The sequence below is a fragment of the Pan paniscus genome, chromosome 2 (genome assembly GCF_029289425.2).
Source record: "Pan paniscus chromosome 2, NHGRI_mPanPan1-v2.0_pri, whole genome shotgun sequence".
Classification (NCBI taxonomy): Eukaryota; Metazoa; Chordata; class Mammalia; order Primates; family Hominidae; genus Pan; species Pan paniscus.
In genome coordinates, this window is record NC_085926.1 from 99,266,161 (window position 1) to 99,554,518 (window position 288,358).

The 288,358-nt window shown below is 38.8% G+C and overlaps 7 protein-coding genes and 2 non-coding genes across 22 annotated transcripts; 6 read left to right on the top strand and 3 right to left on the bottom strand.

Annotated features, from left to right (window-relative positions):
* Positions 1-3,560: 3,560 nt before the first annotated feature.
* SENP7 (SUMO specific peptidase 7) lies at positions 3,561-205,156 on the bottom strand. Of its 12 annotated transcripts, none has more exons than XM_003821921.6 (24): positions 204,146-205,156; positions 190,110-190,159; positions 182,918-183,013; positions 136,722-136,819; positions 97,030-97,227; positions 78,299-78,493; positions 51,453-51,571; positions 47,272-47,453; positions 45,871-46,210; positions 44,289-44,446; positions 41,104-41,250; positions 31,004-31,037; positions 27,258-27,437; positions 23,075-23,343; positions 21,023-21,156; positions 19,471-19,587; positions 16,891-17,013; positions 12,142-12,234; positions 11,363-11,487; positions 9,684-9,736; positions 8,005-8,048; positions 7,837-7,905; positions 7,025-7,175; positions 3,561-5,438 (listed from the first exon to the last, which is right to left on the bottom strand). In XM_003821921.6, the coding sequence occupies exons 1-24, from the start codon at positions 204,183-204,185 to the stop codon at positions 5,301-5,303; spliced, it is 3,153 nt and encodes a 1,050-aa protein (XP_003821969.2). In that variant the 5' UTR covers positions 204,186-205,156; the 3' UTR covers positions 3,561-5,300. The 12 variants fall into 12 exon arrangements, with proteins under 12 accessions (XP_003821969.2, XP_008973660.2, XP_003821972.2 ...); XM_008975412.5 differs by having other exon boundaries at positions 182,915-183,013; XM_003821924.6 differs by lacking the exon at positions 97,030-97,227.
* On the top strand, positions 92,853-94,074 carry LOC103786676 (protein FAM136A). Its single transcript, XM_008975433.3, has one exon. The coding sequence runs from the start codon at positions 93,703-93,705 to the stop codon at positions 94,072-94,074; it is 372 nt and encodes a 123-aa protein (XP_008973681.1). The 5' UTR covers positions 92,853-93,702.
* LOC100986908 (transcription factor BTF3-like) lies at positions 134,198-136,658 on the bottom strand. The gene has a single exon (XM_034957034.3). It carries the CDS (start codon positions 135,490-135,492, stop codon positions 135,004-135,006), a length of 489 nt encoding a protein of 162 aa, XP_034812925.1. The 5' UTR covers positions 135,493-136,658; the 3' UTR covers positions 134,198-135,003.
* LOC117979866 (small nucleolar RNA U13) lies at positions 193,087-193,189 on the top strand. The gene has a single exon (XR_004670914.1). It is a non-coding gene; the product is annotated as a small nucleolar RNA U13 (small nucleolar RNA).
* On the top strand, positions 204,328-215,925 carry LOC100987245 (putative protein ARB2BP). 2 transcript variants are annotated; one of them, XM_003821926.3, is made up of 3 exons: positions 204,328-205,302; positions 209,960-210,131; positions 212,866-215,925. In XM_003821926.3, exon 3 carries the CDS (start codon positions 212,875-212,877, stop codon positions 213,961-213,963), a length of 1,089 nt encoding a protein of 362 aa, XP_003821974.1. In that variant the 5' UTR covers positions 204,328-205,302; positions 209,960-210,131; positions 212,866-212,874; the 3' UTR covers positions 213,964-215,925. The 2 variants fall into 2 exon arrangements, with proteins under 2 accessions (XP_003821974.1, XP_054966191.1); XM_055110216.1 differs by having other exon boundaries at positions 204,366-204,601.
* Positions 215,926-252,913: 36,988 nt separating this feature from the next.
* TRMT10C (tRNA methyltransferase 10C, mitochondrial RNase P subunit) lies at positions 252,914-257,316 on the top strand. Its single transcript, XM_008975422.5, has 2 exons — positions 252,914-253,075; positions 255,841-257,316. The coding sequence occupies exon 2, from the start codon at positions 255,853-255,855 to the stop codon at positions 257,062-257,064; it is 1,212 nt and encodes a 403-aa protein (XP_008973670.4). The 5' UTR covers positions 252,914-253,075; positions 255,841-255,852; the 3' UTR covers positions 257,065-257,316.
* Positions 257,317-265,189: 7,873 nt separating this feature from the next.
* On the top strand, positions 265,190-285,449 carry PCNP (PEST proteolytic signal containing nuclear protein). Of its 2 annotated transcripts, XM_003821930.5 has the most exons (5): positions 265,190-265,381; positions 270,883-271,097; positions 276,519-276,593; positions 281,245-281,300; positions 283,637-285,449. In XM_003821930.5, the coding sequence occupies exons 1-5, from the start codon at positions 265,255-265,257 to the stop codon at positions 283,761-283,763; spliced, it is 600 nt and encodes a 199-aa protein (XP_003821978.1). In that variant the 5' UTR covers positions 265,190-265,254; the 3' UTR covers positions 283,764-285,449. The 2 variants fall into 2 exon arrangements, with proteins under 2 accessions (XP_003821978.1, XP_008973671.1); XM_008975423.6 differs by lacking the exon at positions 281,245-281,300 and having other exon boundaries at positions 265,195-265,381.
* LOC103786674 (small ribosomal subunit protein uS13-like) lies at positions 267,551-270,573 on the bottom strand. Its single transcript, XM_034957035.3, has one exon. It carries the CDS (start codon positions 268,045-268,047, stop codon positions 267,589-267,591), a length of 459 nt encoding a protein of 152 aa, XP_034812926.1. The 5' UTR covers positions 268,048-270,573; the 3' UTR covers positions 267,551-267,588.
* A 930-nt stretch (positions 285,450-286,379) lies between the features above and the next one.
* LOC112439419 (U6 spliceosomal RNA) lies at positions 286,380-286,482 on the top strand. The gene has a single exon (XR_003027702.2). It is a non-coding gene; the product is annotated as a U6 spliceosomal RNA (small nuclear RNA).
* The last annotated feature ends 1,876 nt before the right edge of the window (positions 286,483-288,358 follow it).

Genomic DNA, 288,358 nt, shown 5'->3' on the forward strand with positions numbered 1-288,358 from the left:
ACTAACACTCTCCTTGCCTTTAACAAGCAGTCCACTAAGAATAATGTGTTTCATATATAATTCACTGATTTTTCCAACTTTTCTGAATCTGTTAGTTGAACCTGATAGATTCACGTTTTCTGGGTTTTCCTAGGGACTAAGATGTATAAGCATAAAATATCCAGACTGACTATATCTACCTATTTCAATAATACAGAGCTACATACAAATTTAGTTTTTGTAATGAAACTATTCTCTTGCAAATTTCCTTCCTTGATAGAAAAATCACTTACTTTGTCTCCTTCCTTGCGTATAAAATGGAATAGAAATAGTAAACTCATGGTAGAGCTAACGTGAGGATTAAATTAACTAATTAACTAATTCAATCTTCACTTTGCTTAGAATAGTGCCCGGAACATATTAAGCACTTAATATAAATGATAGCTGTGCAATAACTTTGTTGCTTAATTTGCCATTAAATGTGAGGCCCAGTGTGTTTATCTACATGAGGAACCCTTAACCAAGAAAACATTTTCTCTGCAGATGAAATTCTCTATATTAGAACAGTTTTTTAAATCAAGTAAACCTAGTAGAAAGCAATTCATCAGAATCCCTGTGGAAGCTGGGATTTACTATCAAATAGCAATGAAATTATATTTTATTTCATGTTATCTCTGGCAAAATTCTCTGAAAAAAAGTGTATTGTAAAGATCTAAACCACATTTCTCTTGAGAATCCTTGACTAATTGTGTTAGCTAAATCACCCTCAATGTTATTTTATGCTTTAGGAAAAGCTCAAGTATATTTTTTCAATACAGCCTCAAATAAACCACATTTTCAGCCTTTATAAAAGCTAATAAACCTAAATGACCATTAAATACATTTGCATAGTTGTATTTGCAAAATACTGGTAAGCTTATAAGAAACTTACTTGCCAAATTTATTGTATGAGTAGGAGAAAAAAGCCAAAAATTTTATTAGCTGAGTCAAAGTTTAATCTTAAGAAAAGCTTCATATTGACAATTCAGAACAAGGGACAACTCTTAGGTAACAAATATTAGTTGGCAATTATTCTTTTTGACAGCCTTGACCAAAAAGCTAAAAAAAAACTTCTGAGAATCATAGTAATCTAGAAAGATTCCTGTATTTAGATTGAGAAACCCTGGACTCAAATCTTGGTTTTATCACTTAATATTTGATTTTGGTAAATAACCTAAGCTCTTTGAGCCGGTTTACTCACCAAAGAAATTACATGTGATAATCTCTACCTGTATCACAGGGTCGTTGTTAAGAATTAAGAGACATGAAAGTTCTCTGTAAACTACTGTATTTGCATTACCAGTAAACTTTGTAAATAGGAATTGTTTTGTATTACAAGTGTTCACAGAGTCCAAAGATGTTTCAAGCTTTGAAATTCTATTTTGCTCAAGCTCCAAAATAAATTTTCCATTAACTTATATTTCAAACAGAGAATTCACATAAAAACTTCTTAAACATTTATTATAATATGTTCCATAAAATATAGTTGGTATAATTTCAGAAACCTGTACTTTAAAAAAAGAAATATAAGAAATTAGATGGGTTCATTTGTTTCTAAATATGGTCATCATTTTACAAATTCAATTTAACTTGACATTTATTTGTAACTTTTAACTGTAACTTTGTATCTATGATACAAAGCAGGTGATGCCCGCTATTAAGTTTGTATCATAGGAATCCAAAAGCAAGAGTAACTCCAACTAGAAAAAGCAAGAGGGTGGGGGGGAAGCAGGAGGCGGGTATTTCAGCTGTGCCTTGAATGGCCTACTTGGCATTTCAGTATTTTAGTGGGCAGAAGTAAGGATTGTTAGTGGGAAGAACTAAGAGTTAGGAGAGAAATCTCTGGTCGTGATCAATAAAGTGGAAAAGTATACTGTTTATAAAGAAAATAGGAAGATATTTGCTGGAGCACGCAAGATAGGAGCATACAGCAAATACGTTGGGAATGAAGGCTGAAAAGTTGAGATTGATTATGGAATAACTTCAAAGTTTTAGCAAGAATTTTGGATTTTTACCTACAGATGAAACATTGTCTCTCTAACGTTTAATTACTCAAAAAAGTATATTCTTTGAGTTTTTATTTAAGGAGATTCTTTTTAGGTAATATTTCACAATCTCATAGGATGGTCCTTGAATCTTTGTATGCTTCAAGAAATGTCCCAGAATCATAAGCATATGAGAAACTAAACATAAAACTCTGTGCTTTAGAGACAACAAATACAGATTCCTTCATCTAAACTTAATTACAAATAAGTCAAGGATCATTTATTGACTCAACAAAATTTTCTGAGTGTTTACTATATGCTAGTAAGATACTTAATATCAGAAATGGAAAAATGCTTCCAGTCTTTGAGGAGCTTACAGTCTAAGGAGAAAAACGTGTATACAAATAATATAAAACAGTAATTAGAGAAGTATATACAAATTGCTATAGGGGAGCAGGAGGGGGAATGAACTATTGTTTGAGTAGGTGTAGGGGTGGTAACATTTACGTTCAACTTTGAAAAAAAAAAGTTCACAAGAAGTCGTGAAAAGGTATGGAGGTACAATATCACAACCCCCACTCCACACAAGCATCTATAGTCTTGGGTTCAAAGTGATATTCACACTCATGGGACAACAGTCCAAAATGTGGCTCCAGGCTTACTTTGTACAAAAATATGCCACAGCAAACAGTGTTATAATAATAATTTCAAGTGAAGTACATCTTCATCTGGAATCTTTATAAGAGCCCTGATTTTTCCAGCCCCCAAGAAGGATGCACTAAGTTGTAACAGAAGAGACCACCTGGGTGGGAGTAGGCCACAGAAGCAGACAGAAGCCTCATACACACAGAACTATGCCTCTTAACAACGCATGGGCAGTTTCCAAATTTCCACAAGGACAAGCTTAGTTACAAGAGACCGCAGAGGAAGTACCTAAATGCATGAACGAATAATTTTATACAACTGCAAAAGTAGAGGACAATGGAAAGATAAGAATAGGATATAGGCTGGAACAAGATTAAGGATGGGCTCTATAGGCCAAGTCTAAACCTATTTTTCCTCTTGGCATAAAAAAGTTGATTTCAAAAGGTATTAAACTTTTTTAAACTCCTAATTAGGTGATTGGATATGATTTAAATAACTTCTTTTTTTAACATCCCAAGAGCTGTGAAATTAAAATAATATTATCTTCTCTAGGAAGGCTTGCTTTGTTCACTAACAACCCTCTCTCTACCTCTCTACCTCCTAACATACACACACACACACACACACACACACACACACACACACACACACACACCCCCCTCTAGGCTGAGCTCCCTCCTGCATTTCCAAAGAAACTCTATGGTTGTTCTTACCAGAAAATATTTAAAATGTTCACATGTCCATAAATGACTCAGGAACAAATATCATTCATTTTTTGTGCCTAGCAAAATGCCTGCTAGTAGTAGATGCTAAAATAATTTCCCTGAACTGAAATGACACTCAAATAAACTATATGCTTTTAAAATATGAAGAATAATTAATATAAGCATCAATTTCATGATATACACAGAGCAGCATACAACTGGAAATTTATTTCTAACAGTAGCTCATGTTTCTTAAGGAAAAAAATTACACCTCAATTTAATGAATTGGAAATATGTTTAATATAAAACACTGATATCCTCAAAACATTACTTGCACATTAATTTAGGAAAATGAATTTTAAACAATCTTCAAAACATGATAAAGGACAGTGATATCTTTGAAAAACATACAAACAAAAACGTTAAGAAATCACAAGATGTCTTATAGACTTGCTTTCCCAAAATTAGATGTACAAAACAATAGTCACCTTTAAAAGTACCCCCCAACACACACAAATTGGGAATGAAATATGTAATTATAGCCATCTTTATATGAAATATCCAAACAACAAATATATTTAATAATATAAAGATAGTGCCAAAATCAACAAAAGCTAAGAATACTGAGGCATAAATGACCTCAATTCGTATGATTTTGAAATAAAATGTTCAGACTTTCTAGCTTTATCTTAATTTGCCTTTGCTTCACTGCTTTATGTAGTTATAATGTAAATCTAAGAGATGCTTAAAACAGATTAAAATAATATTGTTAAAAAACATTTTTCTTATCTGAGAAAATACAATATAATCATATCTCCCGCAAAATACTCCTGATAACATTAGAAAGTTCTGAAGTGTTTAATCATATATAATGCCACCATTATCACATGAATTCAGAACTGTTACCTGAATATTTAATAAAAAATTAAGTTCCATGAGGATCATAGGTCTCTAAAAGCTACAATTTAAAAATATAAAAGCAATGAGAGCAATCTGGCTTTGCAGATGAATACTGGGTAAACTGAGCTATAAAATTATATATTTAATTCTAACCATTAATAAATAGGACTGAGGGTTTTCTTTGTTAAAGTTATGAGGACACCAATTTTATCTTCTATATTAGAGAAACTATACATAAATTCCGTGATAATGTGAGTGAATATTTATATAGCAGTACCTCAAGTTGAGCTACATGTATAATTTTTAAAAAACTATTTTGCACAGGTAAAATTTTCTGTTTCAAATTTTACCCCGAACAAATGAACTAAATTATAAGATACTCACATATGACATCAAAAGAAATGAAAAAAAAATAAAGCAGAGTAATCGTATTTAGCAATTGAGAATAATAAGCTGCACTTTAAAAGAGCGAATTTTTATCATCTTCCTAACATTATGAATGTCTTTTTGTTACATACAGAAGGGATGCCGTAAATGGCATTTTCTGAAGCCTTGATACTAAATTATTTTTTTTAAAAATACACAGTATTCATACTGCATGCTTGAGCTGCAAAGAATAGAATTACAATATGACGTGACCTGTCAGCAAATTTGACAAGCACTGGGGCTGGCACCAGGGAGGCTTTAACTCCCCTCAGCACCCAGTCACGTGGAAGTACAGATCATGTAAGTTTTATTATCTACAAAACATTCCCATATTACATATGCTGTTGCATAATCCAATCATATTTACTCAGAAAAATATGAAATATTTATAAAATTTTAATTTATATCTAGTAAGTTTATCTATATCACCCCCATTCCCATTCCATCTATGAGATCCCAACAATTCTAATAATGTGTCCTATGTATTTTAAATAATGTTCCAATGACTTATTATAAAACTACTGCAAGTTATTTTCTTCTCTGTGAGCTGGCTAACACAAATGCTGGTAAGAGGCTTTCCAGTAATCTTAGAGAACATCTGTGTCATGTTTGTACAGATTAACTAGCTACTGCTGCCCTTCTGTTGCTGTAAATGAAGTTTCAAGATGAGCTCTCGAATATCTTCCCGTTTGGTCTTTATTACATGACGAGGAAACCACTTCTCCAAATGAATTGGAAGTTCAAAGTTAACAATAGGATCCTAATGAGAGGAAAAAAAGAGTGTAATCACTTTAGCAGCATAATTTCAAATTTGTTTTAATTTCATTTTTATAAGAAATGACAAATTGCTAACTTTTTTAAAATAACAATTATATTAAGATATAATTCACATAATACAATTCACCAATAGCATACAATTAAGCATTTTTAGTATATTCACAAAATCAAATCCATCTGGAAAGGGTATGAGAGGGCCAGAACCTGACACCCTATGATGAAGTTCTAGTGTGGAATAAAAAAGGGAGAAAAAACCCAACGTAATAGATACTTAATGATTTCCAAAATGTGTACTGTATTTTACTATATATTATCCTTCCTCTCTCATATTGAAGACATCAAAAAGTTGTAGCTGCATACTATAACTCTCATGCTTTCAAAGTACCGTTAAGCATTCTCCAAGCCGACTTCTGGTCAAAAACATTCTGCTACTAGACCCATCTTTGTAAATAATAGTGGCAATGACTGAAGTAATGAGATGACAGTTCAAAAAGCAAAGAGTGATTCCTTGCTATTTAAAATTTCATCTTTAATACTGCTACAGTTCCTACAAAGTCTCTGTGAGCTAGAAAATAACACCTATGTTTGTCATTGTACTTCTCCAGCTATAGTTTTCTGAGCTTCCTGAATAAACAGATCTTTTCATTTTAGAAAATTTTATCTAAAATACTGTCTCTGCCCTATTCTCTTTCTCTCCAGTCTTGCTGGGACTCCAGTAACATGTAAATTATACCTTTCAAACAGTAAATTATACTGTTTTATATTTGTCTCTTAAGCTCTGTTCTCTTCTTTACATTCTTTTTTCTCTCTGGGCTATAGCTGGAGTTCACTAATCCTATCTTCTACTGTATCTAGTCCTCTATTAAACTCGTCCAATAAGTTCCTAATTTCAGATATGTCATTATACATCTTCAGCTCTAGAACATCTATTTGATTTTTTTTTTGTATACTCCATGTCTTCATCCATTTTGTTTCATCTTTGGCTTTATCTTCTCTAACCTATTAATCAAATCACTTTAAAGTTCTTATCTGCTAATTACAGTATCTGGATCACCTGTGGTTCTATTTCTTTCTCTTTAAAAAAAATCTTGATTACCTGTAACATGTGCCTGCCTCTTTGCTTGCCCAGTGATATAGTTTTGCTGTGCCCCGACCCAAATCTCATCTTGAATTGTAGTTCCTATAATCCCCACTGTGGTGGGAGGGACCTGGTAGGAGGTAACTGAATCATGGGGGCGGTTTTCCCCCATGCTATTCTCCTGATAGTTAACTTCTCATGAGATCTGATGGTTTTATAAGGGGCTACCCCCTTCGCTCAGCTCTCATTCTTCTCCTTGCTGCTATCATGTAAAAAAGGACATGTTTGCTTCCCCTTCCACCATGATCATAAGTTTCCTGAGACCTCCCCAGCCATGCTGAACTGTGAGTCAATTAAACCTCTTTCCTTTATAAATTACCCAGTCTTGGGTATGTCTTTATTAGCAGCATGAGAACGGACTATTACACCCAGTAACTTGTGACTGTATGGTGGTAACTGTGAATTAAAAACTTATTTATAGCTTCACATACCTTGAAGAAGCTTTCCACATACTGCAATAAATATACTCCACAATCACTGCTATTGTCCTGTTTAGGAACTTTAGGGCATAGATCCACCATGTTTGTTTTGCTGAATTGACGATGAGTTTTTAGTTTAACTTCCCACTCTACCTCTAAATACCTGAAATAATCAACAAATAAGAGTGACTAAAGTAGAAATCTCTTTATCAGTATGCAACATTTTCAGAAAGGTGGAAAAACATTTGTTGCCAGATGTGCTGTCTCAAGCCAAATTTCCACACTGAATTTTAGCAGTGCAGCCTACATTTTATAAGGCTCACAAGTACTACTTTAAAGAAAATATGTAATGTGATTTTCAAACTAAAAGCTAGACTTCTTTCAACAACTCAACTTTCATAACTCAACAAAGTAAACTAAGAAATCATTTTAAAAGTTTCATCATTAGTTTTTTCCAAGTACTACAGTAAATTACAAAATTACACATACATACATATACATAATTATACAAATGTGAAAGAGCTCTTATTTTTTTCTAAAGTGGTACTTTTGATAATCAATGCAATGCTCCTTTGTAAAACTATACTTTCTGTTCAATTATGAATACAAATTCTGAATTTACCTTTAATATAATCCTTTAGAAATATGAATACTTGAATATTAACAGAATAGAAGATATTTATTATTGATTAAATTTATAGGCTTGTTGAAATAGATAATAAAATATAATTCCTGATATAGTCTTTTCAATAATTCTGAAGGTAACTTCAAAATTACTGAGGTTTTAGATAACAGACTGGAATGGTAAAATTGTCATTACTTACTCTCGTAAATTCTGAACTGTGTTTTGTACAGAAGCAGCTTTCAAGGAGTCTAGTATAAGAATACATGGCCTATGAAAAGCAAAGGACAAAATCAAGATTTACATACTTGTATACAAAGTATATCTAAATACCTCAAAAAACTGTATTATTATTACAGCATGTACCTACCTTTTACACATTTTCTTTGGTACTGACATATTCGACTCGGTACTCTGAAATAACATAAATTTTTATGACTGCAATTAAAGCTATTTTGAATAATTTACTATTCAGTTACTCCTTTAAAGTGTTTCAAACTTTGAAGTTAAAATTTCAAGTAATAGTTATCTTCATCATCAAAAGTGAGCTAACTTCATTTTCCACAAATTTATTATACTGCTAAAACAGTAGGCTATATACTTTTACATGCGGTCTCAAGCAGTTAAGGAGTTTTAACTTTTCCTAAAAAGCAATCTGGAACTTTAATTACTTCCATTCCAAGTTATTATCTTAAGCAAAGATAAACAAGTTAATTTAACGTGTCTTTACATACATTCTCCAATTTATGATGTCAGTAGAGACACATTTCTTCCCTTTGAAGCCTAAGATGCAGAACCTTAATCTATATTAAGGGAAAAGGGATAGGGAATTTTGTTTTGTTGATGTTGTTTGTTTTCTTCATAAGTTTGAGAAACTACAGATCAAACTTAAGCACATTTATTTAATGCAGACCTTCTCAGTGCCTTTATTATTCTAACATAAATACTGGCTCTCTAAGACAGAAAGAGTATACAAAGTTTGCCCAACTTAATTGACCTTGGAATCCTGCTTATCATGAACTGAGTCTTAGAATGAATATTCTAAGAAACTCAATTTGAGAAATCTGGCCCTACAGGCAAGAAGGAATGCTCCTATTTTGCCGCTGTGACAGCAGGAAAGGAAGCCTTCCTCCGTAAGAAGTGACAGTTCGTATCAGTGACAGTAAAGACATAGGCCTGTGCCAGGGAGTCTGCTATTTGTACATATAAAAAAAAATCATTAAGTGGCAATCTTAATCAATTTAGAACACTGAATGTAGGCTATGCAGATCTGTTTGGAGCTCCAAATAAGGAAGAGTTAATGATAACTATTTTAGCCTAAGGAGTTACATGGATTCACTTTCAGTCTACCTTGAATGATTTTTACCAATAATTTTCTGGCCGGGCTCGGTGGCTCACGCCTCTAATCTCAGCACTTTGGGAGGCCCAGGCAGGCAGATCACCTGAGGTGAGGAGTTCAAGACAAGTCTAGCCAACATGGCAAAACCCCATCTCTACTTAAAAAAAAAAAAAAAATACAAAAATTAGCCAGGCATGTTGGTGGGCACCTGTAATCCCAGCTACTTGAGAGGCTGAGGCAGGAGAATCGCTTGAATCCAGGAAGGGGAGGTTGCACTGAGCTGAGATTGCACCATTGCACTCCAGCCTGGGTGTCAGCAAGACCCCATCACAAAGAAAAAAAAAAAAGGAAGAAAGAAAGAAAATAAAGTAGAATATATAATGTGCTTAAGATGATTAATTACCTAAGTTCAAAAAGTTACTGACATAAATAAAAGTAAATCTGATCCTTAGAAATTAGAAAAGTAGTTAAGCAAGATGAACATCAGATAAACTACTAAATAACCTAAAAGTTAAAGCAAGCTAAACAGATATAAGAATAATAACTAATCTGGTTCTCTTCCCCAGCCCCACAAAAACTGTCAAAGAATCACAAAGCAGCACAATCTAATGATGGGCCAGCATAGCCCACCTAGCTATGCTCTATTTTATAGATAACATTATTATATTCATGAGTTTTCCTTCCTTCCCATCTGTAAAGAACACACTTACTTGGGAATCCTCTGCACTCAAAGATAGTGTCGAAGTAGTACGTAGATCATTATCTAGTTAGAAATAATTAAGCAATTATGAGTGTTTATTGCATGTTTTTATAGAGGTAACTTAGAAAAGCTTAAAATTATAATTTTTATGCAGTTACTGGATGCACAGTAAAAATACTTGAGATTTAATTTTTTTCATGATTAATGTTATGAATAAAATTCAATCAACAGATAAAACTGACAATGGTTGGCTGTTATCAAATAACAGGTAAACCCCAGAGCCATGATCTGAAATACCAGTTAGCTAGGCAAATTCTCTATAAAAAGATAATCTTCAAAAATAGCTCATTAATCAAAATGTCTGCTATTTAATACAGAAGGTAGTTAATCTGCCTAATAATGGTGCTTCTAACTATGACCATACAGTTTTGTGTAAGTACACATTTGAGGCTTAAGAGGTTTCAAGATAATTAAACATAATCAGTTGCTTCATCAGTTTTTCTTTTTCCCCACATGGGTTTTGGCCAGTATTAATGCTAACAGCTATTTTTCAATCAGCTTACTGCTTAGACTACAGCTATAAAACACTTAATTTTGTTACTTTTTTCTCAAAGAAAGTAGGCTTATTTACTTTAGATTTTGGCTTGTAAGAAAACTCATGGAAGAATTATAAGAGATCCTATATTACCTAGCCAAATTAATGGAGTCTACAAGAAATTAGATTAAGTAAAAATGGGGGATTTCAAGCATTGTCTGGAAATCAATGGCATGAATTCCTAGTCATGTTAGCAAACCTAGTATATTTTTTAAAATGTTATAATACTATTAATTAGCTAGATTTTGTCATTCTACAATGTATATGTATTTCAAAATATCATGTTGTAGCCAGGTGTGGTGGCTCATGCCTGTAATCCCAATACTTTAGGAGCCTGCGGTGTGAGGACTGCTTGAGGCCAGGAGTTCCAGACCCACCTGGGCAACATAGTGAGATCCTATCTTTACAAAAAAAAATTCAAAAATAAGCCAGGTAAGGTGGTGCACCCCTGTAGTCCTGACTAATCAGGAGGGTAAGGCAGGAGGATTACTTGAGCCCAGGAGTTCGAGGTTGCAGTGAGTTATAATTGAGCCACTGCACTACACCAAGACAACGTCTCTTAAAAAAAAAAAAAAAAAAGTATGTTGTACATAGTAAATACATGCAATTTTATCTGTCAATTTTTTTAAGTTAAAAGAAGCAAAAAATGTCAATGGAAATAATAATAATAATACATGGAATAAACATAAAATTTAGGGTAGTGGTTACTTCTGGATTAAAGAAAGAGAAATGGGAGTGGTCACAGAAGAGATTATTATTATATCAGAAAAGTTTTAATTTCTTAATCCAGGTGAAACAGGTATTGATGTTGGTCATATTAGTTATACTTTTTTGTATGTTTGAAATATTTCATAAGATCAATAAGTAATAATTTTTAAGTGCCATAATAAAACTTGATATAACAGTACAACTTCAGAATTATATTTTGTCTATACATGAGTCTATCATTAAAAATTTCAGATTTTTTATTCATCCTGCTAAAGTAGGTTTAATGATAGTAAATAACTATACTACCGTTAACTTCATTTTCTTCCCTGTAACCATTAAATTATTGTCATCATTTTTAAAAACACCATCTACGTTATGGATGTCACCTATTGTTTTGTTGTCATTTTGGGACTGCTGAGCCTGGGACTGCTGGGATACAGTTTGTGGAAAATCTTCATACACAGCTTCTTCTAACCATGGAAAACAAATGACTGCGAGATACCAGTGAGACCTGTTGAAAAAGAACTACAATCTTAATACCATGCAAAGTCTAAACAACATATAATATATTCTAGAGATACATCTGAGAAAGTGAGAATAAATTTCATATTAATTTTGAAGACGTCCACTGTAACATCTCATTATAATATAGAGCATACATATCAACACTAAATATCCAGAGTTACCAAGGCATAAGTAACACTATTTAGGGTAACAGCTGAGTAGTTCAAATTTATTTACTTTCATACAATCGGTGTTTCCTATTAAGGATCTGCCTTAATAAATAGACTCATAGCATTATTTTTTTTGTATTGGTGCTTGAAGAGTTTGTTTTCTTAAGTATTTGAAGATTCACTCAAAAATATTTTTATTTAGAAAATGTTTTCTTAAATCCAAACAAAAAAAAACATTCAATGTCTCAGTCATTATAGTCTTGTGGTCATTTGTCACTTTATTTTTTTTCACTACTTTTACAACATAACCATTGTCAAACCAAAATCCAAGATAAGGAATTCATTGCCTTAGCTACTTTTATAAAAAAAAAATTAAAATAATACCTGAGATGTATGTGGCCATAATTTTTACTGATTATGAATCTAAAAACACTACAAAATTTTTTTCTGAATTCTTTCCAATATGTTCTTAAATAATCTGAAATACTTACGACTCATTTACAGGTACAAAGATGTAATCTTTATTAAAAATGTTTATGTGACGAGTCCATGTTCTTACTCTTTTATGTCTTCTCTGTGCCATTCTGAGAGTATGAAAGACAGATTTGATATATAAAAACTTTTTCATTTAAGATAGGGACTTCAAGAGCCATTTTTATATACTGAAATATGTTAAATTTAGTTTAACCATCTTCTTTAAGATATATCATATTTAACACATTATAAATATATCTCCTTATAGTAACCCCTGGTTATTCTTAAATTTAATAACTATAAACAATAATGAAATGGACAGAATAAAGGCAGCAATTTATTAAATGCTTTTTAGATTCCAAAACTGGCTGTGCAACTTAGTATAAACACAGTTAAATCTACTCATTTTGCTTAGCTCCATCTGGGCATGATATAAAATACTGTCATTAAACCTTAACAGAATTCTCCAACTTTTATATCTGTCATTAGGGAGGTTTTAAAACTCAATGGGCTGAGTGTGGTGGCTCATGCCTGTGATTCCAGCTACTTAGGATGCTAAGGTAGGAGGATCACTTGAGATCAGGAGTTCAACACTAGCCTGGGCAACATAGCGAGACTCCTGTCACTAAAAATATAAAGAAAATTAGCCAGGGTGGTGACACACACCAATAGTCAGTCCCAGCTACTTGGGGGATTGCTTAATCTCAGGAGTTTGAGGCTGTGATCACACCACTGCACTCTGGCCTCAGTAACAAGGGAAGACCCTATCTCTAAAAAATAAATTAATCAGTTAATTTAATTTAATTAAAAATCTTAATGGAGGAGGAAAAATGAGGCTTTTATTCTCAGATTCTTTAAAATAAAATTCATCTCCCTTCCTTTCATACACAAGGAAACTACAGGATGATGTTAAATGTACCTACCACTCATCCATCTTTCCTTTTATTTCTTCAACAAATATTTATTAGGTTCCTAAAAACAAATAATGAAAGTCACCTACACTGCCCTAGAAGTACTCATAATCTAATACGGGCAGAAAAAACTATAACAAATAACTAAAATGTGTCATAAGAGGTACAAAGGAATTATGGTAATGCAGCAGTCCCCAACCTTTTTGGCACCAGGGACTGGTTTTGTGGAAGACAATTTTTCCAGGGACAAGGTTAGGGGGGATGGTTTCAAGATGAAACTGTTCCACCTCAGACCGTCAGGCATTAGTTAAATTCTCATAAGGAGCACGCAACCTAGATCCCTTGCACGCACTGTTCACAACAGGGTTCATGCTCCTGTGAGTATCTAATGCTGCCACTGATCTGATAGGAGGCAGAGCTTAGGCAGTAATGCTCGCTCACTGCTGCTCACCTCCTGCTGAGTGGCCTGGCTCCTAACAGGCCACAGACTGGTACCAGTCTGAAGCCCAGGGGTTGGGGACCCCCTTATTAAACCATCTGAGACAGCCACCTTGAACAGGGTTGGCTTGCATATACACAAATACTAGTTTCTTTTCTTTACCTAATCAGGGGAGTTAAAAGAGAAGGATATAAAACCAAGTTTGACTGTCAAAAGAAAGGTTTTAGGAAGGAAGAAAATGACATTTAACAGGGGGATAAAGGTGGTATGTGACTTCTGGCTCAGTCCCTTGGATGGAACTCTTATTGCAGGAAAAAAAAAAGGCAAACCATTACATTCTTATATAATTTTTATCAAGTCATATAGGAAACTGAAATCATTGCCCCATCTTGTTCATCTGAATAATATCTAGCCAAAACCCTATGGGTAAACATTAGGAGTAACATAGGATCCAGAATGAGCTAAAAGATTTGACAGCAATTAGACACTATGTGGAAGATTAACCACATAAAAAAATCAAAGTCACATGTTTATTGAATTTTCTCATTTCAAAAGGACCCAACCATTATAATCAGTATAAACAATTACTTTCAACTAGTGCATAGTCTGTTAATTTGTTTTCTATTTGAAAATCTTAAGGATAGACATCTGGTTTTATATTGGTATTTGGTCGATTTCCTGATTATGCTAACCTTATTTGATTGAGAATATATTAGACATAGAATGAGGCAAGGAGGATAGGAGAGAATATGAGGGCCAAACATAATCTCCTATTCTCAGTTCCTAACTGTGTAGAAAATCTTCAACTAAATGTCTAACAGTTCTCTCAGTAATCAATAATAGGCACTGTTATCATCTCATATTTTGAGTTCCTAGTATGTTCCAAGCACCGAGCAAGGCACTGGGGATAGAGTGGAAAATAAGACAGATAAAGTCCCTAACTTCATGTAGCTTCAAATGAGAAACAGAAAATGAAGATGTAAACAAACGAATAAAATGATTAGAGATCACGCTGTAAAACAAATTTTTTAAATGCCAGGATAAGTTGTTTCAGGCAGAAAATAGGAAAGAGGTCAGCATATTTGAAAATGGAAATGAGGTAGGTTGAACTTAAGTATGGTAAATGAGAGGAAACAATATTATGAGATGAGTTTAAGGAGATGGAAAGAAACCAGATCTTTCAGGATCTCATAAAGCATGATAAGGAATCTGTAGCTTCTCAACACTAGTAGTTAGAGCCTTTTGGTGTGGATTTATTGGCCATTAAAATTCATATCTCTTGCTGTTCTGATGACTTTTAAAAACTGATTTGTAGGGATTCTTTGTGTAAACACTAATGCTTGATCTGATATATCAAATTGTGTGAATGCTTAACAGACCAAGCATTAGTATTCACACATTCATGTGCATGTGTACGTGTGTGTGTGTGTGTGTGTAGTATCTTATGCATCTTACCCTAGAGGATGCCACTCACGTAACTTTATTTTTATTATGTATATAATAATCAGGTACACAATATCTGTTTTTTGAAAAGCTTACTAATACAGCAGAATCTATCTACTTTCATTTCCTTAGTTTGAAGGTGAGTATACAAAATTCACAATCTCTACTTTGAATAATCTTGAAATAAAACATGAGATTAAGTGCATGGTACCAATCATTAAATTCTGTATACATAAAACAGAACAGGAGGGCATCAGAAATGTTACCTAATTTATTTAATAAATCTCCCCCTTCCATATATCCCTCTCCTAGCCCTGATTATCAGAAATATTTTCAAATTGCAGTTTTCTCCTTAACTGATCCTCGCAGGTCTTGTCCATCAGGACAAATTCCAAACCTGTAAAGACACTCAAAATGGAGTTAATCATACATCCCAGTTTGTCTACAAAAGCCCTGGTATACGCACTCGTTGTCTAGTGTACCCACTAAGACAGCCTCCTATTATTCTCACAAGCATCCCAATTTAGACCATTAATTATATAATCACAACACTATGAACAACAGAAAGAGTTGAACTTTGAAACTGGAAAGCTATATCCAACTTTGAAAAACTCATATAACTTCCTTAAGCTTCAATTAATAAAGACAATGACAATAATACTGTAGAATCAAATAACTTTATGTTCACCGTCTTAGTTCCTAGCAGGCACTCAATAAATATTAATTAGTCTCCCTATTCCTACCCTCTTTCTCCAACAATATATCAAATTCAAGCAGTTTATCCATTAATCCTCTTCTAACTCTTGTTTATTATTCCTGTTATTTTAACGAGATGAAACAAACTCTCATAGCCATTTTTTAAAGCAATCTAGTACAATAAAAACTTTGGACTAGAAGTTAAAAGGTAAAGATTTAAGTACCAACTAGTTCTGCCACTTACTAGCTGTTCATCTTAAGTAAAATTTATTAATCTTCATTAGACTGCTTCCTCATATGAAAAATTGGGATACAGTTTATATGCCCTATCAAAAGGTACTGTCATGATAGGAAAAACTGAAATAATGTCAACAAATGGAGTTGTAAATTGTAAAGCAGTAGAGAAATGTTTACACTAACTTTTAAAATAACAATAACTCAGCTTTATCATGAGTCTACTCAGATAGATTATCATACAAATTGTTAAGTATGGGGAAAGGGGAGAAATGCCTCATGTTGCAACAACTATCCAAGTTTCTACTGTCTAAGAAATACCTCCTTTTTGCCTATGCCTAGCCACTGCTCCACAGTTTTAGTATTAACCAAAAAAATACTTGGGCAAAAATCAGCTAAATTGTGCAAACAAATACGGTATTTTGTATAATGTAGCATAGGTTTAATTAAATAGTCTGTCATTGGGGATCCAACCAGGAAAACAAAAACAGCCCTATATAACAGATAGAATTTAATGCAGGAAATTGGCTATAGCATTGACGAAAAAAGAAAAACAAAAAAACACAAAGCCAAAAACGGGGACAGTGAGACAGCAAAGATTAGCAGAGGAGGAAACTGCTATACCTGTAGGGTAGAGGGCAAAGAGAGGAAGCAGTACCTCCAGATGAAAGCTGGAGTTATAGCAGGTCTGTCCTGTGAGAGGTGGACTCACAGAGGAAATACAGCCACTGTCAGAATCATTTCCCAATGCAAAGAGAGTAGGGGAGAAATAACCTAGCTTCTTTCTTCCTTGCCCTCCAACTTCCAGGATTTCCCCCAGGGACATGCAATTGGAAATGCAGACTGCAAGTGTCAGCCTCCCTGTCATGGGCAGCAAAACAGTGGAAGGATGAGAAATGGCTCTCATGGCAAACAGACCCAGGACCTGCACAAATGGTAGTACTGCCTACTTGAGGAAATACTATAAAGAAGCCACTTTACTAGGAGCATCAAAAATAATACATTTTCTCTTAAAACTTAAGTACATTAGAGGATTAACTTACGAAAGATTTGGATTATCTTCTGTTAAATTATTTTCCTTTCTTGTCAAGCATTTATAGAAAAAGCTACTAAAAATGTGACTTCGTTCAACAAGTTCATCTGATGCCTTCTCCAATATAAGATACCTGTAAAGTAGTAACCCCACAAAAGTAAATTATTTTTAGATTTTACTTGGTCTTCCCCCAATTGTCTTATGTCTTCTGGAAATCTTTATTTTTTATCTATTTTGATTCAAAGCAATCTTGCAGTTTCCTCTGATTTCAGCTTTCAGTTTGGTTAGTTACCTAGCCTTCCATCATGTAAAGCAGAAATTACCCACTTATTCATTCATTTACTTAACAAATATTTATCAAATTCCTAACATGTGGCCAGGCACGGTGGCTCACGCCTGTAATCCAAGCACTTTGGGAGGCCGAGGCGGGCAGATCACGAGGTCAAGAGATCGAGACCATTCTGACCAACATGGTGAAACCCCGTCTCTACTAAAAATACAAAAATTAGCTGGGTGTGGTGGTGTGCACCTGTGGTCCCAGCTACTCAGAGGGCTGAGGCAGGAGAATCACTTGAACCCGGGAGGCAGAGGTTGCAGTGAGCTGAGATCACATCACTGCACTGTAGCCTGGGTGACACAGCGAGACTCTGTCTCAAAAAAAAAAAAAAAAAATTTAAAAACTTTAAAAAATTCCTAACATGTGCCAAACACCATGTTTACACTAGAGACACAAAACAAGAGGGGAAAAATAAAGTACCTGCCCCTGTAGAGCCTATAATCCAGAGGAGTGAGGGTAGAAAATATTAATCAAATAATCATATACTCAAATATAAAAGTGAAATTGTGACACTGCTAAATAAATCTAGAAAAATGTTAATAACTGTGTGATATGATTCATCTCTAAATTCTTAGTCCATTTCTGTACTAAAACAATCCTTCCATATAAGCTTATAATTCAATCACTTAGTAATTAACCCCTTCATGATTAGAAAACTCTGCTATTCTTTATAGTTTATGCAGGCTTGAAAATGTGTGATTGTTTTTTAAAAATGGAGTAGCTAGAGTTTGCAGATCAGAATACTGGAAAGGAAAGAGCTATACAGAGAACTCCAGACAGCTGCAAAGTCCTCTTCAAGTATTCAGGAGAGTATTAAACACTGAATGTATGTGAGGAAAGTACCCAGGGATAGGGAAAGAACTACCCAAAAAGATCAGAGAGAATGATACCAAGTGCTCACAGAGACCAAGAATGGTGCCTGTTCCTATCAGCCAAATTGGAAACTTCGTAATTCCTGAGACATTGGGTGGAGTACTCAAAAAGGTCTTTCCTCAGTAGTAAGATTGTTATTGGCCTCATCTAACAAATCTTAAAGGCATCAAACATTTTCCAAATAATTTTACTGTGTCCCAAAACAAAATTCAAGCATATTTATAAATACAAAAATATCCAGCACCCAATCAAAAAATTACCAGACATGCAAAAGCGCAAAGAAATGACTCATAATGAAGAGAAAAATCAGTCAATTGAACCCAGGACTGACAGAGTTGTTAGAATTAGCAGAAAAGAATATTAAAACAATTATAACTGTATTCCATATGTTCAAAAAGAAACATGGAAGATATAAAAAAGACCCACATTTAATTCCTAGAGATTAAATCTACAGTGTCTGTAAATATAATGTGAGATTTTGACCTGAGTTACTGGGATAAAGATTACTAGTATTATTAGTAAAACAATAGAGCTTAGGTAAGATTATAATAAATTTGGTTTGGGAGAGATGTGTAAAATAATTAGGAGATATCTCCATCAACTGTTGGGAATCTAGGTCTAGAGATACAGTACAAAATGACGGCTAGAAGCAAATTTCCTTTGCATAAAGTTTTAAATGTTTTCATACCAATTCCTGCAGCTCTGGCTATACAAAAAGTTGGGGGAGAAATTAAGTGATATGGATTCTTAAAATGATAGTTAACTCTTAGGGAGGCCAAGGAGGGCAGATCACCTGAGGTCAGGAGTTCAAGACCAGCCTGGCCAACATGAAACCCCATCTCTACTAAAAGTACAAAAATTAGCCGGGCATGGTGGCGGGCGCCTGTAATCCCAGCTACTCAGGAGGCTGAGGCAGGAAAATAGCTTGAACCCGGGAGGCGGACGTTGCAGTGAGCCGAGATTGTGCCACTGGACTCCAGCCTGGGTGACAAGAGTGAGACTCCATCTCAAACAAAAAAAAAAGATACAACAGATATCTAAATAGAGCTGCTGTTTTTTAGTTCCCAAAATGATTTGTAATTTGTAAGTAACTTCTTTCACCACCATAATACAATAAAGAAATTTATATCAAAAACTAACAAAAGCTAAAAAAGCAAAAAAGCAGCAACTCTTCTTAACTATATAGCATCCACAGTAAGTAAAGCAATGAAACTGAATAAGTCAGTTCTAGAAAACCTTGGTAAGCAAAAATTTTCCAAATCTGAAATCTTGGCAGGCTACTTTTAACAGAATTTAAAATAATTCAGAGATAAAGGCATTTATTTTAAGTTTCTCAGTAAAATCTGTAAAACATGTAGGATCATTTATCATTGTACTTACTTAAGGTAAAAATCAATGATTACATCATTAAGAAACTCTCCTTCTTCTAAACACTCCAGATCTTCATTAGTTACTCCTAATCCCCCCTTAGTAGGTGGTGGAGGATATACAATCAACCTTAAAAGTAAAAATAAAGTTAACATATACTGATATTGAAAATCCTATTATCTAAGAGATTTCTTATATGAAACAATAACTGGGCAGTGGTATTCTGTAACTCAAATCTGTACGGTAAAAAACATTTGACCAGGCATAAATAATGATATTTTCCTTCCTTTATCCTCACAAGCTACTAATGGTACTCCGATTGAGTATTATCTTTTCTTTTCCAATACTTCCCATGTGGGCTAGTCTTAATAGGCTACTATCTGAATTAGTCTCTAATCAATAGGTTTTATCTCACAATCAGTTATACCATTGAAAGATGTTGCTCTTCTTCATAATTTTTAACTTTCAATAAACTGATGTAATAAAATATAGCTTTTCCTTTCTCCGCTTTCTAAGTTTGAATCCTCAAGACTAGTTCCCTTCCTTTCAGAAAAGCTAGCAGTCAAAAATTGTGCTCTGCTCCTGGTGGCTAATCTATACCAGCAGCTGGACAAAAAAGAAATAACATGGGAGCTTAGGAGGCAAGTCTCCCCATAAAAAAGTGCCTGCCATGTAAAACTTAAGAGACCACAAAGGAGACATATAATTTAATCACAACCAGAAAGTAGTAGAGAAGAGATGACAACTAATTAGTCATCCTTCTGCTGGCATTCTCTCTTAAAGCTTAGAAATAAGACCAGTTGTGAATTCCGGGCTATAATCTTGGAATAGGTAGAGCAGTACTCAATGAAAAATGTAGTCAGTAATGAAGGTATAATATGTACTTCTTGCACCAGAAAGGTTCAGTATGGTAAGAGTCATCCACATTGATTTAATCTTAGTATCATGGCACCTAAATCAAAAAAGAAAACTGTAAATTTAAAGTGCTAACATGATAGTTTCTACCTTATTGGCTATTTTCCTATCCTAGTCTTTCAAGTGTCTTTTTTCAAAACAAAGAAATAGAATCACATGGAGGTACAGAAATCACCATTAAATGCACAGACTCCATATTCTTCCTTAGCACATGAGAAGACATGGATGAAATATGAACAAAGAAGCAATTTCTGAAAGAGAACTTGTAACAAACTCCAAAGTACCTTAAATTGAAGCATATTTCAGTAAGCAATTTCATTTTCCCTATCATATGTTCAGATAAGGAATGTAGAATTTTTAAAATCATACATTGCTACTCAAATATTTTTAATAAACACTTTAATCTTACCAAATATGACACTTTGTCTGCCATTTATGTCTTACTGACATAAAAGTAAAATGGCACCTATTGTTTTCTTAATAAATTTTTTAACTTCCTCATAATTTCTTTAAAAAAACCTATTTCCATTACTATCAGCATGAAAGTAAAACTTAAAACATTTCAAAAGTTAAACTACTGAAAAGCAGCAACATGAATAAAAACTACTAATATGCCCATCTACTACAAACATGCTATGACAGTACATACTTCTGAACAAGTCCAGTGTGCCTGACTTCTCGCCATTCTTCATCTGGATTAGATGTAATAGAAAGGGAGTAGCAACCGCTACTTTGCTTCTGCAGGAAGGTGTAAGTAGGCTTGGCCGCATCTGTGTTTGAGGGCTGATGGAAAGTGGCAAGAAAAAGGGTCTCAAACATCATAACTTTCAAAAGAACAAAGTCAAAACATAGACGTGTGAGAGAAAATGTGACTTTAAAAATCCCTATGAATTATATCTATACTTTTAGATTTTCCATAGATATAACCAAACCAAAATAATACTGGTGATGAAAAGATATCGTATAAACAATGGTCAAAGATTAACTTGAAGTACTATTTGCAGATATGGACTACAGAATTAAAGAAGAATATAACAATTTTGCAGTTCAAAATAATCAAAAAATGTAATAAATAGGAGGAAATAAAATTTAAAATTAAGAGGCTACATTTATAATAATGTAATTCCACTAAATGGAAAATATGTAAATTTATATATACAATATAATTAGGATGCAAAATATTGACAACATTATACATAAAGAAAGATAGAGATGAAGTCTTATACTTTATCTAACACTAATGTGGCTTTCTATAGGCCTTTTGAATAAAAGATTAGCCTCTGGCCAAACCCGTGTATGTGCATGCATGTGCACAGGTGTATATATGAGTATGCCATAGCGTCTTAATAAATTCTTTTCTTTCTAGAACTATTTGGCAGAGATATACAAGCTACATGTATATTACCAACCTCCTATAAAAATAAACATAGCATTTTAAAACTTACTATTGTTTTCAAGATAATTTTAGACTTACAAAAGAGTTGAAAGAAATCAACCTTGCCCAAATTCCCCTAATCTTATCATACACAACCATAATACAATGACCAAAACTAAAAAATTAACATTGGCCTAATAGTATTAACTAAGCTACAGACTTCATTTTGATTTCACTTTTCCATTAATATCCTTTTTCTGTTACAGGATCCTACAATTCCTTAGTCTTTCCTTGTTTTTCATGACCTTAGTACCTTCTTTTTTTTTTTAGACAGTCTCACTCTGTAGCCAGGCTGGAGTGCAGTGGCACAATCTCGATCACTGCAATCTCCACCTCCCGGGTTCAAGCAATTCTCCTGCCTCAGCCGCCCGAGTAGCTGGGATTACAGGAATGTGCCACCACACCCAGCTAATTTTTTGTATTTTTAGTAGAGACAGGGTTTCACCATGTTGGCCAAGATGGTCTCAATGTCTTGACCTCTCGTGATCCACCTGCCTCGGCCTCCCAAAGTGCTGGGATTACAGGTGTAAGCCACTGCGTCCGGCCGACCTTGATACTTCTAAAGAGTACTGGTCAATTATTTTGTAACAGGACTTGTCTCATTTTTCTCATAATTATATTGAGATTACATATCACTGGAAAGAGCACCACAGAAGTGATGTGGTACTTCTCAGTGCATGATACGAAGGGGTGTGTTATGTCAATATGTCTTATTACTGGTGATGTTCATTTTGATAACTTGGTTAAAGTGATGTCTACAAGGTTTCTCCACTGCAAAGTTACCACTTTTCTTTTTGTAAATAATACATATTTTATGCTAGAGACTTTGAGATTATGCATATATTTTGTTTCTACTTAAATTTTTACTCATTAAATTTAGCATCTGTTGGTGGACTTTGCAATACTCATAAACATAGTGTTCTACTTGTGGTTTTGTATTTCTCTTATTCCTTTTCATTTATTAATTGGATTTTTTTCTAAGATATAATTGTCCCTTATCCACCATGTATTATTTATTCATTCATTTACTCAGTTATCTATTTATATAAATATAGACTAATATTTATTTTTTATTTGGTTATAATCCCATGCTGTCATTATTGATTTTGTTTAACAAATTGTTCCAGCATTGGCAACGGGAGTTCTTTTGGGTTGGTTCCTGTGCCCTTTTCACAAAATGTAGCATTTGAAAGCAGCCTAATATCAATGAATAAATGTTTTCTGAACCTCCCCCTTCTCTGCCAATTATATTAATGATATGCTAACCTGAGATACTGATTTCAGCTTCATTTCTTCAGCAACAGCAACACCAGCAGGGAAAGAACAAGTTGAAACACAGTAATAATGAATAAAAGAACTTTCTTTTGAAGAGAGGTTCTGAAACAAAGGAAATGCCTGAACCCAAGACAACGGGTAACAAAGCTCTAATTCTCCACTGATTATACTTATTTCCGTCATAATATCTTTCAGCTTCAATTCTTCTCTTTGTGAAACAGGATTGTGTAGTTCAAGGAAAATGAATTCACTAGATTTTGCTACAAAAGGAAAAAATAATTTGTATCAATAGTATTATTTTTCAAGAGGATTATAATAAAAGTAATTTAATTATTAATAATAAATAAGGTTGGAATATAACCCCAAGTATTTTGTATTTTAGGTAATAACCAAGGCAAATTAATATCCCAAAAGTAGGCCATTAGTAATCCAGAACCAAAACTCACAATTGGTGGACTCCTGTTCTACTGCACTAAAATGTCACAATAGTACTGATTGCTATATCTGCAGTGCCTGACATTTAGTAATAAACATTTGTTAATGAATGTATGAATGAATAATTAATAATTATTTTTCTCTAGCCTCCTTTATGAATCAACTCTATCAACTAGAAACATATTCCAATTAAACACCTCCTACATTTTCTCCTCAGTCATTTCAATGGTGATCTGAAAACATTCTCTTCCCAGATAATGCTTATAAACGGCTGTTTCTATTTTCCCCACCTTCTCTGCTATTTAATCATGAATTTTCCTAGTAGAAGTAATTAGGACAGGAAAATAACAAATTTGAAAGTTACAAAATTTAGTTCACTACTTAACATCTTTACTGTGCAGGAGAGTAGGAAAAAGGTAGAGGGATCAAACAGGTAAGAAAGAAGCTTACTAAATTTGATTGATGTAGTTCTAAACCCAACTCCTTCAGGAGCTGGAGACTAAACAAAGTTGAAAAATATCTCAAGATGTATATTATGTAGATAAGTGTTATAGGTGCATATGGGAAAGTATTCAACCGAATCTTAAAGGAATAATATATAAGTAAACTGAATTTCACTTTTTAGAAACTAAAGACTGAAGGCAAAGACTTCTATATTTTATTTAACTTTGCTGCAAATTCTGTCAGAGTTCGTCATGACCAAGGGCAAGAAACTCTTAAGAAAGGTAGTTGGCCAGGCATGGTGGCTCACACTTATAACACTAAAACTTTGGGAGGCCAAGGCAGGAGGATAGCTTGAAGCCAGGTGCTTGAGACCAGCCTGAGGAACATATCGAGAGCCCATCTCTAGAAAAAAAAAAAGCAAAAAAAAAAAAAAAAAAAAAGGAGAAGAAAGAATTTGGGCTTATTCTGGGTTCTCTATTCTGTTTCATTGGTCTATTTGCCTATTTTTATACCAGTACCATACTATTTTGGTGACTATGGCCTTATAGTTTGAAATCAGGTAATATGATGACTCCAGATTTGTTCTTTTTGCTTAGCCTTGCTTTGGCTATGTGAGCTCTTTTTTGGTTCCATGTGAATTTTTGGATTGTTTTTTCTAGTTCTGTGAAGTATGATGGTGGTATTTTGATGGGAATTGCATTGAATTTGTAGATTGCTTTTGGCAGTATGGTCATTTTCACAATATTGATTCTACCCATCCATGAGCATGGGATGTGTTTCCATTTGTTTGTGTTGTCTATGATTTCTTTCAGCAGTGTTTTGTAGTTTTCCTTGTAGAGGTTAGCTATATTCCTCCTTGGCTAGCTATATTCCTCCTTGGCTAGCTATATTCCTAAGTATTTTATTTTTATTTTTTGCAGCTGTTGTAAAAGGGGTTGAGTTCTTGATTTGATTCTCAATTTGGTCGCTGTTGGTGTATAGCAGAGCTACTGATTTGTGTACATTAATTTTGTATCCTGAAACAGTGACAGTTTGACTTCCCCTTTACAGATTTGGATTGTCCAACAAAGCAAACACAAACAAAGTGGGGAAAGGACACCTTATTCAACAAATGGTGCTGGGTAAATGGCAAGCCACATGTAGGAGAATGAAACTGGAGCCTCATCTCTCACCTTATACAAAAATCAACTCAAAATGGATCAAAGACTTAAATCTATGACATGGAACTATAAAAATTCTAGAAGATAACATTGGAAAACCCCTTCTAGACATTGGCTTAGGCAAAGATTTCATGACCAAGAACCCAAAAGCGAATGCAACCAAAACAACAATAAATAGGTGGGACTTAATTAAACTAAAGAGCTTTTGCATGGCAAAAAGAACAGTCAGCAGAGTAAATAGACAACCCACAGAGTGGGGAAAAAAATGTTCACAATCTATGCATCCAACAAAGGACTAATATTCAGAATCTACAAGGAACTCAAACATTAATTAGCAAGAAAAAAACAAACCCATCAAAAAGTGGGCTAAGGACATAAATAGACAATTATCAAAAGAAGATACACAAATGACCAATAAACATGAAAAAATGCTCAACATCACTAATAATCAGAAGAATGCAAACCACAATGCGATACCACCTTACTCCCACAAGAATGGTCATTATCAAAGAATGAAAACATAATAGAAGTTGGTGTGGATACAGTGAAAAGGGAACACTTCTACACTGCTGGTGGGAATGTAAACTAGTACACCCACTATGGAAGAGTGTGGAGATTCCTTAAAGAACTAAAAGTAGAACTACCATTTGATCCAGCAATCCCACTACTGGGTATCTACCCAGAGGAAAGGAAGTCAACATACAAAAAAGATGCTTGCACACACGTTTATAGCAGCACAATTCACAATTCCAAAAATGTGGAACCAGCCCAAATGCCCATCAATCAATGAGTGGATAAAGAAACTGTGGTACATATATATGATGGAATACTACTCAGCCATAAAAAGGAATGAATTAATGGCATTCACAGCAACCTGGATAGGATTGGAGACTATTATTCTAAGTGAAGTAACTCAGGAATGGAAAACCAATCAGCCCATGTTCTCAGTCATAAGTGGGAGCTAAGCTATGAGGATGAAAAGGCATAAAAATGATACAATAGACTTTGGGGGCTCAGGGGGAAAGGGTAGGAAGGGGGTGAGGGATAAAAGACTACAAATTGGGTTCAGTGTATACTGCTCAGGTTATGGGTGCACTAATATCTCACAAATTACCACTAAAGAACTTATGTAATCAAATACCACCGGTTTCCCAAAAACCCATGGAAATAAAAAAAAAATTTTAATAAAAGATTTTAATCTGTTTAAAAAAAGGAGGAGGAGGGAGGAGGAAAGGAGGAGGAGGAAGGAGGGAGGAAGGAGGAAGAAAGAGGAGGAAGGAGGAGGAAGAAAATGGAAGAAGGAAGAAAAGAGGAAGAAAGAAGAAAGAAGGACAGAAATTGCCAGGTATGATGCTGCACCCCTGTAGTCCCGGCTACTTGGGAGGCTGAGGTGGGAGGATCACATGAGCCCAGGAGTTTGAGGTTGTGGGAAGCTATGAACATGCCACTGTACTGTAGCCCAGGCAACAGAGTAAGATTCTGTCTCAAACAAAAAGAAAGAAAGGAAGGAAAGTAGTCAAACATGGCAAATGACTAAAAGATAAGGCATTCTTTTTTTAAGAACTTAAAATTTTCAAGGTAAACATTTAAGATTTTTTAAGCTATTCTTTTTATTTTAGATGAGAATTTCAATTGGTTGAATACAACTATAAGGAGAAATTATGTGAATTAAATAATCTATCCTAAAATTAAGAAACAAAATTAGGGCCAGGTGCAGTGGCTCACGCCTGTAATCCCAGTACTTTGGGAGGCCGAGGCGGGCGGATCACAAGGTCAGGAGATCGAGACCATCCTGGCTAACACGATGAAACCCCGTCTCTACTAAAAATACAAAAAATTAGCCAGGCACGGTGGCGGGCACCTGTAGTCCCAGCTACTCAGGAGGCTGAGGCAGGAGAATGGCGTGAACCCAGGAGGCAGAGCTTGCGGTGAGCAGAGGTAGTGCCACCGCACTCCAGCCTGGGTGACAGAGCGAGACTCCGTCTCAAAAAAAAAAAAAAAAAGAAACAAAATTATTTTCACTAAATAAAATTAATTTCAATTCACTGAAATAACATTCTATTAAATTATTTTAGAAAAAACTATTTATGACAATTTCAAGTTATCCTGAAATTTAGAAATCATTTTATACTCACATTGCTGGCTTAATACAGAGTGTTCTAATTGGGTCTGAATCTCTTGAAGATAATCTGAAGAGACCCAGAAGAAAAGAATAGCATGACTCCTTTTACTGTGATTATCATCCTTACTTTTCCATAACCCAAACCGCTTTAAATGTGTGGTATCCACTAGCAATGAAATCTCATTCAGGGACACTGAAACAAATAAAAGATAACAATTTAAAAAATTAATCCATTTAAGAATACACCACTTAAACATTATATGACACTTGTTAATACACTACTTTTTTTTAAAAAAGAGAATTATATAGAAGTTTTTTCAAAAATATATTTACAGTGCACTTTGCTAACCTTAGCTAAAATGCCCCAAGCAGTATTATTAGAGTAAAAATAAATCACATTACAATTAGGAAGGGCTAAATAATTATTAAATGACAATTAAATAGAGATTTAATCTCTCACATTATATGATTTCAGTTATAACCAGAGAGGGAAAATTTGAGATTAAATATTCATAGCATAAAAACTCTGTCTGGAGAGAATTCTCTCCAGGAATTCTGATAATCGTTAGCAAAAAGGAAAAAAATGTCTATCAGTGCAGAAAACTAAGCACAGTATAACTCAGAAAATGATATATTTCCACCTTTTCTATATTGGTCAATACTATATAAACCAAGATCACAAGTGCTATCATAGGCCAATTCCTGCCCATCTTTCTACTCCTAAGGCATTTGCATTCCGCTATACAGATGAGCCACTATCAAAAGAGTCTCAAGAAAATTAGGAGGTTCTGAATGGTCTAAGGAGACATTTCTTTTAAAATTCCTCCAGGTTTTATTTCTCAAAACTTCTAGATGATCATTCTAAATTATTGGTCTTTCTCCCTCTTAGGGAGCTAAAGGAATCTCCTCTGAGGGCTTTTACTCTTTAATTCAAAGAAACATTAAAAAAAAAAAACTGATTTAAAGAAGTCCTGAAGGTCACTTAGTTCAACTGCAAGACAGCAAGCAACTGAACTGGAATACAAATATCAGTCAAGCGTAAACCCAAGATGGGCACCTATTTGAAACACACCTCTTAGTATTCCTCCCAGCATTATTTCCTAGAACTTTGTTACTCAAAGTGTAGTCTAAGCTGAGCTTGTGACATCAGTATCAGCAACATCTGGAAGACTGTTAGAAATGCAGAGTATCAGGCCCCACCTTACATATACTGAACTAGCAGATCTCAGTTTAACAGCCCACTCCAACCCTGTGATTCACATGAACATTAAAATATGAAAATCTTTCCATGATGAGTATTTACCAGTCATCTTAATGTTCCCAAGCCAGTCATTCTATTCTTCATACTGTAACTCTTCCATTCTGAAAACTGTCAGTAAAAACTGGCAGCAAAGCTTAAATCAAAACCAGAATGAGAGCCCTCAGAATGCTACTCAGCATTTCTTTCTCATGAAGCTCACAGCCCCACAGGTACATTTGATCCTATTTCTGTGAAATCTACACAACTATTACTAATCTAATTGTTCTTGGTGTTTAGAATGAAAGCTAAATTTTCTTTAGGAAGACAACTTTAAAAGATTATCTTTTTCCTGTGTCTATGTGTTCTCATTGTTCAATTCCCACCTATGAGTGAGAACATGTGGTGTTTGGTTTTTTGTCCTTGCAATAGTTTGCTAAGAATGATGGTTTCCGGGGAGGGATAGCATTAGGAGATATACCTAATGCTAAATGACGAGTTAATGGGTGCAGCATACCAACATGGCACATGTATACATATGTAACAGACCTGCACGTTGTGCACATGTACCCTAAAACTTAAAGTATAATAATAATAATTTAAAAAAAGATTATCTTTTTAAAAAAAGGGAATTTAACACCATCATGAGAAAAATTTATACCTCATTACCAAGTCTGCCCCCAATATATGGTTTATTCTGTTACAGGTGTGTAGCAGATACTAAAAGTGGGAGTTGCCTACCCACTTATCCATTTCTTCTTCTTCCTCAGTAACAGAACCCTAATTTTACTGAGGGAAGCAAGATACACAGTTTTGAAAACTCTATTTCCTAGCTTCCTTTACAAATGGGTGTGTGGGCTTGACTAGCTAGCTAATAAAATGTAAGCAGAAAAGGTTATGTCGCATGGACATCCAAGAAGGCTCCTTAAAAGGGCAAGAGATTGGTAGCATGTGCTCTGTTTACGGTTTCCCCTTCCTACTGCTTTCTGTCTAAGATATCAATATGATGATGGAGTCTGAGCTACAATAATGGCCATGAGATAAACTTGAGGATGCAAGTCATACGTCAGGAATGACAGAATAGAAAAATGCAACTCATGTGTCAGGGTCATGTGCCCCCGATGACCAAGGAAACATCACATCAGGTCAGATTACTTCTGGATTTCTTCTATGTGAAAGAAAAATAAAATATTTTCTTTATGCCATTGTTACTAACAGCCAAACATAATTAATACCTAATATAAATATGGATAAATCAATTTTTCCCGAGCTGCACAGAAAAAGAGGAAACATTTAGACCCTCAGGTTCCCACCTACAAAAACCTTTATACGCATGCTTTGTTTTAAAAAGATTTATGGGAACTTGGACAGGATTTGAGGAAGAAGACTAATATTTTCTTCTTTCATTATAAAATTATAAACCTATTATCACTGAAGAGAGTATTTTTCCACAATCTGTAATAAAATTTCTTTTAAAACTTATATGCAATAGACAAGTTATAAAAAAGAAAGCAATATTATAAATATTAACTGTGAAAATCTAAAATATCGTTTTTGATGTTCGTATCGCAAGAATTTGAGAGGCAGCTCTGTTACCCAGGTCTTTAACTATAAACTGTAGTGCTATCTTTTCTGAAATTATCATCCCCTTTTAAAATCACATGACTTTTTTTGTTTCTTCTACAGAACAAATATTATTCCTTAATAATTTATTAATATTTCCTCTTTAGCACTATCAATATACTTATTCTGTGCCCTTTATATTCTTAATACTTAATTAAGATACAGTAAGCAATCAAATTATTAGAACATTATCATAACATAGTTTTGGATTCTGTACATAAAGTATCTGTGGAATCCAACTAAATCCAACTAATCCAACTAAAGCTACTTTGATAGCATCTCCAATCTTGGAACAGAAGCCTTTTCTTCTCTAATTCCTATCTATGCCATTTGTGTGTTTTTCTTCCTTGTTCTTTTTATAATTCATTATATAAATAGATTATCCTCTATTGTTTATTGGTTTTCTTAGTGTCATAATTTATTCTGAAGGGTTTTCAGTTGGGAAGAGAATGAGAAAATGGTGTGAGTCTCTATAAGTTACAGGTACATTTTCCAGTCTACTTTCCCTTAGTCAGATATGCAATTGTATAAAATTCTCTTACCCTCTATGCAAAAACATTTTACATGTTTGTGTGCAATATTAAACATTTTCCTTATGCTTCTTTTCTTATAGTTACTATTGTTATCCATTTTTATATATACCAAAATATTGTTGCTATCTATCAGAACTGTGTTTCTGTTAATGCTAAGAAATCACCATGAATCCTTTAACACTGTTTGATTTATAGTCATTAAAACAATAGCATACGATTTTCAGAACAAGTCCATTATAAAACATTTTTACTCCATTTGGAATTGCTAAAAAATATTAAGGTGAAACATTATTAAACTTAGTTTTACTTAAATTTATACTAAAAACTATAGTAAAAAGACAAGTTCATAAGAGAACGATAACTTACCTTGAAATGGGATCTTAATATATTTTTTTGTGATCTGAAGAAAAAATTAAAAAGCAAACAATGAGTTACCACTCAAAATGTGTTACTATTCAAATTTTTTTTTTCAAATCACAAGTACATATTCAAAGTCTACATTATAAGTGCTCAAGCCTTTTTATCAATAAACCAATAAAATATTTCACTACAAAGACTTAGTTTTATGGAAATTTTAAGAACCCCATGTAAGTAATTTAATTCTCAATATGCTCATTTACAAAAACCAGTAAGACTAATAAATATATTTTTCAAAAATGTTTTCTGAAAATGTAAAGACTAAGACAAAGCCCAGAAGAAACTGCCAAGTGACCTCTAAGTAGCAGTGACTCTGGTAAATATAAATAGTCCATAAAACAGGGTTTGATTTTTGGCTTTGCTGACTCAGCAGCTGACGATGATTCCCTTGGTGATGAACTCACACTAACCAAACTCACAAGAAACTGCTAAACAAACCAAAATGCCAACATACTATTTTATAATGAGAAATTAAAATTGTCAGAAGGCTTGTGTCCAACCTGATGTGAATATCCTGTTTCTGTACAAAAACTACCAATTATAATTTTAAAATTTGCTTTTACCACATAAAAGCAGAACTAAAAAATTCAGTTGTTTAATGTGAAATGGCTACAAAAGTCATAGATTCAACTTCATTCACAGTAGTGATGCACCTGTCAAAATGGTAATATAAATTAAGTCCCTAAGCCAGAACACCCTCTTCCCTGGATGACTTTTAGGTGGGCACCACCGTCTTCATTCCTAGCATTCATCTTTCTTTGTTTCATGTTATAAATTCCCTTCCAACTGAGGTTCTTGCTCTTTCTGCTCCTTCTGTCCCAGGACACTTATTTTCTCTAGGTACCTTTTGTATATATCTGACTTCCTTAAGAGCTGCTTTTATAATAGGGTTGTGGAGCACCTAGCTAAATCTTACATGTACTATCTAAAGCAGACTTCTGCTTTGAAGTTTGTTTTTCCATGAATATCAAATGAATTTGTACCTATTTATTTATTACTTGGTTAAGTTTTGTTGTTGTTGTTCAATACATTTTGTTGATCAAATCGGGTATGGTCTGTGAGCACAAAACGAAATCAAAATGTTCTTGGTATGTGAGCTCCATATAAGTATCAAACAATGTTCAGTGAAACCACAGGTTTATTTTGACTCCACTTATTTTCCAATTTAAAAATTATTTCATCTTGTACTTTCACAAATATAAAACCCTACATTCCATAGAGTAAGTCAGCCATGAAAACCAAATGTGAGGCAATAGATCATAATTAGCTAAAAGCTGAGCTTGGAGTTAAAATCCTGCCTCTACTGTCTCTACCACTTACACAAGTAGTAAGTAGGTAAACTGAGGTAACTTACTGAACTTTTTCCAGCTTTAGTAAGACCCTTAATCAAGGAAGTTGTTACCATTAGACACTAGCATCTGATCAAGAATGTTACATAATTTAATCAAATATCTAATTATTGTTACTGTCACATAACTGCCACCATATTTAATGTATACTGTCCCTTTCCAAACTCTTTCTGGCATGTTTCACAGGGTCTTTAATCCTATAAAATATATCTTGGCAAACGTAAATCATTAGTACTAAAAAATAAACAGAAGCGGTGTTTGCCTTTCAGAATTTGCACAGCCATAACTTCCAAATTATAAAGTATAAGTAGTACATCTGCATGTCCCCACCCACTACGCACTACACTATTCTCTCACTTTCCCCCATCAAATGCTCGGGAGCTATCAAACGTTTCTACTTGGCAAGGATCTGATATTCATTTATCCCTCTGAATAATGACTAAGCCAATAGGTTACCTCTCCAGAGTTAAAACCCTACTCCCAGCAGACTTAACCCCTAGATTTAAAAATAAGAAAAATTTTGTGGCAGTAAGGTAAACCTAGTTCTCTGAAATCATACCAACTTTGTTTAAACTTAAGAATAAAGCTAATAATAAGAGCTATTTTATAATTTCTTACAATAGCTAATAGTTATCTGAATATAGTATTACTTAATTTCTCGTACTATCAACAAAGACTTTTAAGAAAGACAATGTTTACATTTATTGAAGCATTTGCTACACTAAAAAAATAACCAGTGTCTAACTATAGGAACATGGCTCTAATTTATGTAATAATTTCCAGCTATAAGTATTTTTCTAATTCAGCTAAATTGTAACTACTGTGAGAGTCAGAACACTATCTCCAGTGTCTACAATAACGCTTAACGCATAGTCACTGAATGTATGGAGAATAAATTAATTTAATTCTCTAATATCTTACCCACCAAAAAAGAAAAAAAAGTTCTTTAATTTCTGTTACAGTGCATCCTGAACTGTCTGAAAAAGAATATACATAAAAACCTGAAAAACCTGAAATTTTTACCCTTTTCCCTTTTTTAGGTTATTGATTATACTTAAATTTTTTTTAATTGCTTATATTCTCTCCATCATAACTGTCCTAATTTTTGTAGAATTCTTCTCAGCCTTTGTTCACATGCATATATTTACTTTGATTTGCTAAATCACTTTCCTATAATTAAACATTTAAGTTTTTAATCTAATTATAAGAAATGTTCCAGCAAACATAAATAAAATTTGTTACCTTTTATTTTAGGTTCAGGGGTACATGTACAGGTCTGTTATACATGTAAACCTGTGTCACAGGGGTTTGTTGTACAGATTGTTTTGAAACCCAGGTATTAAGCCTAGTACTCAATAGTTATTTTTTCTGCTCTTCTCCCTCCTCCCACCTTCAAGTAGGCTCCAGAGTCTGTTACTCCCTTCTTTGTGTCCATGAGTTTTCATCATTTAGCTCCCACTTATAACTGAGAATATGCGGTATTTGGTTGTCTGTTCCTATGTTAGTTTGCTAAGGATAATAGCCTCCAGCTCTATCCACATTCCCGCAAAAGACATGATCTTACTCTTTTTCTAGCTGCATAGTACTCCCACTACGTGTTCTTTATCCAATCTGTCATTGTTGGGCACTTAGGTTGATTCCATGTATTTCCTATTATGAATAGTGCTGCAATTCACATGCATATGTCTTTATGGTAGAATGACTTATATTTGTCTGGGTATAATACCAGTAATGGGATTGCTGGGTTGAATGGTAATTCTGTTTTTAGCTCTTTGAGGAATCGCCACATTACTTTCCACAATGATTGAACTAATTTGCACCCCCCAACAAGTGTGTCCCTTTTTTCTGCAACCTCGTCAGCGTGTTGTTGACCTTTTAACAATAGCCATTCTGACTGGTATGAGATGGTATCTCACTGTGGTTTTGATTTGGATTTCTCTAATGATCAGTGATATTGAGCTTTTTTACCATATGCTTCTTGGCCACATGTATGTCTTTGGAAAACTGTCTGCTCATGTCCCTTGTCCACTTTTTCATAGGGCTGATTTTTTCCTGTAAATTTAAGTTCCTTATAGATGCTAGATATTAGACCTTTGTCAGATGCCTACTTTGCAAATATTTCCTCCCATTCTGTAGGTTGTCTGTTTACTCTGCTGATAGTTTCTTTTGCTGTGCAGAAGTTCTTTAGTTTAACTAGATCCATTTGTCAATTTTTGTTTTTGTTGTGATTTTGACATCCTCGTCATGAAATCTTTGCCTGTGCCTATATTCAGAATGATATTGCCTAGGTTGTCTTCCAGGGTTTTTACAGTTTTGGGTTTTACATTTAAGTCTCTAATCCATCTTGAGTTGATTTTTGTATATGGTATAAGGAAGGGGTCCAGCTTCAGTCTTCTGCATATGGCTAGCCAGTTATCTTAGCACCGTTTATTGAATAGTGAGTGCTTTCCCCATTGCTTGTTTTTGTCTGCTTTGTCAAAGATCAGATGGTCATAGGTGTGCAGCTTTATTTCCAGGCTCTATATTCTGTTCCATTGACCTATGTGTCTGTTTTTGTACCAGTACCACACTGTTTTGGTTACTATAGCCCTATAGCACAGTTTGAAGTTGGGTAACGTGATGCCTCCAGCTTTGTTCCTTTTGCTTAGGACTGCCTTGGCAATCAGGCCTCTTTTTTTTGGCTCCATATGAATTTTAAAATACTTTTTCATATTTCTGTGAATATCATTGATAATTTGATAGGAATAGCACTGAATCTATAAACTGCTTTGTGCAAGATGGCCATTTTAATTCTATTGATTCTTCCTATCCATGAACATGGAATGTTTTTCCATTTGTTTGTGTCATACTGATTTCTTGGAGCAGTGTTTTGCAGTTTTCATTGTAGAGATCTTTCACGTCCCTGGTTAGCTGTATTCATAGTTATTTTATTCATTTTGTGGCAACTGTGAGTGGGATTGCATTCCTGATTTGGCTCTTGGCTTTGTTGCTGTTGGTGTATATGAGTGCTAGTGATTTTTTTTAATGTACTGCATTTTATTACATAAAAGTACAATTAGTAAAATAATATACTAATTTATTTGAATATACTTTTAACTATAATTAATCATTCCTTCCTCTCACTATAATGTTGAAAAGTATTACTCTGAACACCTACCTTATACGTTACTTAATGTAAGTTAACTACAAAGAGCCTCTCCACTTACATTTTCATCATGCATCTTACATTTTAATCTCCTTATTCGTTTATAGAAAAGGTCATAAATAATGCCCAACTAATAAAAAAGAATCTCTAATATCTCTGATGCAGCAACAATTGATCATATGCTTTCACATGTGAATACAATAGGAATAAAATAACAGCATAAAGTAATTTGAAAGCTGTATTACATCATTATTCACTTTTCAAAAAAATTTTTTCAAGGAAACAAGTACATTTTCAATGTAATTACAATACTTCAAAAAATCTACTCCCTTTAAAGTTATATACAAATAATTTATCTAACAACTTTAGTTGTAGATTAGTTTTTATACTCAACACTCTGATTTCGTGTAATGTCTGAAGTGTCAATACCTTATTCTACTGTAAATTCTTTGATATTTACATAGAATCAATTTTGAATTAAATATTTTTTCATATTTACTGCATCGGCAAAAATATATTTTCATATAAACTCTGGTGTTTTCTAAGCAGTAATTTTTGAAAAAAAAAGTGTTTCCAAATTCATTACATTTGCAGGACTCTTCTCCAATATAAATTCCCTGATGCTGAAAAAAGCTTGAGCAATTGCTTGAGGGTTTTCCTCTAGTACAAAATGTGTGCAATAAGATCTGTGATACAAGTAAAGGTACTACAACCCCCTTTATATTTGTAACGGTTGTCTTCAGAATAAATACTCTTCTTCACTTTAAAGGCTTATATTTTCTGAAAGAATTTTTGACAGTAATTGCACTTTTAATGCTTTTATTAACTATGAACATTCTTTTTTTTTTGAGACAGAGTTTCGCTCTGTCACCCAGGCTGGAGTGCAATGGCGCGATCTCGGCTCACTGCAACCTCCGCCTCCTGGGTTCAAGCAATTCTCCTGCCTCAGCCTCCCAAGTAGGTGGGACAACAGGCATGCCCCACCATGCCCAGTCAATTTTTGCATTCTCAGTAGAGACAAGGTTTCACCATGTTGGTCAGGCTGGTCTCGAACTCCTGACCTCAGGTGATCCACCTACCTCAGCCTCCCAAAGTGCTGAGATTACAGGCGTGAGCCACCGCGAGGAGTGGCATTGCCTGGACACTGCACAGTGGAATTTATACAAGGATGTGATGTTAGAGAACTACAGAAACCTGTTCTTCCTTGGTATTGTTGTCTCTAAGCCAGACCTGATGACCTGTCTGGAGCAAGGGAAAAAACCTTTGACTACGAAGAGACATAAGATGATTGCCAAACCCCCAGTTATATGTTCTCATTTTGCCCAAGATCTTTGGCCAGAGCAGAGCATAAAAGATTCTTTCCAAAAAGTGATACTGAGAAGATATGAAAAATGTGGACATGATAATTTACAGTTTAAAAAAAGCTGTAAAAGTGTGGATGAGTGTAAGGTGCACAAAAGCGGTTATAATGGACTTAACCAATGTTTGACAACTACCCAGAGAAAAATATTTCAATGTGATAAATATGTGAAAGTCTCTCATAAATTTTCAAAGTCAAACAGACATAAGACATACTGGAAAAAAAACTTTTAAATGTAAAGAATGAGGCAAAGCTTTTAACCAGTCCTCAACCCTTACTACACATAAGAAAGTTCATACTGGAGAGAAACGCTACAGATGTGAAGAATCTGGCAAAGCCTTTAAGCTGCCTCTAACCTTACTACACATAAGATAATTCACACTGGAGAGAAACCCTACAGATGTAGAGAACGTGGCAAAGCTTTTAACCACCCCTCACCCCTTTTTTCACATAAGAAAATTCTTATTGGAGAGAAACCATACAAGTGTGTTAAATGTGGCAAAGCCTTCATTTCATACTCAACCCTTACTAAACATGAGATAATTCATAGAAACTCTACAAATGTGAAGAATGTGGCAAAATTTTAACTGTTCCTCAAACCCTACTAAACATAAGATAATTCATACTGGAGATATACCCTACAAATGTGATCAATGTGGCAAAACCTTCACCTGGTTTAGTCAAGCCTCACTAAACATAAGAGAACTCATACTAGAGAGAAACCTTACAAATGTGAAGAATGTGGCAAAGCTTTTAACTGGTCCTCAGCCCTTAATAAACATAAAATAATTCATATTGCACAGGAACCCTACAGAGTCAATAATGTGGCAAATCTTTTAAATGTTCCTCAACCCTTAATAAGCATAAGATAATTTATACTGGAGAGAAACCCTATAAATGTGATGAATGTGAGAAAACCTTTAACCAGCCCTCAACTCTTAGTAAATATGAGAATTTATATGGAACATAAACCCTACATAAACCCTACAAATATAAAGAATGTGACAAAGCTTTTTAAGGAAGTTCTCAACCCTTATTACACATAATTCATACTGGACAGAAACTCTACAAGTGTAAAGAACACGGCAAAGCCTACAACAAGTTCTCAATTCTTTTTTTTTTTCTTTTTTTGAGACAGAGTTTTGCTCTTATCACCCAGGTTGGAGGGCAATGGCATGATTTCACCTCACTGCAACCTCTGCCTCCTGGGTTCAAGCCATTCTCCTGCCTCGGCCTCCCAAGTAGCTGGGATTGCAGGTGCCCACCACTATGCCTGGCTAATTTTTGTGTTTTTAGTAGAGAGGGGGTTTCACCTTGTTGGCCGTACTAGTCTCAAACTCCTGACCTCAGATGATCCACTTGCCTCAGTCTCCTAAAGTGCTGGGATTACAGGCATGAGCCACCACGCCTAGCCATAAGTTCTCAATTCTTAAGAGACAAACGATAATTCATGCTGAAAAGGAACTCTACAAACCTGAAAGATGTGACAGTGCTTGTACCAACACCTCCAACTTTGCAATACATTAAAAAAAAAAAAGTTATACTAGTGTGAAACCCTAGAAATGTATAAAATGTGACAAAGCCTTTATATGGTTGCCACACTTGATTGTAGGTAAGATAATTCATACTGGCAAAACTCCTACAAGTGTAAAGAATGTGGCAAAACTTTTAATCTGTGCTTACACCTTATTTCACAGGAAAGCTATTACCCTTGAGAAAAATTGTCCACATATAAAGAATATGGAAAAGCCATTAATGCTAGTGATTTTTGTACACTGATTTTGTGTTCTAAAACTTTGCTGAAGTTGTTTATCAGCTGAAAGAGCTTTTGGGCTGAGATCGTATATCTAGAAAATTTATATATAATATATATAAATATATATATAGAATCCAGACACAGAATCATGTCATCTGCAAACAGGGATAGTTTGACTTCCTCTCCTCCAATTTGAATGTACTTTCTTTCTTTCTCTTGCCTGATGGCCCTGGCCAGGACTTCTGACAATTAATTTTTAGGACCACTTTACAATGCTTACTGAATATTTGCAGTTCCCTACTGTTTATAATAGTAAAATATTGGGACAATTTGAAATGACCAACAATTAAAAATTTTTAAAGACAACCCAAATATCCCAAAATAAGTAGAGGAATTAAATTAATGAAATTATGGTAAGTTACAAAATAGTACATATTATGTAATATCCCTTTGTTTTAATGTATCTATCTATGTATGAAGAATATGCAATGATATATACTATACAGTGAGTGGCAGTTGTCTCTAAATAGGCAAGATTATATGTGTTTGTAATATTGTTCCTTTACTAATTTGTTTGTGGTTTTTTGCTTGATCTTGGTTTTTGAGCATAACATGCCCATCTGTGTAATAATATAATTAATATATTAATTAATAGAAATTCCATTGTTTAATATTTATATTGGATTTTCCTTCCCCCTGGCTAATCATCACTCTCATATATTTAGGTTATCCAACTTTTTGCCATCAAAAAGAACTCAACAGAAATAACTGGGTAAACCTGAATTTAAAATAATAAAGTAAAATAGGGGAGAAAATCCTGAAAAATGAATAAAATTCCTTAAAGAAAAAGAATTGTAAAATCACCCCAGACATGCCAAAATCAGTTAAAACCAGTGGCCAAAAAAATATTAATTTTAATTCATTCTTGAGCTTTCGAAGCAATGGTGACTATATCACAAACTACTATTATTTGCAGTTCCCAGAATTTGGGATTAGGTCTTTGTCTGCATGGGTACCAAGTAAACAACAGGTACTTCATGTCTTATTCATGTGCTGTCTTCTCTGTGAAGCCTTTCTTGATTCCTCCAGACATTGATAGATATCCATTGCCATATGCACCCTTCTTGTACATACTTCTGTTTTATATTTTACCATAATGTAAAGTAAATATTTATGTGTCTGTCTCTTCCATTAGATTAAAAGCTCCCTGAAAGCAGAAACCATATCTTAGCATTTTTATATTCTCTGCCTTATCCCTAACACAGTGAAATATTAATGAAACTGCTATAAAAAATGCCTGAGTTACTAAATCTGACACAGTCACTTCAACAAACATTTAAGTGCCTACTTAGAGTGGAAACATTTATGGAAGCTATAAAAGGAACTAAAACTGTGGCTCTTCACCATAAGCAGCTTAAAAGGTTAATGGAGAAGTTTATATAAGAATATAAGTAATTATAAAACACACAGAATAAATCTTAGAAGTAAAATGAAGTGTTATAAGTGTATAGCAAAGGGAGAAGTTAATTCTGTCTGAAAAGGAGGGATTAGGGAAAGTTTCCTGGAAGAGTCAGTATATCAGAGAAGCTTTAAAAGATGATTAGGATTTTAAAAGGTCAAAATGGTAAGAAAGTATAGAGAACTGGCTGGGCACAGTGGCTCACACCTGTAATCTGAGCACTTTGGGAGGCTGAGGCAGGTGGATCACTTGAGGCCAAGAGTTCAAGACTGGCTTGGCGAACATGGTGAAGCTCCATCTCTACCAAAAAATACAAAAATTAGCCAGGTGTGGTGCCACGCACCTGTAGTCCCAGCTACTCGGGAGGCTGAGGCACAAGAATCACTTGAATACAGAAGGTAGAAGTTGCAGTGAGCCAAGATCAGTGGAGTGCGCCACTGCACTCCAGCCTGGGTAAAAGAGTGAGACTCTGTCCCACCCAAAAAAAAAAAAATAAATAGAGAACCCAGTAGAATCCAGTCTCACTTTCATATACAGTAGGTGAGGAGGAGTATTTTCTTTTTTAATTAGAAAAACAGAGTAGGATTAGTTCCTGGATATCCTTAATTTAGAAATTTGGAGAAGTCAGTTTACAACCGTTTAAACTGGCAAAACAAGACTTCTTCTTTATGCTCCAAACTATACCTTGAAAAAAATTTTACTTTACCATCAAATAACTTTTAGAACCCAAAGATTATCAATACATGTGATTTTTTTTCACACATGATTTTCATTAGAGTAGTCAGATTAGGTAGGATTTTAGGAGGGGAGAATGAAAGACACATTTCAAATTAGGTATAATGACTTTCAACATATCCAAAGTGTCCCATTTAAAATAAACCTTAATTCTATTCTTATTTGTACTAAGAAAAAAAAGGAAAAAAATTAAAATGCCTTGTCCAAGATCCAAACTAAAAGAAAATTAAAGAAAATATACTTACTGTAACACAACCTTTAGAAGCTCCTTTTATTTTACCAATATAAACAGAAGTAAATATAAAATCCAGTTGTAGATCCATCTCATTACTAGGCATAATACTGGAAATGTTTTCCATGACAGGATTATATGGGCATAATTCAGATGACATCTAACAAGGAATAAATCATAAAATGCATATAATTCTTAAGTATTGTATAAATGCTGAAAATGACTTTCACCATCAAATTCTTCTTTAAATTACTATTAGTGAATTTTTGAAGAACTTTATACTGTACTTACTGTGAAGAAATAGCTATCTAGATTTTTTTTCTGAAAAAATATATGACTTACCTTTGAGAAAATTACACTAAATAGCTGAATCCAAAATTAATTCCACAGCCTAAGCTCCAGAAATATATACTCCTCTGTATCGAAGCCATGGTTTCACATTCAATAGTCTCTAATAGGTTTTATTCATTTTTAACTTGACAGAAGAAAGTTTTAAACATATATTGTACTTTTGTTTAAAATAGGTTTTTAAATATATTATCTCTTTTAATCCCCACAACCACCCTATAGGCAGGTTTTTCAGTTTCCCATTTCATAAATAAAGTTAACAGATGTTTAGATTGGTTAAGCGACCTGCCTAAAATCATGCGATTAGTAAGAAGCAAAACAAAGATTCAAACACAGGTTTCTCTCTCCAGGTCCAGTGTCACTTCAACCACATAAAATTGTTTCCATTAACCAAAATAATGTTCTTGCTACTGCACTTTAAAATTTTTTTATTTTAGATTCAGGGGGTATATGTGCAGATTTGTTACAAGGATAATATTGCGTGATGCTGAGGGTTGGGCTTCTATTGAACCTGTCACCCAGATAATACCCAACAGGAAGTTTTATGGCCCTGGCTCTCCTCATCCCTCCCCCTACTTTTGGAGTCTCCAATGTCTATTGTTCCCATCTTTATGCCTGTGTGCTACTGCACTTTTAATACGCCATGAAGGAATGTAAGTACCTAAGAACCATCTGTTATATCAAATTTATATGCTTTATTGTATACTCTATGTTTGAAGACAACCAACCAGAAGTGGCTTATACTTGCCTAAAACCTCAAAAATCATATCACTTCCACTCAAGTGACTATATAACTTTGCTTTTAAATTATAATAGAAAACCAGGCAATATCAGCAGCAACTCTCTCCCACTGTTTCTTCTGAAATTTACACTACTTTCAGATGACTTTTCAACTTTTTCAAATGTACCTAACCTCTGCACATTATCCGTAACATCACACATCACCAAACAGATTACTACTAAAGCAGTTATTATGCATATGTACTCACTCCCCTCTTACCTCTAGCAAATGTGACTAATCCTTATCTAAAACATATATCGTACTCATTATTTTAAACCCAGCTCATAACGCCATTTACCTGCTTAATTGAATTGCTTTGTCATTCTCATGTTTTATTGCTTAGTATACTATTAATATCTTCTTATTCCCTAAGTAAAAAAGGGAATCAATCAATCAAATCAAATCAGGTAGCTCCAACATCAGTCAGACAAATAACTGTGGGCTTTTTTAGTGATAAAATGAGAAGTTGGTATAGAAATAATTTCTCATTGGGTTTCACATTTTGTAAAAACTAGCTGGCTCCTAAAAATGACCAATCCATATTTCTCATAATTCATTTAAAACTGGAACAAGAGAGAGCATAGAGATGTGGCATTCTGCCTTATATGTCTGTGTAGATCTCCACAGTATTGGCTGCTTGGTTGTGATTATGAATGTAGTAAATTCCACAAGGTATGTTATTTTCTTATAATATGATCATTTCATACTACATTGTCAATTTATACCCTGCCAAGACCTAATTCTTCTACAAGTTTAAATTCATTATCAATAATGACACTTTTAATTATATATGCAACTAAACCATCAAGTAGGATATTGACCCCATCTGGCAAAAATGGTTACATTTTTGCAAAAATTCAGAACAAAGCTGCTGAGGTGATTTCTACGTGGAATACCAAATACAAAAGAAAATACCCATGAAACAATAATCAGACCAAACTGTTTTCATAGATCGGGCCAACTCTTCATCATACTCTGCAAAATAACAGCCTCTGACATTATTCAAAAACAAAACAAGATAAGTTTACCATAATTCTGCACTGGTGGTCAATGATCTTTTCTTACAAATAGAATAATCACAGACTAATAATAAGAAAGAGTACCAGCTGGGAGCGGTAGCTCATGCATGTGATCCTAGCACTTTGGGAGGTGGAGGTAGGAGGATTGCTTGAGCCCAGTAGTTAGAGACCAGCCTGGACAACAAAGAGAGACCCTCATCTCTAAAAATAGTATATATTTTAAAAACATTAGCCAGGCATGCTGGCATGAGCCTATGGTCCCAGCTACCTGAGAGGCTGAATGAGAGGGATGCTTGAGCCCAAGAGGCTGAGGCTGCAGTGAGCCATGATCATGTCACTGCACTCCAGCCTGGGTGACAGGGCAAGACCCTGTCTCAAGAAAGAAAGAAAGAAAGAAAAGAAAAGAAAGAAAGAAAGAAAGAAAGAAAGAAAGAAAGAAAGAAAGAAAGAAAGAAAGAAAGAAAGAAAGAAATAATACTGATAATAAATGATTTGAACCTTATTTTAGACTTCCTCTCTTCAAAGGACTGAATTAATCGACTGATATTAAACTAACACACTTCCATTTATGATTTTCTGTAAGAATGAAGAGGCAGAGGACTTACCAAACTTGATAGGTTTCTGACCTATATCTCCAAAGCCATGTTCTTTCCTCTATATCATACTGCCTTCATAGTATGTGAGGAAAAGGAGTAATTCCAAGTAGCCATAATACTCCAAGACCAGACATATAAATACTAGAAAATGTGTTTAATTCTACAAAATGTTAGTCAAATGTCCAATGAAAGCCATAAAAAAAGAAAAATATTCAAGTAATAGACTATTCAGACTGAAAAATATAAATCACCAGAAGAAAATGGCATAATCTTTTCATTTCAAAATAAAGACAACTACATATTTCACTCAAACTACTATAAAAGTTGTCTGAAAATTCAAACTAAGAAAATTTGTAATTTTCATTACAATATTCAGCTTGATAAAACAAATAACAGTCATTAACCAATAGTGTACATTTCATTGTTAATCTATGAGAAGACAGAAATAAATTACCTGTACAGATTCACATGTAATCAATGGTAGTTCTAACAATGCTGATTCAGAAGTACTCTCATTTTCCTTAGTTGTCTCACGGTCTTGCTTAGATTGTAACTTAAGAATTTCTGAACTTTTATGTTCAACAGGTCCTTCTTCATCACTGGAAACAACAACTAAAATGGAAAAGAAAATATTTATTTATTTATTTATTTATTTATTTATTTATTTTTTGAGACACAGTCTCCCCATCTCGGCTCACTGCAACCTCCACCTCCCGGGCTCAGGCAATTCTCCTGCCTCAGCCTCCCAAGTAGCTGGAATTACAGGCATGCGCCACCATGCCCAGCTAATTTTTGTATTTTTAGTAGAGACAGGGTTTTACCATGTTCGCCAGGCTGGTCTCAAACTCCTGACCTCAGGTGATCCTCCCGCCTTGGCCTCCCAAAGTGCTGGGATTATAGGTGTGGGTCACTGCACCCAGACGAAAAATGTATTTTAAATGTGTAACAATCACATATCAAAAAAAGAACTTTTGGCCGGGAGCAGTGGCTCACTCCTGTAATCCCAGCACTTTGGGAGGCTGAGGTGGGTAGATTCCCTGAGGTCAGGAGTTCAAGATCAGCCAGGCCAACATGGTGAAACCCTGTCTCTAGCAAAAATACAAAAATTACCCAGGCATGGTGGTACATGCCTATAATCCCACCTACTTGGGAGGCTGATTAAGGAGATTACTTGAGCCCAGGAAGGGGAGGTTGCAGTGAGCCAAGATCGCACCACTGCACTCTAGCCTGGCCAACAGAGAGAGACTCTGTCTCAAAAAAAAAAAAAAGAACTTTCTAATTAATGCAATTTATTTTTAATAATCCTGTTAAACTTAATCATCTAAATTTATTCAATTTAGAAACAGGCCTATCAGTTATTATCTGATTTATAGTAGTTACAGACAATGACTCTATATCAGCGCAATTATTCAGCAGTTACCTGTACCCTTACCTTCTAAAGAATAAAGATGTTTAAAAATGGATAAAGCCATGAGGAGGCCTTAGTAACAAATTCTAGTTCTAACAGTGTATTGTGCCATCACTCTAAATTGTACTTTTAAGTCCTGTTACATGAATTGCTTCAAGGAATGGGAAATTAATAACTAGGGGAAGATGTGGGAGAGTATTCACTGGAGATCCTTTAAAACCTTTGGAATTTCTTTGTACCATGTGATAGCATCAACTACTCAGAAGCTGATTAAATCAAAATTAATGATAATAATCAGATAGCACTTAAACTCTGCATACTTCATCAACCAAATGACAGTAATGATGGTCTTTAATCTATTTTAAAACTATTGAGATGACAGTGTACTTACTAATGTAAGAAAAAAATTACTTCTGTTTTCAAGTCCTCCATTAGTTTACCTAAATCTATATTTTAAAACTCATGAAGGAGACCCCAAACCCCAAGCCCTTTTTTCCTAAAGTTAATATATTCCACAATGATGTCATAAACAGCTTATGGCCTTAGCCAAATTTGTTCAAGAAGAATAAAAAAATAACTAAGTAAAGCAGAGGAAATTAAGTAACTTTATAATCCTCCTGTCACTTACTTGGTTCAGCTGAGATCAGTGATTGGTTCCCTTCATTATGTCCTCTTAGAATAGGCTTTTCTGTGGTATTCAACTCATTCTCATCCTTCTCAACCAGGGAAGAAATCCCCACAATATCAATGGAATTAGAGTTCTCAACAGTTTCAGTGGTTGAACCGGCAGAGGCACTTTTGGTGGCATTACTCAAAGTCAACTCCTGACTGTTAAGTGAGGATAGTTTAGTAAAATCACTTTTTGTAGGTTTAGTTGTAATTTCTTCAGGCAGTTCTGGATCCTGATGATAGTTTTCACTTGACTTTTCAAACTCAGTGGATATTGTTGAGTCATCTTCTTGTTTTTTCTAAACATAAACACATAGAAAAAAATAGCATTTTTCAAATTTGGCTTGCTTAAACCATTTTTATATTCCTAAAAAAAGTAAAAATATTATATCACTTCTATAACTACATGGATAGAAAACTAAACAATTATACTACATTATACTTGCCAATGTCTCCCAAATTTAAAGATACAAGGTTTGGTCTGTCCAATCTGATGCCTGATAATTTTTTAAAGGGTGAAATTGGGAGATTTCCATCATTACAAATGCTTTGTCAGACGGTCTCCCATGATCTAAGTCAACTTTAGAATGAGAAGATCTATTTACATATTTTTATTTTGCAAAAGTAATAATGCCAATGTGACTACTTTGGTAAAACTACTTTGGTAAAAAAATTCAAAAATTAACAATATAACAACATTAAAAATTATGAAAATCAACCACTGCCTTCAATATCTCATTTACTGTATAAATCTGAATGATGTTTATAATTACAACCCAAAAACATTACAAGGTCCTGAAATGATTTATGGATCAAAAAAATTGAAAAGCTGTCTTACTGTTTTATTGCTACTTATATACTAAGTCTTTGAAAATAGAAAATGTATGTATTTAATATGATAATTCTTTACTTAGAATAAATTCCCTAAACTCTAGATAAACAGAAGCTTAAAGAATTTGGTAAGTAAATTGCTACTGATAAAATAAATCTAATAATAATTTTACAGAGCAAGCAAAAAAAAAAATGACTAGACAGTATGAATAGTATTTGGCTGAAATAAAGAAAAAGAAAAGTCTGAAGGATGTACAACTACCTACTAAGGAAAGAGCGATACAAGAAAATAAGCAATTTTAACTTTTTTAATCATTCATAGTATTTGAAATGTGTTCCAATAACTCTGTATCACCAAGAAAAGTTACATTTAAAATTGTTTTTTAATAATAAAGCTAACAGTGAACCAAAAACTAAAGAAATCTGATAATAAAAGCTGAAAGCTAGAGGAACATTATTTGGCCACAGTCAACTCATTTTTATCATAGCATGAAATTATTTCCTATAATATCTAAATACCTCTACTTACTGTCTGTTCTGTTGACTTATCCAAAGAAGTACAATATTGAGAATCAGGTAAATTATTTCTAAGCCTTCTCTTTGTCTTCCTGGAAATCAGAGTGAGTTCCACTTTTGAATCAGAATATTTAACATCCTTGTTTCTGCTTTCCTGTTCGAGATGATCACAACCTCTACTTCCACTGTTAAGGTCTTAAAAAACAAATGAAGCATAAATATGGACAAAAAAGTATAGAGAGAATCTCTTTTAGAAAAGCTCGAAGTAACATCATCAGAATTGCTATACTACTTCCAAAGCTCATTAAAACAGAAATGTACTGTTAAATTCTCATAGTGACACTGGATGAAGGTAAAGGCATGCCCTATTTTAACTGGTATATACCAAGTAAATGTTCATTATACAATAGTTGTGAGGTGAGAAAAATACATAAAGAAGAAATATCCTTTTTGATAGTAGCCAAAGCAAAGCCACCAAACTGTTTTTCCATTTGCTATAAATGCATTTGGCCATACTATCAAAAAAAAAAAGGGGGATTAAGAAAATGTGGCCCATATACACCATGGAATACTATACAGCCATAAAAAAGGATGAGTTCATGTCCTTTGTAGGGACATGGATGAAGCTGGAAACCATCATTCTCAGCAAACTATCGCAAGGACAAAAAACTAAACACCGCATGTTCTCACTCATAGGTGGGAATTGAACAATGAGAACACTTGGACACAGGAAGGGGAACATCACACACCGGGGCCTGTCGTAGGGTGGGGGGTGGGGGGAGGGGGGAGGGATAGCATTAGGAGATATACCTAATGTGAAGGATGAGTTAATGGGTGCAGCACACCAACATGGCACATGTATACATATGTAACTAACCTGCACGTTGTGCACATGTACCCTAGGACTTAAAGTATAATAATAATAATAATAAAAAGGGGGGGTCTTATTAAAATCCAGAAAATTCATGTCTTAAAGTTTGATAATTCAATGTGACTTTATAAACTAAGTCCTTTAAAATGTAATTTACATAAATACATATTTTTAGTGGAAAGGGACTATAATTTGAAAGAGTGCTGATCACTGCTCTTTAAAAGGAGCCAAAATACCTTTGCTCTGTAGCTGGCTATAATATGTGATCATTCACAAGGTTACCAATTTACTTGCCAGTTTATTTCTTCTTTTCAATAATCAAGACCCTGTCATTTTAAGTCTCCAATAAATCCATCATTCTAGAGAAGTACTTCCTTTTTTAAGTCAACAAGACATCATTTTGAAACTCATGCCAATCATTACTAAAAATATTTAATATTTCTGTTATCAAATATATGTACTGTACAAAAATACCTTCCAAAAGTTTCCACCTAATTGACTAAAAGTTATCCTGAATTATTTTGCTTTCTGAATCTATGTCATACAAGTACCAACTCAAAGTTTATACACAGCAAGTCACAAAGCAGTTGCCTTTAATTCACAATTTTCAATTCATCTGACTGGCCTGACTTTTCCATTCACGGAACGTTCTTCAACACCATACATCTTCTCTTCAAACTATTCTTGCTTTTACTGTAGCTTCAACAATTCCTAATAACTAATATTCATGATAATTTGTCTTTGACATTACTTAAAGGAAGGCACTGGAACAGGATTGAGGGTAAAAATTCCAAGATAGTCAATCGCCTTTCAATTTCCAGAGAAAACACCTTACTCCCTAAGGGAAATAAAACTCCCCCCAAATCATCAACACAATATTTAGGATAGCACATTAAATTTTATACATAATATTGTAAACTATAAAAGTGGTCTAATACAATTTCTACACACAATGTATCAAACTATAATTTCTAAACATAAATATTATACTACAGTAAAATGATTCATGAAAGGAAAGGGGCTTGAGAAAAACTTGATTATACAGGAGTTTTCTTTTAAACAATTTATTATTTGCACATCAGTCAAGCCTGTCTCATGGAAAAAGGAATAACTTTATTATATAGAATGAAATATTGTAAAAATAGAATTCCACCTGCATAATATATAATTTAACCTGCAAATATTACTAGCATATAAAACTAAAGAGGTGATAAAATCCTGTAAACAACAGAATACTAAGTATTTCCAAGGTATTATGTTGGCGAAAGCAAATTCCACAAGGCAAACTTAATGTGCTATGGAAAAAAATGGTACACCTAAGATTTCATTCAGAATTTCCATTAATTTACAGGTTTTTAAAAAATAACTGGTATCAGATGTAGGAGAGTAAACACTGCTTTAATAAAGATTCAATAGCTAATTGTATTAGAAACACTTTCCCTACCAGTAGTGGTACCTTCAGGGATACTGAAAAACTAAAAAATGTTTCTTTTGTCATGTACTCTTCCCTGATGCATGTCTAAAATGCCACTGTGATCTTGAGGTAACACTCCTGGGTACAAATCAGAAAGTATTTTACTCAAGTCAATGTGAGGACTGTTAGTCCTCACATTCTACTGCTTTCCTGCGTAGAGTAGGAATCTTTGTCTTGATAGTACCTGAACTGAGCCCACTTGTACAAATACTTACATTTTTACTTGGTAATCAATACAGTCATCCCTCAGTATCCTCAGGGGATTGGTCCCAGGGACCCAGGATACCAAAATCCATGGATCCATAAGCCCCTAAAGGTATAGTATTTGCATATAACCTATATACATTCTCCTGTATAGTTTAAATAATCTCTAGATTACTTATAATACCCAATACAACATAAATGTTATGTAGTTGTTATATGTATTTTTTATGATTGTATTATTTTTATTGAAGTTTTTTTCAAATATTTTCCATCTTTGCTAGGTTGAATCTACAGATGCAGAACACAAAGATACAGAGAGATGATTGTAATTACTTCTAAGAAAAGTACAGTTTATAAGAAAATAAATGTTTTTCATTATACACTGACAGTGACTAATTGGAAGCTTGTCTGTACAAAGTCACAGCACATTCTCCAAAGACTGCCTTTATAAGAGTTTCAGCTGGTTTCTTGTACAAATAAAAGTTATTACTCTAGTTTCATTTTAAATTTTTTTCTATTAAAAAGGCTACTAAAAAGAATCTTTAAATAGCTGTGCTCCAAATGAAGTGTAATGAATTTTTGCACAGCATCATCAAAAGATTTTTTTGTATTGTGAATAACTTATGAAATCACTCAAAAATAAAACAGTGGCCAAGCGCGGTGGCTCATGCCTATAATCCCAGCATTTTGGGAAGCCGAGGCAGGCAGATCACTGGAGCCCAAGAGTTTGAGACCAGCCTGGGCAACATGGCAAGACCTTGTCTCTGCAAAATACAAAAAATTAGCCAGGCGTGGTGGTGCATGACTATAGTCTCAACTACTCAGGAGGCTGATGTGGGAGGATCACTTGAGCCCAGGAGGTAGAGGCTGAAGTGGGCTGTGATCATGTGTGATCATGCCACTGTACTCCAGCCTGGGTGACAGAGTGAGGCCCTGTCTTAAAAAGAAAAAGAAAAAGAGAAAAGCAAGAAAGAAAGCAAGCAACAAAGAGACTTCAACAACATTTGAAGCTATCAATAATCCAACAGACCCCTAAAGCTGTTAGTTTCACAAATAAATAATGTAGTAAAATTGTTTTTCTTCAAGTATCAGTAAAATATTTTTAATTCTTGAAAGAGAGGCAAAAAAGAAAAAGAAGTTGAATCATAAATCCTATATGCAAGGAGGCCTACAAAAAATTTTCACAAGTCTAGGAAGTATTTACCTTCAAATTTGCTAATAGTGGCTTGTTTGGCATCCTCCTGAAGTTGAGAGAAATTCTAATGAATAGAGAATGTATTTCATGGCAGGCAAATAGACAGTGATTAGCTAATAATAAAAACCCAGTTAGCAGTAACATTAATATCCATGGAAACAACACTTAGAAACAGCTAAATTAACATAACTTCATAGCTATATCCAAGTCTCCCCAAAGAAGAAAAAAATATATTAAAATTTAACTTTTGGGATTAGTAAATAAATCTAGAAATGAGTACTACGCTACATAAAGAGTAGGTTTAGCAATTTTATTTGTGTTGCCAAATAATCTCCCTTTACTTTCACATATCCTTTCAAAGTAAAATAAAATAATTTATTTATAACAAAAATTATTATTAATACAATAAGAAAAAATTCAAATTCCAACAGTTTTCTAAGGTTCACAAACCTTCAGGCTGAGTATCAGATATTAAAAGAGAAATGCCATCATCCTTTCTTCGTTTTTCTTTATTGTGCGCAGCCTGCTTTGCAGAATTGTCATCTACTGTCTTACTTCGTTGTGAGCCCCTGCAAAAGAGAACTGTATTATACTCAATTCTAATAAAGCCCAAATGAATTTAGAAGCCAACTAGCATGTATTTAAAAATCCAACACATTACAAACACAGTCCCACATGGCAGACTATAATATCTGGGTAGTAAAAAAAATATTGAACTCAGATTTAAGAAATAAGTTATCCTCCCTTTTCTACCTTTAAATTCCCCATGTGTGTTTAGGGGGAAAAAAATTAGATATCAAATTGGAGGATTGTGTACATGCAAAATGAGCAAAAGAGTAATACTATACAAGTATTAAATAAGTTAGGTTTAAAAAGTAAAATTCCAAGGACACAAGTACCTCAATAATTAAACCTATGTATAGTCAAACAATTATAAGCCAAAGCTGAATGTTAATATATTTCAAGCGTGGTTCATATACCAAAAGTATGGTAACAAATTTTCAGTAGTATGTGGTAATAAATTTTACCTACAGAGAAAATAATTTAAAGTCTAAGGTACTGGTAAAATAACAAATTTTGGAATGATAGTCACAATGCTACTACTAATAAAAATTTAGAAATATAAAACATACTATAATGTATAAGTGCATACATATGAAACAAAATATAAAAACTTAGACTGGAAGGATTCAAGCCTATTTGGGTAGTAGATAACTCTAAAGAGGGAGAGTATTAGAATCAGGGAATATAAAATAAATAAGTTTTCAACTTTCTATAATACTTCTTTAAAAACAAATTTAAATCTGAAAAAAATAGGAATTATATTGGTTAAATCTGAGTGATATGTACTGGCATATTATTCTCTATACTTATGTACATATTTGAAGTATTTCATAATTTTAAAAAATATAAATTATTTACAACTAAGGCAACTAGTATAAGTCAAAAACAAGGACTATAAAGACCAATTACACGTAATGCTTCCTTGTTTTGAGAGAATTATTTGGAAGGCTAAAAATGACTTATAAATTAAAAAAAGCTACAGTATCCAAACATCACCAGTGTAGCATCATAGTTAAAGAAAGGGTTATTGCTGCTATTACACTGCTCATTTTCATATTTACTTTGGTAAAATTTTCTTTATTTTCAGATTGGAAATTAAAAGGCCAAAATAATCAAAATCGTAAGGGTGAGCCAATTTCACTTGCAAAGAGGTTCTGACTGAGTCAAATCATTCCACTCCTCAACCCTCAAGAATCATTCTTGAAGAATAAGGGCATCTAAGCAAATTTATACCATAGAATTTTGTTTACTGAAAATGAAAACCAAAAGAGAAGTCAAAAAAAATTTGTCCTCCCTGAAAGAATTATCACTACAGGCACTATAAACAAAAATAAAATGTGACCTAAAAGACGATCTAAAAAGATGCTTAGGTACTTATGTTTCCCCTGATATAAGAAGCAAACAGTGTAACAGTCCTTGTTTTTCTAGCACAATGAACACTGAAAAACAAAATAAGATTTCACATGTAAATCACATTAAAAGTTATATGGTTGTAGAAAAAAGACTTTATAATAGAGGATTTTCTTGACTAAATGCTAAGCATTAAGTAGTTGGCATGAAACCAAAAATAAAAACGAGTAAGTATTTTCAAAAGGTAATGTCATATGATTCAAATGCACATACAGTGAAGCCAAACACATCTGTAATATAATCTCAATCCAAATAACAGTTTTTTGCAGAATATGACAATCTGGTTCTAAACTGTACATGGTGGAAAGTCACGTGTTTAAAGATAAGGACAGCAATGTTCAAACACTGTTAGCTTCCATCCTCTTATAAGAAAAGGAAATGAATGGACTGGAAACACCCAAGTTCCTGAACAAGAAATATAAATATTCACATTATTCAAGTTAACAAGTAAATGTAATAAAAGCTCAAAATAAATATTTTCCAATGCAACAAAATTCTAAGAATTTTTTTAAATAGCCAAGCAAATATACTTTAAAATTATAAAAATGTAAATAGTGTGGTACTAGAATAAAGAGAGACATATCGACCATAGAAATAGGAAACAGAACCCAGGAACAAACTTTCAAATATATGCTCAAAAGATTTTTGACAAGGATGCTGAAACCATTCAATAGGGAAGGGACAGTCTTTTCAATAAAGGGTGCTGTGAACATAGGATAGTCATACGCAAAAGGAAGAAGTTGGACAGTTATCTAACACCATCTACAAAAATTAACTCAAAGTGGATCAAACACCTAAATATAAGGCAGAAAACTATAAAACTCTTAGAAGAATGCATAGGGGAAATCTTTATGACATTAGATTTGGCAGTGATTTCTTTGATATAACAACAAAAACACAGTCAACAACAAAGATAAATTGGAGTTCGTTAAAATTAAAAACTTATGGCTGGGCATGGTAGTTGACGCCTGTAATCCCAGCTACTTGAGAGGCTGAGGAGTGAGGATTGCTTGAGGCCAGGAGTTCAAGAACAGCCTGGGGAACATAATGAAACCCCACCCACACACACACACACACAAAATTTAATAATTAGCTGGGCATGATGGTATGCCCCTGTAGTCTTAGCTACTCAGGAAGCTGAGGGGAGAATCACTTGATCCCAGGAGTTCAAGGAGGCAGCTACAATTGTGCCACTGTACTCCAGCCTGGGCAATAGAATGAGGCTCTGTCTCAAAAAAAATAAAATAAAAATAAAAAATTTTTGTTTATCAAAGGACACTAGTGAAAAGACAACCCACAGAATGGGAGAAAATATCTGCAGACCACATATATATTAAAGGATTAATACTGATAATAATAAAGACCTCCTACAGCTCAACAACAAAAAATAAATAACAATTAAAAAATGGGCAAAGTATTTGAAGAGATGTTTCTCCAAAGACATACAAATGGCCAATTAGCATGAAAAGATGTTCAACGTCACTAATTACTAAGGAAATGCAAGCCCAAACAACAACATACCATTTCACACAGATTAGGACAGAGTAATTTAAAAAAAAATTTTTTTTCATTAAAAAAAAATTAAACATTGGCAAAAATGTAGAAAAATTGGAACCTCTGTACATTGTTGGTGGGAATGTTCAACAGTGCAGTCACTGTGGAATGGTTTGGTGGTTCCTCAAAAAGCTAAATAGAGAACTGCGATATAAGAAGCTAAACACAGGCCGAGCACAGTGGCTCACGCCTGTAATCCCAGCACTTTGGGAGGCTGAGGCGGGCGGATCACCTGAGGTCGAGAGTTCGAGACCAGCCTTTCCAACACGGAGAAACTCCGTCTCTACTACTAATACAAAAATTAGCCAGACGTGGTGGCGCACGCCTGTAATCCCAGCTACTCAGAGGCTGAGGCATGAGAATCGCTTGAACCCGGGAGGCAGAGATTGCGGTGAGCCAAGATCATGCCATTGCACTCCAGCCTGGCCAACAAGAGCGAAATTCCATCTCAAAAAAAAAAAAAAAGAAGAAGAAGCTAAACACATAATCACAAAGTTACCAAGCAATCCCACTCCTAGGTATATACCCAAAGGAATTGAAAGCAGGGACATGAACAGATTCTTGTACTCCACTGTTCACTGTAGCACACTATTCACAATAGCCAAAAAGTGAAAACAACCTTAGGGTCCATCAAGAAATGAAAAGAAAAACAAAATGTGGTATATTCATACAATAAAACATTATTGGGCCATAAAAAGGAATGAACTTGTGATAAATGCTACATGAATGAACTTTGAACACATTATGCTAAGTAAACTCAGCCAAACACAAAAGGACAAATATTGTGTGATTCCACTTAAAGAGGTAACTAAAATAGACAAATTCACAGAGACAGAAAGTAGATTAGAGGCTACTAGGGGATTAGGAGAGGGGAGAATGGGGAATTATTATTTAATGGTAACACAGTTTCTGCTTGAGATGAAAAAGTTGTGATAATGGTTGCACAGCAATATGGATGAACTTTGAGGACATTATGCTAAGAAAAAATAAGCCACTAACTAAAAGACAAATACTGATATTCCATTCATATGATGACATATTTAGAATAGTCAAATTCATACAGGCAGAAAGTAGAATGGTGATTGCCAGGGACTGGAAGAAGGGAAAAATGGGGAGTTAGAGTTTAATAGATACAGAGTTTCAGTTTGGGAAGAAGGAAAAAGTCCTGGAAAAGAATGGTGGTGATGGCTGCACAAATATGTGACTGTACTTAATGGCAGTGAAGTGTACACTTAAAAATGGTTAAAATGGCAATTTTTAGGTTACTGATATTCTATTACAATCTTTAAAATACAAAAAGGTATTAAAATGTACAATAAATGAAGGGAATAGGAGAACTAGTTCTACTAATTTCATAATAAAACATAATACAGAGTAACATCAACAAGTAAAGTATAGTACTACAGACTAGTATATAAGAAATGGCTGGCAAACAGCAAAAAAACCAAACACCGCATGTTCTCACTCATAGGTGGGAATTGAACAATGAGAACACATGGACACAGGAAGGGGAACATCACACTCTGGGGACTGTTGTGGGGTGGGGGGAGCGGGGAGGGATAGCATTAGGAGATACACCTAATGTTAAATGACGAGTTAATGGGTGCAGCACACCAACATGGCACATGTATACATATGTAACAAACCTGCACGTTGTGCACATGTACCCTAAAACTTAAAGTATAATTTAAAAAATGCAAAAAGAAAAAAAACAGAAGAATTTGAAACAAAGCTGGGAAACAAAGCTTTCAAATTCAGTTGTAGTGGACTAACTGGGTAACAACAGAGAAAAAAAAGAATTCAGAACTATATCCAATACTCTAAGGTAAAATGAACTATCATATGCTAATGATTAAAAGTTGTAAGTTTTTTTTAAACAACCATCAGAAGAAAAACACTATATTTATTAGCCTTGTGGAAGAAGAATTTCTTGAGAATGGAAGTAAAGAAATTATAGAGAAAAATATGATCGGATTCAACCACATACATGGTAAACTTTTAATAAATGATAAACTAAGAGCATCAAAATAAAAAAGAGAAATTAAACCCAAAACTGCATCAAACGAAGTGCAATACACAGGAGTTCCCAGTCCAACATGAAAGGAGCTTGGAAGTTATCTATTCTAACGGGTAAAACTGAAAAATCAACAACTCTTCCTGGACGTGACAGAAAAGTGAAGTCACAGGATGAATGGCTGCCCCCAAAATGGGAGAAAGACAGCCAGGTGAATACAGAGAATCGCAACTTACTAAAGCAAAAACCCACAAGCAGAAACAGTCCCAGTAACTACTATTGGAGTATGAAGACCTAAACTGCAATTGACAAATTGCTGAGGGTTCAGTGTACATAAGTCTAAGAGTTAAAAATCCCAGAGGACTTAGTCATAAAGGGGGTCGCACACTTTTGTGAGTTTTATCTCCAGGAGTTCAACCAGGTTCTCACAGTGAATATCAGAAAAATCCCCTCATGGTTCAGCAGAGGAAGGTAAACATTTTCAAATATATCAGAGCATTCTGTTCTTAACAAGGCCTGCCCTCAAGAAAAACTATTTCACCAGAGCCTAAACTATGAGTTATTTTTTAGAGCCTAATCAAGCAGGGGAAATAAAAAATACCCAACTCTAGCTCCGTCTAGCATTCTGTGTGAGGAAAAGCAAGGAAAATACAATATTCCAAGACCATCTAGCTTTCCATGTGGGAGAAGGGAAATATCTAACTTCATTATATTCCAGGTATGCTGTTGCACCAAAGCGTTCAGAAGAGAATGAGAAGCACTTGTAAAGTTAACAGGCCAAGGACAAAGGCTCCCTAACCCATTTATGCCTGAGGTTGCAATTTTTTGAATTTTTGCAATCACAGCTTGGTGATAACCTTTAGCAGTAGGATATAAATAACTTCCACATGCGTAGCGTTCCAGTAATAGAACACTAAGCACAAACGGGTTAAAAGACTGAAACCTAACAGGGCTACAGAATGCTTTTCTTCCTCTCACATCTTACCACCACATTCCTAAAGGTCTATTTACAGTAGTTGCTTTTATCTAGTACATCATGTCCAACTATCCAAAAAAAACAAAAAACAAAAAGAAAATTAAAAGCCACACTAAAAGAAAAAAAACCACAGCTTGACAACAAGTATCAGAACCAGAACCAGACATGTCAGAGATGTTGAATTATCAGATTAGGAATTTAAAACAAATATGATCAACAGATAAAGTATACAGCACATAAGCATTTATGGGCAATGTTAGCAGAGAGAAAGTGTAATGAAGAATGAAAAAGAAATACTAAAGATCAAAACACTGTAACAGAAATGAACAATGCCTTGGATGGGCTCACTAGTAGACAGGATATGGAAAAGGAAAGAATCTCTGAACTTGAGTATATAGAAATAGAAAATTCCAACACAGGAAAGCAAAGAGAAAAAAAGACTAAAAAAAACTGTAACAGAATATTGAAGAAATGTGGGACAACTACAATAGGTGTAGCATAGGCATACTGGGAATATCATAAGAAGAAGAAAGAGGTAAAGAAACAGAGGAAAAATGCAAAGCAATAATGCATGAGAATTTCCCCAAATTAATGTCAGACACCAAATCACAGACTGGCAAGTTCAGAGAACACCAAAGAGAATAAATGCCCAAAAAATAACACCTAGGCATATCATATTAAACTGCAAAAAAATCAAAGATTTAAAAACAGTTAATAAAATCCAGAAAAAAATAAGCCCTTAACTATAGAAAAACAAAGACAAGAAGTGTATCTCATTTCTCAGAAACCATGCAAGTAAGAACACTGTGGAGTGAAATCTTTTAAGTGTTCAGAGAAAAAAAACCTACCAATAAATAAATAAAGTACAAAGTTGCAGGATTAATACTCTCTGATTTCAAAACTTTCTGTAAAGCTATGGTAATCAAAACAGTGTGGTACTAGTATAAAAACAGACACATAAACCAACAGAACAGAATAGAGATCCCAGAAATAAACCCTCAAATACATGGTCAAATGATTTTCAACAAGGGTACCAAGACCATTCAATGAGGAAAGGGCAGCCTTTTCAACAAATGATGCTGGAAAAACTGAATAGCCACATGCAAAACGATGAATCTGTACCCTTACCTAACACCATATACAATAATTAACACAAAATGGATCAGAGACCTAAGCATAAGGCATAAAGCTGTTTTGAAAATTCTTGGAAGAAAACATAGGGGAAAATCTTCACATTAGATTTGTTAACATTTCTGGATATGACAACAAAAGTACAGTCAACTAAAGAAACAGATTAAGTAGACTTCATCAGAGTAAAAAGGCAACCCACAGAATGAGACGAAATATTTGCAAATCCCTTATCTATTAAGGGATCAGTATCCAGAATATATAAAGAAATCCTACAACTTACAAAAAAAATCCAATTCAAAAGCAGGCAAAGTACTTGAATAAACATTTCTCTAAAGAAGACATATAAATGGCCAACAACACGAAAAGATGTTCAATATCACTACTCATTAGGAAAATGAAAATCAAAATCACAATGAGATACCACCTCACATGCATTAGGATGGTTATTATCAAAAAAACGAAAACAAGTATTGGCGAGATATGGAGTAACTGGAACCCTTGTGCACTGCTGGTGGCAATGTAACATGGTGCAGCCACTATGAATAATAGTATGATGTTTCCTCAAAAAGCTAAAAATAGATTGCCATATGATCCAGCACTTCCACTTCTGGATATATACCCAAAAGAACTTAAAGGAGAGATACAAACACACACTGAACACCCATGTTCATAATGGCATTATACACAATAGCCAAAATGTAGAAGCAACACCACCATCTATCAACAGATGAATAGAACAAAATTTAGTTGATACATAAAATGGAATATAGTCAGCCTTAAAAAGGAAGAACATTCTGACACATGCTGCAACACAGATGAACTTTTAAGACACTATGCTAAGTGAGATAAGTCAGTTAGCAAAGCACAAATACTGTGATTCCACTTATTTAAGGTACTTAGGGTCATGAAATCATAGAAACAGAAAGTAGAATGGTGGCTGTCAGGGTTTAGGGGGAGAGAGGAATGAGGAGTTCCTGTTTCACAGATACAGAGTTTCAGTTTGGTAAAAATGAAAAAAATTCTGAAAATGAATGGTGGTAATGGTTGTACAATAATGTGAATGTACTTAAAATAGATTAAAGTCTCTATTATTCAAAATGAGAACACAGATACTAATTAACTTTGGACTTTGATAGGTCTATCAAGTATATTATAATTTATAGAAAACTACTTAAAAATAGAAAGAGTCTAAATCTTCTAAAACGTAAAGCAAACCACCCCCCCGACACACACACACACAAAACAAAACATAACTAATTTTTAAAATACAAGAATGGGTGGGGCACAGTGGTGCACACCTATAGTGTGCTACTTCGAAGGCTGACTTGAGGCCAGGAGTTCAAGGCTGTAGTGCACTATAATCATGCCTGTAAATAGCCACTGCACTCCAGCCTGGGCAACATAGCAAGACCTATCTCTAAAAAAAAAAAAAAAAAATACAAGAAAGGAAAAAAAGTCAAGCAGACCAAATAAAAAGCATAAAGAAAAATAGTAGTATAAAATATAAACAGACTATGCCTTATAGTTAAAAATAAATGTAGACTGAATGTAAAAAGAGAAATATCCAGATACATACTATTTACTGGCAACACATATAAAATGAAAATGTCCAAAGGAGCATTGTTTATGACAGAAAAAAAACTGGATACAATCCAAACTCCATCAATAAAAAGTAGGTAGATCTATTTTTAATATTAATACAATAAATACGTAAGTAAAACTGGATGATCTCTAGCTCTATGCATCAACATGAATGAATCTCACAAAAATGTTAGGCAAAAAAAATGCGTGCCATGTAACACATATTGTTCAGTAACCTGAATCATTTTTCTAAAGTTCACAATTATATAAAACTTAAAATTCAGAAAAGTGGTTAATTCTAAGGCGAATGCATGGGAATGGGACAGAATGGGCAAAGTGGGGAACACAGAAGGCTTCGGTGATACTGATAATAGTCTATTTTTTAATAGAAGGTGAACATTTGGGTGTTTATTTTAACATGTTTTTTAACTTAAATGCATCTGATATATATTAGACCTGTGTTATAGTTCTACCTCTGCCACTTAATCTCTTTGAACCTCAAAAAGTTTCCACATTTATAAAACAGAAATATTAATTGCTCTCCTATCTATCTCATAGGCCTACAGTAAAGATTAATATCAAAATAGGATAATGTGAAATGAATAAAAATAACACCATTTTTCATGATTATAATCATTTAATCCAGAAAAATATTTAGATGAAAGCATATCAAAATATTATCAATGCTTACTATTGAGGAATGGATTATGGGTAATATCAATTTCATACTTTTCTATATATCTTTTAATATAAATATGCATTATTGTTCAAATTAGGAAAAAGTTTAAATGTTTACATAAATTACATATAGATAATAATGAAATATTATTTTGAAAAGAGTGATAACCATATAATGCAAATGTTCAAGAGTTAACCATGCAAATGAGTATCATTATTAGTAATTTTATTCAAAACTGACTAATGTTTCTAGCATAAAGGAGTTGAACTTAGGATATATGTACTATTTGTATCAGTGTTTTTCAAATTGCTAGTCAGAAGAAAATGTATGACATAAAACACAGAAGAGAAATTTTAAGTTAACAGGGGAAAATGATCTCAAAATAGAGTATCTTCTTTATTGTTTATGTGGATTATTGTCATTACCAAATTACCAAAGGAAAGCTTAAAAAGAAAATCAACTGACATGAATATAGGAAACTATGACAGAGCTGGAATACATTAATAAAAATGAAACCTCCTCCACTTCCATTTAAAAGCTTTGGGCTCCCTCTGTTGGAAGTCTATATTAGAGTCTTGCAATTTAAAATAGCAATTTGATCCCTTTCACTCAAGGCTAATTACCAATCCCTGCTGAGTGGCTAGCTACAATAAAACCTTTATTACTTTTGTAAAACATAATTTTATGAAATATTTTTCTTCTTTTTTTTATTTTTAGGTACAGGTTCTCACTCTGTCACCCATGCTGGAGTGCAGTGGCTTGATCATCGCTCATTGTAACCTCTAACTCCTGGGCTCAAGCGACCTTCCAGCTTCAGCTTTCTTAGTAGATAGGACTACAGGCACACAGTACTGCACCTGACTAATTCTTTTTTTAAAAGTTTTTTTGTAGAGACAGGGTCTTGCTATGCTTCCCAGGCTGATCTTGAACTCCTGACCTCAAGCCATCCTCCTATCTTGGCCTCCCAAAGCACTGAGATTACAGGTATGAGTCACCACACCCAAGCCTATTTTCTAATACAATTCGGTATATATTATTTGGAAATTAAATTAGACTTCTTTACATTAGCAGTTATAAAATATTTCTAAAAATCCCAATGGGAAGTAAAATTTAAAAATACTAAAACATTCTGCTCAGTCTGACCTAAAAGGGAGTTCTTAATAAATATTTATAATGGAAGGGCAAAAAAAGAATCAGAACTTCAATTAGGAAAGTAATCTACAGACTTGTTCAGGAACTGATAGCTCATCTAAAGCAGTACAAATGAGAACAGTAGCTGGCTGACTTATCTCCATATTTGGGGTTAAAGAGGTCTTGCCAGGGATAAGCCAAAACACAGGAGTTAAACACTAACATATTTTGCAAAATAAACTAAAAGTCTTCTATATCGAAGATACTATAAAGAAAGTGTAGTATAGCAAACTTGTAAAACAATTTACAATACATATTACAAAGAGTCAATACCTTTAATGAGAGTTTTTAAAATGAATAAGAGATGAGCACCCTAATAAGGACAAATACTAACAGAAACTCATATAAGAAATTTTTTAAAACATATTCACTAAAAATGATTAAGTTTGGATAATTGTCCCTGACCAAATCTCATGGTGAATTATATCCCCATGCTGGAGGTGAGGCCTGGTGAGAGGTGTTTAGGTCATGGGAGCAGATCCTTCACGGCTTGGTGCCGTCTTCATGATAAGTGAGTGAGTTCTTGCTATATCTGGTTAAGAGTGTGTAGCAGCCTCCCCACTCTTTCTCTTGCTCCTGCTTTCACCATGTGATGTGCCTGCTCCCCCTTTGCTTTCCACTGATGGCAGCAGCAGCAGCCCATCTGGAGCAGCTGCTGCAAAGAGGCCAGCTGCAGTCGGGGAGGCACAGCCGGGACTGCAAATTCCACAGAGCTGGTGGGAGCTGGGAACAGGCAGAAGCCCCACCCCGCTTCCAAGTTGGAGGGGCGGGAGTCCTGCCTTCCCCAGCACTGCTGCAGCCACATAGCCACAGCTGCAAACCTGGGCATTCCTGTACTCTAAGGAGCCCAGGAAGGCCCCCATGCCCCCACACACTCAGAAGTGTCTGCTCCCACTGCCCAGCCTCTCCACTCTCAGTGCCCACTCCAATTCTAGAGCAAAGTTGAGGCCAAGGCGAGGCGCTGTCACAACCTGGCCAGGTGTACACATGCTCGGGTACACGCCAGCCCCCTGCCACCTCAGCCCCCTCTGGACTTTGGGGGCCAATGAGCACAGGAGGGAAGGGGATGCTGAGGGCAGCTCAGTGTGGGCCTGCAGGCACCCCTCAGCATGAACTGCCTGGGCACTAGGGATAGGAGGTTGATGGCAGTGGGAGGCAGACCAGCTCCTGGGCAGAAAGGGGAGTGTCCCCAGTGAAGCCCCTCCTTCAGGCCTGGGACAGCCTGAAGTCTGGGGCCCAGGCTCCCAGTTCCGTGGACCAGAGTGACAACTTATGGTGCTTTCTCCAGGCTGAGCCATGGCTGCCTATGGACCAATAAGCATGCACTTCCTACCCTCCAAAGCCCATAAAAACCCCTGGACTCAGCCAGACTTGGGCAGATATCAGGACTACCTGCCTGCAGAGAGAAGCTACCCACTGTGGGTCCCCTCTCAGCTGAGAGCTGTATACTCGACAGGACCTGCCTGCAAATAGGAGCTATCCACTTCGGGTCTCCTGAGAGCTGTACTGTCACTCAATAAAACACCACTTTACCTTACTCACCCTCCAGTTGTCCACGTACCTAATTCTTCCTGAACACAGGACAAGAATTCAGGACCTGCCAAGTGGCAGGACTGGAAGAGCTATAATACAAACAGGGCTAAAAAGGGTGCTACACACTCTTGCCACGTTGCGGGCGACTAGAAGAAGAGAAGACAGAAGGAAAGAAGAGCTGTGGCCCTTAAGGGAGCCCACCTAAGAGTTCCCCTAGCCAGGGCTGTGACACCCTCTTTGGGGCTCTGCAGTTCCTGGTGTCTCCAAGCTTCTGGGCACCACCTCAATCCCCAGTGCCAGCAGTGGAAGCCACTTGCAGTACGACCGGTCCAACTGCAGTCTTGTGGGAAGCCAGCACCCGTGCCAGCACCTGGAGCTGCCCGTCCCGCCACAGCCAACATGCCTGGCTGTGCACAGTGGCCAGACCCAGCACTCACTCGCTCACACACCCCTCGCCACTCTGCACCTGGCTCCCCGTTGGCAGGTATGGAATCCGGGCCAGTAGTGGGAGCCAAGCACAGCCTGCCAGGCCAAGTGGGCAGAACAAGCCCAGCAGACCCAAGTAAAACTCAGGCAAAGAGGTCACCAGCTGGCGAAGCAACACCGCAAGGATCCTGTGACATCACCACGATTGTAAGCTTCCTGAGGTCTCCCCAGAAGCAGATGCTGCTATGCTTCCTGTACAGTCTGTAGAACTGTGAGCCTATTAAACCTCATTTCTTACATACTACCCAGTATTGGGTATTTCACTTATAGCAGTGCAAGAATGGCCTAATACAAAAAATAAAAGACGAATGAAATGAAGACAATTTAATGAAAACAATTATATATTTTTGCCTACGGCTTATCAAAAAAAGTTTAATCGTAACACCTAATCTTGTTAGAGTATAACAGATTCAAACTGAAAGGATTTACTAGAATAAATATATGGAGATGTGTGTGTATGCATGTGTGTGTGTATATATACAGTATATATATATGTGCCACTTACTGAAGCATTGACATACAGACAAAAAAAATACCTTGAATGTCTTCTCATGAGGAATTACACATAAGTAAATGAAGTGAACACTCCCCACAACCTCAAAGCCCACCCTCAGACCCCACCCAAGGACAAGGATGACCACTACAGCAGATTTTGGCAAAAGGCAGGGGCTAAATCTGCCACATTTAGGAGATTAAACAGTGCTCAGTCCAGCTTCAAAGCCTACACCAAGGCCCCACATAGGCAAGAGTCTAACGTCAACTATGCATTTTTACTTAGCAAAGCAGGTGGTCCTATCCATCTGATGGGCAACTCCACCTAAACTTAGGGCCTCTCCTGCAACCCCGTCCAACTGCTGAACTCAAATAGCAGTATCACACAGCCAGAGAATACATCTTGTGACCCTCTCCATCTAAGACAATTGCACTACCATCCAGAGCTCAAATGCATTGCAGAGCTCCTCCAGTGCTCTCAGTCGATAGCAAAGCCCAGTCAGCTGACCTACCCAAACTCAGAGCAAAGGCAGCAGCCAGTCATCTAGAGAACCCAACAGCAAACTCTGTCTACCAAGGATCATTACCAGCTGACACATCTAGAATTATAAGCCAGACTAAATGGAGAAGGTCCATCTCTGCCAAAACTGTAAAAACTAAAAAAGGTAGCTCTCCTCAAATGAGCAGACAACAAGACAAGGACACAAGGATCAGAAAAATCAGGATATCAAGACACCTCCAAAATAAAATGAGCAAAGCCGCTAACAACAGGACCTTGAAGAAAGATCTGTGAAAGGACAGATAGGAAATACAGAATAATCCTCTTAAAGAACATCAGTGAACTACAAGAATACATGGATAAAAAAAAAATTAATGAGGGGGCTTCAAGAGGCTGACTAGAGGTATCTGGCACTTGCCTCCTCCACAATTAAGAACCAAAACAGCTGTTAGATAACCACCTATCAAATAGAGCTCCTAAAAAATAACACTGTAATTCAGCAGAGAACTGACAGGGAATCTCTCAGGCACAGAAAAAGGGAAATGAAGCAATTGTCCTAGCTAAGATGCACTCAGAGCCAGGATAGACTCCTTGCTGTAAAGAAAAGGTAAGCAAGAAATCCCCGGAAGTCCATGTTCCACTGAAGACTCTTGTAATCCTAGGTAAAGGAGAGCCCCTTGGCCCTGGCAGGACCTGAGACTAATATGGGGGCTGCCTGGAGTCCACATAACTGCACTGTTCAATAGGGAGAGATCATGCTGGATCCCACACATCCCCTGAGACTCAAGCAGCTGCAACGCAGCACCATTTTGAGAGCCTAGTGACCAACAGAGGACATCATGCCCTGAGGCCCAACAGCCCCTCTATTTCCACATCCCTGAAGGCCTGCTAACATTCTCCAAATCCACCTAGAAGGCTGCAGCATTACAAGGTTGGCTGGAACCAGTAGTGTGGCCAGATCCCCAGCACTCTAGCCCAGACAGTATCCTGCGTGCCAGAAAACAAGTAGTGCAATGCTCCAGGAAGGTTGCCCCCAGGACAAAAGGAGTCAAAGCATGTTCTCCCAAAGCCTGAGAGGTGCCTGCCTAGGCACTAACAGCAACCCAGCTCCCTCCAGGGGCAGAGCTGCTACAACATCTGCACACATCTTCAGAGGGTCTGGGGACCAGCCTTCCCAGCTGACATCCCAGGCTCCCAGAATAAGTGTCTCCTACCTGCTGCAGGCACTAGCACATGCCATACAGGGGCCTAAAAATAGGCAAGCCCTGCCAACGCCACCAATGTTGGCACCCAAGTACATCAGCTGGGAGCCTGGGAATCAATGGACCCTAACAACTGCTGCTGCTGGCACCCATGTGCACCATACAGGGGACTGAGTACATGCCTTCCCTGGCCACTGCCACCATCACCAGGGCCTGAGTGCATGGTTCAGGGACCTGGGAAGCAACCAGCCCTACCCAATGCAGCCGGTGCCCACATGCACAATCAGAGAGCATAAGACTAGGTCAGCCCTGCTCACTGCCACCATTAGCACATGAATGTGCTGTCCAGGGATTAAAAAAATCAACCCACCACACCAACTACCACCAGTACCAGCACATACCATTGAGAGGCCTGACAACAGGCCTACCCCACCCACCAACATCACAGGCAGCATGAGCCATTCTGGGGCCTGAAAACAGGCCCACCCCACCCACCAATACCACTGCTGGCACCCAAGTGCACTGTCAACACGTCTAAGGATTAACCCAACCCACCCATTATGGCCAGAGCCTTGCACACACCACTGGGGAGCCTGACTAGAGACCTGCCCCCTCACAACTTCTGCTGGCGGCACCCACACACATCATTCAGGGACCTGGGGCCTTCCCTGCCCACCACTGCTGGTGTCCACAGAGCCATCATGACCACCATTGCCAGCACCACAGTGCGCCATCCAGAGGCCTGGGAAATGACACACCCAGGTTGCCACAGCCACTGCCTGTGCACTCCATCAGGGAGCATGAGGACAGGTACTTCCTGCCAGCCACCGCTTAAGTCATTACCCCCATGATTCTTCCGGGAGCCTGAAAATCAACCTGCCCCATCTGTAACCATCTGCACACACCATCAGTGGGGCTAGAGGACAAGTCCATCTTACCCACTGCCATCACTGCCAATGAGCACATGTATTGTCAGGGGGACTAGGGATCAACTAGGGAGCACACCACCAATGGCTCCTGCACATGGCTTCTGGCGGACTGAGTACAAGCCTACCTGACATGCACTGTCTGGGAGCCTAGGCATAGGCCCACCCAGCCTGCTGGCAGTTCCTGCAGATGCCTCCTGGAAGTTCGGGGACCGGCTAGCCCAGCCACCACAGACACCCACTTGTGCAGTGCTTAAAGAATAAGGATTGACCAGTCACAGCTACTACCATCACCAATGCCACTCACACATCACAAAAGTCTATGAACCACCACTGCCACCATGACACCTGAGCAAGACCACCTGAAGGCCCAAGAACTGGCCCACCAGGACCTGCCACCACCAGCACAACTGTTAGAAGCCTGGGGGTCCAAGGACCAGCACATCCAGCCTGCCACCACCACCACAGGTATCTAAGGGCCAGCTTGCTTGGAGTCTCCATCTCAGCAGAGCCTCACCACAGCCTCCACTAACAACAAAAACCTAAGCCACTGAGGAACACAGACACCACTGACGTTGATTATAGCCAAAAAAATTATACACAGACTGCACCATAATGCCCATCCAGACAGAATCAAAGCCATAGCATCTTACTCAAGCAACACTATATATACACATCTACAGGAAAAAGTTTCCCTACAAAAGCTAATACATAAAATTGGAAGAAATAACTGTTCAACCAGATGTGCAGATATCAATGTAAGAACATAAGAAACATGAAAAAGGAAACATGACATGTACAAAGGAATATAATAATTCTCCAATAACATATTTCAGTGAAAAGGAAATCCATAAAATATCTGAAAAAGAATTCAAAATAATGATTTTTTTAAACTGAGAGAGATAGAACACAAATATATAATATGAAGAAATTAGGAAAACAATTCAGGATCTGAAGGGGAAATTCAGGAAATAAATAGATATCAAGAAAAAAAAAAGAACTAAACAGAAATCCTGGAACTTAAGAATCCAATTAATGAAACAAAAAATACAATCAAAAGCTTCAACAATAGACTAGACCAAGAAGAATTTCTGAACTTGAAGACAGATCTTCTGAAAAAACAGACACATAAAAAAAGAAAAAAAGAATTAAAAAATGAAGAAAGCCTACATGACATATAAGACACCATAAAATGACCAAATATTCCATTCAATGTCCCAGAAGGCAAAGAGAAAAAACAAAGGGATAGAAAACATACTTCAAGAAATAATAGCTGAAAACTTCCCCAGTTGAGCAAAAGATTTATTTTTATTATTTTATTTTTAATTTTTACTTTTTTAGAGGTGGGGTCTCCCTCAGCCACCCAAGCTAGAGTAGAGTGGTGCAATCCTAGCTCATTGCAGCCTTGAACTCCTGGGCTCAAGCAATCCTCCCACCTCAGCCTTCAAATCTAGCAACAGATTTAGACATACAGACACAGGAAATACAGAGATCCTCAAATAGATACAATACAAAGGTCTTCTCCGCAGCACATCATGGTCAAACTACCAAGTCAGAGACAACAAGAAAATTCTAAGAACAGCAAAAGAAACATGTCTAGACACTTATAAGAGAATCTCCATCAAACAAACAGCAGATTTCTCCACAGAAAACATGCAGGCCAGAAGAGAATGAGATGATATATTCAAAGTACTAAAAGAAAAAGAAACTGCCAGCCAAGGATACCATATCTAGCAAAGTTATCCTTCATAAATGAGTAAGAGTTTTTCCCAGAGAAGCAAAAGCTGAGGGAACTCTTCACCACTAGACAGGCCCTACTTACATTAAATGCTTAAGAAAATCCTACACCCAGAAGCAAAATGGCACTATCTAAAATAAAGAACATACCTAAAAGTACAAAACTAACTGTTGAACAGATATACAAATGAAAATGACAAAGGAGTTGAACACTGTCACTACAGAAAACCACCAAACTGAAGTGACAAATGATAAAAGTGGAAGAAAGAAAAAAAGGATATACAAAACACCCAGAAAACAATTTACAAAATGCAGGAGTTAAGTCCTCATCTATTAATAATAGCCTGAATGTAAAGGAATTAAATTGCCAACTTGAAATATATGAGCCAGGCACAGTGGCTCATGCTTGTAATCCCAGCACTTTGGGAGGCTGAGGCGGGTGGATCACCTGAGGTCAGGAGTTAGAGACCAGCCTGACCAATATGGTGAAACCCCATCTCTACTAAAAATACAAAAATTAGCCAGGCATGATGGTGGGCATCTGTAGTCCCAGCTACTTGGGAGTCTGAGACAGGAGAACTGCTTGAACCTGGGAGGCGGAGGTTGCAGTGAGTCGAGATTGTGCCACTGCACTCTAGCTTGGGCAACAGAGTGAGACTCTGTCTCAAAAAAAAAAAAACAAAAAAAAACCAAAAAAAAAACCAGAAAGACATGAACTGGCTGAATCCATTTTTTTAAAATGACCCAACTGTATGCTCCCTACTCACGTCACCTATAAAGACATACATTGACCGAAAAAAAAAAAAAACATTCCACACAAATGGAAACCAAAAGCATGCAAGAGCAGCTATACATACATCAAACTTTAAGACTGCTTTCGGTTTCCATTTGCAAATTTTAAGTCATGCTTTTGGTTTCCATTTGTAGACTTTTAAGTCAAAAACTGTAAAAAAAGACAAAGAACTACATTATATAATGATAAAGAGATAAGCTAAGAGGATATAATTCCAAATATACATGCACTTAATATTAGAGAACACAGAAATATAAAGCAAATATTATTAGATCTAAAAGAAGAGACAGACTCCAATACAAAAATAATGGGGGATTTCAACACCCTACTCTCAGCAGTGGACAGATCATCAAGACAGAAATTGAACAACAAAGTATCAGACTTAATCTACACTATTGATCAAATGGGCCTAACAGACATTTACAAAACATTTCACCCATGGCTGCAGAATATACATTCTTCTCATCAGCATATGGAACATTCTCCAGGATAGACCATATGTTAAGACACAAAACAAATCTCAATAACTTTTTAAAAATCAAAATCATATCAACTATCTTCTGAGACTGCAATGAAATAAAACTAGAAATCAGTAACAAAGGAACTTTAGAAACTGCACATGGAACTTAAACAACATGCTCCTGAAGAACCACTGGATCAAGGGAAAAAAATAAAAAAGAAATTTAAAAAGTATTAAAACAAATGAAAACAGAAATACAGCATACCATAACATATGGGATCCAGCAAAAGCTAAGAGGGAAATTTATAGCAGTAAACACCTAAATCAAAAAGTAGAAAGATTTCAAATAAACAACCAAATGATGCATCTCAAAAAACTAGAAAAGCAATAACAAACTAAACCCAAAATTAGTAGAAACAAAAAGATAATAAAGTCATAGAAGAACTAAATGAAATATAGTAAGAAAAATTAAAAGGATCAACATAATGAAAAATTGTTTTTTAAAGACAAAAATCACTGGCTACACCAACCAAGATTAAAAAAAAAAACAAGAAAGAACACCGAAATAAATACAATCAGAAACAAAAAAAGGAGGCATTAAAACTGATACCACAGAAATACAAAGAATAATCAGAGGATATTATGAACAAGTATATGCCAGCAAACTGGAAAATCTCAAGGAAACTGAAAAATTCCTAGAGACATACAACCTACAAGATTGAATCAGGAAGAAAGAGAAAACCTGAACATACCAGTAACAAGCAACAAGATCAAAGCAGTAATAAAAGGTCTATCAACAAAGAAAAGCCCAGGACTGGATGGTTTTATTGCTGAATTCTATCAATCTTATAGAGAGGAACTAACACCAATTCTTCTCAAACCACTCCAAACAACTTAAGAGGAGGAAATTTTAGTCTAACTCATTCTACAAGGCCAGCACTACCCTGATAATAAAACTATACAAGGACATGAGAAAAAAAGTTCAGGCCAATATGAGCAACACAGATGCAAAAATCCTCAACAGAATACTAGCAAACAGAATCCAGCCACACATCAAAAAAGATAATGCACCATGATCCAGTGAGATTTATCTCAGGGATGCAAGACACACACAAATCAATAATTGTGATACCTCATATTAGAACGAAGGGCAAAAACCATGTGATCACCTCAACAGATGCAAAAAAAGCATTTGATAATATTCAATATCCCCCCATGATAAAAACCCTCAAAATAACAGGCACAGAAGTAACACACTGCAACATGATTAAGGCCCTATATGACAAATCCACAGCCAAATTATACTGATTGAATAAAATCTGGAAGCCTTTCCTCAAAGAACTGGAACAAGACAAGGATGCCCACCTTCACGACTCTTATTCAGCACAGTCCTAGAAGTCCTATCCAGAGCAATTAGGTAAGAGAAAGAAATAAAGGGCATCCAAATTAGAAAAGAGGTAGTCAAAGTATCCCTCTTTCCAGATGACATGACCATACATATAGAAAAACCTAAATACTCCATGCAAAAACTCCATCCAAAAACTAATAAATTCATTTAAATTGCAGGACACTGAATCAACATAGAAAAATCAGTAGCATATACCAGCAACGAACTAGCTGGAAAAAAAATAAAGTAATTCCACTTAGAATAGCTACAGAATAAAATAACTACGAATAAATTTAACCATAGAGTTGAAAGATCTCTAAATTGGAAACTACAAAACACCAATGAAAGAAATTAAAGAGGACATAAACAAATGGAAAGATATCCCAAGCTCATGGATTAGAGCTAATAGTGTTAAAATGACCATACTTCCCAAAGCAATCTACAAATAAAATGCAATCCCAATCAAAATGCCAATGATATTCTTCCTAGAAACAGAAAAACCAATCCAAAAATTCACATGGAACCACAAAAGACACCAAATAACCAAAGCAATACTGAGCAAAAAGAACAATGCTGGAGGCATCACACTATCTGACTTCAAAATATATTACAAAGCTGTAGTAACCAAAACAGCATGACATTGGTATAAAAACAGCTGGGTGTGGTGGTACACATCTGTAGTCCCAGGAGGCTGAGGAGGGAAGATTGCTTGAAGTCAGGAGTTCAAGGGTACAGTGAACTATGATCATGGACTGCACTACAGTCTGGATGACAAAGCAAGACCCCGTCTCTTTAAAAAACAAATACATAGACCAATGGAACAGAATAGAAAACCCAGAAATAAATCCCCATATTTAGAGCCAATTGACTTTCAACAAAGGCACCAAGAACATATACTGCAAAAGGATACCCTCTTCAATAAATGTTGCTGGAAAAACTAAATACCCATATGCAGAAGAATGAAACTATACCCCTATTTCTCACCATATACAAAAATCTACTCAAAATGGGTTAAAAATTTAACCATAAGACCTGAAAATGTAAAATTTCCAAAACAGGGGAATAACTATATGACATTGGTCTGAGCAATGATTTTTTAGATTTCACCCAAAAAGCACAGGTAACAAAAGCAAAAAACAGACAAAAGGGATTACATCAAAATTAAAAGCTTTTGTACAACCAATGAAATCATTTTCAGAGTGGAGAGACAACCTATAGATTGGGAGATAGTCACAAATCATACATCTCACTAGGGATACGTACATATCTAAAATATGTAAGGAAACTCAAACAACTCTATAAAAAGAAAACAAATAATCCAATTTAAAAAATGGGTAACAGAATGAATAGACATTTATCAAAAGAAAATATACAAATGTCCAATAGACATATGAAAAAATGCTCAACTTCACTAATTGGGGAAATATAAATGTCTTAGTCTGTTTCGTGTTGCTGTAACTGAATACCTGAGACCAGGTAATACAATATAATGAATAGAAATTTATTTAGCTCACAGCTAATCAAGCTGAAAAGTTTGAGACTGGGTGGCTACATCTGGCAGCTTCTAGTGAGGGCTTCCTGCTCTTCATAGCATGGTAGAAAAGTGTAAGAGGAAGCAGAAGTGTGCAAAAAGACTAAATAGGACAAACAGGTTTATAACAACTCATTCTCACGGGTACATATGGTATTTGGTACATGCACAGAATGTGTAATGATCAAGTCAAATTATCTGGGGTATCCATCACCTCAAGTATTTATCATTTCCATGTGTTGGGAACATTTCAATTCCTCTCTTCTAGCTATTTCAAAATATACAATGCACTACAGTCACCCTACTCTGCTACTGGATATTAAAACATATTATTTCTATCTAACTATATAGTAGCCATTAACCAAATTCTCTCCATTGCCCCCCACCACACATACACTTCCCAGCCTCTAGTGTTTATAATTCTACTCTCTGCCTCTATGAGATCAACTTATTTAAGCTCTCACATGTGAGAGAGAACATCCAACATTTATCTTTCTGTGCCTGTCTTATTTCATATAATGACCTCTAGTTCTATCCATGTTGCTGCACATGACAGGATTTCATTCTTTTTTATGGCTGAATGGTATTCCATTGTGTATACAGACACCGTATTTTCATTATCCACTGATGGGACACTTAAGTTGATTCTGTATCTTTGCTATGGTGAATAGTACTGCAAAAAAACATGGTAGGTGCATGTATCTCTTTGGTATATTGACTTCCTTTCCTTTAGATAAATACCAGTAGCAGGACTACTGGATTGTACAGTGGTTCTATTTTTATGTTTCTTTTTAAATTTTTTTTTTTTTTTTGAGACGGAGTCTGGCTCTGTCACCCAGGCTGGAGTGCAGTGGCACAATCTCGGCTCCCTGTAAGCTCCACCTCCCAGGTTCACGCCATTCTCCTGCCTCAGCCTCCCGAGTAGCTGGGACTTCTTTTTAAAATTTGTTTGTTTTTTTTCTTTTTTGTTTCTTTTTTTTAATCTATTTTAGTTTTCTGATAAATCTCCATACTGCTTTCCATAATAGTTACACCAATTTACATTCCCACCAACAGTGTATGAGAGTTCCCTCTTCTCCACATCCTTGCCAACATCTGCTATTCTTTGTCTTTCTAACCGCCATTCTAGCTGAGGTAAGATGATATCTCATTGTAGTTTTGATTTGCTTTTCCCTTACACTTAGCAATGCTGAGCACTGTTCACATACCTGTTTGTCATTTGTATGTCTTTTTTTGAGAAATGTCTTTTTATGTCACTTGCACACTTTTTAGTGGGATTATTTGTTTATTTTTACTGTTGAGTTGTTTGGATTCCTCATATATTCTGGGTATCAGTCCCTTCTTGGATGAATAGTTTACAAACATTTTCTCCCATTCTGGAAGTTGTCTCTTTACTCTGTTGATGGGTTGGCTCCTTAGCTGTGCAGAAGCCATTCAGCTTAATATAGTCTCATTTATGTATTTTTTGTTGTTGCCTGTGTGAGGTCTAAGTCAAAAAATCTTTGCCTAGACCAATGTCCAGAAGCATGTCCCCTATGTTTTCTTCCAGTAGTTTTATAGTTTCAGGTCTTATGCTTAAAGTATTTAATTTATCTTGGGTTGATTTTTTATATGTGGTGAGAGATAGGGGTCTAGTTTCACTCTTCTGCATATTTTCCCAGGATCACTATTGAAGAGGGTGTCCTTTCCCCAGTGTATGTTCTTGGCACCTTTTGCTGAAAATCAGCTGGCTGTAAATATATGGATTTATTTATAGGTTCTCTGTTCTGTTCCATTGGCCTATGGGTCTGTTTTTATACCATGCTGTTTTGGTTACTATAGCCTTGTAATATATTTTGAAGTCAGGTAGTGTAATGCCTCCAGTTTTATTCTTTTCACTCAGGACTGCTTTGGCTATTTGGGCTCTTTTTTAATTCCATATGATCTTAGGGTTAAGATTAACAAATTCATCTTAAGGGAAGAAAGAACTAAAGCTTGGTTTAAGGAGTTCAGTATTTGCTAAATTAAATGGGGAGGCTAACAAAGCCATAACAATTGCTTTGGCAGCAATGGTGATGACGATAAGTGGACTCAGGAACACATGTTGGCACCCTCATTGTAGAAGATTTCAGTAACATCAACTATAGTAATATCCTTTAATAATACTTCTGATATCAGCACCAATAAGAGAGACACAAAAATAATGACTAACTTTTAATAATCACCTGCTAACTTCCTGGCATTATACTTGGGACTTTACATGGATCATCTCCTTAAATCTGCACACTAACCCAATAAGGTGTGTATTATTATCCCTGCTTTAAAGACAGGGTAAGAAACCTGTCCAAGGTAAGTCAGTGTATTAGCAGTATAGCTAATATCTTAATCCAGATGTCTGGCTCCAAAGTTCATGCTTATTCCAAATACACGAATCAAATAAAATTGTCACTAAGAGAATGAATTTTCAAGGTCCATATCAAAATCACCTGGAAATTCCACATCTATTTAGAAAGGATTTAAAGGAGAGCTAGTGTTCCCACTGAATAGTTTTGGGGAATGACCAGAAATATTATACCTATTAATATTATTAAACCTTAGCCCCAGAATGGCATAAAGGCAGAAGCGTACAGATTACAATTTGATTGTTTCATACAATCTTCAAAAGTGTGATTTTTCTTAACAACATAAATGTGCACTGACATCATCTGAGTTCCATGGGCAATGGCACATCATAAGTTTTTTCTTTTAATCTTTTTCTTTTTTTTTTTTTTGCTCATCATTTGACTTAAAGCTCAATCATCACAACTTTTTCTCCAACAGAAAGTACCTTCAATAATATTTTCATTTATTTTATGGGCACAAAGAATTCTCAGAAGTGAGATTTAAAAGAAAAGAAAAAGAACATTTTTGTGACGTACATAGGGCATTCAAAATTACTTCTCTGTTTACAACTCAGAAAACTGAATTTTACATTAAATGACATACGCATTAATCCAAGAGCAAAAAATTTAGTATACATTGAGCTAAGTCCTAGGTATAAATGCAAATAAGACACAATACCTCTTCTCCTCAAGGAGCTCATGGTATAGCAGAGGAGGTGGAAATAAACAGCTATACTGCAACGTGGATAGGTACTTTTGTTGTTGTTGTTGTTGTTGTTTGTGTGTTTTTTGAGATGAAATTTCGCTCTTGTTGCCCAGGCTGGAGTGCAATGGTGCGGTCTCAGCTTACTGCAACCTCCACCTCCTGGGTTCAAGCAATTCTCCTGCCTCAGCCTCCCGAGTGGTTGGGATTATAGGCCCCTGCCACCATGCCCAGCTAATTTTGTATTTTCAGTAGAGACAAGGTTTCGCCATGTTGGTCAGGCTGGCCTCGAACTCCTGACCTCAGATGATCCACCCGCCTCGGCCTCCCAAAGTGCTGGGATTACAGGCGTGAGCCACCATACCCGGCTGTTGTTTTTGAGACACAGTCTTGCCCTGTCACCCAGACTAGGATGCAGTGGCTATCATAGCTCACTGCAATCTTGAACTCCTGGGCTCAAGCGATCCTCCCACCTCAGCCTCCCAAGTAGCTGAGACTACAAGCATGCACCATCACATCTGGCTCATTTTTTTCATTTTTAGCAGAAACAAGATCTCACTATGCCTCCTAGGCTGGTCTTGAACTCCTCGCCTCAAGTGATCCTCGTGCCTCAGCCTCCCAAAGGGCTAGGATTATAGGCATGAGCCACTTGATAGATACATAGGCATGAGCCACTTGATAGATACATTACTAATTTCCCCAATTACACATTAAATTTAGTAACTGAATAATGCCACTGAAATTCTCATTTTGGGGGGAAGACTTAGCAAGAGACCTAATAAAGTATAAAGTTAAAATTGTCATTACTGATTCACTAAGTAGAACCTAGGTGAAAATATTTTCCAAAAGAAGAAAAATTCAAGAATTCATAGAAAATAAAGAGTTTTAAATAATAAAATTTGTTGTAGATATTTAAAAAGGCAACTATAAGTACTATTTAATGTAATTAGGCTTACAATAGAAATACAAACCAGAAGTTAGCTTTGGATAGTTTGGGGGGGAAAAATTAAGATAATCAACTTTTCATTTATATAAAAAGTATCCTACAGGCTGAACACAGAAAATAAAAAGAGAAGCTTCAGAAGCTTGTAGCAAATGGAAGTTTATAAATCTAACAGAATGTACTAACTGACCATCCCTAGCTTTGTGCCACAGATTTTTTCTTATTTCCAGTCCACACACAATCCTCTCCTAGAGCTTAAAACAAAGGCAACTTCAGATCTGCATTTCCCTTATTGGCACAACAAGCTACATTTGTCAATGGAATTCAGCTTTTCCATTTGTTAATGGAAAATCTCAAACCATTTTTTTAAGGAATGTGTTCAGCCATTCATTCAAAAACTATTTACTGAGCACTAAGTACTAGTTAAAATTCTAGAGTCTGAATATAAAAATAACGGACAAGGCCGGGGGCAGTGGCTCACACCTGTAATGCCAGCACTTTGGGAGGCCGAAGCAGGCAGATCACGAGGTCAGGAGATCGAGACCAACCTGGCTAACACGGTGAAACCCTGTCTCTACTAAAAAATACAAAAAATTAGCTGGGCGTGGTGGCACGTGCCTGTAGTCCCAGCTACTTGGGAGGCTGAGGTAGGAGAATCGCTTGAACCTGGGAGGCAGAGGTTGCAGTGAGCCGAGATCATGCCACTGCACTCCAGCCTGGGCGACAGAACGAGACTCCGCCTCAAAAAAATTAAAGTAAAACAAAATAACAGACAAGACTGAATGGGTAGATGGATAGATGGACAAATAGAACAGAAAAAGAGAGGGGAATAGACTAATGTCAGAGGAATGGATTTCAATTACACCAGACAAACTGGGATACTGAAATAGGTTACCAGATTTTCATTAAGTGTCTGTATCCATTTTTCCAAAATACAAGTATGATGGCCAGTGCTTCTGAAACACATTATTAGCCATGGACTGTTGGTTCCAATAGCCATTCCAGCCACCGGGGGAGAAAAACAATACCAGCTATCAGAGCACATTTACCTCACATTTAGCAATAATGTATCTGTGAAAAAGAACAGGGAAGGATACATAAAAATAAATATAATTATTTTGAGTAAAGTTATCACTAAACATACCTTTCAGATAAATAACAGCTCTTGTGAGGGTTTAGATTTTGATAAGATTCTAGGCTGCCATCAGATGATGAAGAAAGTTGCTCTGATTGCAAGTTGTCTGTATCACTCAAACTTCCCTCAGTTACAGGTGGGGTCCTTATGTATTTTCTTCCTAACTCCGTTCCCAGGACATTCGTCAATATAACTCTGGGTATCCTGTCACATAGAATAACAAACACTGTACTGTACTGAAGTTTTCAGTTAAAAAAAAATGTATTCCAGGAAGCTGAATTTTCAATCATTGCCATCTTAGCACAAGAAAGCTGTTCGAATTATACCACCCTAGAAATTAACCCATAAATACTTAAAAATTTAGAAAAACACAATCTTTTGGTTTATAGAAGCACTTGTTTCTTATCACTTATAACATAGATTAGCCTGCCACTACAATGTCTTTAATTATACTAATGGATGCCATTGAGAGGCTTAAAATTTTAACAAATTCTTCTCTAAAAATGCTTTCTTTCCTTTTCCAGAAATTATTAAAAACACAGCTTACTACAAATCAATTCAAGAAATCTTTGTTCTTCTCATTTAACAGAAATGTCTTTGATAAGTAATTTATATACTTGCAATTGGGAAATGACAAATAATAAATCCAACAAGACATCATTCAGATTGCATCTCTGGTAATGAAAGATTCCATAACTGAAACAGCACATATAATGGTGATAACATATATGCTAATATGTAATAGCATCAGGAAAAGAGTCAATACATTTAAATGTTTAGAAAATTAAAGTTTTTGTTTAGTTGGTTTTTCTTTTTTGAGACTGGAGTGCAGTGACACAATCACAGCTCACTGCAGCCTCGACCTCCTGGCCCAAGTAATCCTCCTACCTCAGCCTCTTAAGTAGCTGGGACTATAGGCACAAGCCACCACACCCAGGTAACTTTTTTATTTTCTGTAGTGACTATGTCTCATTATGTTGTCCAGGCTGGTTTCAAACTCCTGGGCTCAAGCAATCCTCCCACTTCAGCCTCCCAAAATTCTGAGATTACACGTGTGAGCCACTGCATCTAGCCTGGACTGTATTTTTAAGTCTCCAGACCTTAAATTGGTGAGTTTTATATCAAATGCACTATATAAGCCTGATATCTTCTTAAACAGAAGATGTACATTTGATATATAAAGAAGTACATTTGGTATAAAATTAGTGCAATCTTTACTCTGCTGGCCAGTCATTATTATGAACATTACTTTGCCACACTACAATAATGCCTTCAATATTGATATTCAGCCCAGAATTCACTGGCCCAAGCCAAATTATTGTGATTTTTTTAAGTTCTTGTTATGTAATTTTAAAGTTTTCCTAACTCCTCTTTATTAGACGCCCAGTTGACTGTTATCAATATGCCACTAGCAATACTTTACTTATACTTTGTTTGTAAGAAACAATATATAGAAAGAGCCAGAGTACGAGCATACCTCATTTTATCGTGCTTCACTTTACTGCACTTCACAGATACTGTGTTTTTCACAAATGCAAGGTTTGTGGCAACCTTGAGTAGAACACATCTATCAGCATGATTTTTCCAACAGCATGTGCTCACTTTGTGTCTCTGTGTCACATTTCGGTAATTCTCAAAATATTTCAATCTTTTCATTATTATTATATCTATTATGATGATCTGTAATCAGTGATATTTGATGGCACAATTGTAATTTAAGCACCACAAACCACGCACGCATAAGACATTGAACTTAATTAACAAATGCTGTGTGTGTTCTGACTGCTTCACCTACCAACCATTCCCCTATCTCTCTCTCTCTCCTCAGGCCTCCTCCCTATCCCCTGAGACACAGCAATATTGAAATTATGCCAATTAACAGCACTACTATGGCCTCTAAATATTCACGTGAAAGGAAGAGTCTCAAGTTTCTCACTTTAAATCAAAAGCTAGAAATGGCTGGGTGTGGTGGCTCACACCTGCAATCCCAGCACTTTGGGAGGTCAAGGTGGGACAATCACTTGAGGCCAGGAAACTGAGGCCAGCCTGGGCAACACGGCAAGACTCCATCTCTACAAAACATAATTAACGAGCCATCCAGCCACGGCAGAACATGCCTGTAGTCTGAGCTACTTGGGAAGCTGAGAGAGGAGCATCACTTAACCCCAGGAGTTCAAGGCTGCAGAGAGCTAGGATTGCGCCACCTCTGTTTGCCTGGGAAAGAGAGCAAGTCCTTGTCTCAAAAAAAAAAAAAAAGAACTAAAAATTACTAAACCTAGTGTGGAAAGCATGTTGAAAGCTGAGACAGGCTGAAAGCAAGACTGCTTGCTGCAGAGTCAAGTTGTGAATGCGAAAGAATAGTTCTTGAACAAATTTAAAAGTGCTACTCCTGGCCAGGTGCAGTGGCTCACACCTATAATCCTAGCACTTAGGGAGGCTGAGGCAGGAGGATCACATGAGGTCAGGAATTCAAGACCAGCCTTGCCCACATGGTGAAACCCCGTCTCTACTAAAAATACAGAAATTAGCCAGGTGTGGTGGCAGGCACCTGCAATCCCAGCTACTCGGGAGGCTGAGGCAGAAGAATGACTTGAACCCAGGAGGCTGAAGTTGCAGTGAGCCAAGATACTGCCACTGCATTCCAGCCTGGGCGACAGAGCGACACTCTATCTCAAAAAAAAAAAAAAAAAGGAAAAAAAAGTGCTACTCCTATGAACACACAAATAATAAGAAAGCAAAACAGTCTTACTGATGATATGGAGAAAGTTACAGTAGTCTGAATACAATATCAAATCAGCCACAGCATTCCCTTAAGCCAAAGCCTAACTCAGAGCAAGATACTCTCTTCAATTCTATGAAGACTGAGAGAGGTTAGGAAGCTGCAGAAGAAAAGTTGGTTTACAAGCTTTAAGAAAAGAAGTTGTCTCAGCCTGAGCAACATAGTGAGACCCTGTCTCTACAAAAAATAGAAAATATTAGCTGAGTATGGTGGCATGCACCTGTAGCCTCAGCTACTCGGGAGACTGAAGTGAGAGGATCACTTTAGCCTGGGAGATCAAGGCTGTAGTGAGCCATGATGGCGCTAGCTGGGAGGTCAAAGCTGAAATGAGTCATGCTGGGCAACAGAATGAGACCCTGCCTCAAAAAAAAAAAAAAAAAAACTATCTCCATAACATGAAATGCAAGGTGAAGCAGCAAGTACTGATGGAGAAGCTGCAGCAAGTTATCCAGAAGATCTAGCTAAGATAACTGATGAAGGTGGCTACACTAAACAACAGATTTTCAATGTAGATGAAAGATCCTTCTATTGGAATAAAATGACATCTAGGAATTCCATACCTAGAAAGGAAAAGTCAATGCATAAGTTCGAAAGACAGGCTGACTCTCTTGTTAGGGGCTAATGAAGCTGGTGTCTTATCTGTGAAGCCAGTGCTCAATTACCATGCAAAAGATCCAATGGCCCTTAAGAATTATGCTAAATTGGGCCAAGCATGGTGGCTCATGCCTGTAATCCCAGCACTTTGGGCGGCAGAGGCCGGCAGATAACTTGAGGTCAGGAGTTCGAGACCAGCCTGGCCAACATGGTGAAACCCCACCTCTACTTAAAAAAACAATTTGCCAGGCATGGTGGTGCACACCTGTAGTCCCAGCTACTTCAGAGGCTGAGGCAGGAGAATCGCTTGAACCTGGGAGGCGGAGGTTGCAATGAGATCATGCCACTGCATTACAGCCTGGGCGACAGAGCAAGACTCCGTCTCAAAAAAAAAAAAAAAAAAAAAAAAATGCTAAATCTACTTTGCCTGTACTCTAAAAATGGAACTACAATGTCTGCATGACTGGATGACAGCACATCTGTTTACAGCGTGGATCACTGAATCACTTAACACCATCTTTGAGAACTGCCACTCAGAAAAAAAATAAATAAAATTCCTTTCAAAATATTACAGCTCGTTGACAATGCACCTAGTCACCCAAGAGCTCTGATGGGGAGGTACAAGAGAATTCGTGTTGTTTTCATGCCTGCTAATAAAACATCCATTCTGTAGCCCATGGATCAAGAAGTAATTTCAAGTTTCAAGTCTTACAATTTAAGAAATACATTTCATATAGCTACCACAAACAGTGATTTCCTCTGATGGGTCTGGGAAAAGTAAACTGAAAATCTTCCGGAAAGGATTCATCATTCTAGATGCCTCTGCATAAAACAACAAAGGTAACAAAGTACAGTGAAGTTCACATTTTCACTTAAACAAAAGTATACGCATATACTTGGAGACAGGGCCGGTTCAGTTCCAGACCCCCGCCAGAAAGTGAGTATCACAATAAAACACGTCACACAAATTTTGTGGCTTCCTAGTGAATATATAATTATGTTTACACTATACTGTAGTCTATTAAGTGTGCAACGGCACTATGACTAAAAAAATGCACATCCCCTAATTAAAAATTTTACTATTTTTCCCTACATAAAGACACTATGTTCATTTCATTATGTTCCAGACAGCATAAAATTTTAGATCCTTGGAGAACTTTAAAATAAATTAGTCCTCTCTTTATTGTAAACATGAAGAACCCAACGCTCAGAAAAGTTAAATAAGCTGCCCAAGTATAAGTAGCTTTCCTAGTGGAAGAACCTGGGCCTATTATCTTTGGGGGTTTTTTGTCTGTCCTATTACATTATACTACATCCTCAATACTAATTTGCCAAAGGATTCCAGATAACTGAGATTGCCAATAGATACTTCAGGAAACTCTTGAAAATATCCATTTATACCATAATCAGAATAAAAAGTGCTACAACAACTATCTAGAAAACCCGATAGTCTTAGCACAAAAGCTCCTTCAGCTGATAAAACAACTTGAACAAGGTTTCAGGGTAAAAAAAAATCAATGTACAAAAATCACTAGCATTCCTATATACCAACAACAGCCAAGTGGAGAACCAAATCACAAAGGCAATCTCATTCATAACAGCCACAAAAAGAATAATATACCTCTGAATACAGCTAACCAGGGAGGTGAAAGATCTCTATAAGGAGAACTATAAAACATTACTTTAAAAAATCAGAGAAGACACAAACAAATGGAAAAACATCCCAGGCTCATGGATAGAAAGTATCAATATTAAAATGGCCATATATCCCAAAGCAATTTACAGATTCAATGCTATTCCTATCATACTACCAACGACATTCTTCATAGAATTAGAAAAAACTACTTTAAAATTCATATGGAACCAAAAAGAACCCCATATAACCAAGGCAATCCTAAGCAAAAAGAAGAAAACTGGAAGAATCACCTTACCTCCCTTCAAACCATGTTATAGGGCTATAGTAACCAAAACACCATGGTACTGGTACAAAAATAAACACACAGACTAATGGAAAAGAATAAAGAGCCCAGAAGTAAGACTACACACCTACAATTCTGTGATCTTTGACAAACCTGACAAAAACAAGCAATGGACAAAGGGCTCCATATTTAATAAATGATGCTGGGAAAAGAACTAGCCATATGCAAAAAATTGAAATTGAACCCGATTTTTACACCATATATAAAAATTAGCTCCAGATGGATTAAAGACTTAAATGCAAAACCTAAAAGTATAAAAAACCTAGAAGAAAATTTAGGCAATACCATGCAGGACGTAGGCAGGCACGAGCAAAGATTTCATGACAAAAATGCCAAAAGCAATTGCAACAAAAGCAAAAATTGACAAATGGGATCTAATTAAACTAAGGAGCTTCTGCACAGCAAAAGAAACTATCATTAGAGTGAGCAGACGCCCTATAGAATGGGAGAAAGTTTTTGCAATCTATCCATCTAACAAATGTCTAATTTCCAGAGTTTACAAGGAACTTAAACAAATTAACATGAAAAAAAGCAAACAATCCCATTACAAAGCGGGCAAAGGACATGAACAGACACGTTTCCAAAGAAGATACACATGCAGACAATAATCATATTTTAAAAGCACAACATCACTGATCATTAGAGAAATAAAAATCAAAACCACAATGAGACGCACTGTGAGAAAACAATGTGAAGAGACACAGGGAGAAGACAGCCATCTACAAGCCAAAGAGAGAGGCCTGGCACAGGCGTTCTCTCACAGCCCTCAAAACACCTTGATTGGATTTCTTGCCTCCAGAATTGGGAACAAAAGGGGATAATGGTGGATGGGAGGCAGACTAGATTGCAGCTCTGACTCGACAGACAGAGCAGCATGTGGAAGCTCACATCGTGAATTTTTGCTCCAGAACAACTGCAGGAATAAATCAGGAAGCCTGAGAGGACCTACACACCTCCTGAAGGAAGCAGAGTGCACCAGCATGACCCAGGACACCCCAAATACTATGCTGGTATCCATGGCTGAGAGACCCATAGATGGTTCAGGTCACAAGACTCTGTGCAGACAACCGCCAGTACCAGCCCAGAGCCTAGTAGAATAGCTGGGTGGCTAGATCCAAAAGAAAGATAACAATCACTACAGCTCCGCTCTCAGGAAGCCACATCCATAGGAAAAGGGGGAGAGTACTATATCAAGGGAACACCCCATGGGACAAAGGAATCTGAACAACAGCCTTCAGCCCTAGACCTTCCCTCTGACAGAGCCTACTCAAATGACAAGGAACCAGAAAACCAACTCTGGTAATATGACAAAATAAGGTTAACACCTCTGAAAAATCATACTAGCTCACCTGCAATGGACTCAAACCAAGAAGAAATCCCTGATTTACCTGAAAAAGAATTCAGGAGGTTAGTTATTAAGCTAATCAGGGAGGCACCAAAGAAAGGTGAAGCCCAGTGTAAGGAAGTCCAAAAAATGATACAAGAGGTGAAGGGAGAAATATTCAAGGAAATAGATAGCATAAATAAAAAACAATCAAAACTTCAGGAAACTTTGGACACACTTATAGAAATGCAAAATGCTCTGGAAAGTCTCAGCAATAGAATTGAACAAGTGGACGAAAGAAATTCAGAGCTTGAAAACAAGGTCTTCAAATTAACCCAATCCAACAAAGACAAAGAAAAAAGAATAAGAAAATATGAACAAAGCCTGCAAGAAGTCTGGGATTATGTTAAATGACCAAATCTAAGAATAATACGTGTTCCTCTTTTACACTGTTGGTGGGACTGTAAACTAGTTCAACCACTGTGGAAGAGAGTGTGGTGATTCCTCAAGGATCTAGAACTAGAAATACTATTTGACCCAGCAATCCCATTACTAGGTATATACCCAAAGAATTATAAATCATGCTACTATAAAGACATATGCACACATATGTTTACTGCTGCACTATTCACAATAGCAAAGACTTGGAACCAAGCCAAATGTCCATCAAAGATAGACTGGATTAAAAAAATGTGGCACATATACACCATGGAATACTATGCAGCCATAAAAAAGGATGAGTTCATGTCCTTTGTAGGCACATGGATGAAGCTGGAAACCATCATTCTCAGCAAACTATTGCAAGGACAAAAAACCAAACACTGCATGTTCTCACTCATAGGTGGGAATTGAACAATGAGAACACCTGGACACAGGAAGGGGAACATCACACACCAGGGCCTGTTGTGGAGTAGGGGGAGGGGGGAAGGATAGCATTAGGAGATATACCTAATGTTAAATGATGAGTTAATGGGTGCAGCACACCAACATGGCACATGTATACATATGTAACAAACCTGCACGTGTGCACATGTACCCTAGAACTTAAAGTATAAAAAAAAAAAAGAATAATAGGTGTTCCTGAGGAAAAAGAGAAATCTAAAAGTTTGGAAGATATATTTTGGGGAATAATTGAGGAAAGCTTCCCTGGCCTTGCTAGAGACCTAGACATCCAAATACAAGAAACTCAAAGAACACCTGGAAAATTCATCACAAAAAGATCATCACCTCGTCACATTGTCATCAGGTTATCTAAAGTTAATATGAAGGAAAGAATCTTAAGAGCTGTGAGGCAAAAGCACCAGGTAACCTGTAAAGAAAAACTATCAGATTAACAGCAGATTTCTCAGCAAAAACCCTACAAGCTAGAAGGGACTGGAGCCCTACCTTCACCCTCCTCAAACAAAACAATTCTCAGCCAAGAATTTTGTATCCAGCGAAACTAAGCTTCATATACAAAGGAAAGATACCGTCTTTTTCAGACAAACAAATGGGAAGAGAATTCGCCATTACCAAGCACTAAAAGAACTGCTAAAAGGAGCTCTAAACCTTAAAACAAATCCTAGAAACACATCAAAACAGAACCTCTTTAAAACATAAATCTCACAGGACCAGCTATTCTTATATCAGACAAAACAAACTTTAAAGAAACAGCAGTTAGAAAAGACAAAGAGGGGCATTATATAAGGACAAAAGGATTAGTCCAACAGGAAAATATAAACATATATGCACCTAACACTGGAGCTCCCAAATTTATAAAACAACTACTAATAGACCTACGAAATGAGATAGACAGCAACACAGTAATAGTGGGGGACTTCAATATTCCACTCACAGCACTAGACAGGCCATCAAGACAGAAAGTCAACAAAGAAACAGTGGATTTAAACTATACACTGGAACAAATGGACTTAATGGATATATACAGAACATTCCATCCAACAACCGCAGAATATACGTTCTATTCAACAGCACATGGACCTTTCTCCAAGACAGACCATATGATAGGCCACAAAACAAGCCTCAATAAATTTGAGAAAACTGAAATTACACCAAGCACTCTCTCAGACCACAGTGGAATAAAACTGGAAATCAACTTCAAAAAGAACCTTCAAAACCATGCAAACACATGGAAATTAAATAACCTGCTCCTAGTGATCACTGGGTCAAAAATGAAATCAAGATGGAAATTAAAAAACTTTTCCAACTGAACAACAATAGTGACACAACCTATCAAAACCTCTGGGACACAGCAAAGGCGATGCTAAGAGGAAAGTTCATAGCCTTAAATGCCTACATCAGAAAGTCTGAAAGAGCACAAACAGACAATCTAAGGTCACACCTCAAAAAAATAGAGAAACAAGAACAAATCAAACCCAAACCCAGCAGAACAAAAGAAATAAGCAAGATCAGAGCAGAACTAAATGAAATTAAAACCAAAAAAAAAAAAAAATACAAAAGATAAATGAAACAAAAAGCTGGTTTTTTGAAAAGAGAAATAAAATTGATAGACCATTAGCAATATTAACCAAGAAAAGAAGAGAGAAAATCCAAATAAGCTCAATAAGAAACAAAACGGGAGATATTACAAGTGACAACACAGAAATACAAAAGATCATTCAAGGCTACTATAAACACCTTTATACTCATAAACTAGAAAACCTAGAAGAGAAGAATAAATTCCTGGAAAGATAGAACCCTCCTAGCTTAAATCGGGAAGAATTAGGTACCCTGAACAGACCAATAACAAGCAGTGAGATTGAAATGGTAATTTAAACATTACCAACAACAAAAAAAAGCCCAGGACCAGACGGATTCACAGCAGAATTCTACCGGACATTCAAAGAAAAACTGGTACCAATCCTATTGACACTACTCCACAAGATAGAGAAAGAGGGAACCTTCCCTAAACCATTCCATGAAGACAGCATCACCTTAATACCAAAACCAAGAAAGGACATTAAAAAAAGAAAACTACAGACCAATACCCCTGATGAACACAGATGCAAAAGTCCTTAACAAAATATGAGCTATCTGAATCCAACAACATGTCAAAAAGATAATCCACCATGATCACGTAGGTTTCATATTAGGAATGCAAGGATGGTTTAACATACGTAAGTCAATAAATGTGACACACCACATAAACAGAATTAAAAACAAAAATCCCATGATCACCTCAATCGATGCAGAAAAATATTCAACAAAATCCAGTATCTCTTTATGATTAAAACTCTCAGCAAAATCGGCATACAAGGGACATACCTCAATATAATAAAAGCCATCTATGACAAACCCACAGCCAACATAATACTGAATGGGGAAAAGTTGAAAGCATTCCCTCTGAGAACTGGAACAAGACAAGGATGCCCACTTTCACCACTCCTCTTCAACATAGTACTGGAAGTCCTGGCCAACGCAATCACACAAGAGAAAAAATAAAGGGCATCCAAATCGATAAAGAGGATGTCAAGCTGTCCCTATTTGCTGATGCTATGATCATTTACCTTGAAAACCCTAAGGACTCCTCCAGAAAACTCCTAGAACTGATAAAAGAATTCAGTAAAGTTTCTGGATACAAGATTAATGTACATAAATCAGCAGCTCTTCTATACACCAACAGCGACCAAGCAGAGAATCAAATCAAAAACTCAACCCCTTTTACAATAGCTGCCAAAAAATAAAAATAAAATACTTAGGAATATATCTAACCAAAGAGTCAAAAGACCTCTACAAGGAAAACTACAAAACACTGCTGAAAGAAATCACAGACAACACAAACAACTGGAAACACATCCCATACTCATGGATGGGTAGAATCAATATTGTGAAAATGACCATATTGCTAAAAGCAATCTACAAATTCAATGCAATTCCTATCAAAATACCGCCATCATTCTTCACAGAATTAGAAAAAACAATTATAAAATTCAAATGAAATCAAAAAAGTGCCTGCATACCCAAAGCAAGACTAAGCAAAGAGAACAAATCTACAGGCATCACATTACCTGATCTCATACCATAAGACCATAGTCACCAGAACAGCATGGTACTGTATAAAAATAAACACCTAGACCAAGGGAAGAGAATAGAGAACACAGAAATAAACCCAAATACTTACAGCCAAGTGGAACTTTGACAAAGCAAACAAAAACATAAAGTGAGGAAAGAACACTCTTTTCAACAAATGGTGCTGGGATAATTGGCTAGCCACATGTAGGAGAATCAAACTGGAGCCTCATCTCTCACCTTATACAAAAATCAACTCAAGATGGATTAAGGACTTAAATCTAAGACCTGAATCTATAAAAATTTTAGAAGATGACGTTGGAAAAACCCTTCTAGACATTGGCTTAGGCAAGGATTTTATGACCAAGAACCCAAAACAAATGCAATAAAAACAAAGATAAATTGCTGGGAGTTAACTGAACTAAAGAGCTTTTGCATACCAAAAGGAACAGTCAGCAGAGTAAACAGATAACCCACAGAGTGGGAAAAAATCTTCACAATGTATACATCTGACAAAGGACTAATATCCAGAATCTATAATGAATGCAAACAAATCAACAAGAAAAAAAACAAACAATCTCATCAAGAAGTGGGCTAAGGATATGAATAGACAATTCTCAAAGAAGATATACAAATGGCCAAAAAACATATGAAAAAGTGCTCAACATCACAAATGATCAGGGAAATGCAAATCAAAACCACAATATGGTACCACCTTATTCCTGCTAGAATGGCCATAATCAAAAAATAGTAGATGTTGGCATGGATGTGATGAAAAGGGAACTTTTCTACACTGCTGGTGGGAATGTAAACTAGGACAACCACTGTGGAAAACAGTGTGGAGATTCCTTAAAGAACTAAAAGTAGAACTACCACTTGATCCAGCAATCCCACTCCTGGATATCTACCCAGAGGAAAGGAAGTATAGGAAAAAGCTACTTGCACACATGTGTTTATAGGAGCACAATTCACAACCGCAAAAACGTGGAACTAACCCAAATGCCCATCCATCAACAAGTGGATAAAGAAACCATGGTATAGGCCGGGCACAGTGGCTGATGCCTGTAATCCCAGCACTTTGGGACACCAAGATGGGTGGATCACCTGAGGTCAGGAGTTCGAGACCAGCTTAGCCAACATGGCAAAACTCCATCTACTAAAAATACAAAGATTAGCCGGGCATGGTGGTACACACCTGCGATCCCAGCTACTCGGGAGGCTGAGGCACAAGAATCACTTGAACCTGGAAGGCAGAGGTTGCAGTGAGCAGAGACTGCGCCACTGCACTCTAGCCTGGATGACAGTGAGATTCTGTCTCAAAAATAAAATAAAATAAAATAAAATAAAATAAAATAAAATAAAAGAATTAGATATGGTATCTGTAGCAAAGTCCAATTCCTACCTTACTGATGACAAAAATTAAAGTTCAGAAGGGTGAAAATGCAAAGAGAAGCAGTATGGCACAGGAATTAACAGCAAGGACTTTGAAGTTAGACCAACATAGGTTTGGATTCTTATTTTACCACCTTATAACTATAAATCCTTGGGCAAGTTAATTACCATAATTTCTACCTCTACACATTGATCTTCTCATCTCTAAAATGGGAAGAATAATATCTCCCTTACAAAGTTGTTAAGATTCAATGAGATAATAGATGGAAAGCAGTTAGCATAATTCCTGGCACATAGTAAATACACAATAAATGGAATATCACTTAATTTTCATATTTCTGTAATAAGTTTCATATTATTGTAGTCTTGCTCAAAGCTATAAACTACCCTTTCAAATAATACTTATAATTTACTATGCTCTGCAATCTTGATAAAAAATCTTACTAGATGTTTGCAATTTTCAATATACAATTAAAGTATATAATTAAACAGTTAGCAATGACTACAGTACACATAGCTCTTCATAGCACACAGCCACAGCCCAAACACCTTTCATCAACTATTGAAAACTTATCCAGTTTGGGTACCCTGAGGAAACAAGGAACTTTGTGTGATAGCCTTAAAGAACACAAATCTATAAACTGAGAGCTAAATTAACAATACCTAGCTGTCTTTTGCAGTACAGGTTTATAAATTAGCACAGTCAAGGATATTCCAGGGCTAGCCAGCATTTCAGAAGTTCTGAATTTCTGCAAGGAATTGAAGTATATAAAGGTGTATACTTCATCTTTCATACTATCTGAATCTGGAAGGAAGAACTAAAGTTGTCATTTCACACATTTACCCAATTTTTTCCTAAGTATGTAAACAGTATCAGTACGTAAGGTATAATTTATTTCATTTTATTTACTAATATTATGAAATCCCACTTCGAAATATCATAAATATACTAAACCAAAGCAGAAACAAATTTTGAAATGCAGTGAGAGGTAGCAGAAAGTATACTGGCCTGAGAATTAGTACCATTTTCTGACTGTGTCTCTGCATGATTATTCTCTCTGACTCTTAGTTTTCTCAATTGCAAACTACAGGTTCCTTCCTTGTTTAAATAGCAAGGAAACTGTCATATTCAAATAACTTAATAATGCAGGGAAAACTCTGAAGAACTAGAAAGAGCTATTAACATACAACTTCATATATAGAGCAAATTTTTAGAGAAATGAAGTCTTTGCTGAAAGATAACATAATTATATCCATTAATAAATCTATAATGAGCCAAAAATTACAATACTAATTTAGTTTTCATTTTGCTGCAATGAATTCCTTTCTAAAATTGTGCTATGTGGCATTTTAAGAGGATTCTCATAACTCTATGCTTGTCCCAGATGATATAATTTAAAATACACCTTCTAAATCAGCATCTTAAAGGTATGTATAAAAAATTTAATCTTTGAGTAACTTTATTAAAGAGATTCACAGATTAGTTTCTAAATTTGTTATTTTATTAAGCTAAATTTTAAGTGAATAATTATCACTCAACTACATTACTGGCTTTAAAAATCTTAAAATGACAGGAACACTGCAATATCCAAATAGTTTTACCATCACATATCTGGAATACGTAATTCTTTTTAACTTTAAACACATATAAATTTAAGACAAAGATAAATAAATATATTTACAGAAATTCCAAGTACCAGCAGCTAACTCTTCTTAATGGAATATGGGTACACTATCTCCATATTTCTCTAACAATCTCTGGTACAAACTGATGAAAGCAGAAGAAAGATAGTTTATTTTCTCAAAAGCCTTGTGTAAGTGTCCCACTAGGTTCTTTCTTTCCTATTGACAAAGACTTATAGATGTCTGGAATTTTCTCCCAGGAAAATAGATATGAACCATACATGGAGATAAAACTAACACTAAAATGCAGTTTACATATTTTTAAAAAATAAATGTGCATTCCACATACTGCTAGTTTGATATTTCTAAAACTCTTTTGATACTTCTAAAACCCTTTTCTCCATTACTTACAAGATTGATTTGAACTGTCTTTTCTATTTTTCTTCTCAATCTTATCCTGAAATCAAAAAGCCAAACTGCCCTCACATAAAAGGCAAGATACTTAGTTCACTACTTTAGATTGCAGAAAGCAAATAAAATGTCCAACAAAATACCATTTCTGGAACTGAATGAGTAATTTCAGTTTACTCAATGATTAAACTTTAGGATAAAATTAAAATGCAAAAATAAATGTTTCTCCCTCTTTCTAAAATTTTAAGTCCTGAGTAGAAATGAAAATAAAACAAAAAGCCTCATATCAAAGTTAAGCAAAGACTGAAAAAAGCCTAAGTCTCCTATTATATATAGCAAGTATCAGGTAGAAAACATCTATCCAAAGCCATACACAAGAGTTCTCCAGTTTCCTTATTTGATGCTTGCAATATCTCTTTTCCTGGTTGTCACCAAAATTACTGAGTATATAATTGGTTCTTACAGGGAAAATATATGTTAGACAAAGAGTCTAGAGATGTAACTCTGGTGAGAAGCAATCTCTTTCTTTTATCCAGCAAACATTAATTGAGCATTTAATAAGTGTCCAGTACTATATTAGGAATAAAGAAAAAATAAGAAATAAAATATAGTTCCTATCCTCAGGAAGTTTGCTGCAGGGAGGAAGAGAACTAAAAATCACAACATAGTGTGATAAGCGTTATGATATACTAACAAGCTGTTTAGCAAGAAAAAGAAAGGGATCATATATAGATTTGGAGGGTGGAATCAAGGAAGACTTCCTTAAAAAAAAAAGGGAGGAGGGGGATAGTTTCCAAGACAAGAAAACAAACAGGATGTATACAACAGTATATACATTCAGTAAGCTGAAAATAGTTCCCTAAACCTGAAGTACATTGTGAATATGGAGGAACAGACAGACACAAAGCTAGAGATAAGCAAAGGCAAGATCATTAAGGGCCTTGTGTGCCAAACTAAGAAGTTTGAACTCTATCCAGAAGATTATGTGGAGCCATTGAAAGATGTTAAACTAGTAAGTGGCAAGTAAGATCTGCCTTTTAGAATAAATATTTTGACAACAACATAAAGAATAAAACAAGAAGAAAAAGATTACGTAAAGGAAACCTAATCAAGTTACTACCATAGTAATAAAGGCACGAAGTTATTAGGGCTTGAACTGATGCACTGGCAATAAAGATGGAGAACAGATCCTTTAAAAGACAGATTTAGGGGTTAAAAATAACTATATATGGCCGCACAGCATGGGGCAGTGTGGGGTCACCATAACAGCTACAGCAACTGCAGGTGACGAGTGGTAGAATCCATGGTGAAGAGTCTGGAGAGAGAGAACATCCGGAAGATGCAGGGTCTCATGTTCCGGTGCAGCACCAGCTGCTGTGAGGACAGCCAGGCCTCCCTGCAGCAGGTGCACCAGTGCATCAAGCACTGCCATGTGCCTCTGGCTCAAGCCCAGGCTTTGGCCACCAGTGAGTTGGAGAAGTTCCAGGACCACCTGGCCCGGTGTACCACGCAATGCAACAACAAAGCCAAAGATTCAATAGCTGCTGGGAGTAAGGAGCTTCAGGTGAAGCAGCAGCTGGACGGTTGTGTGACCAAGTGTGTGGATGACCACATGCACCTCATCCCAACTATGACCAAGAAGATGAAGGAAGCTCTCTTAGCCATTGAGAAGTAAAAGTCTTTGCCAGTGGCCATCGGGGCTGAAGGCAAGAATATATTTTTTATAAGGCATTTGGGAACTTTAGTATTTTAAGCAAAGTTTATGAATGAAGAAATTAAGGATGGCCACAAGTGTAATGCATATGTCACTTGCCTCTAGACACTGGTTCTTTCATGTTTCAGTCCTAAAAAATGAAATGGAAAAAAGTGGTGTTAAATTGGGTCAGAGATATTACAGGAGAGTTTTAGATCTTATATTTCCTGTGGCCAGTGCTTGTCCTGGCAGTAAGGATCTCCCCTGTAACAGGCCAGAGCCCTCCAACACACCAGACTCTTCTTACTACACAGGTACCAATAGGCTGGCAGGTTAGAGTTGGTGGAGTTTGAAGAAAGATATTTTCTCTTTATTGCCAACATCCTGTTTACCAGAAGTGTCACCACACCATTTTCCATAAGCTGTGAAACAAAATCCATGAGGTCACTAACTTAGAAGGGAAAAAAAAGTTTTCTGGGTCTTTGTTTTCTTGGTTTTGTGTAATTTATACAAGGGCATACACGTTGATTTTAAGATGTGGAATTGGGAGGGAGACTAGTTTGGATAAGAACTTTGAAAGGTTCCTTGATCCCCATTTCTGGTCATCAAGATGTGGATGTACATTTCTTAAAATTATTACATGCTGCATCTTTCAGCCTGGAGACCATGCAAAAACATGAGAGGCGACGACACACTAATTACGGGAAGCATAATTACTGCCTGATGGACCCTGAACCTGTGTGTAGCAAAATGACAGGACAATCTTGCAGTAACACTTTCCCCTTGGAAGAGAAAGGGGTTTTGATTGTGATATATACTAGTATCTAGGAATGAACAGTAAAAGAGGAGCAGTTGGCTACTTGATTATAAAAGTTATGAAGTACTGGATTTGGAAAAACCTGGTTTTTATAGAACAGATAGAATGAAAGCCTAAACCTAGCATTACATACTTAGCCCCCTGAATTAACAGAGCACAACTAAGACAAACCCCTGGCAGCAGGAAATTCAAGGAAGAAAAAGTAAGCAACTTGGGCTAGGATGAGCCGACTTCTTTAAAGCAAAGGAGAGGCAGCCCCCATTACCAAATACCATTTTTGCCTGGGGCTTTTGCAACACAGTGTTCCTGCCCCAGCATGGCACCTTATTGTTTTGATAGCAACCTCATTGTATTTTCACCAACTTATTACTTGAAGTGATAACATAGCCTGTCCATTTACTGTTTCCAGGCTATGATGTATTTTCCTAGTGGTTTGGTTTTAAAAATAAATAAGGTTTAATTTTCTACCGCCCCCCAAAAAAATATATATATGTATATATGTTAAATGACTGGATATAAGGATAAGGAAAAAAGAGGAGTCAAAGACAATTCCCAAGTTCTAATTTGTAAGTAGTGTCAATCACTCAGATAGAGGGGAATACAAAAACAGGCACAAGTTTGAGAAAAGATGAGGTTCTCACTTTACAACAAGTTGAGTTTAGGACACCTGGAGCTGAGGAAAGAGGTCTGGACTCACTGGTAGTTCACCCACTAACTGAACAAAAGACAACAACAATTTAAAAACACAGCAAAAAACAAATTAGAATCTTACTGGGACTCTTTACTTCATATTATATTTGAATTTCATGAGCACATAATCTATATGCTAAAAATTCCTAGTGGTAAAACTATTATTCTGAGAGAATGGACTACCACATTGTTCTGATTGGAAAAAGGATAGATGTAGGATGAGGCGATTGATGAGTTTGTTGTCATTTGAAGAGAGTTTAAAGCTTCCTTTCAAAAGAGTCAAAGATATTAGAAAGCCATTCCTTTAAGTAGCCCTTTTATTAACATCTGTCAGCGCAGTAAGAGATTAACCTGTACTGGGGAGGAAATCTGCTAGAATATAGAATGAGAGCAAGCTGCTTCATAAATTACTGATGCTAAGCTGTCTGACTCTTAAGATTTACAGTGTTTTAGAAAATTAAATTTATATCAGGTATGAGCTAGTAAGAAATTTCTTCATTAAACTTGGCTTTTTATGATTTTGTCTTTTTAAAAGAAGTATTCTCTTTAAAAACTAATGTGTAATATCTTCAGATGTTTTGACAAGAATTCTACTTTTATTTTAAAAATAACTGTGTTGAAAGTTAGCAGTTTTTATCTGGGTCTTGGTTTAAAGTACTTATATACTGTCATTCAGATTACAGACCATATAACCAAAGTACTGTCTCGCTAATTGTAGGTTATTCTAACTGAAAATAAAGTACCTTCCCCCCAAAACATTCATTTAATGGCTGAAATTGTAAATGGTAATGTATAAAAGATATTATGTTATAGATTCCTAGAGCTAATTCCTAGTTTTCAGCCCCAAACTCCCATATAATTCTTTCAAAAAACACAAAACAAAAATTGGTCTTGTTACTCTACAAAATTAAACTGAACATTTACTATTAAAAACCTAGAGGCAATATTTTAACATCATCTCCTGTTTTAAAAATTCATTTAAAATACAAGCTCAAAAAAGTCAAAAGTGGTTAGGATCTAGATTAGATAACATTTTGAAAGAATGTTAAAGATGAAGAAAATATTAATGCACATATATACACCACATTTATATGCATATAATACATATACACACACGTATATATATCTTCATTTTAATCATAAAATAATCCCTAAAAAGATGTGTACATGTATCAAATTTAAATAAGTTAAATGTACTAATGATACTCGTTTTTAAATATAATTCCATGTCAATCTGCTTAATGAAGTACAGAAACATCAGCTAACTTTGTAAATTAAGATAGGCAGCTTTAAGATTTGCTTTAGAGTGTGGTATGCCTATATATGCAAATCTTCTTTCAGGTCATTTCAACAATTTTATCATTAGGAGTACGGGATTCATATTATTTCAAATGTGGTAAGTTGAACAAAATCAATACTGAACAACATACCTTTCAGATAAATTAAGGCTTTGGTGAAGAGGTTCTAATTTTTGACATGTCTCTAGGCTGTCAACAGATGTCGAAGGCAATGAGTCTGATTGCACCTTGTTGGCATCACATAAATTAGCATCGTTTCTAGGTAGGGTCTTTCTGAATTTTCGTCCTAAATCCGTCCATAGGACATTCGTCAACATAACTTTGAGTTGCCTGTTATACACATAAATAATTAGTATATATGGTACTACACATTGTAGAATACATGAATTCATCACAAACTAATATCTCCAGAAATTGTAAACTTCAGTTCCTCAAGCAACTATAGTAAATACCCTGAGAAAAAAGAAAAAAATGCCTAACTATTATCAAAGATACCTTAAAAGTAAAATCTATTTCACTTAAGTTGGGATTTTCTTCAGAATTCTGTCAAGTATACTACAACTATCATTACACATGTACAGCTGCTAGACTCCTGGCAATGCATTCATGTTTATTAACAATGTTAGTTGAAGGACAGTGTTCATTTGCAGATCTCATCACAGATGTAACCACTGTTTGCGCTAAAAATGTGTTTTTGTTTTAGCATTTGTTGTTCAGAAAACATTATTAAAACTAAGGGTCCACTACTGCATCACTTACATTCTTAAGGCTATAGAGTCTTAAGATACAGATTTAATTTTACCTTATTTCTAAAATAGGTCAACTTAAAAAATTTACCTTACTGTACCTATACCAATTTCAAAAAAAAAAAAAGACTGACAAATGCAAGCAGTTCCAGCAACACTTTTGCCCATCATGTTTTACCCATCTTCTCATTCAATACATCTTTATGCTGAATACTTGAATAACTATGTTTAGTTCTGGAATTCCAAAAACTATGGAATATAGTTTCTGCAGTGGTGTGAACAGGCTACCAAGTGCATTTAAAACAATGTCAAGTGAGGAATGGCTGAAAGTACTGGGAAATGTTTAATCAGAAGAGTGTCTATTTTACTACCTATGAAACAGTTTTAGGCACTTTTTGTTTGTTTGCTTAACAAACACAAGAATATTAAGAAACAGCAATATGTTCACATATTTTCAAGATATAGGCACTTTTTGTTTGCTTAACAAACACAAGAATATTAAGAAACAGCAATATGTTCACATATTTTCAAGATAAAACGGGAACTCTAAAAAAAAAATCACTTGTTTGCAGCAGCCATTTGAGTGTATATCCCCAAACCATCTAGTGGGAAGAGGGTACAAGTTCCCAGGGTACTTCCATAGAACACACTGAAAACTCCAAACATGTTGCACACAAAAAAAAGTTAAGCTATTAGTTTTAAAATTATTAAAAAATAAATGACATCTCTATGGATCAATAATAATTCATTCTACAAGCACTTACTGAACATCTTCCAGCAAAACAACGATGCTAGTATAACCTGGAGTTTCAGCTACAAACAAAATAGTTGAGTTTTTGCCTTCATGGGGTGTACATTACAGAGAATAAACCAATTCATTATTTAATTAGAATTCTAATATGTGCTATGAAGAAGAAATACAGATGTTGCATTTCTTCTGAGCCAAGTTTCTGAGAATATGACCTTGAAGCTGAAGTCTCAAAGAAGGACAGGCACTATCCAAAGGAAACAAGTAAAAAATGGAGAAAGGTCCAAAAAACAGGACAAAATGCAAATGTTTTGAGTAAAGCTTCTTCAAAGAAATTAAAGGACTTACCTGACTCATGTACTTAGAATAAAGAGGTAATGTGTATAAGAATGGGCAGTTAGGCAGGAATTAGCAAACCATATTAAGGATGTGAGACTTTATGTCAACAACAATGGAAATCCACTAGTCTTAATTAGGAAACACTGAGATCAGAGCTACACTTTTAAAAGATCATTTTGATGTTTATGAAGAATAAAATGGAAGTGCTAGGAATAATGAGGAATAAAAATTAATTTACGGAGATGATGACTTTATCAGAGGTAGTTTAGAAGAATGGTGGGAGCAGAAACCAGAATACAGTGGGATCAGTAAAGGGAAAGGAGCAAAGGGATATAGCAAATGAAAGTAGTTGAGAAATATGGTTGTGAAAGTGGAAAATAAGACAAGACCTGAAAATAGACATGAGAAGCAGGAAAGGGTTTTTAGTCAGTTATTGGTTGACTAGTTAAAGATAGGAAAGATTTGTGTAAGTTTAAATGCTTATGGGAAGCACGTAAGGGTTAAAGACACAGAAGGCAGGATAATTAACACAGTAAGTTTCCTAAGAAATTGCACTAAGTGCTAATATTTATTGAACATGTACTATATACCAGGCACTGTGCTAAGCATTTTACAATGATTTATTTCATTTAATCCTCACAACCACTCCATGAGGGGCTTACAAATTATTCTTCTCATGCAGTTGAGGAGACCAAGATAGGCTGGTCTCCTCAACTGCCTAAGTAAAGTAATATCTAAGTAAAATGAGTGAGTAGTGAAAATGGGATCCAGAACCATACACTCTCAAATTTCTTGCCAGCACTCTTAACTGCTTCACACTACACTGGTTTATGACAGGAGAAGAGGCATTCCAACCAAGACCTTCTCTTAAAAGTGATAGGAGGCCAGGCGCTGTGGCTCACGCCTGTAATCCCAGCACTTTGGGAGGCCAAGGCGGGTGGATCACGAGGTAAGGAGATCGAGACCATCCTGGCTAACATGGTGAAACCCCGTCTCTATTAAAAAATACAAAAAATTAGCCGGGCATGGTGGCGGGCGCCTGTAGTTCCAGCTACTCAGGAGGCTGAGGCAGGAGAATGGTGTGAACCCAGGAGGCGGAGCTTGCAGTAAGCCGAGATTGCGCCACTGCACTCCAGCCTGGGCGACAGAGCGAGACTCCGTCTCGAAAAAAAAAAAAAAGTGATAGGAAAGATAAAGGAACACAGGTTTGAAAAAAGTTTTCAAATAATCCTTGTAGAGAGGGGGAACACAAGCTTACTAAAGAAACACAGGTTGTCTTACAGTTAAGAAATCCCTGTGAGATTAACACATTTATAATGTCACAAATATCCTTTTTTCCTGCAAACAGATAATTGAGTTCACAGATGATTATTAATTGCAAAGAGGAAAAGGTGTCTTTACAATGAACAGATCTGGCAGGCACCATCTTATGCAAGTGATCAAACATAGGAGTAGTAAGAGTGAAACAACCAGAAATTATGTTACCCCCTGATATGTGCAGTAAGAAGTACATGACATCAGGTATGAAATATTCCTGCTAAAAATGTAACCTGGACCTAATCATATGGGCAAGACCAATAAAATAATAAAAATATAGACTGTGAGGCATTCTACAGAACAACTGGTCTGGACTCCTCAAAACTCAATGTGATGGTTAAAAGGGAAAGGGCAGAGCAGGTGGGAACTCTTCTAGATTAAGAGACTAATGGGGTATAATAACCAAATACAATGCATGAACCTGAACTTGATTCTATTAGGTAGGTACAAAAGTAACTGCGGTTTTGGCCAAATAGATTTAAAAATAAATAAATAAAAGACATTTTGGGAATACTCGGGAAATTCTGATTGTGGACTTTATAGCAGATGATGATATGAAATTACTGTTAATTTTCTTGATAGTATAATTGCTATGTAAGAGAATGTTATTGTTCTTAGGAAAAGCAAGCTGAAGTATCTGAAGATAAAATGCCATGATGCCTGCAACTTACTCTCAAATGGTTCCCCAAAAAATGTATGTATATGTGCATGTATATATGTATATATGTAATGCCCATCTATATACATGCATAAAGAGACACCGAGAGACGGCAAATGTGCCAAAATGTTTAAAGACTACCAGTCTATTATTTATACATTTTACAACTGTACAATTTAAAATTCTAAATGACCAAATAAAAATGCAAACAAAACTTTAAGGAAATTTATTTTAAGGATAAAATGTAATTAAGTCTAATGGAAAAACTATATGACTTAGGTATTTGCTAAATTATTGAGGAAATTATTATCTCAATGGTAATTTTAATAATTTCAAATATGAGACTATTCAATGTTGGAAAAAGCCATTTTTCTATTCACTCAGACCAAATAAGAATTTATATCGGAAAATAACAAATCATTGGTAATTTTACTGATTATTCTAATAGTGAGGCTCTAAATGAGACACACAATTTGGCTTCTCCGGGAAAATACTTATTTCACATTTGACTTTATTATAATTTGTCTGACTAAAAATATCTGGCAACAGAAGTCAGTAATCTTTTTCCCCCCAAACTAGTAAGGTGAAAAAATTCTAAACATCTACAACATTTAAGTGTCATAAGATTTCTCTGTATACCAGAAGAGAAACTTAAGAGTAAAGAACAACATTGAAACCAGGCAAAATAAAACCTAAATTTAGTATTTAGGGATATATACTTAGGTAACAATACTATCCAACAAAACTAAGAAAGTAATTACTTTGAAAGTTAGGTGAGTGGTTATCGTTAAAGCAGGGGTCCCCAGCCCCCAGACTGCCTTGTACCAGTCTGTGGCCTGTTAGGAACTGGGCCACACAGTAGGAGGTGAACAGTGGGTGAGCGAGCATTACCGCCTGAGCTCTGCCTCCTGTCAGATCAGCAGCAGCATTAGATTCGCATAGGAGCACGAACCCTATTGTGAACTTCACATGCGAGGGATCTAACTTGTGCACTCCTTATGAGAATCTAATGCCTGATGATCTGAGATGGAACAGTTTCATGCCTAAACCACTCCCCACAACACCAACCCACCCCACTCTCAACCCCATCCGTGGAAAAATTGTCTTCCATGAAACCAGTCCCTGGTGCCAAAAAGGTTGGGGACTGCTGCTTTAAAGGGTTATCATTTGCAGGGGTTGAGAACTTCTGGGGCAGTTTTCTGTTTTGTACCTCAGTGGTGGTTAAAATCTACCTTATTAAAAATAGATTAAATTTAATGAATAATTCATTGAACTGTTTACCTTTTAGTCATTTTTTGTTAGTTACATTATATTTCACAGTAAAAATGAAAAGTAAAAGGCAGCTAAACAGAGAACTCCACCTAACCCAACAATCTATATACTTAGGTAGGCTGGTTCCTGTTACTTGCCTAGGCTTTTTAGAACCATCCAACTGTCTATTTATAAAATGTTCCTTTGAAAGCTCCAAACCATTATACTAATACTCACTTAATTTTTTATGTGGGGAAATGATCATTGATCCATATACTCAGATTCTTTAAAAAACTGCATTCCTAAAAAATAAGAAATATACTGTATCTTTTCTATTTTACATATGAGAAATTTTATAATTGTAGGAAGACCCAGCATAATCACAGCAGGAAAAAAATAACATTTTTGCCTATGAATAAAAAAAAATACACTGGTTTTCCAGAAAACCTCAATTTTTAAAAAATTTTTCAACAAAAGTAGTTTATCAGTGAATACATAAACATGACTTAATTATATAGCTTGGCCAAATAAATTCAGAAATCAGAAAAAAGAATTCTCCCTCAGACTTGGAGTCCTACATTTTGATTCCGGAAAATAAACTAACAATTGGGATGAAGGCATTGTTTTCATGTCTTTTGTCATAATTTTATTTAGAGTATTTCTTGTCCTTCAAAAAAAAATGGACAAAACATTTGGACACTTCACCAAAAAAATGCACAAATGGCCAACATGCATACAAAAAGACATTCAATATCATTAATCTTATTTTTCTGGTCTTTAAAAAAGTTTTAAAAAAGAGGAAGGAACAAAAGAAATTCAACAGATATCCTAGAGAAGATTTCTTAAAGTTCAATAAAGCACATGAAAAAATGTTCAACATCATCAGTCATCAAGGAAATGCAATTAAAACCACAAAGAGATACTGCTACACCTCCATTAGAAAGGGTGATAATAAAGAAGATGACCATGTAAGTGTTGGCAGGGGTGTGGAGAAAATGAAACCCTTCTACATGGCTAGTGGTGGGAATGTAATACGGCACAATCACTTATGGCAGCTTGGCAGTTTCTTACAAAGTTAAAAATGCACCTACCATATGACCCAGCAATCCAACTCCTAGGTATTTACCCAAAAGAAACGAAAACAGGCTCCCAACACAGTGGCTGACGAGACACAGCCAGGTGGAATAGCTACCACCAAGGGACCAAGACAATGGGTGCACTCCTAATAGATCTTCAGAGGGAAGGCACAGAGACTGGATGGAGGGAAGACACAGAAGCTAGGCTGAAGAGGGAGGAAGGTGGGAACCTTGCACAGGCTTACCATGTACCAGGACTCATTCACAGCCCCCACTGACTCTGGGGGGCAACGGGTGAGTTGAACTGGCAAGGGGTAATCCACTCTCCCGAAGGGTCTCTGGAATCCCAGCAGGAGGAGACCCCTCAACCACCACAGACACTTCAGTTGGCAGGGAGAGCTGCTTAGAGAAGTGGTAGGGGCAGCACACCAGCTGATGTGGAGCCCAGAAGGTTTGGTGCGGGAGAGTCTGCAGCAGAGCATGGCAGTGAGGGCCATCCCTCTAGGCTTGACTTGCTCCCATAAGAGACTAGCCCTAGGGGAACTGTTGGACCTGAACTCTGCAGGGTTGTCTTGCCTATCAAACAAGGCCAGTCTGACCTGACCATCCTTGGTCTGTGGCCACTCCCAGGGCCGCAGCCTGGTGGTGTCTACTTGCAGGGCAGCATTGGGTGCCCTGGGGTCCTGTATCACTGGAGGACCTGCCTAACAGGCAGAGAGCTCCAGTGGGGTGGCCCCCAAAACCATGCACAAGTCTGCCACTCCCTCCACACACCGCAGCTTCCCCTTGGCCCATGGCAATCCACCCCCCACCCCCGCACGTTGCTTTGCTGATGTATATGTGTGCAGGAGGGTTTTGCTTTCTTTGCCCCAGCAGCATGTGACTGTGCATGCACCCTGCCCTGCCACTGTGTGAGTGCAGTCCACCCCACTCCCACAACTGACCACCACTGCAGTGCAAACCATGGTGAGCACAAAGCCAGCCAGCCTTGCCCCTGGAAGTACCTCACCCTTGCACCAACACTGCCAGGAAGTGAAGCCAGACACAAAGAACAGCACACCTTCCCCCCACACTGAGCAACCACCCCTGCCTACAGCACACAGAGAAAGCACAAAGACCTGTACCCACCAGTACCACCACACCCGTGCCAACACCACCAACAGCACAACCACACACACAGTCACCAGCAGGGACTCCTGCTCCCCCTCAGCCACATTGCCGCTGCCACTGTGGTGAACACTCATATGAAGGCAGGCACCCTGGCACCCATTAGCACCTTGCCACAGCCAACAGACATGCACCAGGCCACACTGTGTGATACAGTTTGGCTGTGTTCCCACCCAAATCTCATCTTCCCACATGTTGTGGGAGGGACCTAGTGGGAGTTCACTGAATCATAGTGTCAGTTTCCCCATACTGTTCTCATGGAAGTGAATACGTCTCATGAGATCTAATGGTTTTATAAAGGGAAACCCCTTTCACTTGGTTTTCATTCCCTCTTGTCCACCGCCATGTAAGATGTTCCTTTCACCTTCTGCCATAATTGTGAGTCCCCCCACAGTCACATGGAACTGTGAGTCTATTAAACCTCTTTTTCTTTATAAATTACCCAGTCAGGGGTATGCCTTTATCAACAGCCTAAGAACACACTAATACACTACCACTGCTGCTGGCACATGCAAATGAGGATACATCCAGCTGCCACTGCACTACTGCACTACGAAATGCTTTGGCTGACACTACCCATTGGAGAGTAGTGACCAGCAGTCCAGGAGCACCTCAGCCCCCCAACACTGTGGATTCCTAACCTTGAGGTAACAGAGAACAAAGTTGGGGTCTGATACAAGTCCCACAGAGTTAGAGCACGCAGTCCAGGAGAAGTTGGGAGCTGAGCACTGGTACCCTAAAATCTTCCAGAAACAAAGCCAGTTGGCTGACTCCACCTTTTACCACAATCAAACCCTCAAAGTCATCAAATAAGATAAAAGAAAAAGAATCTACCCAAAGGTTAGCAACTTCAAAGACTGAAGGAACTTAAGCCCACAAAGATGAGAAAGAACCAGCAAAAGAACACTGACAACTCAAAAAGCCCGAGTGCCTTCTTTCTTCCAAAGAACCGAACCATCTCTCCAGCAAGGGTTCTGAACTAGGCTGAGATGGCTGAAATGACAGAAATAGAATTCAGAATATGAGTAGGAATGAAAATCATTGAGATGCAAGAGTATGTTGAAAACCAATCCAAGGAAGCTAAGAATCATAATAAAAAAATGCAGGAGCTAACAGACAAAATAGCCAGTACACAAAGAAACCAACTAACATGATATAGCTGAAAAATATACAAGAATTTCATAATGCAATCACAAGTATTAATAGCAGAATAGACTAAGTGGAGCAAAGAATCTCAGTGCCTGAAGACTGACTTTCTGAAATAAGACAGTCAGACAAAAATAGAGAAAAAAGAATGAAAAGAAACAAACAAAACCTCTGAGAAATAAGGGATTATGTAAAGAAACTAAACCTACAACTCACTAGTGTACCTGAAAGAGATGGAGAGATGGTAACCAACATGGAAAACATATTTCTGAATATCATCCATGAGAACTTCCCCAACCTAGTCAGAGAGGCCAACATTCCCCAACCTATCATTCATGAATTCTGTCACCCATGAGAACTTCCCCAGCCTAGCTAGAGAGGCCTAGCAGAGAACCCGAGTAAGATATTTCACAAGATCATCCCAAAGACACATAATCATCAGATTCTCCAAGGTCAAAATCAAAGAAAAAATGTTACAGGCAGCTAAAAAGGTCAGGTCACCTACAAAGGGAAGCCCATCAGACTAACAGCAGACATCTCAGCAGAAACCATAAAAGCCAGAACAGATTGGGGACAGTATTCAATGTTCCTAAAGAAAATAAATTCTAACCCAAAATGTGATATGCAGCCAAACTAAGCTTCATAAGTGAAGGAGAAATAAGATTCTTTTTTTTTTTTTTTACATAGAGTCTCGCTCTGCTGCCCAGGATGGAGTTCAGTGGCACCATCTTGGCTCACTGCAACCTCTGCCTCCCAGGCTCAAGTGCTTGTCCTGCCTCAGCCTCCCGAGTAGCTGGGATTACAGGCACCCACCACCATGCCCAGCTAATTTTTTTTATTTTCAGTAGGGACAGGGGTTTCATCACGTTGGCCAGCCTGATCTTGAACGCCAGACCTCAAGTGATCCTCCCACCTCAGCCTCCCAAAGTGCTGGGATTACAGGCGTGAGCCATGGCACCCAGCCTAAGAAGATTCTTTTCAGACAAGCAAATGCTGAGGAAATTGATTACCACACGACCTGCCTTGGAAGAGCTCCTGAAAGAAGCATTAAATATGGAAAGGAAACAATGTTACCAGCCACTACAGAAACACACTGAAGTACACAGACCAGTGACATCATAAAGCAACTACAGAAACAAGTCTGCATAATAACTAGCTAACATCCCCAACTCATTCCATGAGGCCAGCATCATCCTGATACAAAAACTTGGCAGAGACAAAATGAAAAATTGAAGGCCAATATCCTTTATGAACATCAATGCAAAAGTCCTCAACAAAATACAGGCAAATCAAATCCACCAGCATATCAAAAAGCTTATTCACCACGATCAAGCAGGCTTTATACCTGGGATGAAACGGGGGTTCAACATATGCAAATCAGAAATTTGAGGCCAGGTTCAGTGGCTCACACCTGTAGTCCTAGCACTTGGGGAGACCGAGGCAAGAGGATTGCCTGAGCTCACGAGTTTGAGACCAGCCTGGGCAACATGGCAAAACCCTGTCTTTACTGAAAATACAAAAAACTACCCGGGAGTGGTGGTGCACACCTTTAGTCTCAGCTACTCGGGAAGCTAAAGCACGAGAATCGCTTAAACCCAGGAGGTGGCGGTTGCAGTGAGCCCAGATAGCACCACTGAACTCCAGGTTGGGTGACAGAACAAGACACTGTCTCCAAAAAAAAAAAAAAATTTTTTGATTCATCACATAAACAGAGCTAAAGTCAAAAACCACATGATTACCTCAATACATGCAAAATTAAATTTCTGTGGGACCTGGCAAAATACACCTCTGCTTTCATTCAGGTACAATGCATCAGCACAGAATTTCCTTTTTCTTTTTCTTTTTTTTCTTTTGAAGAAAAGAATATCAAATAAATTTTTTATATATTATTATTATACTTTAAGTTCTGGGGTACATGTGCACAACATGCAGGTTTGTTACATAGGTATACATATGCCATGGTGCTTTGCTGCACTCATCCACTCATCATTTACATTAGGTATTTCTCCTAATGCTAACCCTCCCCCAGCCCCCCACTCCCCAACGGGCCCTGGTGTGTGATGTTCCCTGCCCTGTGTCCATGTGTTCTCATTGTTCAACTCCCACTTATGAATGAGAACATGCAGTGCTTTGTTTTCTCTTCTTGTGTTTCTTTTGTGAGAATGATGGTTTCCAGTTTCATCCATGTCCTGGCAAAGGACATGAAATCATCCTTTTTTATGGCTGCATAGTATTCCATGGTGTATATGTGCCACGTTTTCTTTATCCAGTCTATCATTGATGGGCATTCAGGTTGGTTCCAAGACTTTGCTATTATGAATAGTGCTGCAATAAACATACATATGCATGTGTCTTTACAGTAGAATGATCTATAATCCTTTGGGTATATACCCAGTAATGGGATTGCTGGGTCAAATGGTATTTCTAGTTTTACATCCTTGAGGAGTCACCACACAGTCTTCCACAATGGTTGAACTAATTTACACTCCCACCAACAATGTAAAAGTGTTCCTATTTCTCCATATCCTCTCCAGCATCTGCTGTTTCCTGACTTTTAATGATCACCATTCTAACTGGCGTGAGATGGTATCTCATTATGGTTTTAATTTGCATTTCTCTAATGACCAGTGATGATGAGAATTTTTTTCAGAAGTTTGTTGGCTGCGTAAATGTCTTCTTTTGAGAAGTGTCTGTTCATACCCTTCACCCACTTTTTGATGGGGTTCTCTTTTTCTTCTTGTAAATTTGTTTAAATTCTTCGTAGATTCTGGATATTAGCCCTTTGTCAGATGGATAGATAGCAAAAATTTTCTCCCATTCCATAGGTTGCCTGTTCACTCAGCTGATAGTTTCTTTTGCTGTGCAGAAGCTCTTTAATTAGATCCCATTTGTCAATTTTGGCTTTTGTTGCCATTGCTTTTGGTGTTTTAGTCATGAAATCTTTGCCCATGCCTATGTCCTGAATGATATTGCCTAGGTTTTCTTCTAGGGTTTTTATGGTTTTGGGTCTTACAGATAAGTCTTTAATCCATCTTGAGTTAATTTTTGTATAAGGTCTAAGGAAGGAGTCATTTCAGTTTCCTGCATATGGCTAGCCAGTTTACCCAACACCATTTATTAAATAGGGAATCCTTTCCCCATTGCTTGTTTTTGTCAGGTTTGTCAAAGATCTGATGGTTGTAGATGTGTGGTGTGATTTCTGAGGCCTCTGTTCTGTTCCATTGGTCTATATAACTGTGTCGGTACCAGTACCATGCTGTTTTGGTTACTGTAGCCTTGTAGTATAGTTTGAAGTCAGGTAGCATGATGCCTCCAGCTTTGCTCTTTTGGCTTAGGATTGTCTTGGCTATGCGGGCTCTTTTTTGGTTCCATACGAAATTTAAAGTAGTTTTTTTCCAATTCTGTGAAGAAAGTCATTGGTAGCTTGATAGGGATAGCATTGAATCTACAAATTACTTTGGGCATTATGGCCACTTTCACAATACTGATTCTTCCTATCCATGAGCATGGAATGTTTTTCCATTCGTTTGTGTCCTCTTTTATTTCCTGGAGTAGTGGTTTGTAGTTCTCCGTGAAGAGGTCCTTCACATCCCCTGTCAGTTGGATTCCTAGGTATTTTATTCTCTTTGTAGCAATTGTGAATGGGAATTCATTCATGATTTGGCTGTTTGTCTGTTATTGGTGTATAGGAATGCTTGTGATTTTTGCACATTGATTTTGTATCCCGAGACTTTGCTGAAGTTGCTTCTCAGCTTAAGGAGATTTTGGGCTGAGACGGATGGGGTTTCCTAAATATACAATCATGTCCTCCGTAAACAGAGACAATTTGACTTCCTCCCTTCCTATCTGAATACCCTTTATTTCTTTCTCTTGCCTGACTGCCCTGGCCAGAACTTCCAATACTACGTTGAATAGGAGTAGTAAGAGAGGGCATCCTTGTCTTGCGCCAGTTGTCAAATGGAATGCTTCCAGTTTTTGCCCATTCAGTATGATACTGGCTGTGGGTTTGTCATAAATAGCTCTTATTATTTTGAGATACGTTCCATCGATACCTAGTTTACTGAGAGTTTTTAGCATGAAGGGCTGAATTTTGTCAAAGGCCTTTTCTGCATCTATTGAGATAATCATGTGGTTTTTGTCGTTGGTTCTGTTTATGTGATGGATTACATTTATTGATTTGTGTATGTTGAACCAGCCTTGCATCCCAGTGATGAAGCAGACTTGATCATGGTGGATAAGTTTTTTGATGTGCTGCTGGATTCGGTTTGCCCATATTTTATTGAGGATTTTCATATCGATGTTCATCAGAGATATTGGCCTAAAATTTTCTTTTTTTGTCGTGTCTCTGCCAGGTTTTGGTATCAGGATGATGCTGGCCTCATAAAATGAGTTAGGGAGATTTTCCTCTTTTTCTATTGATTGGAATAGTTTCAGAAGGAATGGTACCAGCTCCTCTTTGTATTTCTGATAGAATTCAGCTGTGAATCCATCTGGTCCTAGACTTTTTTTGGTTGGCAGGCTATTAGTTATTGCCTCAATTTCAGAGCCTGTTATTGGTCTATTCAGAGATTCAATTTGTTCCTGGTTTAATCTTAGGAGGGTATATTTGTCCAGGAATTTATCCATTTCTTCTAGATTTTCTAGTTTATTTGCATAGAGGTGTTTATAGTATTCTCTGATGGTAGTTTGTATTTCTGTGGGACCGGTGGTGATATCCCCTTTATCATTTTTTATTGCATTTATTTATTCTTTGCTCTTTTCTTCTTTATTAGTCTGGCTATTGGTTTATCTATTTTGTTGATCTTTTCAAAAAAACCAGCTCCTGGATTCACTGATTTTTTGAAGGGTTTTTTGTGTCTCTATCTCCTTCAGTTCTGCTCTGATCTATTTCTCGCCTTCTTCTAGCTTTTGAATTTGTTTGCTCTTCCTTCTGTAGTTCTTTTAATTTTGATGTTAGGGTGTCGATTTTAGATCTTTCCTGCTTTCTCTTGACATTTAGTGCTATAAATTTCCCTCTACTCACTGCTTTAAATGTGTCCCAGAGATTCTGGTATGTTGTGCCTTTGTTCTCATTGGTTTTAAAGAACATCTTTATTTCTGCCTTCATTTCGTTATTTACCCAGCAGTCATTCAGGAGCAGGCTGCTCAGTTTCCATGTAGTTGTGCAGTTTGAGTGGGTTTCTTAATCCTGAGTTCTAATTTGATTGAACTGTGGTCTGAGAGACAGTTTGTTGTGATTTCTGTTCTTTTACATTTGCTCAGGAGTGTTTTACTTCCAATTATGTGGTCAATTTTGGAATAGGTGCAATGTGGTGCTGAGAAGAATGTACATTCTGTTGATTTGGGGTGAAGAGTTCTTTAGATGTCTATTAGGTCTGCTTGGTCCAGAGCTGAGTTCAAGTCCTGGATATCCTTGTTAACCTTCTGTCTCGTTGATCTGTCTAACATTAACAGTAGGGTGTTAAAGTCTCCCACTATTATTGTTTGGGAGTCTAAGTCTCTTTGTAGGTCTCTAAGAACTTGCTTTATGAATCTGGGTGCTCCTGTAGTGGGTGCATATATATTTAGGATAGTTAGCTCTTCTTGTTGCATTGATCCCTTTACCATTATGTAATGCCTTTCTTTGGTTTTTCTGATCTTGGTTGGTTTAAAGTCTGTTTTATCAGAGACTATGATTGCAACCCCTGCTTTTTTTTTTTTTTTTTTTTTGCTTTCCATTTGCCTGGTAGATCTTCCTACATCACTTGAGGTCAAGAGATCAAGACCATCCTGGCCAACATGGTGAAACCCTGTCTCGACTAAAAATACAAAAATTAGCTGGGTGTGGTGGCGTGGGTCTGTAGTTCTAGCTACTCGGGAGGCCAAGGAAGGAGAATCGCTTGAACCCAGGAGGCAGAGGTTGCAGTGCACCAAGATTGCGCCATTGCACTCCAGCCTGGCGGACAGAGCCAGACTCCATCTCAAAAAAAAAAAAAAAAAAAAAAATCATCCATCCCTGAAGTCTGCCTTAGACTCTACCTTTCCAGCACATGCATTTGTTACTTGACAACTGGCCAAATACTAAAGAAAGCAGTTTTTGAAAGAAAAGGAGTTATCTTATTCTTTGAAATTAAAAGGGGATTTTGTCTTGCACCTTTGGTACCAGCATGGCCACAGCGGAGTAGAGCACCAAAGAGGCTCTTGGGGTCCCTAATTCCAGGACGTGACCCTATGATGGCACTTTTGGACCTGACCTGGAGCAGAGGGGAGCTCACTGCCCTAAAGGTTGAGTCCCAGGCCAGGCAGCATTCACAACAAGCCAACTTAAGAGATTTCGGGCCTTAAGGGAAATTGTAGGTAGTCTGGCCGTACTCCTTGTGGCCTGGGATAGCAATGGCTATGGGGTGAGGCTCTTCTGCTTTTGGGAAAGGGAGGGAAGAGTGGGGAGGACTGCATCTTGTCATTTGAGTGCCAGCTCAGCCATAATACAATAGAACACCAGGTAGACTTCTAAGGTTTTTGACTCCAGTCCCTGACTCCCGGACAGCACTTCTGGACTCACCAAGGGCTTGGGAGATCTTGCCATCCTGAAGGGAAGGACATGGGCCTGGCTGGCTTTGCCACTTGCTGATCATAGAGCCCTGGACCCTTAAGCAAACATAGGCAGTAGCCAGGGAGTAGTGACAGCAGGTCTTGGGAGAGACCCAGGCTGTGCTGGCTTCAGGTCTGACCCAGCACAGTCACAATGCTGGTGGCCACAGGGTTGCTTAAGTCACTCCACCCCCATCTTTAGGTGGCTTGGAATAGAGACTGTATGTTTGGTAGAAAGTAAGGGAAAAGAACAAGAATCTCTGCCTGGTAATCCAGAGAATTCTCCCAGTTCTTGTACAAGACTATCAAGACAGTATCTCTATGAGTCTGTAAGAATCACAGCATTACTGAGTTGGGGTGCACCCTAAACCTTAGAGCATAACACCCAGCTCCTTTCAAATTTCTGAAAAGCCTTCCCAAAAAGGATGGCTACAAATAAGCACAGATAGAGAAGACTACAATAAAAACCTAACTCTTCAATGCCCAGACAATGAAGAACATCATTGATGTTGATTAGCATCAACATCACCAAGGAAAATAATCACTGGAAGCTACAAAACTCACTGGTAATAAGTACATAGAAAAACAAAGAATATCATAACACTGTAACTGTGGTGTGTAAACTACTCTTATCCTACATAGAAAGACTACAGGATAAACCAACCAAAAATAATAACTACAATAACTTTTCAAGACAGTCAATACAATAAAGATATAAATAGAAGGAACAAAAAAGTTAAAAAGCAGGGAGACAAAGTTAAGGCATAGAGTTTTTATTAATTTTTATTTTGCTTGTTGTTTATGCAAATAGTGTTGTTATCGGGTTAACATAAAGGGTAATAAGATAGTATTTTCAAGCCTCGTGGTAACCTCAAACCAAAAAACATACAATGGATACACAAAAAATAAAAAGCATTAAATCAAATCATATTATCAGAGAAAATCACCTTCACTAGAGGAAGACAGGAAGGAAAAAAAAAGGAAAAAAAAAAACAAGAAAGAGAAGACTACAAAACAATCAGAAAACAATTAACAAAATGGCAGGAAATAAGTTCTTACTTATCAATAATAACATTGAATATAAATGGACTAAATTCTCCAACTTAAAAACATAGACTGGCTGAATGGATGAAAAACCCATTGATCTGTTGCCTACAAGAAACACACTTCACCTATAAAGACACACATAAACTAAAAATAAAGGGATAGAAAAATGTACTCCATGCCAATGAAAACCAAAAAAGAACAGGAGTCACTATACTTCTATGAGACAAAACAGATCTCAAGACTAAAATGATAAGAAGAGACAAATGGGTCACTATATAATGATAAAGAGGTCAATTCAGCAAGAGGATATAACAATTTAAAATATATAGTCACCCAACCCTGGAGCACCCAGATATACCAAGGAAATAATATTAGAGCTAAAGTGAGAGATAGACCCCAATAAAATAATAGCTGGAGACTTCAGCACCCCACTTTCAGCACTGGACAGATCTTCCAGACAGAAAATCAACAAACAAACAAACAAACATCAGACTTAATCCACACTATAGACCAAATGGATCTAATACATATTTACAGGCCATTTCATCCAACAGCTGCAGAATACACATTCTTTTCCTCAGCACATAGACCATTCTTAAGGACAGACCATATGTTAGGTCAATAAACGAGTCTTGAAACTTTCCAAAAAACTGAAATAATATGAAGCATCTTCTCTGACCACAAAGGAAAATTAGAAATCAATAACAAGAGGAATTTTAGATACTATACAAATATATGGAAATAAAACAATATGTTCCTGAATGGCCAATGGGCCAATGAAGACATTAAGAAAGAAAACTGAAAAATTTCTTGAAACAAATGATATTGGAAACACAATACAGCAAAACCTATAGGATACAGAAAAAGTAATATTCAGAGGAAAGTTTATAGCTTTAAATGTATACATCAAAAAAAAGAAAAAACTTCAAATAAACTATCTAATGATGCATCTTGAAAAACTAAAATAGCAAGAGCAAACCAAACCCAAAATTAGAAGAGAAGAAATAAAGAGAGAAAAAAACAAATGAAATTGAAATTTTAAAAATACAAAAGATTAATGAAACAAAAAGTTGGTTTTTTCAAAAGTTAAAACAAAATTGACCAACCTTTAGCCAAACTAAGGAAAAACAAAAAGAGAAAATACAAACAAAATCAGAAATTAAAAAGGAGGCATTACAACTGATACTACAGAAATTCAGAGGATCATTAGTGGCTACAATGAGCAATTATATGCCAATAAATTGGAAAATCTAGAAGAAATGGACAAATTTCTGAATACATACAATCGAACAAGATTGAACCACGAAGAAATCCAAAATCTGAACAGACCAATAGCAAGCAATGAGATCAAAGCTGTAATTAAAAGTCTCCCAGTAAAGGAAAGCCCGGGACCCAATGGGTTCACTGCTACATTCTACCAAACATTTAAATAAGAACAAATGCCAATCCTACTCAAACTATTCCGAAAAAGAGAAGAGGAGGGAATACTTCCAAACTCATTCTACAAGTCCAGTATTACCCTAACACCAAAACCAAACAAAGAAACATCAAAAAAAGAAAACTATAGGCCAGCATCTCTGATGAACACTGATGCAAAAATCCTCAATAAAATACTAGCAAACCAAATTCAACAATACATTAGACAGCTCATTCATCATAACCATGTGGGATTTATCCCTATGGTGCAAAGATGGTTCAACTTACAAAAATCAATCAACATCATTCATCATATCAACAGAATGAAGGATAAAAATCATATGGTCATTTCTGTTGATGCTGAAAAACCATTTGATAAAATTCAACAGTTCTTCATAATAAAAAAAAACTGAGAATAAAAGGAACATGCCTCACATAATAAAAGCCATATATGACAGACCCACTAGCTATCATAGTTAGTATGCTAGCTAGTATCATACTAAATAGGGAAACACTGAAAGCCTTTCCCTTAAGATCTAGAACACAACAAGGATGTCTACTGTCACCACTGTTATTTAACATAGTACTGGAAGTCCTAGCTAGCACAATCAGATAACAGAAAGATATAAAGGGCATCCAAATTGCAAAGGAAGAAGTCAAATTACTCGTTTGCTGATGACATGATCCAATGTTTGGAAAAACCTACAGACTCCATGAAAAAACTATTAGAACTGATAAACAAATTCAGTAAAGTTGCAGGATACAAAATCAACATACAAAAATCAGCAGCATTTCTATATGCCAACAGCGAAAAACACGAAAAAAAATTAAAAAGTAATCTCATTTACAATAATAGCCACACATAAAATTACCTAGGAATTAACCAAAGAAGGGAAAGATCTCTACAATAAAAACTATAAAACAATTATTAAGAAATATGATGAGAACACTAAAAAATGGAAAATTACTCCATGTTCATAGATTGAAAGAATCAATATTGTTAAAATCTCCATACCACCCAAAGCAATCTACAGATTCAATGCAATCCCCATCAAAACACCAGTGACATTCTTCACAGAAATAGAAAAACTAATCCTAAAATTTATATGGAACCACAAAAGACCCAGAATAGGCAAAGCTATCTTGAGCAAAAAGAACAAAACTGGAAGAATCACATTACCTGACTTCATATTATACTACAGAGCTATACTAACCAAAACAGCATGGAAATGGCATAAAAACAAACACATAGATCAATGGAACAAAATAGAGAACCCAGAAACAAACCCATACACCTACAGTGAACTCATTTTTGACACAGGTGCCAAGAACATACACTGAAGGAAAGACACCTCTTCATTAAGTGATCCTGGGAAAACTGAATATTGATAGGCAAAACAATAAACTAGACCCCTATCTCTCATCATATACATAAATCAAATCAAAATGGATTAAAGACTGAAATCTAAAACCCCAAACTATGAAACTACTACAAGAAAACACTGGGGAAAATCTCCAGGACATTGGTCTGGGCTAATATTTCTTCAGCAATACCCTACAAGCACAGACAACCAAAGCAAAAATGGACAAATAAGATCACATCAAGTTAAAAAGCTTCTGTACATGAAAGGATACAATCAACAAAGTGAAGAGACAACCCACAGAATGTGAGAAAATATTTGCAAACTACCCATCTGACAAGGGATCAATAACCAGAATATATAAAGAGTCCAAACAACCCTACAGGAAAAAATCTAATAATGTGATCCAAAAAATAGGCAAAAGATTTGAATAGATATTTTTCCAAAAAAAAAGACATACAAATGGCAAACAGGCATATGAAAAGGTGTTCAACATCATTGATCATCAGAGAAATGCAAATCAAAACTACAATGAGATATCATCTCACCCCAGTTAAAATGGCTTATAGCCAAAAAACAGGCAATAACAAATGCTGGCGAGGATGTGGAGAAAAGGGAACACTTACACACTTTAGGTGGGAATGTAAATTAATATAACCACTATGGAAAACAGGTTGGAGGTTCCTTAAAAAACTGAAAATTGAACTACCATATGATCCAGCCATTCCACTGCTGGTATACACCAGAAAAAGGAAATCAGTAGATTTGGAAGTGATCTAAGTGCCCATTAATAGATGAATGGATAAATAAAATGTAGTACATATATACAATGGAGTATATTCAGCCATAAAAGAAAATGAGATTCAATCATGTACAACAACATAGATGGGATTAGAGATCATTACGTTAAGTGACACAAGCCAGGCACAGAAAGACAAACATCACATGTTCTCACTTATTTGTGGGATCTAAAAATCAAAACAATTGAATTCATGGACCCAGAGAGTAGAAGGATGGTTACCAAAGGCTGGAAGAGAACTAGTAGGCTGAGGGGGGCAGGTGGGGACAGTTAATGGCTATAATAAAAATAGAATGAATAAAACCTACTATTGATAGTACAATAGAGTAATATAGTCAATATTACTTAATCATATATTTTTAAATACCTTAACGAATGTAACTGGATTGTTCATAACTCAAAGGATAAATGCTTGAGGGGATGGATACCCCATTCTCCATGACGTGCTTATTTCACATTGCATGCCTATATATCAAAACATCTCATGTAGCCCATAAATATACACACCTAATATGTACCCACAAAAAAATTTTTAAATGATTTTAAATTTCTAAAAAAGAATAAAAAATAAAATAGCTAGGCATGGTGGCATGTGCCTGTAGTCCTAGCTACTTGGGAGGGTGAGGTGGGAGGGCTTGAGCCCAGGAGGTTGAGGCTACAGTGAGCTATGTGATCATGCCACTGCACTCCAGCCTGGGCAACACAGCAAGACCCAGTCTCAAAAAAAGAAAAAATATCCTAAAACTCAACAACAAAAAACCAAAAAAGCCAATTTAAAAATAAGCATAGGGCTTGTGTAGCCGTTTCTCCAAAGAAGATATATGAATCTCTAATAAATACATAAAAAGATGCTTAGTATCATTTATAAATAGGAAAATGCAATTAAGACTACAATAAAATGCCACCTCATACCATTAGGATGGCTACTACAAATTTAAAAAAAAAAACAGAAAGTAACAAGTGTTCATGTGGATGTGAAGAAACTAGAAACTTACTCACTGCTAGCAGGAACATAAAATGAGGTACGGCCATTGCAGAAAATAATACAGCAGTTGTTCAAGAAATTAAAAATATAATTACTGTAAGATCAAGCAATTCCACTTCTGGATATACACCCAAAAGAATTAAAAACAGTGAGCTGAGATATTTGTACACCCATGTAAATGATAGCTAAAATATTAAAGTAAACCAAGTGCCCACAGATGAATAAATATAGAAACAAAATGTGGCATGTAAATACAATGGAAAATTATTCACCTTTCAAAAGGAAGAAAATCTGGCATATTCTACAACATGAATGAACCTTGAGGACATTAAGCTAAGTGAAATTAGCCAGTCACAAAAAGACAAATACTGTATGAGGTACTTTAAAAAGTTAAAATCATCAAAACAAACAGTAAACTGGTGGTCATAAAGGGAATGGGGTGGAGGGAGAAATGGGAATTTATTTTTTTAATGGGTTTCAGTTTTACAAGATGGAAAGTATTATGGAGATTGATGATGGTGATGGCTGCACATTATGAATTTATTTAACAACATTAAACTGTACAATTAAAAATGATTAAGATGATAAAATTTATGTTAAGTGTATTTTACTACAATAAAAAAACTTTAGAGTCTTAAAAATCATTTAGTACACTTGTCCAAAAGCATACAAATTTATATTTAAAATAGATACATGTTCTTCTATGTAAATTACACATCGATGAAGTCGGTTTCAACAAATGAGTAAATAGAAAACTTGAATTGTCCTATAAGGGCATGACCAGATGGCTTCACTGATGAATTCAATGGAACATTTAAAAAAGAATGAGTATCAATTTCCCCAAAAACTCTTCCAGAAAACAATGAAGGAGAGAAAGTTTTCCAACTCATCCTATAATGACAGTATTAGCCTAATACCAAAACCAGAAAAAGACAGCACAAGAAAAAAAACCATATATGAATCTCCCTCTTGTATACAAACATAAACATCCTCAAGAAAACTGAATCCAGCAACGTATTAAGAATATTATAAATCAGATCAAGGAGATTTATCCCAGGAATGCAGTTACTTTAATATATGAAAATGAATTTATCCAATAAATTTGATGAGTAAAATAAAGAATATAAATTACAGTATGAGAATGCAGGAAATTCAAACACGCATACATTATTTTGAAAGCCGCTACCAAATTAAGAATAGAAAGGAAATTCTCCAACATGATAAAGTACATCTATGGAGGCCTGCCCAGCTCACCACCACCATCAGCACCCACACCCGCCATCCAGGTGCCTAAAGACAAGTGAGACCTGCCTACTCCAAACAGCACACAAGCATGTCATCCCAGAACCAAATAGTAACACTTCATTTGCTGCCACCAGTGTTTACATGTACAGTACAGGGCCTGAGGACGAGCCCATGCCCATGCTGTCCAGAAGCATGAGTATTGGCCAGGCCCACTCATTGCTGCCAGTGCCCAACAGCACCAATAACTTGAAAAACAGCTGCCACCACCCACCACTATGGCTGCAGCCAACACCCATGCACACCACCTGGGGACCCAAGGACAGGTGCACCCTGCCCCTGCAAACAGTATCCGCAGGCACTGTCCCAGGAAGAAAGAACAGGCCCACCCAATCTGCTGCCACCAGGACCTGCCCGCACAATACTGTGCCTAAAGACAGGGCTGCCCTGTCCACTGCCACCACCACAGCCCACACACACTGTCAAGGGGCCTAAGTACTAGCCCACCCTACTCACCATTGCCAATGCCCAAGTACACTGCCAATGCCCAAGTACATTGCCAATGCCCAAGTGGCCTGAGAACCCACCCATTGTTTCCTGTCACCTACCTCGGCCACAGCTGGCACCAAACATGCTGACCAGGGACCCAAGAACTGACCTGCCTGGACCCTAACCACCACCCTAACCCATGTTACCAGCAGGAATCCCAAGAACTGGCACAAATGGCTCATCCCTACCATGACTGGTGCTCATACATGCCACCCAGGGGTCCAAAGACTAGCAAGCCTGGTGTACCTGTCCCCAGTAAAGCCTTGCCACAGTCTCCATTAGAAACCACAGATTCACTTCCTGCTGACGAGTCTGAAAATTTTAAAAATAAATAAATAAATTGCAACATAAGACAATAAGGACCCTGCAGACACCAATATCACTGATTATGACCAAAGAAATAACATGGAGACTATACCACTGCATCCACTCAGAATACAACCCTAACAAACATCACAGATACATCTACAGGAAAAAGTCTCTACCAAATGAGGTTAATCCGTAAAACTGAAAGAAACAACTGTCACACCAGATGCATGGATATCAACATAAGAACATAAGAAACATGACAAAGCAAGAAAGCATGACACCTCCAAAAAAATACAATAATTCTCCAGTAACGTAACACAGAGAAAAATATACGTATGAAATGCCTGAAAACAAACTCAAAATAATTATCTAAGGCAGCGATCCCCAACTTCTTGGCACCAGGCACCAGTTTCAGGGAAGACAATTTTTCCACAGACCAGGGGATGGCAGGGGAGTATGGACTGTTTTAGGACGAAACTGTTCCATCTCAGATCATCAGGCATGAGATTCTCACAAGGAACATGCAACCTAGGTCCCTTGCATGCACAGTTCACAATAGGGTTCATGCTCCTGTGAGAATCTAATGCTCCCACATATCTGACAGGAGACAGAGCTCAGGCAGTAATATTCACTCACCTGCCACCCACCCCCTGGCTCTGCGGCCTGGTTCCTAACAGGCCACGGACCAGTACCAGTCCATGGCTCCAAGGGTTGGGGATCCCAATCTAAGGACACTCAAAAAGTTACAAGAGAACACAGAAAAACAATACAAAAAAAATCAGAAAAGAAATTCAGGATATAAGTGAGAAATCAACAAAGAGATAGGTATCATTAAAAAGAACCAAACAAAAATCCTGCAATAGAAGAGTTCAATTAATGAAATAAAAAACACAATTAAGAACTTCAACAATAGACTAAGCAGAAGAAAAAAATTCTGAACTTGAAGACATTTCTTTTCAAATGAACCAGTCAGACAAAAAAAAAGAATTAATAAAGCCAACAGGACACATGCTACATTATAAAAAGAACAAATATTCAGATTTCAGTTGTTTCAGAGGAGAAGAGATGGGCAAAGACAAAGAAAACCTATTTAACAAAATAATAGCTTTGGTTGCCATTGCTTTTGGTGTTTTAGACATGAAGTCCTTGCCCATGCCTATGTCCTGAATGGTAATGCCTAGGTTTTCTTCTAGGGTTTTTATGGTTTTAGGTCAAACGTTTATGTCTTTAATCCATCTTGAATTGATTTTTGTATAAGGTGTAAGGAAGGGATCCAGTTTCAGCTTTCTACATATGGCTAGCCAGTTTTCCCAGCACCATTTATTAAATAGGGAATCCTTTCCCCATTGCTTGTTTTTGTCAGGTTTGTCAAAGATCAGATAGTTGTAGATATGCGGCATTATTTCTGAGGGCTCTGTTCTGTTCCATTGATCTATATCTCTGTTTTGGTACCAGTACCATGAAGTTTTGGTTACTGTAGCCTTGTAGTATAGTTTGAAGTCAGGTAGTGTGATGCCTCCAGCTTTGTTCTTTTAGCTTAGGATTGACTTGGTGATGCAGGCTCTTTTTTGGTTCCATATGAACTTTAAAGTAGTTTTTTCCAATTCTGTGAAGAAAGGCATTGGTAGCTTGATGGGAATGGCATTGAATCTGTAAATTACCTTGGGCAGTATGGCCATTTTCACAATATTGATTCTTCCTACCCATGAGCATGGAATGTTCTTCCATTTGTTTGTATCCTCTTTTATTTCATTGAGCAGTGGTTTGTAGTTCTCCTTGAAGAGGTCCTTCACATCCCTTGTAAGTTGGATTCCTAGGTATTTTATTCTCTTTGAAGCAATTGTGAATGGGAGTTCACTCATGATTTGGCTCTCTGTTTGTCTGTTGTTGGTGTATAAGAATGCTTGTGATTTTTGTACATTGATTTTGTATCCTGAGACTTTGCTGAAGTTGCTTATCAGCTTAAGGAGATTTTGGGCTGAGATTATGGGGTTTTCTAGATATACAATCATGTCATCTGCAAACAGGAGCAATTTGACTAAAGAGCTTCTGCACAGCAAAAGAAACTACCATCAGAGTGAACAGGCAACCTACAAAATGGGAGAAAATTTTCGCAACCTACTCATCTGACAAAGGGCTAATATCCAGAATCTACAATGAACTCAAACAAATTTACAAGAAAAAAAAAACAACCCCATCAAAAAGTGGGCGAAGGACATGAACAGACACTTCGCAAAAGAAGACATTTATGCAGCCAAAAAACACATGAAAAAATGCTCACCATCACTGGCCATCAGAGAAATGCAAATCAAAACCACAATGAGATACCATCTCACACCAGTTAGAATGGCGATCATTAAAAAGTCAGGAAAAAACAGGCGCTGGAGAGAATGTGGAGAAACAGGAACATTTTTACACTGTTGGTGGGATTGTAAACTAGTTCAACCACTGTGGAAGTCAGTGTGGCGATTTCTCAGAGATCTAGAACTAGAAATACCATTTGACCCAGCCATCCCATTACTGGGTATATACCCAAAGGATTATAAATCAAGCTGCTATAAAGACACATGCACACGTATGTTTATTGCGGCATTATTCACAATAGCAAAGACTTGGAACCAACCCAAATGTCCAACAATGATAGACTGGATGAAGAAAATGTGGCACATATACACCATGGAATACTATGCAGCCATAAAAAATGATGAGTTCATGTCCTTTGTAGGGACATGGATGAAATTGGAAATCATCATTCTCAGTAAACTATCGCAAGAACAAAAAACCAAACACCGCATACTCTCACTCATAGGTGGGAATTGAACAATGAGAACACATGGACACAGGAAGGGGAACATCACACTCTGGGGACTGTTGTGGGGTCGGGGGAGGGGGGAAAGATAGCATTGGGAGATATACCTAATGCTAGATGACGAGTTAGTGGGTGCAGTGACCAGCATGGCACATGTATACATATGTAACTAACCTGCACATTGTGCACATGTACCCTAAAACTTAAAGTATAATAATAATAATAATAAATAAATAAATAAAAATAATAATAGCTAAAATTTCCCAACTCTTATGAGAGATATACACATCAAGATACAGTAAACTCAAATTTTACCAAATAGATTCAATCCAAGACACTATACTTCTCCCAGATATTATGCTCAAACTGTCAAAAATCAAAGCCAAAGACAGAAATCTAAAAATAGCAAGAGAAGAGCATCAAGTCACATATAAAGGAATCTCCATCAGACTAACTAAATTTCTCAACAAAAACTTTCTAGGCCAGGAGAGAATGGGATGATATCTTCAAAGCGCTGAAATAAAGAGCTACCAGCCAAGAATGACATATTCAGCAAAACTATACTTCAGAAATGAAGAATAAATAAAGTCTTTCTCAGACAAACAAAAACAGACAATTTATAACTGCTTGACTGATGCTGTGAAAAATGCTTAAGGGAGTCATACATCTAGAAGCAAAAAGTATCTACCATCATGAAAACACACAAAAGTATAAAACTAACTGGAAGAGCAGACACAAATGAGAGAGAGGAATCAGTCATTATCACTACAGAAAGCCACCAAGACATAAGAGTAAACAATAAAGAGAAAGAAAGGAACAAAGGATATACAAAACAATCAGAGAGCTAACAAAATGACAAATGTCTTTACACTACCAATAACAACCTTAAATGTAAATGGTTTAAATTCTCCAATTTAAAAATGTTAACAGGCTAAGTGGATTTAAAAAAACAAGACCAAACTATACTCTTCCTAGAAAAAATTATCTTCACCTATAAAGACACACATAAACTGAAAGTGAAGGGATAAAAAATATATATATCACACAAATGAAAACAAAACATATGCATTAGTAGCTATACACACTTATGTCAGACAAAATAGACATTCAGTCGAAAGACTTACAAAGAAACAAAAAGGTCATCACATACTGATACAAGCATAAATTCAGCAAGAAAATAAAGATTCTGAATACATACACACAACATCAAAGCACACAGAAATATAAAGTACATATTATTAGAGTTAAAAGGAAAACAGACCTCAATACAATAATAGTTTGGAACTTCAACATCCTCTTATATGGTTTGGGTCTGTGTCCCCGCCCAAATCTCATGTCATATTGTAATCCCCAATGTTGGAAGAGGGGCCTTATGGGAGGTGATTGGATCGTGGGGGAGAATGTCTCCCTTGATGTTCTCCTAATAGTGAGTGAGTTCTAACGAAATCTGGTTATTTATAAAAGTGTAGTGCCTCCCCCTTCGTTCTCTCTTTCTCCTGCTCCAGCCATGTACAATGCACTAGCTTCCTCCTCACCTTCTGCCATGATTGTAAGTTTCCTGAGGCTTCCCCAGAAGCAGAAGCCTGGACAGCCTGCAGAACCATGAGCCAATTAAACCTCCTTTCTTTATAAATTACCCAGTCTCAGGTAGTTCTTTATAGCAATGTGAGAATGGACTAATACACTCTCTTTGAACACTAAACAGATCATCCAGACAGAAAACATCAGGTTTAATCTGCACTATAGACCTAACAGACCTAACGGACATTTACAAAACATTTCATCCAATAGCTGCAGAACACACATTTTTTTCACCAGTGCAAGAAACATTCTCCAGGGCAGATCCTATGAAAGGACACAAAACAAATCTCAATAATTTTTTAAAAACTGAAATCATATAAAGTATCTCCTGAGACCACATTGGAATACAACCATAAATCAAGTAACAAGTGGAACACCGGAAACTGTACAAACCCCTGGAAATTAAACAACATGCTCCTGAACAGCCACTAGGTCTGAAGAAATTAAAAGAAAAAATTTTTTTTTACTTCCTGAAACAAATGAAAACAGAAACACAACATACCAAAACTATGGACAATCAAAAGCAGTGTTGAGAGAGAAATGCACAGCAATAAATGCTTATATAAAAAGTGGTTATTTCAAATAAAAAGTGGTTACAATGAACCTCAATGGACTAGAAAAGCAAGAATAAACATAACAAGAATTAGCAGGAAAGAAATGGTAAAGATCAGAGTAGAAATAAACAAAATGAAGACTTAAAAAAAATCAAACATAAAGTTGGCATTGTGCAAAAATAAAACTGATATACCACTAGCTAGACCAACCAAGAAAAAAAGACCCAAATAAGATCGAAAACAGAAAGTGAGACATAAAAATTGACACCATAGAAATACAAACGATCATTAGACACTACTATTAATATCAACAACTATATGCTAAAAAATTGGAAATCCAAGAGTAAATGAATGAAGAGAACAATTCCAGGCCCAATGGCTCACACCTATAATACTAACACTCTGGGAAGCCAAGGAAGGAGGATTGCTTGAGACCAGGTGTTCAAGACCAACCTGGCCAACACAATGAGACCCCGTCTCTACAAATTCAAAAAATTGGCCAAGCGTGGTGGCATGTACCAGCGGTCCCAGAGACTTGGAGGCTGAGGAATGAGGATCACTTAAGCCCAGGAGGTCAAGACCACAGTGAGTTATGACCATGGCACTGTACTCCAGTCCACGCAACAGAACAAGATCCTGTCTCAAAAAAATAAATAAATACAAATCTAAAAATAGAAAACAATTCCATTCATAATAGCTTCAGAAATAAGAAAGTATTTAGGAATAAACTTAACAAAAAAAAGTCAAAGACACACTGAAAACCACAAAACACTATTGAAAAAAATTATAAAGGACATAAATGGAAAGACATCCCATGTTTATTAATCTGAACACAGTATTGTTAAAATGGCAATATTCCCCAATTTAGTCTACAGATTCAATACAATCTCTGTCAAAATCCTTGCTGGTTTTTTGGTTAAAATGATAAGCTGATTCTAAAATTCAACTGAAAATGCAAGAAACCCAGAACAGCTCCAAAATATCTTGAAAAAAAAAAATAGCAAAGTTGTAAGACCCACACTTCCGAATTTCAAAACTTCCTATAAAGTTGCAATAGCACATAGCAGTACCAGCATATGGACAGACATATAGATCAACAGAAGAGAACTGAGAATGCAGAAATAAACCCTAACATTTACTATCAATTGATATCTCACAAAGATTCCAAGACAATACAATGGAAAATAATGAAGATGCACCATTTGTCTTTTCAACAAATGGTGCTGGCACAAATGAATATCCAAAGGCAAAAATATTAATTAGGGTACCTATTTCATTCCATACCCAAAAATTAACTTAAAATGGATCAAAGACCTAAATCTAAGAGCCAAAACTATAAAACTCTTAGAAGAAAACACAGTAATAATGGATCATGACCTTGGATTAGGCAATGGATTCTTAGATATGACACCAAAAGCACAGAGACTAAAGAAAAATAGATAAATGGGACTTCATCAAAATTTAAAAACTTTTATGTTTCAAAGGACACCATCAAGAGAGTGAGAAACTTGCCAAAAGAATGAGATAAAATATATGAAAATCATATACCTGATAAGGGACTTGTACCAAGAAAATATTTTTTAACTCTTACAACAAAAAGATAATCCAATTTTAAAATGGGCAAAGGATCTGAGTAGACAATTCTCAAAACGACATACAAATGACCAATTAGCTCCAGACCCTGTTTGCCTGGGTATCAGCAGCGGAGGCTGCAGAACAGCGGATACTGGTGAACAGCAGATGTTGCTGCCTGATCATTCCTCTGGAAGTTTTGTCTCAGAGGAGTAAGCGGCTGTGTGAGGTGTCAGTCTGCCCCTACTGGGGGGTGCCTCCCAGTTAGGCTACTCAACAGACCTGCAGCTGAGGGTCCAGACTGTTAGAAGGAAAACTAACAAACAGAAAGGACATCCACACCAAAATCCCATCTGTATGTCACCATCATCAAAGACCAAAGGTAGAAAAAACCACAAAGATGGGGAAAAAACAGAGCAGAAAAACTGGAAACTCTAAAAATCAGAGCGCCTCTCCTCCTCCAAAGGAACGCAGCTTCTCACCAGCAACGGAACAAAGCTGGACAGAGAATGACTTTGACGAGTTGAGAGAAGGCTTCAGAAGATTAAACTACTCCGAGCTAAAGGAGGAAGTTTGAACCCATGGAAAAGAAGTTAAAAACCTTGAAAAAAAATTAGACGAATGGCTAACTAGAATAACCAATGCAGAGAAGTCCTTAAAAGACCTGATGGAGCTGAAAACCAAGGCACTAGAAGTACGTGGCAAATGCACAAGCCTCAGTAGCCGATTCAATCAACTGGAAGAAAGGGTATCAGTGATGGAAGATGAAATGAATGAAATGAAGAGAGAAGTTTAGAGAAAAAAGAATAAGAAGAAATGAATAAAGCCTCCAAGAAATATGGGACTATGTGAAAAGACCAAATCTACGTCTGATTGGTGTACCTGAAAGTGACGGAGAGAATGGAACCAAGTTGGAAAACACTCTGCAGGATATTATCCAGGAGAACTTCCCCAATCTAGAAAGGCAGGCCAACATTCAAATTCAGGAAATACAGAGAACGCCACAAAGATACTCCTCGAGAAGAGCAACTCCAAGACATAATTGTAAGATTCACCAAAGTTGAAATGAAAGAAAAAATGTTAAGGGCAGCCAGAGAGAAAGGTCAGGTTACCCACAAAGGGAAGCCCATCAGACTAACAGCTGATCTCTTAGCAGAAACTCTACAAGCCAGAAGAGAGTGGGGGCCAATATTCAACATTCTCAAAGAAAAGAATTTTCAACCCAGAATTTCATATCCAGCCAAACTAAGCTTCATAAGTGAAGGAGAAATAAAATCCTTTACAGACAAGCAAATGCTGAGAGATTTTGTCACCACCAGGCCTGCCCTACAACAGCTCCTGAAGGAAGCACTAAACATGGAAAGGAACAACTGGTACCAGCCACTGCAAAAACATGCCAAATTGTAAAGACCATCCAAGCTAGGAAGAAACTGCAACTAACGAGCAAAATAACCAGCTAACATCATAATGACAGGATCAAATTCACACATAACAATATTAACATTAAATGTAAATGGGCTAAATGTTCCAATTAAAATACACTGGAAAATTAGATAAAGAGTCAAGACCCATCAGTGTGCTGTATTCAGGAAACCCATTTCACGTGCAGAGACACACATAGGCTCCAAATAAAGGGATGGAGGAAGATCTAACAAGCAAATGGAAAACAAAAAAGGCAGGGGTTGCAATCCTAGTCTCGGAAAAAACAGACTTTAAACAAACAAAGATCAAAAGAGACAAAGAAGGCCATTACATAATGGTAAAGGGATCAATTCAACAAGAAGAGCTAACTATCCTAAATATATATGCACCCAACACAGGAGGACCCAGATTCATAAAGCAAGTCCTTAGAGACCTAGAAAGAGAGTTAAGACTCCCACACAATAATAATGGGAGACTTTAACACCCCACTGTCAACATTAGACAGATCAATGAGACAGAAAGTTAACAAGGATATCCAGGAATTGAACTCAGCTCTTCACCAAGCAGACCTAATAGACATCTACAGAACTCTCCACCCCCAATCAACAGAATATACATTCTTCTCAGCACCACACCGCACTTATTCCAAAATTGACCACATAGTTGGAAGTAAAGCACTCCTCAGCAAATGTAAAAGAACAGAAATTATAACAAACTGTCTCTCAGACCACAGTGCAATTAAACAAGAACTCACGATTAAGAAACTCACTCAAAACCACTCAACTACATGGAAACTGAACAACCTACTCCTGAATGACTACTGGGTACATAACAAAATGAAGGCAGAAATAAAGATGTTCTTTGAAACCAACGAGGACAAAGACCAACACACCAGAATCTCTGGGACACATTCAAAGCAGTGTGTAGAGGGAAATTTATAGCACTAAATGCCCACAAGAGAAAGGAGGAAAGATCTAATATTGACACCCTAACATCACAATTAAAAGAACTAGAGAAGCAAGAGCAAACATATTCAAAAGCTAGCAGAAGGCAAGAAATAACTAAGATCAGGGCAGAACTGAAGGAAATAGAGACACAAAAAACCCTTCAAAAAAAAATCAATGAATCCAGAAGCTGGTTTTTTGAAAAGATCAACAAAATTGATAGACCACTAGCAAGACTAATAAAGAAGAAAAGAGAGAAGAATCAAATAGACACAATAAAAAATCGTAAAGGGGATATCACCACCGGTCCCACAGAAATACAAACTACCATCAGAGAATACTATAAACACCTCTACGTGAATAAACTAGAAAATCCAGAAGAAATGGATAAATTCCTCAACACATACACCCTCCCAAGACTAAACCAGGAAGAAGTTGAATCTCTGAATAGACCAATAACAGGCTCTGAAATTGAGGCAATAATTAATAGCTTACCAACCCAAAAAAGTCCAGGACCAGATGGATTCACAGCCGAATTCTACCAGAGGTACAAACAGAAGCTGGTACCATTCCTTCTGAAACTATTCCAATCAATAGAAAAAGAGGGAATCCTCCCTAACTCATTTTATGAGGCCAGCATCATCCTGATACCAAAGCCTGGCAGAGACAACAAAAAAAGAGAATTTTAGACCAATAGCCCTGATGAACATCGATGCAAAAATCCTCAATAGAACACTGGCAAACCGAATCCAGCAGCACATGAAGAAGCTTATCCACCATGATCAAGTGGGCTTCATCCCTGAGATGCAAGGCTGATTCAACATACGAAAATCAATAAACGTAATCCAGCATATAAACAGAACCAATGACAAAAACCATATGATTATCTCAATAGATGCAGAAAAGGCCTTTGACAAAATTAAAAACCTTCATGCTAAAAACTCTCAATAAATTAGGTATTGATGGGACGTATCTCAAAATAATAAGAGCTATCTATGACAAACTCACAGCCAATATCATACTGAATGGGCAAAAACTGGAAGCATTCCCTTTGAAAACTGGCACAAGACAGGGATGCCCTCTCTCACCACTCCTATTCAACATAGTGTTGGAAGTTCTGGCCAGGGCAATCAGGCAAGAGAAGGAAATAAAGGGTATTCAATTAGGAAAAGAGGAAGTCGAATTGTCCCTGTTTGCAGATGACATGACTGTATATCTAGAAAACCCCATCATCTCAGCCCAAAATCTCCTTAAGCTGATAGGCAACTTCAGCAAAGTCTCAGGATACAAAAATCAATGTGCAAAAATCACAAGCATTCTTATACACCAATAACAAACAGAGAGCCAAATCATGAGTGAACTCCCATTCACAATTGCTTCAAAGAGAATAAAATACCTAGAATCCAACTTACAAGGGATGTGAAGGACCTCTTCAAGGAGAACTACAAACCACTGCTCAATGAAATAAAAGAGGACACAAACAAATAGAAGAACATTCCATGCTCATGGGTAGGAAGAATCAATATTGTGAAAATGGCCATACTGCCCAAGGTAATTTATAGATTCAATGGCATCCCCATCAAGCTACCAATGACTTTCTTTACAAAATTGGAAAAAACTACTTTAAAGTTCATATGGAACCAAAAAAGAGCCCACATTGCCAAGACAATCCTAAGCCAAAAGAACAAAGCTGGAGGCATCACATTACCTGACTTCAAACTATACTACAAGGCTACAGTAACCAAAACAGCATGGTACTGGTACCAAAACAGAGATATAGACCAATGGAACAGAACAGAGCCCTCAGAAATAATGCCGCATAACTACAACCATCTCATCTTTGACAAACCTAACAAAAACAAGAAATGGGGAAAGCATTCCCTATTTAATAAATGGTGCTGGGAAAACTGGCTAGCCATATGTAGAAAGCTGAAACTGGATCCCTTCCTTACACCTTACACAAAAATTAATTCAAGATGGATTAAAGACTTACATGTTAGACCTAAAACCATAAAAACCCTAGAAGAAAACCTAGGCAATATCATTCAGGACATAGGCATGGGCAAGGACTTCATGTCTAAAACACCAAAAGCAATGGCAACAAAAGCCAAAATTGACAAATGGGATCTACTTAAACTAAAGAGCTTCTACACAGCAAAAGAAACTACCATCAGAGTGAACAGGCAACCTACGGAATGGGAGAAAATTTTTGCAATCTACTCATCTGACAGAGGGCTAATATCCAGAATCTACAATAAACTCAAACAAATTTACAAGAAAAAAACAAACAACCCCGTCAAAAAGTGGGTGAAGGATATGAACAGACGCTTCTCAAAAGAAGACATTTATGCAGCCAAAACACACATGAAAAAATGCTCATCATCAATGGCCATCACAGAAATGCAAATCAAAACCACAATGAGATACCATCTCACACCAGTTAGAATGGCAATCATTAAAAAGTCAGGAAACAACAGGTGCTGGAGAGAATGTGGAGAAATAGGAATACTTTTACACTGTTGGTAGGACTGTAAACTAGTTCAACCATTGTGGAAGTCAGTGTGGCGATTCCTCAGGGATCTAGAACAAGAAATACCATTTGACCCAGCCATCCCATTACTGGGTATATACCCAAAGGATTATAAATCATGCTGCTATAAAGACACATGCACACGTATGTTTATTGCAGCACTATTCACAATAGCAAAGACTTGGAACCAACCCAAATGTCCAACAATGGTAGACTGGATGAAGAAAATGTGGCACATATACACCATGGAATACTATGCAGCCATAAAAAATGATGAGTTCATGTCCTTTGTAGGGACATGGATAAAGCTGGAAACCATCATTCTCAGTAAACTATCGCAAGGACAAAAAACCAAACACCGCATGTTCTCACTCATAGGTGGGAATTGAACAATGAGAACACATGGACACAGGAAGGGGAACATCACACACCGGGGCCTGTTGTGGGGTGGGGGCAGGGGGGAGGAATAGCATTAGGAGATATACCTAATGTTAAATGATGAGTTAATGGGTGCAGCACACCAACATGGCACATGTATACATATGTAACTAACCTGCACGTTGTGCACATGTACCCTAAAACTTAAAGTATAATAAAAAAAAATTTTTTTTTAAAAACAAATGACCAATTAGCACACGAAAAGATAATCAACATCATTTAGTTATTAGGAAATGGCAAACAAAACCACAATGAGATACCACTTCACACTCACTAGGATGGAAAGATGGAAGGAAAGAAAAGAAAGAGAGAGGAAAGAAGAACGGAAGGAGATAAGCACTGGTGAGGATGTAGAAAAACATGAATCCCTCATACATTGCTGGTGGGAATGCAAAATCGTACAGTCATTTTGAAAAAAAGTTCAGCAGTTGCTCAGAAAGTTAAACGATATTAATGCATGACACAGCAATTCTAATCCTAGTTATCTATTCAAGATAAATGAAAACATATGTATGTCTAAGAATGGGCACAGTGGCTCATGCCTGTAATCCCAGCAATTTGGGAGGCCAAGGTGGGCAGATCACTTGAGCTCAGGAGTTCAAGACTAGGCTGGGCAACATAACAAAACCTCAAATCTACAAAAAACAGAATAATTAGCCAAGCGTGGTGGTGCGTGCCTGTAGTCCCAACTACTTGGTGGGCTGAGGCGGGAGGATCACTTGAGCCTGGGAGATGGAGGCTGCAGTGAGCTGTTTTCCACCACTGCACTCCAGCCTGGGCAACAAAGTGAGACTCCATCTCAAAAGAAAAAAAGAAAAAGAAAAAAGAAAACATATGTCTACACAAACACTTGCAAACACTTGTATAGGAATGTTTATGACAATATTATTCATAATAGCTAAGAAGTGGAAACAACATAAAAATCCAACTGGTGAATAAACACAATGTGGTATAAAAAGAAATGAAATACTGATATATGCTACAATATTAATAAACCTCAAAAACATTATGCTCAGTGAAAGCCAGATGAAAAAGATCAAACATATTGTATGATTCTGTCTATATGAAATGTCCAAAAAATCAAATCTTATAGAGACAGAAAGTAGGTTAGTGGTTGCTTACAGCTGTAGGTGAGAATGAAAAGTGGTTGTAAATGAGTAGTTTCTTTTGGAGCATGATGGGATGTTCTAAAACCATCACCAGACTATAGTGATGGCTCACAATTCTGTAAATATACTAAAAATTATTTAATTATTGAATTAAAATGGGTGAATTTTATGATATGTAAATTATATCACAATAAAACTTAAGTTTTAAAAAAGCACTAAAAAGTATTACAATCTTTAAAGTAAGATCAAACACAGGAGATAGAGTCAGCAGTTCCAAAGTAATACAAACATACGGAAACTTTTTCCCCCTCCCCAGGTGTATTTTTGTTGTTTGATTTCCCTTCGCACAGCAGCAATTTATAAAATGTTTCAGATAGCCCAGGAGAATTCAATGTTATTAAAACAAAAATTTAAGTCTGTTAATACTGAACTAGGTTTCCTAGAGATGCATTAATAACATTCCTCTCCATTATAGTAAGAAGGCCTAAATTTCCTCAACTATGAGATAAGGCCAATGCTACTTACATCTCACAGACTTATGAAAATTAAATAAGACAGTTTAGGCTTAGCCTAATGCCTAACATATAATAAGTATTTAATAGATATTAGCTGCCATAATTATAAATAGAGGGTTTTCAGTTCCAAACTGATATTGCTCATGTACTCTTATGACTGATATGCCAAATAATTAGTGGAGTAGGAAGAACAGCATAATTTGATTTAAAAAAAAATACGCTACAAGAGAACTAAATCTGTAGATACAAATTATGTAAGCTCATTGATAGTGAAAATGAGATCAAGCGAGGAATAAAGAATCCCATTAAAAGAGAAAAACCAAACTGGTTCTCTTCTAAAAATAATCTGCCCAAGAGAATTTTACAAAATTCTTGTGCTGTGAAGCCAATACATCATAATTTCCCATTCCTGTTGTTTTGAACCAAGTCACTTCCTAATTCTGCCTACTAACTTAACTGTCATAATCCAGTTTCATCTAAATAACTCATCATGTTCTATCCCACCTTAGTTTCCAGATATTCTAGATATCCTAACCATCCCATTTCACCCACCTTTTAGAAGTAGAACATTCAGAAAAAGGTTAAGAATCAAAAGCTCCAGAACTTTCAGTAGAGAAAAACTAAAGTATAAACAAGATGCCTGCTCCTAGCTTAAGACAACTAGGATTTGGAAATGACTCAGGTCCTTTCTACCATACATCAGAGATACTTTTTAAAATTCCACTTTTTAATATTCATACACATTCCCCGGAAATATTTTATGAACATTTTAACATTGTGAATTTGAACTAATTATGTATTAATACAGATAATTAGTTATATATATAAAAGACATATATATGTGTCTTTGGTACAAAATTTTGAAATGATACAAAGCCCTCTAGATTTTAAAAATCTGTCAAAAATTACATTCTATTATTCAAAAATTGGCTGAGTAAACTATAAAACTAATTAATTACACTATTGCCTGTTGGCTACATCACTTTTATCAGTTTAAAAAATACATCATTTTCCTTTGTCAGGATCACGTCAACCACATTGTTCTTTTTGTTTATTAAGAAGATGGTGATTTGGGTCATTATTGTATTTTTAATTCAATTTCTACTGCTATTGAATTTTAAAATCTTTTTATCCCCTAACAATATCATTAAGTGTATATTAAATAGATGTTATAATGTTAATGCTGTGACCATGCCTGAAAATCACTAACTCTGGAACAGAAGTCAGATGTCGTAAATTCTATAAGGAAGGCCAAACAATTATCTTTTTATGCTAGGCTGATAATTTAGCAGAAAATAAACTGAAAAAAATATTAGAGATAATGCCAGAAAAACTAAAAAACAAAATTAAAATAATAATATGTTACAAAATTATTGATTGTTATCCCAAAGAACCTGTGCCCACCACTTTACAAGCATTCTTATGGAAAAGTGAGATTTAAATAATATAAGTATTTTTTAAATTTTACTTTTATTAGTTTTTTGTAGAGATGGTGTTTCGCCATGTTGCCCAAGCCGTACTTGAACTCCTGAACTCAAGTGATCCACCTGCCTTGGTCTCCCAAAGTGCTGGGACTACAGGTGTGAGCCACTGTGCCCGGCCTTAATGATATAAGCTTTTTGTTTTGTTTTGTTTTGTTTTGTTTTCTTTTACTAGGCAAAGAACTTTATTAACCTTTGTTTCAAAGTTTATTCTCAGGCTTCTTCGGCTTAATTAGCTGCAAAGAATGAATTGTGTATAAGCAAAACCTGAAAAGAGCTGCAGTGTCCAAAGAGCTTGGGCTTAAAAATATTAGAGATCTAGATTTTATCAGATCCATAAACAAAAATTCTTAAAAAGTAGTCATAATATAAAATAGCAGCTCCCAGTAACTTCTTCAAGTTTTATCTTCAGAAGTTGACTCAATTCAGTTTGCCTCATTTTTGGAAGCCTCATCAAAATTCTCCACAAGATCAGGAACTTCATCATCATCATCCTCCCCAGTAGCAAGTGGTGCTTTTCCATCCACGGATTGTTTGGGCAAAGCTTCAGCCAGTCTGCTTAAACTGTTCAGACTGTCTACACCAAGCTGGTTTAAGATGTTGGGTAGCATTTCTGTCAGCTGCTTTGTCTCGGCATGGCCTGTAATGGTGAAAGTGTTTGCTGCCAGAAATGCCTGAACTTTAGGGTTGTTAAAGTGGATCACTGTTCCTTGGTTTGTAAACATATGCACCTCTTCAATACCAAAGATATTGTTTACCCCTAACTTCTTAAAGGAGAACTGAAGTTTTTTATCATCTGCTGTGGCTGTTCTATGAACCACCTTCTTCCTTCTACGAGCAGTTCCTTTCCCACCAATGCACACTTGTGCCTGCAGTTTGGCAAGTTTTTCCTGATTCATGATTGTTTCTTTCATCCTATCAGAGCAGATAAGGGGCCATGCAGAGAACTAGGGTTGGTGCTCAGAGGGTCCCGGGTGGACCAGCTGAGATTAGGCGCACACATGTGGAGATGCAAGACGGCAGCTAAAGGGGAATGATGTATGTTGTGAAGCATGCAAAGTCTTCAGGATATGTCTCCCATAAGATAAAACAACTTTGTATGTGCAAACCTTTCCGAAAATGTGGCTTGGTTTTTATTAATTAAAAATTACCATTCCTTTACTTCTAGCATTCCATCTCTCAAACCAAGTATAATTTTTTATGTAAATCTTTTTGGGAAACCAAGTCTGAAAACTGAGTGTGTGCTTGTTCTAAGGATGAAAGCATCATCATTGCATCAATAGACCTGCCTTATTCACCTTGACAATTTATCCATGGTATGGTAATAATGTCAAAAGGCTCATAAACTGCTATGGAGTCACCAATATATGTTTATATTTCCTACACACAGTTTACTTGAAAAGGGAGAATTAGACTAAGTAGTTTATAGAAGTACTTTGACATAAATTCAAGGACCCCAATGAGTCTTCTAAATTTGTGTGACTTTCCAATAATTATAATTTGCTATTGTCATTTTTTCATTCACTATGTTAAAAAGAAAATTCAATACTCTTTTTAAAATAACTTTCTAATCATTGATTTATGTCCAATTCTGAAATGCTCTAAATTATTTCCAGTAACAACTGTAATTTGAATCCTCCAGATATTTAATTCCCCTATACAAATAATTTGTTAACACTATGACTATAGGACCATAGTTGCTAAACAGAGCATTTTTGGCTGGCCCAAGTACAGAGGTGTTTACAACCAGTTGATTACAAGTTGCAGATGTCTGTTTCTGCTCCACTCCCACTGCTTCATTTGACTAGCCTTTAAAAAATAAAAAAGAAGCAGCAGCAGAAATGGAACACCCCTTCTCACTGCTGATCGCAAACAATGATTCAATCATCATTATCAGTCTATGTATAACTCTTGCATTATCAGCGAAAGCTTATCAAGATGTTCCAAATGCACAAAAACAAGGGAGTTAAGATACTTAAAATCACAGAAAGTTAGAGACTGAAAGAATCTTAAGAGTCCACTGAATTCAAACCTTCTATTTTAAACATGTGGTCATAATTGAGAACCAACAAGCTTAAATGAATCATTTATGGTCAACTTTATAGGATAAGCCCATACTATGTCACACACACACATATCTTACCTTTCTGGTGATGACTTGGAAGTAATAGGACACCCTCGGATATGTTTTTTATTTTTATGGTCTAGAGAGATGACTTTATTCCTTAGGCTTCTTTCCCACTAGGAAAAAAAAATGAAATTTTAATAATAAACATATCAATATGACAAGAGGCATTTAAACTGTTCTTTTTTATTTGGAAATTTGTTATAAACGATCAAATACATAGTTCACAGAGAAAAATAATAAGTGCAATCTATGGAATATCTGGCTCTTTTACTAATGCATAAATGTAAGTCCACCAAAAAATACTAGGAAGACATTTTAAAATACCAAGGTAACTTTAATCAAAAAATCAACACTTTGAGATTCCAAAGCTTAAATAGCTATTAAAATCTGGAATGTACTTAAAGGAATAAAAATTATTACATAGAAGGTTAAATAGGGCCTATGATTCTAAAGTAACTGTACTTATAACAATTGAAAGATATTAAAATTAGTTACCTAGGAACTGCCATGTGGAAAATTTTAGGAAAGAGCCGGACCCCTTATTGACAGAGTTTAGATTAAATATGACTAGAATAAAAGGTTCAAATTAATTTATTTAATACACAGTGTTAGCCTAGGCAAATAAGTCATTTATATTCTCTATGCCTTAGTTTCTTTATCTGAAAAGGGATATAATAACAGTAGCTACCTCACAAAGATATACAATGATTACATCTGTATTAAGTTTTGGTTTTACTTCCACATCACAGAACAGACATTTGTAGTAAATTTACAAGACTGTCTTCATAAAAGAGATATTTGTACAATCATGTTTGTAGTCCACGATTCGCAATAACCAAAAGAGGGAAGAATCCACCAAAAAGAAAATGTTAAGGTTGCTCGACTAATTCAGAAAAGTTGCAGGACATAAGATCGAAAGGCCAAAATCAGTTGTATTTCTATTTAATAGCAATGAGAAATCTGAAAGAGAAATTAAGAAAAAAAATTCCACTTACAATAGCATATCAAAAAGAATAAAATACTCAATAATAAATTTAGTCAAGGCAATGTAAGACTTTTCTGCTGAAAATATCAAAACATGCTGTAAGAAATTAAAGAAACCCTAAATAAATGAAAAGACATCCCCTAATCAAGGACTGAAAGACTTTATTAACTATATCAACTATTTTGGTTAGCAGTTGGGCATTACTCCCCAAAATGACCTCCAGATTCCATTCACTCCCTACCAAAATTCCAACAGCCTGTTTTGCAGAAATGGACAAACTGATCTGACGATTAATTGCTAGAGGCTCAGAAGAACCAAAACAATCTTGAAGAAGGAGAGCAAAATTAGAGGACTCACATTTCAGTTTCAAAATTTACTATGAAGCTACAGTAATCAAAATAATGTTGGCAACGGGTAAACATACAGATTTATGGGACAGAATTGAAAGCCTAGAAATAAACCCATACATCTAGGACCAATAATTGATTTTCAGCAAGGATGCCAAAACCATTCATGAGAGAAAAATAAACTTTCAACAAATAGTTCTAGAACAACTGAACTGCCACATGCAAAAGCATGAACTTGCACACTTGCCTCACATCATATTCAAAAATGAATTCAAATGGAGAGAAGACCTAAACATTATACAAGAGCTAAAATTATGAAACTCTCAGAAAAAAACACAGCAGTACATTTTCATGACTTGTATTTGGCAATGACTTCACAGATATGACCAAAAAACCACAAGTAACAAGAGAAAAATGATAAAGTGGACATCAGCAAAATTTGAAACTTTTATTCATTACTGGAATAGTGAAAAGGCAACCAACCCACCAAATGGGAGGAAATATTTGCAAATAATATAACTGATAAAAGTATAGTATCCAGGTCAACCACAATGGCTCACACCTGTAATCCCAGCACTCTGGAAGGCCAAGGCAGGAGGATTGCTTGAGGCCAGGAGTTTCAGGTCAGCCTGGGCAACATAGCAAGACCCCATCTCTTAAAAGAAAAAAAGGTATAGTATTCAAAATTTAAAAAAAAGAACTCTTACAATTCAGTAAGATAAAGACAAAAATAGTTTTTAATGGGCAAAGAATGTGAATAGATATTTCTCCAAAAAACTACACAAATGACAAAAAGCACATTAGAAGACACTCAGTGTCATTAGTCATTAGGAAATGCAAATCCAAACCAAAGAAGTGAAAGATCTCCACAATGAAAACCATAAAACATTGATGAAAGAAACTGGAGAACGTCAAAATAATGGAAAGATACTCCACGGTCATGGTTTGAATCAATATTGTTTATCTCCTTCAAGAACAAAAAAAGAAAAATGAAAAATGAATCAATGTTGTTAAAATGTCCACACCAAATGAAGAAATCTATAGATTCACCAAAATCCCTATAAAAATATCAATAACATTCTTCCCAGAAGAAGGAAAAATACCCCTAAAATTTATACGGAAACACAAAAAAATGCAAGTCAAAACCACAGTGACATACCATTTCGTACCCACTAGGATGAAGAATGAAGGAAGAGAGGAGAAGGAAAATGAAGTAAAAGAGCAAGAGAGAAAAAAAAATAAGTGTTGCTGAGTATATGAAGAACCTGGAACCTTCATATATTGCTAGTGGGAATGTAAATGGTACAGGTACCGTAAGAAAAAAAAAAAACAGTATTGCAGTTCCTCGATAACTTAAACATAAAATTACCACATGACACAGCAATTCTCATCCTAAGTATAAAACAAAAGAATGGAAAACAGGTTTTCGAACAGATGCTTGTAGTTCATAGAAGCATTATTCAATAACAGAAAAAAAGGTGAAAACAATACACAGATGAACAGATAAACAAATGTAATATATCCATACAATGGAATATTATTAGACCATAAAAAGAACTAAACTACTACCACATACTATAACATGGATGAACTTTGAAAGCATTTGTGCTAAGTGAAAGAAGCCATAGACACAAAAGATCATATATTGAGTGATTCTGTTTTTGTGAAATATCTAGAACAGGAAAATCCAGGCAACAGAAAACAAAGTAGTAATTTCCAGGGGCTGGGAAGTTGGCACAATAGAGAGATAAATTAAGAAGTGAATGCTTAATGGTTAAAGAGTTTCCATTTGGGGTAATGAAAAAGTTCTGAAACTAGACAGAGAAAGTGGTTGCACAACACTGTGAGTGAACTAAATGCCACTAAATTGAATGCCATAAAACGGCTAACATGGTAAATTTTGTGTTATATGTATTTTGTCACAACAATAGCAAAAAAGCATATGACTAAATCTCCAGTAAGAAATACAGCATTAAGAAACCTCTAAGAATACAGTGGCTCACACCTGTAATCCCAGCACTTTGAGAGGCTGAGGCTGGCAGATCACCTCAGGTCATGAGTTTGAGACCAGCCTGACCAACATGGAGAAACCCCGTTTCTACTAAAAATACAAAATTAGCCAGGTGTGGTGGCACATGCCTATAATCCCAGCTACTCGGGAGGCTGAGGCAGAAGAATCACTTGAACCCAGGAGGTGGAGGCTGGGGTGAGCCGAGATCGCGCCATTACACTCCAGCCTGGGCAACAAGAGTGAAACTCTGTCTCAAAAAAAAAAAAAAAGAAAGAATAAAGAGACCAGGTGCAGTGGCTCACATCTGTAATCCCAGCACTTTGGGAGGCCAAGGTGGATGGATCGCTAGAGGCCAGGAGTTCGAGACCAGCCTGGGCAACACGATGAAATCCCGTCTCTACCAAAAATACAAAAATTAGCTGGGCATGGTGGTGCATGCCTGTAGCCCCAGCTACTGGGGAGGCTGAGGCATGAGAATCGCTGGAACCCAGGAGGCAGAGGTTGCAGTGAGCCGAGATCACGCCACTGCACTCCAGTCTGGGCAAAAGAGCGAGACTCTGTCTAAAAAAAAAAAGAAGAAACCACTAAGAATAAAGGAAAAGACTGATAAACTACATTCATCAAAATCAAATATTTCTGCTCATCAAAAGACATACAATTAAGAAATAAAACAGCTACAGATTGAAAGTATTTGCAATACACATACTGACAACAGACTCATATCCTTATTATATAAAGAATTCCTACACATCAATAACAAAGACTAAAAACTCAGACTTGAGCCAGGTACAGTGGCCTATGCCTGTAATCCCAACACTTTGGGAGGCTGAGGCAGGAAGATCACTTGACGTCAGAAGTTTGAGACCAGTCTGATAAATACAGTGAGACCCTATGTCTACAATAAAGGTCGTGGCACATGTCTGTAGTCCCAGCTACTCAGAAGGCTGAGGCAGGAGGATCACTTGAGGCTGCAGTGAGCTATAATCGTACCACTGCACTCAGGCCTCGGTGACACAGCAAAACCATGTATCATAAATAAATAAATATATATATATATATAAAATAAAAACTCAGATTTAAAAAATGAGCAAGAATTCTACTTGAAATAAAATGGAATAAGAATAATCTTCTCTGCTTCTCCCACTGAGTGCAACTAAGAATTCTAGACAGACTTCATGGAGAAGCTATCTTAGGACCCTGAAGAGTATATGCTAAGAATGACATTGGTGAACTCAAAGTAATACCAAACCTGCAATCTAAACAAGACCCAGAGACCTGCAACTTAATATTCAAAATGTCCAGGATATAATCCAAAAACTGCTTGGCATATAAAAAACCTAGGAAATCTCAACAACTCACAAAAGATGAGTATCAAGAGCAGCCAAGTAGAAGAAGACAGAGATGTTGAAATTACCAGAAAAAAACTTCATTTATTTATTTACGTATTTATTCATTCATTTATTTATTTATTTGAGATGGAGTTTTACTCTTGTTGCCCAGCCTGGAGTGCAGTGGCGCGATCTCGGCTCACTGCAACCTCCGCCTCCCAGCTTAAAGCACTTCTCCTGCCTCAGCCTCCCAAGTAGTTGGGATTACAGGCACCCACTACCATGCCCAGCTAATTTTTTGTATTTTCAGTAGAGACTGGGTTTCACCATGTTGGCCAGGCTGGTCTCCAACTCATGACCTCAGGTGATCCAGCCACCTCAGCCTCCAAAAGTGCTGGAATTACAGGTGTGAGCCACCACACCCAGCCAGGAAAAAGCTTTAAAGTGGCTATTATACTGTTCTCTGAGAGGATGAACTCTCTTGAAAGAAGTAAAAAGACAGAAAATCTCAACAGAGGAACAAAATTAAAAAAGAAACAAATGGCAATTTGAGAACTACAAAGTAACATGACGAAATTTTAAAAAGCACTGAATGGCCTAAAGCAGGAGTCCCTAACCCCAGGCCATGGACTGGTATTGGTCTATGGCCTGTTAGGAACCAGGCCGCACAGCAGGAGGTGAGCGGCAAGTGAGCAACTGAAACTTCACCTGTATTTACAGCCACTCCCCATTACTCACATTACCACCTGAGCTCCACCACCTGTCAGGTCAGTGGCAGCATTAGATTCTCAAAGCACAAACCCTATTGTGAACTGTGCATATGAGTGATACTGGTTGCATGCTCCTTATGAGAATCTAATGACTGATGATCTGTTACTGTCTCCCATCACCTCCAGATGGGATCATCTAGTTGCAGGAAATCAAGCTCAGGTCTCCCACTGATTCTACATTATGGTAAGTTGTATATTTATTTAATTATATACTACAATGTAATAATAACAGAAATAAAGTGCACAATAAATGTAACATGCTTGAATCATTCCAAAACCATCCCACCTGCCCCACTACCTGGATCCATAGAAAAATTGTCTTCCATGAAACCTGATGCCAAAAAGGTTGGGGACCGCTGGCCTAAAAAGCAGAAAGGAGACTAAAAAGGGGTAAGTGGATCTGGAAATAGATAGACCAATAGAAATATTCAATCTTAAGAACAGAAAGGAAACAGATGCTTATGTAAATTTAATGTTATGCTTTATTTAAAAAAGAATGAAAATACATTATAACAAAAAACTTAAAGTGGCCCACCCACCACTACTGGCACCCACACATGTCATCCGGAGAAACAAAAATCAATCCACATTCCTCAATGTCACCAATGTACATCATCAGGGTTCCTAGGGAATAACCTACCCACCTACTGCTACCAAGACCCACACACACCATTAGGGGGGTGGGGTGGGGGCATGAAGGGAGACCCACTCTGCCCACCATCAGCACCTGTGCACATCATCCTCCAGAGGCCTAGGGATCAATCCACCCCCGCCCCCCGCCACTGGCTCAGACACATGCCTTCCAAAAACCTGAGGACAAGCCAACCCCACCTATAGCTGCCACTGCCATTGCCTACACAAATCATTTAGAGGTCTGGGGATTGGCTCAACACACCCAGCCGTACTGGCATCCACACACACCACTCAGGCAACTAATGACAAGTCCACCTAGCCCACTGCCATTACTACTGGTGCTTAAGGAACAGCCCACCTGGAGTCCTCATGCTCAGCAAAGCCTCACCATGGCTGCCATTAACAAAAGCAGTCTGCATCACTTAGGAACTGTGACACTGCTGACATGAGTTACAATCCAAAAAATCATAAAAGATTACATGACTGTGTCTATGTAAAAATCAGACAAACCACTTCACAGAACCAGCACTATAAATATATCTATAGGAAAAAGTTTTTCCCTACCAATGTTAATGAATAAATTGGAAGAAAACAGCTGTTGAAATAAACACAGACACTAACAAAAAGACATGAGAAACATGAAAAAGCAAGGAAACAAGACACCTCCAAAGAAACAAAATAATTTTCCAATAAGAGACCCATAAGAAAAGGAAATGTATGGAATGCTGGGGAAAAAATCAAAATTCTGATACAAAAGAAACTAAGTGAGATATTTTTTAAAAAGTAAATAATCCAAAAAATTATGAAAACAATTTATGATCTCGATTAGAAATTCAACAAAGATTGATATCATTTAAAACGTCCTACAACTGAAGATTTCAATGAAATATAAAATACAGTTGAGAGCCTCAACAATAGACAAAATTAAGCAGAATTTCTGAACTTGAAAACAGATTTTTAAAAAAATTACCCATTCAGACATAACAGTAAAAAACAACTTTAAAAAATGAAGAAAGCCTACATAACATATGGGATGCCATAAAGCGACCAAATATTCAAATTATGGGAGTTTCAGAAGAAAGAGAAATGGAAGAAAACATTTGAAAAAAATAATAGCTGAAAACTTCCCAAGTCTTGCAAAAGACAAAAACATGAAGATACAGGAGTACAAAATTCCTCAAATAGATTCAATCCATAAAGGGCTTCTACAAGGTGTATCATAGTCAAACTGTGAAAAGTCAAAGACAGAATTCTAAAAATAGCAAGAAAAATATCAAATCACACATAAGAAAATCCCCATAAGATTAAAAACAAATTTCTCAGCAGAAACCTTACAGGCATATGATGATATATTACAAGTGCTGAAAATAAAATGTCAGTCAATAATACCAGATCCACAAACCTATCCTTCAAAAATGAAGGACAAATAACATCTTTCCCAGACAAGCAAAAGCTAAGGGAATTTATCACACTACACTACAAAAATGCTTAATAGAGTCTTAAAACTCTCAAAGAAACACACAAAAGTATAAAACTCAATAGTAGAGCAGACATACAAATAAGACAGAGAATGGAGTCACATGTTATCACTACAAAAAGCCACAAAATCGGGCATTCCAAGATGGCTAAATAGGAACAGCTCCAGTCTGCAGCTCCCAGCATGATCGACGTAGAAGATGGGTGATTTCTGCATTTCCAACTTCGGTACCTGGTTCATCTCACTGGGACTGGCTGGACAGTAGGTGCAGCTCACAGAGGGCAAGCTGAAGCAGGGCGGGGAGTCGCCTCACCCAGGAAGTGCAAGGAGTCAGGGGACCTCCCTTTCCTAGCCAAGGGAAGCTGTGACAGGCTACGTGGAAAAATGGGACACTCCTGCCCAAATACTGCACTTTTCCCAAGGTCTTAGCAACCAGCAGACAAGGTGATTCTCTCCCCGTGCCTGGCTCGGCAGGTCTCATGCCCACAAAGCCTTGCTCACTGCTAGCACAGCACTCTGAGATCGAACTGCAAGACGGCAGCCTGGCTGGGGGAGGGGCGTCCGCCATTGCTGAGGCTTGAGTAGGTCAACAAAGTGGCCCGGAAGCTAGAACAGGGCAGAGCCCACCACAGTTCAACAAGGCCTACTTCTAGACTCCACCTCTGTGGGCAGGGCGTGGCTGAACAAAAGGCAGCAGACAACTTCTGCAGATGTAAACGTCCCTGTCTGACAGCTCTGAAGAGAGCAGTGGTTCTCCCAGCACAGCGTTTGAGCTTTGAGAACAGACAGACTGCCTCCTCAAGTGGGTCAATGACCCCAGTGTAGCCTAACTGGGAGACGCCTCCCAGTAGGGGCTGACAGACACCTCATATAGGCGGCTGCCCCTCTGGGACGAAGCTTCCAGAGGAAGGATCAGGCAGCAATATTTGCTCTTCTGCAATATTTGCTGTTCTGCAGCCTCCATTGGTGATACCCAGGCAAACTGGGCCTGGAGTGGACCTCCAGCAAACTCCAACAGACCTGCAGCTGAGGGACCTGACTGTTAGAAGGAAAACTAACAAACAGAGAGGAATAGCATCAACATCAACAAAAAGGTCATCTACACCAAAACCTCATCTGTAGATCACCAACATCAAAGACCAAAGGTAGATAAAACCACAAAGGGGGAGAAACCACAGCAGAAAAGCTGAAAATTCTAAAAATCGGAGCACCTCGTCTCCTCCAAAGGATCACAGCTCCTCACCAGCAACGGAACAAAGCTGGATGGAGAATGACTTTGACGAGTTGACAGAAATAGGCTTCAGAAGATCAGTAATAACAAACTATTCCAAGCTAAAGAAGGATGTTCGAACCCATCGCAAGGAAGCTAAAAACCTTGAAAAAACATTAGACAAATGGCTAACTAGAATAAAGAGTGTAGAGAAGATTTTAAATGACCTCATGGAGGTGAAAACCATGGCACGAGAACTTCGTGACACATGCACAAGCTTCGATAGACAATTCAATCAAGTGGAAGAAAGGGTATCAGTGATTGAAGATCAGATTAATGAAATAAAGCAAGAAGACAAGGTTAGAGAAAAAAGAGTAAAAAGAAACGAACAAAGCCTCCAAGAAATATGGGACTATGTGAAAAGACCAAATCTACGTTTGATTGCTGTACCTGAAAGTGATGGAGAGAATGTAACCAAGTTGGAAAACACTCCTCAGGATATTATCCAGGAGAACTTCCCCAACTTAGCAAGGCAGGCCAACATTCAAATTCAGGAAATACAGAGAACACCACAAAGACACTCTGTGAGAAGAGCAACCCCAAGACGCATAATTTTCAGATTCACCAAGGCTGAAATGAAGGGAAAAGTGTTAAGGGCAGCCAGAGAGAAAGGTTGAGTTACTCACAAAGGGAAGCCCATCAAACTAATGGTGGATCTCTCGGAAGAAACCCTATAAGCCAGAAGAGAGTGGGGGCCAATATTCAACATTCTTAAAGAAAAGAATTTTCAATCCAGAATTTCATATCCAGCCAACCTAAGCTTCATAAGTGAAGGAGACATAAAATCCTTTACAGACAAGCAAATGCTGAGAGATTTCGTCACTACCAGGCCTGCCTTACAAGAGCTCCTGAAGGAAGCACTAAACATGGAAAGAAACAACTGGTACCAACCACTGCAAAAACATGCCAAATTGTAAACACCATCAATGCTATGAAGAAACTGCATAAATTAACGGGCAAAATAACCAGCGAACATCATAATGACAGGATCAAATTCACACTAACAATATTAACCTTAAATGTAAATGGGCTAAATACCCCAATTAAAAGACACAGGCTGGCAAATTAGATAGAGTCACTGATGGGAAGACCCATTAGTGTGCTGTATTCAGGAGACCCATCTCACGTGCAAAGACGCACTTAGGCTCAAAATAAAGGGATGGAGGAAGATCTACCAAGCAAATGGAAAGCAAAAAAAAAGCAGGGGTTGCAATCCTAGTCTCTGATAAACAGACTTTAAACCAACAAAGATCAAGAGACAAAGAAGGCCATTACATAATGGTAAAGGGATCAATTCAACAAGAAGAGCTAACTATCCTAAATATACACACACCCAATAAAGGAGCACCCAGATTCATAAAGCAAGTCCTTAGAGAATACAGGAGCACCCAGATTCATAAAGCAAGTCCTTAGAGACCTACAAAGAGACTTACATCACCACACAACAATAATGAGAGACTTTAACACACCACTGTCAATATTACACAGATAAACGAGACAGATGGTTAATAAGGATATCCAGGACTTGAACTCAGCTCTGCAACAAACAGACCTAATAGACATCTACAGAACTCTCCACCCCAAATCAACAGAATATACATTCTTCTCAGCACCACATCACACTTATTCTAAAATTGACCACATAATTCGAAGTAAAGCACTCCTCAGCAAATGTAAAAGAACAGAAATCACAACAAACTGTCTCTCAGACCACAGTGCATTCAAATTAGATGTCAGAATTAAGAAACTCATTCAAAACCACACAACTACATGGAAAGTGAACAACTTGCTCCTGAATGACTACTATGTAAGTAACAAAATGAAGGCAGAAATAAAGATGTTCTTTGAAACTAATGAGAACAAAGACACAACATACCAGAATCTCTGGGACATATTTAAAGCAGTGTGTAGAGGGAAATTTATAGCACTAAATGTCCACAAGAGAAAGTAGGAAAGATCTAAAATCGACACACTAACATCACAATTAAAAGAACTACAGAAGGAAGAGCAAACAAATTCAAAAGCTAGCAGAAGGCAAGAAATAACTAAGATCAGAGCAGAACTGAAGGAGATAGAGACACAAGGAGATTCGGCAAACCGAATCCAGCAGCACATCAAAAAGCGTATCCACCACAATCAAGTCGGCTTCATCCATGGCATGCAAAGCTGGTTCAACATATGCAAATCAATAAACGTAATGCATCACATAAACAGAAACAATGACAAAAACCACAATTATCTCAATAGATGCAGAAAAGGCCTTTGACAAAATTCAACAGCCCTTCATGCTAAAAACTCTTAATAAACGAGGTATCAATGGAACGTATCTCAAAATAATAAGAGCTATCTATGACAGACCCACAGCCAATATCATACTGAATAGGCAAAAACTGGAAGCATTCCCTTTGAAAACGGGCACAAGACAGGCATGCCCTCTCTCACCACTCCTATTCAACATAGTATTGGAAGTTCTGGCCAGGGCAATCAGGCAAGAGAAAGAAATAAAGAGTATTCAATTAGGAAATGAGGAAGTCGAATTGTCCCTGTTTGCAGATAACATGATTCTGTATTTAGAAAACCCCATTGTCTCAGCCCAAAATCTCCTTAAGCTGATAAGCAACTTCAGCAAAGTCTCAGGATACAAAATAAATGTGCAAAAATCACATGCATTCCTATACACCCTTAACAGACAAACAAAGAGCCAAATCATGAGTGAACTCCCATTCACAATTGCTTCAAAGAGAATAAAATACCTAGGAATCCAACTTACAAGGGATGTGAAGGACCTCTTCAAGGAGAACTACAAACCACTGCTCAATGAAATAAAAGAGGACACAAACAAATGGAAGAATATTCCATGCTCATGGATAGGGAGAATCAATAGCATGAAAATGGCCATACTGCTCAAAGTAATTTATAGATTCAATGCCATCCCCATCAAGCTACCAATGACTTTCTTCACAGAACTGGAAAAAACTACTTTAAAGTTCATACGGAACCAAAAAGGAGCCCACATTGCCAAGACAATCCTAAGCCAAAAGAACAAAGCTGGAGGCATCACACTACCTGACTTCAAACTATACTACAAGGCTACAGTAACCAAAACAGCATGGTACTGGTACCAAAACAGAGATATAGACCAATGGAACAGAACAGAGCCCTCACAAATAACACCACACATTTACAATCATCTGATCTTTGACAAACACGACAAAAACAAGAAATGGGGAAAGGATGCCCTATTTAATAAATGGTGCTGGGAAAACTGGCTAGCCATATGTAGAAAGCTGAAACTGGATCCCTTCCTGACACCTTATACAAAAATTAATTCAAGACGGATTAAAGACTTCAATGTTAGACCTAAAACCATAAAAACCCTAGAAGAAAACCTAGGGAATACCATTCAGGATATAGGCATGGGCAAGAACTTCATCACTAAAACACCAAAAGCAATGGCAACAAAAGCAAAAATAGACAAATGCGATCTAATTAAACTAAAGAGCCTCTGCATGGCAAAAGAAACTACCATCAGCGTGAACAGGCAACCTACAGAATGCGAGAAAATTTTTACAATCTACCCATCTGACACAGGGCTAATATCCAGAATCTACAAAGAACTCAAATTTACAAGAAAAAAACAAACAACCCCCTCATCAAAAAGTGGGCAAAGGATATGAACAGACAATTCTCAAAAGAAGACATCTATGCAGCCAACAGACACATGAAAAAACACTCATCATCACTGGTCATCAGAGAAATGCAAATCAAAACCACAATGAGATACCATCTCACGCCAGTTACAATGGCAATCATTAAAAAGTCAGCAAACAACAGATGCTGGAGAGAATGTGGAGAAATAGGAATGCTTTTACACTGTTGGTGGGAATGTAAATTAGTTCAACCATTGTAGAAGACAGTGTGGCGATTCCTCAAGGATCTAGACCTAGAATTACCATTTGACCGAGCAATCCCATTACTGGGTATACACCCAAAGGATTATAAATCATGCTACTATAAAGACACACGCACACATATGTTTATTGCAGCACTATCCACAATAGCAAAGACTTGGAACCAACCCAAATGTCCATCAATGATAGACTGGATTAAGAAAATGTGGCACATATACACCATGGAATACTATGCAGCCCTAAAAAAAATGAGTTCATGTTCTTTGCAGGGACATGGATGAAGCTGGAAACCATCATTCTGAGCAAACTATCACAAGGACAGAAAACCAAACACCGCATGTTCTCACTCGTAGGTGGGAACTGAACAATGAGATCACTTGGACACAGGGCAGGGAACATCACACACTGGGACCTGTCACGGGGTGGGGAGCTGGGGGAGGGATAGCATTAGGAGAAATACCTAATGTAAATGATGAGTTGATGGGTGCAGCAAACCAACATGGCACATGTATACCTATGTATCAAACCTGCACATTGTGCACATGTACCCTAGAGCTTAAAGTATAATAAAAAATAATTTTTTAAAAACCACCAAATCATAAAGGTAAACAACAAAAGAAGAGAGAAATAGAGATATAAAGGCAGTCAGAAAATCATTAACAAAATGAGTAAGTCCTTTTTTTAAAACTTTTAAGTTCAGAGGTACCTGTGTAGGTTTGTTACATAGGTAAACTTATGTCATGGGGGGTTGTTATACAGAATATTTATGACCCAGATATTAGGCCTAGTACTCATTAGTTATTTTGCCTGATGCTCTCCCCTCCTCACACCCTCCACCTTCTGAAAGGCTCTAGCACGTGTTGTCCCCCTCTGTGTCCATGTATTCTCATAACTTAGCTCCCACTTATAAGTGAGAACATGCAGTGTTTGGTTTTCTGTCTTCCATTAGTTTGCTAAGGATAATGGCCCCCAGCTCCATTCAAGTCCCTGCAACAGACATGATCTCATTTTATGGTATATATGCACCACATTTTCTTTATCCAGTAAAACATTGCTGGGCATTTAGATTGATTCCATGTCTTTGCTATTATAAATACTGCTGCAATAAACATATGTGTGCATGTGTCTTTATAATAGAACAATGTATATTCCTTTGGGTAAATACCCAGTAATGGGACTGCTGGGGTGAATGGTACTTCTGTCTTTACATCTTTGAGGAATGGCCACATTGTCTTCCACAATGGGTGAACTAATTTACACTCCCACCAACACTTTATAACCATTCCTTTTTCTCCACAACCTCACCACCATCTGTTACTTTTGGAGTTTTTAATAGTAGCAATTTTGACTAGTGTGAGATGGTATCTCACTGTGGTTTTGATTTGCATTTCTCTAATGATTGGTGATGTTGAGCTTTCTTTCATATGATTGTTGGCTGCATGTACGTCCTCTTTGGAAAAGCACTTGTTCATGCCCTCCTTGGCCCGCTTTATAATGGGGTTGTTTTTTGCTTGTAAATTTAAGTTAATTATAGATGCAGTATATTCGACTTCTGTCAGATGCATAGTTTGCAAAAATTTTCTCCCATTCTGTACACTGTCTGTTTACTCTGTTGACAGTTTCTTTTGGTGTGCAGAAGCTCTTTAGTTTAGTTAGATCCCATTTGTCAATTTTTGCTTTTGTCACAATTGCTTTTGGTATCTTTATCATGAAATCTTTGCACGTGCCTATCTCCTGAATGGTACTGCCTAGGCTGTCTTCCAGAGTTTTCAGTTTGAGGTTTTACATTTAAGTCTTTAATCCATCTCGAGCTAATTTTTGTATATGGGCTAAGGAAGGGGTCTAGTTTTAATTTTCTGCATATGGCTAACCAGTTACCCCAGCACCATTTATTGAATAAGGAATCCTTTCCCCATTGCTTGTTTTTGTCAGGTTTGCCAAAGATCAGATAGTTGTAGGTATGCAGTCTTATTTCTGGGCTCTCTATTCTGTTCCATTGGTCAGTGTGCCTGTAGCATAGCTTGAAGTTGGATAGCATGATGCCTCCAGCTTTGTTCTTTTTGCTTAGGATTGCCTTGACCATTCGGGCTCTTTTTTGGTTCCATATGAATTTTAAAATAGTTTTCTCTAGTTCTGTAAAGAATGTCATCGGTAGTTTCATAAGAATAGCATTAAATCTATAAATTGCTTTGGGCAGTATGGCCATTTTAAAAATATTGATTGATCCTATCCATGAGCATGGAATGTGCTCGTGTCATCTCTGATTTCTTTGAACAGTGTTTTGTAGTTCTCCTTGAAGAGATCTTTCACCTCCCTCGTTAGATGTATTCCTAGGTATTTTATTCTTTTTGTGGCAGTTCTGAATGAGTTCGTTCCTAGTCTGGCTCTCAGTTTGATTGTTGTTGGTATATAGGAGTGCTAGTGATTTTTGGACACTGATTTTGTATGCTGAGACTTTGCTAAAGTTGCTTATCAGTTTAAGAAGCCTTTGGGCTGAGAATATGGGGTTTTCTAGATCTAAGATCATGCTGTCTGCAAACAGGAATAGTTTGACTTCTTCTCTTCCTATTTGGATGCCTTTATTTCTTTCTCTTACCTGACTGTCCTGGCCAGGACTTCCAATACTATGTTGAATAAGAGTGATGACAGTGGGCATCCTGGTCTTCTGGCAGTTTTTAAGGGGAATACTTCCAGCTTTTGCCCATTCAGTATGATGTTGGCTGTGGGCTTGTCATACATGGTTCTTATTATTTTGAGGTATATGAGAGGAGTAAGTCTTTACTACCAATAACAACCTGAACGTAACTGGTTTAAACTCCACAATTAAAAGATTTAGACTGGCTGAATAGAAAAAACACAAGACCCAACAGAATGCTGCCTACAAGAAACTCACTTCACCTATAAAGACACACATGAAGTGAAAGTGAAGGGATGTGATGGATACATATATATATCCCATGTAAATGGAAACCAAAAGTATGCAAGAGTAGCCATACTTACATCAGACAAATAGGCATTAAGTTACCAAAAAAACTTAAAAAGAGACAAGACAGTGTAGTGATTCCTCAAAGATCTAGAAGCAGAAATGCCATTTGACCCAGCAATCCCATTACTGGGTATACACCCAAAGGAATATAAATCATTTTATTATAAAGATACATGCACACATATGTTCACTGCAGCATTATTCACAATAACCAAGACACAGAATCATCCCAAATGCCCATCAATGATAGACTGGATTAAAAAAATGTGGTACATGTACATCAGGAAATACTATGCAGCCATAAAAAGGAAAAAGATCATGTCCTTTGCAGGGACATGGATGCTGGAAGCCGTTATCCTCAGCAAACTAATGCAGGAACAGAAAACCAAACACCACATGTCCTCACTCATAAGTGGGAGTTGAACCATGAGAACACATTGGTGGGGAATAATACACACTGGAGCCTGTCAGGGGGACGAAGGGAAAAAGAACATCAGGAAGAACAGCTAATGGATGCTGGGCTTAATACCTAGGTGAAGGGTTGATCTGTGCAGCAAACCACCATGGCACACGTTTACATATTTAACAAATCTGCACATCCTGCACGTATACCCTGGAACTTAAACTAAATAAATTGAAGGAAAAAAATATATTGCAAAACTTGAAATAAAAATAAAAAGAAACAAAAAGGTCATCACATATTGATGAAGAGATAAACTCAGCAAGAGAACATAACAATTATAAACTTATATACACCCAATACAGGAGCACTCAGATAAATAAAGCAAATATGAGAACTAAAGAGAGAGATAAATCCCAATACAATGATACTTGGAGAATTAAACATCCCACTTTCAACATGCAGAAGGAAAACAAACCAAAAAAAATTGAACATTTCTGCACTATAGACCAAATGGACCTAAGAGACATCTACAGAACATTTCATCCACCAGATACAGATTACACACTCTTCTCATGAGCACAAAGAACATTCTCCATATGTTAGGCCACAAAGATAGCATTGCCAGTTTTTTTATTATTATTATTATTCTTTAAGTTCTGAGATACATGTGTAGAACATGCAGGTTTGTTACATAAGTATACATGTGCCATGGTGGTTTGCTGCACCCATCAACCCGTCATCTGCATTAGGTATTTCTCCTAATGCTATCCCTCCCCTTACCCCCCATCCCCCAAAAGGCCCCAGTGTGTGATGTTCCCCGCCCTGTGTCCATGTGCTCTCGTTGTTCAACTCCCACTTATGAGTGAGAACATGCAGTGTCTGGTTTTCTGTTCCTGTGTTAGTTTGCTGAAAATAATGGTTTCCAGCTTCATCCATGTCCCTGCAAAGGACATGAACTCATTCTTTTTATGGCTGCATAGTATTCTATGGTGTATATGTGCCACATTTTCTTAATCCAGTCTATCATTGATGGGCATTTGGGTTGGTTCCAAGTCTTTGCTATTGTGAATGGTGCCACAATAAACATACGTGTGCATGTGTCTTTATAGTAGAACCATTTATAATCCTTTGGGTATATATACCCAGTAATGGGATTGCTTGGTCAAATGGTATTTCTGGTTCCAGATCCTTGAGGAATCGCCACACTGTCTTCCACAAGGGTTAAACTAACTTACACTCCCACCAACAGTGTAAAAGCATTCCTATTTCTCTACATCCTCTCCAGTATCTGTTGTTTCCTGAGTTTTTAATGATTGCCATTCTAAATGGCATGAGACGGTATCACATTGTGGTTTCGATTTGCATTTCTCTAATGACCAGTGATGATGAGCTTTTTTCATGTTTGTTGGCTGCATAAATGTCTTCTTTTGAGAAGTGTCTGTTCATATCCTTCGCCCACTTTTTGATGGGGTTATTTGTTTTTTTCTTGTAAATTTGTTTAAGTTCCTTGTAGATTCTGGATAGTAGCCCTTTGTCAGATGGATAGATTGCATAAATTTTCTCCCATTCTGTAGGTTGCCTGTTCACTCTGATGATAGTTTCTTTTGCTGTGCAGAAGCTCTTCAGTTTAATTAGATCCCATTTGTCAATTTTGGCTTTTGTTGCAATAGCTTTTTGTGTTTTAATCATGAAGTCTTTGCCCATGCCTATGCCCTGAATGGTATTACCTAAAACCTCACCAAATTTTTAAAAATCAAAATAATATGAGTATCTTTGCAGACCACAATGGAAAAAAAAATTAGAAACCAATAACAAGAACTTTGGAAACAATACAAATACATGGAAATTAAACAACATGCTTCTGAATGACCAGAGTCAGGGAAGAAATTAAGAGGGAAATCAAGAAACATCTTGAAACAAGTAAAAATATAAATTCAGCATTTAAAACCTGTAACTGCAAAAGCACTATTAAGAGAGAAATTTATAGCAATAAATACGTATGACAAAAAAGTATAAAGATTTTAAGTAAAAAAAACCTAATAATGCACCTGAAAAAAATAGAAAAGTCAGAACAAGCCAAAACAAAATTAGTAAATGGCCGGACATGGTAGCTCACGCCTGTGATCCCAGCCCTTTGGGAGGCTGATGTGGGTGGATCACTTGAGGTCAGGAGTTTGAGACCAACCTGGTCAACATGGTGACACCCCTTCTCTATTAAAAATACAAAAATTAGCTGAGTGTGGTGGTGGGTGCCTGTAATCCCAGCTACTTGGGAGACTGAGGCAGGAGAATCACTTGAACCTGGGAGGTAGACGTTGCAGTGAGCCAAGATCACGCCACTGCACTCCAGCCTGGGTGACAGAGCAAGTCTCCATCTCAAAAAAAAAAAAAAAGTTAGTAGAAAAAAAAAATAAACATCAGAGCAAAACTAAAGAAAACAGAAAGACTAAAAATATAATACAAAGAATCAATGAAAAAAAGCGTTGTTTTTTTTAAAGATAATCTTGATAAACAACTGGCTAGACTGGCTAACACACACACATACCCTAATAAACAAAATCAGAAATGAAAAAAGAGACATTCCAATTGATACCAGAGAAATACAAAAGATTATCAGAGACTACTATGAACAACTACGAGCTAACAAACTGAAAAACTTAGAAAAAGATACATAAATTTCTGGACACATACAACCTATCGAGACTGAACCAGAAAGAAACAGAAACCCTAAACAACCCAATAACAAATAACAAGACTGAGTGAGTAGGCCAGGCACAGTGGCTTATGCCTGCAATCCCAGCGCTTTGAAAGGCCAAGTTGGGAGGACTGCTTGAGTCCAGGAGTTTAAGAACAGCCTAGGCAATATAGCAAGACCCCACCTCTACCAAAAAACAATTTTTAATTAGCCAGCCATGGTCGTGCGTACCTGTGATACTAGCTGCTCAGGAGGCTGAGGTGAGAGGATCACTTGAGCCCAGGAATTCTAAGCTAGTCTACAAGGAGAATGATCATGCCACTGTACTACAGCCTGGACAACAGAGCAAGACCCTGTCACTAAAGAAAATTTTAAAAGGTTGAATAATAAAAAGGCTCCCAAAAAAGAAAAGCCCACGACCTGATGGCTTCATTGCCAATTTCTACCAAACTTACAAAGAAGAATACCTAATCTTCTGAAACTATTCCAAACAATAGAAGATGATGGAATTCTTCCTAACTCATTCTACGAAGTCATTCCTACCCTTATACCAAAAGAAGACAAGGAAATGCACACAAAAAAGAAAACTTCCAGCCAATATCCCTTATGAAAACAGACACAAAATACCTCAACAAAATATTATTAATAGCATACCGAATCCAAAAGCACTTTAAAAAGATAATACACCATAATCTAAGTGAGATTGTATTCAGGGATGCAAGAATGGTTCAACATATGCAAATCAATAAACATGACACATCACATCAATAGGATGAAAATCAAAAACCATGCAGTCACCTCAACAGATGCAAAAAAAATTTTGATAAAATAATGTATCACTTTATGATAAAAATGCTCAAGAAACTAGCTATAAAAAGAACATACCTCAGCAGGATAAAGGTCATATATTACAAATCCACAGCTAACATCACACTGAATGAAGAAAAGCTAAAAGACTTCCCTCTAAGAACTGGAACAAAACAGGATGCACATATTCACCATGCTTATTCAACATAGTAATGGAAGTCCTAGCCGGAGCAATCAGGCAAGAGAAAAAATAAAAGACATCCAAATTGAAAAAGAGGAAGTAAAATTACCCCTCTTTGCAGAAGACATGATCTTATATTTAGAAAAACCTAAAAACTTCACCAAAAAAGACTCAGATCTCAGCTGGGTGCAGTGGCTCGCGCCTGCTGTTCCAGCACTTTGGGAGGCCAAGGCAGGAATTCAAGACCAGCCTGAGCAACATGGCAAGACACCATCCTCTGCAAAACAATTTTAAACAATAAAAATTAGCCAGGCATGATGGCACGTGCCTGTAGTCCCAGCTACTTGAGAGGCTGAGGCAGGAGGATGGTTTCCTTGTGCCCAGGAAGATGCAGTGAACTTGCAGATGATCATGCCACTATACTCCAGCTTGGGTGACAGAGTGAAACTGTGTCAAAAAAAAAAAAGAAAGACTCAGATCTCATATGCAGATATGATGAACGACACAAAATCAACATCAAAAATGTAGTGATTCTGTGCTACCTAATAGGGAGGCTGAGGTGTGATCACCTGAGCCCAGAAAGTGGAGGATGCAGTGAGCCGAGACCGTGCCACTGCACTCCAGCCTGGACAACAGAGTGAGACTCTGTCAAAAAAAAAAAAAAGTAGTGATTTTATACACCAACAATGAACTAACTGAAAATGAAATCCAGATAGCAATTCCATTTACAACAGCTACAAAAACACACACACACACACACACACACACACACACACACACACACAAAAACTAGGAATAAATTTAACCAAAGAAGTAAAAGACCTCCATGAGGAAAACTACAAAACACTAATGGAAAAAACTGAAGAGGATAGGAACAAATGCAAGATATATCATGCTTATGAACTGGAAGAATTCATATTGTTAAAATGACCATACTATGCAGCAATCTACAGATTCAATGCAATCCCTATCAAAAGACCAATGACTATTTCATAGCAATGAAAGATAATAAACCTAAAATTTGTATGGAAACAAGAATCCAAATTGCCAAAACATTCCTGAGAAAACAGAACAAAGCTAGAGGCATCATACTACCTGACTTCAAACTATATTACAAGGCAATGTAACCAAAACAGCATAGTACTGGTATTAAAAACAGACCCACAGAGCAATGGAACAGAATAAAGAACTCATAAATAAATCCATGCATTTAAAGTAAAATGATTTTCAACTCAGGCACCCTAACATATACTGGGTAAGGAACACTCTCTTCAATAAATGGTGCTGAGAAAACAGGATATCCATACGCAGAAAAATAAAACCAGACCCCTATTCCTCACCATATATAAAAATCAACTTAAGATGGATTGACAACTTAAATATAATACCTGAAACTATAAAACTACTAAAAGGAAACACCTCAGGACATCGGTCTAGGCAAAGATTTTATGACTAAGACCTCAAAAGCAAAGCAACAAAAACAAAAATAGACAATGGCTTCTGTACGGCTAAGGAAACAATCAATAGAATGAAAAGACAGTCTAAAGAATAGGAGAAAATATTTGCAAAATACTCATCTGATAAGGGACTAATATCCAGAATACACAAGTAACTCAAAAACTCAACAAAAACAACAAATCCCGTTAAACAGTGGGCAAAGGGCACAAATAGACATTTCTTAAAAGACATACAAATGGCCAACAGGTACATGAAAAAATGCTCAACATCACTAACCACTAGGGAAATGTAAATAAAACCACAATGAGATATCGTCTTATCCCAGTCAGAATAGCTATTATCAGAAAGACAAAAAAAAAAAAAAACAGATGCTGGTGAGGATGCAGGAAAAAAGGAACTCACATACACTGTTGGTGGGAATGTAAATTAGTATAGCTATTATGAAAAACAGTATGGAGATTTCCCCAAAAAAAAAAAAACTAAAAATAGAACTAACCCATGATACAGTAATCCCACTACTGGGTATTTATCCAAAGGAAAGGAAAACAATATTTCAATAGGACACATACACTCCCATGTTTACTGCAGCACTACTCACAACAGCAATGATATAGAATCAACCAAACTGCCCATCAATGGACAAATGGATAAAGAAAATACGGTGTATTTACGCAATTAAACATAATTTGGCCATAAAAAAGAATAAAATTCTGTCATGTACAGAAACATGGATGCAACTGAAGGTCATTACGTTAAGTGAAGTAAGCCAGAAACAGAAAGAAAAATATTCCATGTATTCACTCATATGTGGGTGCTGAAAAAGTTGATCTCATGAAGGTAGAGGGTGGAATTATAGATACTAGAGGCTGGGAAGGGTGTAGAGGGGAGAGGTCACAATGGAGAGAGGTTGGTTAATGGCTACAAACATACAGCTAGATAGAAGGAGTAAGTTCTAATATTCAGTAGTAGAATACGGTGACTATAGTTAACATCAATGTATTGTATATTTCAAAGTAACTAGAAGTAAGAACTTGAAATGTTCTCAATACATAGAAATAATAAATGCTTGTGATGATGGATATCCTCAACACCCTGATTTGGTCATTACACATTCTTTACATGTAACAAAATATCACATGTATGCCATAAATATGTACAAATATTTATAACTTTTTAAAAAGATATGCTGATTGGGAAATAAAACTGTCTCTGTTTGCAGATGACGTAACTGTCGAAGTGGAAATTCCAAAAGAATGAACAAAAAAACTGAAACCAATAAGCAATTACAGCGAGGTTGCATGATACAAGATTAATATACAAAAGTCAATCACCTTCCTATATACCTGCATAAATAACTGGAATTTGAAATTAAAAACACAATATCGTTTACATTAGCACATAAAAAATGAAATACTTGGCCAGGCGCAGTGGCTCATGTCTGTAATCCCAGCACTTTGGGATACCGAGGCGGGCAGATCATGAGGTCAGGAGATCGAGACCATCCTGGCTAACATGGTGAAACCCTGTCTCTACTAAAAATACAAAAAAAATTAGCCAGGTGTGGTGGCGGGCACCTGTAGTCCCAGCTACTCGGGAGGCTGAGGCAGGAGAATGGCATGAATCCAGGAGACAGAGCTTGCAGTGAGCCGAGATTGCACCACTGCACTCCAGCCTGGGCGACAGAGCGAGACTCTGTCTCAACAAAAAAAAAAAAAGAAAGAAATACTTTGGTATAACTCTAACAAAATATGTACAAGATCTGTATGAGGAAAGCTACAAAACTGTGATGAAAGAAATCAAAGAACCAAATACACAGAAAAATATTCCATGTTCATGGATAAGAAGAGTCAATATTATTCAGATGTCACATCTTCACAAGTTGATCAACAGATTCAATGCAGTGTCAATCAAAATCCCAGCAAGTTATTTTGTGGATATCAACAAACTGACTAGAAAGTTTATAGAGAAGCAAACGACTAGGCATAAAAAAACACAATTTTTAAAGAGAAAAACATAGAGGATTGACACTGCCAAACTTCAAGACTTATTATAAAGCTACACGAATCAAGAGAGTGTGGTATGGGTGAAAGAATATTTTTTATTTTTTCTTAGACACTATGGTGACCTTTTTATTTTTTTTAATAAATAGATCAAAGAAACAGAACATACAGCCCAAAAATAGACCCAAATAAATACAGTCAACTGATCTTTGGCCAAGAGGCAAAAGCAATAGAATGAAAAAAGTTCCTTTCAATCCATATCAAAACCACAAGGAGATACCATCTCACACCAGTCAGAATGGCTATTACTAAAAAGTCAAAACAACAACAACAAATGCTGACAATGCTGTAAAGAAAAGGGAATGCTTATCCACTGTTGGTGGGAATTAGTTCTGCCACTGTGGAAAGCAGTTTGGAAATTTCTCAAAGAACTTAAAATAGACCTACCATTTGAACCAGCAATCCCATTACTGAGTATATGTCCAAAAGAAAATAAATCATTCTGCCAAAAAGACACATGCAGTCAAATGTTTAGTGCAGCGCTATTTACAATAGCAAAGACATGGAATCAACCTAGGTGCCCATCAGTGATGGATTGGATTAAAAAAAAGTGGTACATACACACCATGGAATGCTATGCGGCCATAAAAAAAGAATAAGATCATGTCCTGTGCAGCAACATAGGATCATCTAAGCTAATTAATGCAGAAACAGAAAACAAAATACTACATGTTCTCACTTATGGCCACCCATGCCATCTTTATGTCCATGAGCATCCTGTGGGAGCTAAACATTGGGTAATCATGGACATAAAGATGGCAAAAACAGACACTGGGGACTACTAGTGGGGAATAAAGGGGGTGGGAAAAGGGTTGAAAAACTAACTATTGGATACTATGCTTCCTACCTGCGTGACGGCATAATAGTACCCTAAACCTCAGCATCAAGCAGTATACCCATGTAACAAACCTGCATATGTACTAGCTGAGTCTGAAAGTTCAAATTATTAAAAAGAAAACGGTATTTTCAACAAACTGTGCTAGAGCAACTGGATATCCACATGCAAAAGAATGATCTGGACAAAGACCTCACAGCCTTCATAAAAATTAACACAAACTGGGCTGGGCATGGTGGCTTGCACTTGTAATCCCAGCAGTTTGGGAGGCCGAGGCTGGCTGATCACTTGAAGTCAGGAGTTTGAGACCAGCCTGGCCAACATGGTGAAACCTCACCTCTACTAAAAATACAAAAATTAGCCAGGTCCAGACATGGTGGCAGGTGCCTGTAATCCCAGCTACTCAGAAGACTGTGGCACGAGATTGCTTGAACCCAGGAGACGGCGGTTGCAGTAAGCTGAAATTACACCACTGCACTCCAGCCTGGGCAACAGAGCAAGACTCTGTCTCAAAAAAAAAAATTAACTCAAACTGGATCACAAACCTGAATGCAAAATGCAAAACCATAAAACTCCTAGAAGATAACATAGGAGAAAATCTAGATGACTTTGAGTCTATCAATGGCTTTTTAAACATGACACCAAAGCCACAATCCATGAAAGAATGAATTGATAAGCTGGGCTTCATTAAAATTAAAAATTTCTGCTCTGGAAAGACAATGTCAAGAGAATGAGAAGGCAAGCCAAAGACTAAGAGAAAATATTTGAAAATGACATATCTGCTACAGGACTGTTATCTAAATATACGAAGAACTCTTACAACTCAACAGTGAGAAAATGAACAGTTTGAAATCATCATGGTGGACAGGAGGCAGGACCAGATTGCAGCTACATGCAGAGCAGCTTGCAGAAGCTCTCATTGTGGATTTTAGCCCCAGATCGACAGCAACAACAAACCAGCAATCCCGAGAGGGCCCACAGACCCTCTAAAGGAAGTGGACTGCTCCTGCAGGACCCAGGAGACACTCCAAATACTGTGAGTGCCCCAACTGCGGAAGTGGGAAAGGGAGACCTTCCTCTCCCGAACACGTGCCCCCACTGGAGAAGCTGAGGGTCTGTTTGCAGGAGAAGTTTCCGACCTAACCTGGAGCTGAGCCAATTTAGAGAGCCAGGTGAAATACAGGGGTAGAGGAAGCAGCAAAAAGGCCCTGGGAGCTCGCTGCGTCCCCTAGCAAGCCATTCCTGCCTGGCACCACAGGAATCCATTGGGTGGATGACCAGAGGAGCAGAGGTATAACTCCACAGGGAGAAGGAAATCTTTAGCAGAACTTTCTAACCATTTGAATGGGGTGAGAAGCCCATTCACACCCTCAGACTGGAAACAGACTTGGGGCTGTTGAGGGAAGCACAGTGGGACAGAGACTGGCCCTTCATTTTACCTGGTAGCTGGGTGAGGTCTGTGACTGTCAGCTTTCCCCCACTGCCCTGACAACCTGCATGACTCAGCAAAGGCAGCCATAATCCTCCTAGGTACCCAACTCCAATGACCTGGGAATCTCACCCACATCCCCCACAGCAGCCAAAACAAGACCCACCCAAGTAGAATCTGAGCTCAGACACGCCTAGCCCCACCTCCACCTGATGGTCCTTCCCTATCCACCCTGGTAGCATAAGACAAAGGACATATAACCTTGGGAGTTCTAGAGTCTCTCCCACCGCCAGTGTCTCTCTATCCTACCATAGCTGATGCTTTCTGGAAAGGGTCACCTCCTGGCAGGAGGTCAACCAGCACAAAAATAGAACATTAAAACACCAAAGCTAAGAACCCTCACAGAGTCCATTGCACCCCGCCACTACCTCCACTGGAAAAGGCATTGGTATCCACGGCTGAGAGATCCATAGATGACTCACATCACAGGACTCTGTCCAGACAACCCCCAGTATGAGGCCAGAGCTGGGAAGACTCGCTGGGTGGCTAGACCCAGAAGAGAGACAACAATCACTGCAGTTCAGCTCACAGGAAGCCACATCCATAGGAAAAGGGGGAGAGTACTACATCAAGGGAATATGCCATGGGACAAAAGAATCTGAGCAACAGCCTTCAGCCCTAGACCTTCCCTCTGACAGAGCCTACCCAAATGAGAAGGAACCAGAAACAACTCTGATAATATGACAAAACAAGGCTCTTCAACAACCCCCCACCAAAATCACACTAGTTCACCAGCAATGGATCCAAACCCAGAAGAAATCCCTGATTTACCTGAAAAATAATTCAGGAGGATAGTCATAAAGCTAATCAGGGAGAGACCAGAGAAAGGTGAAGTCCAATGCAAGGAAATCCAAAAAATGATACAAGAAGTGAAGGGAGAAATATTCAAGGAAATAGATCGCTTAAAGAAAAAAAACAATAAAAAGTTCAGGAAACTTTGGACACACTTCTAGAAACGTGAAATGCTCTGGAAAGTCTCAGCAATAGAATTAAACAAGTAGGAAGAAAGAAATTCAGAACTCGAAGACAAGGTCATTGAATTAACCCAATCCAACAAAGACAAAAGAACAAGAAAATACGAACAGAGTCTCCAAGAAGTCTGAGATTATGTTAAATGACCAAACATAAGAATAATCAGTGTTGCTGAGGAAGAAGAGAATTCTAAAAGCTTGGAAAACATATTCTGGAATACCAAGGAAAACTTCCCTGGCCTTGCTAGAGACCTAGACATCCAAATACAAGAAGCACAAAGAACACCTGGAAATTTCATCACAAAAAGATCTTCACCTAGGCACACAGCAATCAGGTTACCGAAAGTTAAGACAAAGGAAAGAATCTTAAGAGCTGTGAGACAGAAGCACCAGCTAACCTATAAGGAAAACCTATCAGATTAACAGTGGATTTATCAGTAGAAACCCTAGAAGCTAGAAGGCAATTGGGGCTATCTTCAGCCTCCTCAAACAATTATCAGCCAAGAATTCTGTATCCAACGAAAGTAAGTATCATTTATGAAGGAAAGATACAGTCGTTTTCAGACAAGCAAATGCTGAGAAAATTTGCCACTACCAAGCCACCACTACAAGAACTGAGAAAAGGAGCTCTAAATCTTGAAACAAATCCTGGAAACACATCAAAACAGAACCTCTTCAAAGCATAAATTACACAGAACCTATAAAATAAAAATACAAGTTAAAAAGCAAAAACAAAAAACCCAAGTACACCAGCAACAAAAGTATGATGAATGCAATGGTACCTCACATTTCAATACTAACACTGAATGTAAATGGCCTAAATGCTCCATTTAAAAGATACAGAACTACAGAATGGATAAGAACTCACCAACCAACTATCTGCTGCCTTCAGAAAACTCACCTAACACATAAGGAATCACATAAACTTAAGGTAAAGGGGTGGAAAATGGCATTTCATGCAAATGGACACCAAAAGCGAGCAGGAGTAGCTATTCTTGTATCAGACAAAACAAATTTTAAAGCAACAGCAGTTAAAAGAGACAAAGAGGGGCATTATATAATGGTAAAAGGCTTTGTCCAACAGGAAAATATCACAATCCTAAACATATACACACCTAACACCGGCACTCCCAAATTCATAAAACAATTACTAATAGACCTAAGAAATGAAATAGACAGCAACGTAATATTAGTGGGGGACTTTAATACTCCACTGACAGCACTATACAGGTCATGAAGACAGAAAGTCAAAAAAGAAACAATGGATTTAAACCATACCTTAAAACAAATAGACTTACCATTTACATATATATATGTAAAAACATATACATATGTTTTTATATATATATATATATAAAACATTTCATCCAATAACTATGGAATACACATTCTATTCAACAGTACATGGAACTTTCTCCAAGACAATATGATAGGCCATAAAACGAGCCTCAGTAAATTTAAGAAAACTGAAATTATGTCAACACTCTCTCAGACCACAATGGAATAAACCTAGAAATCAACTCCACGAGGAAACTTCAGAACCATGCAAATACATGGAAATTAAATAACCTGCTCCTGAATAAGCAATGGGTCAAAAATGAAATAAAGACAGAAATTAAAAAATTCTTTGAACTGAATGACAATAATGACACAACCTATTAAAACCTATGGGATACAGCAAAGGTAGTGTTAAGAGGAAAGTTCATAGCCATAAGTGCCTACATCAAAAAGACTGAAAGTGTACAAACTGACATTCTAAGGTTACACCTCAAGGAACTAGAGAAACAAGAATAAACCAAACCCAAACCCAACAGAAGAAAGGAAATTACCAAGATCAGAGCACAACTAAAGAAATATAAACAAACCAAAAAAATACAAAAGATAAATGAAACAAAAAGCTGGTTCTTTGAAAAGACAAATAAAACTGATAGACCATAAGCAAGATTAACCAAGAAAACAAGACAGAAAATCCAAATAACCTAAGAAACAAAACAGGAGATACTACAACTGACATCACTGAAATACGAAAGATCATTCACGGCTACTATGAACACCTTTATGCACATTAACTAGAAAACCTAGAAGAGATGGATAAACTCCTGGAAAAAATACAACCTTCCCAGCTTAAATCCAGAAGAATTAGATGCCCTGAACAGACCAACAATGAGCAGCGAGATTGAAATGGTAATTTAAAAATTACCAACAAAAAAATGTCCAGGACCAGATGGATTCACAGCAGAATTCTACTAGACATTCAAAGGAGAATTGGTACTAATCCTATTGACACTATTCCACAAGATAGGAAAGAGGGAACCCTCCCTAAATCATTCCATGAAGACAGTATCACCCTAATACCAAAACCAGGAAAAGACAAAACAAAAAAAGAAAACTACAGACCAATATCCCTAATGAACATAGATGCAAAAATCCTTAACAAAATAACTAGCTAACTGAATCCAACAACATATCAAAAAGATAATTCGCCATGATCAAGTGGGTTTCATATCAGGGATGCAGGGATGGTTTAACACACAAGTCAATAAATGTGATACACCACATAAACAGAATTAAAAACAAAAACCCCCAAGATCACCTCAATAGATGCAGAAAAAACATCTGACAAAATCCAACATCTCTTTATGATTAAAACTCTCAGCAAAATCAGCATACAAAGGATATATCTCAATATAATAAAAGCCATCTATGACAAACCCACAGACAACATAATACCGAATGAGGAAAAGTTGAAAGCATTTCCTCTGAGAACTGGAACAAGACAAGGATGCCCACTCTCACCACTCTTCTTCAACATAGTACTGGGAAGTCCTAGCCAAAGCAATCACACAAGAGAAAGAAATAAAGGGCATCCAAATCGGTAGAGAGGAAGTCAAACTGTCACTTTTTGCTGACGATATGATCATTTACCTTGAAAACCCTAATGACTCCTCCAGAAAGCTCCTAGAACTGATAAAATAATTCAGCAAAGTTTTCAGATACAAGATTAATGTACACAAATCAGTAGCTCTTCTATACACCAGCAGCAACCAAGCAAAGAATCAAATCAATAACTCAACCCTTTTTATAATAGCTGCAAAAAAAAAAAAAAATACTGAGGAATAAACCTAAACAAGGAGTCAAAAGACCTCTACAAGGAAAACTAAAAAACACTGCTGAAAGAAATCACAGATGACACAAACAAATGGAAACACATCCCATGCTCACAGATGCTACAATCAACATTGTGAAAATGACCATTCTGCCAAAAGCAATCTACAAATTCAATGTAATCCCCATCAAAATACCACCATCATTCTTCACAGAATGAGAAAAAACAATTCTAAAATTTATATCGAACCAAAAAAGAGCCCGCATAACCAAAGCAAGACTAAGCAAAAAGAACAAATCTGTAGGCATCACACTACCTCATTTCAAACTACACTATAAGGCCATAGTCACCAAAACAGCGTGGTACTGGTATAAAAATAGGCACATAGACCAATGGGACAGAATAGAGAACCCAGAAATAAACCCAAATACTTACAGCCAACTGATCTTCGACAAAGCAAACAAAAATATAAAATGTGGAAAGTACACCCTTTTCAACAAATGGTGCTGGGATAATTGGCTAGCCACATGTAGGAAAATGAAACTGGATTCTCATCTCTCACCTTATACAAAAATCAACTCAAGATGGATTAAAGACTTAAACCTGAGACCTGAAAGTATAAAAATTCTAGAAGATAACATTGGAAAAACCCTTCTAGACATTGGCTTAAGCAAGGATTTCATGAACCAAGAACTGAAAAGCAAATGCAATAAAAACAAAGATAAATATCTGAGACCTAATTAACTAAAGAGCTTTTGCAGGCCAAAAGGAACAGTCAGCAGAGTAAAAAGACAACCCACAGAGTGGGAGAAAATCTTCACAATCTATACATCTGACAAAGGACTAATATCCAGAATCTACAACGAACTCAAACAAATAAGTAAGAAAAAAACAAACAATCCCATCAAAAGGTGGGCTAAGGACATGAACTGACAATTCTCAAAAGAAGATATACAAATGGCCAATAAACATATGAAAAATGCTCAACATCACTAATAATCAGGGAAATGCAAATCAAAACCACAATGCGATACCACCTGACTCCTGCAAGAATAGCCATAATCAAAAAATCAAAAAACAGTAGATGTTGGCATGGATGCAGCCAACAGGGAACACTTCTACACTGCTGGTGGGAATGAAAACTAGTACAGCCACTACAGAAACAGTGTGGAGATTGCTTAAAGAACTAAAAGTAGAACTACCATTTGATCCAGCAATCCCACTACTGGGTATCTATCCAGAAGAAGAGAAGTCATTATTCAAAAGAGATACTTGCACATGCATGTTTATAGCAGCACAATTCACAATTGCAAAATTGTGGAACCAACACAAATGCCCATCCATCAACAAGTGGATAAAGAAACTGTGAGATACATATATATATAAAAATATGAATGATGGAATACTACTCTGCCATAAAAAAAGAATGAATTAACAACATTTGCAATTACCTGCATGAGATTGGGGACTATTATTCTAAGTGAAGTAACTCAGGAATGGAAAACCAAATATCATATGTTCTCACTGATATGTGGGAGCTAAGCTATGAGGATGCAAAGACATAAGTATGATACAATGGACTTTGGGGACTTGGGGGAAAGAGTGGGAGGGGGGCGAGGGACAAAAGACTACAAATATGGTGTAGTGTACACTGCTCGGGTGATGGATGCGCCAAAATCTCACAAATCACCACTAAAGAACTTACTTGTGGCACCAAATACCACCTGTACCCCAATAACTTATGGAAAATAAATAATTTTAAAAAAAGAAAATGAAAAGCTTGATTAAAGAATGGACCAAATATCTTAACAAACATAACACCAAAGAGACACAGATGGCAAATAAGCATATGAAAAGATGCTCCACATCACATGCAATCAGAAAAATGAAAATAAAACAACCATGAGATACTACTACATGCCTATTAAAACGGCAAAAATCCAGAATATTAATACCACCAAATACTGGCAAAGATGAGAAGCAACAGGAACTCTCATTCATTGCTGTAGGGAATGCACAATGGTACTGCCACTTTGGAAGGTAGTTTTGTAGTTTCCTCACAAAACTAAACACATTCCTACCATAAGATCTAACAGTCTTGCTCCTTATTATTTATTACCCAAAGAAGCTGAAAAAATGTCCACACAAAACCCTGTACACAGATGTTAACAGTAGCTTTATTCATAGTTGCCAAAACCTGGAAGTGACCAAAATGTCCTAGGTATACGAATGCAGAAATAAACTGTAAGACATCCAGGCAATGGAATGTTATTCAGCACTAAAAAGAAATTAGCTATGAAGCCATGAAAAGACATGGAGAAAACTTAAATGCATATTACTGAATGAAAGAAGTCAATCTGAAAAGGCTGTATACTGTATGATTTCAACTATATGACGTTCTAGAAAAGGCAAAACTACGGAGAAAGTAAAAAGGTTGGTAGTTGCCAGGGGTTCAGTGGGGGGAGGGATGACTGGAGCACAGAAGATATGGGGGACAGTGAAAATACTGTATATAATACTATAATGGTAGATACATGTCATTAGACATTTGTCCAAACTCATAGAATGCACATCACCAAGAGTAAACCCTAATGTAAACTATGGACTTTGGGGATGGTGTCAAGGTAGGTTCGTTAATCATAACAAATGTATCACTCTGATGGGGAATACTGATAATGTGGGAGGCTATACATGTATGGAGGAAAGGGGCTTATGAAAAATCTCTGTACTTTCCTCTCAATCCCACTGTGAACCTAAAACTGCTCTAAAAAAAATCCTTAAAAATAAAATTCAAAACGTTTAAGTTTAAAAAATAAAATAAAATAAAAATACCACTATACATCGGTTAGAATAACTAAAATCCAAAACATTGACAAACCAAATTCTGGCAAGAATTTGGAGCAACAGGAAGTCTCACTAGTTGCTGGTGGGAATACAAAATGATACAACCACTTTGGAAGAAACTTTGGCAGTTTCTGACAAAAACTAAACATATTCTTACAACACAATTCAGCAATTGTCCTCCTTGGTATTTACTCAAATAAGGTGAAAACTTAGGTCTACCCAAAAGCCTGCACACAAACATTTATAGCAGCTTTATTCATAACTGCTAAAAACTTAGAAGCGACAAGTGGTTTTTTCAATAGGTGAATGGGCAAACTGTTATACATGTACACAATCGAATATTATTCACCAATAAAAAGAAATGATAAGTGTTACAGCTCTTTTAGAATGTGTCTAGCAATTTAAAAAAGGATATCAGGGAGACTCTCAAGGGGGGACAGATGGTATATGTGAACTCTATACTTTCTGCTCAATTTTGCCGTGAACCAATAACTGCTATAAAAAACAAAGTGCATATAGATATATAGTTGGGTGTTTTTTTGCTTTTTTGTTTTGTTTTGTTTTGTTTGCTGGACACAGTGGCTCACGCTTATAATCCCAGCACTTTGGGAGGGTGAAGTGGGCAGATTGCTAAAGCCCAGGAGTTTGTTTGAGACCAGCCTGGGCAACATAGGGAGACTCCATCTATACAAAAAAATTAAAAATTAGCCAGGTGTGGTGGCACACATCAGTTGTCCCAGCTATTCAGGAGGCTGAGATGGGAGGATGGCTTGAGCCCAGGAGGTCGAGGCTGCAGTGAGCTGTGATTGCACCACTGCACTCCTGCCTGGGAAACAAAGCGAGACCCTGTCTCAAAAAAAAAAAAAAAAAAAAAAAAAAAAGAGAAAAAGTATGTTTTTTTTAATTTTGAGATAAAATGAACTATAAGCTACTAGAAAACAAGGAGTGCTCTTAACAGTATATTGTTAACTGAAAGAAGCCAACCTGAAAAGGCTATATGATTCCAAGTATTATATGAATTCTGAAAAAGGAAACAAAATGGAGATTTTTAAAATCAGTAGGATATAGAGGATTTTGAGAGCCATAACATTTTTCTGTACTACACTATAATGATAGATACATGTCACTGCATATTTGTCAAAACCTATAGAATATACAATGCAAGGAGAGAACCCTGATGTAAAACTGTACACTTTAGTTAAATAATAACGTATTCATATCAGCTCATCAATTGTAACAAATGTACCACATTAATATAATGTGTACCTATATAACAGAGAAGCTCTCTAAAAGAAGATATTTACTGGAGAGTCAAGCATTACAATGGGAATATACATGTCATAGTAAACTATGTGTTTTCAGGGAGGAAAGAAAGACAAAGGTTCTTAAAGTAAAAAATGAAGAGGATTACACAACTGTTTCAAAATAAGTAACCCTGGCTACAAAAATCATTAACAAGGGTGACCCTTACACAAGGCTAGACAGGCAGTTGTGCAGATGTCCTTGCAGAGATTTTTTTGTGCAAGGCTGTAATGGCCTTTGTGCAAGGTTGTGGTTTTCAGAGTCTTCTGTGACAGTTTTTGTTGACAGGCATACAAGTGTGAAAGCCTTCCCCAGCTCTACTTTTAAGGGCTTTTTTAACACTAGTGACTCCATTTGGATTCTGACAACTTTCACAGTAAGACAGTAATAGAAGAAACTAGGGGAAAGGAGTGACAAGGCTATAAAAGAATATATAGGAATTATCTGTACTTTCCCCTCAATTTTTCTGTAAACCTAAAACTCCTCCAAAAAAGTCAAGTCTATTATGTTAAGAAATATAAGATTGGTGCTAATGTAATTGTAGTTTTTGCTTTTAGTGGCAAAACTGTTATTACTTTTGCGGCAACCCAATAAATATACCTTAACAGTACCAAGTACTACCAAAGACAGACAGCATCCAGAAATCTCATTCATTACTGGTGGGAATGTAAAATGTTACAACCACTCTAGAATAGTTTGACAGTTAAATACACATTTACCACATAATCTAGAAATTTCACTCCTATTTACCCCAGAGAAATTAAAACTTACATTCACATAAAAACCTATGAATATTTATAGCAGCTTTATTCATAATCACCAAAAATTGGAAACAACCCAAATGTCCTTCAAGGGTTAACAGAGATCAATCTCAATGGCATTATACTGAGTGAAAAAAGCCACTCTCGAAACATTACATACTGTATGATTGCATTTATGTGGCATTCTAGAAAACAGAGAATTATAGGCACAAAAACACCAATGTCACCAGAGGTTAGGGGTAAGGGGAGGAATTACTACAAAGTGGACAGCACAAGTATTTTTTTGGAGTCATGGACCTAACATTTTAATTGTGATGATAACTATATGCATCTATGCAAGTTTTATAATTCATGCTACTGTAAACACATCAAAAAACCTATAAGTAAATATAGGCATACCTTGTTTTATTGTGCTTTGCTTTATTTGTTGCACTTATCAGATATTACATTTTTTTTTTTTGAGACGGAGTCTCACTCTGTCACCCAGGCTGGAGTGCAGTGCCACGATTTCAGCTCAGTACAAGCTCTGCCTCCCGGGTTCACACCATTCTCCTGCCTCAGCCTCCCGAGTAGTTGGGACTACAGGCGCCCACCATAACACCCAGCTAATTTTTTGTATTTTTAGTAGAGACAGGGTTTCACCATGTTAGCCAGGATGGTCTCGATCTCCTGACCTCATGATCCACCCGCCTCAGCCTCCCACAGTGCTGGGATTACAGGCATGAGCTACCGCGCCCGGCCCAGATATTACATTTTTAACAAATTGAAGGACTGTAGCAATCCTGCACCAGACAAGTCTATCAACAACATTTCTCCAACACATGCACACTTTACGTCTCTCTGACACAATTTTCTAATTCTCACAATATTTCAAATATTTTCATTATTATTGCATCTGTTATGGTGATCTCTGATCATTTGATGTTACTACTGTAACCGTTTTGGGGCGCAACCAACTGTATCCATGTAAGATAGCAAACTTAATAAATGTGGGTATTCTGCTGCTCCAACAACTGGTCATTTTTCAGTTTCTCTCTTCCTAGGGCCTACCTATTATCTGAGACACAAGGATATTGATATTAGGCCAGTTAATAACCCTACAGTAGCCTCTAAGTATTCAAAGTGAAAGGAAGAGTCTTAAGTGTCTCACTCTAAATCAAAAACTAAAAATGATTAAGCTTAGTGAGGAAGGCATGATGAAAGTCGAGACAGGCCAAGAGCTATGACTTTTGCACCAGTTAGCAAAGTTCTGAATGCAAAGGAGCAATTCTTGAAGGAAACTAAAAGTGCTACTCCAGTGAACACACTAATGATAAGAAAGCAAAACAGTCTTACTGCTGATAGGGAAAGTTTTAGTGGTCTGGATAGAACATCAAACCAGCCACAATGTTCTCTTAATTAAGCCAAAATCTAATCCAAAGTAAGATCCTAACTCTCTTCAACTCTATGAAGGCTGAGAGAGGTAAGGAAGTTGCAAAACAAAAGTCTGAAGCTAGCAGAGGTTGGTTCATGATGTTGAAGGAAAGAAGCCATCTTCATAACATAAAATTGCAAGGTGAAGCAGGAAGTGCTGATGCAGAAGCTACAGCAAGTTATCTAGAAGATCTAGTTAAGATAATTGCTGAAGGTCGCTACACTAAACAATACATTTTCAAAGTAGATGAAACAGCCTTCTATTGGAAGACACCATCTAGGACTTCCAGAGCCAAGGAGGAGAAGTCAATGCCTGGCTTCAAAGCTTCAAACAACAGGATGACTCTCTTGTTAGGGGCTAATGCAGCTGGTAACTTAAAGTTGAAGCCAATGCTCATTTACCATATGAAAAATTCTAGGCCCCTTAAGAATTATGCCAAATCTACTCTGCTTGTGCTCTAGAAATGGAACAACAAATCCTGGATGACAGAACATCTGTTACAGCATGACTTCCTGAATCTTTTAAGCTTTGAGAACTACTACTCAGAAAGAGAGTCCTCAAATTCAACGGAGCTTAAAAGTAAAGAAAAAAAAATTTTTTAAGATTCCTTTCAAAATATTACTGCTCATTAACAATGCACCTTGTCACTTAAGAGTGCTGATGGAGATGTACAAGGAGATTAATGTTGTTTTCATGCCTGCTAACACAGCATCTATTCTGCAACCCATGGATCAAGGAGTAACTTCAACTTTCAAGTCTTATAATTTAAGAAATACATCATATAGCTACCATATATAGTGATTCCTCTGCTGGATCTGGGCAAAGTAAACTGAAAACTTTCTGGAAAGGATCTACCATTGTAGACGCCATTAATGACATTTGTGATTCATGGGTGAAGGTCAAAATATCAACATTAACACGAGTTTAGAAGAACCTGACTGCAACCCTTATGGATACTTTGGAGTGGTTGAAGACCTCAATGGAGGAAGTAACTGCAGATGTGGTGGAAGCAGCAAGAGAACTAAAATTATAAGTGGAGCCTGAGCCGGGCATGGTGGCTCATGCATGTAATCCCAGCACTTTGGGAGGCTGAGGCAGGTGGATCACCTGAGGACAGCAGTTCGAGACCAGTGTGGCCAACATGATGAAACCTCGTCCTTACTAAAAATACAAAAATTAGCCAGGCATGGTGGTGCACGCCTGTAGTACCAGTCACTCAGGAGGCTGAGGCAGGAGAATCGCTTGAACCCGGGAGGCGGAGGTTGCAGTAAGCCGAGATCACACCTCTGCACTTCAGCCTGGGCGACAAAGGGAGACTCCATCTCAAAAAAAAAAAAAAAGTGGAGCCTGAAGATGGGACAGAATTGCTACAACCTTATGCGAAAACTTAAACAGATGAGGAGTTGCTTCTTTTTTAAAAGAAAGTAGTTTCTTGGATGGAATCTAGTTCTAGTGAAGATGCTGTGAACATTGTTGAAATGACAACAAAGGATTTAGAATATCACATAAGTTTAGTTGATAAAGCAGTGGCAGGGTTTGAGAGAAGTTCTACTGTGACTCCAATTTTGAAAGATGTTCTACTGTAAATAAAATGCTGTCAAACAGCATGGCACAATACAGATAAATCTTTCATGAAAAGAAAAGTCTATCAATGTGGAAAAATTCATTGTTGTCTTATTTTAAGACAATTTATTATTTCACAGCCATCCCAACCTTCAGCAGTGACCACCTCCCTGATCAGTCAGTAGCCATCAATTTGAGGCAACTTTGAGCCATGCTCGAGTGGCAATACAATGATTTGCTGAGGGCTCAGAAGATGGATAGAATATTTTAGCAATAAAGTGTTTTTTAATGAAGGTATGTACATTTTTAGATATGTTATTACACACTTAATAGATTACAGTATAGTGTAAACATAACTTTTGTATATAGTGTGAAACGAAAAAAAAAAATCAGATGACTTGCTTTGCTGCAATATTTGCTTTAGTGCAGTGATGTGGAACCAAACCAGCAGTATTTCCAAGGTATGACTATACAAATTTCCTCTCTCTCTCTTTCTCTCTCTCTCTCTCTCTCTCACACACACACACACACACACACACATCTTTATTATGATGGTAGTTGCAATGTGTATACATTTATCAAAACTCAGAGAATAATTAAGATGGATGAATGTAATTCTAAATTAATCAACAAGGAAATTTATTTTAGGCCAGGTACAATGGCTCACACCTGTAATCTCCAAATTTTGGGAGGCCAAGGTGGGAGCATCACTTGAGGCCAGGAGTTTAAGACCAGCCTGGGCAACATAGGAAGACCCCATCTCCACCAAAAAAAAAAAATTAAATAAATGAATAAACAAAAGCAGAAAAATTTGTTTTTTAAAGTGCAAAAAAATTTAAAAGACATTTCACAAAAGAAGATATAGAATGCAGCACACCAATATGGCACATGTATACATATGTAACAAACCTGCACATTGTGCACATGTACCCTAAAACTTAAAAGTATAATAATAAAAAAAAAAGAATTGGTAATCAACATCTGAAAAGGTTTTATTTTCAAATCTGAGGATTTTTTTTCTTTTTTGAGACAGGGTCTCACTCTGTTGCCTAGGCTGCAGTGCAGTGGCGCAATCTCAGCTCAATGCAACCTCCGCCTCCCAGGCTCAAGAGATCCTCCCACTTCAGCCATGTGAGTAACTGGGACTACAGCCATGTGCCACACCTGGCTAGTTTTTTGTATTTTTTATAGAGATGGGTTTTTTTATTTCAAATTTTATTTTAGATACAGGGGGTATATGTGGAGGTTTCTTACATGGTTATATTGAGTGGTGCTGGGGTGGTGGTGCAGATTCCATCACCCAGGTAGTGAATATAGTACCAAATATGTAGTTTTTCAACCTATTCCCCCATCTCTCCCTAACTCCTCTAGTAGTCCCCAGCATCTGTTGTTCCCATCTTTATGTCCACGTGTGCTCAGTGTTTACCACTTATAAATGAGAACATGTAATATTGGTTTTCTGTTCCTGCATTAATTTGCATAGGATAATAGCCTCCAGCTGCATCCATGTTGCTGCAAAGGACATTCATTCTTTTTTTATGGCTACATAGTATTCCATGATGTATAATACCACATTTTCTTTATCCAATCCACCACTGATGGGTACCTAGGTTGATTCCATGTTTCTGCTATTATGAATAGCTCAATGATGAACATTTAACTGAATGTATCTTTTTGGAAAAACTATTATTTTCTTTTGGATATATACCCAGTAATAGGATTGATGGTTCAAATGGTAGCTCTGCTTTAAATTCTTTGAGAAACCTCCAAGCTGCTTTCCACAGTGGCTGAACAAATTTACATGCCCACAAACAGTATATAAGTGTTCTCTTTTTTCCATAGTCTTGCCAGCATCTGTTTTTTCACTTTTTAATCATAGTCATTCTGATTGGTGTGAGATGGTATCTCACTGTGGTTTTGCTTTGTATTTCCCTGATGATTAGTCACAATGAGCACTTTTTCATAGGAATTCTGAGCACCTGTATGTCTTCTTTTGAAAAATATCTGTTCATGTCCTTTGCCTATTTTTTAATAAGGTTATTGGTTTTTCATTTGTTGATTTAAGTTCCTTATAGAATCTGGATATTAGACCTTTGTCAGAGGCAATAGTTTGTGAATATTTTCTCCCATTCCTTAGGGATTTTGTTTTGTTTTTTTTGCTGTGCAGAAGCTCTTTAATTAAATTAAGTTTCATTTGTCAATTTTGTTGTTGTTGCAATTGCTTTTGGGGAATTAGCCAAAAATTCTTTGCCAAGGCTGATAACAAGAAGGGTATTTCCTAGGTATTTTTCCTAAGATTTTTATAGTTTGAGGTTTTACATTTAAATCTTTAATCCATCTTGAGTTAATTTTTGTATACGGTAAAAGGTAAGGGTCCAGTTTCATTCTGTTGCATATGGCTAGCCAGCTGTCCCAGCAGCATTTATTGAATAGGGAATCCTTTCCCCATTATTTGTTTTTGTCAGCCTTTCAAAGATCAGATGGTTGTAGGTGTGCAGCATGATTTCTGAGTTTTCTATTCTTTTCCATTGCTCTATGTGTCTGTTTTTATACCTGTACCATGCTGTTTTGGTTACTGTGGGCTTATAATATAATTTGAAGTCAGGTACTGTGATGCCTCCAGCTTTATTCTTTTTGTTTAGGATTGCTTTAGCTGTTTGGGCTCTTTTTTGTTCCATATGAATTTTAGAATAGTTTCTTCTAATTCTCTGAAAAATGACATTGATAGTATGATAGGAATAGCATTGAATCTGTAGACTGCTTTGGGCAGTATGGTCATTTTTGTGACGCTGATGCTTCCAATCCATGCGCATGGATTGTTTTTCCATTTATTTGTGTCATCTCTGATTTTTTTCTGCAGTGTCTTGTGGTTCTTCTTGTAGACTCTTTCACCTTCTTAGTCAACTGTACTCCTAGGTATTTCATTTTTTTTATGGCTATTGCAAATGGGATTGTGTTCTTGATTTGACTCTCAGCCTGGACATTATTTGGTGTCTAGAAATGCTACTGATTTTTTCTACATTGATTTTGTATCCTGAAAGGTTGCTAAAGTCCTTTATCAGTTCTAGGAACTCTTCGGCAGAGTCTTCAGAGTTTTATAGGTATAGAAACATTTCATCAGTGGAGGGATAATTTATGTGAGATTATGTAAAGAGACTAAATCTATCACTCACTGGCATTCCTGAGAAAGAATGGGAGAGAATACGCAAACTGGAAAATACATTTGAGGATATGGTCCACAAAAATTTCCCTAATCACAATAGAAAGGCTGACATGCAGGCCAGGCGCGGTGGCTCATGCCTGCAATCCCAGCACTTTGGGAGGCCAAGGCAGCTGGATTGCCTGAGCTCAGAAGTTCGAGACCAGCCTGGGCAACACAGTGAAACCTTGTCTCTACTAAAACACAAAAAATTAGCTGGGCATGGCAGCATGTGCCTGTAGTCCCAGCTACTTGGGAGGCTCATGCAGGAGAATTGCTTGAACCTGGGAGGCGGAGGTTGCAGTGAGCCAAGATCGCGCCACTGTACTCCAGCCTGGCGACAGAGAGAGACTCCATCGCCAAGGCACATCGTCATCAAATTCACCAAAGTCAACGCAAAAGAAAAAATCTTAAAGGCAGCTAGAGAGAAGGGTCAGGTCATGTACAGAAGGAACTCCCATCAGGCTAGCAGCAGACTTCTTGGCAGCAACCTTGAAAACCAGAAGAGATTGGGGGCCTCTTTTAGGCAACCTTAAAGAAAAGATATTCCAACTAAGAATTTCATATCCTACCAGCCCAACATTCATAAGTGAAAGAGAAATAAAATCCTTCTCAGACAAGCAAATACTGAGGGAATTTGCTTCAACTATACCAGCCTTACAAGAAAGAGGTCCTTAAGGGAGTACTAAACATGGAATCAGAAGAATGACACCTACTACCACAAAAATACACTTAAGCACATAGCCCACAGACACTACAAAGTCAAGTCTATACAACAACCAACAACATAACGACAGGATCAAAATCTCACATATCAATACTAATCCTGAGTATAAATGGCTAAACGTCCCTCTTAAAAGACATAGAGTGTCAAGGTGGATAAAAAGACAAGACCCAACCATCTGCTATCTTCAAGATACCCATCTCACATCTAACAACATTCACAGGCTCAAAGTAAAGGGAAAGAGACAGATCTACCATGCAAACAGAAAATAAAAAAGAGCAGGAGCCACTATTCTTATATCAGATAAAATAGACTTTAAACAAATAACAATTAAGAAGGACAAAGATGGGTATTACATAATGATAAATGGTAAAATCCAACAAAAAGACTTAACTAATTATATATGCACCCACTATTGGTACACCCAGATTCATAAAACAAGTTTTGCTTGACCTACAAAAAGACTTAGTTAGGCAACCACATCATAATAGTGAAAGACTTCAACACCCCACTGACAGCATTAGACAGATCATTGAGGCAGAAAGCTCACAAAGAGACTCTCACTTAAACTCGGAAGTGATTAACTGGACCTAATAGACATCTACAGAACACTCCACCTAACAGCCACAGAAAATGTTTTTAACGTCATTAGTCATCACAAAAATGCAAATTAAAACCAAGCCCAGGCCGGGCACAGTGGTTCACGCCTGTAATCCCAGCATTTTGGGAGGCCGAGGCAGGCGGATCACCTGAGGTCAGGAGTTCAAGACCAGCCTGACCAACATGGATAAACCCCATCTCTACTAAAAATACAAAACTACCCGGATGTGGTGGTGCATGCCTGTAATCCCAGCTACTCGGGAGGCTGTGGTGGGAGAAATCGCTTAAATCTGGGAGGCAGAGGTTGTGGTGAGCCGAGATCGTGCCATTGCACTCCAGCCTGGGCAACAAGGGGGAAACTCCGTCTCAAAAAAAAAAACAAAAACAAACAAAAAAAAACGAGCCTAAAAGTCAGTCAATAGAGAATTAAATAAACCATAATATATTCACATAATGGAATATTACATAGCAATAAAAAGAAACAAACCAGTGATAGATGCAAAACATGGATAAATGTTAGCAATATTATACTGAATAAAAAGAAGCCAAACACAAAAGAGTACATATTATGTGATTCCATTTTTATGAAATTTAAGAACAGGCAAAACTATGGAAACAGAAATCAGAAGAATGGTTGCCAGAATCATGCTGGAGGTACAAGCAACAGAAGAGGAAAAGACACAATGGTTGAGTCATATACTTGAGTCACATAAAAAAGAAAAATGAATTAATTAAAAATATATTAAATTCTTTTGATTTTTTTAAAAGATAAAATGAAAACAAGGAAAATTTCTGGAGCATGACAATATGTTACTCTAGTCAGAGCTCATCTAACTTTACACTTAAGATTGCCTGTTTAACGTAACTATATGTTAATAAAAATCACAAACAAATCAATAAATGAGTTAAAATTCTCCTAAAGACTATAGAAAGGGGCATTTATTCCTTTCTCTTCCATTGAAAACCACTAAAAACAACAACAAAAAAGTTGAGTAGTGGAAATGCGGCAAGATACTTGCACAGCCTCAAACACTACACAAAGTATGAGCAAATATTTAGCAAATACGTTGAACTTTAAGCCAACCACAGAGCACAGTAAGGCTGACATGTGCCACTTCCAATCTCAAACAGGATGTTGATTTCCCAAAATTTAAGTATCACTTAACTTTTGCAAATATCAAAAAACAATATAAACCCATATATATGGAAATATGCTTTTTTCTAGAAATAAATGAAAAAAACTCATTAATAGTGGTTGCCTTTAGAGAAAAAGGACAGAACGAGATTCTATTTGCTTCATTTTATACTTTTTTTTTTTTTTTTTGAGACAGGGTCTCATTGTTTCCCAGGCTGGAGTACAGTAGCACAATCATAGCTTTCTTTAATCTTGAACTCCTGGGCTCAAAGGATCCTCCCACCTCAGCCTCCTGAGTAGCTGGAACTACAGGTGCACAAGACCATGCCTAGCTTATTTTTTAATTTTTAGTAGAAACAGGATCTCGCTATATTTCCTAGGCTGGTCTCCAAATCCTGGGCTCAAGAGATCCTCCCACCTCAGCCTCCTGAGTAGCTGGAACTACAGGTGCACAAGACCACGCCCAGATTATTTTTTAATTTTTAGTAGAAACAAGATCTCGCTATATTTCCTAGGCTGGTCTCCAACTCCTGGGCTCAAGAGATCCTCCCACCTCAGCCTCTCAAAGTGCTAGGATAACAGGTGTGAGCCACCACACACAGCCCACCTTGTACCTTTCTACACAGCCCAAATTTTCTAACCTTATGCAAATATATTATTTTCTTTTTAAGTAAACAGAAGTCACCTGGTCTCCTTTATTGTTTCCCTTTTTATGTACTCTTTGTATCCAATACAAACCAACAAATGTATTATTTAATAACAAAATTTCTAAATGTTCTTTTACACTAATTTTAAGCAAAGAATACTGAGGACAAATCTCTCCTCCAAGAACAAATTTTAGAAATGGTTAATAGGAGGTCGGGCACGGTGCCTCATGCCTGTAATCCCAGCACTTTGGGAGGCCAAGGCAGGTGGATCACCTGAGGTTGGGAGTTCGAGACCAGCCTGACCAACATGGAGAAACCGCACCTCTACTAAAAAATACAAAATTAGCCGGGCGTGGTGGCACATGCCAGTAATCCCAGCTACTGGGGAGGCTGAGGCAGGAGAATCGCTTGAACCCGGAAGGCAGAGGTTGCGGTGAGCCGAGATCGCGACATTGCACTCCTGCCTGGGCAACAAGAGCAAAACGCCATCTCAAAAAAAAAAAATGGTTAATAGGGCCAAGTGCGGGGGCTCACGCCTGTAACCCCAGTGCTTCAGGAGGCTGAGGTGGGAGGTTCACCTAAGCAACACAGCAAAACTTTGTCTCTGCAAAAAAATTTTAGAAACTAGCTAAGCATGGTGGCGCATGCCTCTAATCCGAGATACTCAGGAGGCTGAGGTGGGAGGACAACTTGAACCCAGGAAGCTGAGGCTGCAATGAGCCGTGAGTGTGCCAGTGCACTCCAGCCTGGGTGACAGAGCAAGACCCTGTCTCGAAAAAAAAATACGTAAATAAATAAGGGTTAATTTTTCTTGTAACCAAAAATATACATTTTAAGATTACTTAAAACATGTTATCCTAAAATAAATGCTACAGTTATGGACTGAATTGTATTTCCCCAAAATTCATATGTTGAAGCCCCAACTCCCAGGGCCTTAAAAGGGGTTGAGTGAGGTCATGTGGGTGGAGTCCCAATCCAATAGAACTAATGTCCTTATAAGAAGAAGAGACACTAGGGGTACGTGTGCCCAGAGAAAAAGCCATGTGAAAACACAGAGAGAAGACAGCCATCTGCAATCCAAGTAAAGAGGACTCAGAAGTCAACCCTGCCAGCACCTTCATCTTGGACTTCCACATTCCAAGGCCAGGCCTAATGGCTCATACCTCTAATCCCAGCACTCTGGGAGACCAAAGTAGGAAGATTTCTTAAGGCCAGAAGTTCAAGACAAGCCTAGGCAACATAGCAAGATCCCACCTCTACAGAAAAAAAATTTTAAGTAGCCAGGCACCTGCTTGTATTCCCAGCTACTCAGGAGGCTGGGCAGCAAGATCACTTGAGCCCAGGAGTTCAAGGATTCAATGAGCTATGAGTGTGCCACTGCACTCCAGTGTGAGCAACACAGACCCTGACTGTAAAGAACCTAAATGCCCTTCCATGGTAGTTTAGATAAAGAAAATGTGGTACATATACACCACAGAATACTATGCAGCCATAAAAAAGAATGAGATCATGTCCTTTGCATGGATGAAGCTGGAGACCATTATCCTCAGCAAACTAACACAGGAACAGAAAACCAAATACTGCATGTTCTCACTTATGAGTGAGAGCTAAATGATCAGAACACGCGGACACATAGAGGGAACAACACACAATGGGGCCTTTCAGAGGTTGGAGGATGGGAGGAGGGAGAGGAACAGGAAAAATAACTAATGGGTACTAGGCTTAATATCTGGGCGATGAAATAATCTGTACAATAAACCCCCATGACACAAGTTACCTATGGAACAAACCTGCACTTGTACCACTAAACTTAAAATAAAAGTTAAAAAACAAAACACAAAAAACTGCTATCTTAATCCTTATTCATCAAAGCCTGATTATAATGCTTAATAATGAGATAAAGTCCAGATTTATAATCAAAATATTTTTTGAAATATAGTTATATTACTCCTTAAAACATACATTCTCAAACTTAAAATGGGTCAAGTGCATAAGAACAAACAATTCTATAAACCTTATCGTTTTAGTAAACTTAAAACAGAATTTATTTTACAATAATAAGATTTAAATTTCATGATGAAATCAATTATGCATAATTATATATACATAGTTTTAAACTGAAGAGCCTAACCTCAAAATATCATTTCAACATGCCAAAAATGAACTAAAATCTGCAATTAAATAACACAAGAAAACCAAAAAAGGGACATATCAGAAAATAAACATTCCGTTTTATTACAATATTTTAAACATACCAAATAAAACTATATACTTAAAATAAATTAATTTTATTTACCACCTGCAAAGGGAGAGTCCAGCGTTCTGAGCTTCTGAATTTGGACAGTGGTGATTGAACATGGACATCCTCTGGTTTTGCATTTAACATCTTTCTTATCTGAAAATAGGATGAGAAAATAATTAGTTTAATTGAACTATACACAAGAGCTAATTCAGCTAACAGAACCACTATATTACCCTGCATCAATAATTTGCTAACTGTTTTAAGGAGTTTTAAATTCAGTGCTTAATTTATATGCAATTAAATATAATTTTATTTACAAAAAACCTCTCCTTGACTCTGAAAGTCAAATGAAAGTTGAATGAAGAATCAGAAGAGCTTCCTAACTATTCTCTTGTCTGCTGTCTCTTCCCCTTTTAACCTTTCAAATGTCAGCCCCAGAGTTCTCTAATACATAAAACCTAATTATGGCTGCAATACTTAAAATTCAACAATGGTAGCCATTACTTACAGATAAAACTCTTAACAATTGTAAAACTCTTTACCATTTGGGCTCTTTCACATCACATCACATCAAAACTACAACCCAACCACAATGAATGAAATCAACCTTCTTCAAACACATCATATTATTTTATACCTCTAAACCTTTGCATATACTCTTCCCACAATCTAGAATGCTCTTCCTTCTCTCCCTAGTGAAGTACTCCAGATTCTTGTCAAAATTACTATTTTATCTACACAACCATCATGCCATACCACGCATTCCTGGAACAGAATCAATGGAACAGACCAATGGAACAGAACAGAGAACTCTGAAATAAGACCACACACCTACAACTATCTGATCTTCGACAAACCTGACAAAAACAAGCAATGGGGAAATAATTCTCTATTTAATAAATGGTGCTGGGAGAACTGGCTAGCCATATGCAAAAATTGAAACTGGACCCCTTCCTTATATACAAAAATTAATTCAAGATGGATTAAAGACTTAAATGTAAAACACAAAACTATAAAAACCCTACAAGAAAATCAAGGCAATACCATTCAGGACATAGGCACAAGCAAATATCTCATAACAAAAATGCCAAAAGCAATTGCGATAAAAGCAAAAATTGATAAATGGGATCTAATTAAACTAAGGAACTTCTGTACAGCAAAAGAGTGAACAGACAACCTACAGATTGGGAGAAAAATTTGGCAGTCTATCCGTCTGACAAACTCTAATATCCAGAGTCTACAAGGAACATAAATTTATAAGAAAAAAACATCCCCATTAAAAAGTGGGCAAAGGATATGAACAAACAGTTCTTAAAGGAAGACACACATGTGGCCGACATCACTGATCATTAGAGAAATGCAAATCAAAACGACAACGAGACACCATCTCACACCACTCAGAATGGCTATTATTAAAAAGTCAAAAAACAACAGATGCTGGCAATGTTGCAGAGAAAAAGGAACACTTTTACACCACTGCTGGGATTGTAAATTAGTTCAACCATTGTGGAAGACAGTGTGGTGATTCCTCAAAGACCTAGAGGCAAACATACCATTTGACCTAGCAACATTACTGGGTACATACCCAAAGGAATATAAATCATTCTATTACAAAGATATATGCATGCACATGTTTGCTGCAACACTATTCACAATAGCAAAGACATGGAATCAACCCAAATCCCCATCAATGATAGACTGAATAAAGAAAATATAAAACATATATACATAGGATACTATGCAGCCCTAAAAAGGAACACAATCGTGTCTTTTGCAGGGACATGGATGGAGTTGGAAGCCATTATCTTCAGCAAACTAATGCAGAAACAGAAAACCAAACAATGCACGTTCTCACTTTTAAGTGGGAGCTGAATGATGAGAACACATGGACACAATGGGGGAACAACACACACTGGGGCCTGTCAGACCGGTAGAGGGAGCATCCGGAAGAATAGCTAATGGATGCTGGCCTTAATATCTAGGTGATGGGTTGTTCTTGCGGCAAACCACCATGGCACACATTTACCTATGCAACGATCCTACACATCCTGCACGTGTACCCCGAACTTAAATAAAAGTCGAAGAAAAAAATGTTCACCACTGTTTCCCTGGTACTTATGCCTAACACAGTGTCCAATACATGTTGAATACCCAATAAATATCTACTGACCAATGCTTTAATAAATTAGATTTCAGAAAATAATGTTCATGATATATAGGTAAGTAGGAAAAAAGATTACAAGACAGTATTTTGTGGTTTTCTATTTTTTAATATGTTTCTTATAAAGAGACAAATAAACTAGAAGGATACACACCAAAGTATTAATTCTGGTTGTGTCTGGGTGGCCTTAATTCACCCAGTGAAATAAGTTCTTAATTGAACTTTAGAATATCTCTACAACAATCTAGTATCATTTTAGAAATATTTCTTAAACATGTATTTATTTACTCGAGACATGGTCTCACTCTGTCACCTAGGCTGGCGTGTAGTGACTCAAACATAACTTACTTCTGCTTCTACCTCTTGGGCCCAGGCAATCTTCCTGCATCAGCCTCCTGTGTAGCTGGGACCACAGGCATGCACCATCATATCTGACTAATTTTTTTATTTTTTGCAGACACAGGGTCTTACTTTGTTGCCCAGGCTAGTCCCAAATTCCTGGGCTCTGGGGCTCAAGCAATCCTCCCACCTTGGCCTCCCTAAGTGCTGGGTTTAGAGGCATGAGCTCCCACACCCAGCCAAACACTTCAAACACTTTTTTTTTTTTTTGAGACAGAGTCTCGTTCTGTTTCCCAGGCTGAAAGTGCAGTGGCACAACCTCAGCTAACTGCAACCTCCACCCCCGAGTTCAAACAATCCTCCCACCTCAGCCTCCGAAGTAGATGGGATTACAAAAATGCACCACCATACCCAGCTAATTTTTGTATTTTCAGTAGAGATGGGCCTTTCACCATCTTGGCCAGGCTGGTCTTGAAGTCCTGACCTCAAGTGATCCACCCGCCTTGGCCTCCCAAAGTGCTGGGATTATAGGCATGAGCCAACCCACCAGGCCCAGGCCAAACACTTTAAATTCAACATGTATTAGTATCTTCTCCCTATATCCATCAAAGCTCTTATCCTTTTGGTAACTTATTTCCACTAGCAGCCTGGAGGGAAAAGGCAGTAATATAAACTACTAACAATAATGAAATATGCTAATTTTCTAAGAAAGTCTACCTTTTTTAAACACACTAACGCAACTTTATATATAAATTACGGGATTAAGAAATAAGTAAATATATTGTAGATAATGAGAGACAGAAAAAAATAAGGAAAGAGGAAAAGCTAGAATAAGCCTTGTGGTGTTGGACTGGAATCAGAAGTATCAGTATTAATTTTTTATAGATATATAGATAGAGATACAGAAATAAATATAGATACATGTGTTTGTGTGGGAAAATAGACATATGTATGTTGTATGTGTGAACATATATTTTTCTAGTCTTGTCTGTTGATAAAGCCTAAAAACAATGACATCCCAGTTGCAAGTATACCTAGCACACAGACCTGGGTTTCTAAATATCATCCTTCAATTGAAAGAACCAGGGCTCCCTGGGAAAGTGGTTGATTCCAAGCCTGGGGCAGGGAAAACACAACATAAGCATCTTGCAGTGCCAAAAAATATACAGTGTCAGAAGTAAGTGTTCAAAAAAAAAAAGATAGGAGCACGTCACAAGGGTACAGCCAACATGAAAGATCTCCCAAGGCTGGAATACTTTGACCAACAAATCTGTAATGACAGTAGTGGATTATAACTCATAGAATAAACTAAATATTCTATGAGTCCATATTGATACAAATAAATAAGTGAAGCCAAGCACAGTGGCTCACACCTAGAATCCTCACACTTTGAGAAGCTGAAGCAGGAGGATCTCTAAATAAATAAATAAATAAGTAAGTAAGTAAGTAAGTGGGGGAAGAGGATCAGCTCTGCCTTACATAAGAATTTTTATTTTTTAGAGACAGTGTCTCACTCTGTTATCCAGGCTGGAATGCAGTGGTGCAATCACAGCTGATCACAGCCTCAACTTCCCTGGCTCAAACGATCTTCCTATGTCAGCCTCCCAAGTAGCTGGGATTCCAGGCATATGCCAACATGCCCAGCTAATTTTTTTTGTAGATATGGGGTCTCACTATGTTGCCCAGGCTGGCCTCAAATTCCTGACCTCAAGTGATCCTCCCACCTTGGCCTCCCAAAGTGCCAGGATTACAGTTGTGAGCCACCACACTGGCCCCTTATAGAAGAATTTACATTCATAAATCTATAATGAATGAGCAAAAGAGAAAACCACCAAAATACCACATATATAAATTTGGAGGCAAGATACACTGATAGATGCTAAAATAGTAAACAAAAGTTTGAGAAGAAATAGTATATTTGCATAGATTCAAAGCATCTCCCCTAAGATATTTATTAATTATAAAGAGGAAAAAAGTAACTTTACAATGGAGGAAACAGGCAGACCCCATCTTAACCAAACAATCAAGGCTGATATTACCAGTATTAAGATATATCACTATCATGTACCCCCTGATATAATGCACTAAGAAGGTCATCATCACTTCTGTGGTATTCCTCCCAAAAAGTCATAACCTTAATCTAATCTTGAGAAACCTGAAAGAAACCCAAAGTGAGAGATATTCTACAAAATACTGTCCAGTTTTCTTCAAAAGTGTCATGGTCATGAAAGAAAAAAGACTGAAGAATTGTCATAGACTTAAGAAAACTAGGGAGACCTAACAACTAAATGCAATGTGGGATCCTGGATTGGATCTGGCAACAGAAAAAGGACATTAGTGAAACTGAAGAAATCCAAATGATGTCTATAGTTTAAAGCAGGTGTGCCCAACCCCCAGGCCAAGGACAACACAGCAGGAGGCGAGCAGCACGGGAACATTAGGGCCTGCACTCCCCCTCCTGTCAGATCAGCAGTGGCATTAGATTCTCATAGGAGCACAAACACTATTGTGAACTGTGCATGCAAGGGATCTAGGTTGCACGCTCCTCATGAGAACCCAATGCCTGAAAATTTGAGGTAGAACAGTTTCATCCCGAAACCATCCTCCCGACCCCCGTCCATGGGAAAACTGTCTTCCACGATACTGGTCCCTGGTGCCAAACAGGTTGCGGACCACTGGTTTAAGGTACTGTATCAATATAAATTCCTTGTTTTTTGTAATCATACTATACTTATATAAGATAATAACATTGGGAGAACCTGAGTGAATTTTACAGGAACTCTGTAAAATTTCTGTAACTTTTCTGTAAGTCTCAACTTCCTTGTAAACAAAAAGTTTAAGAAACACTGTAGTACATCTAAAAATCAGAGAAATGGATTAACTCAGTATTAATTTCTAATGGCAGGATTTCAGATTAATTGCATGAATAATGCAATAGTCTAAAGCAGGATATTTCACTTCACTGGATATAATAAAAACAAAAATAGTGGTAGTTAATACAGAGGTATTTCAAAGTAGATATGATAGTATTCATCCTGGCAATGTAAGGTTTTTTTAGGGGGCAGTGGGGGACAGAGTCTCGCTCTGTCACCCAGACTGGAGTGCAATGGCGCAATCTCGGCTCACTGCAACCTCTGCCTCCCGGGTTCAAGCGATTTTCCTGCCTCAGCCTCCCAAGTAGCTGGGACTACAGGCACCCGCCATCATGCCCAGCTAATTTTTTTTTTTTCTTGGAGACAGAGTCTCGCTCTGTCACCCAGGCTAGAGTGCAGTGGCATGATTTCAGCTCACTGCAAGCTCTGCCTCCCAGGTTCACACCATTCTTCTACCTCAGCCTCCCGAGTAGCTGGGACTACAGGCACCCGCCACCACGTCCGGCTAATTTTTGGTATTTTTAGTAGAGATGGGGTTTCACCGTGTTAACCAGGATGGTCTCGATCTCCTGACCTCGTGATCTGCCCGCCTCAGCCTCCCAAAGTGCTGGGATTACAGGCATGAGCCACTGCGCTCGGCCAATTTTTGTATTTTTGTAGAGACGGGGTTTTACCATGTTGGCCAGGCTGGTCTTGAACTCCTGACCTCAGATGATCCACCTGCCTCAGCACAAGATTTTTTTTAACCTCCTATTTACCCCACTTAAACTAAATCCAGAGTTGTAAATGGAGAAACCACACCATGCAAATCTTAAGCCAAAAAAGGAAGTGTATCTAAAGCCATACTTTCTATATGGTCTTCTAAGGTACTCTTGATTTCCTCTCATTGTCTTCCTTTATGACTTCTTCTCCTTCTTTGTTAAATGCTATAACTATATAACATGAAGACGTATCATATTAAAGTTCTCTGTGCATAACTTAGACTGCTTCAGAGAAAAGGGTTTAATAAATTCTTATAATGTAAATCGGGATATTACTGCATTTAAAGAACAAAATTCTAGAAAAAAAATTATCTCTATATGCCAGGTATGGTGGCTTACACTATAATCCCAACACTTTGGGAGGCCAAGGCAGGAGGATTGCTTGAGGCCAGGAATGTGAGACCAGCCTGGGCAACATAGCAAGACCCCTGTCTCTACAAGAAAAAATTAAAATTAGCTGGTCATGGTGGCACATCCCTGTATTCCCAGCTACATGGGAGGCTGAGGCAGGAGGATCACTAAAGCCCAGGAGTTCAAGGCTGCAGTGAGCTGTACTTGAGCCTGGGCAACAGAGCAAGACCCTGTCTCTTAAAAAAAAAGAAAAAGATTATCTTTCTTAAAAGGAATTAATTTTTTAAAACACTTCCTATATAGGTAGAAACTTCATTTTGTTTGTTTTGCTACTCTTGGCTTACGTAGAAGAAATAAATGAAAAAAAGAGGCTTAAAAGGACATATTCCCAATAGTAATGTTCAGCACATACCTTGAGTACAACTACTCTGCATCTATAGCATTACTAATGAATGCACATTGGTACTCTAATAGATTAAGTCATCAAAGAAATGTTGTGCTATGTTTTAAATAAAATCTAAAATGAGCTCTGGAAAGTATACTGGTCATCTGGTCCAGAAAGTATACTAGTCAACTATTTAAACAAAGTTGGTAGAAAAGTCTCCTGGTTAACCTTCAGTTAATTAGAATACACCACTCTCCCAAAACACTGATTAAAGTTTTATACTATTTTCTTTAAAATGTTATTAAAAAGACAAACAGCAAAATACTTTCAATATCAGTAACTCCAAAGATAATAGGTTAAAAGCAAAACAAATGCATACCTCCGATAAATCAGAAGATGACTTTTTCCTTTTTCCTTCTGTGATGATTTCTACAAAAACCAAAGACGTGGTAAAAATTATCGTTTAACATCTAAATGAGATAAACAGTTTGACAAAGGAGATTCTTTCACATTCATCCTTTGTTTTAAATTGACTTGTTAGATTTAGAATTTACACATTTTACAGAAACTGAAGGGCTAAACATAAAAGTCAAAAAATAACTACACATATCAGAAGAATAGCAGATTCTCACAAAATGTCTCCAGTAAAATATTTATATATATAAATATATATATAATGACAATAGCAAAGAAAGAGGAAAACTTGGCTCTAAGAACTAAACAGAAATTCCCTGACCAAAGACCTCACACCTAGTAGTAGAACCATTTGATCAGACAAATTCTTATAATGGGGGAGGTAGAAGCAGGTGAAATTCTAGAAGTTAGAAGTTGAGAATATTCTATAAAAACACTTTCAGTTCTACTACATATCTAAGCATGCTGGGCAACTGGGAACAGCTTAACTCTCTTTTACTCACCAACATTTTTCAGACTTGCTGTGGATTTTTCTGAGTTATAACTTCCAACCAGCAAACATTAATTCAATGTCTATTATGTGCCTGACACTGTGCTAGGCAATGAGTACAGTATAGTGGGCAAATTAGGCAGTACAGTATAGTGGGCAAATTCCAAACTTTCCTGGAACTTACAGTCTACTGAATATATCACAGATTTTACTAAAAAAATAAATGGCAGAGATTCAACATATGGCCACCTGCTTGTGACAAATGCACGACTGCAATTGCATAGGAAAGGGATGATTTTCAAAATGATGCTGAGGCAATCTGATAACCAAATGGGGGAATAACACCCTTGACTACCTCACACCATACACAAAATTAATTTGAAATGAATCATAGATTGAAATGTCAAAGATAAAAACAAAGCATCTGGATTTAAGTAGGAGAATATCTTCATGACCTTTGGGTAGGCAAAGATTTTTCAAAGAGGACACAAGTAGTCCTAACCACAAATGAAAACGTTAATAAACTGTACTTCATTAAAATTAAGAACTTCTGGAAAAAAGTGCTTGGAAGACTGTGTGGTAGATAGAGCTCCCTCTCCCCTCTCCCCTCTCCCCTCTCCCCTCCCCCCTCTCCCCTCTCCCCTCTCCCCTCTTTCCACGGTCTCCCTCTGATGCCGAGCCGAAGCTGGACGGTACTGCTGCCATCTCAGCTCACTGCAACCTCCCTGCCCGATTCTCCTGCCTCAGCCTGCCGAGTGCCTGCGATTGCAGGCGCGCGCCGCCACGCCTGACTGGTTTTCGTATTTTTTTGGTGGAGACGGGGTTTCGCTGTGTTGGCCGGGCTGGTCTCCAGCTCCTAACCGTGAGTGATCCGCCAGCCTCGGCCTCCCGAGGTGCCGGGATTGCAGACGGAGTCTCGTTCACTCAGTGCTCAATGGCGCCCAGGCTGGAGTGCAGTGGCGTGATCTCGGCTCGCTACAACCACCTCCCAGCCGCCTGCCTTGGCCTCCCTAAGTGCCGAGATTGCAGCCTCTGCCTGGCAGCCACCCCGTCTGGGAAGTGAGGAGCGTCTCCGCCTGACCGCCCATCGTCTGGGATGTGAGGAGCCCCTCTGCCTGGCTGCCCAGTCTGGAAAGTGAGGAGCGTCTCTGCCCGGCCGCCATCCCATCTAGGAAGTGAGGAGCGCCTCTTCCCGGCCGCCATCACATCTGGGAAGTGAGGAGCGTCTCTGCCCGGCCGCCCATCGTCTGAGATGTGGGGAGCACCTCTGCCCTGCCGCCCCGTCCGGGATGTGAGGAGCGTCTCTGCCCGGCCGCCCTGTCTGAGAAGTGAGGAGACCCTCTGCCTGGCAACCGCCCCATCTGAGAAGTGAGGAGCCCCTCCGCCCGACAGCCACCCCGTCTGAGAAGTGAGGAGCGTCCTCCCTCCTCGTCCGGGAGGGAGGTGGGGGGGTCAGCCCCCCGCCCGGCCAGCCACCCCGTCCGGGAGGGAGGTGGGGGGATCAGCCCCCCGCCCGGCCAGCCGCCCTGTCCGGGAGGTGAGGGGTGCCTCTGCCCGGCCGCCCCTACCGGGAAGTGAGGAGCCCCTCTGCCCGGCCAGCCGCCCTGTCCGGGAGGGAGGTGGGGGGGTCAGCCCCCCGCCGGGCCAGCCGCCCCGTCGGGGAAGTGAGGGGCGCCTCTGCCCGGCCGCCCCTACTGGGAAGTGAGGAGCCCCTCTGCCCGGCCAGCCGCCCTGTCCGGGAGGGAGGTGGGGGGTCAGCCCCCCGCCCGGCCAGCCGCCCCGTCTGGGAGGGAGGTGGGGGGGGGTCAGCCCCCTGCCCGGCCAGCCGCCCTGTCCGGGAGGTGAGGGGCGCTTCTGCCTGGCCGCCCCTACTGGGAAGTGAGGAGCTCCTCTGCCCGGCCACCACCCCATCTGGGAGGTGTACTCAACAGCTCATTGAGAACGGGCCATGAAGACAATGGCGGTTTTGTGGAATAGAAAGGGGGGAAAGGTGGGGAAAAGATTGAGAAATCGGATGGTTGCCGTGTCTGTGTAGAAAGAGGTAGACATGGGAGACTTTTCATTTTGTTCTGTACTAAGAAAAATTCTTCTGCCTTGGGATCCTGTTGATCTGTGACCTTACCCCCAACCCTGTGCTCTTTGAAACATGTGCTGTATCCACTCAGGGTTGAATGGATTAAGGGCGGTACAAGATGTGCTTTGTTAAACAGATGCTTGAAGGCAGCATGTTCGTTAAGAGTCATCACCACTCCCTAATCTCAAGTACCCAGGGACACAAACACTGCGGAAGGCCGCAGGGTCCTCTGCCTAGGAAAACCAGAGAACTTTGTTCACTTGTTTATCTGCTGACCTTCCCTCCACTATTGTCCTGTGACCCTGCCAAATCCCCCTCTGCGAGAAACACCCAAGAATGATCAATAAAAAAAAAAAAAAAAAAAATTAAGAACTTCTGATCCTACTGTAGCTCATGAGCATGATGACTGGGTGTTCACACGCATCTGTGAGATGTGCCACCTTGAACCTTGTTACTAGGTCAGCGTATTACCCATCTGACATGAAAGAAAAATAAAGAACCACACTGGATTAGCATGTTTTTCTGTTTTGTTTTGTTTTGTTTTTGAGATGGAGTTTCACTCTTATTGCCCAGGCTGGAGTGCAATGGCGCAATCTCGGCTCACTGCAACCTCCACCTCCCGAGTTCAAGCGATTCTTCTGCCTCAGCCTCCCGAGTAGCTGGGATTACAGGTATGCACCACCATGCCAGGCCAATTTTGTATTTTTAGTAGAGGCGGGGTTTCTCCATGTTGGTCAGGCTGGTCTCCTGACCTCAGGTGATCCACCCACCTCGGCCTCCCAAAGTGTTGGGATTACAGGCATGAGCCACCGCGCCTGGCCTGGATTCGCTTTGAAAAAGAAAAAAGAAAAAAAAAAGGTCAGGCACAGTGGTTCATGCCTGTAATCCCAACACTTTGGAAGGCCAGGGCATGGGGATCACTTGAGCCCAGGAGTTCGAGACCAGCCTGGGCAACACAGTGGGACCCAATCTCTATAAAAATATTTAAAGAGGAGCTGGACATGGTAGCACATGCCTGTAGTTCCAGCTACTCAGGAGGCTGAGATGGAAGGATCACTCGAGCCTGGGAGGTTACAGCTGCAGTGAGCCATGACTGCAACACTGCATTCCATCCTGGGTGACAGAGTGAGACCCTGTCTCAGATTAAAAAAAAAAAAAAAAAGAACTTCTGTTCATCAAAAATCATCGAGTGAAAAGGCATGTCAAGAATAAAAGAAAAATATTTATAATACATGTATTTGTCAAAGAATTCATAACCAGAATATATAAAGAACTCCTACAAAGCAAAAGCAAGATAATCCTATCTTCAAAATGGACAAAAGTCTGAATAGGCACTTCACAAAAAAAGAATATCCAAATGGCCAATAAACATATAAACAGGTGCTCAATTTCATAATCACTAGGGAAATGCAAAATTAAAATGGCAATGAAAACCATTAAACAGCCTTTAGAATGAGTAAAAGTAAAAAGATTGACAACACCAAATATTGGTGAGAGACTGGAACTCATATACTCTTGCTAAGAGTGTAAATGAGTACGTCTGCTTCACCAGCATCTACTGAGGTTAGACACCTGCCTATGCAATGTCCAACAATTACACTTTTAGATAAATAACCAACAGAAATAAGAATATTCAGGTATTTTTGTTCTTAATATCCAAAAACTGGAAACAACCCAAATATCCATCAAGTATGGATAAACATATTCATATAATAGAAAACTATATAGCAATAAAAGATAATGAATTACTGCTACGCACAATATGGATACATCTCTCAGGCATGCTCAAAGGAAACCAGATGCAGAAGAGTATATGATTCTATTTCTCTGAAATTCAAGAAGAGTTAAAATAAACCTATGGTAACACTAGTTAAAACAGTGATGGGGGCCAGGCATGGTGGCACATGCCTGTAATCCCAGCAGTTTGGGAGGCTGAGGTGGGTAGATCGCTTGAGCTCAGGAGTTTGAGAACAGCCTGGGCAAAAGGGTGAAACCCCGTCTGCATAAAAAAGTACAAAAATTAGCCAAGTGTGGTGGGGTGCACCTGCACTCCCAGCTACTCAGTAGGCTGAGGTGGGAAGATCACTTGAACCAGGCAGTTGAGGCTGCAGTGAGCCATGATGGCACCACTGCACTCCAGCCTGGGCAACAGAGCAAGACACTGTCTCAAATTAAAAAAAAAAAAAAAAAAAGTCACTGAACTATACACTAAAGATATGTGTACTGTATGGTACTTAAAATCAGAAATAATAATAATAACTAATGAAATATAGACTACCCAGAAATCTATATTGCTGAAATGATTTCTTCTAAGTTCATAATACACAGCATTAGTTTCACTATATGCATTTGCTGAGAAACCATGTAATGTTTTCCTGATCTAAAAAATTATTTTTGGGCCAGGCGCGGTGGCTTATGCCTGTAATCCCAGCACTAATGGGAGGCCGAGGTGGTTGGATCACTTGAGGTTAGGAGTTCGAGACCAGCCTGGTCAACATGGGGAAACCTGTCTCTATTAAAAATACAAAAAAAAAAAAAAACTAGCTGGGTGTAGTGGCAGGTGCCTATAATCCCAGCTACTCAGGAGGCTGAGACAGGAAAATCGCTCAAACCCAGGAGGCAGAGGTTGCAGTGAGCCAAGATCACACCATTGCACTCCATCCTAGGCAACGAGGGCAAAATTCCATCTCAAAAAAATATATATATATATTTTCACCTCTACACTTAAGCTTTTGATAACTTCAAATAATTTAAATAAACTAGTACTCAAGTTGACTACCAAAAATAAAGAATTTTTTAAATAAGTGATAAGAAAGTATCCTGTAGAAATTCATTTTCTAGTCAATTTTAAATTTAACAAAACACATATCTACATATACACAATGGAATACTATTCCGGAATGAAAAAGGAATGAACTCACGTCTTTTACAGTAACACAGAACTGGAGACCTTCATCTTCAGTGAAACAACTCAGATTAGAAGCTCACACCTATAATCCCAACACTTTGGGAGGCCAAGGCAGGATGACTGCTTGAGCCCAGGAGTTTGGGACCAGCCTGCACCACATGGTGAGACCCTGTCTCTAAAAATATTTATTTGAATTAGCTGGGTACAGTGACACCACCTGCGGTCTCAGCTGCTTGGGAGGCTGAGGTGGGAAAATCGCTTGAGCCCAGGAGGTCAAGGCTGCAGTGAGGCATGTGGAGAATCGCTTGAGCCCAGGAGGTCGAGGCTGCAGTGGGCCGTTTTTGCACCACTGCACTCCAGTCTGGATGACAGAGCGAAACCATTTCAAAAAGAAAAAGAAAAAAGAAAAAAAAAGAACTCAGAAAGTCAAATACCACATATTCTCACTATAAGTAGGGGCTAAATAATGTGTGTACACATGGACATAGAGTGTGGGATAACAGTCACTGAAGACTTGGAAGGCTAGCAGCAGTGCAGTGAGGGATGAGAAATTACTTAATGGGTACAATGTACACTATTCAGGTGATGATTACACTAAAAGCCCAGATTTCACCACCACACAATATACCCATATAACAAAGCTGTACTTGTACCCCTTAAATTTATACAAATAAAAAAGTACATGTCATTTTAAAAGGAATATCAGTTCCTTAAATTTTAATTTACAAATTTATATCCCAAAAATATCTCACTGGGTTAAAAGTGCTTCCATCCTGTTTTGTAGTATGTTCCCCTATTTCCTTTCATTAATGCTACTGTGAATTCCCAAATATTTATGTTTTTTTCTTCTTGGCCAACTTTGTCTAATAAAAAATTTTACAATTTTTTTATAGCTGACTTGCTCCATCTTATACCAGGTTAGCTCTGGAGTGTTTAAATAAGCATATGATGTGCCTCGACTTGAGACTGTATGGTATAGTTACCATGCTCAAGAGTACATATTTTAAAGCTAGACAACCTAAATTTGTATCTCGGCTTACTAGTTGTGATTTCTGAGTCTCAGTTTCTCATCTGTAAAATGGGGGAGAATATCTGCCTTTTTAATCGTTAAGATTAAAGCATGATAATCCATATGAAGGCATTTAGCATTATGACTAACACATAGTTAGTGCAAAAGAAATGGTAACTATAACATTTTATAGTCAAGTATCTCCCTTTAAAAGACTGCAGTATATTAGCATTAGCATATAGGAAAATCTCTCCAATTACTCTCATTCTAAATATATGAGTCAAAAAACTAAAAGCATAACTTTTCCCACTCATTCACTGATTTATTCCATAATTTTTTTTTTTTTTTTTTTTTTTTTTTTGAGACGGAGTCTTGCTCTGTCACCCAGGCTGGAGTGCAGTGGCACGATCTCGGCTCACTGCAACCTCCGCCTCCCAGGTTCAAGCGATTCTCCTGCTTCAGCCTCCCCGGTACCTGGGACTACAGGCAGGAAGCACCATGCCTGGCTAATTTTTTATATGTTTAGTAGAAAGAGAGTTTCACCATATTGGCCAGGCTGGTCTTGAACTCCTGAGCTCAAGTGATCTGCCCACCTTGGCCTCCCAAAGTGCTGGGATTACAGGCATGGGCCACAGCACCCAGCCTATTTATTTGACATAATAGTAATTATCATTGCCTGGAATTATGCTAAGTGCTTTACACAAATTATTTTCCTTAATCCTTATATCATGAAATCAATAACGTATAATCTCCATCTTATAGATTAAGAAATTAAGATTTGAGGAATTCAAATAACTTGCCCAACGTTACCATAGTGATCCATCACCGGTCATATTCCAGAGATGGTACTCTAAACCAGTACACTCTAGGCATACTGGATGCTATGGGGAAATAAAATTAATGACAGTCCCTGTCACAGTGTTAATAGTATAGAAGTAGACATTAGACAACTCAGCAAGCTAGAATATATGATGGAATCTGATAATTATCATATAAGAGGCATAAAGACCAACAGAAGTGCAGAAACAGGCATAAATTTAAGTTTGAATTAATCAAGGAAATGGTTCTTGGAAAGGCACAACTGAACTGGGCTTGGGCCGGGCATGGTGGCTCATGCCTATAATCCCAGCACTTTGGGAAGCCGAGGTGGGAGGATCGCTTGAGGCGAAGAGTTCAAGAACAGCCCAGGTAACACAGTGAGACCCCATCTCTAGAAAAACTAAGTTTTTTAAAAAAATAGCCAGGCATGATAGTGCGGGCCTATAGTCCTAGCTACTCCGGAGCCTGAAGTAGGAGGATAGCCTGAGCCCAGGAGTTCAAGGCTGCAGTGAGCTATGATCATGCCACTGCACTCCAGCCTAGGCAACAGAGCAAGATCCCATCTCAAAAAAAAAAGAAAAAAAAGAGCTGGGCTTTGAAGAATAAGGTTTAGACAGGCAGAAATGCGTGGAGCCAGGCACAACCCAAGGGTGATTTACCAATACAAGCACACACGAACTAGGATGAAGCAGACCACATCAGCCAGATTCATAAATTACTGAAAACCCAAATGAAAGTTATTCATCAGGAAGGCATTATAACAGAATTCTAGTCTGGATCTTTGGAGCTACTCAATCTTATTCATAACCCATTCTCTGTGTTACCATACCCCCTTAATTTACTTTTCAATCCTCTGCCTTCCATCATCAAGCCTAGGAATCACCACCAAGATGTCAATCCCTATAGCCTATCACCTTCTTATTATCACACCTCATATAATTGAATTCTACCCCCTCATCTACATCTTCTTCATCTCTTCCCTAGTTTACCAAATTCTTTTCCAAAGTCAATACAGTTTCCTTAAATTTTGAATATTTTCCTTGAACTTCTCCTCCACCTTAGGTTAACTAAATCCTAGCTTTTTATTAGATATATTACTTTGTTAAAACTCTCCCACTTATAAAACAGAAGTAGAGATGAACAATCTCCATTGTTTCCTTTGGGGGGAAGACAAAAAAAAAATCTCCTTCCCCACCGCCACCATCTCCCATTAATATTCTAACTTTATTACAATAATTCCTCCTTTAAAATTAACATAAATTGGATACATTCCTGGCTGGGCACAGTGGCTCACACCTGTAATCGCAGCACTTTGGGAGGCCAAGGCAGGTGGACCATGATATCAAGAGATAGAGACCATCCTAGCCAACATGGTGAAACCCCGTCTCTACTAAAAATACAAAAATTATCTGGGCATGGTGGCACTCACCTGTAGTCCTAGCTACTCAGGAGGCTGATGCAGGAGAATCGCTTGAACCCAGGACGCAGAGGTCGCAGTGAGCTGAGATCACGTCACTGCACTCCAGCCTGGCGACAGAGCGAGACTCCATCTCAAAAACAAAAAAAATTGGATATATTCCCTTGCCCATATTTATGACTGCCATCTACTGACCCAAGATCCTCTCCAACATGTCTAGAATACTCTGATTCTTGGTTCATAGTTTACATATCATCAAAATTCACCATCATTCTGAAGTACTAAAACATCCATTAATCAACTCACTCAAAACAATGGACTCATCTTCATTTAATGGTACAAACTTCTACATATCTCCATTTCAGCAAAACGCATTCAAGAATGGCTTTAAGGAGGCCAGGCGCAGTGGCTCACGTCTGTAATCCCAGCACTTTGGGAGGCCGAGGCAGGCAGATCACGAGGTCAGGAGATCAAGACCATCCTGGCTAACATGGTGAAACCCCATCTCTACTAAAAATACAAAAAAAAATTAGCCAGGCGTGGTGGCGGGCTCCTGTAGTCCCAGCTACTCGGGAGGCTGAAGCAGGAGAATGGCATGAACCCGGGAGGCGGAGATTGCAGTGAGCCGAGATCGTGCCACTGCACTCCAGCCTGGGGGGCAGAGCGAGACTCCGTCTCCAAAAAAATAAAAGAATGGCTTTAAGGAAAACTGTTCCTTACAGCTTTAAGGAAAACTCTCAAGTTCTCAAATGCAAACCTTTCATTCTATATACTGTCTTCCTCACTGCCACTAAATCCACTCTTTGCCCTTATATCTTGCCACACCCTTTAATTAAAATTAAACTCATTTTTCTTCCAAACTCTTGCTCTTGTACTGCTTGGCACTACTAAGTCACAAAGTATTAACAGCTCCAACTACTATAAAACTCACACTTGCTATAACTAAGACTGCAAGAGTACTTAATATATATTCATCCCTAATTGACCTATCTTGCATTCCCAGTACCATTTAAAAGCCCCTTTCTCAAAAAATTACCTTATTTCATTTTAGAAGCCAAAACTGCAATATCTTTACCTTCTCAAGATTTGTCTATATCTTTATCCATCTTTTCTCCTTTCCCTATATCTCACCAAACTGTTCTTTGATGTCATCCCTCTCTCCCATTTCTTCTGGGACCTCACTCCATTATCTCCTACCTGATATATATTCAATCTTTCCCTCTCCACCCCTTTCCCACTCCCTACCAACCTGATTTAAGTCTCTCATATTCTTAAAAAAACAAGCCTTTCTACCTAATTTCCTACTCAAGCTTGTTCTAGAAATCTTTCCTTCCCATCTCATTTTCTCAGCTTACTTTTGCTGCCCCATTTCCTCACTGCCACTCATTCCTCTAGCCTGTTGAAATCTGGCTTTTGTCTACTAGTCTACTAACCACTCTTACCATCAGTAAAAGTAGCCTCCTAATTGCCAAATCCAGTACCCTCATGCTACTTTAACTCTCTGAAAGGCTAACATTTTTTTTACTCTCCTCCCTTTCTTCCCGAACCTGTCACAATCCTAATCAGCCTATCTAACTGCTTAGTAATATCTCTTCCTCCCCACTCTGAAATTAGTTGTATGTGATTTAAGACCTTCCTCACTCTATATTTTTTTTTTGTGGGCAATTCCATTCATTCCAATGACTTCAACTAAGATTGCTGCAAATAATGCAGCTTTATCATAACTAATTGTTAAGTTCTCATCTTGAGCTTCAATTATCATTCATTACACTTTCAATGCAAAGCAAACATCACCTGGACCTACTGAAAGATTTAAGAAAGTTATACCATCAGGGACACTAGTAGCAGTAAATGAAGTTAAAACTATAGATTTTGTAATTAGAGACCACATTTTGAATTCCGTTCCTTACTAGCTATTACTAATCTTTATCCTGACCCTAAATCCCGGTTTTCTCATCTGTAAATGAAAAACAATTACCTTATAAGGCTCTTGAAAATATTGAAGTTTGTAAAGTTCTTAGCACAATGTCTAGTGCCTAAGTACTTAAAGAACATACGTTATCCTTAACTACAAATGAGAGTGACACAGGCCTCCAAGAATGTTGCCTGAAGCAATCAGTTGAAAACTGGTTCAAATTTACTTGACGTTTCCTATTTTGATTCAAAAATTCACTTGAAAATTGCAGTCTATGATTCTAATTTATCTGTGCTGTATTTTTGTTGTTTAACACTTTTAATGGTCATTCTCCCTTGCTCCCACACACTTTATCATTCAACTTCAGTGAACCTGTCTCTGATGCCAGCTGTTTTTTAATGTGTATCACCATCTAATATACTGCTTTAAATGTTATAGTTATCAGTTATATGAGTTACAAATACATGTGTTTAGCTTAAACCATCTGGAATTGGGTTTCTGCTACTTGCAACTGAAAAAGTCTTGAGCGGTACACTGTGAACATTTTACAGTTCTTCCTTGTTTAGCAGAAAGTTTAGGGCAGCCTAATCTAGTCTCACAGATAAAACTTCAAATTTTGTGTTTTATTTTATCTTCCTACTGCTACCCACCTTCCTTCTACCTCTTCTTCCTGTTTTATTAATCAAACTCTTCTGCATACTTAGGAAACTTTGATGACTATAAATGTCACTTCATGGCCGGGCGCGGTGGCTCACGCCTGTAATTCCAGCAATTTGGGAGGCCGAGGCAGGTGGATCACCTGAGCTCAGGAGTTTGAGACCAGCCTGGCCAACATTGTGAAACCCCATCTTTACTAAAAGTACAAAAATTAACCGGGCATGGTGACAGGCACCTGTAATCTCAGCTGCTAGGGAGGCTGAGGCAGAAGAATCGCTTGAACCTGGGAGACAGAGGTGGTAGATTGTGCCACTGCGCTCCAGCCTGGGCAACAGAGCAAGACTCCATCTCAAAAAAAAAAAAAAAAAAAAAAAAAAAAGGTCACTTCATCTGGGTTCCAGTTAGCAACAACTTACAATGAAATGGCAACTGCATGCCTACAACCATTACACGGAATCTTTCAACCAGCCGATGTTTTATTTCTGAGAATTTATTCAGGAAATTAAATATACACTATTAAGAAAAGCAGAAGCATACTTAAAAATTAATTAGTGCACATCTTAAAACTAGAGGCATACTGGAGAACAGCTAGGTAACATTAGATTTGGGTATGGATTTTATTATACCTTACTTTTCAGAAAGGACAGCTCCAAAAGAGAGATCACGAGAAAAAGAAAACGCTCTCTAGAGATGTAACTGACGTAAATATCAATGTCTTTTAAGGATTAACAGCTTTATTATCAAAATCCACTTCCCACAACTACTTACATCAAGTTACTGTGACAAATAAATAAATCTAAGTGTAATCAGGTAAAAAGGAATGTGACTTGTTGAAGTACAAGGCAAATATCTTACCTTCCCTCCTCAAAAATGTATTAAACCTAGATGAAATGCATTTATTTAAAAAAGGTTGTGCATCTCAAAGGAAGATATGATCACACCTAAAGTTCTGTGTTAGGAAGCACGCAAATGACACCAGCTAAGCATTGTGCGTTTTCCTAATGTGTCCATTTTACTTAGCGGTTTGGTGGGGGGTGGAGACTATTAAAACACTCATCAGTTGGAGGCATATACCTACATGTATGTATAAATATACATATATATCATTTATACATGTGCTTTCAAAGGAAAAAACTATTATCTCCAGAATATACACCAAGAACATCGATAACATTGGTTGCATATGAAAAGGGATTTCAGGCTTTCAACTGCTTCAAGCAGTGTCCCCAGAGATCCATAATCACTCTCCTTTGCAATTAAGGCTGAAAGCAGTTTCAGATGCACTGCCACAGGGCACTCCTAAATAAATTTGGAATTGTTGTTGTTGTTGTTGTTGTTGTTGTTGTTGTTGTTTGATACAGAGTCTCGCTCTGTTGCCCAGGCTGGAGTGCAGTGGCGCGATCTCGGCTCACTGCAAGCTCCGCCTCCCGGGTTCACGCCATTCTCCTGCCTCAGCCTCCTGAGTAGCTGGGACTACAGGCGCCCGCCACCACGCCCGGCTAATTTTTTGCATTTTTTAGTAGAGACGGGGTTTCACAATGTTAGCCAGGATGGTCTCGATCTCCTGACTTTGTGATCCGACCGCCTCGGCCTCCCAAGGTGTTGGGATTACAGGCATGAGCCACCGCGCCCGGCCAATAAATCTGTAATTGTTAACTGTCTCTGCAGAAATCAACGGTACCATCAGAAACAGAAAAATGAAATGAAATAATTGATTCATTGGGCGTTCGTTTGTGTACTGGACTGTAAGCATATGAGTCCTCATTCTCTCCTCCTACCATCCATAGGACTTAACGCAAGGACTTGAGGACCCCTTAATGGATGAAATGTTTGATAAAAACTTCTCAACATGTATACATATGTAACTAACCTGCACAATGTGCACATGTACCCTAAAACTTAAAGTATAATAAAAAATTTAAAAAAAAAAAAAAAAAAAAAAAAACTTCTCAACTGGGAGGAGCTCTACCTCACGTTTTTATAACTCCACTTTCTTGTTTCCAAGACGTTGTACACAAAACTGAAGATAGTCATTTAAAACAAAGTAACGTCCAAAACAAAAAATATGCTGAAAATAAAAACACAACGAAAGCACGGCTTCAAATCCTTTGTTTGACTTTCCAATCACTTTTGGAAGACGCAGGGGAGGCTGGAAAACAAAAAGGCTATTAGGCGGGCCTGTTCAGCAGAACCAGACCCGGAGAGGCATTGTATCAAAGAAAAGGAGTCTCCGTTCGCAAGCCCCACCTTTCCTCCCCAGCAGCAGCTACCTGCTGAGGGAAAGAGGAGGGAGAGGGGAAGGGACGCAAAGTCGAGAATCAAAGGAAGAGAGGAAAGTGGGGTCAGGCGCTGAGAAGCCGAAATGAAATTGGAACATTGGTGGAATTACGAGGAAGGCGTGGCAGAGAGTGACAAGCCAACCGGGAAGATCCATGGGCCGATGAGACGCAAGGAGGGTGTTCGCGGGAGGAGGGAAAAAATAAAAGGGGTTTTGAGCTGAAGAGCGCCCGAGGCTTCGATGACAGCTCGGACCGGGTCTTCGACTCCAGGGGCGGGGGCGACCCGGGAGCCTTCCATTGTGCGCGCCCCCTCCTCTCCCCGCCCCCGCCCTCGCCCCCGCGGCTTCTGGCCGCAACCCCAGCTGCCGCCTGCGCCTCCCGTTTCCCCCGGGTAGGAGACAATATGTTCAGCCCTTCTCCGACCCTTTCTCACCGGATGAAGATGGCCGTCGCCCGAGCTTTCTCTTGTCCATCTTCTCCCGCTGCTGAAATTTCAGTTGCAGGCGCTGTCACCTCAGGACCCCTCCGGCTTGGGAGAGGGAGGGGGAGGGGAAAGGAAAAAAAAAAAAAAAAAAAAAAAGCCAGCAAAGTGCGAAGCGCGCTTGCGCAAGAGCCGTCGCCGGCCCTTCGACCGGAAATCAGCCGCCCCTCCCACCTTCGACCGGAAATCACTTCCTGGGACTTTTCACTGTGTGCTGCTTCTTCCAGCGTTTTTTTGGTGGCGTTTATTTCATGATCTGAGCCCCTCTGGGGAGGTGAACCACCTGGGTGCTCGATTTTAGCTTTGTTGACTTTGAAGATTAGATTGACAAAAATTAAAAGGGAAAAACAGGAACTCCTCCGGTTCACTGGATCTCGCGAGGTGGCCAAACAACTAGGAAAACAAAACGTTAGCGTTTGCAGTATTACATCCCTCACAGCCTCTCTTACATATTTGCCCCCAACGCCTTTCCTCGAACTCAGAAACCAAAAGATTTTAAGGTGGCAAAATCAGCTAATAATAGCCTAGCTATTAGTTTAGCATTTGCTGTGGAAATATGTCAGCAGACAAGGAAAAATGCCTTAGGATTCCTTTTTAAAATTCGAACTTGTGATTTTTAAAGTTCCTTAAAAGAAAAGCTAGAACTTAATTTTTCAATAACTGAAATGCTGATATGACAGAAAGTGGGTGGCTATAAACTGGAATTTGTTCAATTAACATTTACCACGATACTTAAGGGACTAACCCAGTCCTCAATGAACTCAACATCTGGTACTATTAGCCTGATTATCCCTAATGGTGCATATCTGAATAATTTTTAAATGCACGTGTAAGCTTTCATGACGATTTAATCACAAGTTTAACAAAATTCAGCACAGTGCTCTAAGCAGGGAAAATGTTTCTGGCATGTTCAAAGCCCGAAGGGACTCTGGAAGTAGGGTTTGATTCCCAAGCTGGCCCCTTTATACCCCTAACGCCTATCCCTCCAACCCCCATCTCCCATCCTAACGGAGTCAATAAAGGGATCGGCCCAACTCGTCCACTAGAGCAGTCCCCTTCATCGTGAGTCAAGCCTTCTTAATTATAATGTGGTCAGTCCCCAGGTAGAGGTAAGGCCCCAGGTGTTGTGGGGTGTTGGGCCTGGGGAAGTGTTCTACATGGCAGGAATGACTGCAAAGCAGAAATACTTTAAGTCTTGCTGGGATTGAAGTTTACTGTAAGGATTTCGTTTTATTTGGTTAATTTCTGTTTAACAAAAACATTGCTTTCTGAAAAATAATTGAATTTTCAGTTTCCTCACAAATTAACTTTTTTTTTTTTTTTTTGAGACGGAGTCTCGCTCTGTCGCCCAGGCTGGAGTGCAGTGGCACAATCTCGGCTCGCTGCAAGCTTCACCTCCTGGGTTCACGCCATTCTCCTGCCTCAGCCTCCCGAGTAGCTGAGACTACAGGCGCCCGCCACCACGCCCGGCTAATTTTTTGTATTTTTTAGTAGAGATGGGGTTTCACCATGTTAGCCAGCATGGTCTCGATCTCCTGACCTCGTGATCCGCCCGCCTCAGCCTCCCAGAGTGCTGGGATTACAGTCGTGAGCCACTGCGCCTGGCCCAAATTAACTTTTTTAACTAAAGAACTTAACTGACTCTAAAGTCAAGCTGGGCCGGACACAGTGGCTCGCGTCTGTAATCCCAGCACTTTGGGAGGCCGAGGCAGAATAGCTTGAGCCAAGACATTCCAGACCATCCTGGGCAACAAAGCAAGACCCCCCTCTCCACAAAAATATACAGGCCAGATGCTATGACTCACCCTTGAGCCCAGGAGTTTGATACCAGCCTGGGCAATATAATGAGACCTCCTCTCTACAAAGAAAATTAAAAACTAGCCACACGTGGTGGCGCATGCCTGTAGTCCCAGGTACTCAAGAGGCTAAGGCAGGAAGATCACTTAAGCCCATGGAGTTAAAAGTTGCAGTGAGCCTTGATCAGGCCACTGCATTCCAGCCTGGGCGACAGAGCCAGACTGTCTCGGAAAAAAAAAAAAAAATGACCCGGGCACGGTGGAGCACACCTATAGTCCCGGCTACTGAGGAAGATGAGATTTAAGGATTACTTGAGTCCAGGACTTTGAGGCTGCAGTGAGCTATGATCGCTACACGGTACTGCGGCCTGGGCGACACACAGATACCCTGTCTCCAAAAAACATAAAAAATAAACTTCCCAGACGATTCTGTTGCATACTCCAATTTGGTAAAACCAACACTTAGTGACATCTGCTTTTTTCTTTTTCCTATCTCTAATATTCTTTTTTCTATGTGTCCTTGCCTCTGGTGGATTAAATACAACTTTTTTGTTCCCTAGGGAGAGGTGAACAGTGGGGAGGGACATTATGTACTTTCATCTAATTTTGAAATTTCTACAGATATAATTTTACAACCACTATTATTTTCTACAATTTACTAAATGGAATTGTAATACAGGCATTATTATTTTTCTAAAAAACTGCATACTTGCTTTCTGTGTTGGGAAAAGAAAAATAGTGCTGCTTTTGTACCAAAACAGTATTCTTTCTTTCAAACATATTTTCTAGAGGTTTTTTGTTTTGTTTTGCTTTCCTAAATATGAAAATAAATGAAAACTTACTCATTGTGAAAAAAAAAAGTATCATTAGATATTTTTAAATATTCTGAGTAAAAGTATTCTCCATTCTGTGCTTCTTAATGGCATGGTATATACAAAAGGACCTTGTTCCTAAATATAAAAAAGGATTATAATTACTGTATTAGATTATTACTCTGTAACCAGGGGATTTCCTAACTTCTCAGATTATAAAATTACTTCTTATAAAAGCTTACTAATCACCTGTGAAAAATGTAAATATTGTTAAATGTAACCACTTTTGATCCTAGAAAGGAAAGGGGTTCCTTAAAAATCCAAATACGCTAATTAAAGTTATTTGCATCTATGATTCTGGTGTCCCACCCACCCTCTTCTTTAAAGATAATCACACCTAACCTAGAGAAGTCAAATTCAGAGAGATCGAAAGTAGAATGGTGGTTGCTAGTGCCTAGGATGAGGAGAATGGGGAGTTATTGTTTAATGGGTATAGAGTTACAGTTTTGTAAGATGAAAAGCATTCTGTGGATGGATGTCAGTAATGGTTACACAACAATGTGAATGTACGTAATGCCTCTGAACTGCACACTTAAAAATGGTTAGAATGGTAAATTTTGTTATATATATTTTCACAATTGTTTTTTAAGAAATAACCACACCTAGAACAAATCATTACAGCTGTGTCACCACCTAATCCAGGATACTGGAAAAGCCTAATTTCAAATTTTCTTTAATGCGTATATGCTGTTCTCCTTTTTTAAAATTTTATTCTGCGTAAAACGACTGGAGTACTTGACATAGGAAACAAAGTGCCTACCAAATGGCCTCACTAAATTTTTGGTAAATGAATGAAATAAAAAGTCAAATACTATGCATTTTTAAATCTTTGGTGAAAACTAATCTTGGGGTGGGAGGAGGGTGAGCGTTGTGAAACTACCTGTCAGATGCTATGCTTGCTACCTGGGTAATGAAATCATTTGTATACCAAACCCCAGTGACACAAAATTTACCCTTGTAACACATTTGCACATTCCCCCGACCCTAAAATAAAAGTCAAAAAAGGGGAAAAAAAAATCTCTCAGGCTCCTGAGCTGCCTCAGTTACTTTGGGCATGCCACTTTACCTTTGAAAACATCAACTTCTCCATTTATAAAATAAACATGTTAGCTAAGAATATCAATAAGGTCCCTTCTAGCTCTAACAGTCTTCTTATTCTTGAAGGTAAACTATTGAAGGAAACCAGAATGTCACCTCAAAATATGCCTTTTTTTTTTTCCCCTGAGACTGAGTTTTGCTCTTATTGCCCAGGCTGGAGTGCAATAGCACGATCTCAGCTCACTGCAACCTCCGCCTCCCAGATTCAGGTGATTCTCCTGCCTCAGCCTCCCGAGTAGCTGAGATTACAGGCACCTGCCACCATGCCTGGCTAATTTTTGTATTTTTAGTAGAGACAAGGGTTCACCATGTTGGCCAGGCTGGTCTCGAACCCCTGACCTCGTGATCCACCTGCCTCAGACTCCCAAAGTGCTGGGATTACAGGCGTGAGCCACTGCGCCAGGCCAAAATATACCTCTTTTATATAAAAATTATTTTTGAGCTGAAGGCAATTAAGGAGGGAAAGCTCGCTCGCTCCTTTTTCTGCCTAAAAGGCAGGACATAAATTCTGTCTAGGCTCTTACCAGCCCAGAAAGCCCCAGACGAATCTGCAAACAAACCTTACTGTATTAGTTTCCTTCTGTAGATTTACATTCCCACAGTTTCTCACCCTTGGAAGCCTAAAACTCTTTCCTTTGTTCTTTCTTCTCTCCAGAAATTTATTGTTCTTTGTTGAAGATACTTAACATAAGCCAGAGTTGTAAGCCACTGTTTTGAGTTACTCCGCATTTAGGTTTCTCTAAGGTGATACGCGCTGCATGCATTAATAAACTTCTTTGTTTTTCTGTTGTTACAAGGGTTCATTCCAACTAAGAACTCATGAGGGTTAAGGAAATAATTATTTTTCCTCCCCTACACTATCTTATTCTAATCCAGTCTTTGGAAAATTAAGCATAAAAATTGTTTGATTCTCTCCCTTTTTATTTTGATGAACCATGTTGAATTTGCTTGAGAGATGGTTTATCTTGATTTGCAAAAGACAAAGCATATATAAATTGATGGATGGAATATTCTTTAAGAATAATTAATAAACCTTTGACATCTATTAAGTTTAGAATTATAAAAGAAGTCTCTATAATTTTTCAAAAGCTTTGCATCTTTCTCTTATGTATTAATATATTGCTAGAGGACTTTTAAAGTGTGCTTACTTCTTTATGTGCTTGGCAAAAAATTGTAAAATTCTAACAATATTTAAGTGCCTACTGTGCACCAGACACTATTCCAAGAACTAGAGATACAGTAGTGAACAAAACAAAGTCCCTTTTCCTGCTGTCATAGAACTTACATTCTAATGGAGAGAAGTAGACAGTAAGCAAACATACGTCAGTTGGTAATAAGTCCCGAAAAAAAAAAGGGAGAGAGTTGCTCTTTCAGATAGACTGCTCAAAGAAAATCACTCTGATGAGATAAAAAGTGGGCAGAAACTTTAAAATAAAAGCCCTATAGATATCTATAATGGGGAGGAATATTCCAGGCTGTGGGCATAGCAAGAGTGAATACCCTTAAAACAGGAGCTTCCTTCACAAATTGACAGCAAAGTAGACCAGGTGCGACTATGGTGAAGTAAACAAGAGAGTGGTAGGAAATGACACCTGAGAAAGAGCTAAGACCCAGATCATGTAACTGGATAAGTAAGCCAGTGAGAGAGTGGTAGGAAATGACATTGGAGAGCTAAGGGCCATGTGAGACCTTGTCGGCCATGGTAAGAACTTAGTTTTCATTCTGAGTGAGAAGGGAGACCATTGAGAATTTTAGTAAGCCTATGCATCTAGACTGTGAACTTCACAGGTCTCAGTTCACTACAACCCTCTTGGATTGGGCAGGGTAGCTAGAGTGGGCTAGAGTTGGGTATTTCCCTTCCCCCAAGTCAGTTAGGCTCTGATAAAACCCCAGCAGGTTAGCTTCTCATTAAATACCTTCTCCTGAGGGCAGACCTTGTTAAGAAGAACAAAATGCTCTGGCGTATTTCAAAATGGCTCCTTTTCCCCACCCACTACCAGAGGCATGGATAATCACCCTGAGGACCTGTGAGAGATCCAGGAGCTTAAAAAAAATTGGAGAGCGGGGAAGAGGGAATGGCTAGGTCCCTCTGACTTGTCCACACTGATCCTTCAGGTTTACCTATCCTGGTACTTGTTCCATTGGAGGCTTCAGCGGCTAGTTTCTGCTCTGGTAAGTTGTGATTCTCTACATTCACTTGCTTTCAGTCCCTCCAATTTTGGAGGCAGTAGTATGCCCAGTAACCTTACTTATTTTATGGATCTTATGAAGAAGAGCTGTTGATTTTTGGTTTGTCTAGCTTTTTACTTGTTGTTAGGACTGAGTAGCAACTTCCAAGATTTTTACATGCCAGTCTGGAAACAAGAAGTCAACAAACGTCACCATTGAAAATTTTGAACAAGGTTGTGACATCCCATTAGATTGTTTCACCACGGCCTCAATGTAAAACATTTTTGGATTTGCTGGGCGCAGTAGCTCACGCCTGTAATCCCAGCACTTTGGGAGGCTGAGGCAGGTGGATCGCCTGAGGTCAGGAGTTCGAGACTAGGCTGGCCAACATGGTGAAACCCTGTCTCTACTAAAAATACAAAAAATTAGCCACGCGTGGTGGCACATGTCTGTAATCCCAGCTACTTGGGAGGCTGAGGCGGGAGAATAGCTTGAACCTGGGAGGCGGAGGTTGCAGTGAGCCAAGGTCGTGCCATTGCACCCCAGCCTGGGGAACAGAGCGAGACTCTGTCTCAAAAAAAAAAAAAAAAAAATCTTGGATTTTTGAAGCATGGATTTTTGCCGTGCATTGCATCCATTTTCAAGTCTTTTTTTTTTTTTTTAAAGATAGTTAAGTCTGTCAATTATTTACACTTTAGAAAAAGTAAATTAATTATGTAATAACATCTGAGAGAGAGGCTGGGCATGGTGACTCACACCTGTAATCCCAGCGCTTTGGAAAGCCAAGGCAGGAGGATCACTTGAGCCCAGGAGTTTCAAACCAGCCTAGGCAACATAATGAGATCCCATCTCTAAAAAAAATTTGTTTTAATTAGCCAGGCACGGTGGCATGTGCCTGTAGTCCTAGCTACCTGGGAGGCTGAGGGGGTGCTTGCTTGGATGTCTTAAATCTCTTTTAATATTTTTTTTTCCCTGAGATAAGAAGGTCGAGGCTGCAGTGAGCTGTGATCACACCACCACACTCCATCCTGGGTGACAGAGTCAGACCCTGTCTCTCCAAAATAACACCTGAGATCAGCAAAGACTAGAAGCATTTTTCACAGAAAAGGAAGGAATGGAGAGCAGTGTGGATAGTGCTTTGGACAACCAAAAACCTTTATAAAGTACCTGTTGGATTAGAGGGGTCAGAGAATAAGATTTAGAAAGTGAGAAGGGAGTTAAGAAATCTTAGACCAGCTTATTGAAATGGGGAAAAAAATTAAAAATTTAGGTGTGGTGGCTCATGCCTGTAATCCTAACACTTTGGGAGGCCAAGGCAGGTGGATTTCCTGAGCTCAGGAGTTCAAGACCAGTCTGGCAACACGGTGAAACCTACTAAAATACAAAAAAAATAGCTAGATGTGGTGGCATATGCCTGTAATCCTAGCTACTTGGGAGGCTGAGACAGGAGAATTGCTTGAACCTGGGAGGTGGAGGTCGCAGTGAGCCAAGATCACACCACTGCACTCCAGCTTGGGCAACAGAGTGAGACTCCATCTAAAAAAAAAAAAAAAAATTAAAAGAGATTTAAGACATCCAAGCAACCACCATTTGAATTTTGCCTTAGGCCTAATAGCAACTCAAGTTGCACTGAAAATCATTTTGAGTGCAACTTATTGGAAGTAGGTTGTAGCTTGCCAGTGTCAGTGTTAAGAAATTAAGAAGGGAGAGTGTTAATATATCTGTTAAGAAAGTGCATTTGAGAGTCAGCCTCATACACAATCTTCTTTCATAGTTGTTTGGCTTTAGAGAAAGCCACTTAACCTTTCAAAGCCTTTTTTCCCCCGCTTTAAGCTCTACCTACAGCAACTAAGTTAACTTCTCATCTAGCCTATTTTTTTCCTTCTCAGACATCAGAATAACTGTATCTTCTAGTATTCGCTGAATTGATCATAATCTCCATTGCCTGATTCACATTTCACTCCCGCTTCTATCTTCTGCTGTTCATTTAACAGCAAAAGTTATTAAATATCTTCTGCAGAAATAAATGAAGACCAACCAAATGAGAAAAGCCTATTTATTCTGAGCCTGCTGTAGCAAGGGAGTCCACCACTATCACTTGTGTTTTGGCGAGACTCAAGGCAGGCAGAAGAGTAGGAGAGCTGTATAGTGGGGGAAAAAAGAGAAGACTTCACATTTGCCCTGATTGCAGGTTGTCATGGGGAAGCTGTAGGTGAGCTAACTAGAAATGGGGACATCTTGCGTGATTGGTTAGGGGTACATATTTGGCTCTCTCTGGTTGGTCTCAAGTTGGAAATAGGGACAAAATTATGAAAGCTGTCAGTTATTAATGAAGTTCTTGCCATTTGGCACCAATTGTTATAGAAGTTACTGGTTAGTTTCCTGAATTTTCACTAGTGATAGAAATCTGGTTTCCTGCCAGTCTGACATACCAGACTGACTTCCTGAGTTGTTTATTGTAAATGAGGGGTTGGCTTCCTGGGCAGGTTGCTGCAGGTTATGTCAAAAAATCCATATTTACATATGGTCTCTCCATTGTCTCTTCATATATTCAGTCTTTCACTGCTTTGAATCATTCACAATTATTTTGAATTGACGTCTTTACCATAGGTTAGAAGGATAATGTCTTTCTGACATGCTTAATTTAGCATCATGTGCCATAGGAAGAATTTGGCAAGCTGAAATTTTCATTTTACTTTTGCTAGCACTTATATACTATTACTCTTTTAACTTTCAGTGGTTACCAATGACACAGGAGCTGAGCTTCCAAAAATTTATTGAACAATCTGACTTACTAGGAGAACTTAAATATGACTTCAATGAAAAGGATGAATTCAGACACACTGAGACACAAAGGCCTTTTGTCTTTAACTATTATGAAAATGTCCTTGAGAAAAATAGCAAGCGCTACCAGGCCCTTGGCCATTTGCTTGAACAATACATTTATGAGCTTTTGGAGAAAGTGTGCAAATTAGAAAAAGTATATATCCCACCTGAGGCTGATAAAGAAGAACCAAGAAGCTTCTTTTTCATGAGCGAGAAAGCATTAACAAATCACCATTCTGCTCTTCTTATCCTTCTTCAAGACCATGGGGTCTTTCGAGCTGGTCAGTGGAGTCAACAGGCAATAATACATCATGGTCTCCAACATGGAAGTCAGATACCATGTATTCAAATGGCATTGCAGGCACACTATGATGTAATTGTGCTAAACCCCAATGATAATTTTGTGGAACCAAAGGTGGAAAAAGAGTGGAAAGGCCTTTTAACACAAAATATTGAGTCATCTTCTCTAAAAATGGTTCAAGGTGGGAGCTTTTTCTCTCTCCAGCATCCTCCCAAATGCATTCCAAAAAGATGCAGCAACACCCCCGAAGAACACACGGCTTACATATGGGATTACTTCATTTCAAAGACTGAAGGCAAGGATATTGCCTTCATTGTACATGGTTATGGAGGCTTGGTTTTTATGGACTTGCTTGTTCGTAGAAGGTGGGAAGTGATGAGCAAAGTATATGCTGTTGCACTTATCGACTCTGAACATCATGTAGGACACCAGCTGGGAAGTGATGTACAATTATTAGCATGGATAAAGCACCACTGCCGTGAATGGGTGACAAGTCCTAAGCCTTTGGATAAACCTGCAGCTACTGTTTTCAAAAAGGAATTTCCTATGGTTTCTGCTGGTACAGAAAAGTACATCTTAGCCCCTTCCTCTAGCCTTCAGTCAATTTTTAAGTACTTTAAAAAAGCTTTAAAAGCCAGAACAACCATTAATTTCTCTCGAATGCCAATAGTGACTAGAAGCTCCACAAAAAGAAAGCAAAGTGCTTAAACTACTTTTGTCATCTAAGATTTTTTTGTCCTTCTGCAACTTTGCTAATACAGATTCTGGAAGAAAAAAGAACACTTTCAACTCACACACAATATGATGTTCTGGCTTGAGGTTTGATTTGTTACTTTTTATTATTTGGTTTTTATGAGGCAGGGTCTGACTTTGCTGCCCAGGGTGGTATGGAAATCTGGCCTCAAGCGAACCTCCCACCTCAGCCTCCCAAAGTGCTGAGATTATAGGCATTAGCCACTGCACATGGCCATGGCCAGGTTTGTTGCTTTTTTTTTTGGAGGAGGAGGAGGAGTCTCTGTCACCCAGGTTGGAGTGCAGTGGCACCATCTCAGCTCACTGCAACCTCCACCTCCCGGTTTCAAGCAGTTCTCCTGCCTCAGCCTCCCAAGTAGCTGGGACTACAGGCACATGCCACCAAGCCCAGCTAATTTTTGTATTTTTACTAGAGATGGGCTGTTCGCCAGGCTAGTCTAGGACTCTTGACCTCAGGTGATCCACCCACCTTGGCCTCCCAACGTGCTGGGCTTACAGGCATAAGCCACTGCACCTGGCCATTTTGTTGCTTTTTTGAAAAGTGAACATATTCTCTTTTGTAGCCTGTTGATGAACTGGGAATTCAGTGTCATCATTAATATTTTACAGTGTTAGTTAAGTGTGAAGATCTTTCTTTTAAAAAGCTGTGGTTTGATATAATGACAACAAAATGGCAATTGATAAAAATTAGATATTGAATCAATCTTTGATTTCTATAATAATACCATAGTAAAATTACAAGTGAACATAAAAATTAAACATCATAAGCAAACTGCATTCTTTGTATGTTTATGTTTTTTGTTAAAATTTGTTATACTCCCTGTTCACCAGGTCTGAAGAAAAATAAATTTTAAATAAATTTGTTGGTCTTGTGCGTATGTTCACTCACATCTTCAACTAATATCTGAGTGCTTACTATGTGCCAGTCAAGACTAGGTGTTTGGGACACCGTAGCAAACAACCCCAACATTGCCTTTCTCTTTACAGAGTTTACAATGGCTGAGAAATTACAAATGTGAAGAGTGTTAAATAGTAAAGGAGACTGGGCGCGGTGTCTCATACCTGTAATCCCAGCACTTTGGGAGGCTGAGGTGGGCGGATCATCTGAGGTCAGGAGTTTGAGATCAGCCTGGCCAACATGGTGAAACCACATCTCTACTAAAAATACAAAATTTAGCCAAGCATGGTGGCGAGTGCCTGTAATCCCAGCTACTTGGGAGGCTGAGGCAGGAGAATCACGTGAATCTGGGAGGCAAAAGTTGCAGTGAGCCAAGATCGTGCCACTCCACTTCAACCGGGATGACAAGAGTGAAACTCCATCTTAAAAAAAAAAAAAAAAAAAAGGAAAGGGTGCCATGGAGTATCTACCATGAGAGCTAACCAGCCTTGGGGTTCAGGGAATATTTCCCAAAGAAAATGATGCTTAGTTTGAAGAACAATAGTAGTTGGCTAGGGGAACAAAGTCACAGGCAAATGAACAGCCTATGCAAAGGTGTTCAGGCAGGAGAAAGAAGGCTAGCTCAGCTACAGCTGAAAGACTGAGAAGGAGTAGTATGTTCAGAAATAAATTATTTATGACACTTGTTGATATAGTTTAGATGTGGATATTTGTTCCTACCCAAATCTCATGTTGAATTGTAATACCCAGTGCTGGATGTGAGGCCCTGTAGGAGGTGTTTGTGTCATGGGGGCAGATCCCTCATAGCTTGGTGCTGTCTTCACAATAGTGAGTTCTAGTGAGATCTGGTCATTTGAAAGTGTGTGGTGCCTCCCCCACCCTCTCTCTCTCTTGCTCCTGCTCTGCCATGTGAGTGGCCTGCTCCCCTTCACCTTCTACCATGAATAAAAGCTCCCTGAGGCCTTCCCAGAAGCCAAGCAGTTGCCAGTGCCATGTTGCCTGTATAGCCTCCAAAACCATAAGCCAATTAAACCCCTATTCTTTATAAATTACCCAGTCTCAGGTATTTCTTTATAGCATGCAAGAACACCCTAACACAGAAAATTAGTCCCAAGGAGAAAGATGTTGCTAGAAAGATACCTGAAAATGTGGAAGCAGCTTTGGAACTGGGTAATGGGCAGAGGTTGGAATGGTTTGCAGGGCTCAAAAGAAGACAAGAAGATGAGGGAAAGCTTGTAATTTCGTAGAGACCGGTTAAATGGTTGTGACCAAAATGCTGATAGTGATATGGACAGTGAAGACCAGGATGACGAGGTCTTAGATGGAAATGTGGAACTTAGGGACTGGAGCAAAGTTCACACATGTTATGCCTTAGCAAAGAGCTTGGCTGCATTGTGCCACTGCCCTAGGTTCTATGGAAGTTTGAACGTGAGAGTGATGATTTAGGTATCTGGCAGAAAAAATTTCTACACAGCAAAGCATTCAAGATGTCACCTGGCTACTTCTAACAGCCTACATTCAAATGTGGGAGCAAAGAAATGACTCAAATTTAAAATTTATATTTAAGCAGGAAGCAGAGCGTGAATGTTTGGAAAATTTGCAAACTGCCCATGAGGTAGAAAAAAGGCTTTTTCAGGAGAGGAATTCAAGTGAGCTCTGGAGTAACCCCTTGCTAGAGATATTTGCATAACTGAAAGGGAGCTAAGTGCTAATATCCAAGGCAGTGGGAAAAGTCCTTGAGGACAGACATTTCAGAGACATTTGAGGCAGCCCATCCCATTACAGGCCCAGAGGCCTAGGAAGGAAGAATGGTTTCATGGGTCAGACCAAGGGCCCCAGTGCCCTGTGCAGCCTCAGACACTGCTTCCCACATCCCAGCTACTCAAGCTCTAGCTAGGACTCAAAGGGACCCAGGTTCAGCTCAGGCCACAGCTCCACAGGGTGCAGGCCATAAGCCTTGGGGGCTTCAACATGATGGTAAGCCTCTGGGTGCACAGAGTGCAAGAGTTGAGGCTTGGCAGCCTCTGCCTGGATTTCAGAGGATACATGAAAAAGCCTGAGTGGTTAGGCATGGTGGCTCACACCTGTAATCCTAGCACTTTGGGAGGCCAAAGTAGGTGGATCACTTGAGCCTAGGAGTTCAAGACCAGCCTGGGCAACATGGCAAAACTCCATCTCCACAAAAAATACAAAAATTAGCCAGGCATGATGGCACACACCTGTAGTCCCACCTACTCAGGAAGATGAGTTGGGAAGACTGAGCCTGGAATGCCTAGGCCCACAGTGAGCCATGATGGTGCCACTGCACTCCAGCCTGGGCAACAGAGTGAGACCCTGTCTAAAAAAAAAAAAAAAAAAAAAAGCCGAGTGTCTAGACAGAAGCTTGCTATAGGGGCAGAGCCCTCACAGAGAACTGCTCCTAGTACAGTGCCAAGGGGAAATGTGGAGTTGGAGGCCCAACACAGAGTTTCTACTGGGGCACTGCCTAGTGAAGCTGTGAGAAGGGGACCACCATCCTCCAGACCCCAGAGTGGTAGAGCCACTGGCAGCTTGCAACCTGTACCTAGAAAAGCTCCTGGCTGTCAACAACCTGTGAGAACAGTTGTAGGGGCTAGATCCTGCAAAGCCACAGGAGTGGAGCTGCCCAAGGCCTTAGGATCCCACCCCTTATACTAATGTGCTCTGGATGTGGGACATAGAGTCAAAGGAGGTTGTTTTTGGAGCTCTAAAATTTAATGACTGCCCTGCTAGGTTTCAAGCTTCTATAGGGCCTGTAGCCCCTTTCTTTTGGCTGATTTCTCCCTTTTGGAATAGGAATATTTACCCAATGCCTATACCTCCATTGTATCTTGGAAGTAACTAACTTCTTTGTTATTTTATAGGTTCATACATGGAAGGAACTTGCCTTGCCTCAGATGAGACTCTGGACTTTTGAGTTAATGCTGGAATGAGTTAAGATTTGGGGGGGACTGTTGGAAAGGCATGATTGTATTTTGCAAAGTGATGAGGACATGAGATTTGGGCCACGGGCAGAATGATAAAGTCTGGATATTTGTCCCTGCCCAAATTTCATGTTGAATTGTAATCCCCAATGCTGGAGGTGGGACCTGGTGGGAGGTGTTTGGGTCATGGGGGCAGATTCCTCATGGCTTGGTGCCGTCTTCATGATAGTGAGTTTTCAAAAAATCTGGTGATTTACAAGTGTGTGGTACTCTCCTTACCTTGCTTGCCCCTGCTCTTACCACGTGAGATGCCTGTTCCCCCCTCACCTTCTTCCATGATTGTAAGCTTCCTGAGGCCTCTCCAGAAGTAGATGCTGATGCTATGCTTCCTGTACAGCCTGCAGAACTGTGAGCCAATTAAACTTATTTTCTTACATATTACCCAGTCTTGGGTATTTCCTTATAGCAATGCAAGAATGGCCTAATATACTTGTTAAAGACAGTAAGGAAGATCTTATACAAGGACTACTGCAGTGAGGAATTTGCAGTAGGAGAGAAAGATCAGGCTCAACTCTGAATACAAGGACTAGTGGAGATTTATAGCCAAGGAGCAAGGTGGGGTCAGTGGATGAAAAATTACTAAAAGAAAATATCAGGGCTATGTGATGGTTAATACTGAGTGTCAACTTGATTGGATTAAAGGATACAAAGTTTTGATCTTGCGTGTGTCTGTGAGGGTGTTGCCAAAAGAGATTAACATTCGAGTCAGTGGGCTGGGGAAAACAGATCCACCCTTAATCTGGTGGGCACTATCTAATCAGCTTCCAGCGAATATAAAGCAGGCAGAAAAACATGAAAAAAGAGAGATGGGCCTAGCCTCACAGCCTACATCTTTCTCCTGTGCTGGATGCTTCCTGCCCTTGAACATCGGTTCCAGGTTCTTCAGTTTTGGGACTCAGACTGGCTCTCCTTGCTCCTCAGCTTGCAGACAGCCTATTGTGGGACCTTGTGATCATGTAAATTAATACTTAATAAACTTCCCTCACCCCCCCCCCGCCCCCCCCCCACACACACTCACACATCCTATTAGTTCTGTCTCTCTAAGAAAACCCTAACTAATACAGGCTAAGAGAGATTCTTGCTAAGGCAGGCCAGGGTGATAAGATATCATGCATGGAGGGTGAGGAATTTGATCAGATATCAAAGGTTTTCAGCTATCAAGGATGGAGATTTTCACTAAAATGACTCAAGAGGATTCCTTTTTTTTTTTCCTTTTCTTGAGACTGGGTCTCACTCTCACCCATGCTGAAATGCAGTGGTACAATTATGGCTCACTGCTGCCTTGACCTCCCAAGCCTCATGTGACTTTCACACCTCAGCTTTTTGAGTGGCTGGGACTACAGGCAAGTGCCACCAAAACCTCACTATTTTTAAAACTTTTTGTAGAGATGAGGTCTTGCTCTGTTGCCCAGGCTGGTCACAAACTCCTGGGCTCAAGCAATTCTCCTGCCTTGGCCTCCCACAGTGCTGGGATTACAGGCATGAGCCACTGTGCCCAGCCCTAACAGGATTCTTGCTAAAACTGGACTAAGCAGGCTAACTGAAACTATTAGGTTGGTGCAAAAGTTATTGTATTTTTTGCCATTTAAATGGCAAAAAAAAAAATGAAGTAGCTCAACTCAGTTGTGGTTATAAGATTATATTGCTCTGGGAGTGCTATAGACTAAATATTTGTGTCCCCTTCTCTCCCCACCAACAAAATTCATATGTTGAAACCTAATCTTTAATATGATAGTATCTGGAGGTAGGGTATGATTAGGGGATGTTATTAGTTCATAAGGCCTCCACCCTCATGAATGGGGTTAGTATTCTTATAAAAGAGGGCCCAGAGAGCTGTCTTGCCCCATCTGCCATGTGAAGACACAGTGAAGAGATGACCATCTGTGAACCAGGAAGTAGACCCAGACATTTGCTGGTGCCTTGACTTGAACTTTCCAGCCTCCAGAACTGTGAGAAATAAATATCTGGGTTTTGTGTGTGTGTGTGTTGGGGTTTTGTTTTTTGATTTTGTTTTTTGAGATGGAGTCTCACTCTATCACCCAGGCTGGAGTGCAGTGGTGAGATTTTGGCTCACTGCAACCTCTGCCACCTGAGTTCAAGCGATTCTCCTGCCCCAGCCTCCCGAGTAGCGGGGATTATAGGCGCCTGCCATCGCACCTGACTAATTTTTGTATTTTTAGTAGGGACAGGGTTTCACCATCTTGGCCAGGCTGGTCTTGAACCCCTGACCTTGTGATCCACCCACCTCGGCCTCCCAAAGTGCTGGGATTACAGGTGTGAGCCACCATGCCTGGCCAAACTTCTGCTGTTTACAAGCCACCTAGTCTGTGGTATTTTTGCTAAAGTAACGATTCTTTGCTTGGCCAAACTTTACTCAGGCTCCTGAACCTTGCTGTAGGCCCACTGTGCACTTCCTTGTAAAATCCAATTTTAGTAAAGAACCCTGCTAAGTCAGTTTAGCAAGAATCCCTCACCCTTAATGCCAGATCACCCTCAATACCTGATCAGGTTTCTCATCCTCTACCACCCACAAGTGATGCCTGATCACCCTGGCCTATCCTCAGCAAAAATCTTGTTAGATTGGTTTGGCCATAATCCTCCTTATCCTTGATGTTTCCTCTTAGGAAATTTTCATCTATTGACCCCACCCTACTACTTGGCTATAAATTCCTACTTGCTAATATTGTGATGCCATTGCTGTGGCCCCTATACCTATTGCATGGTCTTGAATAAAGTCTTCCTCACCATGCTTTAACAAGTATCATTGAAGAATTTTTTCAACAATTTCAGCCCAAATAGACCAAAGCAGAATGTTTATCTTGTCATTTCAAAATATTTCATGTTTTGATAAACAGCTCTGTATATTTAGAAACAGTTTTTCTATGCAAAACATCATCATTTTTGCTCCAGACAGGAAATGCTTGTGTTGAAAACACAGCTTATTTTAAGCTTTCTCTCCTAGTCCCTTATTATTCCCTTACTCTGACTTCTGATATTGATCTATCTGTACAGCTTGAAGTCAATAAAGAACATCTCTGCTTTTTTGGCTGTCAACTGAAAACCAGGGATGTATGCTGACAGAGACTGATATGGGAGGCCTTTAGGGAAATCCTAAAACCTCTGATATCACCATGTAATGATTTTTTTTTGCTTTCTTGTGGAAAATGTTGGAGATAATTGATCAATTGATCATTGTTCTTAAGCAAGGCACACGAAAATTGGTGTATTACTTTCCAATACTAGACCAAATATAGCTCAACAAAAAAGGAGAACATGTTATTGAAGCAGCTGCATAGTCTGAGACATCACCTGAGATTCTTTGTCTCATGGCCATGAAAATCAAGGACACAGACACACAAAGGGTGAGGTTGGAGCAGAAGTTTAACAGGTGAAAGGAAAAGAACAGCTCTCTGTCACAGAGAGGGATCCCAAATGGGTTGCTGTGCTGCAGTAAAATGTAAGGGTTTTATAAATGAGCTAGTGGGGAGGGGATATCTTATCTACATAGGGCATGAAAAACCAGTTAGAACCAGGTGTCCCATCTGCATAGAGCAGAGTCTCTGGCAGCCTCCACCCCGCTCCTTTATCATGCAGTTGGGCTCTTAGCTTGGGCTACTCCACACTGCTTATCTCCTTCCACCATGCATGTGCTAAAAAGCAGAGGGGGAGTTTCTGTGCCTGGTCGCAGGTACCTCATTGTAACTGCAGGCATCCACCACCCTGCGCAAGCTTCCAGTTTCCCTATATTAGTGTCCCCCAAAAAGGGAAAGGAATGTGCTCATTAAGTCCCACTGTCTTTACTGGGACCCATTGTATGTATATGAAGTTTGGTGATTACCCAGGAAACTCTCCCTCTGTGTCAGAGTTGCTTATCTATTTTTATAGCCCAATCTTCTAGGCTGTTTCTATTAGAAGTGATTTCTTTGAACTTCATGTGGTTAGAAAGGAAGTAATTTCTGAGCTGCTCTTTGTTAGAAGAAAAGTTTCTGTCAGGGACTCTTTTACCCTAACTACCTAAATAATTTCTATCTCCTCTATCATTATTTTTACAGATTTGCTATGGGAAGTCTCATTAACTGGAAATTACACTTATTCGCTTTTCAATGTTTCTTCAAAAGCAATGGTTCTCTAAATTTAGAATGCATCAGTATAACCTGGAAGTCTTGTTAAGACAAAGATTGCTGGGGCCCACTGTCAGCATTTCTGATTCAGTAAAATCAGTAGGTGAAGGCCAAAAATTTCCACTTCTAACCAGTTCCTAAGTGATGGTGATGCTGCTGGTCCAAGGTCCACATTTCGTGAACCACTGTTAGAAAGACTAAGAATGCACTGGGCATGGTGGCTCACACCTGTAATCCTAACATTTTGGGAGGCCAAGGCGGGTGGATCACTTGAGATCAGGAATTAGAGACCAGCCTGGCCAACATGGTGAAACCCTGTCTCTACTAAAAATACAAAAATTAACTGGAAATCACTTGAACCCAGGAGGTAGAGGTTGCAGTGAGCTGAGATCGTGCCACTGCACTCCAGCCTGGGATACAGAGCAAGACTCCATCTTAAAACAGAAAAGAAAAGAAATGATAAGAATGGCTTGTAAAGGAAAAGAAAAATCTCAGGATGCCCAAACTCATTATGCCAAGGGGAGAGTTAAGCCTGGAAAATGAGTCATGCAACATTGCCATCCTTTTTCCCCAAACAGATAACTATTACTTTGAAACCCTGTGTCAAACCACATCCCCACAGACAAAAGGCTTCATGCCTCTCCAAAGGGCTGCCCTCACAAATTGTTTACAAGGAAACTTTGGTGGCTCCTAAATCTTTCAGGACATATATCCTTCTATAAAATAAGCACTTACCAATTGTTACCATAGGTCTGCAACCTGTTTAACTTTTAAAACTAAGATATGTTAAATCTCACATTGACAATGTCAGTTACAAGTTTATCTTCACAGGTCGGAACAAGGACAAGATGAGATCAATCATTCTTCTGCCTACTTTGAAACGACTGTATAATTGACTCTTTATTCCCTTTTCTTTGAATGTTCACATTATCTTATGTAAAATGTAGATTACTGGGTACTAACTGGAACCTCACAAGAATGTAATCATTTGCCTCACTTCCTACCCTCCCCCACCCCCACCCCACCTCCACATTTTCCTGAATGTTCTCTCCTCCTTAAAGAAAAATGTAAATACTGAGCTTCCTGAAAACCTCTTTGGAGAGCACAGACCACAGATGCCTCTTTGACTTGGGATTTTCCCAGGGGCATCCTCAAACTCTGGCTCAATAAACTTCAACTGATTGAGACTCCTGCCTCAGTCTTTCATTTCAGTTGACAGGCTAGGGAGGTAATGTTAAAGAAAAAAATAATCAATGATACTTAATAAAGCATGCTAAGGAAGACTATTCAGGACTGTGCAATAGGGATAGGGACTATAGCAGTGTGATTTTACAGTTAGGAAGAAAGTTGGGCTCAACTGTAAATAGCATGGGCAAGTGGGTATTTATAGCCAAGGAGTGGAGTGTCAGTGACAGAAAGTTCTCTGGAGGACAGGGTAAAGGGGATTATGTCTAAACCTAACACAATTCTTGCTGAAAACAGGCCAGTGTGATCAAACATCAACTGGGGAATGATGGGAGATGAGGAATTTGATCATATATTTGCCAGGTGAGGTGTCAGAGCCCCAGCATCAGAAACTGGTCGACTCACAGGTTGGTAAGAAGAATTTACTGACAACAGAATAGGTTTGAAAAGGAAAATTTTATCAGATAGAAAGAACACTGCAGAAGAGTGCAGTAGGTTGCCTCAGAAAGAGAGGACTGCCACAGTGCAGACATGGTGGATTTTTCCTTAGGGATATCTATGGAACTTAAAGTGGAAGCTTAAGGGTAATTTGGACCATATTAGCCACATAGGTCATGATAGATGATTACATTTGTAGACATTTTGGTGCCTTGATGTCAGTGAGGGCTGTACAACAAGTTTTGACATGCATACATTCCAGAGATGTATAGAAATTCTAGTTACTTACAGTTTTCTTAAGCCTCGTACCAGATGCCTGCTTTAGATAATAGGGAAGTCTATTTCTGAATTCCTCAGATAAGGAGTTTTGTGCTTGATGGTCACCAGGCAATCTTTGCTGTCCTCATTTCCCCCCAATAAATATCTTGGTCAAGTCTTTGACCTTTTGTATTCCCCCATGCTCATGTCTACCTGCTGCCTATTAGGGTCTCAAGAAAGGAAAAACAGCACAGTGAAAAGGGACGTCAAGTCTGTCTGGCTACTTTCTGCTGAAAGGGGACATTGAAGGGATAAGTTGTGTTTTTCTCCTTCTTGCTCTCTGTCATTAGGCGATGAAGGGTCATGAAAAACTTGTTCACAGGGCAGGCACAGGGGTCGCAGAGGAATGAGATTTCATTAAGAGGCCTCGTGTAAATGGAAGTTGCTGTTGCAGGCCAGTACTGGGATTGCATAGTCATCTATAAATAGAATCGTTGTAATCTGGAACATATAAACTTAATGAGAGCATTAAAAAGGCAGGGACCAAATATTAAAGGAAGATTGAAAAGGAGCAAAGGTCCAAGGAACGGGAGAAGCCAAGTTATTTTTGGAAAATAATCAGTAAAGGTTTTGACTCAGTCTTGGTTTCTTCAAAAAAGTGTGTGCGTAGCCATTTGGCTTCTTTGAAAATTCCTTGGACATTAGTTTCTACTTGTCCAGACACATTAATGTAGGTGCAACAGGTTTTCTTGATGACAGCACAGACTCCTCCTTGTTCAGCTAGAAGTTAAACCAGAGTTCATTTATTATCAAAAACCATTCCTACTAGTCAGTTTAAAGACTTTTCTAGTGCCGATAGACTTGTGCCAGTTTTTGCTAAGGCTATTTCAAGGGAGGCATTAAATTCTCATGGTTATGATTTCATGGTAAGTAAAACCTGCCAAGGGGTGAAAGTTGTGATAGTTCCCACAACTCCAGCCACAATAACTCCTAGGGCACTTTTTCTTCTAGAATGCAGTTCTAGTTTGGAAGTTATGTTCAAGACAGTGAATTCAGTGGGAGCCATTGTTCCCAGAGTACAATCACTATAATGAAGAGAATTATCAAGGTGGGATAGGGCCACAGCTTGAAAAGGGTTTAAATAAGTATTAGCAGTGCCATAAAGCCATAAGAGTCCAGGAAGGGCAGATAATATAGTTTGAGGCTTCTTGGACTAAGAGGGCCATGGCTGCTAAGGCTCTTAAGCCAGGGGCCATCCCTGGGATACTAGGTCAAAAGTTCTTGAAAAATATGCTACATGGCACTTAGAGGACCCCAGATCTTGGGATAAGGCTCCCAAAGATATTCCTCTTCATTCATACGCATACAAAAAGAAAGGCTTAGTCAGATCTGGTAGGGATAAGGCCAGAGCTCAGATTAAAGTTTGTTTTACAGTGTTTAGAGGGAGCATTCTTTTAGTTTACACTGGAGCCTGTGTCCCCCTAAAAAATTGTTTAGAGCATGCTTCATATCAATAGTCCAGCATAGAGGTTTTTCCTCAGTTCCCTGAGAGCTTCCTATAAAGGTTTTGTTAGTACTCCAAAGGAAGGAATTCATATACTGCAAAACCCGGCCATACCCAAGAAGGACCAAAGCTGTTGTTTATTTACTGGGGTTGTCACGTGTAAGATAAGATCTTTATGAACACTAGGGAGGCTCTTTGTAACAGGGGTTAAAATAAGACTCCAAAATTGAATTATTTGTATGTATATTTGTGCCTTAGAAGGAGATACTTTGTACCTACAATCAACAAGTTCTTTTAGTACTAATACCGTATTTTGGTCTGAAACAGCATTGTTAGGACTACAGATTAGTAGGTCGTCCACATGCTGGAATAGATTGCTATCTGGGAGAAGCTGCAGGGTATACAGGTCTTTAGCTAGGACCTGTCCAAAAGAGTAGAGACTCTCTGAATTGCTAGGGCAAAAAGTGTCTGAGTTAACTGTTGATAATTTGAGTATCTGGGTCTTGCCATTCAAAACCAAACAAAAATTGGCTACCTGGGTGTACAAATATGAAGAAAAAGGCGTCCTTAGGATCAAGTAGAGTAAATCAAGCTGTGGTGGAGGGAATGTGTCCAAAAAGAGCCCAAGGGTTTAGGACAATAGGATGAATAGGAATAACAGCTTCATTAATAATCATAAGGTCGTATATTAGTCAATAGGAGCCATTGGTTTTCTATACAGCTAAAATAAGAGTGTTGCAAGGTGAATTGCATGGGCATAATAATCCATGGGTTAAAAATTTTGTTATTAGGGGCTTTAACCATTTTTGTGCTTCAGGTTTCAAGGGGTATTGAGGGTTTCCAGGGAACTTATTGGGATTTTTAAGCTGAATAATAATGGGAGCAGCTGATATTGAATGGACAGGAATAGAAGTATTCCAAAACTCAAATGGCATTTGTTTTAAAATGTAATGTTTTATTTATTTATTTATTTATTTATTTATTTATTTATTTATTTTTGAGACAGGAGTCTTGATCTGTCACCCAGGCTGGTATGCAGTGGTGCAGTCTCAGCTCACTGCAACCTCCGCCTCCCAGGTTCAAGTGATTCTCCCGCCTCAGCCTCCCGAATAACTGGGAATACAGGGATTGTGCCACCATGCCTGGCAAATTTTTTGTATTTTAGTGGAGACAGGGTTTCACCATGTTGCCCAGGCTGGCCTCGAACTCCTGACCTCAGGTGATCCACCCGTCTTGGCCTCCCAAAATGCTGGGATCACAGGCATAAGCCACCATGCCCAGCTAGAATGTAAGGTTTTATCGACTGCAGGAGCTCTTTTTGTGAAGTGTGAGTTAATACAGCCAGAAGGTGGGGCCTTGTCTATAAATTAGCTTGTAATTATAAATTAGCTTGAGTTAAGTCACAACCTAATAATGGAACAGGACAGCTTGGCAGGATGAAAAAGAAGTGGGTAAAGGAAAAGCCTTCCGTTTTTCAAGGGAGTAGTGGCATGAAACAGGTTTGTTGGGGTTTTCTATCAGTACCCGTGAGGAAAATGGAGGACTGGCATATCGGGCCACAGTAAACATTTAAAGCTGAATAACTGGCTCCTGTATCTATGAGGAACATTATCTCCTGTTCAGCCACAATCAGATTTACCCAAGGCTTGTCTGTAGAGATGGAAATGATAGGAGCCTGGACGGCCTCAAGGACCTATCAGTCATCTAGAGGATGAATTTCAGAGGCTTGATCAGAATCCTGGAAAAGAGTTAGAGGTGTTGTCTTTGCCTTTGCCCTTGCCCTTGTCCTCGTTCTGCAGGACCTCTTTGTCAGATGGGTTGGCGAGGTTGTGGGTGTGATAGCCTAGAAGGAAGAGGTGGCCCCCAATCATGAGGGAGAGAGAGGCACTCACTCTTCCAGTGACCCTCTTGTTTGCAATGAGGATAGGGTCCCATGGATGGCTTGTAACCCAGAGGTTTAGAATGTTCTCTATTCCAGTGTCCTGGATTCCTGCCAAAATGACAGGGCCCCATTCTGTTAGTATTATAGGGATAAGCCTTGTAGTTATCAGCTAATGAAAAATGATATGCCAATGCTGTTGCCATATAATTAGCTTGGTGGCAGCATTTTTCCTCCTGCTATTGGGCCTTTCTTATTTTTGATGTTTCCTCCCAGCTATTGAAAACCGTAAATGCTGCATTTAATAAAGTAGGAAAGTGGCCAGGTGCGGTGGCTCATGCCTGTAATCCTAGCACTTTGGGAAGCCGAGGCAGGCAGATCACAAGGTCAAAAGATCGAGACCATCATGGCCAACATGGTGAAACCCTGTCTCTACTAAAAATACAAAAGTTAGCTGGGTGTGGTGGCACCTGTAGTCCCAGCTACTCAGGAGGCTGAGGCAGGCTTCACTTGAACCCAGGCTGTGGTTGCAGTGAGCCAAGATTGCGCCACTGCACTCCAGCCTGGTGACAGAGCGAAACTCCATCTCAAAGTAAGTTGGATTCCTAGGTATTTTATTCTCTTTGTAGCAATTGTGAATGGGAGTTCACTGATGATTTGACTCTCTGTTTGTCTGTTAATGGTGTATAGGAATGCTTGTGATTTTTGCACATGGATTTTGTATCCTGAGAGTTTGCTGAAGTTGCTTCTAAGCTTAAGGAGATTTTGGGCTGAGATGATGCAGTTTTCTAAATATACAATCATGTCATGGGCAAACAGAGACAATTTGACTTCCTCTTTTCCTACTTGAATACCCTTTATTTCTTTCTCTTGCCCGATTTCCCTGGCCAAAACTTCTAACAATATGTTGAATAGGAGTGGTGAGAGAGGGCATCCCTGTCTTGTGCCAGTTTTCAAAGGGAATGCTTCCAGTTTTTGCCCATTCAGTATGATATTGGCTGTGGGTTTGTCATAAATAGCTCTTATTACTTCGAGATACATCCCATCAATACCTAATTTATTGAGAGTTTTTAGCATGAAGGGCTGTTGAATTTTGTCAAAGGCCTTTTCTGCATCTATTGAGATAATCGTGTGGTTTTTGTCTTTGGTTCTCTTTATATGCTGCATTATGTTTATTGATTTGCATGTGTTGAACCAGCCTTGCATCCCAGGGATGAAGCCCACTTGATCATGGTGGATAAGCTTTTTGATGTGCTGCTGGATTCAGTTTGCCAGTATTTTATTGAGGATTTTTGCATCGATGATCGCCAGGGATATTGATCTAAAATTCTCTTTTTTTGTTGTGTCTCTGCCCGGCTTTGGTATCAGGATGATGCTGGCCTCATAAAATGAGTTAGGGAGGATTCCCTCTTTTTCTATTGATTGGAATAGTTTCAGAAGGAATGGTACCAGCTCCTCTTTCTACCTCTGGTAGAATTCGGCTGTGGATCTGTCTGGTCCTGGACTTTTTTTGGTTGACAGGCCATTAATTATTGCCTCAATTTCAGAGCCTGTTAATGGTCTATTCAGGGATTCAACTTCTTCCTGATTTAGTCTTGGGAGGGTGTATGTGTTGAGGAATTTATCCATTTCTTCTAGATTTTCTAGTTTATTTGTGTAGAGGTGTTTATAGTATTCTCTGATGGTAGTTTGTATTTCTGTGGGATCTGTGGTGATACCCCTTTATGATTTTTTATTGCGTCTATTTGATTCTTCTCTCTTTTCTTCTTTATTAGTCTTACTAGCAGTCTATCAATTTTGTTAATCTTTTCAAAAAAACAGCTCCTGGATTCATTGATTTTTTGAAGGGTTTTTTGTGTCTCTATCTCCTTCAGTTCTGCTCTGATCTTAGTTATTCCTTGTCTTCTGCTAGCTTTTGAATGTGTTTGCTCTTGCTTCTCCAGTTCTTTTAATTGTGATGTTAGGGTGTCAATTTTAGATCTTTCCTGCTTTCTCTTGTGGGCATTTAGTGCTATAAATTTCCCTCTACACACTGCTTTAAATGTGTCCCAGAGATTCTGGTATGTTGTGTCTTTGTTCTCATTGGTTTCAAAGAACATCTTTATTTCTGCCTTCATTTTGTTATGTACCCAGTAGTCATTCAGGAGCAGGTTGTTCAGTTTCCATGTAGTTGAGCAGTTTTGAGTGAGTTTCTTAATCCTGAGTTCTAGTTTGATGGCACTGTGGTCTGAGAGACAGTTTGTTATAATTTCTGTTCTTTTACATTTGCTGAGGAGTGCGTTACTTCCAACTATGTGGTCAATTTTGGAATAAGTGTGATGTGGTGCTGAGAAGACTGTATCTTCTTTTGATTTGGGATGGAGAGTTCTGTAGACATCTATTAGGTCTGCTTGTTGCAGAGCTGAGTTCAATTCCTGGATATCCTTGTTAACTTTCTGTGTCGTTGATCTGTCTAATGTTGACAGTGGTGGGGTGTTAAAGTCTCCCTTTATTATCATGTGGGAGTCTAAGTCTCTTTGTAGGTCTCTAAGGACTTGTTTTATGAATCTGGGTGTTCCTGTATTGGGAGCATATATATTTAGGATAGTTAGCTCTTCTTGTTGATTTGATCCCTTTACCATTATGTAATGGCCTTCTTTGTCTCTTGATCTTTGTTGGTTTAAAGTCTGTTTTATCAGAGACTAGGATTGTAACCCCTGCTTTTTTTCATTTTCCATTTGTTTTGTAGATCTTCCTCCATCCCTTTATTTTGAGCCTCTGCAGGTGAGATGGGTCTCCTGTATACAGCACACTGATGGGTCTTGACTCTTTATCCAATTTGCCAGTGTATGTCTTTTAATTGGAGCATTTAGCCCATTTACATTTAAGGTTAATATTGTTATGTGTGAATTTGATCCTGTCATTATGATGTTAGCGGGTTATTTTGCTCGTTAGTTGATGCAGTTTCTTCCTAGCCTCGATGGTCTTTACAATTTGGCATGTTTTTGCATTTGTTCTTGGCACCAGTTGTTCCTTTCCATGTTTAGTGCTTCCTTCAGGAGCTCTTTTAGGGCAGGCCTGGTGGTGACAAAATCTCTCAGCATTTGCTTGTCTGTAAAGGATTTTATGTCTCCTTCACTTATGAAGCTTAGTTTGGCTGGATATGAAATTCTGGGTTGAAAATTCTTTTCTTTAAGAATGTTGAATATTGGCCTCCACTCTCTTCTGGCTTGTAGAGTTTCTGCCGAGAGATACGCTGTTAGTCTGATGGGCTTCCCTTTGTGGGTAACCCGACCTTTCTCTCTGGCTGCCCTTAACATTTTTTCCTTCATTTCAACTTTGGTGAATCTGACAATTATGTGTCTTGGAGTTGCTCTTCTCGAGGAGTATCTTTGTGGTGTTTTCTGTATTTCCTGAATTTGAATGTTGGCCTGCCTTGCTAGGTTGGGGAAGTTCTCCTGGATAACATCCTGAAGAGTGTTTTCCAATTTGGCTTCATTTTCCCTGTCACTTTCAGGTACACCAATCAGATGTAGATTGGTCTTTTCACATAGTCCCATATTTCTTGGAGGCTTCGTTCATTTCTTTTTACTCTTTTTTCTCTAAACTTCTCTTCTCACTTCATTTCATTCATTTGATCTTCAATCACTGATACCCTTTCTTCCAGTTGATCGAATCGGCTACTGAAGCCTGTGCATGCATCTCGTAGTTCTCGTGCCATGGTTTTCATTTCCATCAGGTCATTTAAGGACTTCTCTACACTGGTTATTCTAGTTAGCCATTCATCTAATCTTTTTTCAAGGTTTTTAGCTTCTTTGCGATGGGTTCGAACATCTTCCTTTAGCTCGGAGAAGTTTGATCTTCTGAAGCCTTCTTCTTCTCAACTCATCAAAGTCATTCTCCATCCAGCTTTGTTCCATTGCTGGAGGAGAAGAGACATTCAGATTTTTAGAATGTTCAGCTTTTCCGCTCTGGTTTCTCCCCATCTTTGTGGTTTTATCTACCTTTGGTCTTTGATGATGGTGACGTACAGATGGGGTTTTGGTGTGGATGTCCTTTCTGTTTGTTAGTTTTCCTTCTAACAGTCAGGACCCTCAGCTGCAGGTGTGTTGGACTTTGCTGGAGGTCCACTCCAGACCCTGTTTGCCTGGGTATCAGCAGTGGAGGCTGCAGAACAGCAAATGTTGCTGCCTGATCATTCCTCTGGAAGCTTCGTCTCAGAGGGCACCCAACCGTGTGAGGTGTTAGTCAGCCCCTAATGGGAGGTGCCTCCCAGTTAGGCTACTTGGGAGTCAGGGACCCACTTGAGGAGGCAGTCTGTCCATTCTCAGATCTCAAACTCCGTGCTGGGAGAACCACTACTCTCTTCAAAGCTGTCAGACAGGGACATTTAAGTCTGCAAAAGTTTCTGATGCCTTTTGTTCAGCTATGCCCTACCCCCAGAGGTGGAGTCTATAGAGGCAGGCAGGCCTCCTTGAGCTGTGGTGGGCTCCACCGAGTTTGAGCTTCCTGGCCACTTTGTTTACCTACTCAAGCCTCAGCAATGGCGGGTGCCCCTCCCCTAGCCTCGCTGCTGCCTTACAGTTCAATCTCGGACTGCTGTGCTAGCAATGAGTGAGGCTCCATGGGCGTGGCACCCTCCAAGCCAGTTGTGGGATATAATCTCCTGGTGTGCCGTTTGCTAAGACCATTGGAAAAGTGCAGTATTAGGGTGGGAGTGACCCGATTTTCAAGGTGCTATCTGTCACCCCTTCCCTTGGCTAGGAAAGGGAATTCCCTGACCCCTTGAAATTCCCAGGTGAGGCGATGCCTCACCCTGCTTTGGCTCACACTCAGTGGGCTGCACCAACTGTCCTGCACCCACTGTCCGACAAGCCCCAGTGAGATGAACCCGGTACCTCAGTTGGAAATGCAGAAATCACCCATCTTCTGCATCGCTCACGCTGGGAGCTGTAGACTGGAGCTGTTCCTATTCGGCCATCTTGGAACTGCAAGCCTACATTCCTAAAATTGGATTTTACAAAGAAGTGCACAGATGGGCTCAGGAGAAGTTTTTGGAACTTGAGTAAAGTTAGGTCAAGGAAACAATCCTTGTCAGTTATATTGATGAAAAGAGTCAAATAGGCCAAGTGCAGTGGCTCACGCCTGTAATCCCAGCACTTTGGGAGGCCGAGGCGGGCAGACACTTGAAGTCAGGAGTTTGAGATCAGCCTGGCCAACATGGTGAAACCCCAGCTCTACTAAAAATACAAAAATTAGCTGGGCGTGGTAGTGCACGCCTGTAATCCCAGCTACTAGGGAAGCTGAGGTAGGAGAATTGCTTGAACCCAGGAGGTGGAGGTTGCAGTGAGCCGAGACCGTGCCACTGCACTCCAGCCTGGGTGACAGAGCAAGACTCCATTTCGGAAAGAAAAAAAAAAAAAAAGAAAAGAGTCAAATAAATCTCAAATATTTGAAGATATTTATTCTGAGACAAATATAAGTGACTGGCCAGGCATGGTGTTTCATGCCTATAATCTCAGCACTTTAGAAGGCCTAGATGGGAGGATAGCTTGAGTGCAGGAGTTTGAGATCAGCCTGGGCAACATAGCCAGATACCATCTCTAAAAAAAAATAAGCAAAATTAGCTTGGCATGGTGGTGCATGCATGTAGTCCTAGCTACTCAGGTGGCTGAGCAGGGAGGATCACTTGAGCTCAAGAAGTTGAAGCTGCAGTGAGCCAAGATCACACCACTGCTCTCCAGCCTGGGTGACAGAGTAAGACCCTGTCTCAAAAACAAACAAACAAATATGAGTGACCGTTGGTCTGTGACACAGCCCTTGGGAAGTCCTGAGAACATGTGCCCTACAACTTGAGCTACAACTTGATTTTATACCTTTTAGGGAGACATAGGACATTAATCAATACATGTAAGATGTACATTGGTTTGGTCCAGAAAGGTGGGACAACTGGGAGTGGGTTTTGGGGGTGGGTATCTTCCAGGTCATACATTTTAGAAATTTAAAGATTTTCTGATTGGCAATTGGTTTAAAGAGTTATTATCTAAAGACCTGGAATCAATAGAAAGAAATGTCTGGGTTATGATAAGGGGTTGTAGAGACCAAGGTTTCATCATGCAGATAAGGCCTCCAGGTATCAGGCTTCAGAGAGAATAGATTATTGATGTTTCTTATCAGACTTGGAGTCTGTTCTATCAGTCTTAAGGTCTCTATGTTTATGTTAATGTTGGTCATGTGTGAGGCATGTCTGACACTCACCACCCTCCACTTCCCATCATGGCCTGAACTAGTTTTTCAGATTAATTTTGGAATGCCCTTGGCCAAGAGGAGGGTCCATCAGTCAGTTGGGGGCTTATAATTTTATTTTTGGTTTACATTAAGAAAGTTAGATCTGGCTAGGCACAGTGCCTCATGCCTGTAATCCCAGCACTTTGGGAGGCTGAGGCAGGCAGATCACCTGAGGTTGGAGTTTGAGACCAACCTGACCAACATGGAGAAACCCCATCTCAATTGAAAATACAAAATTAGCCAGGCATGGTGGCACAGGCCTGTAATCCCACCTACTCAGGAGGCTGAGGCAGGAGAATCACTTGAACCCGGGAGGCAGAGGTTGTGGGGTGAGCCAAGATCATGCCATTGCACTCCAGCCTGGGCAACAAGAGCGAAACTCCATCTCAAAAAAAAAAAAAAAAAAAAAAGAGAAAGTTGAATCTACTTTACATGAAGTGTGAGTTATGATGGATATTATCAGCCCCATAGTTCTACCCCTGAGAAAAGCAACAAAAGGAGGTTGTTAGCTAAACCACTGTTTTGTTCACCCAAAGACTCAAACTGAAATATTTATCTTTTCCTCCTGTAGTAAAGGAAGTGGTGCATTTCATAAGACCAATCTTCCTGTTGTTTTACAATAATGTGTCAACCTTAAATAAAGAGATTTAGAAAGTATGGTTACCTATAGAGTTTACTAGAGCTCAAAGATTGAGGATGGCCACCCAGGAGCATACATTCAAGTTGCCCTGAATATACACTTCAATTAGCAGTAGTAACAATGGGTTTTTAAAGCAGAAAAGAAGAGTCAGTTCCTAAATTATTTAGCAAGTATTTACATTAAAATAAACTACTGATTGGCTATACATTTTTCTTTGTATCACAAATTCTAGGAACATGAAGATAATGGCTTAGGTAGCTAGTCAGGCATAAAATGCCTTTTAAACAATTGCCCCAGGCTGGGCATGGTGGCTCACATCTGTAATCCCAGCACTTTGGGAGGCTGAGGCTGGAGGATCATCTGAGATCAGGAGTTCGATACCAGCCTGGCCAACATGGTGAAACTCCATCTCTACTAAAAATACAAAATTTATCTGGGCATGGTGGTGTGGGCCTGTAATCCAAGCTACTCAGGAGGCGGAGGCACGACAATTGCTTGAACCCAGGAGGTGAAGGTTGCAGTGAGCAGAGGTTGCACAACTGCACTCCAGCCTGGGTGACAGAGTGAGACTCTATCTCAAAAAAAAAAAAAAAGTAAAAGACTTAATTTTTTTTTTCTGTGGAAATAAGGGAAGGCACAGCTCTGACCTCTCCTTTTTCTTTCAGAATTTAATCCTCTGTCCTTTTCAAATATATGTTACATCTTTATAATGGCTAAATAAACCTCTTCTCAGTCTCACAATTTAGGACCTGGGAGTCATGTTTCAAAATGCGTATTCAAGGGAGACAGCTCTCATAGTTCTTCTGGGAGGGTAAGAACTGAATTTTGGTGGATAGGGTGCCTTGGCCTAATCTTCAAAACTATATCCTTATGAAAAGATTTGAGGAGTTTGCTTCTTCTCACTTGGATAAAACCAATTAGCTAACACTGGTGGTCCTCCTAACAATTATGCTAAACTTAAGATGAACTATATGTGACAAAATATGCTGTCAAGTTTTCTTACTTGAAGCCTATTTTTGTTTTTCTTGAAAACATGCATGTAATGGGTTGCATCTGCTTGTCAGTATAAAGGGATGAGATTCCTTGTGTCTTTTCAATCTCTTAATGAGTCGCCTATGATGTCTATCACATTGTGGTTTAATGCTCATTCAATAATAAAACTGTTTTCTATCTCTACTACCATTGTGGAGAGGATTTTGGGGTTGGGAGATTTTTTTTTTTAAGAGAGACAGGGTATCACTATGTTGCCCAGGCTGGTCTTGAACTCCTGGGCTCTAGTGATCCTCCTGCCTTGGCCTCCCAAAATGCTGGGAAGATTTTGCTTTTAATTGTATTTTCCCAACAATAATATACCATTTCCTAAGTCCTGGAGCAATCAGGTAATAGAAGACACCACCTTCAGGCAGAGAGAGGAGGAAGCAGCCAAGGTATTACAGAGCAATGAATTTTGCAAAGCATTAAACTACAGTAAGTCCTCATTTAACTTCACAGATAGTGTCAACCTTAAAATAATGAGATTCAGAAAATATGATTAAATATAGTTTATCTGATCTCAAAGCTTAAGGATGGCTACCCAGGATCATAGATTCAAGTTGTACTAAATGTACACTCTGATTAGCAGCAGTTACAAGTGGCTTTTTAAAGCAAAAGGGAAGAGGCAGTTCATACATTTTTTACCAAGAATTTACATCAAAATAACATATGCTATTGATTGTCTATACATTGTTCTTTGTATCACAAATTGCAGGAGCATGAAAATAATGAGTGAGGCACCTAGTCATGAGAACAAATGCTTTTAAACAATTACCCCTTGGCGGCTGGGCACGGTGGCTTACATCTGTAATCCCAGCACTTTGGGGGGCCAAGATGGGTGGATCACGAGGTCAGGGGTTCAAGACCAGTCTGACCAACATGGTGAAACCCTGTCTCTACTAAAAGTACAAAAATTACTGGGCGTGGTGGCAGGCGCCTGTAATCCCAGCACTTTGGGGGGCCAAGATGGGTGGATCACGAGGTCAGGGGTTCAAGACCAGTCTGACCAACATGGTGAAACCCTGTCTCTACTAAAAGTACAAAAATTACTGGGCGTGGTGGCAGGCGCCTGTAATCCCAGCTACTCAGGAGGCTGAGGCAGGAGAATTGCTTGAACCCGGGAGGCGGAGGTTGCAGTGATCTGAGATCACACCACTGCACTCCAGCCTGGGCAACAGAGCAAGACTCGGTCACACACACACACACACACAAAAAAAAAAAAAAAAAAAAAACACCCCTGGGCCTGGGTTGGGGAGCAATGAGAATGGGGGTATATGTGACCAAAGTCCCATACTCATGTTTCTCTGGGCTTAAAAATTTTGGAAACCTCACATAACTGAGACTGCTCTGAGCTATTTTTCTTTCCTCAATAGGTTATTGAAGCTGTGACTTTAAGCTAAATAATGCATAATAAAACCAAATTTACCTTAGGCTAATTGATATAAACAAGTGTTAAGTTCCTAAGGCATATTTCCAGTAACGAAAACATTACAAAACTTCTAAATAAAGAGAAAAAACACATCTAATATTAAACACTGAAATAAATGTGAGCTATACATACATTTTTAAAGGATTAATAAAAACAAGATAATTGCCCAACTTTTGGTGAATCAGTAAGTGATGAAGGTCACAAGCGTGTTGGGTTAAATCAAGAAATAAACGTTTGCAAAGCAAAAACTGTTAAGTTTTTGGAAAGGGGTTACTGGAAAGGGGTCCCAAACCAGACCCCAAGAGAGGGTTATTGGATCTCATGCAAGAAAGAATTTGAAGCGAATCCAGAAACTGAGAGCAAGTTTATTAGAGAAGTAAAGAAACAAAATAATGGCTACTGCATAGGCAGAGCAGCAGCTTGGAATGCTCAACTGATAATACTTATAGTTATTTCTTTATTATATGCTAAACATGGGGTGGATTATTCATGAGTTTTCCAGGAAAGGACAATTCCCAGAACTGAGCGTTTCTTGCCTTTTTAGACCATATAGGGTAACTTCCCAACATTGCTATGGCATTTGTAGACTGTCATGGTGCTGATGTGAGTGTCTTTTAGCATCCTAATGCATTGTAATTAGCATATAATGAACAGTGAGAATTATCAGAGGTCAATTTGGTCACCATCTTGGTTTTGGTCGGCTTCTTTATCACATGCTGTTTTACCAGCAATGTCTTTGTGACCTGTATCTTGTGCCGACCTCCTATCTCATCCTGTGACTAAGAATGCCTAACCTCCTGGGAATGCAGTCCAGTAGGTCTCAGCCTTATTTTACCCAGTCCCTACAGAAGATGGAGTTGCAGGCCAGGCATGGTGGCTCACGCCTGTAATCCCAGCACTTTGGGAGGCTGAGGCAGGTGGATCACCTGAGGTCAGGAGTTTGAGACCAGCCTGACCAACATGGAGAAACCCCGTCTCTACTAAAAATACAAAAAAATTAGCCAGGCATGGTGGCCTATGCTTGTAATCCCAGCTACTCTGGAGGCTGAGGCAGGAGAATCTCTTGAACCCAGGAGGCAGAGGTTGCGGTGAGCCAAGATCGAGCCATTGCACTCCAGCCTGGGCAACAAAAGCAAAACTCTGTCTTAAAAAAAAAAAAAAAAAAAAGATGGAGTTGCTTTAGTTCAAATGCCTCTGACATAAACAGCACTTCCTCCCACCATGCAGTTCAATAACAATCACAAACATGGCAGGCTCATTGAGCGCTTTCATACCACATTGTTTATGGTCATACATTTTGTATGATCACTGTATAATTTACAAATTTTATTTTACAATAATCTGTATTAACTCTTTCATTCATTTTCCAATCTATTTATTCCACCAGTTCAGGGTCAGGGATAGCCAGAGTCTATCCAGCAGCTCAGGGCATAATGCAGAAACCAGACCTGAACAGAACATCATCCTATTGCACAGTGCCCTCACACACACCTGAATTAACTCTGATTGGTACAATGTACACATGCCAATTAACCTAATGTGCACATCCTTGGATTGTGAAAGGAAACTGGAGTACTAAGAGAAAACCCACACCCATATTATTTGAGTACCTGCTGTACAGCACAATTCTTTTGTTTGGCCTCTGACTGTCTTTGTCCAAAGACTTTCATTTCATTAAAGTTTTAAAAAGCAAAAAAGGCCTGGCCTTCAACAACCTTTGCAAAATTATGATAGTAAAAGAAGTCTGACATGGCTGACTCCATCTTGCTTCTAAACTCTAAGATGTCTATGCTTATTCCTCAGTGTAGCCTAAGCTAACAATGGGAGGAATTTATATTTTAACTTGAAAGCAAGGACAATAATAGTTCCTCTCTAAAACTAACCTCCTCCTTGTTCAGAGATTGAAAACCACATTTATAAGATTGATGAAAGCCCACAAGATTAGGATTATGGGAGGGGCCTGAATTCTAGTATAGTTTCTATAATCCCTTGTTCCTCAGGAGTCATGTGGCCACAGGATTTATGACTTTCCCAATTGCTCCTATAGATAACATCACTAAGATTTGTCTTTTGAGATTTTTTCAGACTTTCTGGCAACCAACTGATCCCATCAGGACCCATGACTCTTGACTCAGCTGGTCCTGTGGCCCATCCAGAGGTAGACTTAGCACATGATGACTGTTTTCCACACCCCCATGACTTCATTTCCAACCAATCAGCAGCACCCATTCCCTAGCCACCTGGCCACCAAATGGTCCATAAAATGTCTAGCCTGTTAGTTCTCAGAGAACTGATTTGAGAATTCAAATTCCTCTATGTGGCTTGCCTCATGTCAATTAAACTTTCATTACTGAAATGTGGGGATCTCAGTGAATTGATTTTGTCTGTGCAGCACTCAGGAAGAACTCACCAGGCAATTACAGGCCCAGAAAGAAGAGGCCTTCCTAATTTTGGCAGACTCTAGGACAGAAATACCTACACCAAAAGGAAAAGAGAACATTCATATGGTACTAAATACAGAGAACAAAACTGAATTTTGAAACAAAAATAATTATACTTTGACCTCCATTCCTAGATCATCCCTAGTGACCTCTTCTCTTACATGCCTACCACTCACTTTTGTGGTTATATTATAAATCTTGGCATTACCTGATATTGCTCCACCATGACATTCACAAAAGCAGATATCTGATTCTATCACAACCTCCTATCACTTCAGCTTGCTTACTCAATTACATCTACTAACCTGTTTCTCAACTCCTTTGAAATCTTCAGTCAACTGTTCATTTACTTTCTACAGTCTTTCATCCCACCTTCTATTATTATTTGCCTCTCATTATACAGCTGGGACTTGTAGGGGAGGAAAACTGTCCTCTACCCTCTCAGGTTCTCCAGCTGGGTCTTTGAAATAAACTGACAACATACAAATTAACAGGAGAAAAGGCATACAAATTTATTTGATGTTAAATGTTTTACATGCACGGGAATCCTCATAGAAAAAAAGAAAATCCCCCAAAAAACAGCTAGGCTTGGAGAATTTGGACTGAGAAAGATAATTTTTTTTTCAAGACAGGGTCTCACTCTGTCACCCAGGCTGAAGTGCAGTGGTGTGATCATGGCTCACTGCAGTCTTAAACTCCCAGACTCAAGCAATCCTCCTGCCTCAGCCTCCCAAGTAGCTGGGACTACAGGTGCAAACAACCATGCTCAGCTAGTTTTTTCATAAGAAAGATAAACTTAGAGAGAAGAGACAAGGCAAAGGAAAAGGACTTTGAGCTTCTATGAGTAACAAATTGAGGGAAAGCAAATATATGGGGAAACTGATGATAGATAAGGGCTAGCCAGTAGGTTTGTTTATGTAGACTGTTTCTCAGTGCCATCTCATCTCTGGTGATAAGTTGTTTTCTTCCTGGTACGTAACCATAATAGATTTGTTTCCTGATGCACTCAGCAAGTCAATATACTGAGATACCAGGTTGCAGCAGAGAAAGTGTTTTAATCATAGGGCTGCAAACAAGGAGACAAGAAGAAACCTCAAATCCATCTCCCCAGGGGGTTTGGGGTTAGAGATTTCAAGGGTTTTGCAGTGGGCTGCAGTAAGGAGACTGTGATTTGTAGAAAATTGTAGAGTGAAGTCATGGAAGAAGGAGATGAATAAGCTGTATATATATATATACACTACCCATGACTATATATATATATATATATATATATATATATATATATATATATAGGCACAATAACAGTTTAATGTAGCCTTGACCTCCTGGGCTCAAAGAAACTGTATTCTCATGTTGATTCATTTCCTCTGTGGGGGTCTTCAAACATTCAAGTTGTACCACTGGAATTCGGAATCTGCTTAAGCACTTTCTTTTTTTTTTTTTTTACACACTGTCCCACTCTGTTGCCCAGGCTGAGTGTAGTGGCACAATCACAGCTCACTGCAGCCTTGACTTCCTGGGCTCAAGCAATCCTCCCAACTCAGCTTCCTGAGTGGCTGGGACTGTTACAGGTAGTTAAATAGGCATGTGTGGGGCAGGACAGGGCTCTTCTTCCCCACCCACTAAGAACATCAGGTGATGGTTCAACAATTTTCACACTGACTCTAAAAATAATTTGGCAGCCAGTGACAGGGAGGGACAATCTCCTGATGACCCACAGCTATTACCATTCAAGTGTTAGGCAAGACACATTGGCTCGCTCCTGTAATCCCAGCACTTTGGGTGGCCAAGGCAGGTGGATCACTTGAGGTCAGGAGTGCAAGAACAATCTAGCCAACATGACAAAACCCTGCCTCTATTAAAAATACAAAAAAAAAAAAAATTAGCCAGGCATTGTGGTGCATGCCTGTAATCCCAGCTCCTCAGGAGGCTGAGGCACGAGAATCACTTGAACCTGGAGGCAGAGGTTACAGTGAGTCGAGATGGCACTACCGCACTCCAGCCTGGGTGAAGAAGTGAAACTCTGTCTCAAAAAAAAAAAAAAAAAAAAGCCCGGGCAGGGTGGCTCATGCCTGTAACTCCAGCACTTTGGGGGGCCAAGGCAGGTGGATCATGTGAGGTTAGGAGTTCAAGACCAACTTGGCCCAAATGGTGAAACCCTGTCTCTACCAAAAAATACAAGAAGTATTTGGGCTTAGTGGTACACACCTGTAGTCCCAGCAACTCGGAAGGCTGAGGTGGGAGAATCTCTTGAACCTGGGAGGCAGATGTTGCAGTGAGCCAAGATTGTGCCACTGTATTCCAGCCTGGGTGACAGAGTGACATTCTGTCTTAAAAAGAAAAACAAAAAAAAAACATTAAAGTGTTAACTGAATGCAGACGCCAGGGAGAAGCAATTTCCTGGGCATGCACATTAAGAGACAAAATGGTGAAGTATGACCTTCCGGGGACACTCCATTGGAAAAGGAAGAAAGCCTCAGATGGGCATGCGTACAACTGCCTAAACACATTGCATGTGTGTGCTCACTTTCCAAGGGTAAGAAGGGCACTGCGCATGCAGACAGCCCATCCTAAGGGAAAAAACATGGGAAAGAGGCAAGCTTATTGATATGGTTTGGCTCTGTGTCCACACCCAAATTTCATCTTGTAGCTCCCATAATTCTCATGTGTTGTGGAAGGACCTGGCAGGAGAAAACTGAATCATGAGGATGGGTCTTTCCTGTGCTGTTCTCATGATAGTAATTGGGTCTCACAAAATCTGATGGTTTTAAAAACAATAGTTTCTCTGCACAAGCTCTCTCTTACCACCACCATGTAAGAAGTGCCTTTCCGGCAGGCGGATCACCTAAGGTCAAGAGTTCCAGACTGGCCCTCCCCCTCCCCCTCCCCCTCCCTCTCCCCTTTCTTTCTTCGGTCTCCCTCTGTTGCCGAGGCTGGACTGTACTGCCCTCATCTCAGCTCACTGCAACCTGCCTGCCTCGGGCTCCCATGATTCTCCTGCCTCGGCCTGCCCAGTGCCTGGGATTGCAGACACGCGCCGCCACGCCTGACTGGTTTTTGCGTTTTTGGTGGAGACAGGGTTTCGCCATGTTGACCGGGCTGATCTCCAGCTCCTGACCTTGAGCGATCTGCCCACCTTGGCCTCCCGAGGTGCTGGGATTGCAGACGGAGTCTCACTCACTCAATGCTCAATGTTGCCCAGGCTGGAGTGCAGTGGCGTGATCTCGGCTCACTACAACCTCTACCTCCCAGCCGCCTGCCTTGGCCTCCCAAAGTGCTAAGATTACAGCCTCTGCCCAGCCACCACCCTGTCTAGGAAGTGAGGAGCGTCTCTTCCTGGCCGCCCATCGTCTGGGATGTGAGGAGCCCCTCTGCCCGGCCGCCCCATCTGGGAAGTAAGGAGTGCCTCTGCCCGGCCGCCACCATGTCTAGGAAGTGAGGAGCATCTCTGCCTGGCCGCCCATCGTCTGGGATGTGAGGAGCGCCTCTGCCCGGCTGCCCCATCTGGGAAGTGAGGAGCGCCTCTGCCCGGACGCCACCCCGTCTAGGAAGTGAGGAGCATCTCTGCCCGGCCGCCCCATCTGGGACATGGGGAGCGCCTCTGCCCAGCCACCCCATCTGGGAGGTGGGGGGCGCCTCGACCCAGCTGCCCTGTCTGGGAGGTGGGGGGCGCCTCTGCTCGGCCACCCCGTCTGGGAGGTGGGGGGCCCCGCTGCCCGGCCGCCCCATCTGGGAGGTGGGGGGCGCCTCTGCCCGGCCACCACCCCGTCTGGGAACTGAGGAGCGCCTCTGCCCGGCTGCCCCATCTGGGAACTGAGGAGTGCCTCTGCCCGGCCACCCCGTCTGGGAGGTGAGGAGCGCCTCTGCCCGGCCGCCCCGTCTAGGAAGTGAGCGCCTCTGCCCGGCCGCCCCGTCTGGGAAGTGAGGAGCACCTCTGCCCAGCCGCCCCGGCTGGGAAGTGAGGAGCACCTGTGCCCAGCCACCCCGGCTGGGAGGTGTAGCCAACAGCTCTGAAGAGACAGCGACCATCGAGAACGGGCCATGATGACGATGGCGGTTTTGTAGAAAAGAAAAGGGGGAAATGTGGGGAAAAGAAAGAGAGAACAGATTGTTACTGTGTCTGTGTAGAAAGAAGTAGACATAGGAGACTCCATTTTGTTCTGTACTAAGAAAAACTCTTCTGCCTTGGGATGCTGTTAATCTATAACCTTACCCCCAACCCCGTGCTCTCCGAAACATGTGCTGTGTCAACTCAGGGTTAAATGGATTAAGGGTGGTGCAAGATGTGCTTTGTTAAACAGATGCTTGAAGGCAGCATGCTCTTTCAGAGTCATCACCACTCCCTAATCTCAAGTACCCAGGGACACAAACACTGTGGAAGGCTGCAGGGACCTCTGCCTAGGAAAACCAGAGTCCTTTGTTCACGTGTTTATCTGCTGACCTTCTCTCCCCTATTATCCTATGACCCTGCCACATCCCCCTCTCCGAGAAACACCCAAGAATGATCAATAAATACTAAAAAAAAAAAAAAAAAAAAAAAAAGAGTTCCAGACCAGCCTGGCCAACATGGTGAAACCCCCTCTCTACTAAAGATAGAAAAATTAGCTGGGCGTTTTGGTGCATGCCTGTAATCTCACTACTCAGGAGGCTGAAGCAGGAGAGTTGCTTGAACCCGGGAGGCAGAGGCTGCAGTGTGCTGAGATCGTGCTACTGCACTCCATCTGGCCTAGGCAACAGAGTGAGATTCCATCTCAAAAAAAAAAAAAAAAAAAAAAAATAGTAGAATAAAGGTTAAAGGCAAAATGAAAAAAAAAAAAAAAAGAAGTGCCTTTCCCCTTCCCCCATGATTGTGAGGCCTCCCCAGCCATGTGGAACTATAAACCCATTCAACCTCTTTCTTCTGTAAATTGCCCAGTCTTGGGTATGTCTTTATCAGCAGCATGAAGATGGACTAAAATGGTAAATTAGTACCAGTGGAGTGGGGCGTTGCTGAAAAGATACCCAAAAATGTGGAAGTGACTTTGGAACTGGGTAATAGGCAGAGGCTGGAACAGTTTGGAGGGCTCAAAAGAAGACAGGAAAATGTGGGAAAGTTTGCAACTTCATAGAGACTTGTTGAATGGCTTTGACAAAAATGCTGATAATGACATGAACAATAAGGTCCAGGCTGAGGTGGTCTCAGATGGAGATGAGGAGCTTATTGGGAACTGGAGCAAAGGTGACTCTTGTTATGTTTTAGCAAACAGATTGGCAGCATTTTGCCCTTGCCCTAGAGATTTGTGGAACTTTGAACTTGAGAGAGATGATTTAGGGTATCTGGTGGAAGAAATTTCTAAGTAGCAAAGCATTCAAGAGGCTATTTGCATACTGTTAAAGGCGTTCAGTTTCAAAAGGGAAACAAAGCATAAAAGTTCAGAAAATTTGCAGCCTGACGATGCAATAGAAAAGAAAATCCTATTTTCTGAGGAGAAATTCAAGCTGGCTGCAGAAACTTGCATAAGTAACGAGGAGCTGAATGTTAACCACCAAGACAATGGGGAAAATGTCTCCAGGGCATGTCAGAGACCTTTGTGGCAGCCCCTCCCATCACAGGCCGGAGGCCTAGGAGGAAAAAAGTGATTCTGTGGGCTGGGCCCAGGGTCCACCTGCTGTGTGCAGCTTAGGGACTTAACGCTCTGCATCCCAGCCACTCCAGCCATGGCTGAAAGGGGCAAACAAAGAGCTTGGGCCATGGCTTCAAAGGGTGCAAGCCTCAAGCCTTAGCAGCTTCCATGTGGTGTTGAACCTGCGAGTGCACAGAAGTCAAGAATTGAGGTTTGGGAGCTTCTGCCTAGATTTCAAAAGATGTATGGAAACGCCTGGATGTCTAGGCAGAAGTTTGCTGTGGGGCGGGGTCCTCATGGAGAACCTCTGCTAGGGCAGTGCAGAAGAGAAATGTGGGGTGGGAGCCCCCAAACAGAGTCCCTACTACTGGGGTACTGCCTAGTGGAGCTATGAGAAGAGGGCCACTGTCTTCCAGACCCCAGAATTGTAGATCCACTGCCAGCTTTGCACCATGCATCTGGAATGCTGCAGACACTCAATGCCACCCTGTGAAGACAGCCAGGAGGGAGGCTCTACCCTGCAAAGCCACAGGGGCAGAGCTGCCCAAGACCATGGGAACCCACCTCTTGCATCAGCATGACCTGGATGTGAGACATGGAGTCAAAGGAGATGATTTTGGAGCTTTCAGATTTGACCGCCCTGCTGGATTTTGGACTTGCAGGGGCCCTATAGCCCCTTCGTTTTGGCTAATTTCTCCCATTTGGAATGGCTGTATTTACCCAATGCCAGTACCGCCATTGTATCTAGGAAATAACTAACTTGCTTTTGATTTTACAGGCTCATAGGCAGAAGGAACTTGCCTTGTCTTGGATAAGACTTTGGACTGTGGACTTTTGAGTTAATGCTGAGATGAGTTAAGGCTTTGGGGGACTGTTGGGAAGGCATGATTGGTTTTGAAAGGTGAAGATCAGAGATTTGGAAAGGGCCAGGAGCAGAATGATATGGTTTGGCTCTGTGACCCCACCCAAATCTCATCTTGTAGTTCCCATAATTCCCACTTGTGGGAGAGACATGGTGGGAGATGATCAAATCATGGGGGTGGGTCTTTCCTACGCTGTTCTCATGATAGTGAATGGGTCTCATGAGATCTGATGGTTTTAAAAATGGGAGTTTCTCTGCACAAGCTCTCTCTTGCCGCCACCATGTAAGAAGTGCCTTTTGCCTTCTGCCATGATTGTGAGGCCTCCCCAGCCACATGGAACTGTAAGCCCATTAAACCTCTTTCTTTTGTAAATTGCCCAGTCTCAGGTATGTCTTTATCAGCAGCATGAAAACAGACTAACACACCTATAAAGTGCTAGGATCAAGGTTAAACACCACACTTGACCTTCAGGTGCCCACTTGGATCTTGTCCAAGTGAATTTTCCTTCTTTCCTGTTCTAAAGCCTTTAAAATAAACCTCCACTCCTGCTCTGAAACTCACCTCTGTCTCTTCTTCTGCCTTCTGCTCCTCAGTTTAAATCTTTCTTCTGAGGAGACAAGAATTGAAGTTGCTGCAGACCCATACAAAGTCGCTGCTGCCGGTAACTCAGATACCTTCCAACAGTAACAGGACTACAAGTGTGCACCACCATGCCCAGCTAATTTTTTTTAGTTTCTATAGAGACAGAATCTTATTATGTTGCCCAGGGTGGTCTCAAACTCCTGGACTCAAGTGATCCTCCTGCTTCAGCTTCCTAAAACGCTGGGATTATAGGGGTGAGCCATCATGCCTGGCCAAGCACTTTTTAAATAAAATTCTTATGATTCTAATATCAGAGCTCCTACCTATCTTAAAAACTTTATGATTTTAACATCAGAAATTCTATTTATAGGAACAATGGGGATGCAAATCTGGTGCTATGTAACTTATGGTTATGAGGAATTGAGTCAAAGTGCAGCTTGATTAATGCTTAATTATAATTGTATTTCTGTCCATTATTCTTGCTAACCCCGTGACAACAACTTCATTAAGTGTGTGAGTGGTGGGAGGAACACCTTCACAAGAGGAAATGTATGTTTTACTCTCAGGCAGATAGGAGAGGGCAGAGAGCTCATGTTATGTCTGCTTTTTATTAATTGTCTTCAGCTCAAAATAATCCTTACACCAGAGAGACATTTTTGGGGATGGTATATTTTGATCTCCTATAGACTCTACAGACCACTCCTGCAGCCACTCTGATGCTGATGATGGGGCTCAGGATACACCAACCCAAAATATGACCATAGGAGACTAGAACACATCACCCTAAAATATGCTTCGACATACTGATTATTCTGATCTAGTTATTCTGGGAAGCTGCAGACACAGAAGCAGCTATGAAAAGTTGTCCTTTTATCTCAATAAAGGAAATCTCCATTGATAAGGATGTCTCCCTCTCTGCACCAAGAAGACACTGATTATTAAATCACTAGATACACTTTTTGTTTTTTTGACATGAAGTCTCACTCTGTTGCCCAGGCTGGAGTGCAGTGGCATGACGTCTGCCTCCTGGGTTCAAGCAATTCTCCTGCCTCAGTCCCCTAAGTAGCTGGGACTACAGGCATGCACCACCACGTCTAGCTAATCTTTTTTTTTTTTTTTTTTTTTTTTGGTATTTTTAGTGGAGATGGGGCTTTGCCATGTTGGCCAGGCTGGTCTCAAATTCCTGAGCTCAGGTGATCAGCCCACCTCGTCCTCCCAAAGTGCTGGCATTACAGACATGAGCCACCAGTCTGGCCCTAAATCACTAGAGACTCTTAAACAATCAAGGCAGAATCACCTGAAATCTGCATAACAAACCTTATCTCCGTTTAAGGTAATTTTGCTGGTCATCTCAACTTAACTGAATCTGTCTCCACATCCTTCTTTGTTGTTGTTGTTGTTGTTTTCAGAAAATGATAATATTCAACCCTGAAGTTTAAAATCGTTTTTTGTTAATTTTTATTTTTTAAGATTTACTCATCTCTCTGGGTTATCTCCCATGCATACAAGAGGTATACAAGTTATTAAACTTGTTTTTCTCTTGTTCAATCTGTCTTTTGTTACAGAGAGTCTCAGCTAAGAACTCATGAAGGGAAGATAGATAGTCATATTTCTTCCCCTATACCAAAATATTTAACAACTTTACACCACTCCCCTTCTGTAAACTGAGTTATACCCAGCCATCTTAGCCCTTAGCAGCATTAGCAAAATAGGGAGAAAGATCACATAACACAGATTGGTATCACTATAAATTCATGATCCCCAAACTGAACTAGACTATTAACACTGCCTGATATCATGGCTGTCTCACTAGTCAACTCATACTTCTTTCTTTACCATCTTAACCATTTTTTGAGTGTGCAGTTCAGTAGTGTTAAGTATATTTACATTGCTATGCAACAGATCTCCAGGACTTTTTCATCTTGCATATCTGAAACTCATTAAACAACTCCACCATTCCTGGTAACTGTCACAGGGGGTGGCAGGGACAACTATCTGGGCCGGTGGCTCTGGAGTAAAAGAATTTACCAAAAACGCTTGTAAAGAAAGGCAAATTTATTAAAGAAAGTAGGAAAAGCCAGGTACGGCTCACGCCTGTAATCCCAGCACTTTGGGAGGCTGAGGCAGGCAGATCACAAGGTCAAGAAATTGAGACCATCCTGGCAAACATGGTGAAACCCTGTCTCTACTAAAAATACAAAAATTAGCTGGGCGTGGTGGCACACGATTGTAGCCCCAGCTACTCGGGAGGCTGAGGCAGGAGAATCGCTTGAGCCCAGGAGGCGGAGGTTGCAGTGAGCTGAGATCGCACCACTGCACTCCAGCCTGGTGTCAGAGCGAGACTCCCTCTCAAAAAAAAAAAAGAGAGAGAGAGAGAGAGAAAGAAAGTAGGAAAATACATTGCAATAAAGCAACCGGAAGGCTGCAAAAGAGGAGCCGACTGCAAAGAGACAAAGATTAGCTGGAGATTTTATAACATAGAACTTGGGCTGATTGATAATGCCAATGCACTGGGAGCATAACTTGCTTTCTTTTGTCAGCTGAGATGTTTGATAAATTGAGGCGTTTGTTGGTAAGCAGTAAGTTTTTGAGTTATGTGCATTATCTGAGTAGGAGGGCCATATGTATTGGGCAATATGTCCTTGGGCATAAAGAAAAACAGACCTATAATTCATCTGCTTCCTTTTTTGTTTATATGTCCTGAACCGTGAAGACAGGCATATTTATAGCTTATTTGCTTTATCTCTTTGCTTTCCTCTGGTCCCGCCAGCCTGACTCCTTTTCCCTAATTAGGACTCCACAGTAACAACCATTCTACTTTCTGTTTCTTCACCCAATCTTTAGTCTCCGCAGAGGTAGTCTGTCTACCTCTTTCACAGAGAATGCGAACTGTATCAAATTATAGCCATCATGTCTATAAATTGTCCTCCATACCCACCTAAGTTTCTTCCTTTCTTCTTGTTACAATGAAAGTGGTATTTCTTCCTCTTATACGAAACCAATCTCTCCATCTCTCCTCTAAATAGCATCTCTCCTCTATATACCATCTCTGTTAATCTTCTCAGGAAGTCTACCCATCCCATTATCCTTTCTTTCTCTTACCCCTTTGCTGATGATTCTAACAGCATTTAAAATGTCAGGCCTCTCCCAATCTAACATAATAATAATGAAGAAAATTTTCCTGGACTCCACATCCAGGGACTGAGCACGCTGTCTTTTCTTTAGACAAATTTCATAGAAATGTTTAAACTTGATGATTCTATTTTCTCATAATCTTCTCATTCCTTATTCACTCTCATCTGGCTAAAGCCCCCAAACCTCACAATTAAGGTCCCAGTGGCCCTTGTATTGCTAAATCTAGTAGATACTTTTCAGTCTGCATTGCATGATCTCTAGGCAATATTTGACCCTGTTACCCATCCACTTGTCTTTGAAAACACCTTTTCCTTGATTTCTATGTCATATTCTGGTTGTTTTCCTCCCATCTCTTTAGCTGCTTATTTTCAGTTTCTTTTGTCCATTCCTGTTCTCTACCCAAGCCCTAGGTAATCTCTTCCACCCATATGGTTTCACAGACTCTATGTTAATAACTCTCAAATATGTATCTTTGGTGCATTCTTCTTTCACCTAAACTCTAGACCCATACAGCCAACTGCCAAATATCCTAAAGGAGATATCGTTTGGCTATTTTGAAGAGAGCTCAAAAGCCGCATGTCTAATACTATACTTACCATCTCTGCCCTCACACCATATACTCCTTTTCACTGTCTGCCCAGGTGCTCAAACCAGACTATTGACTTGTTCCTCTCCTTCTCTCCCAAATTGATCACCAAATTCTGTCATGTCCAGCTCTTAAATATCTTTCAAATATTCCCCCTTTTCTTTGCCTTTACTGCCACCACTGTTGTCCAAGCCACTAACATCACTTACCTGATCTATTTAGTATTCATTCATCAGCAAATTATTATTGAGTTTCCGATACTTGCCAAGCACTGTTGTAGACATTGAAGGTAGAGCAGAGAATCAAATACAAGAGTTCTCTACTTTGTAAGTAACACCTAAATCTTTGAATCCATGCTTTGTCTTCCAATTCTTGAAAGAGACGTTGGTATAGAGAAATCGTTCTCTATTATATAATAAACAGTGCAGGCAAAATACATGGCAAATGACATTTGCACCAGTGTAGAAAAGATAACATGTGGTGGAATAAGCTCTGGGGAACTGGAGAGTGGGTGCCTTGACTACAAAACAGCCTTTATTTAGGTCTAACCATTGTTTCCAAGAAGAAATATGAGCCAAGAGAGAGCATTCAGACCTTCTACTTTTTCTAGTGTTTATGTGACATTGTCTTATGGGTTTTTATATATTTCCTTGCTTTTAAAATTTATTTCTTTTTCTTTTTTTTTTTATGTATTTTTTGTAGAGACAGGGTTTCATCATGTTGGCCAGGCTGGTCTGGAACTCCTGAGTCCAAGCAATCTGCATGCCTTGGCCTCCCAAAATGCTGATTATAGGCATGAGCCACTGCTCCTGGCCTACAATTTATTTTTTATTTTTTTGATACCTTACATCCCATATTACAAGCTATTTTTCTATGCCAAAACATGTATTTTGAGGCCGGGCGCGGTGGCTCACGCCTGTAATCCCAGCACTGTGGGAGACCGAGGCAGGCGGATCACGAGGTCAGGAGATCGAGACCATCCTGGCTAACACGGTGAAACCCTGTCTCTACTAAAAATACAAAAAATTAGCCGGGCGCGGTGGCGGGCGCCTGTAGTCCCAGCTACTCGGGGGCTGAGGCAGGAGAATGGCGTAAACCCGGGAGGCGGAGCTTGCAATGAGCCGAGATCGCGCCACTGCACTCTGGCCTGGGTGAAAGAGCGAGACTCCGTCTCAAAAAAAAAACAAAAACGTATTTTGAAAATCTCTGTGCTTTTTGTTGGAGGTAAGATGTCTGAAACCTGGAAATATTCTTAATCTAGTATAGGTCAGATCCCAGACATATTGAATAAATTATGTTCTGCTATATTTATATAAACACTTCCAAAGATTTTTCACATAAAGAATCTTAGTAAACTTAACAGAATGAAATTTCCTTTACTTGACAAAGATCATATAGCAAAAACCTTCATAAAATATTAATGGAAAAACTTCAGATGTATCTCTTTAAAGAACAGAAACAAGAAAAAATAAACTCTACCACTGCTATTTGTTATAACTACTAGACGATATTTATTCTTGATTTTTTTCCATGTTTGGGAGTAAACTCATGATTATTTTGCTATCACCACCTCACCTTTCTAACATGATAGTAATCAGTCTCTTAGACAAGATCTCGTTTTTAAAAATAATTTGGAAAATACTATGCCTACCTTCCTTCATTTTAGTAAACTATATACAATATAAACATTTCCATTTTAGTCATTTTCAAGTGTACAGTTCAATGGCATTAAGTACATTCAAGTTCTTGTACAACCATCACTACTATCCATCTCCAGAACTTTTTCATCATCCCATACTGAAAATTCATACCTATTAAACAGTATCTGCCCATTCTTCCCTTTCCCCAGCCCCTGGTAAACACTATTCTATTTTCTTTCTTTATGATTTGACTATTCTAGGTACTTCATATAGGTGGACTTATACAATATTTGTCCTTTTGTGCCTGGCTTATCTCAGTGTCTAATGCCTCCAAAGTTTATCCATGTTGTACCATGTATTAGAACTTCATTCCTTTTTAAGACCGAATAATATTCCATTATATGTACATGCAACATTTTTAAATCTATTCATCTGTTCATGGATATTTGGGTTGCTTCCACCTTTTGGTTATTATCAATAATGCTACAATGACATTAGAGTACAAGTGTCTGTTTGTGTCTCTGCTTTCAATTTCTTTGGGTATATTACTAGGAGTAGAATGGCTGCAGAATATGTTCATTCTGTGTTTGGTTACAAACATATGTGGAGGCTGAATTGGCCCCAAAGGCCACCAATTTACAAATGTGTTTTAATTTCATTTCACATTAAATTTTCCAAATGAGCTAGGAGGAGACAGAAACTTACCGTGGCTTATCACGTTCCAAGCATAGTGCCAGGTACTGGTGATAAACTGGTCAAAAAGATTAGGAGTTTAAAGTCCTAGCGTCAAGGAGTTTGAAGCTGAGTAAGAAGACGTGTGAAAAAAACACACTTTTAGTACTTTGTCAGCAAATGTTTATAAATACAGGGCCCAAACAGAGAGTAGGTTGAGAAGAGGATTAGAAACAGTTTTTTGTTTTTTTGAGACAGAGTCTTGCTCTGTCGCCCAGGCTGGAATGCAGTGGCGCGATCTCGGCTCACCGCAACCTCCGCCTCCCGGGTTCAAGCGATTCTCCTGCCTCAGCCTCCCAAGCAACTGGGATTACAGGCGCGCGCCACCACACCTGGCTAATTTTTGTATTTTTAGTAGAGACGGGGTTTCACTATGTTGGCCAGGCTGGTCTCAAACTCCTGACCCCAAGTGATCCGCCCGCCTCGGCCGCCCAAAGCACTGGGATTACAGGCGTAAGCCAACTGGCCCGGCCCATAAGAAGTTTTTAGGATATATGGAGGAAAACACAACACAACACAGCTACAAGTCCGTGACAACTGAGAGCGTAGTCTGCAAGTACCCAGTTGCCTACTGACAGCCGTCTCCTCTAAGGCGCTTCTTTCAGCCAGGAAAGCGTTCTTTGCGTGCTGTGGCGTAAAAAAGCAGCGCCGGAAGGGAGAGGGCGGAACTTCCGGCTGAGCCCCAGCGACCGCTTTGGTCGGCTGTGTGGACTGTTGGGTAAGCTGCGTGCTAGCTTCGGCGCGGATCCCTGGGCGTCCTTACGTCGGAGTCCTTCGTCCTCCAGGGTCCCTGTTCTTTGCGCCAGCGGGAACCACTATCTCTGCACTCCTGGTAAGCGAATTTCTTCTTTCGCCTAATGTGTGTGTTGGGGGTGGGAGGACGCCGGAGACGTTCCAAGATGCACTTAGTGGAGCATGTGCGCTCGGAAGGCCCACGGGTAAGAGGAAGCCCAGTGATTTTAATAAACTGTAACTAGTACAGTACCTGAAACAAAATCAGTGGTTCCTGAAATGATGTACTTGATTGCTTTTTACAGTTGGGGTTTTCATTTCTGTGGTATTCTAAGTCCTTGCCAGTTACAAGAATAAAACTTTTAAAACTCTTTCTGAAATCAATGTTTATTAGATTGGGGCCTGGGGACCCCAGTTAAATATTTCCGCGATTCTAAAGTAAATTGTTTTCTCTTTAAAGGGAGGCTGAGCCGGGCGCGGTGGCTCACGCCTGTAATCCCAGCACAATGAGAGGCCGAGGTGGGCGGATCACGAGGTCAGGAGATCCGAGACCATCCTGGCTAACACAGTGAAACCCCGTCTGTACTAAAAATACAAAATAGCCGGGCGTGGTGGCGGGTGCCTGTAGTCCCAGCTACTCGGGAGGCTGAGGCAGGAGAATGGCGTGAACCCTGGGAGGCGGAGCTTGCGCCGAGATCGCGCCACTATACTCCAGCCTGGAGTGACAGAGCGAGACTCCGTCTCAAAAAAAATAATAAAAGGAGGCTGAACTTTTTTTTTCTTTTTTTTTTTTTTAATGAAGGAAGCATCGATCTAGGGTATTAGAAAAATATTTGCGTGATTACTGTGAGCCAAATACTGTCAAGCATTGGATTCAATGTTAACATTATAGACAAAGTCCTTGTCCTCATGGACACTAGTTAGTCCTTACCATCTAGTGAGGCAAATAGATAACCAGCCAATTACAGTACAGTGTTAGAAGTACTGTCATAGGCACCAGAGTGCTGTGAAAACTAATGGTGGAATACTTGAAGTGTGAGGTGAAGAATAGCTAGAGATGCTGCTGACCTGGCCGCAATAAGCTTAGAAATATATGTTGGGAACAATACCAATGGATAGCAATATCCCTTGAAACAGAACATTGAAGGAGGATCAGATTGTGAAGTAAAGGTAGAGGGGTTATTTCGATTTGTTGCGTTTGAGGTGTCTTTTGTTTGTTTTTGTTGTTTTGAGACAGTCTTACTCTGTCGCTCACTGCAACACATTTTGTTGCAAAATCTCGGCTCACTGCAACTTCCACCCCCCGTATTCAAGCGATTCTTCTACATCAGCCTCATGAGTACCTGGGAAGTAGAAGAATCGCCCCACTTCAGCCTCACGAGTACCTGGGATTACAGGCGTGCGCCACCACACCTGGCTAATTTTTGTATTTTTAGTAGAGACGGGGTTTCACCATGTTGGTCAGGCTGGTCTCAAACTCCTGACCTCAAGCGATCCTCCCTTCTTGGCCTTCCAAAGTGCTGGGATTACAGGAGTGAGCCACTGCACCCGGCCTGCATTTGAGATGTCTTTCTAATGCATGGTCATTGAAGCCACAGAAGTAGGTCACATCTCAGAAGGGAAATGTATAGATTGAAAAAAAAGAATAGGATAGAATGCGGAGTTACATCCACCTTTAAGGGAGGGGCATCTGGACATCAGTGCACAGTTCAGAGAGCAGGAAACCTAGGAGCCTGTGCAGGGTCATTAAATGAAGCCAAGGGAAGAAGGAATTTTTCAAGTGTTTTATTTGCATTTTGTAAAAATTTGAATTCCCTTTCTTTTCCTTCAAATTTGAGACTAGTTTTACATCTTTAAGCATCTTCAATATCTCATGGACATCCAGGCTTTTAGGATAAAATTGTGGAGCTTTATATACATTTATATACATTTGTCTCAATCTTGGACATTTTCTTTGTTAATAACATTATTTGCTGCAAAATAAAGCCTGAACTGGGGAAGAATTTGTTGCTATTTTTTGATCAGTAGATCTTGGTATATTTCTGTAACGAGGGCATTGGTACAGCAGTTTCTAAGTGCTTTTTACCTGTTGCCATTCTCAGTACCTTTCATGTCCTTTGTCTTTATTTGTTGCTTTTGTGAAGGATCTTGTGTTTGGTTCTGTATCTGGGCTTAGTGTAGAATGGAGGAGTATGCAGCATCATGATGTCAGCTGCCTCGGTGGTACATAACTTTGTTGCCCAGTAACATTGATTCTCTGGGCCCCTAGATAAAAATCTAAAAAGGATCTTCAACTTATCCTTTTAGCTAAAGCAATAGTGAAATTCATGTCTAAAATAAGAACCCAACTTTTTTTCTTTTTTTTTTTTTTGAGACAGAATCTCACTCTGTCACCCAGGCTGGAGTGCAGTGGCACAATCTCGCCTCACTGCAACCTCCACCTCCTGGGTTCAAGCAATTCTCCTGCCTCAGCCTCCCGAGAAGCTGGGATTACAGGTGCTTGCCACCATACCTGGCTAATTTTTGTATTTTTGGTAGAGATGGGGTTTCTCGCCATGTTGGCCAGGCTAGTCTTGAACCCCTGACCTCAGGTGATCCACCCACCTCGGGCTCCCAAAGTGCTGGGATTACAGGCATGAGCCACTGCGCCCGGCCAAGAACCCAACTAAGTTTTAAACTTTTTACTCAATGAGTGATCACAGGCTCTAGACCACAGGAGTCTAGGAAAAAAATTGGTACAAAGATTTTACTTTGTGTTTCAAAAATTGATTTTATTTTGCTATTTCAGATTTATACTTGCACAATTAGTTGAGAAGTTATAAAAATCTTTGTCTAATTTTTAATTGCATTTTTCTTCTTTTACAGGGTTTTTGTTACATGGCTGCTTTCCTCAAAATGAGTGTTAGTGTCAATTTCTTCAGACCTTTCACCAGGTTTTTGGTGCCATTTACCCTTCATAGGAAGAGAAATAACTTAACAATTTTGCAGAGATACATGTCTTCCAAAATACCAGCTGTTACTTATCCTAATAATGAGAGTACACCCCCTTCTGAAGAGCTAGAGTTGGATAAGTGGAAAACTACCATGAAATCTAGTGTGCAAGAAGAATGTGTTTCAACAATCTCAAGCAGTAAGGATGAAGATCCTCTAGCTGCCACCAGAGAGTTCATTGAGATGTGGAGATTGCTTGGCAGAGAAGTACCAGAACACATCACTGAAGAAGAGCTCAAAACCCTTATGGAATGTGTTTCTAACACAGCAAAAAAAAAATATTTAAAATATTTATATACGAAGGAAAAAGTGAAAAAAGCTAGGCAAATAAAAAAGGAAAGGAAAGCAGCAGCAAGGGAAGAAGCAAAAAATCTCAAGCTGCTAGAAACCACTGAGGAAGATAAACAGAAAAACTTTCTATTTTTACGACTTTGGGATAGGAATATGGACATAGCAATGGGCTGGAAGGGTGCCCAGGCCATGCAGTTTGGACAACCTTTGGTTTTTGACATGGCTTACGAAAATTATATGAAACGAAAAGAATTGCAGAATACTGTTTCCCAGCTTTTAGAAAGTGAAGGATGCAACAGAAGAAATGTTGATCCTTTCCATATTTATTTCTGCAATCTAAAAATAGATGGTGCTTTTCACAGAGAGTTAGTTAAACGGTATCAAGAAAAATGGGACAAATTGCTTTTAACATCAACAGAAAAGTCTCATGTAGATTTATTTCCAAAGGACAGTATTATCTATTTAACTGCAGATTCTCCCAATGTTATGACTACTTTCAGGCATGACAAAGTTTATGTAATTGGGTCTTTTGTTGATAAGAGTATGCAGCCAGGCACATCCCTAGCCAAGGCAAAACGGCTGAACCTGGCAACTGAATGCCTTCCATTAGATAAATATTTACAATGGGAAATTGGTAACAAAAATCTCACCTTAGATCAAATGATACGTATTTTGTTATGTCTGAAAAACAATGGTAATTGGCAAGAGGCTCTGCAATTCGTTCCCAAGAGAAAACATACTGGTTTTCTGGAGATTTCTCAGCATTCTCAAGAGTTTATCAACAGACTAAAGAAGGCAAAGACTTAATTCATTTTCAAAAGGTTCTCTGAATGTGCACAGAACACGTGGCTCAAATGAGAACATTTGATGGCTTAAAAAGTAAATGCGTTAGAAATACAGTTCTGTTAATGTATTTCTTCCCAAACAATTCATTTTTCTCTTCTAAAGGTAGTCTTTCCCAACTGACTGTAGGGTTGTGTCTTTTCCCAATTAAATATCTGCAGAACTTTGGGATTATACTTTGTTTACTGTAGAAAGATAATAAAAAGAGTTGTCCAAGATTGTTGAACAGAATAATCTTTAAATTATCCCAGTTAAATAGTTGTACCATTGATAGACTTTTTTATGGAGGTTCCTAGAGGGTGGTGCCCTGGGGTGGGCTTGGAAGCTCTGCACCCCTTCCCCCATAGCTTTCCCCGTGCATCTCTTTGTCTGTATGTTTTGTAATATCTTTTATAGTAAACTGGTAAATGTGTTTCCTTCAATTCTATGAGCCATTCAAGCAAATTAATCAAGAGAAGGAGTTGGTACCCCAACTTGAAGCCAGTCAGTCAGAAGTTCTGTAGGCCCAGATTTGCAACTTATTTCTGGTGGGAGGAGGGAGCAGTTTTGGGGACCGGGCCCTCAATCTGTGGGCTCTGACACTATCTCCAGGTAGACAGCATCTGAATTGAATTACAGAACACCTAGCTGGTGTCCACTGCAGAACTGATTGCTTGTGTGTTGATGAGAAATTCCCCCACATTTGGTTACAGAGGTCTTCTGTGTGGCTTGTTGAGTGAGAAAATAGGAAAAAGGACTTTGGGGGGGGGTTTCTATACAACTGTGAAAAACGGGTTCACAGGGATAAAACTGATTTCTTGTCCTCTTACAGAAAAAGGGATTTATGTTTGGTGCATTGGCTCACTCCTGTAATCCCAGCACTTTGGGATGCCAAGGCAGGCTGATCACTTGAGCCCAGGAGTTTGATACCAACATGGGCAGCATGGTGAAACCCCATCTCTAAAAAAAATACAAAAATTAGCCTAGGTGTGGTGGTGTGTGCATGTAGTCCCTGCTACTTGGGAGGCTAAGGTGGGAGGATCACTTGAGCCTGGGAGGTGGAGGTTGCAAGTGAGCCAACATTGTGCTGCTGTGCTATAGCCTGGGCAACAGAGTGAGACCCTGTCTGAGAAATTAAAAATAAAGTTTTTGAAAACATGGGAAATAGGAATGATATAGGCAACTATTCCCAATTTCTGAATTGGAAATTGGCATAAACGTCCAATGCATTTCTTTTCTTTCTCTTTCTTTTTTTGTGATGGAGTCTCACCTTGTAACCCAGGCTGGAGTGCAGTGGTGTGATCATGGCTCACTGCAGCCACAATCTCCTGGGCTCAAGTAAGCCTCCTGCCTCAGTTTCCCAAGTAGCTGGAATTTTAGAACCCCGAATGATGCCCTGTTGCAGGGTTGCATTTGCTAGAAGGAAGAGATGCCATTTCTTCATACAAAGACTGTCTGCCTTTAGGCCATGTGCTTAAAAGACTGCATCCACTAAGGAGGTATTCCTTTCTTAATTTGCCCAAAGACAGACAAGGTGACATCTCCACAGACTTGAAGTGAGAGTAAGCTATGAAGATATGAGGGAAGGGAATTCCAAGCAAAAGGAACAAGTGTCAGAAGCCCTTGAGAGAGGGTTCAAGGTCCAATAAGGCTGGTGCACCTGAAGCAAAATGAGTAAAAAGAGCCGAAGATCAGGTCAGAGGAGTAGCTAGGTCTGTCAAGTAAGGCATCTTAAGCCCCCGTAAGAACTTTGGTTTTTACCAGAGGATCAGAGGATCTGACTCATTCTCCACCCCCCACCCCCATGGTTTTGTATATTTATTCTTTGTGAAAACACGTAACAAACTTTTTCCTCCAGCCCAGATATAGATCTCAGATGGGTGATTTTTTTTCCCTCCCCTCCTTGGATGATTTCTTTTCTTCCTCTGTCTCTGATTCTTGTCTTTTCTTGCCCACTTGCTACCACTGCCCCATTTGGGGATCTTCCTCTTATCTTCATCTCCTCCCACCTGCCCCACCCCACCCCAAATTGGATTCAGTTTAAAATGATGACTTTGGCCATGTCGAGAATAGATTATGAGAGAGACCAGTTAGGAGGCTATTGCAGTAACAAAAGTGAGAGATAATAGTAGGTTGTAGGAGGGTGGTAATAGAGTAGGTAGTGAGACACAGTCAGATCTGAATGTGTTTAGTAAGAGATAAAATTTAGGGAAGACTTCAAGATTGCTGACTAGAGAAACTGGAAGGATTTGTTACTATTTACCGAAATGCAGAAGCTTTGAGGGGGCAGGTAATCCAAAGTTAACTTTGGGACATTTTACAGTTGCCTATTAGATGTCCAAGTGGAGATATCAAGTGGTCAGTTGGATATATGAGCCTGGAGTTCAGAGACAAGGTCTGGCTGGAGATGTTAATAATGTAATTAGTTAAATGCTCCAGACTAGTTGAGGCCATCTAGGGAGTCTGTGTGGATAAAGATATCTGATGTCTGAGCCCTAAGGTACTCCAACATTTAGAGGTGTGAGAGATGAGAAGGACCCAGCAAGTAAGACTGAGGTAGAGCAACCAGTAAGAAAAGAGAGAAAATGTCCTGGAGGCAAAATGAAAAAAAGTGTTTCATGCTGCAGATCAGGTAACATGAAGTCTGAGAGCTGACCACTGAATGTAGGAATGAGGACATTGCTGATTATCTTGACAACAGCAATTTCAATAGAGGATTGAAAAGAAAGCCAACTGGAGTAGGTTTAAAAAAGAATGGACAAGGCCGGGTGTGGTGGCTCAGGCCTGTAATCCCAGCACTTTGGGAGGCTGAGGCGGGCAGATCACCTGAGGTCGGGAGTTCGAGACTACCCTGACGAACACGGAGAAACACCATCTCTACTAAAAATAAAAAAAAAATTAGCCGGGCATGGTGGTGCATGCCTGTAATCCCAGCTACTTGGGAGGCTGAGGCAGGAGAATCGCTTGAACCCTGGAGGTGGAGGTTGCGGTGAGCCGAGATCACACCATTGCACTCCAGCCTAGGCAATAAGAGCAAAACTCCTTCTCAAAAAAAAAAAAAAAAAAATGAAATGGACAGGCGGAGCACGGTGGCTCAAAGATCAGGAGTTTGAGACCAGCCTGGCCAACATGGTGAAACCCCAGCTCTACTAAAAATACAAAAATTAAAATTAGCCAGGTGTGGTGGCACAGGCCTGTAATCCCAGCTACTCAGGAGACTGAGACAGAAGAACTGCTTGAAGCCAGGAGGCGGGGGTTGCAGTGAGCCGAGACTGTGCCACTATACTCCAGCCTGAGTGACAGAGCAAGACTCCGTCTCAAAAAAAACAAAAACAAAAAGAAGGGACGGGACTAGGCATGGTGGTGGCTCATACCTGTACTCCCAGTACTTTAGGAGGCCAAGGCAGGTGGATCCCTTGAGTCCAGGAGTTTGAGACCAGCCTGGGCAACATTGTGAAACCCTGTCTCTACAAAAACTTAGCCAAGCATGGTGGTGTGCACCTTTAGTCCCAGCTACTTGGCGGGCTAAGCCAGGAGGATCATTTGAGCATGTGATGTGGAGGTTGCAGTGAGCCAAGATCATGTCATTGCATTCCAGGTTGGGTAACAGAGCAAGACCCTGTCTCAAAAGATAAAAAAAAGAATGGACAGAGATATAGGAGACAGAGTATGAACAATCTTTTCAAAGTTTCTATATGAAGGAAAATAGGAATGAGGAGCTACAGGAAGATATGAGATCAAGAGAAGAGTCTTTTATTAAGATAGGAGACATAAAAGCATGTATGTATGATGTGGGGAATGTTTCAATAGTAGAAAGAAAAATCGGATGGAACAATAGTGATGTGTGTAAACAAGGACAGGCTCCACTTCATAAGTAACAGAACACATAGTATATAGGTATAAATGCAGGTACCACACCTCAGATATGGTTGAGAATACATAGAAGTTCTGTTTGATTACTATTATTTTCTCACTGAAAATAAAAAGCAAAATCATCCCAAGTGGGAGGAGGTAATGGACATTTTTGGAGAGCCAACAAAACATGAAATAGTAAAGGAAAGTGAATGAATTAGGGCAGTGGTTCTCAAAGTGTGGTTCCCCAAACAGCAGCATCAGCATTACTTGGGAACTAGTTAGAAATGCAAATTTTAGGGCTCCAGCCATTGAGTCAACTGAATCAGAAACTGGCAGTGGGGCCCAGCAATGTTTTAACACGCCCTTCAGGTGATTCTGATGTACACTGAAATTGAGAATAGTCTGAGGACATATAATAGAATTATAAGGCTACATTACGAACCTACTTAATGGCTGACGCCTGTAATCCCAGAATTTTGGGAGGCTAAGGCAGGAGGATCACTTCAGCCCAGGAGTTCAAGGCTGCAGTGAGCTATGAGCCACTGCACTCTAACCTGGGCAACAGAACGAGATCCTGTCTCAAAACAAAAACAAAAACAAAACAAAAAAAAGAACCTACTTAAGGTTAGTGAAATCAAGATTAGCCACTTTTCTTCTCCACTCTAATTTTTTTTTTTTTGGTAGCTCTTGGCCTGAATTGCAAGTTCAGCTCCACTTCTTACTTATCTTTTCCGTGCCCAAATTCCCTCTTCCATAAAAATGGGAGTAATAGTAGCACTTAATTCATAGGGTTGTAATGATTTAATGTACTGAATTTCATGTAGAATACCTGCAACAATGCTTGGTGTATAGTAAGCTTGAATAAATGTTAGATATTATAGTTGTCACCTCACAAATTACACATCTAAATTAAAATAATAATTGCTCATATTACCTTCCATTTCCAGCCTTTTAAACCACTTAAATAGCTCACTAGAGGTTATAATCCATAGCTACTATGAAGCAAGCTCTCACCATGGCCAGGCAGCATATTATAGATTTAACCTTTATTATCCCAATGCCCTCAGTAACCCTATATGTATTATTCCATTTGTATAGTTATAACATATTCCATAACATTGGTATCCAGTCCAAACTCACAGAATTAGCAAAATGCAGAATTAGAATTTAAGTCGAGTTTTTGTGTGGTGCAAAACTAATGCTCTTTGCCTTGGACTACATTGCCTATTCATTGTCAGAAAACGGTACCCCAAAATTTGGTGCTTTGACATGCTGAACTAGAGAAGCAGCTGCAAGGTTTCTCTGATCTCCCCACCCCACCTCCTGCCTCTCAATCCTCTGCCTCCCCCAAAACACGGGATAAGACTGTTCTTTGAAGTTTCTTATCTACCTAGAAACCAGACGCATCAAAGAACACAATTGCTTTCTATCTGCTTCCTCCCTGAAATTTCATTAACCAGAAGAAATTAAAACATATCACAAAGCCAGATACAGTGGTGCACACATGTAGTCCCAGCTACTTGTGAGTCTCAGATGGGAGGATTCTTGAGGCCAGGAGTTTGAGGCTGTAGTGTGCTATCATCATGCCTGTGAATAGCCACCACACTCCAGCCTGGGCAACACAGTGAGACCTGGTCTCATAAAAAAACAAAACAAAACTCACATCATAGAGGAAGAGACTGAAAATTAACCACCACACTTAGAGCCCAAACTTTGCCTCAAACTACTGTTTTTTGTTTTTGAGACAGGGTCTCACTCTGTCACCCAGGTTGGAGTGCAGTGGCGAGATCTTGGCTCACTGCAACCTTGCCTCCGGGGCTCAAGTGATCCTTCTATCTCAGCCTCCCTAGTAGCTGGGATTATGGGAGTGAGTCACCACGACTGGCCTTCGAATTATTGTTGGTTCTCTAGTTTCACTTGGTTTACAAAGAGAATAATTTACAAGTGAATTTCTGCATTAATCTCTCCTAAAATCATTTACTACTCCTCTAAAATTGCCTGTAGCCCCCCCACCTCTCTCTCCCCTATGAAAAGTATTAAACTTCAACCATCTGACCCTTTTTTTAGTTTTCTTATTTTGTTGTATCGTTCCCATGCTTATGCACATTAATTTGTTAGGCTTTTCTCTTGTTAACCTGTCTTTTGTTACAAGCATGTTGTCATGACTCTTTTGATGGGGAGGAAAGTGATCATCCCCTTTCCACCCCTTCATACTACACTACCTTTTCATTTCCTAACCCGTTTGTAGGAGGTTACTGAAGCTTGCATTAATTTCTTCAATAGATATTTATCCAGACTAGTATAATCCAGGTGCTGGGGAAACAGTGGTGAACAAGACAGGCACACCTCATGAAACTCACAGAACTGAAAGGTGAATGGATTACTATCTTCACCCTTTTTTTGTTTCGTTTTTTTCCTTTCATACCTAGTCCTGCAGATGCATCCTTAACTTCTGCAGTGTGGTATATGGGAACTGGATCCGCTCCTAAATAGGTATGTGACTTCTCTGAGCTTTATCTTCTTCACTTAAAAATTACAAGCATCGGCCGGACACGGTGGCTCACGCCTGTAATCCCAGCACTTAGGGAGGCTAAGGTGGGCGGATCACAAAGTCAGGAGTTCGAGACCAGCCTGGCCAACATAGTGAAACCCCGTCTCTACTAAAAATACAAACATTAGCCGGGTGTGGTGGCACGCGCCTGTTGTCCCAGCTACTCGAGAGGCTGAGGCAGGAGAATCGCTTGAACCCAGGAGGCGGAGGTTGCAGTGAGCCAAGACCATGCCATTGCACTCCAGCCTGGGTGACAGAGTGAGAGACTCTATCCCCCCCCATAAAAAATTACAAGCATCTGTAAATACATAATCTCAAATAAAAATCTTCGTGTATATCTCCATTTTTAAAATGATAGAAACGAGAGTCTCAATGATTACCTTGAAAAGATCACAAGGAAAATGAAACAAACATGAATTAAGTACCTGTAAGATAGTTTGCTGGTTACTTTTACATACATGATAAATGATGGATCAGGGACTTCAACCTAGGTCACAAAATCACCACCACACTGCCCTACTTCTGTCATGGGAAACATACTTTGATAATTTCTTCATTCTCCACTCCCTGGACTTGAAGCCCGAGGAGTAATCCATCCGCAAATATTGAACACTTTTCATATTCATATATGAAACGCACAGTACACAGTTTTTAAAAACTGGTCTCTGTTGTCAAGGAACTTTTGAGCCATTCAGAGAGACAACACTTAAAACACACACACACACACACACACACACACACACACACACACAAACTGAGGGAAGTATGAAGTGACCAAATAATGGTATACAAAGATGATCTCATTTGATCCCTATTACCACTCTTTGAGGAGGTACTATTATTATTGCTCTTTTATAGAGAAGAAAAGGTAGGTCTGTAGGCAGTAAGCAAGTCTCAAGGTTACTCAAGCAGGAAAGGGCAAAACAGATTCAAATCCAAGTTCTGACTCCTAAGACTTTCTCTAACTATATATGGTAAGACAAACCCAGAAACTCCAGTTCCCTAAGCAAGTAATAGACCCCATTTGGCTAGGAGGGCTGGATAAATACTGAGAAAGGGGGAAGATGAAGCCGAAAAGGTAGGCTAGGGCCTAATGTAACTCACGGACTTCAGAATGCAGACTGTAGGAATCCACTAAAGGTTTCTTATTAAGGCAGAAATTACTGCAGTCTTAACTTGACATAGTAGTTTCTCAACTTGGTAGAAGCAGACTATAGAAAAAGTAACTTTACAGTTGGCTACGTGACTTAGACAAATTACTCTCTCTGACCTCAACTCTTACAGCTAATTGAGAGGAGAATTCTATATTTGGACAATCGCCGTGATTAAACGAGTGTATGAAAGGCGTCTGAAGCTAGGGGGCGCTAGATAAACACTGATTTCCCCTTTGAATAGGGAAAAAGAATGCAGGCTTTTTGTTTACATAGAGTTGGCAGGCATGCGTTATCCAGCAAGGCCGGAACGGAAGACCCTCTCAGCCTCAGCTGCAACCACATCTGGGTATGCAGAAACCTTCTAAGATCCCAGCGTTTCCAGGGAGATGCTCCATTTCCCCTCACTTCTCCGGACCTGTCGCTAGACCATGAAGACCTGACTGCCCTCTAATAAAGTCCCTAGCCAGCACTCTTAGACCGCCCAACCTTCCCAGCTCTTCCTTCCGAGGCGGCTACTCGATGACATCACATCCACTTCCGCTTCCGAAGGCGGCCTCTTTTCATTCCTCGGGACCGCTCTAGGCTGCCACCACGCCGGCTGGCCCCAAAAACTCGATGGTTGTTGGGCGGGGTCGTGACGTCCTTGGCGTGGCTGCAGGGGAGGCCGCGGCGGGGAAAATGGCGGACGGGAAGGCGGGAGAGGAGAAGCCTGAAAAGTCGCAGCGAGCTGGAGCCGCCGGAGGTGAACACAACCCCAGCGTCGTGGGCAGCGTGGGATGCTCCGGGCCTTTCTTTGAGCTCCCAGGGTGGGGGGAGTGGGGTGGGGCGAGAATGGGCGGATCTGGACCTCACCCGGCCAGGTGTTGGGCCCAGACCTGCCTCGGGCACGCCCGATGCGGCCCTCTGGGCTCCGGGCCTACATCGCCTCCTTGCCTGGGGAGAGCCGGCCACTGTTCGTCACCTCCTGGCCCCAGCGGAGGCCCTGATTCCGAGGAGAAGGGAGATGGGCGCCAGAAAGGGAGACCGAACTCGGGGTGGGACCAGGAGCGGCGGTGCAGGAGCCGCTACCGCCACACCGGAGACGCACATTACACAAAACACACACACCGGAGACGCTCATGAGACATAACATACACACAGTGCGAGCCACCGAGTAGTTGCCGCGGGAACTGGCCGCAGGCTGAGTTTCTGACGGTGCCGGCCTCTCAGTTACACGCAGGAGTTAATTACGCTTGCTGCTCCCTTTTCACTGAGGAGGTGGACAACTCCGGCCTGCTCTCTTTCCTTTACTTCCAAGTTTAATATTGACCCTGTGACAGGAAGGGCCGAGGTGATGGAGGGGAAGAGGAATGCCTTTGCCTGCCCTCTGGTTTAAGCTGCGGGGTCTAGGGCTAAGGTTTGGTTGCCTTTCTTTGAAGTATCTCCCTTAGGCTGTTGCCACCTGACCGCTTGCCAGATACTTAGGCGACTAAATAGCCTAGCGTGACTCTTCCTGTATTTTGTTACGACGTTAAACTCAGGTTACAGCTATCCTTATTCTGTCCATTCCACTCCCTAAATTCGGGTCTTGTGCGTGAAGGAAAAGAAACGTAATCTCTCCAGCTCCCTCTTTGCACATAACAAGACAAGTGACTTAACACGTGCGAGCTGTTTAAAATGTTTTTAGAACATTTTAAACATTATTCTCTATTCTGACCACCTTAGTTATCATTCCCGAAATTATTTAATATGAGAAAATAGAAACGATTAATAGCATATGAAGACCACTAGTAGACCTACTAACATAATGTTTCATGTTAATTGCCTTGGGAACAAAAATTATTGAAAAGATTAAGTGTAATGTTAATTACTTTGGACCCAGGATTTCCTTTTTAAAAAACACGTACAATTCTGTTAGTTAAGCTGGAACTCCATCTCTCTCTTCCCTCCCCACCCCCTGCCTTTCTTTTTTTTTTTTATAACTAGTAAAATACCTTATGAAAGAACAATTTAAATTTAAACCATCTACTACTTTCTCACTAGGGAATTTTTTTTCCCAAAAAAATTGTATTGGAAATTGTGGGATAAAATTACATAAAAGTTTAAAAGTAGTTTGAGGAAAAGCAAAAAAATTTAGACGTAGTTTGAGGAAAAGCCTAAAGAATCATGTGTTGATTTTAAGGCCATCTCGTTAACTGTCTTGACCGAGGGTAGCAGACGTGTTTAATGTGCTGTCAAAATGTACCTTGAGTGTCATTATAAACCCACTGTATAATTTACCTGCCATTCTTTCAGTTGAGGGTTATTAGTTCTATAGTATGAATATTGATGTTTCCATTTTAGCATGTGGGGAGAAGTAGTAGAGAATTACTTTGCTAATTGGTATCAGAAAAATTATTATGGTCTTTTTCTTGGTAACTTAGAGTAAGTAAATATCCCTTAACTTCTACATAATTTGTCTCCTTGCCGTTACAAGAAAGTAGTGCTGTTACGTTTAAGCCATTTTTGAATGTCAGATATTTTTAATGAAATTGTGCAGAGGAATCATAGTTAAAATATGTCATACCATGGATATTGCAAAATTGGTAATTTTGTGGCAGATAGTCACTTTTTTGAAAACACCGTCAAGTTTGTCTTAGGGGCTTAACTAGAGAATATTCTGAATTTTAATTCCTGTCGAGCAGTCTACTAAGTTGGAAGTATAAGTTTTTTTTTTTATGAATAGTTTCCTTTTTTTTTTGAGATGGAGCTCTGTCGCCAGGCTGGAATGCAGTGGCGTGACCTGGGCGCACTGCAAACTCCGCCTCCCCGGTTCAAGTGATTTTCCTGCCTCAGCCTCCCAAGTAGCTGGGACTACAGGCGCGGGCCACCACGCCCAGCTAATTTTTGTATTTTTATTTTTTATTTTTTTTATTTTTTATTTTTTTCATAGGTATATAAACTATTTATTAACAGACAAGGCCTACAGACTTATTTCTTCTTGGACACACCCACGGTGCGGCCACGGCGGCCAGTGGTCTTGGTGTGCTGGCCTCGGACACGAAGGCCCCAGAAGTGACGCAGCCCTCTATGGGCCCGAATCTTCTTCAGTCGCTCCAGGTCTTCACGGAGCTTGTTGTCCAGACCATTGGCTAGGACCTGGCTATATTTTCCATCCTTTACATCCTTCTGTCTGTTCAAGAACCAGTCTGGGATCTTGTACTGGCGTGGATTCTGCATAATGGTGATCACACGTTCCACCTCATCATCAGTGAGTTCTCCCGCCCTCTTGGTGAGGTCAGTGTCTGCTTTCCTCAACACCGCATGAGCATATCTTCGGCCCACACCCTTAATGGCAGTGATGGCAAAGGCTATTTTCCGCTGCACATCGATGTTGGTGTTGAGTACTCGCAAAATATGCTGGAACTTTTCAGGGATCACTAGCGACATGGCGGCAGCACAAGCGGCGGCGTGTAGGCCTCCTGTGGAGGAGCAATTTTTGTATTTTTAGTAGAGACGAGATTTCAGCATGTTGGCTAGAATGGTCTCAATCTCTTGACCTCGTGATCCGCCCGCCTCGGCCTCCCGAAGTGCTGGGATTACAGGCGTCAGCCACCGTGCCCGGCCAACATTAATTTCTGTCTATGAGAGAAGCTACTTATTTGAACTACCTGCTTTAAATAATAGGGTACAATTGGTAGTTTTTTTTTCTCCTCCCTTTGGTTAAATCTTTGTAGCTGTTTGAAATAATGTTAGGAGAAATAATGTTAAGAAAAATGTTAAAGAAGAGCTAGTCATACATAATCATGGCCATCTCAAGCTTTTTTGGTTATACCAAGAACTGCGTCAATGAAGTTGACATTTATTATGTCAGACACTAGTAGGGTCTTGAATACCTTCTCATTTAGGCTGCACACCTCTGCATACTAGAGAGGTAGCTCTGCCCTTCTTTCAAAAAAGGAAGCAACCAGAATGCAAATGGGTTACGAAGGGTACCCTTACAGACTTAAACTTTCTTATTAGGTAGTTTTTCTTCCTTTTTTTGAGATGAAGTCACGCTCTGTCGCCCAAGCTGGAGTGTAGTGGCATGATCTCAGCTCACTGCAACCTCTGCGTCCTGGGTTCAAGCGATTCTTCTGCCTCAGCCTCCTGAGTAGCTGGGATTACAGGCCCTTGTCACCACACCCATCTTAATTTGTATTTTTAGTAGAGACGGGGTTTTGCCATGTTGCCCAGGCTGGTCTCAAACTCCTGACCTCAGGTGATCCACCCGCCTTGGCCTCCCAAAGTGCTGGGATTACACATGTGAGCCACTGTGCCCAGCTTACTAGGTAATTTTTTCAAAGTAAGGTACCTTTGTGCTCTAAGGCTCACCCCTCTCCAACTACTCAATGAAAAAACAAAAAAATGCTAGTACCATGTGTATTTTGATTTCATGTTAATTACATATTTTATTTGCTCAGAGTACAAATTAGATAAAATTCCTTTTATTAAAATATTCCTTAGTAAAGAATCTAGTAATTTGCTATTTTATCCATGTTTTATGTTCTAAATTGATAAGTGATTTTCTCATTTTTAAAAAAACTGATCATGTATTTAGTCATTCTTTAGTGTATAGATTGTTTCTACATATAAAACCAGCAGGTTTTCTGTTTGTTTCTCTGTTCCATTGTGTAGAGCCAAAGAGGTTTTTATTTTAACTGTGTGTCAGTCACAGGAAAGTAGTTATTGTTTGGGCTCCACTATGAAATGTCATACTTGATTAGAGCTACAAATAGAATACAGAATAAAATTAGCGTAAGTGCTTTTAGTTATAAACAGACTCTGAAAAAACTGTTTGCATCATACTCTTTCAGAGATATTCTGTGCTTCATAAATTGAGTTCCGTTTTTCAGCGATTGAATAGCAATCTTGATTCTTTAATTCTTCAGGTGCTTTTGTGATTTTATATATAAGTAAGAGAATGGCACCTCAAGCAGCCATTTCAGTGCTATCTTTGTCTCTTAGGGAAATCCCAAAACATAATCCTGCTTAATTTCCCTGCCCTATACTGTTGTTACAACTTTTACTCCTTGTGCAAAGGGAATAAAGAGTTTCTTTTATTTTTCATCTAAACAGAATCAAATGTTTTGTTCAAAGTGCTTATTAATCTGGAGACCCCATTATTCCAAAACTGTATAGATCTATATCTATAGCCTCTGATCTTTTAATCCTTTACTTGTCAGTCTGTGTTCGACTTTTTTTCTCCCCATTCTAGCTCTGTGTCCTGCTTTCTTAACTGTTATCAAGGCCATCTCTTGAAGCATCTTCTTTTTCTCCATAAATAAACTCTTGATCCAGTGTAGCATAATACATTCTATATGGTGAACGGGCAAACTGGGGAAAGAAAATAAAAGTTTTAATGATCAGCCAGCCTTCTTCTGTCTTATCGCCTGATATGTTCTTAGTCTCATATAACAGACCCAAGAAAGTCAGAATGTGAACTAATTTCATTATTGACTTCATACAAACAGAAGCAAAATTAGCAAGACATTTTGCCTTCCAAACCTACATATGTATGCCTTCTACTGTTTGAAATTATGATTAGCTCATCTTTCATGAAAAAAACTAACATATAAACCAAAGTATGATTTTTTTTTTAATAGCTCTTATAGGTAGCTTAAAACAGGTAATAACCAAATTGTCAGAGTATTTTTCTCAAGAGGGAATGACCTTGAAGTTCCTTTTCAACTCCTAAGATTGTGTGAGATGTACATGAGGAACACATCACTCAAGGAAATAACTGGGCTGTATTAACACTGTCATTTGGGTAATAATGGGCCTGTTTATAACTAGGTACTTTGTATGATTATTACTATATTACTGAAGAATATTAAAATTTGTTAGCCAAGTGTATTATTTTACCGTGTGACCAATTGCTCACAAACTACTAAGTGTAAAAGATGTTAGATAGATCTGATTTCTAAAAAGCAAAATCCCACAAATAACCAGATTATTGTACAAATTGTAGTGTTTAGTTGAAGGGTCTTGACTTTCTGTGAACTCTGTGTTTATAATTTTAAATTGCTCTGTATTTTATGCTAGTTAATTCATGGGAGCCTCTTCTACTGCCACACAATCTCAGTTCCTGCTGTATACTCTAACAAACAGTGGAAGAGACTGTTGGGTCAGTAGGTGACAACTGCAGAGGTATCTTCCTTATAACGATGCTTTTTGAGGTTGCTGCTCCCATCAATCTGCTCAGTAAAAATAGCTCATCTTGGTAAGTTGTTTCGACTTCACCAGGACCTGAAGAAGAAGCAGAAAAACCTGTGAAAACTAAGACTGTTTCTTCCAGTAATGGAGGGGAAAGTTCCAGTCGCAGCGCTGAGAAGCGATCAGCTGAAGAAGAAGCTGCCGACCTCCCAACAAAGCCTACAAAGATCTCCAAGTTTGGATTTGCCATAGGTAGTCAGACGACAAAGAAAGCATCAGCCATATCCATCAAACTTGGATCAAGTGTGAGTTGTTATTTCATATATGATGTTTGTAATGGGTCTTAAGGATTTGCTTTGGAAACGTGGCATTTACTAGGTTATGGTAAATTAAGGGTGAAAAGGTACATTGTTTGAGAAGTAATCTTTGACGTATGAACTTAGATGATTAGCACCCTGTTTAAGAAGGGTCTGAATGAATTTTATCTCAATAAAGCTGTTAAGAAACAAAGATTTGGAATATTAGGAACAACTATTATAGGGAATATGATTTATAAAATAATAAACTTAGAATTTTTCTGCGTTGGCTGGGCACAGTGGCTCACACCTGTAATCTGAAAACTTGGGGAGGCCAAAGTGGGAGGACCAGTTGAGCCCAGGAATTTCAGACCAGTCTGGGCAACATGGCAAGATCTATCTCTACAAAAAATAAAAATATAATTTAAAAAAAATCTTTTTTCTAAGTTGAGCAAGTCCTCTGAAAAATATTGTCAGAAAGATTTTCCAAAGTTTTTTTTTATCTTTCAGTGCCTGTAGTATTAAAAATAATATTGAGCAATCAGTTATTTGTATCTTAAAAGATGAATATTAGTAAGGTATTGCTTGATAAGATCTACCTAATTATCTTACTTTGGAACGACAAATGGGAATTGAATACTGTATATCTTATGTTGGTAGTCTTTTACAGGTCAATATTTGATCCTTTGTTTTAAGATGTCAGCCTTAGATTAATACTTATTAACCATGGAACCTCTGGAAGTGTTTGAAATATTAATTTGAAGCATATGAAGTTGTAGATACTTGTTTCTGACCTATAATATGAAAATTTCATAACCTTCAACCAAATAGATTTCTTATTTAAGGAAAAAGGAAGTTACTTAAATAGTGTATTGCTATTGGCTTTGGAAAATGGTTACATTCTTGTGTGAGGAGAAAAATCCTAAAATTGCCTTTGAGTTGGTTATTTTTATTTGTGCTGTGAAAGTTAATGCTTAATTGCCAGATGTGCATAGCTTTATTCTACATTAGATGTTTATTCAAAGATCTTAAAAATATGGTCGGAGCAGTCAGTATATTTGGGCTATTCTCATTTTAAAAAGCTGTTATTACTTAGAATCCCCACCCTCACTCTGCTCTGTGTGCCCTTTTTCTATTTCTATTTTTTAAAAAATTCAGTCTGAACAAAAAACATTGAGCTTATAACATCAGTACTTCATTACTCTATTTCTGTATTTCAGCTGGTAGTTTTTGTTTAATATGTAGTTATAAAACTTGTATAGACCTAACTGCATAAATATTTAATGTTTTTTGATAGGCAGTATGTTAAATATATATTCTCAGGTGTACTTCTACTATAGATGGTCCCCTTGAGAATAGATTTTACTGTGCATGAACATAGTTCCTAAATCTAAATCCTTACTCTTTTTTTAATTAATTTATTTATATTTATTTATTTATTTATTTTTTGGAGATGGAGTCTCTCACTCTGTCATCCAGGCTGGAGTGCAATGGCACAATCTCAGCTCACTGCAACCTCTGCCTCCTGGGTTCAGGCGATTCTCCTGCCTCAGCCTTCTGAGTAGCTGGGACCACAGGTGCACGCCACCACGTCTGGCTAATTTTTGTAGTTTTAGTAGAGCCAGGATTTCACCATGTTGGCCAGGCTGGTCTCAAACTCCTGACCTCAGGTGATCTGTCCACCTCAGCCTCCCAGAGTGCTGGAATTATGGGCATGAGCCACCGAGCTTGGCCCCTCTTTTTTTTATTTTTTTGAGACGGAGTTTAACTCCTGTTGCCCAGGCTGCAGTGCAATGGTGCGATCTTGGCTCACTGCAACCTCTGACTCCGGGGTTCAAGTGATTCTCCTGCCTCAGCCTCCCGAGTAGCTGGGATTACAGGCATGCACCACCACGCCTGGCTAATTTTGTATTTTTAGTAGAGACGGGGCTTCTCCATGTTGGTCAGGCTGGTCTCGAACTCCCGACCTCAGGTGATCTGCCTGCCTCAGCCTGCCAAAGTGCTGGGATTATAGGTGTGAGCCACCACGCCCGGCCTACTCTTTCTAAATAATTGACATGATTCGTAATTTCTGATAATTTGGGGTGGGAGGGTTATGTTTTGAAAAAACTACTCAGTAAAACTTTTTAGTTTTGGAAAACAAATCTGTTTTTATAAAATAAACTGCAAGACTGGGCGTGGTGGCTCACGCCTATAATCCCAGCACTTTGGGAGGCCAAGATGGGTGGATCACAAGGTCAAGAGATCAAGACCATCCTGGCCAACATGGTGAAACTCCATCTCTACTAAAAATACAAAAATTAGCTGGGCGTGGTGGCGGGTGCCTGTAGTCCCAGCTACTCGGGAGGCTGAGGCAGGAGAATTGCTTGAACTGGGAGGCAGAGGTGCAGTGAGCCGAGATTGTGCCACTGCACTCCAGCCTCGCAACAGAGTGAGACTCCGTCTCAAAAATAGATAAACTACAGTGTAAACACAGTCTTTTTGGGGGGGGGTGAGGTGTAGGATATTTAAAAAAAATTGAAATTGCTGGATTGATTATATGAAGATAATCAGCCAACAAATGCTTATTTGTGTCCACAACATTAAATACATGACATCTTTAAAAAATTAAGGGTGTTTCTAGAGTTACTGTGCATAATCTCTAACTGAACATGTTTTATTCCTTCAAAAGAAAACACTATAAAAAATGTGTGTGGTATAAAAGAAGGAATGGTTAATTTTGTTTCAGTAGATCAGAGAAGAGTTTACTGATGAAGTGATCTTTGAGTTGGACTTAAATGTAGGCAGGAGCAAAAGGGCATTTCATGCAAAGGCAGTTAAGATGTGAAGCCATATAGTACATTGAGAAAATCATTAATATTTGGACAGGGTTTGGTGGGGAAATGTAGGGATAAACAGCCCCCAAAATTAAGACCATGAGACCGAATTTAAGGGCTTGTATTCCATAATGAGTCTCAAGACTTAAACAGATTTGCATCTTAGAAGCATCACTATGGTACCATATAGATGGTTGGTGGGAAGAGGATACAGAAAGTGGTGAGGCCAGGTGCAGTGGCTCATGCCTATCATTCCAGCACTTTGGGAGGCTGAGGCAGGATTGCTTGAGCTCAGTAGTTTGAGACCAGCCTGGGCAACATAGTGAGACCTCTTCTCTACAAAAAGTAAACAAGGCTGGGCATGGTGGCTCAGGCCTCTAAACTCAGCACTTTGGGAGGCCAAGTTGGTGGATCTCTTGAAGCCAGGAGTTCGAGACCAGCCTGGCCAATATAGCAAAACTCCATCTCTACTGAAAAATACAAAAAATTAGCCGTGGTGGCACACACCTGCAATCCCAGTTACTTGGGAGGCTGAGGCAGGAGAATCACTTGAACCCAGGAGGTGGAGGTTGTAGTGAGCTGAGATCGTGACATTGCACTCCAGCCTTGGTGATAGAGCAAGACTCTTGTCTCAAAAATAAGAAATGAGCCGGGCATGGCAGGGTGTGCCTATAGTCCCACCTACTTGAGAGGCTGAGGTGGGAGGATCACTTGAGCCAGGGAGGTCGAGGCTGCAGTGAGACAAGATTGCACCACTGCACTCCATCCTGGGTGACAGAGTAAGACCTTGTCTCAAAAAAGAAAGAAAGGTCAGGAGATGTTTTTTTTTGTTTTTTGTATTTTGAGACGGAGACTCACTCTGTCACCCAGGCTGGAGTGCAAAGGTGTGATCTTGGCTCACTGCAACCTCTGCCTTCTGGGTTCAACCAATTCTCCTGCCTCAGCCTCCTGAGTAGCTGAGATTACAGGTGTGCGTCACCACCATATCCAGCTAATTTTTTTTTTTTTTTTTTGTATTTTTAGTAGAGAGAGGGTTTCACCATGTTGGCCAGGCTGGTCTTGAACTCCTGACCTCAAGTGATCCACTTGCCTTAGCCTCCCAAAGTGCTGGGATTACAAGCATGAGCCCCTGTGCCCGGCTAGGTGATGTATTTCTGACAGTAGTCCAGGCAGGTAATGCTAAGGACCTTAAGTTGGTAATGTGATAGCATGATTGAAAAGGCAGAGGGAGAATTAAGTTTACTTAATAGGTGTCTAATCAACAGGACCTTACAAGTTGAAGAAAAGATTTTCTGGTTTGAGTACTTATGAACACTGTGAAACTAAGTACCTAGGGGAGCTCCTAAGTGGAGCTGCCCAGTAGGCAGATGATAGCCCATTTAGGGGTAGACATAGGATTAGGTAGTTAAAACTAGGAATGAATGAAATCGACCAGAGAAGGAAAAATGATTGACAACAAAATTCTAGTTGTCTGCTAATTAAAAAAAAAAAATTTTTTTTAGAGATGGAGGACTTGCTGTGTTGACCAGGCTGGCCTGGAACTCCTGGTCTCAAGCAGCCCTCCTGACTCAGCTTCCCAAAGTGTTGAGATTGCACATGTGAGGCACTGTGCCTGCCTAGGTATCTATATCTTCTAAATGGGGAGCAACAGGAAAGGGACAGAACAAAAGGTGGGAGAATTGGGAGAATAACCAATAAAAAGCATTGTTACAGAAGCCAAGGAAAGGGTGTTTTTATTTTTTATTTTTTTTATTTTTATTTTTTGAGACAGTCTCACTCTGTTACCAGGCTGGAATGCAGTGGCGTGATCTCACCTCACTGCAACCTCTGCCTCCTGGGTTCAAGCGATTCTCCTGCCTCAGCCTCCCAAGTAACTAGGATTACAGGCACTCACCACCACACCTGGCTGATTTTTTGTGTTTTTAGTAGAGAGCACCTTGGGAGGCTGAGGCGGGTAGATCACGAGGTCAGGAGTTCAAGACCAGCCTGGCCAACATGGCGAAACCTCGTCTCTACTAAATATACAAAATAAATTCGCTGGGCATGGTGGCACACACCTGTAATCCCAGCTATTCAGGACGCCGAGGCATGAGAAGCATTTGAACCCAGGAGGCATAGGCTGCAATGAGCCAAGATTATGCCACTGCACTCCAGCCTGGGCAACAGAGCAAGACTCTGTTCTCAAAAAGAAAAACAAAAAACATAGTGAGAAGAGATGGTTTGGTTTAATTATGTTTATAGGCCTAGGGGCAGAAAGCCCCTTTTATGCTTTCAAGGCACATTGTATTTAATGTTACTGTGGGAAGGTATTACTAATCATTTTCTCTTGCCTGTACCAAGTACCCCTTAGGTAAGTGATATTGTAGATCCTAACTAGAAAATCTTTTATAGGAGGGCAACAAATGGATGCCACAAGTTAGTAAAGTAAAACATACCCACTGATAATCCACATTTTTGAAAAGAGAGAATGGATTTGTCCAAAGTATTGGGTTTGTTACTATACAAATTTCTATGGAAATATAGTTAAATCTTTCAAGATAAATTATTCATACATTAAACAAGCTTGTATAAATGTTATTTATATGATATTCTTTTTAATATGTTTCTTCTTCAGAAGCCTAAAGAAACTGTTCCAACTCTTGCTCCAAAAACTCTTTCAGTAGCAGCAGCTTTTAATGAAGATGAAGATGTAAGTTGATATCGAGTTTTGTTTTTTTACTTTAACCAGTTATTTAAGGAAGGTATTAGTGGCAAATTATAGGTTATAATAGTATTAGTGAATTTTCTTTATAATAGTTTTTGTGTCTGTGTGTGACATCCATAAAAACTGGATACTCTATTTTTGCATTTTATTTGGTTGTAGGATTATTTTAGAGTATTGTTGACTTTGGGGACAAGAAGCTTAAGGATGAAATCAGCAAATGTTTATTATGAGTAGTTTGTACAAGGAAGTATGTAGGATCCAAAAAAAGAAAAATCTAGTACTGTTGCCTTAATAATTTTTATAGTTGGGGTCTTCAGTAATGATACATTATGCATGCATTTAATTTTAAAAAGCCAACTATTGGCTAGGCGCGGTGTCTCATGCCTGTAATCCTAGCACTTTGGGAGGCTGAGGCAGGTGGATCACTTGAGGTCAGGGGTTCAAGACCAGCCTGGCCAATATGGTGAAACCCCATCTCTACTAAAAATACAAAAATTAGACAGGCGTGGTGGCACAGGCCTATAATCACAGCTACTTGGGAGGGTGAGCCAGGAGAATTGCTTGAACCCAGGAGATGGAGGTTGCAGTGAGCCAAGATCATGCCACTGCACTTCAGCCTGGGCAACAGAGCGAGTCTCTGTCTCAAAAAAAAAAAAAAAAAAAAAAAAGTCAACTATTGTGCTCACTTCCCATATCCCTAGGAGGGATAACAATTCAATAGTGCTGGTGATTCTGCCAGAAGTTCTACTCAAAAAGCATGTGGTCCAGAATGAGCATGAGATGCTTATCTGATAGTGTCTTTGTCCCAATTTCCTCATGCCCCTCACAATGTCGTTATCTTCCCATGTTATGAATGATCTATGGAAGTTTCAAGCATGATTCTGACTGATGTTTTTATACTAGACTCTGACATTAAAACCTAACCCCCACTCATGATGTGACGTCATTGTGTAGCAAATAAGTGTTTCAGGATACATCAGTAGTTGTTCCCAAAAGCATATGTGGGCGTATATTCGTGTGTGTGTGTGTGTGTGTGTGTGTGAGAGAGAGAGTGTGTCTTGCTTTTTTGCCTAGGCCGGAGTGCAGTAGCATAATCACAGCTCACTGTAGCCTTGACTTCCCAGGCTCAAGTGATCCTCCCACCTCAGCCCTCCAAGTAGCTGGACCACAGGCATGCCCCACCATGTTGCCCAGGCTGGTCTCAAACTCCTGGGCTCAAGTGATCCTCTGCCTTGGCCTCCCATAATGCTGGGATTACAGGTGTGAGCCACCACACAGCCATATGTTCTTATGTGGATAAGACTTAATATGTTCAGAGGACTGGAGTGATTTGGGAAGAATATATATGAAGTAGATACTAAAACATTAGGCAGGGTTTTAGTGAATCAAGAAATAATTCTGTGGCCGGGTGCAGTGGCTCATGGCTGTAATCCCAACACTTTGGGAGGCCGAGGCAGGCGGATCACCTGAAGTCAGGAGTTCGAGACCAGCCTCAACATGGAGAAACCCCGTCTCTACTAAAAATACAAAATTAGCCGGGCGTGGTGGTGCATGCGTGTAATCCCAGCTACTCAGGAGGCTGAGGGAGGAGAATTGCTTGAACCTGGGAGGCAGAGGTTACAGCGAGCCAAGATCGCGCCATTGCACTCCAGCCTGGGCAACAAGAGCAAAACTCTGTCTCAAAAAAAAAAAAAAAAACTTTTGTAAGCCTAGCTATCAATTTTCAGGTCACAAGCAGTAAATACTGAGTAGCTGCATTTGACTGAACTGGAGAGTTTTGTAGAGGAATTTTGAGCAAGGATAAATATTTAATGATTGGAGCCCAAATCAGTAAGCAGAAAATTACTGTAGTCATCAGTGTATTCTCTCTTGGACTTTCACTCATTCTATCCATTTGAGTGCTTTCTATATGTTAGCCACTGCTATGTTATAAAGATAAATCAGAAACGTTCACCTAGGAACTCAGCCCAGCAGGGCAGACTTAAATGTAAAACAGTACAAGATAAAAATCGAAAGTATCTGAATAAGTGATACTGTGGAAATTGAGAAAAGGAGTAAAGGCCAGATACTAGATGCAGCAGCATGTAAAAGACCACTGGACTGGCAGTTGGAAGACCTGAATTAAGTTTGAGAAGCACTAACTTAAATAATATTTGAAGTTTCTTGGCATCTCTAACATTCTTAAGAAATCAGGTACCATTTGATTCAACCCATTCAGATATGTACAGACTGTAGGAGGGAAGAACGATACAGGATGCAGGGAATACGTGCAAAAGTGCAGAGGTTGGAAATTGTAAGCACCTACATTACAACAATGGCTTACTTTGAATGCCTAACGATTTGGATATCTTTTCACATTATTTTACCCTTAATTTGTGAGTTGTGTGATATGTTTATTCATATTTTGAAAATGGAGAAATTGACTGGGCATGGTGGCTCACGCCTGTAATCCCAGTACTTTGGGAGGCCGAGGCGGGTGGATCACGAGGTCAGGAGGTCAAGACCATCTGGCTAACATGGTGAAACCCTGTCTCTACTAAAAATACAAAAAATTAGCTGGGCGTGGTGGCATAAGCCTGTAATCCCGGCTACTCGGGAGGCTGAGGCAGGAGAATTGGTTGAACCCGGGGGGTGGAGGTTGCAGTGAGCCGAGATCGCGCCACTGCACTCCAGCCTGGGCAACAGAGCAAGACTCCATCTCCAAAAAAAATGAAAATGGAGAAATCAAGTATGCATGAGCACATGCCAGTGCACACACATGTTGTCTTTTAGGTCTTCCTGTTTCTTGTTCTTTGCGTCATACCCTGCTGTTTTCCCTGCTTTTAAGTAAATTTTGGATGCATTTAGACAGCATTCTTTCTCCTATAATATAACAGTAATAAAGGATAAACTGTCTCATAGATTTAAAAAACACATGTATCCGAAATCATCTTTTTTTTTCTTTTTTAAATCATAATTAAGTAACCTTGGATATATATTTGAGTTTGAAATATACTGAACAGAGAAGATAGCCACTTAATTAGTTAATTTTGAAATTTTAAAATATTTTTCCAGCTGTTACATATGTGTAGTCTCCTTTAATTTGGACAAATTCCTTAGTCTTTGTGTATATTTCATGGTATTAACATTTTTTAAGAGTACAGGCCAGTTATTTTGTATAAGCTCCCTCAATTTGGATTTGTCTGATGTTTCCTCATGATTAGTTTCACGTTTCTTACTTTTGGCACAAATACCACAAAAGTGATGCCAAGTTATCAGTGCGTCATATCAGGGAGCACATGCTGTCAATATGCCCCATCACTAAAACAGTGTTAACTTTGATCATTTGGTTAAAGTGGTGCCTGCCAGATTTCTTCACTGTCAAATTACTATTTTACCTTTTATAATTAAAATTTATTTTGTGGGGATAGGCTTTGAGAATATGTGAAAATAATATGATCGAGGACGTTTTCTCACTAGTGTTAACATCTGTTGATAATTCTTGCCAGAATTATTATGATAAGGTTTGCCAAATGATGATTTTTCTGATTCCATCATCCTTTCTGCATCTATTAACTGTCTCTTACTGTAAGGAAGAGCTTATTATCACATTTAAATTTTATTTATTGAAGTGTATACTCATGGAATCTTACTTTATTCAATAGGTTATAATGCTCAAATTGTCACAGATTTAACCAGTAGAAGTCCCTTTAAGCTGGATCAACACCCTTTTAAAAAGTAGTATTTAGCTAAGCAGCAGCTTTTATACATAAAAACTTATATTTGAAAGGAACTTTCCCCACAATTTTCAACAACTGTAAGTATAGAAAAAGTAAGGAATGAGCTCTCTTTTTTTTTTTTTCTTTGAGACAGAGTTTCACTCATGTCACCCAGGCTGGAGTGCAGTGGCACGATCTCGGCTCACTGCAACCTTTGCCTCCTGAATTCAAGCAATTCTCCTGCCTCAGCCTCCTGAGTAGCTGGGATTACAGGCACGCGCCACCACACCTGGCCAATTTTTTATACTTTTGGTAGAGACGGGGTTTCACCATGTTGGCCAGGCTGGTCTTCAACTCCTGACCTCAGGTGATCCACTCACCTCAGCCTTCCAAAGTGCTGGGATTACAGGTGTAAGCCACTGCACCCAGCCAGGAATGAGCTTTCAAGATGTCTTTATTGTAGTAGATATTTTTGAGGAGCAGTACCTTAAAGTGGTTAAGAACCTTTGCTTTGGTGTCAAACTCTTTTGCTATTCATTTGCTTTGTTTCCTTGAGCAAGTTAACTTTGTTACCTCACCTGCAAAATATGAATGATGATAATCATACCTCCCTCATGCGATTATGTTAGGATTTTTAAGAGATAGGACATATACAAACATTTAACACAATGGGCAGCATTTAGTAGCTAAATGGTTTTAGTTCTAGAATGTTTGTTTTTTCAGCAATTTTTTTTCTTTATGCAAAATCAGCACCGTGGAAGACAGGCGTTTATTTTTTAAATGTAGTTAAGGTAAATAACTCACTAATTTTCTCCTTTTACCAAAATTTACAGTAGTGAAAATGCTAAAAGACTTAGATATAAAATTTAGCGTATTAGTAATCAGGAATTGAATAAGTTTGTATGCAGTTATCTTGGTTTACTTACTTTTTTCTTTAGAGTGAACCAGAGGAAATGCCTCCAGAAGCAAAGATGAGGATGAAGAATATTGGAAGGTATTATAATTTTTCATAAATATTATAGAAAGTTACAAAGGTGAATTAAGAACAAAAATAACTTGCACATGATTTCTTACAGTTCAGGCTTTTCTTGTGCATTTGGGCAGAACAGTTTTTAAAAGCATTTTCTGTGTACTAGATGATTAATTAGGATTTTGAAGATGAGTAAGACATGGTTCAATCCTCATGAAGAAAGATAACTGTAATTATTCTGTGAACTATCAGTGATCTTATTTAGTCTCCAGTTAAAGAAAATGAGTATCTTAAGACATAACGATAATTTAAGACTACTTCTTGACAGGGACTTATTCTGTTGCCCAGGCTGGAATGCTGTGGCACAATCACAGCTCACTGCAGCCTCGATCTCCCACACTCAAGCTGCCCTCCCACCTCAGCCTCTCAAGTAGCTGGGACCACAGGCATATGCCATGACACCCGGCTGATTTTTTTTTTTATTTTTAGTAGAGGCAAGGTCTCACTATGTTGCCCAGGCTGGTCTGTAACTCCTGAGTGCAAGTGATCTCCCCACCTCAGCCTCCCAAAGTGCTGGGATTACAGGTGTAAGCCGCCATGCCCAGCTGTTTTTTCAAATAAGAAATAGCTATGAGAAATGTTTCTGATTTCACAATTTTTCCTGGTATGAAACAAATGGCTTTCAGTCACTTCATTTTTTTAAAAAATTTGTAAGTAGAGACAGACAGGATCTTGCTATGTTGCCCAGGCTGGTCTCAAACTCCTGGCCTCCAGCAGTCCTGCCTTAGCCTCCCAAAGTGCTGGGAGTATAGGTGTGAGCCACCATGCCCAGCCACTTCACTTACGATATAATTTCTACCACTTTATCTTATATTTCTTTTTTTCTTTAATGACTTAGATGCCAAATACCAAAATAAGATAAATGAAAGTATTTTAATTTTCTCCATTGTTGCTGTTGTCATGGAGATAACATTTATTTTTAAGTTAACACGATGTGCAGTTTCCTGTCTTTGTGTGCATTAATGGATAGCTTAGAGATCAGTAAGAAAGCTTAATACCACCTCAACCCCATACTGTGTCCCCATTTCTTCCAAATGTATGAACCCACAAAGAACTGAGTGGTAAATCTTTTTCCTTTTCTTATTTAACTACCAGTATGATAATGCTAAGTGCTAAATCTATACACAAGCGTAAGTCTCCAAACTTCCATTATGTGATTCAAGTAGAGTCAGTCCCAGTGGCTGCCTGCATGCCTTCCTTTCATACTGAGTGTAAAGTAGGAAGTACATATGACGTTGTTGTCCCGCCTAAACACCCAGCACATATATTAATATAGTTAAACATAAATAATTGAAGCAGAAGTTCATAAAATGACACTGAACCTTTCTATATGTAATATATCTTCATGTTTTTCTTCTATTTCATTTTTTACAAATGCTGGTGGCCAGCTATCACATTGACTTCATGATGCTGTTAATGGATTACAGGCAACAGGTTTTTTTGTTTTTTTGTTTTGATTTTGGTGTTTTTGTTTTTGTTTTTTTTTTTTAAGACAGGATCTAGCTCTGTCACTCAGGCTGGAGTGCAGTGGTGTGATCATAGCTCACTGCAGCCTTGACCTCCTGGGCTCAGGCAATCCTCCCACCTCAGCCTCCTAAGCAGCTGGAACCACAGGCGCACACCACCACACCTGACTGATTTTTAAATTTTTTGTCGAGACAGGGTCTCACCATGTTGCTCTGGCTGGGAGGCAACAGTTTTTAAAACCGCAGTGGTTGCCACACTTAGCTGTATATCAGAATTACCTTAAATGTTTGTTAAAACTACAGATTTATCCTCACCCCCAATTTAGGCCTGCTGGATCTGAAATTCTAGAACTGTGTCTGTAAAGTGTTTTTTGTTTTTTGTTTTTTTGTTTGTTTTTTGTGACAGAGTCTTGCTCTGTTGCCCAGGCTGGAGTGCAGTGGCGTGATCTCGGCTCACTGCAACCTCTGCCTCCCAGGTTCAAGCAGTTGTCCTGCCTCAGCCTCCCAAGTAGCTGGGACTACAGGCACGGGCCACCATGCCTGGCTAATTTTCGTATTTTTAGTAGAGACGGGGCTTCACTGTGTTGGCCAGGCTGGTCTCAAATTGCTGACCTCAGGTGACCCGCCTGCCTCGACTTCCCAAAGTGCTGGGATTACAGGTATCAGCACCATGCCTGGCCTGTGAAATGTATTTTTAAAAAGCTCTGTAGGGGCTTCCAGTGTTCAGTCTGTGTTTATAATAGGTGCTAAACAAACATGTATTGAGTGAATCAAAATCATAACCTGAAAGGCTTTATATAACATTTTAAATAAATTTTCTTTCTTTTAACACAGGGATACACCAACATCAGCTGGACCAAACTCCTTCAATAAAGGAAAGCATGGGTTTTCTGATAACCAGAAGCTGTGGGAGCGAAATATAAAATCTCATCTTGGAAATGTCCATGACCAAGACAATTAAATGATGTTTTGAAATTGGGGTGTGGGGTGGGTGTAAAGTTAAAAGGAACAGTTTCCTTTTTTAAAGAATGGTATAAGACTATCTTTGGAGCCGCTTTTTTTTTCTTTTTCATTTTTTTAAAAGATTGAGTGGTACACTAATAAATGAGAGTTTGAAATTAGAGGTAATTTATGTTTTATATACAGATTTCAAGACATTTGCTAATTTTGTAGTTTCATGTGATTAGTTTCCAAAGGTTACAGATAATAAAGAAATCAGAAATGGTACCTTTTTAAGAATTGCATATTTTTTTAGACACAACTATTAGCACATTAAGAGGGAAGCAAAGTTACTGTCTATTTAAAACTGCGAGCAGTTAACTCTCTTAACTCCCTTATTACCTAAACTTGTCTGGCTCCCAGGAACAGCCTTATAGAGAGAGGGAGTATTGTATTGGGAAGAAAATGTTACTGAACTATTGACTGAAAGTAAATTTAGATAAAATACAGCTTTTTTCCTTATGGGCATTTGTTTTGTTTCAAGTCATCATAAACTAGGTATTGCATTGCTATCCGTGGATACAGACGCTTAGCTCTTAAAAGATTTTTTTTTTTATGTAAACTGTTGAATATTTGAAATAGTCCACTTCACCTTAATGGGTCTTGTCTATCTTCATTAGTCTTCAAAGAAAAACCATTTGCTACCAAAGTAAATCAGTATTTTGAATGTGCTTCTCTTGTTTTTTGTTTATTAGCTAGTTCCTGTAAGCATTTCCACCAGAACTTGAGGCAAATCATAAGGAAGCTGTTTCTTTTAAAACACAAACCACCACCAAAAATTTAAATGTACATATTGCTTAAGTATTTGGCTGTTTTTATTTTTTAAAAGGTATAAACACCAAAAAAAAAATTAACATTGTATGAAGATGGAAAACAAGAAGATGCACTTTCTGTAACTTTGTCTAAGGATTTAAATTACTAACTTATGAACTCCAATTTGAATTGAACTTAACTATCGGCTTTCTTACTGGTAAAATTATATGGTTTATTTTAAATGCGTACATATTGACCAATGGCCTCTGAAAAAGCACATTTTAGATACTGAAATTGAAGGAAAGAAAATGCATCTTCAAACATTTTTTGGAATCTCACCACATATACTTTGTTAGATTTGTGTATTGTAGGGTGTTTGTTTTGTATTTTTGTATTGTACATGAACTTTTTTTTAAATGTGACAGTTAAACACATCTTTAAAAGCACAGTCACAGACAAAAGCATACAGTATAAAAATTTCCTTGAAAACTCCTACAATATTATATTTGGAGGCAGCTTCGGACTGTTTTATTGGTGGTAACTGCTTGCTGAGGTCTTTTAGTTGGTAATAACTCCAGAGAAGCAGCCTGTGTATATTCCTAACACTTTGTTCACTAGCATTTAAGTTTAGAATAAGCCCAAGTAAAACAATGGAAATGTATATAGAACTCTTAGTTCTTACATGATTTAATTATATCGATACATGAATTTAACTTACTTTAATGTAGGCAAACTATCAATTTTTTGTCCATTTTCCTGTTTGTTAAAATAACATACCTCTCCTACATATTATTTTCTTGACCCAAATGAAATATTAACCTAAGGTCAAGCTGGGAGAGAGAAATGACTGAGATGAATGTCTTTACTAAAGTACCAATAAATTTGTCAAACTCAATAGTGTTTTTATTTTCTACTCCATTTAATTGTTGCTTACTGGTTTTTGTTTTTAAAGTTGAGACAAATGTCAAGTGTTGCTCTTGTTCATATTGTTGACCAAAGTAATGGGGGATTTAAAATTCTGAATTACTAGTGTCTACCTAGCTCAGCACCTAGTTCTATAGCATTACAGAATCTCAGACTCAAAAAGACTTAATCCTCCTCCAGTGCGAAAGGATTGTCTGTCCAGTTCTTTAGAAAATCTTGCCAAAGCTTTTCTTTGACAATCACTAAATATTAGAAAGTATTCTTTTTTTTTTTTTTTTTTTTGAGACAGAGTCTCACTCTGTTGCCCAGGCTGGAGTGCAGTGGCACGATCTCGGCTCACTGCAACCTCTGCCTCCTGGGTTCAAGCAATTCTCATGTCTCAGCCTCCCAAGTAGCTGGGACTACAGGCGCATGCCACCACGCCCAGCTAATTTTTGTATTTTTAGTAGAGACAGTGTTTCACCATATGGTCAGGCTAGTCTCGAACTCCTGACCTGAGGTGATCCACCTGCCTTAGCCTCCCAAAGTCCTGGGATTACAGGCATGAGCCACTGCGCCCAGCCTAGAAGGTATTCTTTCACTAGTGTCTTCTGGGCATGGTGGTGGGCGCCTGTAATCCCAGCTACTCAGGAGGCTGAGGCAGGAGAAGCACTTGCACCCGGGAGGCAGAGGTTGCAGTGAGCCGAGATTGGCCACTGCACTCCAACCTGGGCGACAGAGCTAGACTCCGTCTCAAAAAAGAAGAAGCAGAGAGTAGAATGGCAGTTGGTGGTCAGGGGCTGAAGCATGGGGAAAATGGGGAGATGTTGGTCAAAGAGTACAAACTTTCAGTTGTAAGATGAATATGTTCAGGGAGCTAGTGTACACCACAGTGACTATAGTTAATAATACTGTGTTTTTTATGCTCGCTTTGGCAACACATATACTAAAATTGGAAGTATACAGAGATTGACATGCCGCAGAGCAAGGATGACATGCAAATTCATGAAACAGTCCATGCTTTCCTTTCTGAGAAAAAAAACACTGTATTTTTAATTAGAAATTTGCTAAAATAATAGATCTTAATTGTCACAACTAACCCTCTACCACACTACTAAATAACTGTGTGAAGCGATAGATGTGTAATTTTTTTTTTTTTTTGAGACAGAGTCTCACTCTGTCACCCAGGCTGGAGTGCAATGGTGCGACGCCGGCTCCCTGCAACCTCCGCCTCCCGGATTCAAGCGACTCTCCTGCCTCACCCTCCCAAGTAGCTGGGACCACAGGCGTGTGCCACCACGCCTGGCTAATTTTTGTATTTTTAGTAGAGACGGGGTTTCACTATGTTGGTCAGACTGGTCTCAAACTCCTGACCTCATGATCAGCTCACCTCGGCCTCCCAAAGTGTTGGGATTACAGGCATGAGCCACTGCACCCAGCATTTTTTTTTTTTTTTTGACAAGGTCTTGCTCTGTCACCCAGGCTGGAGTGCAGTGGCAAAATCATAGTTCACCATAACCACAAACTCCCAGGCTCAAACAATCCTTCCACCTCAGCCTCCCAAGTAGCTAGGACTATAGGTGCACCACCACACCCAGCTAAAGATGGGGTCTTGCTATGTTGCCCACACTCGTCTTGAACTCCTGGCCTCAAGTGATCCTCCCACCTCAGCCAAAGTGCTGGGATTTCAGGAATGAGCTGCCATGCTCAGCTGTGTTTCTTATAAATACGTACATCTTTTCCAGAACCTCGATACAGTCAGGAAATTTACATTACTACTTGATTATATACAATTTTTATTTGTCAAGTTCAAGCTTCATCAATTGCTTTGCAGCAAAAGGATCTAGTTCAGGGTCATGCTTAGTTGTCACATGTTGTCAGGCACCTTTAGTCTGGTATAGTTCTTCAGTTTTTCTTTAGTGACCTTGACACTTTTGAATATTACAGGCCAGTTGCTTTGAAGAAGATCCCTCAACTTGGGATTGTTTAATGCTTCCTTATGATTAAACTTAAGTTATGTATCTTTCACAGAAATATCACAAGTAATGTGTTCTTCTAATCATAATCTGTGCCAAATGGTATACAATTTTGATTTATCCTATTACCGATGCTTATTATGATTAACTAAGGTGATATCTGTCAGGCTTCTCCACCATGAGGTTCTTTTTTCCTATTTGTAATTAAGAAGTATTTTATAGGAAAATTATGTAAATAGCCCACTGTTTATCAAATTTTCAATGTATTTAGATAAGTGGATGTGCAGAAAAAAGACAACATAGGTCTGAGATTTCTATCCTTACAAAGACTTCTGTGCAAAGTTGGCCCTTGGTTGACGTCTGGGAACATGACTAGTAAACAGTTCCCTACACTGATATAAAACCTTTCCTAAACAATAAGTGAGGCTCACTGTGCCTAAATTTATTGTATAAATAATGTGGTTTATGGGTGGGTGCAGTGGCTTATGCCTGTAATCCCAGCACTTTGGGAGGCCAAAGCAGGCAGATCACTTTAGGTCAGGAGTTCAAGACCAGCCTGGCCAAAATGGTGAAACCCCGTCTCTACTAAAAAAAAAAAAAAAAATACAAAAATTAGCCCGGCATGGTGGCGTATTCCTGTAGCCCTAGTTATTCGGGAGGCTGAGGCAGGAGAGTCACTTGAACCCGGGAGGTGGAGGTTGCAGTGACCCAAGACAATGCCACTACGCTCCAGGCTGGGCAACAGCGTGAGACTCCATCTCAGAACAAACAAACAAACAAACAATGTGGTTTATGCTGAACGCCTGCTTTCCTTCTGGGAGTCTGGATTTTTGGAATGTGCTAGGCAGAGGATGCCTACATGACGTGCGCCGGTAAAAGCCTTGGGTGTTGGTTCTCTAATGGGCCTCCCTGGTAAGTAACACTT

Bases quoted from the DNA above. Each gene is read 5' to 3' on its own strand.
- LOC100986908 (XM_034957034.3), bottom strand. From the start codon at position 135,492: ATGAAAGAAACAATCATGAATCAGGAAAAACTTGCCAAACTGCAGGCA.
- LOC100987245 (XM_003821926.3), top strand. From the start codon at position 212,875: ATGACACAGGAGCTGAGCTTCCAAAAATTTATTGAACAATCTGACTTA.
- TRMT10C (XM_008975422.5), top strand. From the start codon at position 255,853: ATGGCTGCTTTCCTCAAAATGAGTGTTAGTGTCAATTTCTTCAGACCT.
- SENP7 (XM_008975412.5), bottom strand. From the start codon at position 204,185: ATGGACAAGAGAAAGCTCGGGCGACGGCCATCTTCATCCG. The intron at 183,014-190,109 runs GTATGCATTTGT...TCCTATTTTCAG, and splicing joins CATCTTCTGATTTATCGGAG to ATAAGAAAGATGTTAAATGC. The intron at 23,344-27,257 runs GTGAGTATAAAA...TTCCTTTTGTAG, and splicing joins CTCTGTATTAAGCCAGCAAT to CAAAATCTAGTGAATTCATT.
- LOC103786674 (XM_034957035.3), bottom strand. From the start codon at position 268,047: ATGTCGCTAGTGATCCCTGAAAAGTTCCAGCATATTTTGCGAGTACTC.
- PCNP (XM_003821930.5), top strand. From the start codon at position 265,255: ATGGTTGTTGGGCGGGGTCGTGACGTCCTTGGCGTGGCTGCAGGGGAG. The intron at 276,594-281,244 runs GTAAGTTGATAT...TTTTTTCTTTAG, and splicing joins CTTTTAATGAAGATGAAGAT to AGTGAACCAGAGGAAATGCC. The intron at 281,301-283,636 runs GTATTATAATTT...CTTTTAACACAG, and splicing joins AGGATGAAGAATATTGGAAG to GGATACACCAACATCAGCTG.
- LOC103786676 (XM_008975433.3), top strand. From the start codon at position 93,703: ATGGTGAAGAGTCTGGAGAGAGAGAACATCCGGAAGATGCAGGGTCTC.